The sequence below is a fragment of the Rhopalosiphum padi genome, chromosome 1 (assembly GCF_020882245.1).
Source record: "Rhopalosiphum padi isolate XX-2018 chromosome 1, ASM2088224v1, whole genome shotgun sequence".
Classification (NCBI taxonomy): domain Eukaryota; kingdom Metazoa; phylum Arthropoda; class Insecta; order Hemiptera; family Aphididae; genus Rhopalosiphum; species Rhopalosiphum padi.
The window spans coordinates 60,627,323-60,871,285 of NC_083597.1; the positions used below are offsets into that span (position 1 = coordinate 60,627,323).

Here is a 243,963-nt window from a genome sequence, read left to right on the forward strand (position 1 = left end):
ATATTGCTTTCATTTGTGTTTCAAAAAGTTGTTATTGGTAGGCAAATATTAATTCCAAAATTAAATAATAGAAATAGACGTGCTAATGTAGCATTGTCCAATTATTAAGTAGTTTAAATTGAGTCCCCATGTCCTCAATAACTTAAGACTTGAAGTATAGTATTGATCAATGCTTAACCACTTATATGATTAACTTCCTGAAAATGTCAATATATTCTGCAGGTAGAATTTCTAGCGCAGATGGTTACTGGTTAGTCATCCATTTCAAATATTTCAATATTAGTAAACAAAATAATGGGAAAAGCTTGTTTAGATCAGTGTAAAAATATTGTAATTCATTTAGACCGATTACTAAATAAGAAAATTATATAATTTCTAAATTTCTATATAATATTACAATATTGTTGCGCAGTATTTATAGTAAAACCAAAACCTTGAATTATTTAACTACAATTAATATAAAAATAAAACTGTTGTTAAATAACAGACATCAACATAAGCTCTTATAATGGTGGATGTGACAATATTCTATACTTTTTTTTATTGAATTCCTTTAAAAAAAAGCTTTTGATGAACCTTGCATTAAATTTTAAAGCCTTAGTAAAGTGTTATAATTAAACATTTTATGCATTTTAAACTACAAATATATTTATTTTTGTAACAAAATATTAAAAATATATTTGTTCACAAATTTCTGTTTATATTATAATCGTTTTTTTAATTATTGGAAAATCTGTTTACAATAACACGGCTAATTTTTTAGCATTTAATAATCTGTATCTAATATTTATAGGAAATGCTAATATTCCAAACAAAAAATATATTTTACCGACAGTGTGATAACAAACTATCATATTATAATAACTTTTCTAAGACTATAGTAATATTTATATGTATTTTTTCAGTCATCGTATAACTGGTATTTTATTACGTGGGAGTATATCTGCTTCGGTACTTATATAGTTACGTTTACTACGCACTAAGGAGGACACGATGTGACGGTTAGAATTAGGGGTTGTTGAGGAAGAAGACAAGAGAAAGAGGAGAAGAATAAGACTAAGCAAGTAGTGGAGGAGAAGGATGATGAAAAGTCACGAGAAACGTTTCGACGGCTGACGCAGTCGTAGTTCACTTGAGTGGGCGCTGCTCGCTCGTTCGGGGTCGGTTGGCCGGTGTCGCGGTGATCTTGCGCGTCCGCGACTGGCGGCATTCTCGCACCAGGACACAAATCGGTCGATTGAACAATACACCTTTGACTGGCGCGAACCGCTCAGCCGCTCTTCGAATATTATAATAATAATAATAATAATATATACCTATACACGTACATTATTATAAATGTATAATATAGAACGACACAATACATGGTATACCGCAATACAGCATTATATTATATTATTATAGTCTATACAAAACACGTATTCTAACATTCTCGACGATGGTCGCGTTTGCCGCTATATGAATATTATTTTATTTGTTTACTCGAACGATTAATGTTTATTTGCTTATGGCCCTCGTGACATCGTTGCAGTGCGTTTAATACACAACAATGTGTGCAGCATGTGTTTGTGTGTGTGCGAGCGAAAATATAAGTACCTACGCCCAATAAAACGATCATTGCCAAAGTCCTAAACCGTTTTAAAGTATAACATTGCAGTGGCACATTACAATATGTATTATGGTATGTATTTTGGTATATCTTTCCGACTGTGATCAAATCGATTTGTGTTTATGCAGAGTTCTGTACGCGACTGCAGCAGCTGCTGTTTGACCATACACATAATAAATACATAGGTACCACCATTTTGTTACCTTTGCGTATACGAATTTTATTTTTAACGACATCCCGAGTGTATTTTTTTTTTTGTATTTATGAGACGTATGTGTTTATTTATTTATAATTGAGATAGGTCGTTGCAGTATCGCTGAACTTGTACTTCAAGATAGTTCAATTTAATTGCTCCGTAAAATGGGTGGGTAGATATAGAAATAGAGTACTATACGCGTGTATTATTTATATTTTATAAGTTACAGTATCTGTAATGTGTGTAAATTGTATCATGTATTGAATAATAATTAATAGACGAATCAAGAATTATTATTCTGTGAATTGTGAATCGTAATTTATTATAAGTATTAGTTAGATTAATAAAAAAAATATAGTAGTACCTATGGCTATTATACTAATGGTTGATACTATTCATATGATGTGCTTTATTAATAATAATATACGTTATGAAGAAAAGTTTTTTCAAATAACTAAAATTGTTATTTTTTGCTTAATTATACGATTTCATAAACACTTGAATATAAAATGTCTACCATTCATACCTATTAAATTTCCAATATTTTTAGATTTCTGAAAGAATAATAATTTACGAGAAATTTTGAATTAAATATCTTATCCCTTTACCAAACATAATACTTTTTTTCTACATTTAAAAAAAAATAAAAACTAAAAAAAATTCAAATACCTAAAAATATTAAATAATTTAAAATTAATTTAAATATTTTGATAATTGTATTATGTATGGGAAATAATAATTTAAGTAATAGTTTAAGTTACTACGGTTAATTTTTTTGAATAATAACAAAATAATAAAAATTATCATTAAACCTACATTTCGAATTTTTAATATCCATGTCTTAAAATTTGAATTCCAAACACTCGTAAAAAATCTATAAAAATGAATGTGACTCTTTAAAAAAAAAAAAATGAGAAATCTTCTAATAAATTGTTAAACTTAAGATGTCAAAATTAAAAATGTTATGAATTTTCAACTCCTAAATAATTTTTACCTAAATAAATCCAATTTTCTACCAGAAACCACCCCTGATATTGAAAATTGAAGCTTTTTTATTTCTCTAGAAGGCAACGACAATCGTAAATAAAAATAATAATAAAACATACTTTATTTTAAAATCAATACATTCATCATTTTGTTAAGAATCTAAAATTTACGAATTTCATTAAATACTTCTCTTACTTTGAAAAACGAATGTTAACTAATGATGAGTGCTTAACAATTCGTTTAAGAATTTATCAATTTATTCAGTCTGTTTAGATATTTTCTATACGGTTTTTGTTTTTCGTAATTATATCAAATACGTAGGTATTATATTTTATGCATAAGAATATTTTAGTCTCTCGTGTTATTTTCTGTAAATTTCAAATTGGCAAACCCAACATTATTTTATTATAATAGAGTTTAAATATTAAAAATTATTAAAAAAAATAATAATATAACTAAGAATAATATTCTTTAATTTACGAGTATACGTTTTCCGTTTATTATATTATGTAATATGTACAAGAATGCTTTGTGGTTTATAAATTTCCGAGAACAATTTCTGAGAAGCTCTTAGAAAGCAATAAAATTAAACATGAAAACCTGTGATTTAAAAAATATTACATTAAATGTGTTTGTTATTATATAAAGTTCCATCTTTTTCCGAAAATTGTTATACAATATTTAACAACATATTGAAGTGAGTATAAATATATTATATATGTACATAAATAATCTTATTTTATTAGGTTGATTGCAACTTATGAAATATTTAATTACAATTTACACAAAATATTTATCCCAGTCATTGAAAAATGAAATCCAATTTATCCAACAGTTTTCGGGCGTCGTAAATTTATAAAAGCTAAAAATTATAGATATGCTATACACTCAATATTCATATCATATTATACATCTCACAGAGGTGTGCTTATATCATAAGCGAGACTATGATTGATTCCCTATAAATACTATTTCAAAGATTATTTTTGTTTATATTAATTAATATTTAATAATAGAATACACAATAGTAATATACTACAATCGTTTCGACAGTATATAATATGTTTAAGTTGGTAACTGAACATCAATTGATAGTCAATTAGTGTCACTTATAAATTAATGTATAAATTATTATTAAAATGTAATACAAAAATATGCAGAACATGCACTAATATCAGAATATGCAAAAATATACAATATACAATTTTGATATTTAATTAGTCAAATAATTGTTTATGGAAATGTGTGACACTCCACTGCATGTTTATGATATTAAAAATAGCCGCAACATGCATTTTATGCAAAATCCGGTCTTTACTTATAATGGTTGCGGCTTAACATGCAAAATATCCATGCCAAATTATACTTATATCTCACATAGGTACCTACTAATTTGACTTTATGTATATATTGTGTAGTTCTTATATTAAAATACAATAAGATGTAGTATTAATTATTGTAGTTTCTCGCAACACCAAAAATACATTATATATGTTAATAATTAGTCTTTTTAAGGCTAAATTCTTTTTAATTTATATACATATGTGCATAAAAATCAATTTTTTAATTGTATTCTATTTTTTTTCTTAAAGTAGTTTTTTCATGACATAATAATATTAACAACGTAAGTATATTGAAGATGACATATTATACCTGAATACCAGTGAAACTACTCCGTAGTATTTAATATAATAGTGCATAAAGATCTACTATATACCCAAGTCTCAACTAAATTTGGGCCAAATTAATAATGTAATGTAGTGTTCAAAAACATCAATGATCGAGCTCAACTAAGATTCAGTTTTATTGCATTGGATATTATGGTAACACATTGTGATAGAAGTTGATAATCATTTAAGATAATTAAACCATTTATTATACAGTATAAACAGTATAAACTTACGACAAATGCATTTTTTGAAAACTTTATTACCTACGTAATTTTATTGAAAGTTACGGCAGTTATTCACCACACTTCTGGACATATGGTAACTTTCAAACAATAGGTAGATTATATACAAATGATTCAGATCACAACTGGTCATTTGGAAGTACTTAATAAAGAACGCCAAACGGAAGTATAGTTAAAACAATCATACAGTTAATGAAAATGAAAGTATTTGCGATTATGTTGTTTGTTAAAAAGTGAATGTTTATTGGGGGGGGGGGGGGCTTTTGGGGGTGCGCTTGGAGATCATATTTTGTGCTTATGGGCAACAGCCGCAGCGTCGTATTATACCCGATAACAAACCTTTGTGCGATATCTCACTCAAATCATATATTATGCATCTTGCCAGACGTACAATAATTATTATAACCGTCATTTGTTCCGTTGCACGTATTGTTGCATATATATATATTTATTTATTTAAATACTTACTGCTATTGCGCGGGCATTGAGCTTTACGGTAGGTACATCTTTATACCGCATATTGTATATTTTTATAAATATCTCGAATTAAAATGTTTGGAAAACGTGATATCATCATTATGAAGGTATTCGGCGAGCGTTCGGAAGAATTTCGTCTCCGGGGTAGGGTGCCATTGGCGATGGATTATGTTGACAAATCACAAAATAGCATCAGGGGCGGCGGCGGTGGCTGGTGAGGAAACTGAGCGCGCGCGACCCATGTGTCAGTGTAAATACAACGACAGGGACCGGTGGTGTGCCGTCAGCGGCGGCGGCGGCGGTAGCGGTAAAACGTTGCGCGGGGTGATCTACGGTGCGGCGGCGGCGATTGGAGGGGAGCAGGGTGGCGAATAAATGCCGAACGGCGCCGATTATGCGAGCGCCGCCGAACACGCCCCTCGGGACCGTAGAACAAGCCGGGGTGTACCAGCCCCACGGGCAGTCGACCAATCGCGCGCGACACCCGAACCCGACGCGGTGTATAGCCGACACCCCGCTGTAGCCCGCACACTAGTCCGCGACGGCGGTAATCAAACGTAACGCGCGGCACTTAAACGATTGACGGCTCTATTAAACGTTTATCGTTAGCGCGTAATACTGAAAAACACCGAGTATAATACATAATATTAATAGTATACGCGCGCGTGTGTAGGTACGTGTACAACGCTCGACTGCATATATAGAGGCAGGTACATCGCGCGGATAAGTCGATTTTTATTAATTTTGGTCGTTAGACGTCTCATATTGTAATATTACATAATATATTATTTTCGCGAGCAGTGTTCGCCGCCGTACTAAGGATTAATAATAATAATATTTAATAAGACACGACAACACGAAACTGGCGATGACGATTGCGGCCGTACGGTGAACGTCGCCGTAGCCACTGTCCTGCGCCCGATTTCCGCGAACATTAGGTATACACGATACGTCATTATAGTGCGTCCACGTCCGCAAAAACCGATGAAATTGGACGGACGACTCGGCGGGACGGCGTGCGACGGCGGCGGTGCTGTTTACGGATCATCGGCAGGTCTCGGCGACAACGGCGATCGCCCGGAACGGCCACCGGCCTCCGCCGTCGCCACGGCCGCGGTGCTGCAGGACGAGCGGGGCTTGTCGTCATCGCCGCCGCCGCGGGAACAGTGCGATTGCGACTCCAACGCCCGGAGACAGGCGATGGCCACCTGCACGGCGACCGGTTCCGCGGCTGTGCCGAAGACGTCTGCAGTAGGTTCGTCGCTGTTCACCATCGACAGTATACTCGCCCCGTCGAGATCGTCGGACGACTCGGCCGTCGCGGCAGCCTCGGCCCGCAACAACGTGACCGCGGCCACGGCAGCGGCCACCGGGTTTTTCAAACAGCCGCTGAGCTTTGGACACCTGGCAGCCGCAGCGGCCGCGTCCGGATACGCGCACTCCACCGCCGCAAACTTTTTAGGTAAGTTTTCGCGTCGATCACCTGCACGATACCTGCAGCTTATATTATATAGTGTTTTGGTAATGCAAATGTTTCCATTAGCGTTTTGTTTAAGAAGATGAGCAGAATCTGACGTACAGTATAGTCAGTATAGATCAGATCTAAGTCTATACAATACACTCATAAACTCATCTGACTACACACACACACACACACTATTACAATAATACACACCAATTTTGCAATGTAACACGTGATTTTATGAAGAAGACAGATATTCTATACTTATCAATTCGCCATATTAAGATTATTATGTATGAACTGTCACGGGATATATTATATCTGTGAGAAACGTATAATGTGTATGATAGCGTTAATAAAATAAATTGTGAATCAATAAATCCTTATAATGACAGCCAGAATTGATAGTCTAAGATTACATTTTATGATTTACAATTTTAATTCAAAACAATTTAAAGATTAGCTTTAGAAGAAGAAAAATACCTACTAATCCTTCTAAATTAACGGCTGGAACACCCGCCCGCCTTTATAAAGTCCTCCTAAATATTTTGTCTATACGTATTACATACATATTCGTTAAATTTCTTCACAATAGTCTAAATAAAACTGTAATAATAACTATATATTATAATAAGTAGATATTGTTATATGATAACTGAAAACTAAATTTTATTTACTTGTATGTGAGATACAACTATTTCTGATTTTTATTTCATATTTTCTTTGGTATATTTTCAATGACATCTATTTTATTTTTCAATAATTCCTTCAAAAATGACTACTGAAGTTATTAAATCAAATTGAGTCTATACAATTAAAGATAAACTGTTATACCTTTTATCATATTCATACCACATAACATATTAAAATTCAATATTGATTTAAATATCGAGGTATTTATCGTTTTCCTGAATACACTGCAGATATGTTGAACTACGATTTTTGAATATGACTTAATTATTATCTTTATGTGGAATTATGATAACGGGTACCTACCTAATATTATTAATATAATTTTGCTTTCTAAATTTCCCAAAACTATAGTTGAATAATTAAAATATTTATTACATCGTTTTCCAGATACAACATATATGTTTAAAAGCTAAAAGTAAAAACGGGAATCAAAATTATAAGCCAGTATCAGCAAAGTACCTAAGACGAACGCTTATTTTATATAGGAATATTGAGCAAATGCAACTCAAACACAGCATATTATTATGTATGACTCATTTATTTATATTCTTACCTCGTATATTGATTGTGAAAAGAGTAAAATGGAAAAATTACGTATTGAGTATTCATTTTATTTGCATCGATAAAATAAATAATAAGGTACAATATTCATATAATACTTGTGCATATTATTATGATATATTTTTTTGAGTCTGAATGGAAAAATAAATGTAATTATTCAAAAACACATTTTATAGTAGCTGAAATGCTTTTATCTTTAAGTTAGTGGTAGGTTTCTGGTAGCAAATTTAGATTGAAATATTAAAAGAAGAAAAATTACCATTACTTATTTAATAACTAAAAAAAAAAGAACAGGAATATTTTATAATTGGCATTGAGAATTTGGAAATTTTCGATTTTTCCCGTCTATTTTCTATAAATTTTGATAAACTAATGCTCTATTAAAAAGCTCAACAATTAGAAGATTCTTCATAACTTTTTCTTACTGAAATTAAAAAAAAAAATTATCATTAAAATATATAATTTATTTTTTAACTTAAATTTTCTTATTACACAATTTATAAAATATTTTTTTACAATAAGTGTTATAAGTATCATACTAATAAGGGAGTTGGATTGATTGTGAATGGACAATAGGGGTGGTATTATTAACTAAATAACAAACATTTTCAATTTTTTTGTAGAAGTAATATTATTTATTTTGAGAGGCTCATTAAGGAAATTTAAAAATTAACCATATCATTTAACGTATTTTAAGTGAAATTGTTTCTATCTGAAAATGTAAATATATTGTCAGTTCAGATCAAATATTTCAGAGACTTCAACTGAATTATTATTTCTACACCATTAATTAAAATGATTACTTATAGTCATAACTGAAAACGTACGACAGAAATTTCATGAAAAATGCACAAGACTCTATATGAAATATCTAACAGTAATTTTTTTTTTTTTAATTGTCTGTTATTAAAAATGTTTAATAAAATTTAAATTATATGTAAAATCTATAGCCATTTACCGTGGTTTATTTTAATAATAATAATAATTATTATTATAATAAAATAAAAACCAATAATACAACATACCTAATTGTGATTGAAACAAATGTAGTGAATAAAAGTACAATATTACTAGGTTTGGCTTCATCTTATTCATTATTACATTGCATATTTTCAAATGATTAAACATAACATAATATATATATGAGGTATTAAATTTTAACAATATAATGCAGAAGTGTCAATGCTCGATGCTGGTGCGTTGTAAAATATATACTCGGATCACGTATAATATAAATGCTTTTATATATAACATATTGCATATTTTATTTCCAAGCACTGTGTTTTTTCGACACGTGGACAGCCGATAGTATTACACACAAATCTCCCCTTTGCCACCCAGTAAACATCTGTGTTTTGTGTGGTATTTTAAATCCATTTGCAATATGCAAAGGCTTCGCAAATAATTGCTTCGCGCATTCAAAAAGATCCTGTGAACCGTGTGAAGCCGTGCGGCCGTGCAATGCTTTGTGCACAGTGTGACATTCAATTTCTGATATTTTCAAGTATAATAATAATGCAATGCAAATACACCTGATCGAGCATAAAGGGGTTTTCGCGGATCGAAGGTATATTCGCGGGGTAGACGAAGACGCTTTAACCCTGCACACACTGACAAAAATCGCTTGTTGATACTCGTACTTTAGCATTTAAAAAATCACTGACTTCCATGATACACGTATTAAATAAACGCGTTGGTTTAAAGTAAACACGACATCAACATAGATTGAGAAAAAAATACGAAACAGTGATTTTTCCAAATCCCTAGATAAATAATAAATACATTCTAGCGTTCGTATTTATATATATATATATATATATATATATACTATGTACACGCGCATTATACGCTATATAGTATATTATATTATATAATATAGACTGATGCAGTATTGAATAATACTTCTGTTCTAATAAAAACATATACGCCCTTAAACCGTATACATTTTTACACTCCTTAAATTATTATTGAAATGGTTGAAAAATTACAAATACATTGAAGTCGTCAAGAAAATATTATAATTATACACATATTTAGTATAATTTTTTGAAAAACGAGTATGAATTATAGTTATACTCGTATACTCGTATATCAAGCTATACGAGAATATTTACCTAATTTCTTACAGGTGTCAAAACAATAATAAAACACTTTTTTGAAAAGTAAAATTTATAAATTATTATAATATAAAGACGGTAATTCAAAAGAGTGAATAAGTATTAAAAATAAGATCATTTAATCATAATGTCATATAGGCAGGTATCCTGCTCAATAATAATAATGTAGGTACCTACATCGTAAACACAAAATCAAATGTCGACGACGTCCGGTAGAATGCGCAGTCGATCTGCAATCAGTTTGCATTTTTCATATTAATATATTGTTTTAGTATACCGTGTAGGTTGGTGGGTACCTATACGTATATTATAAATCACTTAGGGCCGTGGCGGGTAAGGTTTTTAATTTGTAATATTCACAGCTTCCGGGCAGACTTTTCGGGTTTATTTTTTTTTTCTGTTTTCGACGTTTTGTTTCGGCTCCCCGGGCTCGTGGTGAGCAAATCTATCTATATACATATATATGTATGTGTGTGTGTGTGTGTGTGTATGTATACATACGCGATACTTAAATCTAGCAAATCCTAAGAGCTTTGTTTCGCCCCCTCGTACACATACGCACCTCTGTACTCGGGTCGAGGAGACTACGCCGATGCCCGCGCACGCGGATCGAACTTTAATCAACCATGAATAAGTAATGCACAACGACGGCCGTGTGTGTTTGTATTGTTCCCCGTCTGCGGTTCAAATCAGATCAACGGTGCCCCGGGCCCGGCGGTATTGTGTTATGTATGCATATGTATACATGCGCGTACGTGATATAATAATGTGTATAGTATGTACGCATATATCGACCCTTCCGCCGCCCGTGTTATATTGTACACTGTTCGCGGGTTTTTCTTCCAATTGCTTCCCTTCACCCCCACACCCCTCCACCACAACACCAAATAATATTTATAAGACGCGTATTTGTTCTCTAAAGTTTGCCGAATAGTTTCTATACGGTCACCGAAAGTATAATAAGTAATAACCATATTAGGTATATACTTAATATTGTTCCGGAAACTAAAACACTGCGGGCATCTGCATTCATTGGTATACAGTGTACCTATACGTGCAATATAAATAAACTGCTTTAAATAAACCGAAGAAAAAAATTAACGTTGTGCGACGGCTACAGGGGTCGGTTTTAGGTTTTATTTTCTCGATAGAAACACTGTGGTGATTATTTAATTTGTAATTATTTTTTCTCGTTCGTTTTAGTTGCCGCGGCTGGTTACCAAAGCATCTATCCTAGTTACATGATGGCCATGGCGGTGACGGGAGGCCACGGGACTGCCGGCGGTCATCATCACGGTCCCGCGTCCATGTTCGCCGGCCCACCGGCCAAGAGAAAGAGAAGGCACCGGACAATATTCACCGAAGAACAGCTCGAACAGTTAGAAGCAACTTTCGAGAAGACACATTACCCAGACGTGGTGCTCAGGGAGCAGTTGGCACTGAAAGTGGATTTAAAAGAAGAACGAGTCGAGGTTAGAACTTAGTCTTTAGTCGCCATTTAAACTATATATAGTGGACAACCTATATAGTCACTAGTTCAGTATATAAATATTGAGTATTATATTATCACACATTTATTTACACCCGAGTTTACGTTACTTAAAAGTAGAATAAGTAGATCCTAAACACTTTTACATTCAGATTTTTTGAACATATATGTTTGGAAAACGATTCAAAACTATATAATGTAACCACATGGCCACATACGATTATAATTTATTAACCATAAATATATCTTTTAAGTACATATTCTACGATTTTAAAATCATTTATGGAAAAACTGGGTCTTGGATACTTGGATATACTTGCTTAATAGCAATCACCTCACATGAGATAGTTGTGTATTGTGATTTGTAAACTTGATGGCTGAAAATATGGATTTCTTTTGCAAAATGATTTAGAGCTGAGCAATGTTAAACCAGCGTCTGTACATTCTTTTTCATTCACTATAGTTTTTTCTTAGAGTAATTACTAAAAAAAAAATCGAAAATAATTATATCTTGAAAATACCAACTAAACATAAATAGTTTACAATCAAACTTTATTCAAACAAAATGAGAGAAAATATTACCGATTTCTGTCGAATAATTTTAATGCACTTCTCATGACCTGAACTTCAATTACAATTGTTTTTATAAAATTTAGATACAAAATATTCTTATATTATGCTATTATGCTACATTAAGGTAAGAAGAGCATATTATAATAAATATTTGAATTCTGCATTATTCTCGACTTTTCAACTTATTTTCAAAATGACAGTCTCAATTTTAAGTTTCAAATAGTAATGCAAAATAATTTTGTATAAGTATTTTTCTATGAATTTTTATTAAATAACTAAAAATAAAATATAGTGTAGCTTTCTTAAAATAATATTAATACTAGCATACAATTAGTTTCTTGGTTTTATACCTTTCAATAGTCGATCCTCTCATTATAAACAATTTTATCGTTAACATCTAAAATTACATTTTATTTTATATAATTTAAAAATCTATAAGTATTTCAAAATCAAATTTAACTTGGAATAAGGCCACCATATTAAATAAAAGTCTGAGTAAAGTAAAAAGTATTAATAATATGCTGATGTTTAAACATTTATTTTAAAACCAAGTTTCGAAATTTTATTATAAAATTATAACTCAAGATTGTAGATTTAAATCGTTTTTATGTTCGATTTAAATATTCGGATATTGGTACATGTATTGTACCGTTGTACATTTAATTAATTTTAAATTTAACAATAATAACAATAATTAACTATCATTTACAAAACTACATATTCTAATAAAGAACCATGGAGAGAAAGAAGAATTCATAATCTAATAACGTAACGATAAAAATGTACAGTAAATATCGGTGTAGTACAATATTTTCTTTTCCCTCATATTCTAATGCGGTTATTATCGAAGCCTGCCATAAACGATTGTGAAAACTCGCACATGTTTATTATTTTAGGGGTGTAATTGATAGGAAATCTATATAATATAATGTAGTTGTCGGGGTTAAGAGGTTTTTTTCTCTCTCTTTAGCTGCTCATTTTAGGGGCGAGGAATCACGTTCTGAAGTGTTTTGATTGGGTTCGGTCGAATGGCTTTAGGGTAACAATGAACCTTCTGGATTTATTTTAATTAAATTTCATGATATGGTTTCGTTTTCTCTATTTCCGTAACAATATTCGCATGTTTACAAGACGAATTAATGGGAAATGGCTTTTATACAGTTTCCTCGGCGATGATTAACCAACTTAGGGCACTCTGTGCTTTTGTTGATCTTCGAACCCTTATAAATGAAAATCTCCAATTGTGTCAAAAGCTTTTTATTATTATTAGCTGTTTTGCCATTAGAATTCATAAACCCATAAAAGAGAATAATGGATTTTCATCAAAATATATTAATTTAACCATCATTACAAAATTAAAATGTGTTAATATTTTTTTTAAAACAAACAGCAGTATCTCCAATTTACGAAACGTACTTATATTTATTAAAAATACAATTATTAATGTTAAATGAACTTTAAATACTTTAAAAAATATTTAAAAATAAAACATTTTTTGTCCAAATAATAATTTTTAATTTCGTATTTTTTCGTACTACTTTTTAACTAAAATAGATTATGATTATTACTTATTAGTTTTATAGTGAATACTTATAAAATAAAGTCATACAGATATATTATCGTGTGGCATATACAAATGGAAAAAACTTTTGTCCTGCGTTAATGATATTTATTACTAAATTATACTGCTAATAATTTTCTTCGGTTTCAAAATGCACCTTAAAAATATTATAATAATATAATATAAAAGTATAGTGTGGCAGAAATTATTTTATTCCTTAAAAGAAATATTATTAATATTTTAGTCTCACTATTAAAATTTAAAATATTTATCAAACTTATACTTTGTGTCTTTGTCGTAATATTTAAAAATAAAATCGCTCTCCTTCGTTTATTTTGATTGTGTACAATGCTCATCTGTGTGTCGACTTTCGTTGACTTAATAAGTATACCTCATCCTTACATAAGTTTAAAAAAGCAGACGAAAAATTAAAAATAATACAAAATCCAGAAAGAACCCTAAACTTTTTATTAAATGTATCCTGATACCCGCAAGGAAAAGGGAAGGAATTACGCAAAAACAATACGTCAATTTGATAAAGAATCCTTTTAACGAAACATAAACAACTACTAAGGGCACTAAGGCGAGCTGTGTGTTATTTTTTCATAAAATATTATTATTTTATAATACTATATACATAATAAATATTCTTTTTTATACCATATATTTATAAGAATATGGCTGGCTGAAGTATATTTTTTTTATTATTATCATAAGGCTATTCAACTGTAACGCGGAAAATACAATAAGCTCCCTGAGGGCCGCCGCCATCCCTGGTCATCATTCAAATCCGGACGTGGGAAATAGGGACACTTGGAACCAATAGAAAAATTTGAATTATTTCTGCATACATTTCATATAATAACATTCTTCAGCACCACCTCCTAAAAAAATAGCCATAATGTATATTAATGTATATTATGTATTTTATTAGTCAACTTAAGTCATTATTTATATTATATAATTGTTATCTTAACCTTTTAGAGCTATTTTATTTTACACTAGAACTATATGAGTATAAACTAATATTTTTTGAATGTAAAACGTACATATGAAAACTTAATAAATTCAGAACATTATGATTTATAAGTGCATAATACAACGTTATGATGCTTTACATACAAATTTATAATGTCGTTATATTTTATTATTTTGACTTACAGAAACAACTAAACATTCTCCCCATTGTATTGCTTCGTTAAAACAAAACAAAGATTATATCAGAGCTAAAAATAATTCTATAAAATATAATTTTATGTATATAAATACTATATATCATGTCTGCATAAAATTTGACAAATCTCACACCATCGAACACTATAGTACATTAGCACCCCATTATGCGATATATATAGCCTATCTACCTGTGTTTCACAGGAAAATTCAACTGATCCGTGAAAACGTTGGTGTGTTTATGAGACCGAAATAATTGGTACAAAGGCCGTCTTTGACTGATGTTCCCCAATATGTGTACATGATAATATTACAATTTATTATCTTATTGCTACGTGTAGCGTATTTTGACGTTTTCATCGTGCACGCGACAGGGGAGGTGATGACATTTTTTCAATGGTAATAATCAGAATTCTTTGTATCTATAAAAGAATATTTTATAAAAATGTAAAATAAAAACTAAACATAATAAAAAAATACTCCCTATTCCTTTCGAAATAAAATAAAATACATGTAAATTGTAGGTAATAACAAAGAGTTATGTAAAAGCGTATTTCTAAGATTATTAAATGTATTTTTCTACGTTTGCAAACACCAACATTTATTTATTTTTATTCTATTAATTAAATATATAAATAGTTTGAAATGAAAAAAAAAATTATTCCTATTAAATAATATACAATGTTAATATATATATATATGTATATATTATATGAGTGTGTGTGTTAGTGAATGTTTAACCAACATTTATATCTTCCGTGAGCATTACTATAATATGTAGTATATAATGATATCTTGATTTAATCACAGTTTATTAAAAAGTATTATTTGTTACTGTAATTTAAATAAAAATTAAAGAAGGAATATTTTTACGTAATAGAAATAAAACATTTTAATTCAATTACGAAGCCTTTTTTATTGTTTAACTGAATTTTCTTTATATCAAACACTCGATCGTTCCATTGTGCCTATTTAAAAATATTTAAATAAACATAAAATAATTTAGTATTTAAAATTTAACTGTATATTCCATATTACGCTATGCAATGCGCATAATAATTATTATAAAATGAAATATTTATTATTGAAATATCTATTCGTGTAAATAGATTATATCGTAGCCAGGTTATATTAAAATATTAGATTACAATGAAACAATAGTATATATATATATATATTATATAGTATAATATAGCAATTATTCATTAATCATTATTAGGCACTTATCTTAAATTAAATTTACAATTTTCAAGGATTATCTAAATAAAGTAAAACAAAAAAATATATTAAAATTGAAGACATGTTTCATAATATATAAAACTATAAAATGTAGGTATTTACACGTTTCTTATTTATAAAACTTATAATAATTGTAATGAATATATATTTAAATTATAGTCAATAACTAGGTAAAACGTAATTTAATATTTCAAAAATGTAATTTTATTAATTTTAATTTTTAATAATTAATTATTTAGAAGAATCCGTGACGAACAACAGAGTTTTAAAATATTTTTTTGTTAATGAGTAATGACTTATGTTGATTTAACAGTTTCATACTAAATTTCATATACCTACTGTTCTTTGCTCATTTTTATTTTAATTATCAATACTTATGAAAACATAATAGTGACTTCGAAATTACGAATCTAGAAAATATACACTAAAATGTGTATTATTAACAAATGAAAAGTATCGACAGCTATAAAAATTCCAAAGTATTAGCAAATTTGTTTTAGAAATAAAAAACTAATCTTATTAAATCTCAACAATTCGTCAATGTGACTTAATTAACAATATCCCGTGATAATTGATAGTAATACTATAAATGGTATTTTAAAATGTATTCACGGTATTAAACAAAGTATTTGTTGCATTATATTAAAAAAATGAATTTGTTATGTCTTGTGTCCTTAGGTATGGTTTAAAAATCGACGTGCAAAGTGGAGAAAGCAAAGACGTGAAGAACAAGATAGACTGAGAAAAATGCAACATCATCTAGTGGAACAGCCTGGAGTGTCTAATGGACTAGCAGCTGCAGTAGCGGCAGCCGCGGCTAGGGGGAATGATCCCATGCGGTTAGTTCATCTGCACGTAGACGAAGAAGAACTCGAAGAAGATCCCGATTCTTCAGACTTAGAAGTTGCTTGAGTAAATTCTATCGACTGAATAAATAATTGTTTGAATTTTTATACATTTCTTGAAGAGATGGTTTATTTTTAACCCAGAACGATGCGTATATATTTTTAAGATGTGTTTTGATATTTTAAAAGCGTTTCTTTAAATCAATAATCATAATTATTAAAATCTGTCTTTTTTTATTGATAATATTAAACACTTGAATAGCTAAAAATATCATCATTTGTTACCTATATGCTTTTTACATTTATTATAATGTGTATTATGAAAATCTAACACAACATAGGTTATATATATATATTTCACATAATATAACAGTATAATAAAATATTAAATTACGCGTCTTATAAGTTTGTGTAGTAAAAGAATAAAGTCGATAGTCGTTACTAACGAAATGTATTTGTACCTTACTAATAAGTAATAAGTAATAACTATTGGTTTCATTTATATATATTCACCGAGCTTTTTTACTTTTAAAGTTTCGTGTTCCTGAAAAATTGACAAAAGGTCAACAATCTTATGCTATGTATTATACTAATGGTGCAATTGATATAAGCTATATAAACATATATATATATATATATATATACATCACATATTATGTTATTACTTATTTTACTACACAATAACACTGCGTGTATATTCTTATGAATTATTTATTTATGTTTAATTATTTGCATTAAATTATTTGTGTATATTATAATAATCGTTAAATTAAATAATTTACACAACATGTTAATTTTACATAATAACTATTACTTAATTTTAAATAAAAATGTCCGCAGCATTCGGCAGCAAGGATTTTAAGTATAGTGTATTGTGTATATATTCTTAAAATGTTCATTTGAACTCAAATTGTTAATGTATATTGTCCATGTTTTTAATTATATATAGCTGTAAAACTGTATGTATGTTATCTATGCATTTTACGGAATCTGTTAACAAATTCCGAACATTTAAAGCTAATACAAGTATTGTAGTAAATAGTTCACACATTTTATGTACGATTATTAATAATTATAGGATATGAAAGTTTGCAAAATATTATACAATTATGTAAGCTTTTCGTTATACTGGTTATTTTGCAGCAGATTTAAATGTATTTTAAAAAATAATTTATAATTTAAATTCATATTTATATGTAAATAATATATATTATACATAAATAGGTATAATATAGTATTATTTAATTCGATTTCTAGTCACTAATATATAACATATTCATACAATAACATTATCAAATAAGTATTATTATAATATTATAAAATATACCAATTGTAATATGGCTTAATGTGCATTATTATGGTTTTGTACATTGTTTTAATAATTAGTTAAATATATAAATTCATTAAACCATATCGTATTTGTTTTATTAAAATCTACATAACTCATAGGCACCTGACCAGATGACCGATCGAAATATTATTCTCCTTAAATCACCACGCACGTGTGCATATTACTAATCTTACAATAACAATCGCTCCCTTGCACAACTTGTAAAAGTAACTAGTTTATTATTTACGCGCTAACTTAAAAGACAAAAATTTATTTTGTGTGTAGAATAGTACTTCAGTAATTTACTAAACAAATCTCATTGTTCATTACGAGTTTATAAAGCATAATATTTTTTATAAACACTGAAATGTCTAAAAAGCTAAAATCAGTGTATCTGTGACGATCGTCCATAAAAAAAAATACATAATGTACGCGCAGTGCGCACATCGTCATAATAGCACCTCCTGAATTCCTCGTATCGGATTTTCCCGAGCACGCGCTTCCCCCGTGTCAGCCGATGCTAACACAAAGTGACAACAACGGTGCAATGTGAAATGGTGAAAATCAAAATCCGATACTGAGAACTCGAATGAGCACCACCCTCCACGAAAGCACCGCCTCAAACGCGCAACTCTTATAATATTTACCTATAACTATATATACGCATGCAGGCAAGCCCGACTTAATATAGTCCAACGAGAAAAGCGAAATCTTATATTTTGCAGTAGTATAAAAATGTTATTTTATTTATGTAAAAAATTACATTATTTGCATGAAGTTGCTAGGCAAAATTGTAGATTTTTTCTTGGTCTGTATGCCAATGTAATATATCTATATGGCTGTATATATGCCAATAATATAACAAAATACTAAATTATTAAATTTAATTTAATTTTTTTCTTCCGGAAAATGAATCACATGTTAAATGCAAAAGATATTAATCTTGGTAATCGGAAAAATTACCTGGTAAAAAGTCACTCGGAAAAGAACAATGAAAAATTACTAATTTTGTGTAATATTAATAAAAGGGTAATAAATCCAAACTTTTCAATATAAATAGATCATACATAATAGGTAAAGAGATGTTTTTATATTTGTTCATTATAATTTAATATTCATCCATTAATATATAATATGTATTATATTTATTTTAAATCGAAATATTTGTAAAATTATTACAAATATTTTTAACATATCGATATTGCAATGCGCTATAAATTAATTATTGTAATAATATTTTTTCATCATTACCTTTTTTCTATTCATTAATCGCAAACAATCAGTTACCATTCTACAATATTATAAACTATAAAGTCTTTGTCTTGTACTTATTTGACATACTCTTTATTTACTAGTTTTTCAATTGATATTGGTTGGTTATTTTTTTTTATTCTGTGTGTCGATCATAGGTGGTATCTAGTTTACTTTCTTGACTATTCTATGATTTTTTTAACCGACGGCTTTTACCTTTAGCTTAATCAAAAGGGTAAAAATGCATTAACCGCTAAATAATGACTCGATATTTTAACAACTTTAGAATCGTTATTTTTTCATACAAATTCATTTTCTACCACGTTGTAAAGCACTGCAGGTTAATAAAGATTAAATTTGTGATTTTTTTTATCTTCAAAACCATTATTATTTTTCGTGGAGTTCAGTAATCAATATATTTGTCCAGTAAATACAAAAGTATATGACATTTTCCCAATCCGGTGTCGATAACTAATCGCAGTGACGTATTTATAGGGAAAGGGGGTGCTGGGGGTAACTTGCATTTTTTGCAAGAACTATAAATGGGCCATTTAAAATGGCTATTTTGTTTATTATCATATAACATGTACCATATATACTGTACATAGATAATTATATATAATAATAACACAATAATAAAACTAAGTATGAATGTAAATATAATAATGTAAATAGCATTTCTTATATTTAAGCGAATAAGCATGTTCAAATTATGGCAATTATGTCAATGTAATCAGTAATCACTGTATGATATAATGACTTAGTGGCTAGTTGTTGAAGCCTTTATTCTTAATAAATAATAATAATAATAATAATAAAAATGATAAAATAACATTATTTGTCTTGTATCCAATATATTATAAATCATACAGTAATATATATTATATATAGTCATTTATTATTTTTCAATCAACTATTTCAACAATAATTATTTTAAACACACTGTACATAAAGTGTACATGACAGGTAAAATACGTATTTTATATTTCGCTGTCACTTTGATTAGCTTCTATGAATGGTAATTAAAATTAGGATAACAAAATAATAGAAAATGATAAATCATAATACATATGATATACATAAATTGATCCAGTGAAATTTTAAAATTGGCCTATCTACACACAACATTTCAGAAACATTTTTTGCCAGTTTCAAATTAAAATCTATTTTAATTTTCCTCGACGAATTTATATCAGTATAATATAAAATTTTATTATCTTAATATTTTTCATATTATATTGAATAATCTCCGAAATTGTTAGGTATATTATATATCTACATATATATGATAAACGTCGGGGTAAAAATATATTCATATATAATAATAAATACAAAACCATTGAGATTTTTCCCACGGAAGTTTTCCAATCGTGCACAATGCGTGCATTTATAGGGTCTTATTTTATATACGCATAATATGGGTTACTTACATTCATAGGTATATATATATATGTATTAAATAGACCCATAAACACAGTATAATATATGAATATATGATACGTGTAGTATAATAGGTACATGATGATATTATTATCACAATGCGCGTAAAAAGAGCTGAATTCGCGATAATCCTCCAGAGTTTAGGAAAAAAAAATATGACAAGCGACAGTGTTTCGAGTGGGTGTGTTACACACAGGAGTCGGAGGACGCGCGTTCTTCGCAGCAGAAACCGTACGCGGGTATTATTAATATGTATATACACGGTACACAGTATATTAATACATTCTATATAATATATACATATATTCTATATTGTCCAATATATATTATAATGCGCACCGTAATATTATATAGTATATAGTCCTTTATTATTATTGCTCCTCACTCAACAATTTCTGCGATTACATTTTAAACACACACACACACAAACACTCGCGCGCGCCAGGTAATATATATTTTTATATTGTGCCGCCACTGTGGCTAGCTGTTTGGGTATACCATATTATTATATCAATATATATGTGTGTGTGTGTGTGTGTGTATGTGTGTGTAATTTGTGTGTATGTGTGTGTACGGCCACCGGGCTTGGGACCACCCATCTGAACCGTTTAAAGCCGACAGAACACATGTTGTATAAATAAGTTAATCCGCGGTGCGCATTGTTTGGCCTTTTGTGTAACCGATATATTATATACTATATACGCACACGGCGCATTTTATATATAATATAATATAATATTGTCTGCTGCGGCGGCCGGTTTCATCCAATGATCCGGTGTGTCCGCTCCAGTGTGAAATTGGAGTTTGGATTTGCGCCCCGGTGGCCCCCCGGATTTGTGTACACACGCACACACACACACACCACATATATAGATCGTTCGTCGTGTGTTTGTGTGCATTACTATAAACGTATACGTGTGTGTGTGTGTGTGTGTGTGAGTGTGTGAGCACACATTTATACGCATATTATAATATGCGAGTCTTAGGCTCCGCCTTGTAAACCGCCAGTATTAAATGTATTATAAAATCCGTTGTGTCGTGGGGTGGCCTCGGCGGCGGGTACACATACGACTATATTATATTATCGTTACCTATGCGCGCGCGTGTGTGTGTGTGTGTTTATTTGTAATCGGTCTTGTGTAATTATTATATATGAAGTGAGTGTGTGTGTGTGTGTGTGTGTGTGTGTGTGTGTCGATGACCCAACCTATCCGCCGCCGCTTTTTCAAACAATTAGCCCCGGATCATCACGGCGTTGCCACTCGATTGGATCCGTAGCCGCAAATCTTTATCGATTTATACACATCATCATATTATTATATTCTATTATCTGTGTGCATGTGTGTGTGTACTTCCATAATACAATTTTTTTCAAATTTATTAACACTGCTCTTACCTTCTGTATACACACGCACACACATATTTTAATATTATATTATTCTGTTGATATACGTGAATAATATATGTACCTACCTACCATCGCCTATATAATATTATTATACTTATACGCGTGTTATTTCAGACGAACCGGCGCGCCTTTGCCGTGCATGTATGATGTATTATAACCTATTCCTTTAAACCATGGGTAGTACGTAAGTTTTTTCGTGTACAGTGTGATTTTTATAATGTTATACCTGTAATACAACTGTATAGACATTTTTTCGCGAATTCCTTCACACGGGCAGTATAAACGCGGGTTTGTTATATATTATTATTTATTATCGAATAATTGTTAGTAGGTATATTATAATAATATACAGAAGCTGTCCATCCACCAAACGCAGATGAATTTCTCGAATCCAACCGCGAAATGTACATTTTGATCCTATATTAACCGTATAATATTAATCAAACGGAATTTTTAAAAATTATTTTTTAATTATTATATTATTCACATTGTAGGCTATATGCTATGCGACCATCTCACTGACATACATAGTTTCAAAACTTCTGATTTCTATAAATATCTATTTAGGTACATTGCGTTATAATGTTATAAAATCTATAAATTATTACGGAATACGGAGTGCAGGCCATTAGCTACAATAAAAAATGAATGCATTATAATTTGTTACATTTTAAAAACAATGACTACCAATAAACAATAAAATACCTACACTATTTAGTGGTTACATGTAATGAGCACAGGAATGAGGTTAAAATATTAAATGGATTTAAAGATGTAATCAATTTATTGAAAAAAATAGTAATACGTAATAGATGCATTTTTATTTTATTTTATTTTTTTATAGCGTTTAATTAAAATAGGGAATTATGTTTATTTTAATAGATAATGCAAAAGACTGTATAGGTAATAAAACTCTTAAAATGTCTAAATTAGTTTCATATAAAAATTAATGGATTTACTCGGCTGCTATGGCTGCTATTTATGTATTCCAGTTAGGGGTTATTGACAATAATAATAAGCGGAGGCTATTTATGTGTTCCCAACCTCACCCTCCAAGTACATTAAATATAAGCGTTTTATTTTGATGACTTAGTGACTAGTTCAAAATATAAATTAATTGTAATTGGCTATAAAGTCCATCACATTCACAGAAAAACCTAACCATACTGTATAATAGTAATTATATAAAAGTAAATCAAAATGATATAAATTGAAGTTACCAACCATTACTATAGTAATAATTGTAGGCTGTAGTAACAGGTACCTACAAATTACAATAAATAAATTAACACCTTTTATTAGTAAATATTTAAAAGATTTATTTTAACAGTTATTAATTTAGAGTTGGGATTTATTTACAATTGTATTCAATTCTAAAATACATAACTATTCACATATCTTATAATTATAAAATCAGCGATGGATTGTAATGGGATTATTTGCTTATTATGTCATATGATCATGACATAAATTGTATTCATATACCTACCTAAAATACTAATTGATATAATTATACCTATTTATCATTAGCCTGATTATTAAACAAATTACTAATTAAAAAACAGTACACAGATTAAACTTAGATTTTCTTTTTAGATTTTTAGCAAGCAACAATCAATTATAGATGCAAAAGACGAATCTAAGTCAAAATATCCAAATTTAAAAATGTACTCAACTTTTTTTTTAATTAACATAAACATTTTAAACGTCGATATACTCGAATAATATAAAATAAATAAAATATTAAATGATTCATTTACGTAGACTAGTAAATAACGCCAAATATTTCCTAATAAAATTAGCTCAAGTATTAAATTATAAAATTGCAAGCATATAACAATTTTTTTTTAAATGAAAAAATAACAGATTTCGTGAGTCGATTTTGACTATTTTGTTCATGTGTTTGTATGTTCGGTAATTTTGTATTTTCCCGAGCTGAAATCTCTTCCCAACCCGCCCCAACCCTCCTAAGTTGAGCTTTTAATTTTTGTTAAAAGCTATACTAATATTCTAATAATAAATAAAAATAATGATATACCTATATATAATATTATTATCAAAACTCACCAAGCTCGGCTCATGGATCGATACTCTATATAGGTACCCACACTCACCTACGACGAAGGTAAGATGTAATAATATAAAAATGGTATATAAATAATATTAACTGAATTCGTGACAACTCTCCGTTAAAAATATATTTTGGTCAACAAGGAAAAAAATTTAAATAAATAAAGTTAAAATTTTAATTTTTTTGTATTTTATAAATTAATTGGATATTATATAAAATTATCACGTGTTTATTTATTTATATTTATTATAATAAAAATAACCAGTTATTCCATCATAATTTGAGATATGAGTTTAGATGACACTACAATATAACGCACATTTCTTTGGGGAGGTAATGGTTCACCGAAATTTGCTAGTATGGTGCATTTACGCTTCACTGGACGAGAGCACAATAGTTTCGAATGTGAAAAAATAAGCCTGGAAGAAGCATAAAATATAAGAAATACTATGCATCACAAATTAGTTTGTTTGAACATTCGATTCTAATTTTTGTACAAAAATTCTTGATCAAAATGTCTTGATCTAATTTTAAAATGTCTGTATAGTAATAATCAGCCAACACTGAATTCAACACGAAGCAAAATTATATGAGTGGATCCTTAGCGATTCTTTGAGTAATACAGTGGCGTGCTCACGGGAGGATCAGGGTGTCATATCCCCATCTTTGGATTTTTTTGTTATGATATATTAACTATACGAAAAAAAAATGTAGGGTATGTGACAAGTCAAAAATAAATATCCCCCTCTTTTCAAAAAAGCTGAGCACGCCACTGGAGTAATAATATAATATTATTAACTCTAAAAACTTCATAATACTTTTGATGAATAAGTCTATATGTAACCTTCAGTGTTTAAGTTAAATTTATTCGTTTTGTACCATTATTGATGTACCATATAGTATATATGTATATATTATTTTACATCCTATGTTGTTGTATATTATATTATACAATAATTACCACTATCTACACATTCAGAGTACCGACCACCACCTTTGTCCACAATATTCACAGCAGGCTTTACTTGTTAATTATTATCATTGATTATATATAGCAGAGTATGTATAGGTACTATGGTCTATACTATATATGATAGCTTGTGAAATGTGAAAATGTCTTTAGTCTAATATGTTGAATAATACCGCCGAGTATCAATAATAAAAATATGTGATTTCCAGCACTGACATGACTAAATATGATAAAATTTTATAACTAATCCACGATTCCAGTATGTAGTTTTATAATACACGTTTTTTCGTTAAAATTAGGTATATCACAGCATTCGCAGCACATAAAAACCTTTAAGTTTTAATTTACTTGATACCTATCAAATATCAAACTAGTTCACAAATAAAACCGTTAATATTATTACTGAGTAGATAAATACATCAATATTATAGTATATTTAATATGTATAATAATAATAGAATAAGTTACTAACTCATGAAGATAAAATAAATTATATTTTCATTACATCTTCATTTGATAAATATAAGTAGTATAGTGACCTGGTTTAAAATATCAATAATAAATATAATATGTTATGTATTGTTAGTGTCGTTTTTATTGTATACCCGTTTATACTTTTATGTGACATATGTAAGGTACACTAATAGGGGTGCATAATATTGTAGTTCGTAAAGCGACATGTTTATAGGTACCCTCTTTTGGGATTCAAAGAAATCTTAAAAATCATTTTGACGACCTTATTGCTTATTATCTCTTATATTACATTCAACATACTATATGTTCCTCCTATTTATCGTACGATATTAAGCGAAAATCTAATCCTAAGCTCAGTACCTACCTATTGAGTTTTAAATACCCGTGTATATACGGAGGGGGAGAAATGCTCGAGGGAGAAAAGCACGTTCGGTAAATACATTTAACAAATAACAATACTTATAAACTCGTCTGTAACGACAGATTATACCCACTACCCAGGTGGCAGGTAGTTATATAGCATATAATCGATTTTAAAATACTTTATATATTATTAGTCCAATAGGATAAATACCAATATTCGGTATTATTAAATATTATTCAAACGAAATAAAATACAAAAATAAATAAATACAAATATTGATATTATGAGAAAATTATACAAATTCTTTAATTTATACTTCTTCGATATTAAATTGAAAATAAGGTGTTAATAAAATGCAAACATCTAAAATTTATAGTCATACAAATTTTTTTCATAATTAATATACTTTTAAATTACTTATTATGTATAGAGGTAGAGATTTAGTAACAAAACCGTAGTTAGTCGTCGTTACAATATCAAATTTATCCGTTAATAGATTCAACATTTCTACATCCCTATAATGCAATTGCTTTTTTTTGGAAAATTTGAAAAGTACTTTTTTACCTGATAGAACAAAGTAAATTGAATAATATCAAAAATATAATAATTAATACGACCAACACAACTTGTTTTATAGTCAATTTATTGATGACTATATTAGTATTATAGTATAGTGGTCATTGAGTGATAATGCAAACATTATTGTTCGTTGCTTAATTACATATTATTTGATTTGGTAATTAGTAAATTTAGTAGATTACATGTATAGACCGAAAGCAATAAATTATAATATATTTTTTAACTATTGTAGTAGTGGAATTTATAAAAAAAAGTAATTCCAATAAATAGAATTCCGTAAATATGTTAGCAAAATTTAGAATTCCAATTCACTTGTATAAAAACTAATGAATATTACCTCTTTGCTTTTAGGTCCTAACTCCTAAAACTTAGGTACACGTCTGTAATAGGTTTTATTCTCTTTTTATCTTTTAAAAATAAAATCAAGTTCTGAATCTGCCTCAACTTTTTTATGAATTAACTGCAAATATGATATTGTACTATACATATAGGGATGTTTTCAAACTATTTCAATGAACAATATTCAATTATTTCTTGATTTAACACTAAGTTGGACGTTAGTAAGTAGTAAGTACTCACAGACTACAATAAAAGTGCTTTAAGTGCTTATCCTCTATTTGGATAAGTTGGATATAGAATTATTATACTAAGAAAAGTTTCAAGTACCTAGTGTATTATTTACAAACCAGCGAAGTATTCCAATCTCGTACTAGTTTCTGAGCGGACGATAAATGTATATTGATTTTATAACGATTAATGATGTGTGTGTGTTTTTTTTTATTAACTTTGCTCTTTGAGGGAGATTTCTGATACTAAATTAAAAATAGAATTCTAGGATCATAAAAGTTAAAAATTTATCGCTAATAGCTTTATCAAAAAACTATTTAGCGGGTTTATTCTCTTGTTATATGATAAAGAATAATTAATAGCAATATATACTAATATTTTAAGTAAATTCATAAGGCATAATCCTTATTGTATAGTAAAAATCAAATTAATTTAGGTTATAAATTGTTATATAGGTTATAATGGTTATATTTATTGGATAGTAGAGCCTCGATTATCCTTCAGTCACTGGACTAGACGAGCATTGAGTTTTGACGGATAATCGAAAAGACAAATATTTTTTTGAACATAAAACATACGCATTATTAATACATTATTTATTAATTTTCAATGATTATGGCTAAATGACTTTTCAAAACAAAGATACGTCCGCAATTCCAATAAACTGTTTTTATCTCACCCATAGAATATATATGTATATATGCATATATATCACTTATCTAGTTAATATTTTCGGAAAATTTCGGATAAACCAGCTTGTACACATAAGGCGATACGATTTACTGTAACGTGCGAGTAGTGGATGTTAATCGAGAAATTCGGTTATCTGGGGACAGATAATCGATACTGTACTTATACTAAAAAATACCTACAAAATAAAAAACCTTTAGATAATATTTTTTTGATAAAGTCGAATATCCTTTTTAAATAAAAATGTAATATCTGGCTAAAATATATTTGTTATTAATTATATAGCGTTATTAATCTTATTATAGAATTAAAATAACATATTTAAAGAACCAATCGCCAACTGTTTATTATCAATATTAGAATAAAGTTATTTAGTTTATTTTCAAGTTTCAACATACATAGTTTGCAGTATGAAGTACATAAAGCTCATGGTTATATATGATGATCAGGATATGTATAAGGTTACTACTAATAAATTAATAACCCGCAAATTGTTCAAATTATTATACACGCGTCGGACGCGTTTTATGAAAAATCAACTGCAGACTCAACAAGACGACAAACGGTAAATAAACGTAAATAGATACGAGTATAGTTGGGGATTAATATTATATTTTACCCAACATAATACATATCTAGTTTTTATTATTAATGATTTTATTATTTATTACTACTATTATAGATTTATAGCCATTTATTATATATTATATAATACCAAACTTACTTTCTGTTTAATTTCAAACCTATTACCTATAACCTCGTTTATTCGTCGAAATTCGCGTCCATGCACCAGTGTTGAAAAGCGTTTTTATTTAAAACATTCTATATAATATGAACGCTTAAAACAATTTACAAAGGCTTGTAGCTAAGAATCCCGTACGTCTTGTATTTGAATCAAACATATTTTAATCCTAAAATTAAAAAATTTTTATTATTATTTGAAAATGAAAATATTAAAAGTTAATTTATTTAAATTGTATCTACACAATATTCGACATTATCGAGTCTGGAGAAAATATAATATTACTCCGAGATCAAAAACAAATTTTACTAAGAACTTGTATGCACATTTAGTTTCAAACATTATAAGTACAAAAAACTACTATAAATTATTCAATATGATCGAAAAGTAACTTTTGAGTTAAGGACTATATTATTGTTTTAAGGGATTATATCTTTACCCTATCCCCAATTGTTGCCAGTTATTGACATTTATCTAAGTATTCCAAGTATATTTTAAGGGTAATCGTAAGTTTCTACATGAGAGTAGCAGGTAAAAAATTACATATTATATTAATTCCTGCAAATGAAATGTATAAATACTATAAATTCCTAAACATTAAAAAATATATATCTGAAAGTTCCCATACGGCATTGCTTAATACAGAGGTCTCCAACCTTTTTCACTTCGGGCCAAATCTGGGATGTTTTTTCACTGTGTGCCAACATTTTTCGTGGAATAAAGAGGTAAAGAAATTGAAGAATATATAAGATTCAATATTATACACCTACTATATTATTGTCTACTTACGCAGTTAGAAAAACCAGTCGATCACCAGTTCGATTGTGTTATTATTTTATGGTTATTGGTTACCACTTATCATTGGTGACCAAAGCTGTGTCCATACCTTTGACGCAGACTACAGAGGATGCAACTTGGTACATACCCAGGGAACGAAGGGGTTTTAGCTCTTCCTATACTAAGGAATATCTTAGTTAAAGGTGCCACCTGAAATCACAAGGTGCATACACTGCACCCCCCGTGGACACGCTAATGTTCGTGACCAACACGCAAATTCGTGAATGTACTGTAAGTCAGATATGAGTGATCGAGGGTTGTATTATTAGCTATTAGTATATAAGTATGGCTGTAATAAGTTGTTATGAATAACATCAAATGAAAAAATTAAGAAATTAATTTTATTTACCTAACTAATTAAATAAATTAAAAACTATGGATACTAATATATTATTTTAATAACATAAATTAGTGGCCCGGTTCAAAAACTTTGGCGGCCCATATGTTGGAGACCCCTAACTTATAATATATTAGTTCCTATATCAATGGCGCGGTGAACTAAAAATTTTCCAGAGGCAAGTTACAAATACACCGTGTACCCATTCCCACTATTATTACAAAAGGTGGGGGGACTTCCTATCGAACCGTAGGTATATTAATCTTACACCAATCGGTCCAATCGTTAATCTGTAGTCAGGCCTGGGCTCAAGGGGTAAGTGACAGGCCCACACCTAGAGAGGCATTTAACATTTTTGTATTAAGATTTGATGTAATTATGTAATATTTACATGTAATGGGCGGAAAACTCAAGTTTTCCTATGTGTGTTTAAACACTTGAGCCAGGCGTGTACGTGTACCCGTTTTTGAACTATTTATAGTCATGACAAGTTTTCAATTTTTTTTTTATAATTTTTGATAAAAATGATTCGTTGGGCCAAAATTCCTGATAACTTTTTTAGTAACTTGAAAATAGATATATGTTTGGAAAAGTATTGTTAAAAACTAAATACTAACATAAAAAAATGTACACGTATAACTTCGGAATATACAAGTGTGTGTACAGGTAAAATATGAAAACAAAAATATAATGGTGGCGCTATCTGTCCAATTTATATGATGGAAAACAATAAAAGCTAATTAATATTTTGTCATAATAATATATGCTTATGATCATACCACGTCATAAATAATATTATTATCAATGATTATAAAATACTATTTATAATCTAATCAATGGTTAATGGTACAATGACTATAATGTAGATTTTACATTTACATCAATAGACAATGTTCATATTGTGTTTTTAACTTTTGGACTCAAGAACTAATACATGAAATACAAAACCTTCAACCTTGATAAGTAAAAAAAAAAATGTCATTCCCTCGTGAAAACCTCGATTACTCGAAAGAAAAACTATAGATAACTCGAACATTCTGTGTTCCGAGTATAGACGGATAAAGACGAATAATTTAACAGTTTATCACGTTTATTATTGTATTTTTCATTCGGTTTATTTTCATTACATTCGACATTGACAATAATTGTCAAATGTCAATTGCGATCTATCAGTTACACGTTGTACACTGTACGGTAGTATCGAATGTAAAAATTATTCATTATATTTTTATATTTTCATCATAATTTTAAAATAATAATAACAATAGACACACACTACATGTTGTAATTATATGTAGCCATGTAGGTATGTACTATATACCTAATAACCTAATAATTAAAATCTATAATATATGCATACATTTTAAAAACTCTTAGTCAAAATTTTTTCCTAAAACCTTAGTAAGTCGAAAAAATTGCATTTCTCTTGAATTTCGATTCATCAAGATTCCACTGTACCTATGTACCTACTCATATAAATGTATATATACGAATAAAAAGAAAAGAGCTCAAATACCGAACACTGTTTTATAACTATATATATACTGGCAATACAATATTTTAGAGCGTGTTAATTACACAATTAAAACGGATTTCTAATCGAATTTTAATAATTGAAAGATACTAGAAAAAATAATTAAGGCGGTTGGAAGCAGCGTATTTATTTCACGTTTTAGACCTAAAAGCCTGACAAGATTACGCATACTTAAAATGATCATATTTTAATTCTGTAAAAAGATTTGAGTTGATCGACCTTTTTTCTAGGTTATCGTGGAAATCAAATTTTGATATTTTTTTAAAAATTGTTTTTAAATCTTATTTGAGTTTCTAAATTTTTTTTTAATTTTTAGATTTATTTTAGTGTTTTTTTTAAGAATGTTAAACTGTTATTCTAAAATCAACTTCCATGATAACCTAAAAAACACAAGTAAAAATATTTTTACAAAATTAAAATACGATCATTTTGAGTTGGACGTAGTACCCGCAAGTTTGCTCAATTGACATCAATGTCTCCGTCTTACACACGTACAGCATACCAAATTTTCGTTCACCAGTTTCAATATTGTGCCGTTGGTTTTGATATTTGAGTGAACTGACCTATTATAAAATTGAAAGGTACTATTATTATCTAGCGCACCACGTAGCCTTTTATTGATATTATTAATTTTAAATAAGTTATAATTATTTTAAAACGTGCAGTTTAAACCCTGTATTTTTGTTTTTTCTTTTTTTCATGCCGTTTTTAGTGATAGAATTTATCTTGATTGACTTAAATTTGAATCTACAGTTTATGTACCATAAAAAATAATACCATGTATTTTTCCATAAAAATAGGTTTTTAAAAACTTAAAAAACGTTCTTTCTATTATGTTATGTACATGTATCACAAATACAACTTAATTTTAAAAGATACAAGGAACAAAATATTATAATCATATTATCAGAATTAAAATACACAATATTTGGTTGTAAAAAATTAAACTTTAATAGTAAACTGTCCATGAAATAATTTATAAATACACAAATAGGATTCAAATGTACTAAATTTACTATAAACTACAATCGTAGCCTAACATATTAAGTATAAAATTTGTATTTAAAATACATATCAATGATACAATCTTTGATCAAGCATAAAGTACTTACTAGTTTTTGCAAAACTCAGTAAATAACATATACAATATATAAGCTTTTTTTTTAAAAAGTTTTAGCCGTTTATTTAGATCATTACATTTTAGATTGTTTGTGTTATGAAATATTTAGTCTTTCAGTTGGATTATTGAGAAGTAATATAATAATTATTATAATGTTACATTAATAAATACATAAACTACGGTGTATGTGAAATTTCAAGACTTCAGAATGATTTAAGATTTTTTGAGTATTCAAAATAATGAGTGCTATCACTTTAAGACAGACCAAAAATATAGAAATCAATTAATACAATTTAAACAGCAAGTTGTAATAAAATAAAGGCTTTAATCCCTAACATTAATATATTACAGCAAATAAATAGTTCATACGAACCAAAGTATACTTAAAATTATATTCATTTTAATAAAAGACAAAATGTGTATTTGTTATAAGTTAATTATGATTAACTGTTATTACTATTATAGTAATAAATAACTGGTACAATAATTATGATATTATGGATAATTTAAAAACTAAGTTTTTTTTCATTTAAAAACTAAGATTTAGGCTACAAAATGATTGTTTATTTATTGAAGAACTTAAATATTTCAAGTTTATAAATGGCATGAAATATTTTTAATCATTATGATAATGTAAACAAATTATGTGGCTGTTGTTGTTTGTTTCATCAGTTTTTCTGTATAATTTTTGAAAGATTCACATCTGTAAAAAATCAAATCAAAATTTAAAAAAATTAACATTTATATTTAGTTTACTGTAGATAACTTAATTGTATCTTAGTATGGCGGAAGTCTAATTTTTACATATGTAAAAATCAATTTATGATACTTATATTTGTTTTCATCGGGTTTATAAAAGATTTGAAAAATTGATGTGTCATTAAGAATAATGATTCTAATAATAAATATTTCCTTAGAAAAATGGTTTAAAAATACAAGAAGAATAAAATAAATAATTAGTTTTTACCTATGATCTTGACCGACTGGCTGACTTTGAATGTCCCCTTGAACTTTTACTACCAGAACGTGAACGTGATCGTGATCTAGAGTAAGAACGTGAACGACGGCCACGAGACCTGGACCTTGAGTATGAACGACGTCTAGGCGAACGAGACCTAAATCAATAGCATTAACATGATTGGATGTATAATAATTATAACTAAAATCAAGTAACATACAACAATGTTTATGTTTAAAAACATTAAAATTAATTTCATCCAGTTGGGGTTAATTTATTTTTCATTTAATATTAATAAGGATTAAACTATTTAAGCGCAATAAAAAGAAAAAATGTGGGCATTGTAAAAAATTAAAAATCAGCTATTTCCTAACCCTAAACAGAGTTGCCAGGATGACTCAGGATTGCTTTGTTTAGTTATATTTATTTTTTAAATTCAGCAAACTGAAATCTGCAACTGGCACTCGGCTGATCAGCAGCTAGTCAGCACTCAGCATGCATCTGCTATGGGCAGGAACAACGCCCTCGCCTTCTACTGCGGTCAGCACGATTATTACACCTTAGCTCAGCCTCAGCCTCAGCCTCAGCCACAGCACTCAGCCGCCACTCCCCAATTACACCCCACACCTGAAAATAGTGTCGCTGCTATGAATGGGTTTTCAACAATGCTCAGTCTTTTAACAAAATAAATTAAGTTTTTTGATATTAAGTTGAAGAAGTAATGTAACAAGTAAAAATTAAAGGTAATTAATTCAGATAATGAATACTTAAAATAAAAATTAATAACAAACAAAATCAATGAAAATCAAATTCTATTAAAAACTATAATAAAAAAAAAAAATAACAATATAAGTTTATATCTTGAATGAAATACCTAAAGAATATTTTTTACCATCTTGTTATAATATTGCTTGACATAAAAATATTTATTGTAAATTTAAAATATACTTCATAATATGAAATAAATAATTTATATAAATTTATGATGAATACTTAGAATAAACCAAAATCATTCTTCATATATTATATATTTTACATATGAATTTTTTTAAGCCAAGCAACGATAAAAGAGTTTATATGTAGTTGAATTAATGTTAGTTTTGTTTTGGTTTCCTGCACACATTGTTTTGAAGAAGCCAAACATTAAGCTGTAAAATTAAACAATTTATTTCTTATTATTAGGATATTATACCTCCTGCGTCTTCTTCTATACGGTGAAGTTGGACGTCCATAGCGAGCCATCTGAACACGTAATTCTCTGCCATCTAACATGCGACCGTCCATAGCATCTAATGCATCTTCAGCATCACGTTTATCATAAAATCTAAAGAAAAAAAATTTGATTACCATTCACCAGTAAATTTTTAATTGGAACTATATAATAACAATATCAGCAAGATTGTGCAAATCAGATAAGATCAAAGTTACGGATCACAGCGTTAAATTATATTGCCACCAAAGGGAACGTCAACCTGGCTAGCAGGGAAGCTCTACCCGTAGCGGCAAATAATAATGTGTATCGAGCTCAATGCTTAGTTTTATAATCATTTTTGCAAAACCAAACGGCTACGGTCACGCGCCGGTCTGGTCAAAGGATATACTACTATTTTATACCTGACAAAAGCAAACCCTCTGCTCTCTCGAGTAAACCGATCACGGGGAATGTAGATGTCTCCGACTTCTCCACACCTCTCGAACACTCTCCTCAGGTCCTCGGGCGTTGTCCTATAGGTGAGGTTGTCAACTTTCAGCGATACCATCCCTTCAATCCGTGGGGGCGGTCTGCTGTAACTCATCGTGAATATGTTGTGTTCGCGGTAACTGGTCCTTACTGTACACCAAAAATACCGAAATTCACTCTAATACGCGTAAAATACCGAGCGACAGTATTTATCGCATGACGACGATAACGCGTGCAACAAATTTACAAATTACAAAAATATAAAACAAAAATCGAAAACTGATGACCGCGCGGATGAGACGTCCGTGAAAATGGCGGACGTTGGGACGTTATTCTTTACGGTCGTTACTCGTTAGTCGTTAGTCGTTACGCGGCCGGGGTAGCGTGAGTCACGGCAACATAACTCATGGAGCAAATTAGACAGTATACAAGTATACAACTACTCTCGTGGAACTATAAATGTTGAACGCGTCATTTTGCAGTATCGCCAACACGACTAAACGATGACACGGTATATACATATCACAGAAGTTGTAACACTTGTATGTAGTATTTAAAATTTTAAATAAATGGTATATCGTATTACTATTTAGTAATAAAATAGTCTAAAACTCTAAATTCTAGAGTAGTAAGAGCACTAGCATTAGCGCACAACTAGGGGAGACTTAGGAAGGGCTTAGTTCCCCGCAATTTTATTTGATTATTCAAGATTTAATAATAATTTAAGCATTTTAAGCATAACATCATAGTGAGATATTTCCTATACAATATAATATGACGTAGAGAATTATTGTAACACAATTATTCAAAAGTAAATTGTAGAAACATTAAACATATATATTATAGTTTATTTTGCAATAGTAATACCTACTATAATAGTAATAATAGTTAATCATAGATAACAACTAAGAAATACACATTTTGTCTTTGATTAAAATGGATATAATTTTAAGTTTACTGTGGTTCTATCGTTGTATACTATTTTTTTCTGTAATATATTAATATTAGGGAATAAAGCATTTATTTTATTACAACATTTACAACTTTCTTTTTAAATTGTATTAATTGATTTCTATTTATTTGAGCGGCCCACCGAATTTTACTCGATAACTTGCCAGACCAGTCCGGCCCTGTACATAATACATATTTATTATTTACTATTTATAATCAATGGACAATGGTAATACACAGTATAGTCAGTAATCAGTAGTCAGTACAGAGTACCTACAGACTACGGTAGTCGATAAAATTGTAACGAATTATCGATGAGAAAGGCTAAATAGATTTATTTTGTTATCGTTCACCAATGGTTTTGTTTATTACGAGTATTTATAAAATTATAACATAATATTTGGTTTTCGGGGCTATGCCATAGCCACTATGGGTATTAACTATTAAGGCATTAAGCATATTAAGCGCAAATAAAGATGCCTCCTTACTTTTACAAGACCGGTGCCCAAGGGCAATTGCCTCCTTTGCCCCCCCCTCTTAACACAGCTCTGCCCAAAACAGTGATACCAAAGTTTATATATTTTTAAATAGGTATGTATAAAAAAATTTATATATTTTTGATACTGGTTTAGACGGTTTAGTTGACGCGCACTACTTCATCACTCGTATGTTCGGTATTATAAAATATATAATGTATATAATGTATATACTGCAGATAAAAAAAGATACGAAATTATATACGTTATGTATTCGTGTGAAATTCCCTAATTAGATATTTGAAGAAGAAGAATAATGTTTGGTAAAATTTGCATAGTAAAATAAAATGAATGATATAAGATAAGTACCTATCAGCGGCGGGTGCCTCAGTCATTCAGTCAACTTCTTCTTCTTTGGGGTTTGTCGGCCATTAAAACCATTCCGTAATACACATCGAATTCTCTAGCCTTCCCTATCCACGAAGCTCGTACTTTCAAATCGGGTCCTCCATTCCGTGTCGTTATCGATAATTCACTCAGAGAACTTCCAAGATTCTTATTTGTCAGAGTTTATGTAGGCAAGTAAATTATAAACGGCCGTGATCCATTTAAAGAAATTCTGAAGGAGTGAAGAACATAGCAATTTTGGCCACCTGCATAATTTTTTATTATTTTTTGCATATTATTATATTATTAATATTAATCTATTTTTATTTTGATATATTATATATGTATAAATGTATAATAATAAATAATTAATAAATGTTTAATAAATAACTATAGTACATTTTTTTTTTTTAATTATTGATTATTGATTATAACATCGAAAACACAAGACACGAGAGATGTAATAAGTGACGGGCGTCAACTAAAGTGGCGGAGGTTAACTAGACCATTACCATATTTTTTAATTATTCAAAATATATACATTTGGTTACGAAAGTATTCAACAAATAGAATACCTGGGTAGTTGGATTATTGATCTAAATTTTTAATTAGAAAATTAAAACTTATTTCTAATGAAATATTGTATGACATACCTAAACCTATAGTATAGCAAAAGATAAAATTTTGATTTTTTTATCGTGGTTTTTTCTTGGTTTCTTTTCCTTGTTTTTTTCCGTAATTTGAGTAACCGGTTGCTTCGCCCAGAGACGTTGGGTTTTGAAAATGTCATGGGGGGCTCACTATTTTATAAACACGTGTACAGTTTTACCTAAATAATTACAAAAACATTACTAATCGTTAAACAATTACTAAAATATAGTTATTTTTTGTTTTGTATGTTATAACATTTTAATACTATTAGCAATTTCAATTAAATCATAAAAAAACTCAAAACAAAAATTTAAAAATGCCAATTTAATTTTGAAAGTTACATGTTTTATATTATAGAAAATGTATTTTTCCGCACTTTACAATTATTAATAAAGTAGCAACACTTTCTAAATAGTAAATTTATTTCCTATTGTCACGGTGAACATGAAGAATGGAAATATCATTTAATCGTGTTTGTTTCATATAGTATTCCTTATGTATATCTTAAGCAGTGCTTGAATTGGGAGAGGACGTGGGGGGACGGAGTCCGCCTTCTTTTTTCTTTTTTTCTGTAGCGTACCCCTTTTATTTATTTAAACGGAACGCTGGAAACCGCAACATTTGATGTAGTGAATTTGTAAATTATTATTTTTTTCTGATGCAAAATATACCTATAACGGCTATAACCTATTAGAGCCATAATAATTGTATATTTGTATCGACTATGAAAAAAAGAAAAATTAGTTAATAATAATGGGTGATTAATATAATCAATCGTTAGACTGCGGCGTCCTCACCTAGACCTTTTTTCTATGCGACCGCTGCGATCCTAGATATTTTGAACGTAACTATTTTTCACTTTTATTAAAATAATATATAAAAGAAGATGTCAATATGTCAAATCTATGAGTGTTTTTTCAACAAATTTTACACTAATTCGCTTTTAACATCGATTGGCTACAGTTGAGTTAATTGCTAATTTTTTATAGGAAATCTATATAAAAAAAAATATTCATAACTAAGTGTTTATAAATAATAAACTTAACTAAATGAACCTGGATGTATTGTATTACTAAAAAAGATCTTGTATAATAGACAATTATTATACGTTACAATTTTACAAACACTACCAAAAAAATAAATTAACGTTTTCATAATGTGTACAATGTTTCGAACAGATTCGTATGTCATTCAACGACGTCACAGCCACCGAATAATCGGATCAGAATCGAATCGCACGCGTTGTCAGATCATTACAGCGGCACACGAGACGGGCAGCTCAAACGAGAGCGATACACCCGTAACGCGGAACTCTGACGAGTCACTGGAACTGTGCCATCTGCTCACTAGATCTGACGTACGCGCGAATCGTCATTTCTGCGGAACGCAACCAGCCGTAGCCCTGCGCATGTCGTCAATGACGATATGCACAGGGAAACAAGGTTTTACAAATATAAGTCCTGTTTGGAAAACATACTTGAACACTTACGAATAACGTATTCCTAAGAGTGACTGTTTATCGCATAATACGGGAACAAAAAAAAAAAAATGAAATATGAAAAATATGTACTAACGCAAATATTTAATACAGATGTAACGATCAGTGTTCGCGCAAACGCAATACACCAAACACTGCTCAAAAGGTGTCAGACTTATATAAGCCGCGGAACAGGGCCGAGGTCGAATGCTGTTTGTGCATACCAGAACTTGAGCTTAGGAAATGTTGAAATGTTTGAAATTGCGAATAATAGATATGAATAAAATTTTATACTATTACTATTTAATAATGCGAGTAAAGGCGGCAGTATAATGTGCTGGCAACATAATATACTAAAAGTCAAAAAATAAAGACACTAAATGCCTTTCCTAGTCGCGCAAGTCTGCCCGGGGTGGGTCTTGCTACGACGGAGGAAAGACAGTGACTGTGAATGCTGGTCTTTTGCAGGGCCTTTTATACCCGATTCATTAGCGATAACACAGGACTGATATCGTGTTCTGTGACAGATAACAAGAAACCGTAGAAACCCCAATAGTGCAATCGCCGATAAACGCACAATTTAAATAAAAGTTATTATGAGAAAAAAATAATTATAATAATAATAAAAATAGTAATATTAATAATAATAATAAGATTAGGAATAAGAATAATAGAAAGAAAAAGAAGAATCTAGAACCTTATCCGTGAATATACCGAACGGAAAAATACCCCCTCTCGGTCAAAAAATTAAAAGTTAAAATATTAAACAATTATTTATTATGTACAAACTTTTCACGGGATCTTAAGACTTTTCCAGAGTTTTTTTCAACACGTTCTTTTCGTATTCGCGTACCTAGTTTGCGTATTTTGAAACCGTGCGTATATACGATTTTTTCGCCGTACGACCGCCGACAACAGTCCCCCCGACGTTTTTCTTCATTCTTTTTATTTTCGCACATAGGATCGCGGACGCCGATCAATGTACGTGATATTTATTCTATTGTTATTGCTTTAATGTACACGTATATAATATACGTTTGATTCGAAGCCCATTTGTCAATGTACAATACTGTTTTTGTTTTTTATTCATTAAATTGCATTATATATTTATATTATTTTTGTTGTTCTCGGTAGCTAAATTTGTACGTCATACTTATATCTTCAATCATAAAATCGTTTCTCGACGACGTTTGTGTCTCACGACTCACAATACAATGTCTATATACATGGGTGTATTGGTGTATATATATTATAGGTAATAAATAATAATACATGATAAGTTTTTTGTAGGTGTATTGATGGAGTTATTATAATAACATGTTATATATCTTTATAAATCGTAATTTAAATTATAATATCGTTGGATGATGTGTAATAAATAAATAAGTGTTTTTTTATAATAAGTTGTTAATAATGTTTTTTTTTTTAAATATTTTTATATAATAAATGTAATAATTTTTGGGGATTATGGGTGGCTACTGGCTGAAGGTTATGTGGTGGGCTTTGCTTCGCACAGTAATGTGATATTGAATTTTGTGTTCATCCAACATCCACTGAGTCCCCCTTCTAGTTTTTTTCCAAATCAGCACTGGTCTTAAGTCTGCAAAGGGAAAATTTATTATGAATAAAATTAGTATTTTGAGGGCATTTTACAATTTGAGAATCGTGGGGAGCTGAGCTCCACCTTATCAAGCTCATTGGGGACTGCAGCCCCCGAGCCACCTTGTACTCGGCGCCTTTGGCTTCACCAGGGTTTTGAATTATTATTATTTATTATTATCATCATGTATTATCTATGTCATGTAAATCCTAAATGTTTCTAAATTTATTATCTAAGTCCAAATTTTATGCTCTTCTGCTTCCTTGGCTCAATATCAAAATATTAAATGTACCTTATTAAAGAGTGCGAGTGCAAATAGTTTACTATTGGCTATTGAGGGCTATATACGAATATACCTACGTTCCATCCATATGACATGGCGTCTCAAATAGTCAAATGTGTGAACAAAAGGTAGGTTAAGACATTGTTAGTAATCGGAATAAAAATCCAAGGAACAAAATATCGCGTTTTCTAATATTTTAACAATATAGTATATACTGTATAACTGTATAAGATATAAAAACTTCAAATTGATAAATTTTAATTTTTAGAATATGTATTATCGTGACATTGTATTTATATAAGATATATTTTGTTTTATTTAAACCTATATATGTATTTAATTAATTATAAATAATTTTGTAATTAGCATTTAAAAAATTGAAGTGTAGATCTTTTTTCTGAGGTTCTTCGCCGGGGTTTTTATTCCGGGGATTCAACATTGTTATACCTCAGAACAATATTATAGTTTTACTACAAAGGCACAGAATAATAAATAATAATATTATTAACAAAATTAATGAATTTAATCTATTCTAACCATAGAGTACTCTATGATTCTAACAAGGATATTTTATTATGTATATTCATAGACCTTATACCACCTAAACGGTGTATGAGTTTATGGCATTTTTATTTGGAAACTCTGACTAAAGCTTGATAACACAGTGATAACACGATCTCAGATAAATGCACAGATGTAGAAAAATAATAAACAGCTTTATCAATTTATCATGTTATTATTTATTTTAATATTTTATTTCTTAGTTCTTAAAACCAACGAATTAAAATATACTTAAGCAATAAGCTAAACTATATTTTATTTTTATTAACCGTTATAGACAAATTGTTACACGATTGTTCTATAATTATGATTTAACCGAAGTATAACTGTACGCAAATATCGTTGTTCTAGACGTAATTCGTGTTTGTATAATTATATAAATTATTGTATTAGGTTGTTTATTTTTCTAAATAGCGTGTAGATCGTTAACGACGAAATCACAACTTCTACAGGCGCGTGGGTGATGTGCAAAATGGAAACAATGACAATGACATGTACCGACATGACACATGACAGCCATTTATTGAAGCAACCGACTAAAGTGCTGTTGACTCTAAGTAACGTACTTTTGCCTAAGGAAAAGCTCACATCCACACCGTCTATGATCGACGGGTTAGATTTTGAAACCGAAGTCGACCTAAGGATCGTTGGCTGTGAGTGGATTCAGACCGCTGGTATGCTGCTCAAACTTCCCCAGGTGAAATTTTTAGTTTATAAATTTCATCATGCCTACATAGGAAGTGTTGTATATTTGTAATGATGGATGACAGCTGGTGTGGTTTAATGTATGACGTGTGCTTAACTCCGTTTATTTACTTACACATAATATATACATATCTTTGATATACATATTCAGAAATCATTGAGGGCTCAGCTTTTAGCCCCCTCCCAAAAGTAGGTGTTGCAAACAACCTTAAAAACTATTAAATATATAATTATTAATTTTCCATTGTGACTTTGAGATATTGCTAATTTTAATTGTTGATGATAGAAAATAAATTCTTCATTATCAATTATAATGGTGACAACATTTTCAACAAATTTACGTGCAAGTAACTGCCTATTATTATTTAATGATGAATTATTAAGTACATATAAAGTACACATGAAAAATCACTATTAATCATCACAATATTTGTTTATATTTTTGCTTTAGGACTATAATACATTCCTAAAAATAACATAGGTACTATTCTCGATTATCCTCGAGCAGACTATCCGTGTTGTAGATTATCCATTGTCTTCTACGGAATCATCTACATACCTATAGGTATAAAAAAAAAATATAATATATCTTTACATTATACATCATTATCGGTTTAATTGGGTTGTGAATTGTGTTAGCCGATTACTCGATAACTACTCAAAATACAATGGCGCTTGTTTAATACATATTAATACTTTTTGGTAAATGTTAATACGTTTAATGAAAAAAAAAAGTGCATCCCGTATCATTGGAGATACATTATTCTATGTTAAAACATATTAACCAAAATATTACAATTTTGGTTATTAAATTTAAATTTCCAATTTATTTTTTATTATACAATTTAAAATATTTTCTATCTGCAAAATTTACTTATCCGTGGATGCCCTGCCATCCTATTTCGCGTATAATCGAAAATACACTGTAATTGTTATTGGGCCTAAATGCATAACTTTGGATGCTATTTTTGTGATAAAATATGATAAAATAATATTGGAATGTAATTCTGAATAATTGACTCATTAGTTGAATTTTAATTTGGTAGTTGTTTGAAATTAACACATACAATTATTTAATAAACCTATAAAAACCAATTATTTTACATACCTACTAACCAATTATTTTTTATTAAGGTTTTTTCTTGTATATTCATAGTTTAATTTTTGGCATCCATTAAATTAGTACCAAAAACCGTTGTTTAAACAAGTAAAAAGTGTGAAAATTAAAGATCTTTAAAAAATTATCTTATTCTGTTTTGTTTATTTATGTGTTATTATGAAATTTTAATAATGAAATATGCTATCATAATTGTAAATAATAATATAAATATGATTATTATTTACTCTTATTTGAAAGTCTTGTAATGGTGTATAACAAAATATAATATAACTAATGGTTAGCTGGTGAGGAAGAGGAATTATACATTTTATATGGTGCAGTAGTAGCCTATAGGGTGCTAACGAAATACATATTACCTTTTATATTATTGATTTTGGTTCACAACTTTTTTAAATTGAACTATATTTTAATTTTTTTTTAATTGTTCTCAACATTATCTCCTATGTGTGCACTTAATCAAGGAATTGTTATTTACATTATTTGTAATATGATTTTTATTATTTAGGTTGCAATGGCAACTGGACAAGTGTTGTTTCAACGATTTTACTATACTAAATCTTTTGTTCGCTATCCAATGGAAATAACTGCAATGGCATGCACATGTTTAGCCTCTAAAGTTGAGGAATCACCGCGACGTATTCGTGATGTTATTAATGTTTATCATCATATCCGTCAAGTTTTAAATCAAAAGTAAGTTTAAGTTATTTTATTTTTATACTATTATTATATATTTTATTTGAACTATGTTTTAATATTTTTAATCACAACTGACTAATCTGTTAGCGTATGCTTCCATCACAAATTCTAGAAATCTCTAATTTTTAAGGTTTCGACATTTAAAATATACATTTCAACTTAAATCTCAAATAATAAATATCTTTTATTTTTCAAATGTACTTATTTAACATTGGAGTTAGAGTATACGCCTTACTGTCTAATAATTAGGTTTTTAACATATTTTTTTACTAATTTTCACAAACTTGAAATATTAACTTTAATAAATTAATGCTTTCTAAGTATAATGTGATTAATTATAATTACTATTTAAGTACAAATCCTAACCCTATATTATGGTGTATGATTAAATGTCTGAAGTCTAGAAATATTTTAAGTTCATTACTTGTTAAATCACAGTTTAAAAGATGGTGTGGGTGCTATACTCTGCAATATTTATAATTAATTTTTATTATACAATAAATAAATCATGAGTAATTTTTAAACTTAGTTTTTTAATTACTGACTGTTAAACATTATCATTGGTATCAAAATATATTTATATAGGTATAATCAGTAAATATATTCGATGATTTTAATTTTAAGAGCAATACAAAAATAACTAAATAAATTTATTGATTTTTTGTTAAAATATTTCAAAACTCAGTTTAAAATATCATATTTGTGTATTCTAATATATATATTTGGCGTGTATTATCTAGGATTGAATCACTCAAACTAGATGTACCCATAATAAAATTATTTTGATAGGTTAAATAAATATTCTTAAATTAATTATTCTTTCTATTTTATTAAGTATACCAGATGATTCATTTAAGTGCCTAAACCCATTATTTTGAAAAATGAAATTGTTTAAAAATAATTTTTTACAAATTTTCATTTCATTTTTACTGTTTTATTATTGTTATATTTTAAGTTTTTATTTTTTTGAATAACATTATACATTTTTAATTTTATACTCTGAAAAAAAATACTATTTGGAGTATTTAAATTTATAAAAATCAAATTTTCGGAGAAGCAATTTACTAATTAAAGTATTCACTACTATTAAATTCTTATGTATTTAATGTTCCAAAAAAATATTTTGCGTTAGAATATGAAATTAAAAATGTGTTATTATTCTAAAACAGTGGTCGGCAATCGGCGGTCTGCGCCGCTATTTTAAACGACAAAATTTTTTTTTATTAATTTCATAATTTCAAAATTTAAGACAGTATTTATTTTTTTTCATAGTAAATAATTTAAGAATGTAAAATTTTTATTTCTATCCGGCCTGTGAACTTTTTAATTCATGAATATGACCTGAGACTCTAAAAAGGTTGCCGACCACTGTTCTAAAAAGTAAAAGGTTAAACAATTATAATTATTAAATATTGTGCATAATAAAGTAGAATTTTCAAAAAATTCGTTTTGAATGAATTAACATCAAATTATGTAAAAGAAATATCTTTAATAAAGTTAGCATTTTTCAAAATAACGAATGTAAACACCAGTGGCGCCAAGTACGTACTTATGGTGGTGCAAATGAACCACCTAAAATTGGGGTTGGGTACCTGAGTGACTAGGTCTATATAATTTGGTAAAACTGACACTTAGTAGCTTAGTAGGCCTTAGTAGGCTTTGTGTTTTAAATATTTTCTTAAGTTTTTGAATAATGAATTTTAGGTGGGTGGGTGATATTTTGTGAGAATTGAACCACCTTTTTTAATTGAACTCGGCACCACTGGTAAACACTTATATGAATCACCATTTTTAATACCTTATTAATATGCATTCATTTATATTATTAACCATGATATAAATATAACAGTACCCTTTATTTAGAAACTTAAGTAAATTCTAAGATCAAACACATTAAAATCCATTTACACATTTTAAGTCTTAGAATTTAATTTAATTTTTCTTTCTTTATGTTAAGATGTTTTAAATTACTTACATCTTAGATGTTTAATTACTTTTAGATATCCTACAGCAGTCGCATATTGCATAATTCTTAAATTTTTTAATATTTATTTAGCTATGAATAAATGCAGAATAACAATATATTTTCTTATAACATTATATATTTGTACAAGTTATATTTACCAAAACTATTTATTAATTTTAAAACCGTCATAGTCCTCAAATCTTCTAAACCAGTGTTTCCCAAACTTGTTTTATTCAACATTCCTTTTATGTTCAAAAATTGTACACCGCCCCTGATTAGATTTTTTTAAGTTTCCATTTTTTGGTCTGCGTGACAATGTTATTTTAGTTGCAGTAGTTCCTAAACATTTGTCCAAAAAAGTACAAAGATTTTAAGTATGCAATGACAAATTAATTTATTGTTTATGTGTAATATTATTATGTAAATTATAAATAAAATTGATATTATCCTAATGAGATTAATGTGCTGATGTCTTTCCAAAAAACATTCTCAATACAATGTGGATTGATAGTAATCTGCAATAATAATTATTTTTAAAATATATAATTATTAATTATATATAACATTCAATTAGTCGTGCAGCATTATGGTAATAAGACTGTTGAAGGAAAATTCAGATTTAAAAAATTAACATAGAAATAGCCATCATCCACTTTTATAATGTAATGCCCCTCAATCGATATTATAACTTCCATTGCCATCTCTTGATAGTTTTATCGCTCAGTTTAGGAAACACTTCTAACTATATTGTCAGGGATTTATGTCTTTAATATATAAAGTTTATAAACTACTTTATTAAATTTAATTTTTATTTAAATGTATCAAAAAAATCATCTGTGTAGTCTAAAAAGCACACAATTGAGAATTTGTGAATAAATGCAAATTAAAAAAAAAAAAATGGGGGTGAGTATGTTTAGTTGTTTAGTGAATCACTTCGTAGTCTTATAAATACTTAAAATAAAGTTACTAAAAAGTTACAATATGTTGACTTAATACTATAACGTGAACAAAAATACATTGATTTTGTTGCAATTGTTTTGTACTTATTTTTATTTGTAAATTGTCTAATGCAACAAAGTCAATGCTTATTAATGTTAATTCAATTGCAAATATAACGCACAAAATTTATTTTATAACTTGCGTTTTCGCAGATACTTTCCACAGCTAACTGCCGGGTGAGTTACCCTCGGTTTGAATTGTGGAGAGGAAAGCGAATGTGGTGGATTCACATTGAAATTGATGGTCGTCACGTCAAGAATACTGTTGGACCTTTTAAAAATTATATTATAACATGATTTAATCAAAAATAAGCTAAGAGGTTCCCTCTAAAAAAAATTGTTAGGGTTTTTCAATATATTTATGTATATATAAACATATATATATATATATATGATTATATATTAATTTATTATTTATCAAAACAACAGGTAAAGTATAAAATCAATGTACATAACATATTATGTGCTCTATTTAGTAATTATACTTAATCATAAAAGTTTGTACTAAACAATTAAAGAATTTCACAGACTAAGGTAACTGTTATTTCCACAATGAGATTCAAGATAACAAATCATATTTGAATATGTTATGAACCATTTGAACATAATTATTCTCCATCTTATAAGGTACTTCTCTTTGTAATCTTTAAAAAGAATTTTATAAAATCTAAAGTTGAAGTGAACTTAATACATGACAAATTTAAAAGTTGTTAAATTATCTAAGGGTCTGATAATTATTATGTTTAAAGATGTTAAATGTATTTTGGATTAGTATTTATGACATTTAACCTACTTATGACTTTAATATTAAGCAATCTTAATTCATATAATCAGAAACTTAATTATTTTTGAATATGTAATATTTAGTATTGTGTTTAGTACATATATATATATATATATATATATATATATATATATTATTAGATTTAGATTTAATTATATTATACATCATAATATTTAATGTATTCAATATGTTTTTAGCGAAAAGATTGATTTTTTCATTTATTATTAATATCATACTAAAAATATATATAATATTAAATTATTATGGTTTTTGGTATATATTTAAATTTTTATGACTTGGTAAATCAGAATCGGTTTATTTTGAGTTCAATAGACAAATAGTCAATTAAGTGGCAACTTCTCTATAAGAAAATATAATAATGTATAAAATAAAAACAATAGTTAATATAATTTTACATTTAAGTAAATGGAGTATTCTATGAATTATTAAGATTTAAGAATTTAAATATGAAGATTAAATTAACAATAACTATTTATAAGAATGTTATTCATTGATAAATATAAATAGTAGTGTATTTTTCTATAACAATTAGTTCTTCTAAATAAATAATACATTTAGTCAGTTGTGGTTGATCATACTGTCCATTTTTTATTGTTTTAATATGGTATTGCCATGTCATCACTAGTTCAAAACAAGACAAAAATTACCCCGCCACTGTTGCAGATTAATTACACCGTTGGTACTTGATCAAAATTATGTTCAGAAAAAGACGCAGGTAATAAAAGCGGAACGACGTGTGCTCAAGGAGCTTGGCTTTTGTGTACATGTTAAACACCCACATAAACTCATTGTAATGTACCTACAGGCACTTGGCTTTGAAAAACACCAATCAATAATGCAGATGTCCTGGAACTATATGAATGATTCATTACAAACCGATGTATTTGTTCAATTTGATCCAGAAACTATTGCTTGTGCTTGCATATATCTATCGGCTAGGAAATTAAAAATACCTTTGCCAAAAAGTCCAGCATGGTACTCTTTATTCAATTCAAATGAAACAGACATCCAGGACATCTGTCGTAAAATACTCAAACTTTATCTTAGGCCAAAAGTGAGTAACAAATTATAGTTTGTGCTTCAGTATAATCATATTTGTTTGATGTTACTTTTTCAGATTATCACAGAAGTTTTAGAAAAGCGTGTAGAAGAATCAAAGAAAGAATATGATCATGCTAAGGAGCAAGCTAAAGAAGCTATTGCTCATTCAGTAGTACAAACAGAAGTAATAACATTTAATCCCAGTAATGGAATAACTGCTGCTATCCCAAAAAATATTAGTTCAATCACCCCAAATAAGTATGCATTTTCTCTCGAGTTCTACATACACACACTTATATATTATGTTAATTATTTTAAATTTATCTTATAGAAAACCAATAAAAAAAAGAAGTAGAACGCCTTTGAAAACTAAGTCTAGAAGTAAAAGTCCAAGACATTTAAAGAAATCAAAAAAAAGAAAGTAATAAAAATAAAATTAATTTTTCTAATTTTATAACATGCAAATACTAATAATATTATTTTAAGTACAGTGCTTTTTAACAACTAATCGATTTTATAGTTTTTATGATTGTTATGAATATTTTTAGATTCTGAACCGAGTGATTAGTTATATTTCACAAATAATTCTATCTTATTCAAAATTACATATTTGTTTTCTTTGTAAACTATAAACAAATAAATATTTTAAAAAGTATAAGACTAATTGAGATTATGATTTACGAGTCTCTATATATTCAGGTTAAGAATAATTCAATAATCACTTTTGTATACAAAGATTGAATTTCTAAACACAGTCAATGTTGTCATTTGTTATTTATAGTTACTATTGCTGGTTGACAAATAATTATTCTTAACCTAACTATAGTATGATGACAAATATTATTTATTCCATATTTATATTTGATAAAACATAAACATATTTTATTGTTCTATAAAAAATTGAGGCGATTTTCTAATGCATTACATTTAATTATTTTTCAGATTAGTACCTACTTACAGAAACTATAAAGACTACAAAGATTACAAAAATTATAGAGGCAATGAAAATTTTAAATCTAAATCTAGGAACTACAACTATCGTAAAAAATATTAACAATTGTATACTTATAAATTATAATATACTCTTAAAGTATGTTATATTAAAACATTGCTTGTTTAGTAAATTTCAAACCAATTACATTTTTTTCAAATCTATATAATGTGTGTGTGTGTGTGTGTGTGTGTGTGTGTGTGTGTGTGTGTGTGTGTGTTAATTAATTAATTAAATTTTAAATAAGTTAAGTCCATTATGAAGTATCTTTATTAATGTAATATAATAGGTTTGACTAATAGCCTCCTTTTTATCATGATTTACAGAAATAGAATGTCTTAAAAACATTTAAAATAGTCATTATAAAGTTATTTATTGATATTATTGACAGAAAAAAAAAAACAATTTTGAAATTAATTAAATTTTGAACAAATGAGGGTAATTCATAATTCATAATTACCAACTATGAAATTCGCAATTTAAAAATTTATATTTTTTCAATAGTTAGATAAAACAAGTTGGTTGATGAACATACCTTGTTAATATTTATTATTGTATAATATATTTAATAATAAAATCAAAATTTCAAATTTTGTTTACAATTTAAGATCATTTATGTAATGTTAAAATTAATAAAATTAAGAATATAGAATCAGTGATGGATTTACAGAGGGAGAATTCAAAGATACTACAGGACTCTAGACACCAATATATATATTTATTATACTTAGTTATTTAAACACCTATTTCAAATATTCTATAATTATATGTTATTTATTAAATTATAAATAATTATTTAACAGTGATATATTTATAGTTTAATAAAATCGTCAGTAATCGGTTATTTGTTTACTTTTTTCTAAAGGGGAAATTATGCTATCTCTGTTTATTTCATACCATTGAAATGTATAAATGTTTATTTGACCACTGACAGTTGATACTGGTACTACAATTGACAGTCTACGCTCAATATGAAAATAAAATATCATAAAAATAATACCTTTGAAATACATATTATTTTACATCTCCTCCACTAAAAAATTGTTGAAAATCCACCACTAATTAGAATCACTATAATTTATTTAATTTAGTGTTTCGACACATTATGTTTGGATAGTTAGAAATTAGTTAAAACAATTATTTCACTAAGAATTAATTAGCAAAAGAGGATTAATAAATTGGCCAACTTAATCACTAATAAATTTTTATTTATTTTTTGGTGGGATTATACAAGTACTGTGTAACTTTCTGTCTTTTTGTACAAGGAACTAGTGACATATTTATTGGGGTGGGGGGGCTCCTCATATAGGAAAATATATTATTTGTCTTTTGACCCCCCTCCCCATTTTTAGATATTTGTATATGGTTATAGTCTTATTTTTCTGTTTATCAATAGGTAATAAAATGCTAAGATGTTTGGCATCAACAATTTTAATCATATTTCCTCCCTTAAATAAGTCCTAAATACTGCTAGGAGCATCTTTACAAGAACTTCATTAGATTAAAATTTATTTAAAAAAATGATGAATGAATATTCATTATTCAATATTCATAATTCCTATGACACAATTTTATTACAAAATGATGGAACTGTAAAATGTATTTGTGCAAAGCAATTCAGGATGGACATTGTATTATATAAATTATTAACAAGTAGTTTGTTCTTTATCATTATCAGATTTAAATTAGGTATTTTTTTGGAAATTATAAAAATCTAACAAAATTTGCTATACTTTTAAACATTTAAACTATAAATTTCACTCAATCATTAAAAATTCAATAATATTATAACTATAAGTATCTCAATAAATTGACTATTATCTTTGAAAAACATTTTTTTTTTTTAATGTTTTTTTAAATATATAAATTTCAAATTTTAGTAAAATGGATAAGGAAATTAGTTACATACTTATATTTTATATTTAAAATATTACAAAGATATTCATAATACAACTTAATACACTAGATTACTATCTAGTAGGTACCTACTGTAGTACTGTACATATAAATTATTATACTGGCTAAACCAGATTTCTGGATAAATTATATTGGCCTTGTTTAAAAAAGTCCAATCAAATTAGGCAAAGATAATCTAGTTTTTTTTAACATTAGGTATTTAGGTTCATAACTCAGGATAAACTAATATTGCCTAGGTTAATAATATACGACAAATAAAAATATACTGGACGATTCCTGTATTGAACAACACTCATTATTTCACAATCTATTAACGTTTTTGAAAAATATTTTTTAATTTTTTGAATGACAATATACATTTTTAAATTCATGTTCTGAAGAAAAATATAATTCAGAGTTAAAATCAAAAAAATCAAAGTTTGAACGAATATTTAATCAATTATAACTTTATAAGTATTTAAAATGTTGGTAAGTAGAGTAATAGACCAACATTTTGCAGGGTATCTCCGTATACATATCTCACCGAAACTTAACATATTTGTCTTAACTGATAAACTACTCGTCCGAATTTCAATTTGTATGTATCGAAATAAAACGAAAAATATTCTGCTTTATAGCATTAAGTAAAAATCATGTCATTCAAAAAGTAAAAGCTTAAAAAATTGTATCGATAGAAAATATTTTCAAACACAGATTTTTTTTTTTTATAAATGTTTATATAATGATTAATGAGTGTTATTTGATAAAAGAATACCCCTATATATACTTATATTATTTTTACAAATAATTATTCAATAACATAAATTATAAAACTCTTCTAATAATCATTAATACATAATATTAAAGCTTTATTTATTTTTAATTATTAGCCAAGGTTATTTAGGTTTATTCTATAACATGAACTTCAATATACAAAAAAATAAATTATATTAGCCTAAACTGGACACTGGTTAGTTTTATGTGTTTGAAGAAAGTAATTTAATCATGAAATCAGGTTTGACCTGTTACATATTTACACAATATGTATTGTTTTTTATTATTTTCAGGTACGTCGTACCTACTCTTAAATTATCATATTAATATAAAACAAATATTATAGGTATTTATTTTGATTAAAAAAAAAAAAAGGTAGGTAAATATAATATAGTATACTCTATTCACATTAAGAACCATTCTACGCATTGACCAGTTTTCATTGTTAGTGGCCAGGTAATCTAGATGTCCAATTCGTCACCGCCGATAGAGACTAATTGACTATATAAAAAACTATTATCACGAGTGAAATGTTTATGGAACAGTATCCCTGCACACAATTCGGTGCATGTGTGCAGATCTTAACGTGGATAGAGTAGGTATATTGTATTTAATAATTTATAAATATTATAAATACATAATATATTTGTATTGTGTAAAAATTATTTGTAAGTGTTAAGTTCTTGTAAAATTAGGTTTTAAAAAATAAATAATTAATCAACTGTGATAATATACGATTTTGTTATATATATAGTTTAAAAATTGTATATTTATGTACTTAATTGATTTAGTCCCTTAATATTTTCATCTTTATGATGAGATATATATTTTAGTTACCTACTGAGTGGAGCTCAGTATAATGTACCATTTTTCATTAATTAATTTTTTTCTGTTGTTTGTTATCACATTTTGAAATAGTGAAAATGCTTCGATTTTCCACTAAGTGGATGGTTTCTAGTAGAAAATTCAAAATTGAATGTATTTGGGGGGGGGGAGGGGAGAAAAGTAAAAAATTATTCCGAATACCTACTTTTCAAAATAATCGGGGAAAAAAACAAAAAAAAAAATCAAGGAATACCACAATTTTTTACGCAAAACCAGTTTGTTTTATAACAACATTTTCTATACGTGGTACAATTTTCAAAATATTTTTATGTAATAACCATGGTCCATATTCACATCATATTTTATCAATAAAAATAAGAAACTGTAAAGAACTCGTTAAAAGGAAAGACAGAAAATGATCTGCATATGCGTCAAAACAAATTAATACGCCGAGAGTTAAATTAATTAAGTTCATCAGTCACTACTCACTAGTCTATGACACCAGAATAAATTGTTCAGTAAATCCTAAGTCTTATAAAGGGTGAAGGGAAATGTTGAATGAGTAGGTATAATAATTTTCCATCATCTATAATTATTAATTTATAAAATGGTTCTACTTCTACACTAATTTAAAAAAAAAAGGTTTCCATTGTTTATAAATTATGCGCTAATGAGTTGTAGCTAATTTTTTGACGGGGCGAAACCGCAAGGACAAAACTCTCGTTTACTTGTACTGGTCCTGTAGCTAATATATGTAACTATTGTAATTTGTATTATAAAAATTATACACAAAATAATATCAAACGTGAAATGCAAGCCAATTATTAAATATATATATTATTATATTTTTAATTTTAATTTTTACTATGTACGAGATTAAAATAAACTCATATTTATTATTCCATTTATAAAAACAATATAATTTTATTAACTAATATAAAAATATAAACTATAAATAATGGATTATATAATAAATTATGAATAAATTATTAGTAGTTAAATAAGCTATAGCCTAAAGTTATATTATTAAATATGAATAAACCTATATATGTTGCCATGTTGGTAAATTGGCTTTACGGAGAAAAATATCAATTTGGCGATCATAAAAATCATGGCTAAAGAACCATGTAGATCTAGATGGTCCCTAGGGGATTTAGTTGACAGACGAACAAATTAATTTATGGGGGATCTAGTTTACCACCGAGGATCTAGGTAATACGTCACCTGTAGTCGTATAAAATTACACAAAAGATAGGACTGGGGGCATGGTCTCAGAATAGATGGATTAATCATCTATTTAATTTACTTAGTGGCGTAGGTTGTGCAATTCGAATTAGAGATAACTTGGGTTTTATCATAAGTTCATAAGAGAGAGAAATTCCAGCTCTAAGAAGCACAGATATATAAAACCATAAAACCATAGAGTAATCACTCTATTACTCTATGAAAAAACAAATCCCCGAAAACACTGTCTACCAACTTGCACATTTTATCATACCGTATTACCGTATGTTATATATAGTTATTTACGTCTATAGGTACTATGCGTATTTTCCACCTTGGTATTACCAATATTTTGTTAACAGTGTGTTGATTCGTTGAATGTGCACAAACAAACGTGAATAAGTGTGAAGAAAGCTATGTCATCTGTCGCGTCGCATGTAGATATGTAGAATGTAGATACATTAGTCGACAGTCACTAACCACGAATCATGATCTACCGGGAAGAGAGTTGGGAAGATGGCAAATTTCAACTTTTGAACACGCATAATTATTTAATTCATTTTTATTTATTAGAGATAACTCGTAAACTTAAGCAAGAATAGTTAAATATTTTTCTCTTACGGCCTGTCAGTTTTATAGTATTCGTGTTCTCATGGACTACAATTTGAAAACCTATTATTTGACGCCTTGACAGTTGACGGATAGTCAAACGATTTCTAATGTCATACTTTCGTTAATGGTATTAAATTTATTACACACATTATATTATATTACCCCTAATAATTTATAAATATAAATTGACAATTATTATTCAAAATTTATTTTTAATAGAACATAACAAATAAATCTTAACTATTTACTAATATGTCCTAATATATATGTACTTGCAATCACGTACTGAAGTACTACCTACTACCTAGAATCGAGTAGGTATTTCATTTGAAGAAGATTGATAGAAACCCACCTTTTGTGAACATAACAATTGTCAAATTTACTGCGAATGAACGGAGTCCCTATCAACTATTATTAAGCAGATTTAAGGTAATTAATTGTTTATTATTAAATACACTTCATTAGTTACAAATAGGGGGTCTCTAACCTTTTTTTACGGCGGGCTAAATCTAGGATACGTTTTTTCATCGCGGTCAGAATACTATTTTTGAGGAATAAGGAATTAATGAAATTGAAGAATAGAATAGATAAGATTTATTATTATATACCTACTATATTAAAATATACTTGTGCAGTTAGAAAAATCCACCGATCACGAGTTTAATAGCATTATTGTTATTTCGGAGTCGATTGTTAAGTCTTATATGACCGACGTGTAACTGCACGAGTACCTACACTGTAAGTCAAATAAATCGACGAGTTTTTCTATTATTAGCTATAGTATAAGTATAGTATATAAGTATGACTATAATAAGTTGTAATGCATAACATTAAATGAAAAAATTGATAAATTCATTTTATTTAACTAATTAAATAAATTAAAAACAATGAATAAGGTACTAGATTATATATTATTTTCAAAACATAAATAAGCTATAGGCGAGCCGCGGTTAAAAAACTTTGGTGCGCTGGTCCGGTTCGTGGGTCGTAGGTTGGAGACTACTGCATAACTATTAAACAATCTGCTAGTTCTTAAAAGTATGTATCATTAAAGAATTAAATAAGTAAACTCAAATATATAGCCATATAAGGAATACATGTATTAATACTATCTAAAATTGCTATGTAATTATTTATTTCAATATTGCTTATACAATGTAATATAATCTAATAATAATATAATAATATATATATATATTCGGTTTTATATTTATTTATTTTATTTATTTTTATTTAAATCAAAAAGATTACTGGGACTCACTGAGAGAACTCGTGTGGAGGCCTAGGGTTATCTAAGTATACAGTATTCTTAATAATATATTATATATCTGAAATATAAGACATAATAAATAGAAATACAATAAAATAACATGATATTAGATTATACAATATTTTAAATTTTAAATTTTACACGCATTATATTCATATTGGAGCCAAAGGGAAATATGCTTTTTAAAAGAAGGTATTAAAGGCATATTAATTATATGAATAGGCAACAAGTTATATATCTGAGTTCTCAAGAAATGGTATACTTTATGGCATCCAGTTTTTTTGGCCAGTCTAAAGAAGTTATTGGCTGCGTGTCTACTACTGTCTAGTGTTAACTTCATGGCTAATAGGAGATAATTGGTTGTGTTTTTTTAAGTATATGGTAATAATTTTTATGTATAAATTGTTTATATCAAGAACGTTAAAATCTTTATATAGTTTATTTTGTTGGATATATATATATCCAATCTTTTTTACTCGCAATCCTAATAATTGCATTTTGGAATTTTTAAAGCTGCACTAGCTTCATTATCATAAGCCCCTCCCCATCCTATTATGCCGTATGTAATTATTAATTCAAATAGTGTTAAATATATATTTCTCATTTCCTTTATTGGTAATATCTATCACGTACCTAATTGTTTTATTATGTGTATCATTTTTCTTAATTTGCTAGACATAGAATTTATTTGTATTTTCATGTTAGAACATATTTCAATACCTAAATATTAATGGTTTTTAACTACGATAACTGATTTATAAGAACACGAGTCTTTTGTTTTACATTTATTTTCATGGAGTTTTATATCTTTTATTGGCGGTAAATGTGTGTCTAGATAAAGAGTATAGTATGATAGCTGATTTGTTGAAGTTAAGGAACAAATCATTATTACATAGTCAGTTATTAATTGATTTTAGATCGTCCTCAATGTATCTTAGCACTTCGTTCCAGGTGTTATCTATACAGGTCAGTACAGTATCATCACTATCATTAGCGTAACTTATTATATGGCTTTTTAGATTTAATAATTTAATTTCGTTCAATTCAATATTAAATAGAACCGGCGAAAGCGTTGTGCCTTGTGGTACACCACATTTTATTTAATTTTAATTTTATTATATTACTTTATTATATTTAAATTTCAAACATTTATACAACCCTATAGCACAATATTTGGATGAGTGCAATAGGTATAAATTAGTACACATTCCATTCGTGACATTTTAACAATACTACCATTTATTTTAATAAATGTTTTTTTCATCTCCCTGCATGTAAATTAATATTAAATTAAATTATAATGATCAATCGTCGAAAAATTTAAAACTAATTTAATTTAAATACATTTATTTCTATCAAAAAAACAAGACGCTCAACTTTTAAGTGTTTTTAATTCTGATTGGTGATTATAATGATTGAAAAAATATTAAATAATATTAATTGCCAATTTTAGTGAAATACTGTTAACAATTTTGACGGTAAAATTAATTAAGTTGTTTGAATGTTTTTTTTAGATAATTTGGTGGCTATATTTTATTTTAAATATGTATTGTAAACTATTTATATTATTACCAGAAAGATTAATCAAACGTTACTTTTCTAGTAGGTATTGGGCATGAAACTCTTTATTCGACGTGATATACTATACCAGTATACTGCTGTCAAAATATGTACCGAAATAATACATAATATTGTATAGGTGTTACATACAATAATGCTCTTGAAGTCTTGTATTTTGTAAAAATTATTATCTTTAATGATATATTTGTCTGATAAATAACATATCAAAATAGCATACAACAACACAATTATAGTTAAAATAATAACCCATCCAACGTTTCGGGATCTAAATAAATACACACGTACAGTTTGTACATCTGGTTTCTTCTGTTGAGAGGTTATACCTTAGTACCTAGTTATATACTGCGTGTTACAATGTAAACCTTTTAGGTACCTACGTAATTTAGCACGCAAACTTCAAACTTTTTGTCGACCATATTAGTGTTTGTCTAATATATATCACTAAACAGGTATTGTGGGATAACAAAAAAATTAAAAACATAATTTTGCATGTTTATTCAATGGCCTATAATATAGTGTAATTTAAATAGTACCTAACCTTGTTCGGTTAGAGACATGAAATAACGATGATATTTCACTTAACAACATTTAAATAACGTAGACAACGATATTGAATTGAGATATAGTTAGTTATAGTAGACATTTATTTTGTCTAAGTAAATTTTTCTAACTGCAGTTTATTATTTTTATGTTGTACCGAATACTGAGCATAATACAAATATAAAAAGATTAGAAGAATTTAAATTATATTTTAATAATATTCTGTTTTAATAATGGTAAGTTTCTAAATTTTAAATACATAAAGATAATATATGGTTTTTATGTTTGGATCTTATAAAAATAAATAATTGATCAAAACATAATTTTTTTTTTATGTAAACTCATTAATTTCAGTATATATATATATTCCATTTCTACTTAAGCACCTACATTTTAAAAATTCTTATACAAATATTAGAATTAAAAACTCTTTTCATATAAAAAATAATAAACTCATTATCGCAGCAAATGTTTTAATGTTAGTTGGGAACAATGTAAATACTAATTTATAGTAATTATTCAGCACTACAAATGTGAATATTATTTAACATTTAGTTAAATTTAAATGATATTAATATATATTTTGTGGTTGTTTTTGTATTTATTTTTATTCTCCGATTTTGTTTATTTTTAGTATTTCTTTCATTCTTTGGGAATAAATATTAGGTATATATTATTATTATATCATAATTGACATAATTTTAAAACCTTAGGTATTATTTTAGTAAAATTTTATTAGTATTTTTATTAAATTGTTTTTCTGATAAATTCTTATTGTCTTGTAATGGAGTGGTTCCGTATATGAATAAATAAATAAATCGTTCATCATATCAGTGGCGTGCTCAATGGGGGGGGGGGGAGATCAAGGTGTCATATCCCCCCTTTGGATTTTTTTTTGTAATGATTTATTATCTACATGAAAAAAATTTAGGTTCTATAACAAGTCAAAAATGAATATCCCTCCCCCTTTTAAAAAAGCTGAGCACGGCACTGCATCATACTATATGCAGTGTTTTATTTATACTTAATTCAATATTAAAAATTCAGGGAACTTGTATTGATTCATGTCCAGAAACTTGGTATCACATACGAAATTGAATTACAAAATTAAATTAAACTAATTTAACAATTTTTCTGGCCGTTTAAGATTCTGAGCGGAGCAATGATGTATTGATTTTACAACGATATTTTTTATTTTTTTTTTTGTGTATAATATATACATAATAGTTAGTTAAGAAATGATAAGATTTTCAACTTTGAGGGTGGTTTTTGATAGAAAATTATATCTACGTAGTTTGTACTTAGGAGAGGTCAAAATTAAAAATTCTCACTATACACAATTATTTTTTTTTTGGATATCTGAAGTTAAAATTTGGACGAAATTACATAGATATACATAAAGGATAAATTACGATGTTAATTATTTTGTTATAATTCAAAAACATTATTGGTGAAGAAATACAACATTTACGTATAACATAATTAAATTTTCAAAATATGTAGATTTATTTTAAGATATTATAGTAAAAATATATATTATTATAATTTATAATAATATAATAAATATAATATTTTCTGAAAATTTTCAATCTACCGTGAAATTAATAGTAAAATAAATTGCTTTAATAGAAATATCAAAAAATAAATACTCGTAATAAAATGTATATAGGTACTTATTGTGATGTAGGCTGACAGCTCGTTTCCGCTAGAATCGCTTTTCACTATACAATGATATATTATTGAATTCAAATTTAACATATCCATCAAAGCGACATACTCGTCACTTACTGTATGAGAAAGCGGTCCCATCTGGCCCACCTTTTTTGTATTGTTTTTTAAAATATGTCCAACAAGGACAACCATTTATAAGTTATGAGCAATTTTCCAAAACCATCGCTAAGTTCACACCAACAGTTAACACTTCACTGAACACAGAATTAATTAAAATAATTAATTTATCTTTAGTTATACATTTATAATCATAGAATCATATATCTGAAATAATTGCATTTATTAATTCAAGTGGCTAAAATGGAATTGGATATTATGTGGTCTATGTAAGAATGTAAGACTTAGACATAACAATAGATTACAGAATAACATAAAAACTTAAATCACATAATTGGTAAAATAAATAATTTAATAAGTGTGGTACTAGTATATCACACACCATTTTTACATTAAAAATATAAACCAAATACATTAAATTGTTTGTTATTTAAAAATATCAAATTCAAATATCATTTGATTCATATAGGTATATTATGAAGAATCGTATACTTATATATTATATTAAAATTTAAAAAAAAAACAATTATTTTTAATAAATTATTTAAGTGAATAGAAAAAAATAATTTCACAACAAGAAAGCGGTGCTTAAACAAAAGTTTTGTTTAAAATGTATAGAAGTTCATCAAAAGGTGGGACCTTTTCAACGAAAATTAACAAGCCGTAATGAACGATTTTGAATTGTATTTGAAGTGATGTTGACTGTTGGCATGAACTAAGAAGCAGTTTTAGAAAATTGCTTATATCTTTTTAACGACTGTTCAAAAAATAGTAAAAGCATTCAAGTTTCAAATAATGTTGAGTAGATTTGATTGAATTCTATTACATGTGTACCTAAGTTTATGGACGTACTTGATTCTGTTACATATTAAGTTTTGAGCGGAATATTCGTCGTTGGCTATAGTGGTTACTAATTACTATAGTCTATAATGGTTGCGTTAAATTAAAATTAAAAATAAATTATAATAAATGAACAAAAATTTAAAGATATTTAATGATATTTAATGTTTATATTTAAATTTCACTAGATACTAATTGTATAAAAAAAAAACAATAATATACGTAATATCAAAACATTTAAAGTCTATGATTAATATTAAGTTACAAAAACAAAATGACTAAAATTAATCGATGGAAAATTGTTATTTTCAAACTTACGGGGAAATTTTGTATTACATTAATAATTTTTATACCAAGAGTTAAAATTTTTATCAAATATAAACTGAAAAACCAGTTATAAAATTTAAAGTTACTATAAATAGAAATTACGTAATGATGTATGAATGTTTTCGTTTAAGTATACATAGATACCTATATTACATCAAAATTTGAACTTCAATAATCACTAAATCACTTATAAAATATTGTGAATACGTATTTCTGATATTTTTATTTATTATAAATATTAAATACTATATTATGTTATCAATATAAAATGTCATAAATTGTAAAAAAACAAAAATAGTGAAATATTAAATCTCTATAAATAGAACCAAAGATTTTGAAAATAATTTTAATAAATATGGAAAGGTTCATTAAAATAATTGTATTATATTATGTTTATACTAAACGAACTATATATATAAATAATTTGTGTATTTCTCTAAGGATTTAAAGTTAATATTAAGTTATTAGTTATTAAAAATGCGCAATCCAAAATTAGTTGAATTGGTAAATAATTATAATATTATCTCTGTGGTCATTGTTCTAAGAGTTAAGAATTTACATTTTAATATAAATTATAATAATCTTTGTTAGTAGTTTTAAATCTTTATGAATTATATAACCACAATTTTGATTCATAGGTAATCAAAATATTATATTATGATACTTTCAAAAATTATTTTAATTAAAGCGATAATGTATAATTATTATTATCTACTAACTTTTTTCAATTTTATTTGGTTGACTAATTTAATTTAATCACAAATAAATGATTAAACTTGATATTGTAAAAAAAGTGAAAAGATTAATATTCAGATTTTAAAATATGATATTGGGATGTTATATGGCTCACTTTGTGTAGAAAATTTTAGTAACACCTGTGATACAAGTTTGAGCACGCCTATAGTATACAAACTGCATACTGTTGACCCAACTAATTACTTTTTCACAATCGTCTGTTTATTTTAAATTGCTGTTCTTTGTTAATTGAATATTGTATTACATTATTACCTTAAGTTTTCGTCCAAGTGACAGCTTTTTATTAATATTAATGGCCATTAAGCTAATTAATATTAAATAATAACCAATGTTTAAAATTCTTTGTCGTATATTATTATGATCATTGTAAAATATTTTCCTTAAATTCAGTACGCTAAAAATTATTTATTAAATAACATTTTTTAAATCTACGACTATAATATATATACATATACAATCTTAAAAATTCTTTTAAAATTTAGAATAAGTAGAATAATCACTAATACTGTATAATACTATTATATCCCGGCATAATTAATCAGATCATATTATGATATTATATAATGAAATATTGAAAATGTCTAAATAGATGCATATAAGTCGTAAATGTTATTTTTAATTATAATATATATTATTACCCATCAAATAATATAGGTACCTACTACCCATCTATTATACATACCATGGCCGCGGGCTTTGAGTATTGAAATTGGTACATTTTTTGAAAACTATCGAAAACTTAAAATCATGTGTGTTTTCTGTCTTTAATTTTTACGAGTATCATAGTGCGTAGGTATAGTGATTTATAGAAAATATTCATGAGATAAATAGCGTGATACATGTTTGGATCGTCAATTGGATTTTTCTATTTATAGTTTTATACTTAATAGGTATGTCGTACGTGCGTAATATTTATTCGTATTTTAAAGCTTATCGCCCTTCGGTGATAAATTATTAAGATAAAGAATGAATAATAGTAATATTATTATAATGTTATTAGTTATTACTGTTATTATTAGTTATATTCGTGTAGTCTGTAGTATGCACCCATTGCAACAGCAGCTGACCTGAAATCTGAATGTTTTACGTTGGTTAGATTTGGTGTGACGTGAAAATTTTCTGAAAGATAAAATGTACTACATTTTCACTAAGATTGAAACTTGTAAACTACTGTACTATTTATTTTGTCTATCATTAACTATTTAACACTATATGCAATTAGGATAACTCTGTTTAATAAGTTGCAATCGTTTGAAAGTTTTTGCAAAAATGGGTGAAAATAAATAAATAAATAAAATGCTGAACGGTTTATATTATTTTTATATGACATAACATATACGGTATTACCTATACATGTTTTCATACACGTATAAATACCTATATATGTAATAGATATAACATAGACATTAACAATGGGTACTAATTTAGTCTTATTCGCAAGATAAGAGTACTTCATTGTTTAAACATTTATCGAATTGAAAATTCACTTTAAAATATACCTAATATTATTTTTATATTCATAAAATACTTTTTTATAGTTTTGTCTAGTTATTGTATATTCTGTTTTACTACCATAATGCAAGTACCTATGTCCTCTACAAAATAAATTATGTATTTTTATAGCAATGCCTTCTTAAATTTATATGATAAACGGGTATAGCAATTTAAATGTGACATTTTTATAGTATAATATATTTGTATTGCAAGATCTTTATTTTTTTGTATTTTTTTTCAAGGATGGTTTAGAATATTTTAATACCTTACAAATGATTTTTTAAATTAAGAAAAAATTGGGGAACTCTTTTTGCTTTATAGTAAGTGTTAAGTGTAACACAGTGAATTGTTATATACATGTTAAATTTAAATTCAATAATAAATCATAGGAAATGATTCTGAGCGAATACAGTTTGTCGGTCTATATTTTTAAAAGGATAATTCATTATACCGTGTGCTCAATTTTAAAGGTAATAGGAAATATTTCAAACGAGTAACCTTGAATTTGATTCTGATTTTTTTAATTGGGCACAGAACATATAAATACATATGTTTTTGATAAATTTAAATTTTAAACCATTTTTCCGTGCATGTACAGTAAAATAAAAATGTCTTGATCAAGAACCATTGTTTTTAAAACTGGATTTGGATTGCTTTATTTTTCTGAGCATCTTTGACCTTTATATTTTGATATCTTCAAAATTTACATTTTTAGAACGATCGAAAGTTTCAAATTAGGTAATTTGTAATTATCGTACTTTTCAAAGGCCTATCATGCATTTATAGGTATTATTATAACAATTTTTTTAAATTCTAATGATAATTTTTTATAAATTCGATATAATAATAAATACACTATTTAGTTTTACTAAAAAATTGAGTCAAATACTGACGAATAGCCAAATAAAAGTCAATTTTTTAAAAATATTTAGTACATAAATTTATGCGGAATTTTGTATTTAATTTTTAAATCTTAGGTATTAATGTATTAATATTTTACGAATTTTGAACTACAAAATAATTTAGATATATATTATTTTCATGATCTTGCCAAATTTGTAAACATTAGAACTCATAAAAAATTGTTTTTATATATTTTTGATATTTTTTTTTGTTTTAGGAACAACTTTTGAAGAACTTTTCAAGCTTTTCTTCTCACAAATACAAATTTTATCCTCTATATATCTAGTTTACCTTTCCCCCAACAGTACTAATTAAATTCGATTTGTTATCAGATATCCATTCTCAACGTTGATGATTTTATGATTTTTACTGCCCAATTAATAGTGACACTCACATTAAAATTAAAATACACATCATTATAAAATCAATACATTTATTATTGATGTGCTCAGAATCTAATACATAAATGTATGTTTCTATAGTGTTTTGAAAAAGTTTAGATAGGTTATTATAAATATGATGAGTCATTGTTGGTATGAATGTAGGATGTATTCAATAATATATTTACCGAAAATACACTATAATAATGAATTAATGAACAACGATTCTATTATTTTGTTATATATAATAATTAACAATAGTCTATAATTATGTAATTATTATTTATTATTATTATTAACATCAAACGTGAGTTGTTATAAAATAAATAATAAGATTAATAGCACAACATTTATGTAAGTATTTAGTACTGTATAGTAATATAGTATTATATAAAGAGATAATAAGACAGTATAGGTAAAAAATTTACTATAATTCTAGATTTTGTATTTTAATTTATTTTAAATATGATATAAATCATATTCTTTTATCGTTGATCATTTCAATAGTATTTTATAATTTAATATAATTAGGCAGAAGTAAAGTGTTTTATTATATTGTTTAATCATTTTTAATTTAATGCTTTCATTACTATCTTATTTCCTTTCGAATGATCGAATCGTAGACATTTATTGCCGTAATCTAACCATCTAACTGTAATGAACGTTGGATATTGGATGTTAAAACGATTTTGATTCACAAAGCATTAAAAAAAAATTAATTCAACAATTGTTTTTCTAAGTATTTTTTCTTTCTTGTAAAGTTTTTCATCTAAACGAATAAAGTCTATTTTATAGCTCATTAAAGCAAGGAATTGTATTGGTCCCAGTCACATACGTGGGGGGCAGAAACACCCTTAGGAAGGGGTAGGTTAAGCTGACAATAGTACGATTTATCTATGTACGTATATAAAATTCATATATATATATAAAATTTAAAGAAAAAAGAGCGAATTGTGGTGGCGGAGACTTCGTACATCGGTGACGCAGGACGAGGAAGTTGTAGTGAACTAGTGAAGGACTGGTAGAAGGAAGAATGTACACTGTACATATCACGCGCGGCTGTGTCAGCAGCGACGGCGGCGCGTATACACATACAAAAGGGGCGCCGGCGTCTGATATCGAGCACAAGCTGCGGCGGCGGCGGCTCCACTACGCTACACCATTATAATAGAGGGATGTCAACAAGTAGCTCGGCGGTCCGCACGAGACGTGCCGAACTTTGCCGACCGGCCGCCGCCGCCGACGCCGTCTGCGGTATTGATTGTGGAACGGCGCCCGCAGAGCACCCGCACCGGCGTCCGCGGCGTTACGCACTGCACACAAGACTTACACACACACACATATACACACAGACACAAACACCTATACACACACACACACTCACACGCGATCGCGCGCGCACCCAAACGCAAACGCGAACGCTAACGCGGCACACGCTTACACCGCACGCCGACGTACTGTGCTGCACGCAGTAGACACACGGTTCGAACGCCGAACGCGGGACCCCTCGGTTTAATTTTTTTTTTAAACAAACTATAATCTAACCATACATATACTACACACATACACCTACACCCACGTATAAACACACACACGGCACACGGCACACGAACACCGCACGACACGATGGCCGCGCCGCTCGTATGTACGCGATTTAGTGACAATTACGAACTTAAAGAAGAACTCGGAAAGTAAGTACCTATATATTATATAAACGCACTTATCACGACGCCTCGTGTTGTACGCATTTATCTCCGGGCGATGTATATTTTGTACTATTATTTTTATTACCTACGTTCGTCGCCTTGGATATCGACGACGACGATGTGTTATACGATTATATTATCTGTAATATTATATACATGCCGCAGTGACATAATATTAGTATAGTATATATACAGTGTACTATGGTAAGCGCTGAGTATAGATTACGAATTTTTTTTCTTACCAGATATATTTACCTACATTTTTCGTATAAGCGCACCTGTAATTTTTTTTCTCCTATCGTTCGTTTCAGCCTAGCTGGGGACCCCCGTGTTTTCTCGCGGGCGCCTGTTTGGCATCGATTATCCCATCGACATCCGCCAATAACGCGCATGTTATATTATGAAATTATTATGCATGCGTTATTATTTAGTGTTTGCTCTATTATTACGTGACCCCCTGTTCCTCCACAAAACAATAGGAATTCAACCACTCGACGACGACGAATTCCCAATGGTTTATTTTCCGTCTGTGCGTCGGCGGGGACGTAATCCTCGTTTAGGGATTTCGCACATATTCAACGCGAATCGATAAAGCGTCGTCGTCGGTGGTGGCGGCGGCGGCGGCATCTAAGTCCGGCGAATGTTCTACTGCCGCGCATGTGTGTGTATTTATTATATACGCGAACTCACACACACACGGGTATAGGATGTAATATATATATATATATATATGTGTATACCTATAAGGTGAAAGTAAGAGTAATAATATACTTTGTGCCCTAGGCGAAAACAAGTTTACATCATGTGGCTGTGCTCTATAGACATCATGTGTATAATATATATATATTGTGCACATATTATACACACGCCGTCATTGCCCCATACGTGTTTTACATGTATTACGCGGTGGCAAGGACTGTAGGGATTTGACTGACGAACCGCAGCAGTGCAACAACACGTTTACAAAATTAGATCAGGTCATCGGGGCCTCCCTCTCATCCCCTCCCACAAACCCGTCCACTATACGTACTCATGCGTGCACACACATAACAGCACAATCACATATTCACGCACACATACTCGCGTAGACCCTCCGTTCCTCCGTCACTTCCACTGGCTCTGTAACCGCGTACCGTATATAATATATATATATACATATTTATTTATTTATATACACATAGAGTTTATTATATACTATATATGCCATACGTCATAGACGTTAAATTGTCGTAATGCACGTGCTCATAAATCACGTGCCATCGCTTTTAGGACGGCGGCGCCTCACCGAGATGTGTATTAAAATCATGTATAATATAATTTGTGTAGGTATAATATACGAATATATAGAAGTACAACTGCATAATATTACTATAGTCTATGGGTATCATATTCTATACATATATTATTATGAAATTATTATTATCACGGGAGGCGCAGTCGATTGACAACTCTGATTTCGGTACGTGCGCAGTGATCGAAGGATGCCGTTGACATACATACCATTAAAATATATATATCTTCTATATCCATACGCCAAATTGTTATTAGTTATTTCATTAGGTATCATTATTCATTACTATTATCGCGTTTGAGTAAGTAAATATATAAAGGATGAAAAATTGGTCCTCAACACGAAATTGGGGTGAAATCTATATAATGTATTTTATTATCATTGGCTATTTGTAATTAATAAATGTGTTTAATATCCTGCAGATTGATTATAAATCGTAATATTATTATTAATTTCATGGAATATAATGAATATATATATATAATATATATTCATCGATCGTGCAATAAAATTTTCGTAAAGGATAACAAAATATGATAAACGTGATTGGGATGAGATGGAAACAAAATATTTTATGTCATGATATATATATAAATGGTGAGCGGTAGATGATGAAAGGTAGAGAAAGGGTGGGTGTAGATGCCAATTCGTGTTGCTTGTCATTGTTGGACAACCGGGTGCTGGGTTTATTGAACTTCTCTCTCTATCTTTTTCACTCTCTCTTTCTCTCTTTCTCTCCCTCTCTCTTACTAACCACCCTCTTCACTCTCTTGTACTCTCATCATCTCCGTTTCCTCCCCTACTTCAGTTTTATGCGTCCCAACCACCACCACTTTGGACCCTTCCATGTCTTTATGCACACACACACACACACACACACACACACACATACTACTACATATACCAGTAGTAATACGACTGTGAATTTTAGCAAGCATGCGCCTTTTAATGACCCTTATGACACTATTTCTCTCTGGAGTGGCGCTCTATATGAGTCCTTAACCTTTCGTTGCGCTTATATTATTATTATTATTATTATTACTTCATGACTCTGGTGTGAATTTTCATTTTTTCCCTTTTCTTTCTCGGTGGTTTGTTCGTTTGGTAAGCATACTAACCCTCAGCACTGTAGCAACCACAAGAGCGAATCGATATGCGCGGCATGTGTAGTGTAATGTGAATCCGATAAGCGGGTAGGTTTTTGTTCTCGGTATGCAGCAGAAGATGCGTAATGTAAGCCTCGATATCACTATTATATCCTCCTCCCCTTTCTATTTCGGCACACATTTTCACCGCTGTCAAATATGTAGCCACAATGGTTTGAACATAACACATCGACGTAACTAGTGAGCTTACTATAGACGTTTTTAGCCCCCCCCCTCCATAAGTTTTTATTTTTTAGCTCCTCCTGGTTAAAACTTAAATTTTGATATGAAAAAAAACTGTTACGATGGGTTAAAAGTGAAAATAATTCATAGTCACTATAAAACCTCTAGAACAAGATTGCTACAACTCAAAATGCATTAATTTAAGCTCAACATGCTTTTAAAAGTAACAAAACAATATTTGCTTTATGGTAGTACAATTTTTAAATATTTACCAGTTAATTATACTGAAGTCAAAATTTAGAACTACCTTATTTCAAAGAGTTTCTTGAGCAAAATAAAAACTAATTTTTGTGTTGATTGGAAAACAGTAATATTTAGAGTGTTGGTGGTATGCGTATGCATTTTATAATTTGTGATATTCTAGCGCCATTCTATGAAATACGTCAATCTATCAGCAGTCATGTATTTTCAAATAGATACATTTTATCACCATATCTAAAAATATGTAAGTCTTTTATTCACTTAAAAAATAATATTATAAGTCTAATTTTTTGGGTTTAAGAAAGTGTTTTTAATATTATAATAATTGTAGAAGTCATATTAAAACACACATCTGTTCATCTGTAAGTAATTAAGTTTATTATTTCAAATTCATAGGAAAAAACTCTTTAAAATATCTTAGTTTTAAATTTTGAATAGGTTTTCTTAAAACTATAATTTTTTTGCCTTGACAGTCTTATTTTAGAGGTGCGAAATATATATATATAAATATAATTACTATTATACTAAAGTGCAAGTTTATGTATGAGAAAAATGAAAATATGCATCAACATATCATGTATGACCCAAAAATCTGATTCAGTTTTCAAGCTATAATAAACAAAGAAAAATAACGTTTTGATGAGATTATCGATAATAATATTTTATAAATATTTGTATCTAAATATAGGTGTATGTAGTTATAAAATATATGTATTAAACATATTTTATTTTTAACGATTGTGCAGATTTTTAAGGACTCTTTGTGACTTTAGTAACGCTTATGATGCTTACACTGCTTATTTTGAACTTTTGTTTTTCAAGACTCTAGACGTGTAACTATTAAATCCTAGTCACATCTATAGTGGCAAGACTATAAAAATTAAACAAATATAAATAATAATAATAGTAATATTCGTCGATAGCATTTCATCAAACTTAATATGATTATCTCTTGATATCTGTTGACACGTAGGTAGATATTATGTTAGCGGTCAACTGTCGTAAATATTGCTGTACTTGTCTGTTTTATTTTTTCTACAACAACAGCCGATGCAGACCTTATTCTAACTGACTAAAACCTAAATTGTTAAATTAGTTAGAAATACCTAAATAATTACAATTGACTGATAATAAATTTATGAATTGTTGCAGTTGAAATAAAATAATTTGGTGTATTCATATTTTGATTCATTATTTTCATAATTCCGTTCCATTATAATAATTAGAATATTGAAATAATAAGAATTTGTTGATTTTAGAAACCACCCTTCATATTTCCATTACACCACCCACTTGAGTCAAAACATCCTACTTTGGGCGTAACTCCGACAGGGAAAAATCTTTAGCATAAGACCTAGTTTGAGATGTGTTTATATTATGTATTATAATATTATAATGCAAGTCTGACGTAATACCGGAAATATTATTTCGCGATCGAAGTCGGTATCTGTTGCAGCGGGATAGTATTGTACTATAGTAATGTGTATATATATTATATATAATACTACATAATATATGTGTATTCATGTGTCCTTTGACCTTTTGTTACCTATATACATCGAATACTAGTATTCTTATTTATCTCGATATCTATGTAGTATGTATAATAATACTTATAATAATATACATATTATAATAGTCGGTTGTGCGACATATGCGTTTTGCGTTGAGTAAAATCAATTCGCATCGGCTGTCGCTATGACGACAGTTTCATTGTACTCAACTCAGGTGTGCTCAACCTTTTGGTTTATGGTGCGCGGGGGTGGTGTGTGGTTAGGTTAGTGTCACCGTAAATCAACATTAATACATTATACCCTACCACCAGTACCACCGAATTCCCACCTAATTTGTATACATATATTAGATAAACGGTCTATCGTGCCGTAGCAGATAGATTTCACGTCACGACAAAATACGCAATGCCCCAGTAATAATTGAACCATTCGTTATTAAAACGTTTCGGAAGCTGAGAATTTATATATAATAAGTACATGCATAATATATTTGCTTATATATTTCATATTTATACTTTTAACAGTTGCTGTTTTTCGAGTGAATTTTAGAATTTTTAAAACAAACAAAAAAAGGGATTTCTAAAATATTCATCGTTCGTGTATTTGTATATTTATTATGCATGCTCGAGACTCTTTGAAAAAAAACACACGCAGAGTATTGATCAAATAATTAATATTGTTTTAGCAAAAACTGACCTCAATCTTTATAATATTATTCGTACGGAAAAAAATTCAATTTTGATATCATTATTTCTGACAGCAGTTGTTATTATAACGTTACAGAACTTTTTGATTCTGAGCGGAGCGATGAATACAAATTGATTTTACAATGATGTGTGTGGTTTTATTTTTGTTAGTATGTTTATTTGTTTTATAGAACTAAAATGTTTTGATTTTCCATTTTAATATATTTTAGTTGGAAAATGAATCTAGTTGGTACTAGTTTTGGGGAGACAAAATTGAAAATTCCAAATACTTTTTAAAATAATGGGGGGGGGGGGGGAGAATAGTGAAAGATTTTTTACACAAAACTGATTTTCTTATTTTCTTATTATTCTAATACAATAATCATACATATATGTACTTTACATTTACATAAAATATTTATATTAAGATTTTGTATACATGATATAATTGTTGAGCTTTTTATAGATTTTTAGATTTTTGACTTATTAATTTTTCTTTATTTATAAAGACAATGCTTGTGTGCGCGAGTAAGTGATTCAAAGCTAAATCTATTGCACTAATAGTTCTAATTTGGTACATAGGTAATCCCGATGATGTGCACCTCGAAGCCAATTTTTTAAATACTGCATTTTACAGAGGAGCTCTACAACAAATTTTGGCTCACAAAAATCGAATTTTTTAGGTTAAGGTTTAAGGTTACTATTGGTTACAGATAATAACATAGGAAACAATCTCCATAGGAAAAAATCACATGGTGTCAAATCGCGAGATCGAGGTGACGAGGTGGGTAGGTGTGGTGTTTAGACGCGTTCTTCGCGAACTTGATGGGGCAATATGTGGTCGGGTGATGAAGAATTTCATGAACCGAGTACTCACGTGTAGGGCTAGTTTGGTATAGTGGTAAAACAAGTGGGTAACTCCTCCATTATTTCATTTAAATTTTTGTAGGTTGGTAGTGTTGATACATAAACTGCAAGAAATTAACCCAACTAGTTATGATTTAATAATATTTTAACGAAGTTATCAATTTTGTATTAGAATCTGTCCTCTGCGTATAGAGATTATTAACTTATGTATTTTTTATATGAATGGTGAACTGCAATAGCTGGGTGATGACAGAGTAGAGCTTAAGAAGATTTAGCTGATGTACTTCTCTTGATATGATTAAAACAATTTGAATGATCATGAGGATGTTTTCTGAGATGTTAAAATATCATAAAATGGTAGTCATATATTATACAATACATAATTAATATGTATGAAATAAACATATATATAAAACATATATATAAAAAAGGGCGAGATGTACTGTGTTACCTAGGTATAGTGGTTTACAATGCGATTTCTCAGTATGCTATATTTTTCTATAAATCTTAAATATTATCTTTACAAGTTAATATGATAATTACGAGTATATAGTTCATTATTCCAATCTAATTTTATACAATTTTAACGGATAATTATTTCTAATGTCACAAAATTAGAAAAAATATATGTGAATTAATAATAAAATAAATCGTAAATAATTTGTGTATTATGATGTATATACTATATACGTACATACCTATATAGCTATAATATGCCTATAAAGCTCAAATGAATCACGTTTCAATAAACTTTTTCTTTAATATTTAAAGTTTATATACTATAGTATACTATACTTTTTATAATAAATGCTTTTTTAACATGTTTTAATTTAACTGACTGAATTTATTCCGTTGGCATACCTCCAAAATACTCAATTTTTGATATCCTAAATTGTAAATGCGTATGGCGTGTTTGGTTTAAAACCAACAAACCTCATATTATTTAATTATAGGTAATGGGTATTTATGTATCAAATTTAAATTAAGGACCACCATAAATTTAAAAATTTGATTAGTTATTGGAACCTAAATTGGCTAAATTAGAAAACAAATCTGATAGTTTTACAAAAAAACAATGTATCTAGGTATAAAAATTAATTAAGAATGTTAAACGGATTACCAGTGGATATATAACCTGTAAATCGTTTCACTTGTCAATTCGCAGACATACTCGTGCGTACACACACATATTTACATTTCGTTCAATTGTCTACATATTCCTGCAACGTTCCAAGGACTATTGGTAGGTCTTCGCCAGTTGGGGAACGAACGAGAAATGAGATTTACAATTGATAATTAGGCCAATTGTAAGGATTCGAGGGAGTAGAGGGTAAATACACACATGTATTTATAATATACACTGTACGTTACGTTATAACTTATAAATATAAGTTGTAATATAAGGGTGGTCAATGAATACACAATGCAGACATATTGTTTTTACACACACACACACACACACACACACACACACACACACACACACACACACACACACACACTACAGCTAATAATACCTACTAGGTAAAGACTAAAGACGTTTAATTTATTTTCTGATAGTTGTCGTATAGTCATTGCTATCAGCTCACCATACATAGAACCGTGAAAGGAATTTTGTATTTATTTTATTAAATTATATGCTTGAGAGGTATTTTCTTTGACAACAAGATATACTGTATACCTCTAATTCTATACGTAGGTAACTGGGTACCATTTGACTTAAAATTCGATCCCGTTAAATTGACCTTACTTCGACACTTTGTACATAAAAATAAAATTACAATTAGCTTATATTTTAGCCCCTCCCCACGCAATGGATTGAATATTATTGTTTCGCGTTGTGTCTGCGCGCTGTTTCATGTCGATCGTTTAAAGTCAACAATAATTTTAAATAAATAAGAATTTCAACAATTCTAACTGACTTATATTAAACAAATAAGCATTTGCTAATGACCACAGACGATAGCTGATTTATATCGAGCTAATAATTATATAAATATGCATTTTTAAATAACTTATTTCTATTATATCTAACAGCTAGTGTTTTAAACTTTCTTTAGTTATGACGTACATTTTGAGTTTAGTCCAGTGGTAAAAGAGAAGTATATGTAGGTTACAGAAGTCGGGTGGGTGTGTATGAAAACAAATACAGTGAAACACCCTGTAGGTATATCATAATGTGTGGTGAAATATATGTATAATAATATCATTATATAACTATTGTATTATATATTACAGCGATCATCATTACATCGACATTATAAAATAATATCACATTATTTAATTATGCGTGTGTATAATTTAATAATATATATATATAGTACAAACCTCACGTCACGTGACGCGACTTTTTGCTGGCAACACACTTGTGTCTCTCCGATTTGATGAGCACGCGCGGTTAAAGAGTGTTTTTTAGGCACGGCGTTCGCGTGTGCGCTTTATAATATAGGTACTATACATAGTATAGGTACCATCAACGACTTACCTACATCGGTACAGCAACATAATATATGTTTGTATGTGATATGTATAATACTATATATTATTACAATATACGACGTGCCAGCTGGTTTCTTTTTCGCCGTTTGGCACCGTCCGCCGTCTCATCATCAGCAGGAGTCAAGCGTTATATTTTTAAACGCTGTCGACCATATTATAATATGGTACACTGCTATTATATTATTTATACGTAGCCCGTTAGCATAATATTATAATAATATATTAATATCGCGTGGGACAATACGAATTCACTACATCCGTATATATGTGGGTCAGTATAGTAGATTCAATAGTGTTAATCGTTAGGTAGCCTTGTAGGCCGTTTAATAATACTTGATTATTGAGTATATATGTTCTGTTGAGGATATTAGTAAGTTACCATTTTGAAATAAAAAATGATACATTTATGGGTCAAAGCTTCTTTTTTATAATAGGTCACCGACTGACATTTAACTCTTAATCCGACACTGATATGGGTATAAACTATGGTCTATAATACTTCGATAGAAGAGGAGAGAGCAGTATTAGAGATAATTTTTAAGTTACAAAGGTATTTTTTATTTTATAGATTTTAGTATAAAATTTAATTACCTATGAAAGTATGGGAAAAGCCTTAAGCTGTAATATATATCATTGTTTATATAAATCCTATATGACTCTATGAATATTCTTAATTGTGTTATGTTATAAATTAAATAAATATGTTAAACATTATATTATGATTATTTTTTTACAATCTACAACTGATCATATTTATCAAAAGACTGCTCAACAATGAGAATGTGTAAAGAAGTATATTAAGTGACATATCTAGTGCAGTTTTCGAGAACACTAGATTCAATTGCGAAACAATTTTAAGTAGTTTTCTGAGTGTATCCTAAATTTACCATTATTGGTACATTAGTACCAAGTGCATTCAAGGGTATCACCCGTGTGTGCCCTCCCCCCCAAAAAATCATATTTCTAATATATAACCTGAATGTGTCCCAGCTTATTTAGGTTGTCACGACGAGGTTTATACATTTTTTTTTACCTCAAAAATACTTGGATTTTGTAATTTATATTTTATTATTTTGGCTGCTATTTTTAGATTTTTTAGATTTGTGTGCACTAATTTTTCTAATATATTTTTTTTTTCATTAAAGAAGTTCTATGAAAATTCTGCTTGTCTATTATGGCATTATTGACCGTAAATGAGTCATAGTTGTGCTTAGTTATTATTAAAATAAGAATACAATTTATTTTCCTCTCCGTTGCCACAGTCATTATTCTAAACATTACGTATGTAATTATACATTCGTACTTTCATAAAGTATTGTAGTTTATCTTTAGTTGATTAGTTCATTTTAAAAGTTAGGCTGCGGATCGAAGACGTACTTGGGCTATGCACATTGTAAAAATTAAAAACGGAATACACGTGGAGAATCGATACACCTCCAATTTTAAACGGACCGCGCGCTTGTTAGGTGTTTCACTGTTTTGATGATCGATGAATGATTGAAATCCCTTAAAATTTAGAAATACTGAGTATTAACTTTATACAAATAATAATAAACTATAATTTTCCACAATTCCACATTGCATACGTAATCAAAATGATATATCGAATCACTGAATTTTATATATGATTAATTATAAATATTATTTTTATGGTTATGTTACATATGTCTTCGTCTCTTTTACTCTCTATTGATAAATCTATCCATATCATTAAATCCATAGTTCTGAACAATAACATGTAACAATAAGTAATAACAAAAAATTAACAAAAAAATGTAATTATAACATAACCTTTTTATTCATTTCTATACTCGTACAACTATCATACCTATAATTAGGTTACAAATAGTATTGAAGAACCCAAAATTGAAAATATTTTATATACTTACGTATTTAAATATAGGTATTAATAAATAATACATAATTTTTTTTTTATAGAATATCAATGAAGAATACTTAAAATAATATAATTACATTTTCGCTCTAACAAAATAGACATTTAACTAAATATCTAGGTGGTTAGTGAAATCGCATAAAAATTAAATTCTTTGAGTATGGGCTGCCATTGCATCACAAATGAAGAAAATTCAAAATCTAAATAAAATAAATTCTACAAAATATTACTAAAAGTTTATTGATTAATGTGAAAGAAATATCAACATAATGGCAAACTGCATTGCCTATAAATTCAGATAATTAATCAATTAAAAAATTTCCAAAATCTAAATATAACTGAAGGAGATCTCAAAATTAACAAAATAAAACATCCGAACCTATAAGCTAAAACTAGGCTTACCAAAAGACATCTTCCTATAGAAGATCATGACGATAAACCAGATAGCTTAAAAGTAAATAACTATCTGTTAATCTACCAAATATACCAATTATATATATTTTATTATCAGATTATACCCCGTCAAAGTTAATGATAAGAATATATATTTTTTTTTTTTGAAAAAAGTGTCTTCGACATAAAAATAAAATAATTAATTAAAAAGTAGGCTTATGGGTTCTGCTCTGTTGCGTATAGATATCGAGTAAATAACTGTGGTAGATATGTTAAATTTGAATCCAATGATGTATCGTTAAATATGAAAAACAGTTTTGAGTAGACGAGTAGAGACAGATTATCACTATTATCAGCCTATATTGTTATAATAATAATTCCTGTTATGTTTTTTGTTATTGCTTTTAAAGTAATATATTTTACTATTATAAATTAAATTAATTTTTATCGAAGAACAAATACCATTTTGTCTATAAAATATAATAAAATACATGAAAGTTGTAAATTCTCATGAATAATGTTTTTGAATTATAAAATAATATTATGAATAATATAAAACAATTATTATGTATAGTTAAAATATTATTTATTTTCGACCAAATTTGAACTTAAATGTCGATAAAATGCTTAAATATTTTTGGTTTCAATATTAATGGCTCACGACTAACTTTATATTAAATGTTCAAGTCTATAAAAATTGAACATTTAATAAATTTTCAACTGTAAAAATTTTGTAAATGATTTTAATAAATTTTATCAGTTTGAACTTTAAATTTTTATAAAAAAAAATTATGCCAATGAATATTAAATATTTTTATATATCTATATAAGAAGAACTTATGCATGTTTTTGGAATTAATTTTCAATCTTTGACCGAGCATATAGTTCACATTTTTTAATTGACTTTAATAAAAATGTAAAAAATAAAAATTTCAAATATGTCTACTAGTAGGTTAAAAAGATTTCAAATATTTTAAAAATTATACTATATGTAAGAAATTCTAATATAATAATACATTCAATTTAGTAAAAATTTCCCGTATTTACAGTGATTCTTTTTTTTTAAATTCCTATTTATTCCGATTGATTTTAAAAAATAAAAGATTTTTGACCTTCTTAAATTACAAACTAAATCAAATCAACTATCAAAAACAATCTTAATCTTGAAGATAAAAAATCACTGTGAAATCGATATATCATCGTTTTGTTCTGACTCTGAACCTAGAACATTGTAAAATTAACGTATTGTAAAATAAATTAATTTATAAATAATATTTCAACTAAAAGCATTATGTTTATGCTATTGAGGCTTCTTTGAAATTATAGTTATATATTATCTATACCTTAATTTGTTCTCATCACTTATTCAATAATTACAAATATATATTTATAATATTATGTGCACGAGTAATATTGTATTTTCTATGTTAAGTTTGGTGTTTTATGTAAATGTATATAATTTATTGAAAAATTCCAATATGTGTCTTACTTAATTAAGTATCTTGTTATTTCCACAATAAAAACTGACTATTAAGTATAATACAAATTCGTTTAACAAACACACTATACATATATAATACATTTATTATATAGAGCTTTCGAAACATTGTATTAAAAATAGTGGATATTACATTAGATTACTGTGTAATCTCCGTCATTCTTATAGCACAACACTTTCTATATAGAGAGAGATATATATATTATAACATGAAAGTTACATTTTTGTTTGTAAACGATATTTGTAATACATTTAATTTCAAAAAAGTTTGAAAACTTGAAGAAAATAGGTCATGTTATTATTTACGTACCTAACCTTTTCGAATATTTATATAGCTATATACGTGATATATAGGTAATAGTTATCACGCAATAATAATATTACGCTTTATATCATATTGTATTATTGTTTATACAAAATAAATGAATTATATAGATATATATATTAAAAATAAATATTTTTTTTTTTTAGGGGTGCATTTTCTGTTGTAAGAAAATGCATTCAAAAGCACACAGGATTGGAATTCGCCGCCAAAATTATAAATACGAAAAAATTATCAGCCCGAGGTAAATAATTTTTTTATTTCTTTTAAGAACCTAAGAACATTATTATCTTTAATTTGAGTAAACAAAATGGAAAACATCAAGTATGATTTAAAAACGGTTTTAAAATGAGATCTGAGATTAATTTCTTATAAGGGTTTACTATCAAAAGAGGTCACGTAGTAGGCATTATTATTTATTATTTGTACCATGAACAGTGAAACCCTAAAGCTTTTAGAGAAAGAGTCAAGAATCGAAATTGCTAGTAGTGAAGGAGGTAGGGTTAAAAATACGAGTGTAAGTCAAGAGATAGCTTCTTGACCTTCTTTCGCCGACCTACCAAGTTTTTCAATGAAAAAAAAAACAAGTTATTGTATATATTTTGGTGGTCGGATAAGCAATGAAAATATAATCTAATAGCCTATACTTATAAATTGCGAAGGAAAATCTAATTTTTTTCTAGTTCATTTTTAAGAAAATCTACCAAGTCCATTTGGTATTTTTATAAATATATGTAGGTATTTTATAACATAAACAATTATTCTAATTCTAATACAGTATAATGCAGATATGCAAACATTGTAAACAAAATTAATAGATGCAAATTAAAAAGTAAGTAATACTATTTAAAATTAATATTATATTATCTATTGAACATTTATTCACGTGTAATACAGAAAAATAAAAAGCTGACATTATTCACATCAAATTATTGTTAATATTAATTTCTAATTTATTAGATAATGATTTAAATAAATATACGTGACATATTAAATTTGTGTAACAAACGTTTCAAAATTGACAAAATATAATCACTATGATATAATAAACTTAGTGTTCTCCTCTGGTGTTTAAAATATTTTTGGGTGGTACGGTAATGGAGTTTTCATTGTTCCTAAAATTCAATAACGTTCAAATACCATGGGAAATTGCATTATATACAACACAAATGTGTTTTCAATTGATTTTTATTTTATGTACGTTTTATTTAAATACTAACCTGAAAAATATTTGTAAGCCTCTTTTAAAAAATTATTATTAACTGTAATTTTTTTAAATATTTATTTAATCAAAACATCAAATAGTAGTTATGCTGAGTTGAAAATATTTAAAAATGTTATAAGCTACATAAATGTACAATTAATTTAACCAAAATAATGTCAAATTGTATCTTAAACATAATAATATTATATAAGTATATACTTATTTTACAAATTCATTGACACGAATAATAATAAGAAAAAATGAATTTTAATTATGTAATTTGAACAATTTACTCAAAGCATTTTTCGAGGGGGGGGGGGAGTTTAATTAAGATTATCTTTTTAAACTTGCTGTACCTATATAATAATATAAAGATAAATAAATTTTTTTTTTTACATACCTAATAGTATAAGTATATTAAGCTAAATTAATAAATAAGAAACCATTACATTTAAAACTACGTATGTAGTCTATATACGATTTACAAAATATTTATAAAAATTAAATTTTCTATAAACTACACGGTTATTTGAGAAAAATTAGAAGTTTAATATAATTAATATGTATATTATAAAATAATTAATATTAATACAATTAGGAAATCCCCTGCTTAAATTTAAACATAGATAACTTATAAGCTTATATTGTTTGCATGTTTGTTATTGGTTTTTTTTTTTATAAATCAATAAATTTCAGACTAAAGTAAAAATATTATTTGGAAATTTTAAAATTTTTAGCACATTTCTTAACTCTTCTACAAAATGTACCTACGATTTTGTGTATACACGACTTTATAGTACAATAAAAAATTTTAATAAAAACTTTTATAATTAAAAATAATATTAACAATAATGCAATACGATTGCAAGTAATAAAACTATAGCACTATATTATACGTTAAATAACCCTATGTAATGTGTGATTTCTACAAAATATAATATCCAATTATTATTTGATTATTTTGTTTTATAAATTTAATAATTTTTTTTAAATGTATACATATATATGAATCATGTCCCAAAAGTATAAGGTCTCTGAAATAATAACGATCAAATAAAGTTATATTTAAAAATGTTTTACTCGAGTTTTTATAAAGTATAAAAGAATTATTTTTCCACATAACCGCCATTCATTTATATGCATTTTTTATAGCACACTGGAAGTTTTTGTATGTCAGCCTCATAGAAACTCGACGCCAGCTCTTATATATATATTTATTTATTTATAGGTATAACTGCAGCTATACATACATGTACCTTAACGCTAGATGTTAAAAAATACAGACAAATTGGTTTTAGACTAAACATTTTTTTTTTACGAAATTTCGTACCAATTGCACGTAGTAAAGAATTATTACACTACGTATAGGTACATTCTTTTTTTGATAAATTTCATATAGGCACACATTAAATTTATAGTTATAATCCTTTCGACATTGTAACTTCGTAATGTACATATGCCTACATTTTTTAGTTACGATAGCAAAAATAGGGTCATAGAGACTGGTATTGCAATATTTAATATTGCCATATTATTATACAAAAAGTACATTGGTATATATATTTTAAACCTCCCATATCGAAATTATTTAAAATTAAATACTATTTTATTTAAACTCGATTAAAAAAATTAATAATATTGATAATAATTTTTCTCTTAATTGATCTTTTCTGATTATATATATATATTATATATATATTATATATAATATATTATACATACCTACTTATTATTTGTCTCGCAAAAGAAAGTTTTAGGGGATGTATGATAATGATAAATAAATAAAACAAATATATATATATTAAATTATCATTGTTATAATTTAATTTTTTTATGTGTCATTATTTTGTATTTGTAAGTACATTTATGTTATAACCTTGTACATTTTAATTTTGAAACTATTACCGTGATAAAACTTTAAATAAAAATAAAGTTACGATATAAATAGCCCATACAATCTATATGATTATATTTTCTAAAATTGATTCGTTATTTAAAATCAATAATTTTAAATACTGTATGTAGTTATTAGAAGAGAATCAGTGTCGAATGGTTGTAATATTGCAGCATATAAATGTTATAAACAAATTTCGGTGAAATCTATTGGAAACTACTCAACTGCAATATATTTAATCAGTATTCATATTGCTCCATTACAAAATCCTGTACTTTAATTTCTATATTATTATATATTTAACATAATAGTATACTTCTTATAACGAATATAACCTGATGTATACGTGTGAATTAATGAGCAATTAGTGTTGAATGCGCAGTTTTCTATAGTTAAAATATGTGTAGCGGTTTATTAATTAATAATCACGAGTACAATGACAACACGGCGGTAACGCGGTGTCATGGCAATAAGGAAGAGTGCGTTCCTTTTTCCGTCACTAGTATAAATAACTGAGACCCGAATTGAGTCCTTATTATTACGTCCCTTCCTGCATGCTAAAACCTATATAGTCACTTTCGTGTTATTGTGTTGCCTAACCGTAAAAAAGCTCGAAATGTTCAATTTGTGCATAACAATATACCTAATAATAATTAAATAAATTATCATGATTACAATGTAAATATGAGTAATAAATTATGATAAATTTAGGATTATGTATATACTAACACGCATATTTCACATAAGTGAAAACGGTAAAAACTTTATTACAAAATCAAAACAATTTGTGTTTTTTTTTTACATATGATGTAGAAATACATAAAATACAAATCAAAAAAGTGTACAAAATTTATAAGCGGTGTATTTTATATAATATACAAATACAAAATTAAAAATAAATCCTTATTATAAAAAAACCATAATTTAGTAATATGTTAGAATATTCAATTATTAATTAATCGATTGTAATTTATCGATTCCAAATTTTGTTTGCAAAGATAAAAGTAAAAAAAAAAAACAAAACAAAACTTAATTTAGGCCACTTCATTAAAAATTGTAAAACAGTTGGGGTGGGTACGTCGTTGGACTGGCACGTAGCCACGAGGAAAAACGTAAAAAAGAAGATTCAAAGAATGCTGACTGACAGGAGCGTCTGTAGCGCGCGAAGAGGCTGCTCGTACCATCGTGGCGCGCGGTATTGATTAAACGCGCGCTTTTACGGCTTGCTCCGCGACGACCGGCCGCGGTGTGCCGCTTATATTTACTTTTCGACGGCGATCGGGCACGGCCGCGGAAGTCGGCGCGACACGAATCTGACCGCAAGCCATGTATACAGAGTGCATGTGTGTGTGGCGGTGGGAGGGAAGAGTGAGAGAGAGGGATGCGTATGCAAAGCGATTCTTTTAATGGTAAACACTCGTCATCACGAAAAGTGTACATGTTTTTTAAATAATGAGTGAAAGAAAAATAAAGAATCATCGAGTATACAGAGTGAGAGCGTGTGAGGGATACAATAATATTATAGAGAGTTTTGTAGGACACGATAAATACAAATGACCGCCTCAGGCCACTACGCGGATTTGGATGACCGGACAACGCGTCTGTTGTTTTTAGCAGATGTCACGTTTCGTCGTCGGTACTCGTATACCTACTACAAAACACGTATTGTACATTATACGTATTATACACCATGCTACACATACGCGTCGATGCGGTGTGGTGAACAGAGAGGTTAAGTTATGTACAGGGTAATGGATCACCATGGGGGAGTTTTCCTCGTTTTTTCACCGTGAGTATATACAATCAGACGGGGTAACGAGTTGGACCTGCGCCCCCTGTATACATATATATATATATACAAAATATTAATCATATATAAATCCGTCAGCATAAATATATATATTGCAGTGTTGTACGATTTCGCACGATCGTCGAACGTGACATAACAGATCCCCACGTTCGCACGTGAGGTTTGATACGAGCTCGAGTGAATATATTTTAATTATGTTGGTATATTAATCATATTTTTAATCTTTTTGTCTTTACTCTTTTTCAATAATATGAATTATACAGAAGATTAAGTGGTCTTAACAAATGTCCAATGAACGTTTAAAATGGTTTTTGCTTTTTAATAACCAAATTTAAATGGTATCGACCCGTTTTCACCCCCCATTATAAGTTAACCGATGGACTAACCGGGTGGAAAACAGCTTTGGGCTTGCGCATTACTTTTATCCTGTATCGATACCTGACAACCTGTAACTTTTTTACGAAATAAGTATGTGTATTATTATTTAGAGTTAACAATTATGAAATAATATGATTGATATTTGAAATAAAACTTTGAAAAAATTATACATAGTCACGTATTATTCCAATATTAATAGTATACTATTATATATCTATAGGTACATAATGAGTTACATTGTTTTTAAAGTAACTTCTAACTTAACATGATACTATAGTTATACACAACTAATAATCAAAACTATTTTTTGAATGAATTTTTTACCATTAAATTTTACTATAAAAAACTCGCGTCCTATTAAAGTTTGGCTTCAACTGCAAACTCAGTCCACTTTTAGTATTGAAACTGTTACTTTTTTAAACCTTATGTACTAAAATAATGATAACTTAATACTGCAGAGTTACCTCTATAGGTAGTTACTAACGATCTTTATTTGTATGAACATATTATCATAAATTAAGTTCATAAACAGATATTTTATATATTCCTCAACAAAATATTTAAAATCTTCGTTTGAAAATCACAAACGTAGAAGAAAAACTATTATAAGATAAAATAGTAAAATAAACTTATATTATACTATTATAGGTAGATGAAAAACTATACACACGTATATATTAAATATTTAATACTGTTCTACAAATTATAACGCATGTATATTGTATATAGATAAACACGATTATATCTGCATATTTTTTACGTGTGTAGAAAGTGCCCATTTAAACTTCGATAAGTGATTGTAAAGTTTTTAAAATAATTACTATCGATTCGTCCTTCACAGCACCTGTATTATTATAGTCAGGGAGGAAAAAATCAATTTAACAAATTCTCTTGATAACAGTTATATATTATGTATTGGAATGTCAATTAAATAAAAAGCTTTTTAAATGGAAAACTTAAATTAAATTAACTACACTAGGGGGAGTTAGCTAACTAGGTATTTAATTATTAACAAAGATCAAACGATTAAATTATATTAATACTCATTTGAAATGTACACAGTTAACTTTCATTAAGTGTATAAAAATGTATTAAAATACAAAAGCACTTATAAAATTAAACTTAGAAAACAAAAATTTTAAATGTATACACATTTAATTGATTTTAAGATAAATTAATAATAATCATTTCTAATTGAAGTGCTTGTAGAAAAGTATCAATTATTATGTATTTGAATTTAATATAAAATATATATAAACAAAATATAAAAACATTTAACACGAATATGTTATATATTTACATTATACACTTATCTATAATGTATGCAAAGCAGGGCGGTAACTATTTAAAAAGTAAAAAGTAATTTTTTTGATAAATTTTAATTTAACTGATTAAAAAAATAAAATATAAGAAAATAACTTAGTTAATAACTAAGTTATTTATTTTTATAAATAATTGTAACTTAATTTAATTATATAGTTAAAATTATTGTTATTTTTAAAAAAAAATTGTGATATCAACTGTATGTTTTTTACACTGATTTGTAGTAATTTTTTAATTTTACATAGTAAAATCGAATAATATTTTAATTGTAAATACTATCGTATGAGTGTAGCGACGACAATAATGTTATCATCGCGGACGCCCAAATAACCATCTGGACAACCCGGTCCGTTGATTAGAAATAGTAATAAAAAATATATTATTATACTATTTAGTATTTAATACCAAACTAGTAATTTTTCTTTCGATTATATATACATGTTTATGAGTACTTAAAATTAAGGGTATTTAAAAAAAAAGTTATTGAACTTTTAACTTGAATAAGTTATAATTTTCCTGAAAATGTGTAACTTAACTTAGTTATTCAAATTAATTTGTATCTTAAAATTATTAACTACAACTTAGCTTAGTTATATTTTTATAGGATAACTTAATTTCAAATAGTTTAAAAAATTTGGTTGACTTGTTCAGTTTTGAATATATGTATTACATATTATGTAAGTTGACTAGATAAGTAGATATATTATTTAAAATGTTTCAGATTTTCAAAAATTAGAGAGGGAAGCAAGAATATGCAGGAAATTACAGCATCCAAATATAGGCGAGTTGTTTTTATGACGTAATAATATTTCTTTACAAATATTTAAGTTAAATAATTTATTTTAATGAATTGTTATTATAATATCTATTATAGTGAGATTACACGATAGCATCCAAGAGGAACTGTTCCACTACCTCGTTTTCGACCTGTAAGTAGATGATTTTATTGTATATAACAATTTCCGTTATAATACGTGTAGGTAGATCTACGGTATTTTTTATTTTACAATGCGAAAGAACCGTGCACATATAACGCGAAGCCTTGACTATATAAATATAATAGTACGTGGACTAGACCCAGAAATAGATTACGCTTGCAGACACGAGACCAATATTGCAAGGATTGGCAAATGCGAACATCAAACATAAAACTAATTATACAATAACAATACATATTACATAGTAACGGAATTATTATATAGATAATAATTTATATAATATTTATTGGAATATATTATAATATTGTATTATATTGTATTTAAATTTTAAATTTCAAACGTTTAAAAATATTATTTTATATTCAACACTTCCTCGTTATTATTTCATTATTTTTAATGAAATTATATTTCGTTAAATTATCTCACGAGTGTTATTTTCAATTTCCTATAAAGGATGCCAAAGTTTAATCGAGCCAATTTTTTTAATTATCAACTGGTCCAGTGTAAATCAATATTCAATTATAGATGAATAGTACATAATATTTGTTATTTTAATATGTATAAACCACGCGTCTGGGTTTGCAATCACCCACTCTTCTAGAGATAACGTCACTAGTTTATCAGTCAATTCTGCATGTCTATATGCGTTTTATTTTAATAAATTTATGTCAAAGACACCCATAAATATATCCTAGTTATGTTTTTTAGAGTGGTAGGGGGGTATGACATGATAGTCACTTAAAAAGTAAAAAGAACATATTTTTACTTAAATTTCATTATATTTACTATTATTTTTATGTTTTATGATATTATTTTTAATTAGGATATTTATGCGAATAGTGTTTTTTAATGAATAAATCCAATTATTATGGAAATAAATTGAGTAATTAAAAATCTATGTTCCAGACTCTCCGGTTACATATAATAATTTATATCTATTAATAAGTGTCTTATTATAGTTTTAATAACTAAAATTGTATCATATTTATAAATTTAATTAAGGCATTTGATAATTAGTTATGAAATAAAAAATATTTGGTTTTGATACATTGATAGTCTGATAAAAATAATTATTTCTAAGAAATTAAAAATATCTTGTCTTTAAAAAAAATATAAAAAGTTAAAAATCAACGCGACAAGAAAAGTAAACATTACACTAATGTTATGATTAATTACTTCAAATTAATTCAAATAACATAAAAAAAATTATATATGAGAACAATGTATTATCTTAAAATAATCACCTCTTATAAGATTTAAATCAATAATTAATTTTTTTGTCGCATGGAAATATTGATCAGATTAAATCCAAAAGTTATGTCAATATCGGTCTAACTCCATAAATTGCATAAGAAAACTTTTGTAAATATTATAAAAGAAACTAGGTATTTAAGGTAAGTATCTACCGGTTAGATATAATTTTCAGTTCAATAAAATATTAATGCAACTATTTTTAGACATTGCTATTACAGATTAAATTATAATTATTATAAAATACAATGACAAAAGATATTAATCTTGAAATTTCATAGTGCACCTACAATACAAAAAATAATGAACACGTGTTCATATTTATTGGATATACGTATAATGAAATGTTACTTATATTTCGTATTAATCAATAGTATTTAAATTATAATAACACTGTTTTTCTAACATTTCAAAGTAACTAAACACTAAATTAAAATTAAAATGTTGAAATTTTAGTATTGTTATAGCTGATAATTTTAAAAATGAATAGTTTCAAACAATAAAACTTCTGTACGCATCATTAATAATATGGAATCGAAATAAACGAGGGTGCAGTTCAAATAAGGGTGTGTCTCGCGCATTTTCATCTTTTGAAAACAACAACCATTGTCCTTTTCTACTTACGATTTTCCGAAGTGATTAAAAGAACAGTGACCATGTTTCAAATAAAAACGAAGGTTATTTTTTTAACGACTTTAATACTTACAATCAGTAGGACAAGAAGAATAAAGAAAATGCTACGAGTATAATCATCATTTATTATATTATTTTTTTCCTACTAAAATAATCATAAATAAATGAGTTTTTAATTACTCGTATTATTATTAAAATATTATTTTTGAAATTTTATTGTCTTAATGAACTTATCTCATATAAAGTTAACCTATTATTTTATTATTTTATACAGTGTGACAGGTGGCGAGTTATTTGAAGACATCGTAGCAAGAGAGTTCTATAGTGAAGCTGACGCATCGCATTGTATTCAGCAGATTCTGGAAAGTGTAAACCACTGCCACACAAACGGGGTAGTACACAGGGATCTAAAAGTGAGATTTTCTTTCCTACTTCATTATTTATAACTTTATGTTCTCTTCATTGTAAGTACATTGTTATATTCTAACTGTGGTATAGTGGTGCATAGAAACGAAAGACCACATGGGAATAAGTTTTTCATCCCGCTCTATTATAATCTTTTACTGTAAATCAAAAATGGAAAAGAAAATTATGCGTTTGTTGACGATTTGCAAGCTATTTATTTTTCAAAGTTTCTTCAAGTTAACAATAAATTTGATACTCCTATTTTTTTCCACGAAAAAGTCCCGTGGGCATTAACTTGTCATCTGGACAATGATGTATAATCTAGGTTAGTACTTTCTACTAAAAATACCACATATAAAATAAGTAAATTGTCACTGAGAAATGGTAATATTGCTCTTTATACGTACTATATAGGTAGTCTATAACATAGAGTTATATGATTGGAGTAAATTAAAAGAGTCTAAATTGGATTCCAAAAAGACAAATTAAATAGATATGTCTATGTGTAATGACCATTGACTATACGCGAACACGGTGAACGTGTAGGTATATAAAAATAAAAGTAGTCGTACACGAAGTATAGTATCAGTGATATATGAAGTTATTTTAGGGCAAATGTATTTAGTAATGATGTTAGTGTTGCAATATATTAGGTACTCAATTACAGTATTTAGATTAATAAGAAAGGTGGGCAAGACATTTTCTAAAGGAATTAAATATTAAAAACGAGTGGGAAATGAAAAGGTAAAATGACTATGTGTGGGTATTCGGGGTAAAATGTATATACTTATGTATTAATAATGAAGTTTTAGAATGTTGTCAAGTTTTATTAGCGTTGATGCCGAGTAGAGCTTTGAAAGTCAGTTTTTGGGCATTTTTATAGATGACCGTATGGTTTCTGGTACATTTTGTTTATGGGAAGATTCTTAATTTTCTATTGATTGTTTGAATAGTTAAAAGGGTTCGGTAAATTTCTATCCAACATTTTTTTTAAAATTCATTTATGTAAGTTAATATATAATGACAAAGTTTAAATAAATAAATAAATTATATTTCTCTATATAGAAAAAAAATAGATATGGAAATCCCTAACGTTATTTTTTTACCTTTATAATTTATGACCTAGTTTTAACGTTATATTTCAAAAGTTTTCCATTTTTTTGAGTACATTTACTAAGTATCAAATACTCTCAATAACAAATCTAGAATAATAGTATAAATATCTATAAAAAATGTACTATCCAGCTAAACTAATTTAAATAAATTAAAATACTAAATAATAATTTCAAAGCGAAATATTTGATTATAATTGTTTTACTTGTGTTGTACTAGAATTACTGGTAGAACAAAATATATGTTATCAGAATATAGATTACAAAAATAATAACAATTTGATATTATCTTACTTTTATAATACTAATTTTATATTTCAATATTAGTTTTAAATTTAAAAAAATGTGTAATTAATACCATAATTAAATTAATGTTTAAATAAGGGGTTGAAAATATAACTTAAACTATTTGATTAATAAAAAAATGTATTTTTATTTAATGTGTTTATTTAATTGTGTTCATGTTGAAAATGTAGTATCTATTCCTATCCTATAGTGTATTAGTGGCATTAGTGCCTATGTAGTTCTTTAAAAAAAATTAATTACTTTAATAAATTATGATTAAACATACTTAGCTAGAGGTAAGCATAGTACTTTTACTTATAGACCGTTTGACAACTTTAATTTTTGTTCTTTTACCATCTATTAAAATTCTTTTTTCTATAATTATCTTTTACTTATCCCGTTAACACTTTAATTTATAGTTTGTTTTAGTTAGTTGTCGAATTTTTTTATTGTTTTTACTCTTTTTATAAGTATGTACTAATTAAGTCAAAACTATAAAATTAAATTAATTATTCATACATAATTGTTGATACACTATACAATATCTAAATATCACATTGTATAATATAATTGTAGAATTAAATATTCGATTCAATTCAAATTAAACCACATGGAAGTTAGAAAATTAATACAAATCAAGAAAATTGATAAAATTACAATGCATAATTTGCATTTTAATAATCTAGTTCATCATAACAATTGAAAACATCATTACTCAAATAGAAATGAAATATCCTAATAATTAATTCTATTAATGTTGTAACGGCAATTGCTGTATGTACATTTTTTTATACAAAATTTGAAAAGTAACTAATTTTCAAAACAAAAGTTTTTATATATACTCGTATATATTTATATATTGAGAATATATTTTATAATATTAAATTTAAAAACGAAATTTAAATAAATAAAATGTATTGTATAGTGATGAATATATTGATTTTACAATGATTAGTATTTTTTTATTTTTGTGTCTGTCATCACGTTTTGGAGAAGTAATAATGCTTTAATATTTTACTTCAGCCCAATTTCTAAAAGGAAATTGAATTTAGTTGGTACTTTGGAGGGGGGGGGGTTAAAAGTAAAAAATTTCAAATAGTTTTTATGAAATATTTACGCATAACCAGTTTTCGACAAAATCGATTTTTTTATTTTGCTATAACTCAAAAAAGAATTATTGTAAATACTTAAAGTTTTCAACAAATCGTTATATTAGCATTATCTATTTACGATTGTATTTTCAAAATATTATGATTTTTTTTTAGTTATAATTAGACAATTGAAGTTTTTTTTTTTGTCAATAAAAATAATTTGGTATTCCAAAAAATCTTTAAAATTGAATACACGGTTCATTATAAGTTTTACTTATTGTAGTAAAAAAAAAATCATCACAATTTTTGTTTATAAGCGTTCAAAAGTTTGCTAAATATGTCAAAATCGTGGAAATTTGCAAGGAATTTTGAAGTTCAAAATTCATGAAATTGTTGATATTTTATACCTAAGTTTAATATGTGCCCAATACAAGGTTCTCCATAAGTTTCCCTTTAAATAACTGTAAAAAATACTCCTCAGTTTATATAGAAAAAATTTATGAGCGTATAAAATTAAAATTTTTATAAATCGCATAAAATAACGACATATCATAAAACAATTTAAGATATTTGTTGTTATTCAAAAAAGTATAAGACGCAGAAACTTGAAACTTTCACCAGTAGTTGAAATTGGCATTTTTTTACATAATTATGTAATTATTAAAACTCTTTTACTAATTTTTATGCTAGTTATAGACTTTGAAATATTTGATTTTTGTAACATTGCCGTATGGAAGTATCCAAAACCCGTCCTAAATTCTACTTGAAAAAAAAAATAACTTGTATACAAAAAAAAAAATTATTTATAAAAATTAAAATTTATGTAATTTGATATATCATAGACTGACAAATCATCTCCGTTCAGAATCGTTTTTTGTATGCAATAATGATACCTATCATTGTATTTTTTTTAATAATTTAACACATTCGTAAGAATCACCCACTCATCACCTAATGCACAGCAGAGCGCTATTAATTTGTCTACCTTTCTATTATTATTATTAAAAAATAAATAAAAATGATCTGTCCTTAATACACAGATGTGTATAATAAGTTATAGTAATAATAATATTTTCAACAATAACATGAGCATTGTGACCAGGGAACATAACCATATACTAGATACAAATCAAAAAAGTATTTAAATTCACGATACAATATTCATTAAAATTACGTATTTTGATACAAGATGCAATTGTATCTCTGATACATTATCTAAATATTAGTATCTAAGATACTTCCCAGTTCTGCCCATAAATATCCCATTTGGAATTATGTATCATATGTTAAGAAATGGTATTTTTTTTTTTTTAATATTTACGATGGCTGTTTTTGAGTCTACGTGGAGACTTATCAGGAATAGAGTTAGAGTGTATTTTTTAAATTAGGAAATTAACATCTGAATTGAATTTCATATGGAATCGTATATATTTAAATCTTGTAAGTTCAGTAACGGTATTAGAAAATATATTAAATTATTTAATTATAATAATTGTAATACATTTTAAAATATAAATTATCTAAATACATTTAAAAAATCGGTTAAAGCATAATATGTTAATTTTATTACTGTAACTGTCTTTATTCCCTAAAAATTTATCCCAAGTATGATATGAGTATATTTATTGTAATATTGTTTATTTTATTGTTGTAAAATGTATCACTTTATGTATTTAAATTTAAATAAAGTATGTTTATGATTTTGAAATACATAAAAAAACTTTCTCTTAGTGAGATATGTTTTAACTTTGTGATTATTGAAGAGACATGTTCTAAAAAACTTCATTAATTTGATGATACACGGGGTTTTATTCTTGTTTTACATCTGTATCTTAGAATAGCATGAAATCATTTCTGTTAGAATGATTTGAAATTACTTTTTATATATCATCGCTCCCATAGACCTTTCTCATTTTATTCTCTTATTCCTAAAATATATATTTTTCTATTTTATTTCCTGTCCATCAAACATAAGGATATCATTTTTTTTTTTTTTCAAATCTATATTTCGAAGAAAATAACTCAGCACATTTTTAATGATTTTATTTTATCATTGCAGCATTAAACTTACTAGATATAAACATATTATTTATAATAACAAATATAACAGTAAATATAATGGATTTTCTTAATACATTTAAGCACGCAGCACTATTTTACAATACTAAGTGTTTAGTAGCGTGATACAAGTTTCTATTGTATTCAAAAAATATTAAAAACAAGTATTCAACTTGAAATGTATACCATTTTATTACATTGATCTTAACCTGTGTGTAGAGTAATGCACAAACTCATAAAATCAATAAATTTCCAATGTCTTTATTGGCAACAAATATAATTGGTTTTTTCTTTTTATAAGTATCCCTAGTATGGATCCCATACTCTATATTTTTATATAATATATTTTAAAATATAAAATAAAATAGCAAAAAATTGAAACTTAATTAAAGATAAATTAGTTCGTATGTACAAATAAGTAAATATTTAAACATTTAAAAATTAAATGTAGAAGTATTGTACGTATACAGAAACCAAGAAATTCAAATTATTGTAGATTTAGATTTCTTTTACATAGTACATTTTTGATTAAAATTAAATTATATTGCTTTCAAAAAATACAATTTTTATAATCTAAAAAGAGATGATTTAAATTTTGAATTTATACATAAACTGAGATACTTATACCTAGAATTATTTCAAAAGACCCTACAAATAATATTTTTTAAATTACAACAAAATAACAAAAAAATTTTGTGGATAAAAAATTATTTTACATGTGAATATTCAATTTAAATAAAAATTCTTAATTTAAACACTTATAAAAAAAGATCGTGATTATAAGTTTATGATATTTATACATTTATAAAAAAAATGAAAATTTTTCAAATAATTTGTTAATTTAAAATATTTTGAATCTTATACTATATGTAGAAAATGCTGACATAAACATTAAGTGAACATTTAAGTATTTCAATTACTTATCAATTATCATATATACGTATATACAATTACACAAAAAATACACACATATACAATATACATTATTGTAAGACTAATACATTTATCGCTCCACTTATAATCTAAAAATCAATATGTATAGAAAACAATTAAAATTACAACAATTTTAAATGTCTATACAAAACTCAAAAAGAGTTGAACTGCTGAAGTATTTTATATTTATACTATATCTTTAAAATTATATTATAAATATTTTAAAAACATTTTTAATTAACTACGGTAATTTTTTGTTATAAGAACAATATAAAAATTATAAAAAAATAATTATAAAAATAATTTTGCATTATAAAAACAAAATTAATGTTTCATTAATAGTCCCGTTTAATTGTGTTTGTTTTTTTTTTTTTTAGTTTTCTCGATTATTAAAAAAATGTAATTATCATTTGTAGTGTCATAAGATACAAAAAAAATTAAAACAGCACTGTAAAATCAATATATTAATCAGAATCTAAAATTAACATTCAACAGTTAAACAAACATATTATACTCGTATACATTTACATAACTAGGTACTTATTTTTCGGCGTTTTAGCAATAAATAATAATATTTAAAATTATACACTTAATAATGGTGTACGTACTACGAATGCATCTAGATTCTAATTTTTGTTTATTATACATTTTATCACTTGCCCATCATTGCTGCTGGCACACCTCCTAAGTCCTAGTTGATAATAAACAAAAACCACCAACATGTCGTTAAACACTATAAATATTTAACCTACATAAGATACCACAACAAGATGATCTTATCCCAATCCCACTCGTGTGACAATAGTCATTATTTATATTAAAACTATAATTATATATTTTCTAGCCGGAAAATTTGTTATTGGCTAGCAAAGTCAAAGGCGCTGCGGTCAAGTTGGCCGATTTCGGATTGGCCATCGAGGTTCAGGGCGAACAACAAGCGTGGTTTGGCAAGTGAAATTATTATTTTTTATTTCGATTATAACATTTTATTGTAAGCGTCGATTTCAGGTTTTGCTGGAACTCCAGGCTATTTGTCCCCTGAAGTACTAAAGAAAGAACCATATGGAAAACCGGTCGACATATGGGCATGTGGTTAGTTAATGTAGCTATTTTGATGTATAAAAATACTTTTTAATATTTACTATTTAATTAGGTGTAATACTTTACATATTGTTGGTTGGATACCCACCGTTCTGGGACGAAGATCAACATAGATTGTACGCCCAAATCAAAGCTGGCGCTTATGATGTAAGTTATAACCTTAACACTACCTATAATAATATTTTAAAAATTAAAAATATAACTATTTCTTTTAAAATACTCATATAATTTGAAAAGTTTATTACCCAATATATTTTTTATTGTGAAAAAAAACCTATATAAATTAAATATTTTACATTGCTTAGTGCTTAGTGAACTAGACATATTAATAAATCGTAATAGTACTTCATACATTTCATCGAAATTAATAAATGTAAAAACGTTTATTAATTATTATAAATTATGACTGAAGGTTATATTTTACTGTAAGTTACAGTCTCTAACTTTTATACAACTTATACATTTAAATAATACTCTCAAGTAGTTGAAAATATAAAAATTAGCATACTGTGGAAAAATGTATACCTATAATCTGATTACGTAACAGTATTGTTTTTCAAGGAAAATCTACAAGTGTAGTAAATAATTAGTTTCTCAAAATAACAATATTAAAAACAACTTTAATTAATATTTTATCTTTTTAATGGAAGAATTTTATTATTGAGTACTGATTAAAATATTAACTTGAATGATTATAAAAATGTAACATAATATTAATTTAGTTCAATGAAGGTACCTATATTATTTTTAAATTTTAAAAAAGTAAAAATAATTTTGATCATTTCAATTAAATAACTGAGGTTTCCTTGTTTGAAAATGTAATTTGTTTTTGTATGATTTCTTAGTATCCATCGCCTGAGTGGGATACAGTTACACCAGACGCAAAAAATTTAATTAATCAAATGTTAACTGTGAACCCTGCTAAACGGGTCACAGCATCTGATGCACTCAAACACCCATGGATTTGCGTAAGTTTATTCATTTTTTAGGTTTTTATTTTCATAGATTTTTATAAATAAATGATCATGTACCCAAAGGAGGTAATCAAACCAAGAATAAACCTATTGAGGTACAGAAGGAAACCGAATCGTGAGTAATTTTATCCCAACCTGAAACTTCACTAATTCAATTGACCATCGATTATTTTATATTTCCGGTGGTGTAAAATATAAAATTCCTGTTAAATATTTTTTATTAACAAACAATGATTCGAAATTTTAAACACTTTATATATTCCACGTTTCGTTTAATATTTTCGAATAAAAATTTATTTTGTAACTAACAATTATAATGTAATATACATACGTCATGTACTATACCCGTACATTAAGCAGCTAATACTGTTTCCTTTTAAAAACTATAGTTATAAATTCAACCAAACTATGGTCATTTGCTTGAATATTCATATCTCCGATAGACCTGTCATTCCTAAAGTTATTCGTGTTATTGTTTTATGCCATGTTAATAATCGTATCGAACTTCCAATAATCAACTTATAAGAAAGGCACATTTTCTAATGGTACCACGCGGTCGTCATTTATAATACTCGTATATTGCGTGGACAATAAATTTATTGAAAACACCCCACTGTTATCCTTGTGTCTCACGTGTACAATAAACTTATAAAATATAAATACGTTCCATTTTGGATTTTTATGAACATTTTGCATGCAAACATAACATCTCGAGTATTCATAATGTAATTCTGATGGCCCGTTGTGTTTCAGTATCGTGAGAAAGTTGCTTCGGCTGTGCACAGACAGGAAACGGTCGACTGCTTGAAGAAGTTCAACGCCAGACGAAAATTAAAAGTAAATTTGAATTTTTTCCGATCATTTTGAGTGCGAACCGAATCAAACTATATTGTTACGTGTTTGTAGGGTGCCATTTTGACGACGATGTTGGCTACAAGGAACTTCTCCAGTAAGTATGATGTACACGGTAAGTGCCTCAGGAACCTCAGACCAATTACGTGTGAATGAATATAGGTGACGAAGTGATTTTTTTGTAATTCTTAGAATTGTTTTTAATTAGATACACTGAATATATATATGTGTACATAACAAGTTGGTTTGAAACACAATTTAGGTGTTTATACGAATGGGTACAGCACTGTATATAAGCTAATTTATTGGTCCTTATACCCCTACGAATGGCAGAGAAATTAATTTTTTTTTAGGGTTTTGTTTGATGTTTATGTGAAAGTAGCCAAAACAGGATTTTTACAGTTAAAAATCCTATCTACCTACCTATATACACTATTTATTTATTTATCTTTTCTATCCTAAAGATTTAACAGGTTCGTATACCTATATAATCTATTTACTACAATACTATTGGTACACGAATGCACCAATACTATAATTATATTATATTCTACATACCTTTATTTCATCCATTACCTTAGTATTGAACGCTATGTATTCATATAGGTAGTGCTACATTGAACATATTGTGTGGATATCATAAAAACAAACCATCATGTATTTGTATGAATTGGTCTGAAACATTAAAGCTACACATTTGTATCACTTACCTAACATCTCATTGTAGCTGCATGTCGTAGGTTTTATTATTAAAAATATACATACAACACTCCTAGTATAAAAATCATTAAATAAGTTTTGTACTTATACAACGCTAATGAATATAGATCAAATGTTTAAAAATAAAATTAATAAAATATTTATTTAAACATAATCTAGAATTCATATTATAAACATAATATCTACCGTATACTTTAACTGAAATAATTATAATTCCTATCACTATAAAGTAAGTTCTAAATTAAAATGATTTAATTTTTTTATTGTGTTATCGTCCATCAGATATAAACGCAGGATTACATAGTTTTTATTATTCACTCACTTATAATTGTATACAAATAGATAGAATAACTACCAACTATACTTGTATGTAATAAGTATTATCTATATTATAAATACTTAATTGTAGTATGCATATCTATATTTTCCAAATTTTAATTTATATATTATTCAACTTTTGAATTGTATTAGATACACGATATGTTTTATAAAGTATTTACACATTTTAATTTCATTATTATAATATTGACGAAAACTTATTCAAGTAATTATTTAAGACAAAGTAGGAATGAATTTGTTTTTATACATCTTATCGATTTTATTATATACTTGGTCTAGTAAAAATGTTTTACAAATGTTTAATGTTTTCATAGAAGCAAACAGAGAGGTCGAATCCCAAAGGGACCTTTTCCAATCTACTCCTGTATAATAGTACAATATAACACGAGTATGAATATGGTATTATTTAGTAGTATTTAATGTCTTTTGTCATGGCATAAATAAACATATTTTTGTATCTGCACAAGATGTCTATACTTATTTGGTTAGTTTGAATAAAAAAAAGTTCCTTATAATTAATTTTATTAATTTAACTGTATTTTAAATTTCCAATTAATACTAGTTTGTATTTAATATAATATATTGCATCTAGATACATCCAGAGTATTTATAAACACATTATATAGTACTATGTAAAAACTACGTACTATGTATTGTTATAAAATAACAATTATTCTAACTAAAATTATTTATTTCTTCACACGAATTTCGCGCAGTTCTATTGTTGGTATACGACTAATGACTATACGAGTATAATATGTTCCTACACTTTACATTTGTTAATTATTTTAATAAGATATTGATGAATTATATTAGATTTAGTATATTTATTTACTAAGAATTGCTAGTTTTTAATCTGATATAATATGTAATAATATGATGTATTAATTCATTGCAAACGCACAACTCCTTGTTTCTGATAGAACTTACACATACCTTGAAATAGAAATGATGTTTGTCATGCGATAGTTTCCTAACATTATGTTAAAATATTTATGAGAATTATATAAACTGTATTCATACACAATATATAGACAACATCTCAAATACAAAAACACTAACAAGTGACAATGGTACAATAATTAGGGTAGAAAAGCTAAAAGTAAAAAAACACAATATCATGCACTTCGAACTAAATTTTTTTTTTTTATCAGCAATTTTGAATGTAAATAAATAACAAATATTAAAATAATTTTCAAACAATTAACAGTATCCAAATACAGTTGTTATAATAACACGATAACATGATATTATACATGTTTTCTAAATCAACAGAAATCGGTTTTTGGAACGATCGTAGTAAGACGAGAGAGTGAAGTGTGACCACATTATTTATTTTTAGTTATTACAATATATGTGTATCTGATAAAATTATTATTTCAATAACTTTAAAATTAAAAGGCTGAGGTTCTATACGAGGCGCTTACTATTGATATCGATACAAATAATAAACATGCCTACAATGTTATTACCTATGATTTGATGAATATAAAAAAAAATAATCTGTTGAGCATTAAATAATTAATGTTGACAAATTTTTATGTTCATCAGTCTAATCACAACACATAAAAAATTATTTTTACCTTTCATCATTTGTTTTGTTTTTTGTGATTTTATTTGTTTTTGTTCACTCTTCCCTGTACTCTTCGCGAATATTCTCTAAATGCACTACACTTCTATACCTTCTTCAAAATCTACCATAAAATTTTCCGGAACAGGAAGTGGTAAGACTGTATCTATATCTATAACAAATATTTATATTTTTGTTCCAATTTACATTAACATTTTTGTGGACGTCATTGTTTTGGCATTAAAAGTCATTTTTGGGCATTTGCTTTAATTTTATTTATTACTCTAGATAAACTATAGACGTTGTATATTTTTTATATTTCTTAAATTTAATTCTAACACACTTTGCAGGGTTGTTGTTGAAAGTGGGAAAAGTTTTTAGCTCTTCCACTAACTATTTTTGTTATGCTTATCCATAACGCATGTTTAATACAATAATATAAATATGAAGCTTATTTTTTTATAAAAGCACGAACTGTACTTTATACTAATTCAATTTCAGTATAATAATGGTATATAATTATGGAATGTTTATTCGTGAATAAAAGTATGCACGTTGAATTATTTTTTCTATTGAATTTCAATAGTATTATTTTGCTGGAATATTACTAACTTTGATGACTTTGATTAGAGTTATGATGATTATAACTTAACTATAGATAAAATTAAATTAAATTTATAATAATTAGTATATAATAATTTAAATCAATGATTTCAATACTTTTATGAGGTTTAATAAAGCCAACTATAGTAATTAATGTAATTTTACAAATAAAGTTCTTAATTTATAACAAAAAAAAAAAAAATGTTTTTTTATAATTCATTTTATAATTTGAAAAATTTAAATTAATACATTATTATTAATTTATAGTAACTTATTTTTATATTAAATAAAATTATGTTTGCACTTTTCGTTTATAATGATTTTAGCAAGTTCTGTAAAATTTATAATTATGCTCGTGAACAATTGTTTGCAATTTTGAATTTACTTATTTATATGTTTATTTTTTCATATAAATAATAATAACTTTTTTAACATCTATTAGAATAAATTGTATTTTAAAAATTTTGAATTCTTTAAAATTGAATTAATTAGCGTACCTTTATTCTAAATATTGAGTTGAAAACCAGAATAATAAATAACAATTTAATTTAAAAAATATTATGATACATCAAAATCTAATAAATAGTGTAAAAACTAAAAAGGGATTCGCCGACCATTTTCATTCCATTTTTACTTTAATAATTTAGTTATTTAAAATCTGATTTTTAGAAGATTTAAATATACTTAAGACTATCTTTAAATAATTCTAGCACTACTTAAGAAGTTTTTTGTAGACATTTTCAAATGAGAATTCTCTTTTTCTACTGTAAATAATTTAGTGGGTAATTTTTCTAAAAATGTTGGTGTATCTTATCAACATTTTATCTAAATAATTTACTGTAAAAAAGAAGAGTTTTCGTTTGTAAAACAGAAGTTTATTCACTTCAGAACACTCCTTAAGTGGTCGAAAAAAGTTCAAGAACTTTCAATCATGGTTTTTGAGTATATTTAAAAATTCAAATTTGAATACATTCATGATTAAAAGAAAAATTGGGTTAGCAAACCATCTAGTATATTATAAATTACATATTATTATTATACTATAATCTGCTTAAATTGCTTAAGTTATCTCTAAATCATTTACTTGTAATTTTTATATTTTATTACAATCATATAATTTTATTTTATTAAAAATATATTACAAATTCTGATACAAAATGGTTTTCAACTTGATTATACACTATATAATATAAATATATTTTATTGTATTATATTGTACTAGAAATTCGTTTTTATTCTATTAGATGTTTTAATTACTATCTAATTGGCTTTTTAATTAATATTTTATAAATAAATTACATTAAATGTACCACGATATTTATCATTTATATTGTTTGTCAGGTCGCAGTATTGTAACTAACAAAAAAGGAGATGGTTCTCAAGTAAAAGAATCAACTGAGAGCAATACAACATTGGAAGACGATGATGTTAGAGGTAAGTGAAAATAAATAAAACATAAACTATGATAAAATCTGTATTAGATTTTAAAAATTTAAACATTATGGTGTTTTTAAAACTGTACCATTACCATAATATTGTATTACACGTCTATATATTTAAATTACTCGTGTTTTAAATTTATAATATTTTAATATTAAATAAATTGCATGTGTTCACATTTAATAAACAAACATACTCGTGATGTTAGAAATATTAATAAAAATCTAAATAAGCCTATTTAAACGAAGACACATCAATAATATACTTACATCGTCTTAAATAATAATTAATATTTTAATGCTCTCTATTTAAACGGTATAATAATAAATAGCTAATTTCTTATTTTTTTCAAAACTTTGCACTACCAAGTAATATAATATATTATACATTAAACATATTCATATAAAATATTATGAGTAACTATATGATACACATTTATAATAATATTATGTAAGTATGTATATATATTATTAATTATTATAATTCGTGCATAAAATATCTAAGAAAAAAATAATATTTTTTTACGCATAAGAAACGCGAATACCGTTATAATACTTTGTAATTAAAAAATAATAATTATTAGTCAACCTGAAATACAATATCATCCCTGTAAATAAATATATAATATATATATATATATTATCATAATCTTAAACTGCTTGCTTGTGTAAATAAGAGCAGAGTGACGCTTACACTCTTAGGAACACCCTTTAAAATATTAGCAAAGTCGTCGCGTGGACACACATATTATATTATTATTATTATTATTATTATTATTATTATTATCATCATTACACAATCGCGAATAATCTCGAATGCATATTTATGACGTATAACAATGGACCACCGACGTTCGATATATGGCTATAATAATATTCTCTTATAATAAAAACACCATATAATATCATCACATAAAATAATATACATATAATAATATAATATGACATTTAGAAACCCTGTGTAGGAGGTTTTTTGTTGGTTTTTCTTTACTATTATTTATTTATTTTTTTTTTTTTTGTTATTCTCGTTTTGTGTATATTATGCATGCGTAGGGAATACTACCCCCGTGACGTGTTTGAAACCCTGTTCTGTAAACACATTTCACTATCCTAACATAAAAAAACACAAACAAACAAACGTACAAACAAATAACAAAAAAAATCGTATACAACCGTGTTACCAATTTGTCACGACTCCAATGTGAAAAGTGTGTTTTTCTCTTAGAGGACAAAAAAGGGACTGTGGACCGGAGCTCTACAGTAATTGCCAAAGATGCGGAAGGTAAATATCAACAATGATAAAACCAACCTTTATATAATATTATATTCACAAAAACAATATGAACGCGGAAACGTGAAAGTTTTGTTCTTATTTACAAGTTAAGAATAGTCGAGTTATTTCATGCTGAGAGTATGATAAATTACATTGTATAGTAATCAACTATACTTATATTGTTTACCGAAGTATTATTATTTAATTTGGAGTTAACATACTAATATATAGCTAGTTGATATTTTCCGCTTTCACGTCGATTTATATGGATATAGTATATTCCATAAATCCAGTAACAGCTAAGGATTTCGGCGACTAATCAATTTCTTTAAATACAGTTTCTCCAAGAGTAATTATATTAATAGAAAAATTCCAATTTAATGACAATTTCCATTTTTTAACCAAAATTCAACATTTTATTTTACTTAGAATTAACAGTTTGAAATTTTGAAATTAACCATCTTGTTAACTATTTTTAAAAAAAAATATTAAAACTGAATAAAAATTAAGCAAGTTATGTTTTGGACGATTTTAAAAGTATTAAACTACAGGTTTATTCAAATTTAGAAAATATTATTATTTTAATGTTATAATTACAATTTACAATACACAATTATTCTAAAATTAAATAAATTTTAAATTAACTTCAAATATATTTACAAAAAATTTAATATTTTTAGTATTTTTATTAAATAGTAAGAGTTACAATTGAGGTTTTGTTTAGATAAATACTACAGGTTTTTATATTTTACTAATTTGTAGGCAAATTTAAAAGAATAAAAAATAAAAACCAGTTATAAATTACAATTTTTACTTAATTCTAATCATTTTTTTTTTTTTTATTAACTTCTGAAAAAAGATTTACAAAATATTTATTTTGAAAGTTTCTAAAGTTAATTCCGAGAAAACTAATTTCGAAATTTTTATCAAATTAGAATTTTTCTATAGACAATTTAAGACTTGGAAATTTGCATTATGAAAATTGATATGCATCCGGAATACCTTATGGTTTCGATGGACTTTTGGGATAAACTGTATATATATTATATATATATATATTATAAACAGATGTCATAATATAATATGTATATATGTTATAACATAAACCTAGCTTTAATACAAACATAACGTAATATGTATAATATACTATTGTTTGCTAATACCGTTATAATAAGATCATTAAATAATTTTTAACTGTTTATTTTATTGTGTATGCATTGTTTTATCGTTCATCAATATAAATATATAACAAAACTATATCATTTGTTTATGTCTTATTCGTCATAATATTGATATTTTACATTTTTATAATTTGTATCTGAAGAATATTCACAATTTATATGTATATATACATTTAATACTTACAATTAGATTCAGATAAGGGAGAAATCATTTTTTTATCTATACTTAATCTACAAGTATTTTTAAGTGAGCGGAAGTGATATGGTGGTAGAGATTTTTTAAAACGAGTTGGAGAAAATTTATTGTGATATTATTTATTGCATTCTTTTGAATATTTAATTTTAATTGAAATTTTTTTAACGTTTATTACTTACCTATCATTTCAATGTTATAAATGTTATAATCATTACGGAGTTTTGAGTAAATACATAAATGATACTTGCTAAGTGTAATATACGTCTAGAACATTAGGATAATATGAATTTGCGGAATTTAAGATTTTTTTCATAACCACAAATTTGAATCACCTAAGGCCTATTGATCTTAAAGAAGGATTTTATTAAATATTTACTTTATGCTTTGTATATTAATGTCTCTTTTGTGTCCGTACTTCCAGAACCAGTAATCGCTTCTGCCACAGAGTTTAAATCCCATCCAACTCACATAACATTATATATTATAGTATGTAATTGTTTAGGGAACGTCAGCACGCCACCACCGTCACCGGCGTTGTCGTCCTCTTCCGTCGGTAGCGTGCTGGGTTGCTTCAAGAGTTCCTCGTCCACGTCTTTCGGGTCCAAGACAAATAATAAACTGTCGATAATCGTCGCCGCCAACCCCCAAAATGTCTTAACTCAAGGTTAGAAAAAGAATTCGATGTTTCGTTTAAATATACGCTTGATTTCTTTTCCGGTTGTATTTTATAACACATTAATCAATAACAAACTGTGTGCCACTTAAATGCATTTGATATAATATACAAATATATATTTATACATTAGGTACTGTCTTAATGATAAACTTATTTTTTAATGTAACAATAACACATAATCAGTATGGCCCGTCGAGGTCAGGTTTACATTTTCGTAGTTCAGAAGTAATATGCGGCCGTAATGTTTCGTTGTATTAACATTAATCGAATAACGTGATTTCCTATAGTCACACAACGTGTGTGCATAAAACCATTTTCAGGTTTGTCAAAGATTTTTTTTAAATTATTTACCTACTATCTTCTAATGATACACAACAATATCGAACCAATTTTACTGATATCGATGTGACTAATTTAAAAAAAAATACATCGATATTCGATTTAATTTCATTACAGTTTCTATTTTCTATTTATTTAAGCTTTAACAGTTCCCACTCCAACTTCTCTAAAAAAAATACTGATGGCACATAGTGCAAATCAGATAAAGAGAAAGTTGAATTATTTTCCTATTTTTCAGAAGTTTTCAGAAGTTGGATCCTTTATAAAATAAAAATTATTCTACCTCCTCTCTACTGTTTATTTTTTAAATTATATCTTGAAAATCGTTTTTTTTGCACACAAAAGTTGGCACCAAATTTTCAAATTTGGCTCCAACCCTAGCCGGGGTTCCCCAAGGAGCCATTTCTTCCACTTTATTGTTTAATATATACACAGCCAATCAACAAACCACTCTTCATATTTCAGTAGCTGACTTCACTGACGATAAAGTCATAAACACTTCAGACAAAAATCTACTCTCTGCCAGCCAACAGTTAAAAAATCATTTAAATCTCCTTGCTGACTAGTATTCCAAATACAGAATACAAATAAAAAATGAAAAATCTTTTCATAGAACTTTCACTCTCAGCAAAATTATAACACTTACAGTTTATTTAAACAGTAAAACCGTTCCATATATTAATGGCAAATACTTGGGCCTGACACTAGACAAAGGATTTTGTGGGCTAAACATATTAAACAAAAATGACTCATACTAAAGTACAGACAAAGAGCACTCTGCATCTCTCCCACTTATAAAAAAACAATCAAAAATCAATGTAATTTCTACTATACAAAACCTTTCTTAAGCGAATTTGGTTAAACAGTATCAATTGTAGATAGTAGCAAAAAAATCAAATATCTGCAAAGTCCAATTATTGCAATCGACTTAATTACAAATCATTAATTATGCCTCATCATACTTTCAAATCACATCTTATACTCAGACTTAAAAATTACCGCAACTGTTGGGTTATATATTTATAAGTTCTTTGCATGGCGCTATATGTTGTATGTAAAAGTAAAAAATTCTTAGTACTTTTTAAAATAATTGTAAAGAAAAAATAAAGAAAAAAATGAAACTTTTATGCAAAATTAGTAAATAAATAATTGTATATATTTTAAACTTTCACAAAATATTTATAATAAATAAAATAAAATAATTAGAATTGTCTTTACATGGTATAATTTGCAAAATATTTTGACATTTTTGAGTTATTTATAGATATTTGGAGTTTTCAATTTTTTGTGAATAAAAAACTAAAAATTTTATACATAGCTTCTCATAGATTTTTTAGAATTTACTTATATCAATATAAATTTATCATAAAAAATATGAAATATACTAGTACTTACAGCGGTTTTTAACCTTTTTAGTTGCGCGGACTACCAATTTTGTAAAAAAAATCTTTAAATCCCACTAATGACTAATAGCAAGCACACCTATATACGTATGTATATAATAAATATAATATTATTAGGTACCTATATGATAAAAATATATAATAATATTATTTTAAATATTTACGTTTGTAATTTTAATATTATATGGTCTACGGTCCAGTTCCACGCTGCCCGCAGTCTATTGGTTGGGAACCACTGTACTATAGTAATATATTATATTGACAAACCGTCTTCGTCCAGAATTGTTTTTCGTATTCAATGATTTATCATTGAATTTAAATTTAACACATACTGTACAGTAACTTACTCCTCAATGATGGGGTACGCACGACACTTACTTTAGAGCTGAACAGATGCCTACTTTCCTCCTTTTTTTTTATCTTTAACCACTGGGTTTGTATGTTTAGAAGAATTTATTTGGTTTACGTGTATTGACAATAAAGTAATTTTTTTACTAAATACTTACAAATTTTACATGATTTGATATAGAAACCTATTTATAATATTATTCAGAACATTAGTAGGTACGTTACACATATTGAAAATGGTGTAGGATAAGTGTTAAGCTTTATATTTTGGACTCAAAAACACTTAATATTTCTAAATAATATTTTGTTCTATACTACAGTATATGTATATAATATACGGGTAGTAAATGGCAATTATTGTGGTTAATAGTTTCTACCAATTCCTTGTTTTTTTAATGAAAAAAATAAAAATAAAAAGGTCGTAGGTAGTAGGATTATTTTACAATATTACAAATTGTAGGTTGTGCTATTTATCAATAATTGCATTAGTAGTTAAGAACTCCGTGAAAAAAATTATATTATTCATTACTTTAGAAAATGTATTTATTTTATTTTATTGTATTAGAATTAACATTAATCAGCTTCTTACAATATAGCATAATAATTTAAATACAGTATATTATAAGAGAATAACAATTGTGTAACTTAAGACTAAACTCAGTCAAATTGAGAGATATTAAAAATAAAATATGTTACGATTTATGGTAAGGATGGGAAAAATAAAAAGTGAGCCTTTATATAATATTAAAATAAGTTTTTATTGCGCATCATTTTTGAAAGTGGAATATCCCTAAAAAGTTATATTTATCGATAAGGTGGTAAAAAGAACCCTGAAGTCGAGTATTATTAGGAATACGAAAATAAAGTAATTCAAGAGCATCTACTCGACCCTCAATCAGGCCATGAATGAAATTTAAACCGAATTTATCACGCCTAGCTAAAAAGAAATTGAGTTTAAAAGCTTATATAATAGACTTGTAATCATGATATAGTCAAGGGATACTGAGGAGAAAACAATTTTGCACACTTTAATCTAGCGAATTTCAGTGACATTATATAATGACCAGATAACGGCCCCATATTCAAGAACCAATCGGACTACGGCATGAAGTCCTGAAATTAGTTAACGTGCTGAACAGATAGTCCGTCAAGTTTGCAGTCAAAAGACGAAGGATATATCTCATCTAATACGATAAAAATGCATTACTTTACAATTGATAATATTAAGAGATAAATTAAAGGTATTACACAAGCTAGTGAAGTTATCAAGGATATTTTGGAAAGTGAAGTAATCATTGAATGAGGATATCGTATTAAAAATTTAGAATCGTTGGTAAAAAGGAGAATACGACGAGGAGAAACAGCTGAGTGTATGGTGTTAATAAAAATATCAAATAATAGGGGAACTAAGTGGTTACCTTGGGGAACTCCATAGTATATATGACGATCGCAATAGATTGGATAACTTACCGATTAAGCTTACAAATTGTCGACGCTCGCTAAGATAGAATCTAATTCATGATAAGAGTGGTTCACAAACACTACATCTGTCAAAAACATAAAAAAGAGGCCTATAATCTGTAGAGTTGAACGCTTTAGAAAATTTGGTGTATGTTACATCGGCTTGATTACCTAACTCAAACACCACATGAATAAAAGAGACAAAATCAACAAGACTGGTCGCAGTCGAGTAACAAGGACAGAACCCATGTTGATCAATTGATATAGTTGAAAAAAGGTTTACTCGATTCTTTTATGTACAATAGTAACAACTTACCAAGGAAAGGTAGGCCAGTAATGGGTCTGTAGTTGGCAACTTCGGTCAAATTCCTGAGACTTTAAGATAGACACAACTAGTTTTGCAGGTAAACGGGAAGACACCTTCAACAAATTACTTGTTAAAAAATAAGTTAACTGGTAAACTGAGAGTGGCATGACAGCGATACAATAGAAGAGTAGAAATACCATCCGGGCCAGAACCACGAGTATTTTATGGGGACTTATCATACTGAAATAAATTATAATAAATTATACTTATCTGTATCTGTATATTATTTATACCAACCGTACATTGTACAATGTACATGTCTATGAATTTGCAACGAGTCTACGAAAGTTTCATACAAGTCTACTAATCATGTAGATATAGAAATTTTGAACTTTGACCCATATGTAAAGGTCACGACTGTTATATAGTCGTTTTTATGTCGTTAGGCTTATTGTTGTTTTCTGGTAGCTCGGTCTATATACCTATATATATATATATTGTTTTTTTTTGGTCATACTTAAAAAAAAACTACAAAATATGATAATATGGCGATAAATATAATGTATATTTACAAAGGTACAATAATATAATGGATAGACACGGGCGAACACAAACGACCAATCATATGGAATGGAATGTCAGTGTGTAGGTATGATGGTGGGTGGGTTGACATTATTACTAATATACAAACCTTTACACTGATAACACATTTATGTATACAAATGTGTTTCACGTGAAAGTTCTGAGAGCGACCGTTCCATGCACTAGAGTACATAGTTAATAAAATATGATATATTATATTGTATAAGTAGGTCTATCGTATATAGGAAAGACGTGTCATTTTTTTATAAGTTGCGCAGCAATAGCGACATTTTGACGTTAAAACACGTGTAAAATAACGAAACAAAAAACGTTTGCACAGTTGTTTTAATTTTATACATACAACACGTTACACTCGCTATTTAACTATTATAATGCTATACTTATACTGTTTAATGTTTTACCACTACTTTATGCACATGATATAAATTATATATCCTGTGTAACCCACGTTTTATTATTTTCTCAATCAATGTCCTTTTTTTGCTCATTAATCATTACCGTCGTTCGTGGAATGAATTCCGCGGAATCGTTATCGCTTTATAATATATTTATCGTCGTCTAAACGTCTTAAAATCGAGGTATCATATTAATATCATCGTCGTCATTTTCGTATAAGTGTTTTCCTAGATGTATCATTTTTCGCGAACAATCATATCGTCGTTCCGGTCACTACCGCCGCCGTAGTGTTTTCAATTCCGTTCTCGAGTAAAGTACCTATAATACGCATCACATACCTTCTTAAATACGCTCCAGTCACCATCTTCTGTTGCGGTTATTGATACATCGTTTGTGACCACGTTCCTGGTGAGTTGCCTACCTAAAATACACGTACATTTGTTTACCATAGTATCACAATTTTAAATCATTTTATGCGAAATTTCACAAATGTATTCTTTAGACAACCTTATATGTGTATATTATATAATATAATAATATACATTTTCTATATACCTATATATATACATGCAACTTATCATAATAGCATAGTTATACTTAAATAGCCGTATTGCCACGTCGTGTAGCCCCACTCCTACATCACATCCCCCATCACCCCCTCCGTAGTATGGTGTTGTGCTTTTGCAGTAACTGTTCCGACGAACCCGCCGTAGAACGTTTGGAACCCGGTAATTCGATGGAATCGTTCGTATCGGAAAACGCTTGTAAGTATATGAAGAAAATAACCGTTTATACATGTATAAACCTATATAGGTACCTTAATTTAAAATAAAATATAATATCGACTATATTATATTGTAATGAATATATTTGCCTATATTATGCGTGAAGTAATTATTATTTTACTATGTACCTATGATACAACACGTATTTTCTCGGTCTATTTTTCATAGTTATCGTATGGTTTTTATAACAGCTAGGTATTACATTTATAATACTACATCATTCCCATTAATAAGTCATTGATATTCATTATAATTTATAACTTATACAGATTGTGTGTACCTGTAATTTGGCTCATGATAATGTGATTTCTTGTTTTAATCGACAACTCACTTATATATTTAAACACTTAATATAATATTATGTTGTATATTGTTGATGTAATATTTTTTCATAACTCTTGGAAACCCTTTTTCGTTTCTTGTTATCAAATCTATAAACAATGAGGTTAAAGTGTTTATGAATTTTATACAGTCGAAATATAAAAGTAATAATAGCAAAATACGAGTGAAAAAATGATTACGATTTATGTTTATACCTATGCATATGTATGCAATATAATTTCCCCTACGTATACGCTTAACGTGCATCCTACATCCATTTGCACACAACATCTAACGACATATGTATATCTATCCTACCAATGTATTCTATAAATAAGTAGTTTTTATTTGTAATTATTATCAATTAGTAATTAATTTACTAATCATCGTTATCGTTCAATTCGCTGTGGTAGGTAGGCAGGTAAAGTATATATTATAATTAGGGCTGAGAATTTGATAACCTAAAAAAACTAAAAATAACACACTAACACACTAAAAATTTAAAATGATACCTACACTTATAAAATGTACTAAAAGACTACATTTACGGAAAAAATATTAGGTGAACAAAAACTTTTAAGTTTAATATGCATTGTACATAGTAATTTATTACTTTTAATATTTAATATGATATAATTTGAGAAATATTGACTTTATAACGATGAATTCTGTTTATTTACGATCAGTGGTTGTGAAAGTATTTGGTACTCATGTTAGGTTACTTTGTGCTTCTATGTTGTTCCATATCAATTTATATTAGTTATGTGGAATTTCAAATACTAGATTAATTTTAATTGTATAAAATATGTTTCTTGTTTAATATATTTAATTAATTAATACATTGATAGTAGAATATATATAAAAAAAATTTTGGTTAAAATCTTGAAATGACATTTTTGAACTTTAATTTTTTTCTTGTTTAAAAAAAATCTAAAAAAATAAATATTTATTATACAAAATAAAAATTAGTAGGTATTTAACAAAACATGAAATAAATTTGTACCGTAACGAGCACCGTACCGCTGTAGAAATAATTAAAAAGTACATTGAAATCGCAGCCCTAATTTATAATAATCAATAATTTTCAACAGTGTATTAATTATACCACGTATGTATCATCCTAATTATCACTCGAATCCCGCTGCAATAGACGACCCAATAAAACAATGCATATACACGTAAAATAACCGAATTTCTCGATATAGAAACATAGAACAAAAATATGATTAATGTATTTATAGATTATAACAATAATATTATACAATATATATAATATACGTATATATAGGATGAAACACGCATTTTTATTATATAGTGCGTGTTTTCCTATTTTTTCTTTTTTCTTTTTTCTGTTTCTCATATCTATATCGGTTTTCGTTTTTTGCATTTCTTTTTTTCTTTTTATGTTTTATTTTCACACATTTTCACTAAGACGTGAGGATTGTCTGTCCCAACAAGACATTCTCGCAGCACTCGACTAACTCTTGCGGTTCAGGTGAGTTCAAACAACTACAAATACAAATCTAGATAGTATTTTATATTCAATTTTCAATATCACATTTTCCCACACGGTAATATTAAAATGTACATATTGTTATACTTTTATACCTACGTTTTGTTGAAAACCCATTTTGGTTATTATATAGTACCCATATATATATATATATATATTTAAAATTACCTGTATATATTATGATTATTTCACTTACTTTATTTTTATTAATCCACTCGTACTGCGTTTAAAGCTTTTGTATAATATACCTATAATCTACATACATTATACTGATATTAAATATAATATTTTATACACATTGGTGTTAAAATATCTTTTAAAAAATGTAATAAAATAAATAATAAAATAATACCGCTGTCGGATTTCCGAGACTATAAATTAACCAATACAGTGTATGTATACGTAATCATAACAGCTTATAACCTTGATGGTCTTATTTCAGCACGCAAACAAGAAATTGTTAAAATCACAGAACAACTTATTGAATCAATCAACAATGCTGATTTCGAAGGATATACGTAAGTATGATAATTATATAAGATATACTAATAAAAAAAAGAAATATGTCGAATTCATTTTATACGTATACGCATATTTATAAATTCTTTAATGTAAGATTTTTATTATGTTTGTCAATTGTCCAGACGGATATAATTTTTTTTTTACTTAAATTATTATAAGGCGGTGTCAAATGTCTAAGTTCTAAGCAAAATGAAATTGATTCTATAGTCATGTTTTTTCTTATTGTTTTACTATATGACAGTCGTGTGCATCAATAATATATTATGTTTATTGTTTGTATTATTTTTTAGGAAAATTTGTGATCCGCACATGACAGCATTTGAACCGGAAGCGCTTGGAAACCTATTGGAGGGCATGGAGTTCCATAAATTTTACTTCGACCATGGTATAATTATGCTTTTTTTATTTTTGTATTAAAGTTAAGATTTTTCACAAGCACGCAGTTCACTAGGTTGTGTATAGAATCCGTTTTGACAGTTTTAGGTAAGAATCGAGGCATTAATACTACAGTATTGAACCCTACTGTGCATTTACTTGGTGACGATGCAGCCTGCATTGCATACATTATACTCGTACAATACATCGACAAGTAAGTTATCTATTTAATATAGACATTTATTTATTTAGATAAACGCCCATGAGGCTCAAGTACAATATGGTTATACTATCATATCTTAACATTAATACAAAACTATTGGCATTATTAAAATGATACAAATAATAATTGAACAAACTGTAATCAATACATTAAGTTTATAAATATTGAAGAAATATAAAAATAATCTAAATACCATAATAATAGATACTTAACAATCAAATTGTGTGATATATTATATAAATGTACATTATTTGACAGAAAGTAAGGGTTTGATGGACAAATCTCTCATACTAAACAAATCTAAATATATCAACGCATTACATTATCTGGCTATACCGTCAAGTGAATTAATGTAACTATAGGATGTACGACAACATTTAATTTCAAACGTAAGACAGTAACACAAAATTGATATTGAGGAACATAAATCTCGATTTCCATTTTTGATACTGAAAATTCTCTAATGTAATTTTATAATGATTTAAGAGTTACATTTCTTATACTTATTTTATAATAAAATGCATTAATTATTACTATTTTAATGTAATATATATTCAAATACGATAATATTGCTAATGTATTGTACATAGTTATATTTACGTGTAATTCTTCGGATAATTTTATTAAAGAAAATACATTTCTCCACTTAAGTTATTATTATTGGGAATTTAAAATCAATTTATAATTTTATAAATATTTTAATGTTAGAGAGAAAAAAATGAAAACTGAAAATATAAGAAAATCTCCATTGTTAGTGAAAGATGGGAAGAAACAAAAAAGGACAATGCATTTTAAATCTTAAATCACTTTTACGGTGTTTTTTATTTTTGGTAGTATGGGGTATATTATTTTTTATTAAGTTAAAAAATGTCTAATTTGATAAATATTAATCGGACGTCCATTTTAACAAAATCAATATTAGTTATTTTGTCATAATTTATAAGGTAATCCTAGAGGCGTTAAATGAACCTCGTAAATGATAAAATCGTGGAAAAATGTATGTATATTTTAACGATTAACTTAAAACTTCAAATATATTATATTAATAATTCATTTTAACACTGGGCTACTCATGTATTAGCTTATGTATTCACGGACAAATGTTACACGGCGTATTATATAGGCAATATAGGTACATCCTTGTATTCAAGAACACATTTATTGGTTTGACATTCTTTGCGCATAATTAAGTTTTACTTTTTTGTGTGTCGGTAGTCCTTGAAGTTTATGAACTATGAATTCAATTTTTTCGAGAAAAAAATATAGTATAATTAGTCAAATAATTTCAATAAAGTACCTTAAAATTGTTTAAAATTAATAAAAAAATATATTGAATTAATACATAATGTACATCATACAGTATTAAACGCATTTAATTTACTGTCTTAATTCCGCCTTCTTCATTTATTGAAATATAAGTATCATTGTGAAAATTTGAAAAAAAAATATTTGCTATTAAAAATTGACACACATACACGCAAACAGATTGAAGACATAACGCAAAACTGTTTTCGTGTTTTACTATTATAGACAAGGAGTTCCTAGATCGCATCAGTATGAAGAGACCAGAGTATGGCACAGGCGTGACAATAAATGGCAAAACGTACATTCGCATCGGTCAGCATCGGTAGCATCCACTAGCAGCGCGTTTTCGCCGTCCGCCATCAATAAATAACCGATCGTCAGCGATAATACATCGACGATCATACAGAACAAACGAAGAGGCCCACTATAATAACAATGTTTTTGTTCCTTTTTATCTTTCTTTCTTTCCTTCTATCTTGTTTTTTTTTTCATTTTGACTGATTTTAAAGTTGATAATATCGTTACATTATATATATTATCTATGGTTATAAATGTGTGTGTATATATATATTTATATATATATAAATATATCTATGTATATATATATATATATGTATTATATATATATTACGAAACACAAATAATATATAAAATACTGCAGTATGATTGAAATTCTGTTAACAAATAAGTGAGCAACAGAGCTATATTTAAAGACATAAAGGAAAATAGTTCAAAATTTATAGCCAAAACTATAAATATAATATTACAATATATTAAAGTTACGTGTGAAAAAAAAATTAAAACGCACTTATAATTATTATGAAAATTCGAATAATTTGCACATTATGTAACATGTCAAGATTTAAGAAAAAAATTGTTCAGTAATTTTGGCTTGGGCATGCCACATTTTTAAACTTATATCCATTTTTAGTAGTTATACCCATCTATATATAATATATATACAATAATAAATATTACTTGTAGTCAATTAAAAAATACCAATTACTTATTACATTTAATTGACTTTTTTCAATCATTCGTTAAAATAATGTAATATTAATACTTCGTACAAAACGCTAAACCAACAATATTTATTATTACCTCTTTCTTAGGCCTATGGAAATATACATAAATCAGTTGTTTCTTATATCTTGTCATAATATTTATTGTTTTCATGTACCTATATACATTTTTCTTTATTTAAATATACTAACTGATATTTAAAAAGACTTGCGCGTAATTGAAGTATTTTAGGTTTATAATATTTTTTTTTAATTCACTATCAACAAAAATATATATTATTACAGTTGTATGTATATATATATATATATAAATATTTATTTATATATGTATATGTTCCTAATACATGATTACAATAATTGTTTTAATTAATTATATTGTATAATTCATAAAATGTTTTTTTTCGTATTAACTTTTCATACACAAAATATAATATTATTCAAACTACAACACATATCTATTATATTATCAAATTCATTGTTTGAAATACAACCAATTGGTTTATACATAATATATAGAACCTGCTTAAACATTTTTGTTCTTTATACTCGTTTTTATCTATTTAAAATTAAATCGCGATAATATCATGTTTTTTTTCGAAATGATATAAAATGCTTTTCATTGTTAAATATAAAAAATCAATTTAGAAAAAAATTTTAATACCTACTTATTATTCGTACAATATTTTATAGGCGTGTTGTACCCTATGTAAATTAAATTGTAAAATAATTTCTTTTCTTTTTAATTTTTAAAGTATCTTATATTATATATTGTTCTTTCACCTCACACTTGTATAATACTTAACCTATATAATTATTAAATTATTATTATTATATTATTATTATTATTATTATTATTATTATTATTCTAGTCAAACGAAATTTTGTTTTATTTTTATCATTAGGGGTTTATATATGTATATTATAATATATATATAATACATAAAATATAATAAATTGAGTTCAAACGATACCTGTTCTCTCTTGAACAACGACTATGATCGCCGATCGGTCAGTTACAATAAAAAATAAATTAAAATGACATACCTACGTATATACTATAATATGTATGCATTTTACTAAAAGTTAATCATTTTTCAATTTAAATAAATCATTTCTTGGTCTTTTGATAGCATTTTTGAAAATAACAAGTCTACATGATATAATATAACATAATATTATAAAAAGACTGGTGCTTATTGTGTTTACTACTATATAATAATAAATATTATATGCTTTTTTTTAATACAATTTTCCTAGTAAAATACTATCAATTTTTTAGCAGGTAAATTATATTATATATTCAATAAAACATATTTAAAAAAATGTTTATTACGTTTTTAAAACAAAACGATCACGTTCGCCGTTTAATACTGTATCATTATTATTAAACATTTATTATATTAATTTTAGCTCTGCAATTTTGTTATAATTATTATTATTGATTTTGAATTTTTATTGTAATTATCATTATTATTATTATTATTATTATTATAGCATTAATAAAGAAAATAAATTATTTCAACTATACATTTATAAACTATGTACAAAACTAAAACGCTGTACGTGTATATATGCGTATTGCACATAACTGCAAATGTGTTTATGAAATAGAAAATTTAAATCGTCATAACGACTTAAAATAATCCAGGTAGGTATAACAGTTATGTATACATTCACTACCTTTTCAAGTTGAGAATTGTTTTCCTTTCTAGTAACTTTCGATAACATCAAAACTCTAGTAAGACAGATTACCGTCTCTCGGTCTCGTTGTTCAAAGTGTTTTATTTTTTATTATACCTATTCTGCTAAATTATGATGTTTATTATAAACATTCAAATTTTGCACTTTTAACTCGACTTAACGCAGTGTTTCGTGAACAAATCATAGATAACAAAAATCATTACTATATTTATAACCCACGATATATTAAATAATAATTCTATTACAATACGAACCCAATAAATACTAAGACATGGACGGTCGCACGCATTCATTAAACACTTAATTCAAGGTTCAAGGTTCAAGCTTGATACGTTTGTATTTCCTTGTCACGTAGAAATGATACTTTTTAAACAATATTGAAACATTTTATCAATTATATAAAAAATATCATACTACAACATGTTGTTGATCAAAAAACCATGGGTTGGAAGTTGGTAAGTATCTATAGATACGTGAAATTAAAACTGCCGGAGATATTTATACGAAATATGTAGGCGCACACCTATACAAAACTTAAAAAAATCGGGAGCGATTATTTTCTGTTTTTGTCTTATACACGCGTAACATACGTAGGATTATAGACGTGTTCTATTTCCAACGTACCGATTGATATAATGAAGCGATATCTAAAAATTCTGAAAATAGATTTGAATTTTTCGTAAAGTCTTCTTGAGATCAACTTTCCCGTATTTTTGATTTTAACTTCACTAAAACTTGAAATATGTCAATTTTTTTTTTTTTTTTTTAATTTAAAGTTTTTAGGATTTTAAGGAATAATATCAAAAATGTGGGAAAGTTGGTCTCAAGTAGATTTGACAACAAATTAAATGTGTTTTCATAATTCTTATCGCTTCATTATATCAATCAGTGCGTTAGAAATAGAACACGTCTATTTATCTATAATCCTATGTATCAATCATTTCGTCAATACAAATAACAATACCTACCTACTTCCGGCGATTATACGCTGCTTTAATAGTTCTCTCGTGTTTCAATATTGTGCTTGTCTTATACCTACTATTGTGAATTGTGATGCAAATACACCATCAGTCATCACATAAAATGCTTAGAATAATATAATAGAAGTGATTTTCTTTTTTTTACGGTCATAAACTATAAAAATAACTAAACAAAAGCATTTGATAGTTATTTCAAATAATTGTTTTGACCTTTGATCATATTTTGTACATATTTTATATATGCTCTCGTTTTTATATTATTGTTTTTTAATAAAGTGAAGGCCAAAGAATAAAAAATAACTTTATACGATATAAAAAAAAAATGGAAGTATAGTCTATTGTTAGAAATTGCATTGTAAAAATCAATAAAAATTAAATTAACTATAAAGGAATATATTAATAAAAACGGCTACCATGCCAAATTATAATTCTAATAAACGAACAGTCATTTTTAAAAATTGAATAAACGAACAGTCAATTTTAAAAATTGAATAAATTTAGAGATGTGACTCATTCAGTGGCGTAGCCAGGACATAGATAATAAAGATAATAATAACCTCCCCTGGTTTTTATTTAATTATTCAATTCCCTGTATCCATGGTGTATGTTTTATGTATAACCTTCCCCCCATTGATAAATCCTGCCTACGCCACTGGACTCGCTGGTAAAAATGTTCGTACCACCAGTGGTTCAGCCTAGAGTAATAGTAATGTAATATATGAATAAGTATATGTATATAAGTATATTGTGTAATATCCTGTAGATTGTAGATAATATCACAAGATACCTAACCCTAGGTACGTAGCCTACACATAATATATATTATGTGTGTACTCGAAGTCTTGTATAGTCAACTATACCTATTTATTATTATGCATGGAAATATAACTTTATGTATAGTTGCGAGTTATATGAAAACAAAATCAAACAATCTTAAATGTTATTGAAGTTTTCTAAAAAAAATATAATAAATTTCTGTTTATAGTGTTTATACATTATTAATATATCACGTTTAAATCATCACTTTTTGTGTGATCAAACTAACAACGACATGCATTGCATTATTGTATTGTAATGAATGTGTTTAAAACGGTATTCACATTTTGTTATATACATACTCGAAATAATATAATTTACTGATTTATATAATAAAATACATATATTAGTATGCACTATACAGCTTACAGTTTATATACTCAAATAGATTGGCAACTGCGTAATGGCTCAGGTGCTAAAAATATATGTTATAATAAAAATAATAAAAAAATATTTTCAAAAACAGTAGGTTATTGTAATGACTATTTAAATGGATCACTCGGTACAATAATTGTATTTATTAGGTATGTTAAAACAATTAGATCACACAATTTACTTATAGTCTGCAACATGAAAAACGGCTACTTACCACCACGAATCTCAAGCGGTTCAAACTGGTAAAAATACTAAAAATAATTGGCGTGCTTTTAGAAAAACCCCTTAGTGTTAGTAACTAACGATTTTAAATAGAGAAATTTTAGAAAAAAGATCTTATCAACTATCAAGTCTTTAAAAATTGTAGGCAATTGATAGCAGTCAATAAAACTTTATATTACATTTTTTTTTCTAATCGCGCGGCTACAGAATGTGCGCCTCCCGGCGTACCCAAAATTTTATCGTAAACGAAAAAGTCAAAAGGATTTAGTACTTACTAGTTGCCTCCTAATGGACTGGTAATAAATGTAAAAGTGGTACCAAAATTTTCAAACGTCATGTATCAACATAGATTTGTAATTTCGAAGTCAGAGGATCCGATTTTTCCTCCCCATTTATGGACAGAAAAATGTTCAAACATTCAGCGTAAATAGTACAACCAATGCATGCGCCATGCGAATCTTTCCATACCAAATTTAATATCTATTTTGAGTCTCCGCATAACATACTAATACACATACATTTATTGATGTCTAAAAACAGTTAAAACTAATTTAGACCAAGACTGTAATTTTAATACTAAGTTCTAATAAGCCTAAAACATATGCACAATTACAAATTAAAAACAAAATTATTTTCATTGATACTCTTTTTGAGTACTTACCTACAAATATTGGCTAAAATATATAAGCCTACTGCCTAAGCAATGTTATTAATATTTTTTTTACCATTATATTACCATAAATTTGTTTTATTGACTATTAGCAGTATTAGGTACTACCACACGTCAAAACAAATATTGATTTATTATTATTATTAAAACCATTTTTATTTTTTATTATTGTTTTTAATATAACTGTGTACCTATTATTTGTATAAATCATAAATGTATATAATATATTATAAAAATAAAACATTAAATAATTCTAAATAACTATAATCGTATATAGATAATAGAATAATAGAGTAATAAAAATTATTATGTTTCTGTTAACCTTATTTATATAATTATAATTATAATTATTTAGTGAAATTTATGAACCACTACTAAATTGTATGCAAGATGTAACAAATGTGAAAATTCTTGGGAGGTAACTCGTATATAATTATGAACTACCTGGTCATCGGAGACAACTAGTGTATACTGTATACTAACCTGTTTTTAATACTAAGAATAGGAGGAAATTCTTATATTTTGATAGCCAACTAGTATAATATACCATGCACAATAACTGATTTCGTTTGAAAACAGAACCCATGGCTAAAAGGAGTGGCATGCGGGTTACGTGAGTCAGCGGTCAATTTTTGTGTAGCAGACTATTTAATACTTAAAATTAGTAGAACATGTAATGTAGTAACGCTACCCTTATTTTTGTCTCTCAATCACATTTCTAGTTAACACTATTCTATTCATGTTAATAAAGGAACCTCGGAGATGACCAGTTTTAGTATGACAGTGGTCAGGCAACACTAGTGGACAAGAACTCAGCACAACAAATGTAACACAATAAACATTATAAAAATGTAAAATAAATATTAACCAAATCATTTATATGTATATTTTTTTTATTTTTTACTAAAGTTTAAGTATTTTAAACACACATAAAGAAATTTATTTTATTGTGTAGTAAAACTAAATTAATTTAAATGTTTTCAGATTAATAAAGGAATGTACAAATTCCTTTAATTTATTTCATTATAATAATTCCGGATACACTACAAATAACAATTTTGATACAGATAAAAAACTTAAGGGGAATTTGTTGATTATAGTGGGAATCAATATAAAAAATTAATTAATGTACAGTCAATTTGTAAATACATCACTAAAGAAAATATTAATACCGTTTTTTATATGGAAAACTCCTTTTACCACCTCGAGAATTCTTCTGTTTTCCAACATCACCATTAGTGCGTTTCTTAATAGCTGTTAACACAGTTTTGTCAATTGAACCAAAGCGAAGCTCACGTGCTTTAAGTTTGTCTTCTTTTTCGCTCTATAATAAAAAAAGTTTTAAATATTGAAAAAAGACACATAATTTAAAAAATACTGAAATTCAATATGGTTTATTACTATTTTCTTTTAAACATATATAATAATAACAGATTAAGTCATTCAGACTTACAAATATTGTAACCCAAGTCTAATTGAGTGATTAAATTCTATACAAAACATAATTTAAATTTGTAATTTATAAAACATCTAAAAATTATATAGTCTTCCAAATTTTATGGGACAAAAATAGTAGAAATTGTGTTGATTGTTACATGACCCCAACATTATCATGTGCAATTTGGAAGACCTGTATAATTTTAATTTTAATGAAAACTATATAATAAATGACAATATACTTACATCATGTAAAGTTTTTGAAACAGTTTCACCAAATCTCTCAGCTCTCATTTTTAATTTGTCATTATCAGCATTGGCTACTGGTTTCTAATTTAAAATATTAAATTATTCATTTTAGTATACTATAATATGAAAATCATTTTGTAAACATGTGTAAATATAAGTTTAATTTAAAAAAAAATAAATAATAATATTGGCCTATATTTTCTTTCACAAGTACTCATAAATAAACATTGATCTTTGGTACATTGACAATCTATTTCAGATTACTCAAGCACATATGGGTATATAAGACAATGGACATATAAGAGAAAAAAAGTGAAATCTTGAGAGTTCAATGAAAAAACAGTAATAAATATTAAAACATAATTAATTATAATTACAATGATGTTGATATCAATAGTAAACATCGAGTAAATAGATATAAGTAGATAAAATAATTTTAAACAGTGAGCATATTAATGAATTAATTAATTTTTAACTTCAATATCTTTTCTGATAGGATAGTAAACCTAGTTTGTATTTTTGAAAGGTAAAAATTAACAATATATAGTATATTGCAGAATAATAGGGAAAATAATAGAATACTGCTTTTTGAGTAGCTGTCATTTTCTCTCATATTGTATACAAAGGTATCGCATTGCGTGAACAAAATGTAGTGGGATTGGACAATGTGATAACCAGACGTCACGATTCTGAATTATAAAATGTTTAATTAAAAATGTTGCACATTTTGTTTAGTAACTTAATTTATAATCACGCAATTTAAATGATCATTACAAAAATATCATCTGTAGTATTTCTGTTATATTATCGTTCACTAAATAATAAAATATAGTTATCTTGTTTTAATAAAAACATCAATATTTACATGGTTTAAATGAGAAACTTTTTCTTTAATATTATATACACATCATGCCACTTCTATAAATATTTTTTTATACTTAGCTTATAGCAAAACTTTGCCGTTGGTTAAAAACCAGTAATATTATATGAAATAATATTATAAAAATATTACCATATAATAAATGCGATTTGGTTTTGTTAAAAATGAATTTAACTTATAGTTTTATAAATAAAATAAATAAATTACTAACAAAAATATAAATATATATTAAAATATTGTTAGAAATAAAGATTGACAGAACACTCATAATCATTTTTTGTACACAATGATTTATCATTAAATTCAAATTTAAAATATCCATTACAAAAACCAACTAAATGAAAAGTGTATATTATACAACAGAAAAATTTTCCTGATTATTACTTTCAGGTTGTATTGTAAATTAAGCCTTTTTATCATTGTTGGTTATATTTAATGGACACAAAAATGAAGGAAAATCATTTACACGACATAAAATTAGAAAATTTACTAAATTTTTTATAATAAAAAGTTTAATAAATTTAGAAATAATAATGATCTTTTACATACTTGATCAGTTACAGCACCAAATTTAATAAGTCGGGCTAATTTTTTGTCCTCCGACACTTCACCTCCAAATTTCTTTGCTCTCATTTGTATTCTCTATAAATCAATTTGAATACTACAATTCATTAATTAAAAATAAAATTACTTCAATATTTACCTCAATTTGACTCATAGTTTCAACTTCATCTAATTTGATGATGCGGTCTTTAATATCTGATTCTTCAGTGTCTTCAATTTTTTTCTCTTCTTCTTGTGGTTTAATACCATCACCATTCAACACAGTTACAGAAGTACGTTTTAATGTTACCTTTTTAGGTTGTATTACCTTAAGATAATACAAATTAAAAGTAAATCAATTTTTATAATTTAAAAGAGATTTTATTTCTATTCTGTTGTCATGTCTTTTTTTCTAAACTTTAATGGTCATGTAGGAAATTTTCTCAATAATTTTTAAATATTAACTAAAATGCATTAATTATATAATTAATCAATTGTGATTTATTTTTAAATTCATATGTTTGAATGTTTATTTTGTCATAATATGCATAATGCATATAAATAACAGATTATAGTTGAAGACAGAGATAACTGTAAGAGAAGCAACCTCCTATTGGGTCTTTTATGAAGTTTTAAATTTTAAATTATTTAAAAGCATTTTTATTTTAATATTTTACAGTCTTAATAATTAAAATATTTAAATAATATTAAAAAAACACAGGTAATATTTAATCATATATCAATTCATGTAATATTAGAACTAACACAAAATTGGTATATCGTACATTTGTAAGGCAGAGATAACAAATGTGAGTATAATGTCCTCTTAAGGCAATAAACTAATATTAGTCAAACTCAACTACATACATACAAAACAAAAATGATGTAATAAGCTTATGCACAGATGAGGTTTATGAAAATCTAGAGTGCTATTGCAGCACAATTGTGCAACCAATGCAACACCTAATATTGAATTGACAGCTAACGTATGACAATGATCTGGAGGCCCTTGTCAAACTACTCCTAAGACAGTAGTCTGTCTGGATTTTGTGGATATTGAAATTTACTCGCACTAAGGTGATACTTATTGTGATATTTTGCTTTAACTCTTTAAATAGTTATCATTATTAGTCTTTCTGTTAATTTAAAGATATTTATTTAATTTAAAACAATCATTCATTGAATACAAATAAATAAAGAGATAAACGGATGCAATAGACAATGGAACAGTAGTAACCAAAATAATATCAATGTTCTAAATATTGCACCACACGACCCACATATTTATTATTTTTAAAATTCATAATCCTGACAAATCCTTTTAAATTTTTTTTATAAATCATACTAAATAAAATACCTGTTTAACCTCTTTTTCTTCATGAATATTGCCATTTCCCACATTGTTTTCTTCTTTGTCTGCAATGTCACCTAGAACTTTTGATTCATCAATATCGGAGTAACCCAAATCATCCTTAAACAAAAGATTAAATAAAATGAGTAAACATTTATAACAATAAACAATTATATTAACAATAGTTACTTCTAAGGCATCATCTTCATCTAGAATGTCGTGCTCATCCAGCACTGTGTCCTCGATATCTAAAACTGAATTTTCGTTGGTTTTCTAAACCTGCTATCTTGTATAAATTTTTTATGCCAAACAAACCTGAAGATTCTGAATGATTAACCATGCGATCGATGAGTTCTTGTTTGTTTCCAACTGTACTTAAGCCTCTTGCTTTCAATTCTTTCTTCAAATCGTTGACCTATGAATAATATATTTATTTAGTTCAATTATTAAACATAAAATAATACTTTATAATTTACATGCATAAGAACGAGCAAAATAATTTTGAAAGGTATTATTTTATATAAATTAACTACCTAAAATATGTAATATTTATAAAATGCCTAATATTATAAATCAAACTATGAATATTAGAAGCTAATTATATTGGTCTAATATCTACACAATTAGTGACATCACACTTAAGTTTATTGTGTGTAGATAAATTAAGTTATAATATCAAGTAAATTAAATTCATTAAATCGAGTAATAATAATAAATTGTTACAATGATTAAATATAATTTGTTTGATCAACTTACTGGCAATGAAATGGTTAACATCTATCTATCTACGATAAATTGTCAACAAATCACAATACAAAAATGAGAAAGAATTAAATTGAAAAAAAATGAATACTAAAATTATAGCTTGCTACAATTGATAGAATATCGAAAATCATTATTCCTTATAGCCTTAACCATATAATACAAACAAGGAAAACAGAGAACATTTATAAATTTATTTACTATTTTGATAACTCGTTTCACTGGTATAAAACTAATAATCATACCAACAATCGTCGTCTATCATTGATGACAGAAAACACGTTTCCTACAGTCACAGTCGTACTTACCTTCATTTTGCCGAGTTCTTCGAGCCTGTTAACGTTACTCGTATCCGACATAATCAATGAAAAACACTATAGCAGCACTAATAGATCAAAAATAGAAAAATAACGATACGAAAATGGAAATTTTGACTATAGTCAGTTGATATATTTTATTATTTTATACTAAACACCCAGTCGCCGGTGTCTAACACGAAATTTGCGAAACCCAGAAAAATTTTTCGAAAAATGTGAGGTATTTACGAAGAGGAATCTTATAAAAAATAAACGATTATCAATTAACGAATAAGTAATAACTTAAAAATGTGTTTGTAGTAAATAGCTAATATATTATGTAGTAATGTACTATACTACTAAATACTAAATACCAATGTCCGCACATCGGCCGTCGGTTGTTTATACTTTTTCTCTTTTTTTTTATTTTCGATACCTTATCATTTTATGTTTGACAGAACTCAACAGAGTGACCAACATCAACCACAAGTGATATCGTCTAGATTCTAAACATAGATAATAATATATTTTACATAACACAGAATGTGTATATACCATGAAGATTATAAGATTATAAGTCATAAACACTTTAATGGACTTGTGTTAGTTTTCACTTTTTATCATCTGTTAAAAAATAAAGTAATTCGGTAATCGGTCAATCGGAATTTGGAATACCTATAAAATATTTCATTTATCATGATTTGTTTGTAAAATGAAATAATTCTTGTAATTACTAATAAGACATATATATGTAGACTTATAGACTGAGAATTGTAGATTATTATTAATAATGGCCGGTTTAGAATCGTTCAATATGGACTTCCAAAAACACCGACCCTCGAGAAGTATTTCAGAACACCCCTCGCAGCCGAATGTCAATGACACTGAAATGATCAGACGACAACACCGTGAAAAACTCATGGAAATGTCTAAGAACAAAGGTTATTTCAAATTTATATCATAATCAAAATTGATTTATAAGTACCCAAATATATTAAATAGACTCATTAAATCATGAAAAATATTCCATTTCTGCTGTTTTTTTAATTAGATATTCTAGTCAATGATACTGTGAACAAATGTATAAAACCAACTTGTCTAATATTGCAACATGTTGTAAGCTATCCATTTATTGTATTACGAAGACAATGCCAGGTATGTCTCATTTGATTTTGATTTTAAGCTTAAAGACAATTTTAATTTCAATTCAGTTATTTATAACAGTATAATCTAGTTAGATTTGCATACAGGAACTATAGAACAAAATATCCAACATACAAATAAATCAATTTGGTACCTTTCAAGATATTTTGTTTGCTACATCACTCTTGTAAACTTTAAATAAAAAACTACTTAATCTATTGTATTATGATAAAAGTAATACCCATTTTACCAACCTAGTATACTAATAGACAAGAATAATTAAAAATTAATATGATTAATAAGTTAATAAAATAAAGATATGAATCATTTTTCATATGCAAATTATTAAAATATGATAAATTTAATATAATTATAATATATATCTTAGTCTGGCAATTTTACTTCATAAGCCTTTACAATTCTTTGACTGAATCCTATACACAGTATTTTTAAATAGCAAGCAGTTGTTACAACCATGAAGAATAAAGATCTTTATTCTTCATGGTAACAACACAAATTTTATTTTAAATTATGCTAATACTGGTAATCAATCCTCATAGCTCAAATCTACCCATGCATACTTCATTAAGCTCATAACATAATATTCTAGTCTTATTTGATGATTTTAATAAGTTGTTAATGAAGTATTTTCAATTTGTATAATATGTTAAGTACCTATTTATGATTAATAATTAATAGTGATTAATAATAAACTTTTATTTATTTCAGTTGCATTATGCATCAAATCGTTATCATATTGTTCCATTTACATTAATTCCAGTTGTTTATAGACTTGTAAAAAGTCAAGGAATTAGTGTTTTGTGGAAAGGATTTGGAACAGTTTTACTTATCAAAGGGATAACAATGGCAATTGAAGCATTATTGTCAGAACTTTTCGATTTACCAAAGTAAATTATTTAAGTTTATTTATTATTGGTACCTATAAATTTATGATTATTAATACTTATGTTTTACTAATATTTTTCAGAGATACTGATTCTATAAATAATTCAAAAAGTTTTGGAAAACATATTTTATTAAAATGGTAATAATAGTTTTATTATAATACATTTATTACAAAAGAACACAATTTAATGCACTAAAAATAGTAAAAATTGATAGTTATATTTTACCCAAAAAATATTGAAACGTTTATTAGCAATAAATGTATAATTGTTTAGGTATATAAATGTATTTATTTATTTTATATTTTGCTGTTTTAGATAAGTATACATATTCAATGATTTTTTAATACATATTTTATTAATTAGTTGAGTATAAATGCATAGATATTTAAGTTATTTAAATGCATAAACATTCCAAACTCTACTAATAATTTTTAAAATTTAAATATATAATTTATTGTAAAATATATTTTTGCAGTGCAAGTTTGAGTATTATCACTCCATTTTATTCAGCATGTCTAGTGGAAACCGTTCAAAGTAATATTGCTAGTGAAAAAACTGCATTCTATGATGTCTTTAAAGAAGGTTTTATCAGACTTCTTCAGTGGAACTGTCCACAAAAAGGTACACTACATAAATTAATCCATAAACTTTAAATACCAATAATATATCTATATCTTTTACAAAATATTAACAATTTGACCACAAAATGTAAAAATATGAAATAACCATTATGTATACTTTTATATAGTAATTCAAAATTATAGTACAGCATTAAGAAATATTAAAATATTTGATTTTAAAATGCTAGCTTAAAAAAAATGATGTATAGAAGTGCCAAATGAAAAGCTTATCCTTTTTGGTTCAAGAAAAAATATAAAACTAATACATTTCTTGAATTAATCAGACTAGAATGAAACTTCCAAATTCATTTTTTGGATTTTTATTCTAGTTTATTTTTGATTTTCAATTAAGTTAATAACAAATTGCTGTTTAATGTACTTAAAAATATTATTGTTGTTTTTTTTTCAAATCTTCACTTTAATGTGTTCTCATTTGTAGGTGTAATATATATTTAAAATCTCAATATAATAATCGAATATATCTTAAATAATTTAACATTAGCTATATTATAATAATTATAATTTAAATTTAAATAAAGCAGTGCATATAATTAATAATTTTTAATCCTTATATATTGATTTAGGTCGGATGTTGCCAGTTTGGATTATAGTTGTGCCCACAGTAACATATGGAGTTTTAAGGTACATAACTAATATATTAGTTAGTAAAAGTGTAAAGCACGCATTAGTCTTGTATGAACTACGTATCTGCAAGACTGAAGTTGTATCAAAAGATTCTGATTGTTCATCTTCTATTGATGACCGACTGGAAGCGGTTTCTGATTTAACAGCTTCTGCATTCAGTGATGCTGTTCTTTTTCCTCTGGAGTTAGTTATGCATCGTCTTTATTTGCAAGGCACAAGAACTATTATTGATAATTTAGATACTGGAACTTCTGTAATGCCAATTTTGACTGGATATGAAGGACCGTTAGACTGTTTGACAACAACTGTTGCACAAGAAGGTCGATTAGGTTTGTTAAAGGGATTTGGAGCATTGTTACTTCAAACATCTTTAATAGTAATGTTGTATAAAGTAGTAAAAATAAGTCTTGTAAAAGTGGTTGATGCTTACGCCTCGACATCATCTAACCAATCTTCACAGGCTGTAATTAACACGCCAAATAATTCAATTAATACACTAGAGCAGTCCAACATACCAGATTTGAGACCTTTAATGCGATCGACCTCATTTATGATGTAAATTTTGTTTTTGATTGTTTTTAATTTATATCCTACTTTTATCAATTTGTTATACTCATGTTATAGATCGTATTTTAGACATTTAAATTTAAAAATTGTCCTTTATAATTTAAATAAATTATAACATTTAAAAAAAGATTTGTATTTATAATTTTTAATAACAGCTAACTGGAATGAAGATAAACCTATTGTAAACAAAATATATGCATTAACTTTTATAGATTGACCTAAATATAGCTTGACTAAGAATAAACAATAAAGAGAAAATTTATAGATAAGTTAAAATACCAACTTAGTGTGTGTGTGATTCATTTAAGAAGTTATATTATGTTGATCAATAAGGTGAGAAAAATGAAGATAATTTGTCAATGTATAAAAAAAAAAGTTCTTATTAGACTAAGAGATGATTAGGGAACAAATTTAAATGTAAATTTAATTTGTTTCTGAATGTCCAAAAACATTGCTTTCCAAGTTCAAAGTTCATTTCATATATCAAGGAATTAATAAATGTAACTTTTATTTTTCATTTTTTAACATTTTTATGTTTTTTAAGTCATTTTTATATGGGAATAGATAATATTGTATAAAAATTAAGCAGTACCTAATTATACAATACTATTATGAAACAAGGAAAAAGTATAAAGAATGTATTTATCTAAAATGTACTAATTTTTTTTTTCAAAGAAAAAATAAGATAGGAGAACTAGAAGATGATGAAAATTATACAAATAATTAATGCTTAAGAATAAAAATTTATATAATTAAACAAATTTTTTCAATGTTGAAAATAATTTAAAAAAAAAAATTTATTATGAGTACATTATATCATATTTTTTAGAGCATTTAAATCCGTTCTCTAGAGATTATACACTTTATAGCAGTGGCACTGAACTCATATGTCATGAGAAGCATTTGCGTCACTTCTTAAATGGGTGGGTGGTTGCCGGTTGGGATAAAAATTTTAGATTTCGTTTCACAAAAGAGTTCAGCGCCACTGCTTTATAGCATACTACTTCTTCATATTAAAAATTTTAAAAAAATATATCAATTAGAATTTCAAATATAAAATTATACAGTTAAAATAGTATGCAAGTGCCAAGTAATGAATGTTTAAATAAATTTAAGTCATCCAATGAATACTAAACAAAAAAAACTAAACACGCTTAGATCATATACTATATATTTACTATATGATCTAAGTAAACACGTTTAGAATTTGTGCTTCACAAACTCCTAAAATTACAAGCAATGCAAGCACAGAAGAAGCTAGTGAGTAGATACAATATTTTTTATATTGTAAAAGCATGTTGGTAACATCTGCGTTTTTATTATCTTTTATCTTACGTCGGATACAAATTTACGATTAAAATTTAAAAAACATTTTAAGTTAAAATTTAAAACTAAAATTATAAAAAGCTGAACCTTCTAGCACAATAGTACAAATATATAATTTGATTTCTGCGAGTATATAGCCGCTGCGTTTTATATATCAATATTTAACATGGCACAACATATGAACGCTGCTGTGGACGAAGACGCCGCGCTGTTGCAATTTCCCAAAGAATTTGAAAACGCTGAAACCTTACTTATTTCCGAAGTAAACCCATATAACTTATAAAAAGTTAATATTTTGTCACAAAGTTTAATAATTTATTTCGAATTTAGGTTAATATGTTGTTGAAATTTCGCAAGAACCAAAATGAAAGTGCTGAAGAAGAACAAGAATTTTCGGAAGTATTTAACAAAACATTGACATATACAGAACAATGTTCCAAGTTCAAAAACAAAGAAACCATTGTCGCTGTAAGGAATTTACTTGCCGGAAAAAAATTGCACAAATTTGAACTGGCATCAATTGGTAACTTATGTCCTCAACTTGCTGATGAAGCCAAATCACTTATACCCAGTTTAGAAGGCAGATTTGACGATGATGAATTACAACAAATTCTAGATGATATACAAGCTAAATTAAGTATTCAGTACTAATTAAATTTTACCAAAAAAAAAAAAAAAATGAACTATTTCTTTAATTTTGTGTAATTTTTAAATAATTTTCTTGATAATTAAAAATATTTATGTATTTCCAATAATCGAAAAATTGTCTAGCATTATCATAATTAATAACTACTATTTTATGCATATAATTTATTATATTATAACTGTAGTTAATTTTATAACTCAGTAAAATATCTAAATATTATTTTTAACTTTTTGTATATGTCATAACTTATAATTGTATAGTAATTAGTTTTGATAAGAATTACTACATAATGTGTTTCATCTTGAAAACTGTCTAAATGTTAAATGGTAACACATATAATGTAAAATAAATTATCATTCAATGATTGTTAAGATGAGCCTATATCAAACCTTTGTATAATGTGCAAATAAGTATTCATATAGAAAAAATTGGTAACTGCTAGATGCTAATAAGCTAATGATGTTTAGATTTAGAAATCCTTTTTATTCAATAGTTTATTTTTATATTTATTAATGTATTGATTAAAAGGTGTCAAGAGGAAAACACTTATACATAAGCGCAATTTGAGGGGGCTTGGGGGGCTAAGCCCCCTCAAAAATCAATCATACCCCCTCCCCCAAATGGTTTGTATATATACCCTTCCATCTTTATATATCACAGGGAGCCTAAACACAGTACATACATGTAAATTTTAATAGGCCCAATTTTTTTTTTTTTATTATTAATAGAAAAAATATATACAATCTGTATTATACTATACAATAAGTAATATGGTTAATAATTTACAAAACTGGTCGGCTTGATGGAAGAGGGTGTCCAAACAACACTACTTCAATTCTAGACTTTTATTATTAATTTTTTTTTTATTATTGATTGAGGAGGTCCCTGGGCCAATTTCGCTTTAGACGACGTGGTGGGTTATTGGGGAGAGTGAGGGAGGAGAGATTGGAAATGAGTGGATTTGGGTGGTTGACTGTGTTATTGTGAATTAATTTATAGTAGTAGGAGGCTAGGGTATTTATGTTTGGGATTTTAAAGTCAGAGTGGAGTGTGAAGTTTTTGACGTACCAGGGGGCGTTTGTGAGAAGGCGAAGGCAAATTGATTGGAAGGATTGGAATTTTTGAATGTTGGATTTTTTGGAGGTACGGGTACCCCATAGCTGTATTCCGTAAGTCATTGAAGGACGGAGAATTTGTTTATAAATTACGAATTTTGTGTTGAGAGGGAGATTTTATTTAAGAAGATGTTTCATTTTGTGGAGTTTTAAATTGAGTGATTTCCTTTTTGTTTTTAAGTGATATTTCCGATACCACCGAAATCGAGTATCGGCCCATCGCCCATCCCTTATTAAAATTCCACCTTGTTAGTTGTTTAGCATAGTGCTATAGTAGACAGTAGTGTTGATCCAAATTGCAAATAATTAATTGTGGCCCATTCTACATAGTCGCTTCTCATAATTTTTTCAATATTGAGTAGCTCCAGTAAAAGATACTATGTGAATTAAAAATATTACCTAGGTAGGTTTACTGTTAGACATTATCGTATTGAAATCATTGATTTGAATCCAGTTGCTCGACATTTTAATTTTTAGATGTGACTAAATTGTCCACACAAATACCAATTGCATACTCGTCATCAATTACCAAATTGAAGAGTTGTTAATTGTTATTTCAGTATTTCACTCTGTAGTTTATATGCGTTGCTAATCCACGTTTTCGGACGATGACATATAAATTATAATATGTAATCAATCAGTCTGAAACTAAGAATTTTCATTCACCATGCATCTGATATGTGAATCTCTTATAAAGTTAGTACCTACTTAATTAAACCTTATTAATAGTTTTACTTGGTATTTCAGCTTATGATTAATTCTTTAACATTTAGATATAGACTTCTGTAAGTCGTTACTAACTAAAGTTGGTATTATTTTATTTATTTGCTAAAATTTAGAAGCTTGTCTTTTTCTGGAAGATATGTTATTTGTTTTTGAATTTTCTTTTATCGTGTGGTTTTAAAAATTCTCAGTGGTCTTGCGAGAAATGTAATTCGGAGTAGCACTAAAAAGAAGGGCTATTTTTTATCGAGTAGGCCAGGAGGTCAAGACGTCTAGTGATGCTGTGTTTTGATTAATTTGATTTAGTGTCATTCTGACATACTAAATATACATATTAAGTATTGTATATATATATATATATATTTTGTAACGGAATAGCTCACAGTCACAGCCACGAAATCGTGGTCACAGCTAAAAAGTAATAATAACTAGGTATAGTATATTTATATGAAACCATTCATATTTCAGAGGCCAGGACCACAGAATAGATTAAATCTAATACATCATCTATTCTGTGCTAGGACGTCAAAATAATATATTGTTTCACTATTTGTCACGAACTCACGAATGACGAATTTAGATAAATAGCTTAATAAATTAGTGATAAATACAATCATATCGTATTTTGTATTATTATGCAGATTACAGAGGTAAGAGAAAAAAAACTAACAAAAAATTTTAATTTTGGCGCTAAATATAGCACTTATAGTTTTTATCACTGATAAGTTAAAAAGTTAATGATACCATAGACCTTATACCATATAAGGTCTATGATGATAACTTGTTTCGTATCTAACTAGTATCTATTGTAATATTCTGTGTATCTATCTACATTCGAGCTATACATTTTGTTACATTAAATTCTATATTTCTGTGCCCTGTGATTTCTCGTCGTTGTGGCGGACAAGATTAAAATATTACTTACAATACCTCATTGCCGTGACAACGTAAAAATTCAATAGGTTCATATCTATTTTTTAGACAATCCCTCTTTGTCCTTTTTTTATATCATAAGAAAAATATTTAATTATTTCAAATCAAATCAAAAACAATGGTTGAAGCTAACGAAGGGGTAAAGTTCATGTATTATAATATATTCAATATTGTTATTATTACTGTTTTTATATTAACAAATTTTAAAAATGTAATTTGTGATAAATATGTAAGAACGCATTGCGTATAATTAGCAATCATAATGTAACAACATACATTTTACTAAAATTGAATTTAAATGATAGATAGTCATTTATTTATGTAGACAAATAAATAATGATTTCTCAAATTAGCTGTAACTTTAAATTCAATAGTAATAAAATTTAGAATAGTCTTAAATATAATACATATATATCATGTATTATAAATCAGAATATTTTTATTTTAGACCCTTTTTATAGTGGATGAAGTGAGTGATATTATTAAGGACTCAATTGAACATTCAATCGGCAGTCAATTATACCAACAAAATATGGTAAATAAATGGACAGATTCTGTAGTTGAAAATTGCCTAACAAGACTTTGTAAATTGGCCAAACCTTTTAAATATATAGGTAAAGAACAAATATTATTGTTACTAATGTTTTAAATCAATTGATTTTTAACTTTCATAGTGTAATTATTAAATGTAGTTATTCATGTTTTTTTTTTTTTTTTTGGCAGTAACCTGTGCCATCATGCAAAAGAACGGCGCTGGTTTTCACGCAGCAAGTTCATGTTATTGGGATAACTTAACAGATGGTAGTTGTACAGTTAGATGGGAAAACAAAACTATGTATGTAATTGTATCCGTTTTTGGCCTAGCCATCTGAATAGCCATATAAAATTTCTGTTTAAAAATAATTACATGTTTACACCATTAAATAAAAAATTAATTATACATTTTTACTTTTAAATACAATATGTATGAAACAAGAAAATAATTCTAATATTTTTATCTTTGTCATATTACAATACATAGAATTATTTTTGATTTTTTACAATATACTTACATCATAATACTTATATAAATCTAATTATGTGATATAAAAATATATATTGGTTGATAAACATTATTAACTAATAACTAGTGAAATAACAATGTGTCAATAAAAATTGTCATTTCTATTTATAGCTATTGAATATTTTGTATTTTAATTTTGATATTTATTTTATGTTAAAAGTATAAGGATCGTTTAAAATGATCATTATTTATTATTAACCGTATTTTAACAAAAAGCATAAATGTAAAATGTATTATACTATTGTCATCCTGATTGTAATTTATTTTAAAATATTGTATGTAATAATAAATAACTTTTTTTAACTCGTTTGTAGTCTTATTAACATGAAAATAATTTGAAATCCAAACATATATTGTAGATTTTTTTCTTCATTAACATTTTACATTTTCTAGTTGCTATCTAAAATTTATATTACATTTTATTTTAGGCTATTGTAAAGCTTTTCATCTGATTATAAATATTTGATCACTTTAAATTGAAGTAATACTTTAATAAAGTATTCATAGAATACTCGTGCCCAGACACATTGTGCTTATTTTTTTTTTAAATACCAAGTATTTATTATTTTAAAATTACTTTTGTTTATTATAGTGTAAAACTATTACAGTTATTTATATATTATACTATAGTATCATTGATAATAAATTCTTTAATTATTAATTATAATCAACAATAGAATTAACACATGCCTCGATCGACATTGCTCAATGAATTTGTTGACACATAGTCTATACAGATTTATAATTCACTTGAATATTAAGGCTATGCTTCTACTTTTATAAATGGTTATTCAGTGATTTTTTTAGCATGGGGTCAATATTACAAAAAAGTCACTGTGTTAATGATTTAATATTATAATTTGTTTAAAGTAAAATAATTTTTTAAAATACAAAAATAGTATAAGATAGTATTTATTTTATAAGGTAAATAATTATTTTATTAAACACAAATAATATTAAATATATATATTTATATCAATATTAAAAACATAATTATAAATCAAATCAATAGAATATTATTATTGCGTTTGTTGTCTATCTTCATCTTTAATTAAACCGGGAACTCTATATAAAAAGTCTCCGTTATCATCATAAAAACAATCATTAACTCTATATACATATCCTTCTTTCCAAACTTTTTTGGGTATTCGAATAGCGAGTGGATAATCATTTATTGTATCAATATATTCAGAAACTTCTTTACGTGAAATAATTCTTGTATTCTCTTGTAAACTAGCTTCAACCTTTTCCACATCAACACTTTTATTATTTGTCGACAATGTTTGTGGTGTATTGTAAAATGAAAAAGATTCTTTTCGTGAATCGTTTTTGAATTCATCTAATGTAAAATGTCTTTTACTACTTTTAGTTGTTGTGTCATTTTCATAAATCATCTCATTTTTTGGTTTATTTTTAGCTTCAATTTGAATTGTTTCATTAATTGGATTTTTGGGTTCACCAAAGTAACTAGTTATTATTTGTCCAAATTCTTGGGGCTTTAAATAATCTGCAGCTAGCTTAGGAATATGAGCTTCAGCTTCTATAAAATACATTAATGCTTAATTATTAAAATATACCATCCTATACTCTGTCCAGCGAGAGAACACGCTGATTCTGTGCAATCCCCCGTGTCACCATGCTATCAAAACTGATTCTCTTATGACTGGGTAACATTGGGGAATGCGCAAAAAAACTGATGGTCAGTCTGCGGCGCTTTCTCTAGCTGGACAGAGTGTAGATTTAAACTTCAAAAAGCAGAGTAAAACATTTATTTATTTATTAGCATATTATTTAATCAGATATTTGTTATTTTAATTAAATTTAAAAAAATATGAATTTAACTAAAATTATTTTTTTTAAGTTTTTTTACCAAATATTTGATTAAGATAATATATTTGATGTGAGTACCTATTTATAGTTTAAAAAACTGATATCAAACTAAAAAAATATAGAAAATGTTATTCTATAAACATTGCCTTACATCAAGTCGTTAAATTTAACATAGCAAGATATTATATTATTGTCTATATTATCCTTTCTACTTTTCAAAAATGTATTTATTTTTAGATAAATATTTATTATATTAAATGTTAATTAAATGTACTTACTGATAAGTGATACTTAATTACTTACGATCTAGTGTAATTAATGTAGGTCGTCGTTCTGAAAATTTTAGCAAATGATTTTTTAATTCATCAGATAAAATATCTTTAAACAATCCATTACGAAAACGTTCCCAATTTTGCTGTACCAATTTATCATGCCTTAATATTTTCTGGCCTTCATCTGATGTCCATTTAGATTTCAATATTTTCTATAAATTAAAATATAAAATTGGCTTGATCATTAATAAAAATATATTTTTAATTACTTACAATAATAACTTCTGGTGATGCTGGAAAGCATGTTGACAATGTTTGAGGAGTCCATTCTTTAGGCGACTTATCATGTAAAGTTTTTATTTGTTGTTTTTCAAAGTATGTTAAGAAATTAGGCTGTACTATATTACTTTTGAAATATTTACGTTTAATATTCTGAAATGATTTAAATTGTTTTTGTTTTGCAATTTCCCTAAAATTAAAAAAAAACTCATTAAAAAAGAAAAAATTTTTACCAAAAATACATAGATACAATTGTATACTTAAAAAGAAATATTTTTAAAACTATAACATACACATAATTATATTTAATTTAGAATAATCATTCATAAAATGAATTAATTAACTTATTAATCAATGAACTTTGAAGTTGAAAGAAAGTTAAAACTTAAATTGTATTTATAATTAATTAAAAAACTCATACAATTTAGAAAAAATAAAAATATATAGTTTATTCATCAGTGAATTTTTCATTTAATTCAAATTTTATAGTAAAAAAAAATTTAAAAATAGTTGAATAAGAGTATACATTGAACAATCAAACAATACATATATTATTTAACTAAACATAATTTACTTCATGTGCTGATCATAAAACAAGTGTGAATTGAGCATATCATTATCGCCATCTTCAACATCTTCTAATGTCACATCAGAAACGTCAGGAGATTCTCCATCCAGAACCATGGCCAACATACGATTACCACCAGGGTTGCCTTTGACATCATTGTTCTTAAATTGTCTGTTGGGTTTTGCCTTCACATTTCTGTACGTTCTGAGTACAAATGATGGTTGGATAGCGTTTTTAAAAAACAGTATTTTTCTAGAAAACATTATTTTTGGTGGTCTTGTTGTAATTTACGATTTTGTGTGATGCACCACTGATGTTGCTAAAACACAGAAAACATGAACAAGAATTTAAAGAACGAAACAAGATATGCTGAAAAAATCTAGTTATGACTCAAGGGCTTATTCATCACGCATTCGGTTAGAACCACAGAACTCTTGACTTGATACAAGGCCTGAGAAATGAAAAATTAAGCGAGGCACAGAAATTGACCAATTATAATATATCTAATAAGAACTAACTGTTAAAATTTTTGAGTAAGGACCATGATCTGCAACCTGAACAAACTATCTAAGTAGTTAATTAGACTATTAGGTACTATAGGTATAAATATATATCATACACGATACACATTGGTCATTGGCCCAAACCAGTGGAAATGTGTTAAATGTGAATTTGTAGCGACTGGTGATTGTTATTTATAAGAGTCGTGGAATCAAGCCGCTCAAGGGTGTAAATCTGAAACGACTATGCCAGATGCCTATGACAAGGTGGGCTGACTGGGCCGTAGACGAACGCACGCGATGTGAAAATAACATTAAAGATTTAACCCATTCTGTGATAATAATAGCGATGGTCAAGGTGTATTGATAACTTAGATCATATACTAGTATATGATTTAAGATTGATAATAAGACAAATATCCATTGCAATTATTATTATTATCATATATGTGATATGTCTTATCATGGAATATTCTGTGCTCTAATCAAGGATCAATTCATAAAAAATGGTAATCAGTAAAAAACGTTAGCTTAGTTTAAGTTATTAAAACAATAATTGCTGTCATAAATAAAATTATTTTTAAAATAAATAGAAATCCTAAAGCAAGCTTATTGAAATAAACTTTACATCATATTAATTTTTGCACTGGGTTTTAATTTAGTGACATTAATACCTATATTAAATAACAAAAATTATTGTCTTCCTTCTATATTGGTATTAACATTGATTTTAAAATATATTTTAAAATCAATGGTATTAATAACAAAAATCCGATTAGATGTGACAAATGACGAATCAAAATTAACGTAAAATTCACGAAAAAAATAAAATAAAAACAAATACCGAATTACAGAATAAATTCAAAACAGTCAAAACATTATGTGAAGAATAGGGAAAGAGATTCACCAATTTTTTAATAGCAATTGTATATACTATTCGATATCTGTGATTTATTTTTATTATTATTTACTTATTTAACTTGACAATTGACTTTATAATATATTTATATACTTAAATTAATACTTGGAATTATAAATTAAAATGCTTTTGACATTTTTTCTGTCATTTTTTTCCTTGATTCTTCATCAACATCATATCACGATTATAAAATATTAAGATTTAAGAATAATAATCGTATAAATTGTAAAAACTATAAAGTATTTAAATTATTACTTGGCTACCTTTTTTTTACATATTATTTGGAATATTTGAACGGAGGTGAATTATTTTCTCAAGACATACCTACCAGTGAGGCAGTGACCAGTTACCATTATGCAATCAGGCGCTAGGGTTACCAGACGTCCCTTTTCCCCGGACATATCGGATGTCCTCTTTTTAAGCTTAAATAAAAACGTCCTGGGAGTTTTTTCAATATTGGAAAATGTCAGGGTTTTTCATGAAATGTGAATTTATTAACAAATGTAAATAATTACTTTAATACTTAAAATTTTATGCCATGATTTTCATTATTTTTATTATTTCTTTTTTAATATTTAAAAATATTTGATGAAGACTATACAAATAAGACAGCATATTATGATAAAACTGTTGGTACTCTATGTCAACTAATAAAGTAATAAATGTGTATTAAATATTTAAATATAATTTATACCTAATGAGTAATGATATATCATGTATATCATATTATCATTACAGTAGTACATTATAAAAAAAAAAATAAAATGTACCTATTAATATTATTTTCATGATCTTGAAAAATGTCCTCTTTTATTGTTAAACATAAATGGTAACCCACTCAGGCCCTGATTTGAGCATAAGCATAAGCACATAGCCCCCAAATAGTTTAGGTCCCCTTACTTACCAGTTGAGTTTCTATTCTAATATTCTATTGGCATTTGGTGCAGAATTTATAAAAATTACCTAATCTATTCTCTAGTTCTCTACTATAGGTATACCATTACATCAAATTATAGGCATTATTATCTATAATTTGCATAAATTGTAGTAGTACACGTTTATGTTCGTTCTACATTTGTTTTGCACTAAATCGACATATTATTATATATTAATATTTTGTTTAAAAACAAAATATTTTTATTATAAGATACCTAATGTATTAAAATTATTGAGTTAAAAACAATGTACTTATAACTTATATAATATATAATATATATTAAACAGTAGTGAATAGAAATACTCCAAATATTTATATACGTCTATTACAGAATAGGAAATACCTAATTTAGAAAAAAAAATTAGAATATTTTAATTTTATCTATTTATTAGTTTAAAACTTATTATTAAAATTTATTATTTATAAGTTTCTATCATGACTCAAGAGTCTTGCGATGATACAATATTACAATTCAATAGTTAGGGACTCGTATAAAATAAAATTGTAAAATATGTGCTTCTGAAAGATGAAACGTATTAATTTAGAAAAATATTTTATCGGAAACGTATTTAGTCAACAATCAACAGTACCCTGTGAGCCTGTCGCCTGTATTGTAGCACCCAACTAGTAAAGTAGACTATAGTAACTACTCCACATTTTACAATCCTTTTTTTTCTAAGAAAAATTAAAAATAGTTACTATTAATACTATTATAATATCATATTATCATCATAGAATAGATGAAATTTCATCGGTCGCGGCGAAATGTCCTGGTTACTACATAACTTACACGTTTTGTGCTTACACTTGGCGCCCAATTATAATCACAAATCACAATCGACGACTCGATGGTCACACTGTCGTTTTTCCCGCTCTTTCTTAGAGTTTTACAAATGATATATTATTGTGTAAATATTTTAACTTCGTTATCACATGAACCGTTTTTCCTATCGACTTATATAGTCTGAGTCGTATTCTACTTATTAAATTATTTATCGTTCTTAAAACAATATTTGAATATTACGATTTATGATGCTCTTTGCTAGCACAAATTGGTCATCGCCACATAAATTTATATATTTTTTTAAAACGATCTGAATGTTACAGTCTTCATATTTTGCACTTGTATAAAAAATTACGATTTGGAACTCAACATTTGCCCAAACACTTAATAAAAAATGGAACCATTGATGCCATCCGAAGTCGCTCGTTTAGTGTACGGTGAGTCTTTAGGTTTTTGGACCTCTAGTATCTACCTAAGTTTTTAAAAAATTCTTATATCTATCGATATTCATGGATCGACGTCTGGAATTTATATATGTTGACAGTATTTATTTTCAGTAATATAACACTGCATCATTCTAAGAACTTTTATTTTGAATCTGTCATCAATAGGGCTCGGATTTTAAAGGAAATGCTTCTTTTTATATATTTAAGATAGAAATCTAATTATTATACATAAATTCGTTTCACGTCAATCTGATTCCAAATAAACGAATTTATTTTGGCTTTTTTTAGCTTTTTTTTGTGTAAATGATTTTTGTGCTTTTTTATTGCTTTTTTCAGTTATTCTAACTGTGGAATTTTTATATGTCTATTATGCTATAAAAATAAAAAAAAATGTTTATTTACTTAATAAGAAATGTGAAATCCCGCAATAATTACCGTGATCGTACCATTAGTGTGAAATGACGTATAGATTATCGATCTGCAGATAGTTTATAGGTCGATAGCTTATCGGCTATTGAATATAGTAAATACGTGGTACTGTGGTAGTAAATTCTTATTTTAATTTAAATTAATTTTTAAATTTTTTTTTATTCAGTTTTATAAATTATTACTAATTATTCATGTTAATTTTTAGTCATGCTTTTTTTTTTCTTTTTTATAGAATAAATATGCTTCATTTTTGCTTTTTTAAAACAATTTTGTGCTTTTTTTGTTATTTATTATGCTTTAAAATCCGAGCCCTAGTCATCAATTATACTCAGAGCACCAAAGTGTGTATTTGTATATTTTAGCCATTCACTAAATGGTTTATCCATTTAATGTTATATATTGTATACTTGTGGTCGTATAAGACCATAATAAAGATTTTAATTACTTTTTATGTGCCTAAAACATAAAAAGCTTAATATTAGTATACATAGATACTAAACATTTTTATTGTATTTTTATATTAATGAATTAATGAATTATTTGTCGATCAGGTTATCTAAAAAAAGAAAAAAATGAGGATGCTGCAGAATGCTTTTTAAAAACATCTCCTCATTTGACTGAATGTTTTCAGATGTTTAAAGCTAAAAGAAACTTTAATATTAAAGTGAATGGTTTTAATTTACATGACATATTTGAAAATTTTGGAACCATGTGTACTATGAGTAAGTTATACATATTATTTGTTTTTAACTAATAAAAAATGTATAATTTATTAAAATAATTAATTCAAAAAATATTCTTTATTTATTAATTTTAGTTGAAGAGCGAATACCTGAAACATGTGAATCCAAAACATTACTTGAAAAATTACAATATTTGTTAGATACACACCATATATCGATGAAAAAAGATAAATTTGTTGAGACAAAACTAAATATGGTTGACAAATGTGTTGGTAATACAGTCAATACTAAAGATCAGAGTACACATACAACAAAAAATATAGAAGCAAATAAAAATATATCAGAAGAATTAGAAATTCCATCATTCACTGAGGTAATTACTAATAACGTTTCTAAGACAAAAGAAATTGACCCAATTAATAATGAGACCACAATAACTGATGAGAAAAACTCGGTTACATTTTCTTCGCCCTGTTTATCTTCAATGACACAACCATTAGAAAATAATACAAGTACTATGCCATTTTCTAAATTTGATGAAGACAAAGAATCAAAAATATTTCAAATAAATAAACAAATTTGTAGTACTCCAGCGAAGAAAAATGAAGAAACAAAATTAAATATTGAGTCAATGCCACAATTTAGTCCAAAAAATATTCATAATTTAATTTCTAGGTATGTATAAATATCTAGTATTAGTTTTAGGTAATTATTCTTTTTTGATTTATTTTGAAATCGATACCAATTTTTAACAAACAGTTTTCTATAGCTATATATCAGTCTCATATTTTGAAAAATAGTAAAACAAAAGATATAATATCTTAACATAACTTTTTTTAACTTACATTTGTGTAGATTATTTCTTGTACGCATAGTTTTGAAAATGTCTAAAACTTTATTTTTATAGTGATCATGCTGAATTCCAGCAAATACCAGAAGCAACTTCACTTGACTCTATGCCAGGGTTGTCAAAAGAAGATAGGATAAAGGATAGTTCAGTTATTATTGATACTGGTGAATTAGTAGATACATTTTTGAATGACCAAAGTTTGTTGGAAAAAATTGCTGATACTATAAATAAATCTTTTGAGGCTCATAAAGAAACTGACAATGTACTAGAAACTAAAGTTTTAGATTCTCCTACACTTGAAAAAGCATTAGACTCTACTCAGTCTGATCCACAGATTAAAAACATACTGGATGAGTTTTTAGGTAAGTTAATAATCATTACAGTGACGTCCTTAGAGTCTTGTATAGAGCAACAAACTTCATTATATTTATTAACACACAAGTTATTAGGTAGTGATATGAATTATGAAAATTTTAAGGAAAAATGGCCATGAGAGGGGCGACTGGCCCCTTCCCCCCCTCATGAGGACACTTGTGTATCATTAAATTTGTAAAGAAATTAATTAATAATGTATAAAATACTATTAAATATGTTTTATAAATTTGAATTTAGATAGTTACAAAGATGTTTACAGATATAATTTATAATTTTAATGAACAAATTTTTTATTTTCTATTTAGTATTAAAACATATATATATTTTTCTTTAAAATGCTTGTAAAATATGCTTTAAGTAATTTTTTTCTTCTTTATTAATATTAGTAAATTTATTAAAAAGAAAATCACTATCGTATGATAATTAGAACATTATTAATTATTCTTAATTTAATAACATTATTCAATATTATCATTTATTTATTTATTTATACCTAATTATAAATTATAACAAGAAACTATATGATTTTAGTTTTTTCACAGTTTAATTCATTTTAATATTAATGAATTTGGAATAAAATTAAAAAATTTGAATTATTAACAGAGGTTGCTCAAAAGAGATATAATTGAATTATGCAGACCGCATTGTTGGTTGAAGGTTTTGAGGAAGGGGCACATTATTAAATTGAAAACAAAAACATATTTCTGTGAACCTGATTTTTACTATAAATTAATAATATTATAAAATGTTTGAACATTGTAGGTGGATCAGTTTTATTTGATAGTGAGTGATTTTATTACCCAGAAATTCATTATAATACTAATAGATTAGAACTTTGGTAAACCAGCAATGGAAAATAAATTTAAAAAAAAACACATAATTTTAATGACTTAACTAAGTAACATTCTAATAATAAATTTAAAAAGTGACTTTAATTAATTCAAATTATAAAAATTAATTATTTTAATATATCTATTGTAAAATATTTATTAGCTAGAAATTATTAATAAACAACACAGTAGTTGTTAACTCAAATCTATACTACTTTATAGCTACAGTTTTAAAAGGGAATGTATAACATCAACATGTAATCAATTAAATACTAAAATAGAAAAAACTAATCTATAATTTTAAAATTTTAAATAATGAAACTATTAAACCAGTTATAACAATTATGAAAAATATTTTGATTTTAATTTATAATAATATGTGATATTATTGAATTATATTTAAAAGAACTACTAAAAGTACTAAAATATAATAAATACTTTTTGTTGAGTAGTATAACTAATAAATATGTGAGTCTAGGCAATGCAAGTTTTAGATTATTTAAATAATATTTTTTTAACTAAAAATTACTTAGAATGTCTCATTAATATTTAATATAAATTTCAGTTTTTAATGTTGATAATACTGATATTGTTAAAAAATCATGTAATGATGATCAACTAGATTCAATCAAATCTCGTTTACGTAGTGCCAGAAAAAAAGGTATTAAAATTGATCTTCAATAATTATATACAATTAACACTTTTTGTTGTTTTCTTTATTTGTACAGATGATGTACCAAACAAATTAAAAAAGAATAATTTTAATATTCCAAAGCAAATTGTTTATGGTAATGAAGAATGTATAAAAGTTGACAATAATATTGTACTGATACATGAAGGTAATATCAGAACAACAGTTTTTGAGAATTATGATTTATTATCAAATCAATTGGTTTTACAACCAAGTGACTCATATAACTTTGACTCCTCTAAAATAGAACCAGGTATGCTTAATAAAATTTAATTTAATTAACTAATTTATAGTTTATGAACAATGAATCTTTTGTTTTTACAATTATTTTTTCTGTGGTTTACATTACCTTTTTAAGCTTAGAAAATGCTTCAATCTTCAACATTGTAAGTGATTACTGATAGAAAACTAAATGAAGTTTGGTCCTTTGAATCTAAAATAAAAAATACCCAATAATTTTTAAAATAATTAGGAATACCTAAAAAAAAATAATTTATAAGTAAATTAGAATATTTACACAATATCAGATATTTGAAAATGTATAGCTTTTTGTTTTATTCTTTTTCAAACACTGAAAATTGTATACAAAATTTTTCACAAGTTATTATTTTAATACGTTGAGTGCCATGTGGCCGCCAGCGTCCGTATAAAAATGATTAGGTATTGATAATTTTTAGATGGGCGGCTGCCGCACCATATCATTTGTAGGAGGCCATACGGCCACGGGCTGCCGTAAATTAATTTAGATTTATATTAACTTTTCCGTGGTGCTACAATAATAATTTAGAAAATGCGTAGCAGGAATAATTGCAATTTTTTTGATGTAATAAACATAATTTTAACATTTTTTTTATGTTTTTAATTTTTTTTCAAACTCAATAGTATATATCCCGAGTACAAATTTATAATGACAATGAAAAATGTCCATGGCGTACCCATGATAAATATTCTTGTGGCCGCCGGTGACTGCATGGCAGTCAACGTGTTAAAAATATATCTAAAGTATATGAAGGACAATTCTAAGACAAATTCCTACTAAATGCCATCATTATTATTTTGTGTTAAATTGATTAATATGTTAATTAATGTTTTGTTATTTTTATTTAGGAGAAGATTATTTAGCTAAAGTTGACTATGTAAAAATTGCTCCAAAAATAACTCCTATGTTAAAGACTCACCAAGGTATTTAATTATTTATTTTCTATGTATGAATAATAAATCTTAATATTTTATCATTAGAATCAAACATATATATATTACATATACATTTTTTATTTCAATAATAGCTAGGATTATGCATGTATACAATTTGTAAAAATAATTCCCACAGTTTTTATAAAGCAAAATTTGGATAACCCTATATTAATTTTTTATTGATGTTTAAGCAAATCATAATAATTATTGCTAAATTCCAGGCATCATTAATAATGTGATTAATTGAATTTGATTTTAAGTTGTTTTACAAAGCATTATTGTTTTAAGAACATACACTATAAAAAATAAAAGTTACATATTTGGAATAAAGTACAAAACCTTAAAATAATAATTTAGGTTAAAATTTATTGATCAAGACAAGCAATACATTTAATTATATATTTTATATTTTATTATATCTACTAATAATTAATATTATATTAATCATTTTTACTTTTAGCTCCCGAAAAACATATATTTCCAAAACGAAGAAGACAGTCGTTGGAAGTTCCTGGCATAAGGAGTAAATTTAGGAGAACAAATATAACTAGACAACTACCTATTCAGACTCCTAAATCAATTATTATTGAAGTTCCTAATCAAAATTCATTTGAAACTCAAGAAAAAATTCATAATGAAATAAATGATATTGTTAAATTACATGAAGTTTCATCTGAATTCAATGATGTAATTGTTCATGATACACCAGATGATAGACTAAAACCTCCAAAAAATAAAAGTATGAGTACACCTCGTAGGAGAAGCACTCATATAAGATGTTTAGATTTTAGTACTCCTCAGCCTAAGAATATGACTCAAACTCAAGCTCGTTCAAAACTTTTCTGTAATACCCCAAAAAGACTTGAAAAATGTTTGGAAGAACCCTCATCTAGTCCTTTACCAAAACTTCAAGCTGATTGGGGTTCGGTTAATGGATTTGAATCAATGATTAAAAAAGATAATATTAAACACTGGGATTCAGATATTAGAGAAATGGTAGGGGCTGGAATTTTAACGTCAGATGCTGATGGAAGAAAAACGAGAAAAAAGAAAACACCACGAAAAAAAATTAAACCAGCCAATGCACAAAATAATTCTGTTGTTTTGATTGATGAACAAAAGAAATCAAATAATATTTCAACTGTGGAAAATGGATTACATACCAGTGTAACAAATATTTCTGAAACCTCGTATGATGATGGCTTAAATGTGCAAGACTCTAATAAGCCATTATCAGACATTCAAAAGTCATTAAAGGAACAGATAGAATTTCCTATTTCATTGGAAACTTCAAAAATTGTTAAAGAAGATAGTAAACAAACTTCAATTAAATCTGATACTTTAAATAACTTGGACAATAAAAAATCATTGAAAAAACAGAACACATTTCCTATTTCATTAGAAACCCCAGACAAAATAACAGAATTATATAATCAGCAACCACAAACTATATCTGATTCTTTGAAAAGCATCAATGATAAAAAATGCACCGAAAAACAAAATGAATTTTCAATCTCCTTAGAAACTCCAGATAAAACTACCGAATTGTGTATTGAACAACCATCTGTTAAATCTGATTCTTTAAAAAATGATAGTAATGAAAAATCACTGAGAAAAGAAAATCAATTTACGATTTCTTTAGAAACTCCAGATAAAATAACTGAATTAAATAATAAACAACTGTGTAACAAATCTGATTCTTTAAAAAGCCAGAGTGCTACTCAAATTAACTTGGAACAATCTCATGATAATGAACAGAAAAATAATCAAAATCAATTAACTAAATCTTCTATTTTAAATACCACACCAGAAATGATAAATCAGGAAAAAGATTCAAATTTTTTAAAAACAATTAATAATCATAATTATTCATTATCTGAAAAGAAGACAAATGAACCAATTAAACTTTTAAGTGTACAAGGTTTATTTGATCAAACTGATACAAAAAATTCAAATGAATTAAATAGTCCAGTAAAATGTATTAACATTGAACCAGTTAAACCCAATCTAGTTGAAACCCCATATAAATGTGATGATGCTGCTGTTGATGTGCCTGAAACTCCTATTTCAAAAATGATACGTGAATATGATCCAAGTAAGATGGTCACACCATTGCCGTGTACACCAGAACATTATGATGATTCATTGACAGAAACCCCTTTGACCAAAATATTCAGAGAAACATCATATTTAAATAGACCCCCAATTTCACCATTTCCTCCTACTCCAGGAAATTCAATGTCCGTTGATACTTTAATAGTTCCCCCAGAACAAGATAGTGTTAATCCCACAAATAATATAAATTGTAAAATGAACAGTTTGAAGGCTACAAAACCTATTCAGACAACTACTAATAGTGAATTATCTACCAAGACAAAGAAAGATAAAGTTGAATGTACACCCTTAAAATCTAAATTAAAAATTTCGAATAAACCTAAGATAAAAAAAGGATTAAAAATAAAAAATATTGAAGTAACAAAAAAGCAAGTGTATGAGTCTGTTAAAGTTGAACTATTTGGAAGTGAAATTTCAACAAGTCCAGATACTCGTGGATTATTAAAGACTAATGAACAGCACAAGACAATAGTTATTAATAAAAAACCACAAGCAGAAGAGAAAAAATCTGGTTTTAAACCTATACCTAAAAGAAAATCAATTGAATCTTTATCAGTTGTAAATGATAATGGTAATGAAACTCATTTAACGAACGAATTAAACATGCAATCTATTAAGACTTCATTTATTAAACCAATAATGGTACAATGTGAGAATAATAATGATAACATACAAGAAAAAGTAAAAAAAACAATTTCAAAAAAAATTAAAAAGTCCATGGTACATTTTGATGACCCAGTTGAAAAATTCTTTAGATTATCTAAAAGTCCAACATTGGATGAATCCAATATCAAAAATATTGATAAAATACCAACCAAAACCATGGTGAATGACAATTCTGAACAGTTAATTGGGTTAAGTAGGTATTTGAATAAAACTTCTCCGACAGTTTATGACTGTAGTCCAAAAGAGAAAAAAATCAAATTGATAGAACCCATGGTTAAGACTCCTAAACTAAATAACAGTGATTCTAATATTAATTATTCAGGAATGTATAACATAGATAAATCCAGTAAGAATATATCAACAAGTTATTTTAGTAATGAAACAAAAACTCATGAAATGAACAATCAAAATATTAAATTAATTGAGAATTGTATATCAAACATAAATAAAGTATCTGATAGAAAAGAAAAAAATTCAGTTTATAATAAATCCACCGTACCATTGGAATTGGTTCAAACCACGCCTAAGGATAATAACATTTCTAATCCAAATTGTATTTCTGAAAGTAAAATTAATACCAGTCTTGACAAATCTGAATCATCTATCGTTAATAGTAGTACTAATAATACTTCCTGTGTTACTATTACACATGATGATAAATTAGATATTCAGATAAATAAGGTCTGTGATCCATTAAACAATATGGAATATTTAAAAAAGCCAAAAGTATATGAAGTCATTACTGAAGATGGTGAACATGAGGTATGTTAATTAATAGTATTAAGGCTATCATTTTTATCTATAATTTAGTTTTCCCCTTAAGATTAATTTCAATAATTTCTAGATATAAGAACATTTTCAATAATCTTGAATCATTTTAGTATAAAATAATTCATAAAATTTAAAAAATAAAAACCATGCATTTTTTGCTTTGTTAAAATGTATTTACTGTCCAAATTAAAAAAAAATGTCTGGTGCTTAAATTAATTATTTATAACACTGTTTTATAATAAATGATGCCTAATTAATAATTATTAACATTAATCTTATTTCATGTGTTTTCAGATGGTGTATTTAAATGTATCAGAAACATTCACTTTTCTTGATATACCTTCAGAATTAAACAATGTACAACCATCTGAACCAATTGTATCACCATTGATAACAACAAACAAAATGTTGGACATTACTCCGAAAATGCAAAGTGGTGAATTGGAGAATGATGAAGAATTACTCATGCCAGTGACTAGCACTCCTAAAGATGATGTTGAGATAAAAAATGAAAAAGACGACAGAACTAGAAGAAGCCCCAGTTTTTGGGATGATTCCGTTCACAATTATCCAATAAAACACAGAGATGACAGACATAGAGATTCGAATCGTTGGCAAAATAAAACACATCATAAATATGATAAAAAACATAGGTAAATATTAGTTGATCTACATTATATATAATTCACACTAGTTTAAATTTATGTAAAATTAGTTAATAACTCATTGTACAAATCAAACAGTTATTTATACCAGTAGTTCTCAAATGTTTTTGTTCATGGAGCCCTTAAGTTACTAAAAAAATTTTTTGAATCCCATAAATCAAAGATATCAATTTTAATCAAAAAGAAATTATAAATTATAATCATTACAATGCATCTAATAATATTTAATTTGGATGTGTCCATAGAGAACTAGATCACTCGCCGAACCCTGAGACTCCATTGAGCGCAGTTTGAGAATTACTGATTAATTTATATATAACAATTATAATTAAATGTAAGTTATGTTAATAGGCCAAACAAATTTAGATACCACGATGAGCGATCACAATTTGATAGTTGGAACCATTTTCAAAGAAGTCATCATCAAAACGTGAAAAGAGAGTTTAGAGAAGATTCAGTAAAAGATAAATATAGATATAAACACAAAGATGAAAAAAGACGAAGCTATCATGATTATAGTAAAGGAAGAAATTGGCCTGAAGAAAATGAAAGATTTTCAATTTCACAAAGAATGTAATTTATCTATCATATTCTAAATCATTAGTTTTTTTTTATCATAAAAATTTTTTATTGTATACCAGTTTGTATACAAATAATTTTACGTATAGAAAATATATTAAAATGTATTTTAGTATATTTTCCGAATGTTAGCATTTAAAACATGTGTAATATTTTTTGTTCAATATTTTCCAAATGCCTCTTAATCTAAAAACTATATACTGTACTATTTTCGAAGCTATATAATAAATAATTTTAAATTAGCTTTTGTTTTGGGTAATTAATTGAGACTTAAATGTGCTAATATTGATTTTGTTGCTAATAATGTTTCAGGTCACAAAATGATTTACATAAGTTAACTAGATCAGAAGATATTGTTAAAAAGGCTACTAAAAGACCGGCAGATCGAACTGTACATAATAAGGTTAGTGTATGTATTAGTTTCTAAAGAATTTCTTTCACAGTGTTATTATGTTAATTGCTGACTCAGAAATATTTTTAAAAATGGTAGGCAAGTGGGTACCGCTACATTAAGTGTTGAGTGAGTGACTAATATAGGTGTGTTAAATTTGAATTAAATCATATATCATTATTCATTATATATGAAAAAAATGATTCTGAGCAGAAATGTTCCGTCAGCTTATATCATATTACTGTAAACTAGTAAAAATAGGTTCATTTTCATAGTATGATAATATCTTAGAATAAATCAAAAATTTCATTTTGTATAATAAATTTCATAATAATATAATATATATGAAAGTTTTAAGTTCCCAAAAGTGTTTTATAATAATTATAACAAAATAATTAATAATGTTATTTATCATTTAAATAAGTAAACTTTCAGATTTTAATTTTAAATGTTTATAAAAAGTATTTGGTTTTTTATATTTTTTACATTTCATGGTTTAATACAGCATTTTCCAAAGTGAGAGATAGTTGGGGGCGTTAGTTCTCTCTAAGAGGGTAATAGAAGTTACAAGCTTAATTTGGGGGCATTTCATTACAAAAGGAGAGCGGTGACGGTTGCAATTGTTTTCAACAATATTATGTATATTACTAAATTGTTAGCTTCTTACGAAAATCGAACCTAACATCAACCAACTTCTAGCAAAACACCAGTCACATCCATCTCATTAGAACACCTTTTTATTTGTACCTATACAATAATACATTATACAATATTATGATAAAACATATACTTATTTATAAACAATAAATTTAATTTTTCATTGCATACTTTTAAGGGCGTCTCTCGGATTTTTTTTTTTTAAGTGGGCGGTAAAGAAAAAAAGTTTGAGAACCACTGGTTTAATATAAATTACTTTTAAAAAAATTTGTGTTAAATTTTAAAAACTTAGATGTAAAAAGAAATTTGTTTTTATGAGTTTTGTTAAAACTCTAAGTTCAAATGCATATAAAAAAAAGTGTATATACATTTTCGATGTTTTTTAATTGAGAATTAACAAATTATCAAGATTTTTTTATAAAATTGTCAATCATTTCTATCAAGCTAATATTTTTAATCAACATTTTTAACGAATGAGGGCTCGAGGGTCTTCCTTTGACAGTTATATTATATTTGTGAGGCCTAACATCAAATCTTAAATATTGTGTTGACAAAATTATATAATATGAAAACTTTGCCTCTCCCTCTCTTAAAAAAAAATTCTATATCTGTCACTGAATTTACATTACTAATTTCATGATTATGATTCTGTTAATGTTTAAGAATATTACAATATATTTTTCATAACAATTAATAAATAATCTTAATTCTTTATACAATTTTCATTTTTTAACTAGTGTGAAAATATGAATTTTGTAAAACTGTAAAATTATACTGTTTGCCAATAATTAATTATTTATCATAGTTTATGAAATCAGATTATTTAAAAATGTATGTTTTATTAAATGTTTTAATTTACTTTTGTAGACTCCGGCTAAAGTTTCCAAAGTTGAACATCAACGGTTGCTGAAGAACGTAGATGTTGATGATTTTTTGTCTGTTGTACATGGTCAAAAATAAAAATACTTAAGCAGATACTGTAATTATTGGTAATATTAAATTAATATTATATTTTTATATCTGACCTATATAAAAAAAAATGCTGTAAATATTTTATTTTTTTCAATTTTTTATTTAGAAAATTCTTCGTGTATTATTTTAATAAGTAGTAACAGTATAAGTGTATTCTTCGTTATTCTTATTTATTCAATTAAAGAGATTTTAAACCTTATTTGTTTGTTTGTCATCATGAAATCATATTTAGTATTGTTTTTTATTATTTAAATCTTCGTCTTTATCTTGTTACTCTCCACTAAGAATCATTGCTAACATTTCTCTCTATTGATACCACGTCAAGTCACATTTTAATTTACATATTCTATATCATGACTCATGAGCAAAATCTACATATAAAGTTCATGGAATTTCTCGTATACGCTAATATAAAATAGTTTAAGTCAAGAAAAGGTTGGATCACTCATATTTCCGTAACTTGTATGTGCAAAGTAGTCCTGGTCTCTAAGCGAGTAGAGTAATTTTTTTATTAACTGGACAAACAACATTATTTTTTTTCTTCTTTTATATACACTGAAACCTTTGAATAGCACTCTCGGTCACCAACATTTTGTCCATTATTTTACACATTTTAAAATTGATTTGTATAATAATGTACTATGTATGTATAATGTTATTACTTATTATTTAAAGTATATTTTTACAATCAAGATCAAAATTATGTACATGTATTATTAAATTATTTTGTTTGAAAAAATCAGTAAGCTTTGTCTGTTTATAATTACATCGTCTCTGTGCAATCTCATTAGAATAATATCATTCGCTAATATTACAGCAGAAATAAAAATAGAACTGCTCTTAACCTCTATTAATGAAATAAAATGACTTACGCTCTTTACAGCAGACAAAGTATCCTGTAAACTTTGTTATCGTAATTAAATTATTACAAGAAGACTTACGAATGTGAACACGTATTATTTTCAAATAAAGATTAGGGATTTACCATTATTTTAAAAACTCCCTATTAAAATAATGTCCGTTATTAGGAGGTTTTCCTATTGAAAAGTAATGAAAATGTCCCCATTCCCCAAAAAACGTCTACAATTGGGAGGTGTCCGTTAGTGGAGGTTTCAGTGTACTCAAAACCTAAACATTAAGCATAACATATTATGTAAAGGATAGAAATAAAATTAATTATTTTAAATAATTTAATTTATACAATATATTTTATAAAGGATATATTATAATTGATATGGTAATGTTGCCCCCAATGATCCTCTACACAAAGCAGCACAGATTCAGCTTCATTTGATTCAGACTTAGATGATAAGTTATCATTGATAACTTAACGATAGACGCATTTTTTAACAATTTTATAGCACATTCTTGAATGAAATTATTTAATTTAATTTAAATAAATATATTTTTATTAGAAGTGTACTTATATTTAATTTTAATTTTTATAATTATTTATTCAAGAATAATCATTATTCCAACACAATTATTTATACTTTTCATATAATATAGTTTTAATCATTATTTTAAATCTTGTTTTCCTGTCTGCATACTATAAATCAAATTGTCTTATTTGTAGTCTATAAGCCATAAGTGTTTATACAGCCGTAGTATAGTAAAATCATTAAAATGTATATACAGTCTTAGTATTATCAGACTTATCACTTATGTAAAGAAATAGTCAACAATTACTGTGGTAAAAAACCAATAATATTTTGAAAAAAAAATTAATTTTATTGATTTTAATTGTTAACCATAGTCCATAAGTTTTTAATTTGTCTGTTAAGTGTCTACAATGATTGCAAGAAATAAAAACAATTATTCCCTCAAAAACACCTTTAAATATTTGTTATGATCGTTAAGAATCCATACGCTTAAATTTTAATAAAACTAGACATTAACTAAACAGCTGACTGATGGACACAGTTGAACATGTCAAATCATGTTGAAAATTGTATCAAGCACTCACCTTTAATACAAAAGTGACAGAGCAGCAAAATAATACTATTACAGGGTCAAATAAATTTTAGACCATAAAAACATATAATCTTGTACTCTAGATCAGTATTTCTTAACTTTTTTACACTGGCGATCACCCAAATAAATGTTCAATTTTTTAGTGACCTCAAAATATGTAATATATATATATATGTATATACATAAGTATTTTATGTACATGACATCTTACACATTTAGAAAAGCTGCTCTAGATTAGATTTACGTATAATATTACCAATAAAATTTTTTATTTTAATTAATAAAAATGCCAAAATTAGGTTATAAAATATACCAGTAAACATTTATTTTTAACAATTATTTATATAAAATTAATTAATATTTATAAAGCTCATTATTACAGAAGTAAGAAATTATCAGATTACATTAAATTTAACTAAATGTAATTATAAGTTTAGCAGATAAAACATTACATAAAATAGTTGAAGTTGTTCATTATCATTTACAATCAATTAAAATGAATCATTTTAAATTAAAAAATAAATCATATGGTTGATAAAGTAACAAATAAAGATGTTGTTTGATACCCATTCTGATCATATATGTAAATATAATATCTATTTCATTATTACGTTTACAATAAAAAAAATTTAAATATAAGAATGTTACAAATTTTGTAGTTTTAAAAGATCAACAATAGAAAAAAACAATAAACTTAATTTAAGAATATAATACAATGAATATCACTATTTTGACATTTTTTACTTGTTATTAAAAAAAAATTGGAACATACAAGTACAAAATAAAACGTGCATAATCCAGCGGTATGATTAGGATGGATTTTTCAATGAGAGGAGATGAGTTATAGACTTACAGTGATAACTAATAATTATATAAACTATGTTTGTTTTATTAATAATATTAAGATGTCAAGCTCAGCCCAAGGGAAATAAATCCGTATGCTTTCCACATATAATTACAAAGCTGGCATAATTATTTTATATATTATGGTTCTGACAAAAATAATTAAAATATGTATCCATAAAAATATTTAGACTATTAAGTAGGCAGCTATATTTATCTAATATAACATAAGAAATTATGGAAATTATTATTTTGGGTTAAAAATGAAAGTTGGTTAGTATAGCAATCAGGGATCAAAGCCTCTTAATAATTTAAAATTTTAATAGTCTAAATTTAATCTATCTGAATACCATATTAAGTATTCTTGGGTAAACGATGTTGCATTAAGTGATTTCAAAAATTAAATTTATTGACTCAATTTACAAATCAATCATATCAACTGATAATAATTAAAATCAATGTTTAAAAATTATACATGAAAATAATGTAGACCAAGTCATCTATAATTATTATATATTAGCATAGGTTTATCAAAAGCTGGGTTCACAATAATAAGAATTTATGTTATGTGTTATATTCAGCAAAAATTGTACCATGCACATGTGTGAATGTATTTGACAAATTAAAGTATTTTTACAATTAAAATTAAATTTTAAAAATAAAACTAAGTGCATTAGTACTCAAAAGAGAATTATTGATAAATGATATAATATTTGTTAATAATACTTCATTATTGCAATAATTATTGAAAGTATACAGATCAACAAAAGCTATTTCATTGTATAAAAAAAAAATATTGAGTCTGTTCACAATAAACTTAATTTTAAGTGCGAGTAAAAAATGTTTATTTTTAAACTACTATAATAACGTATACAATTTTTATATTTTTAGTAAGTTGTTACAAAAAAAAGCGCATAATAGAAACAAAACTTGTAAAAAATGTGTAAAAATATTCTATGATAACCATTTGAATAATTCATGAATACATGTTTATACTAAGCTACTGAAAAAAGTTTTCAAAGTATTGAGGTATGTTATTGATTTTTTTTCCAAATTGTCAAACTTATAATTGTTAAAATGCAAGACAACAAAATTTCATACAGAATAAATAATGGTTTACGTTATATCCACAAATCTATCTCCCCAATTAAGGACCCACACATATAATAAATTGAATAACATTTATAAAAATTTAAAAATAAAAGTTTTAAGTAACAATAGGTTAGTCTATTGAAGTTTAAAAATAACATAAGCTGCATTATACAAAATATATATATTTATATATATTTATGTTTCATACATCATAAAGTTTTTACTAAAAACTTAGTTATTTTCAAAAATCATCGTTATGGATGTTTTTTCTTGTTATCAATTTAATATTCGATATCTATAACTTCAACCAATAAACTACCAACACTGTAAACATAAAAAAATTGCCAATTGGGTATTTAATTTATGTTATATTTAAAAAAAATACCTTTCAATTATCAATTATTTGGATGATGTCATTAGTTGTTGCATTTTACATATGAATAGTAGCAGCTGTATAGCGAGCTTCTCCTTTTCTCCAACCCCACTGATTTGGTCGATACTAAATAAATAACAATATTTAATTATAATATAACAAATTAATAGAATGATTGAGCAATATACATAATTAACTAGGATAATATAAAAATGGATGAAACTATTTACATTTTTAAAAATAAATAATGTATTTAATTTTTTAAATAATAAAGCAAGCAAGTATTGCTGTTAAATTTGGTAAAATGTACCACTTATCGCTAGAGAACAAATTTGAATGCAAATTGCATTTTTATCCCAAAACATTGCTTTTTGAGCACAAAAAATATTATATTTAATAGACTATAATAACAACATACATATTATGTTGCAATATGTTAAGCAATATATAATTGAAAATAGTATACTTACTCTTATTAACATTTGTCCAGATCGTGTATGTGGATTTAAATATGCGTAAAATATCCAGACTAAAGACATTAAAGTCAATGATACACACAACGCTATGAAGAATAAACTTGTACTAGAAGATGAAGAGTTTGTGTCTAAAAATTAAATAGTATGAAGTTAAGTAAGTATTAAATAATACATTTTGTTCATATAGTATAATTAATAGTCAATTACGAGATTCAGATTTAATAGATGATTCAACACTAGAATTATCAATAGTGGGAGGAGTAACAGTTGTTACTCCAGATGTGCACATATCTTCATTAACAAGCTTCAATTTCTCACAGTCTTTCTGGTGCCAATCTTGGCGATTACGATCAACTCCAGAAGAACATCGGTTGTCACACCAGAAACACTAGTGCAAAAAAAAAATTATAATAATTTTATCCATTTTTAAGATGTATGTATTTAATTATAAGAATAAATTAGATATAATTTATATATATTACTTGGAAATTTGTGTCTTTTTTAATACAACTAGTACAATTTTTCTTTTCTAGACATGTTGGCAATGCAGTTAAAATTATAACAGTTCCATTTGTTACTTCATCCTCATGAAATGTTACTCTATGATATTCATAAATAGTTTTTCTTCTCACAACTATAAATGAAAAATAAATATAAATGTTCAAAATTATATTTTACAGAAATTAAATGTTGGGCGCTTGGATTGATTATGTAAAATTATTAAAAAATGGAAAACTGTATTTTTGATTGTCAGAAATATTATTAGTTGTAGAGTAAAAAATAATTTAAATTATACTGACAAAATATTGTTTTGTCTAATACATATGCATCAGATAATCCAATTTTCACTGGATGATTTGTAGAATCAATTTCTTTGATTTTAGATGGTACATTTTTGTAAGCAAATACAATGTTTCCGTTTGAATGTAAAGTTGTTTGAAAAGTAAATCCTCCAACTTTAGGTTTATCTTGTAAAGTGGCATTATGCCAAGTAACTGTTAATGCAGTATCATTTTCCAAGTAATAAATGCTTGAATAGTTCGATGAACTTAAATCAAAATTGGCCATTAACGGCGCTATGTATTGAGTAGCTGCTAACCACGAATGAATGTATTCTCCTAAATACAAAAAACCTCCAGTTGCAATTGTAGTTGAGTTTAATAGATGTCCATAGAAAGGAAACTGAAACTTCAAGTTGATTGTCTGAAAACATAAATTTATTTAACAAAATAAAAAATTTCTAGAATTATATTGTTATCTTACTGCAGCTCTGCGATGAGAATCTGATAACATTTCATGTATATTTGCATCAGGATGATTCACCAAATCAACCCAATAATCATTAAATACCTTCATATTATTTATTGTTGTACTATTGTAGTATATATGAGAATCCTAAAAATCATAAAAAAATATTAATTTTGAGAGATGTTAACTACATTGGAAGTCGTTCCCACAATATGACGTATTGAAACTGTCTAACACGTGTGTATTGAATAACCTAGCATATTTATGTATTGCATTTGTATTCAATATTGGAACAAATTTAATTATTAAGAAATTTATAGAGGAATAAAAACATAGCTTGAAAACAATTTCAAGTATAAGTACTTAAATAATTCATTTTTTTTTTAAATTTAAATCTCGTTTTAAAATTACAAAATTAGTACAAAAACTCTTCTTTCAAACACTGTTTATATTTTCCTTAACAAAATCGATAATAAGTAAAATTGTTCTATTATCAACTATAATAAAAATTTAATATATAAATTTGCAATATCACTAGTGTGTAAGACAAACCACGTGAAAATGGGTATGAGTCATATTAAAAATTAGTTATCACTCAAGTTTCTGTATTTAGTGGTTAAAAATTATTTAAATACAACTAAACTTCCTCGGGCATCAAAATAAATTTGTATTAAAGAAAAATTTGATCCTAATTTGGTAATGATTCTCAAAAATATTTTGTTACATAGAAAATTTCATTAAATAGGAGTTTCACTGTAATAATAAAATAAAATATAAAAATAATAAACAGTAAATTCCCATTAAAACAAATACCAATACAATAAAAATCCCGTTATAACGAAAGTCATAGAATTCCTCTGCCGAAAAATAGGGCTTATAAAGAGCTTATTCAAATTTTCGTTACAATGAAATTTCTGTTATAAAAAAAAAAAATTTGGTCCCCTGGAGTTTGTTGTAACGGAATTTTACTGTATTTTAAAACAACAAAAAAATTTTAATTGCTGAACATTGAACATTCAATACTAAACATAATATAAAAAATTGACAATTATATTACATATCAAATGTAATTTATGCAGTTGTGGTCAAGGTTCATGCTATTTAGATAAAATAATACATAGTATTATAAACACATTTAATGATTCAAATAATATTAATTATTATTCCATATATTGAAGTTAAAAGCAGAACCTGGTACAAGTCTCAAATATTGAGTGTATTGCTTTACTTGTCTCGTCTCAGAACAAAATAATATCATTATAAAATTAAAATTAAAGAAAAAACATCACATATAAAAATTTACCAGTTTGATTTGCTATATTATTTATAAGATTCAAAATTGAAAGTAAAAAGTAAGTTTAATGAAAATAATGAAAAAACAATGTAAATAAATAAAAAATAATAATTTTGTTATGTTGTGGAAGTTGTAGAGCACTTTGTTTCTTATTTTATTTTTGTCTATTAGAATTTTTCATTTAAATAGGTTATTGTAAAACCAATAATTAATATACATTATTTGTAGTCAGAAATTAGAATCTAGAATATTACCTTAAAAGTAATCTTAAAATTTTTTATCAATTTGAATAATACAAATTAATGTTATTATAATATAAGTTATCATAACTTATAATATTCTTTGACTTGTAAAATATTGTTTATAAATAAATGAATATTTATTATAATTTTAAGGAATAAAAATAATTTTTAAGACTTGACGCATGATATGATCATTTACAATATTATTCATCTAGTATACAGAAAATATTTATTTTTAAATATTAAATTGTATTTAATTAAAATTAACCTAATTTTTTTCATAAATAATGATTTGCAGATGATTATAAAGATTATACACTCAATAAATATGGCATTTGTTAGGTTTTTAAATTTTATTTTATTTTAAATGTGATTAATGGAAGGCTTTTTTTAAAATTATATTACATATTTTGAATACAAAAGAAAGAACTCTGCTGTATTTAACAGTTTTATGTGTAAATATTTAAATTATTAATATTAAAAACTGAAGTAGTTAAGATTTAAAATAAAAGTACTAATTAATTTGTTTTATATTATGCATATTCTTCAAAATATTTCCAATTTATCAATCACACTTATGATAAAAATGTATATTGTTAAATAAAATAAAATAAATAACATAACTATAAGTTTATCTTCAGATAAGCACATTCTAATATTATATTTTGTGAACCTAAGCAAAAATAAATAACAATATTAAAACTGTTATTATATTAATATATTTGTGATTATGTTTTAGAATGTTTATTTATTTCAGGAGTAAATAATTTATCTACAATTTATCTAGATTAAAAATTAAACACATACTCTAATTTAATCAGGCGATTAAATTAATATTACTTGTTTAAATTTAATTCTCATAGTTTTTGAGGAAATTCCAAAAAAACTATTTAAATTAAAACAACCACTGACATGATATATTTAAACTTGTAAATTAAGCTCTGTTCAAAATCATTCTTGGAGTATAATACTTTATCCCTGATTTATTTACCGACATTCCTCGTGTAATTCTACAATTATACTAAATTAGACTTAAAATCCAACTTACATTTTTTGAATTTGTTATATTATGATTTTTAAGTGTTTCATTGGTAATTAAAGGAAATTCTAAGTCAACTGGCAGAGCTAAAGGTGTGGATGTTCCTAAAAATAAAAATAAAATATGACTTTTAAGCAAAATTAATTTCATAAACTATAATACACTACTTTACCTATATAACTTATGTTGTCTGAACTCGTTTGAACTGGAGGTTCGTGTGTCACTGTAGTTAAATTTTTTCCAAATGCTTTATCAGAATCATTAATAAAAAGTGAAGTGTTTGATGGGTTTGTTTCTACAAATTAAATAAACAAATAGAATAAACATTTAGATATCAATTATTTTTAAAAACAATTATTTATCGGCTATTAACAGTAAAATTATAGATTTAAAACAATATTCATTAGTACAAAGCCAAATGCATAAGTATACATGTTTAATATACAAGTATATTCTTCATTTGCATTTAATGGAAATGGTAACATTTAAATTTTGTATTATAAAAAAACCTGTGTTTAAATTTAAAATGGTAAAGTAATGTATACAATATACATTATATATTTTACAATCCCTTACCAGAATACATTAAATTTTACATGTCTACCTTAAATTAATAGAAACTTCTAACCTTTATAAAGTAACTTATTTCCTATTCAAGGTTTTAATTAAAATCAACATGGCCATCATTTGAAGAAAAATAAAAAGTTTTTTTTTATTATTATATGATTACCTAATCTTAAAGGTCTGAATTTAGAGGTACTTACCTTGTTTTGTTTGTTTTGTTCCATTGTTTTTGTCTATGATTGCTTGAAAAGAAATATGTTTTTGTTGAGCAGTAGTATTAGTATTAATAATCGATTCAGCTAATCTTTTGATTCGTACATTTGGAAGTGTAATTATATCTGTGTCTAAAAAAGTCTTATCGTGTGTAGAGGTCTTATAAAAATATTCTGCAAAAATAATAAAAATTATAGGTATTGATAAAAAACAATAATAAAATTAATTATGTTATTTACAAAAAAAATTAAAATATAAAAATCATATTGGTACAAATATTTATACGAAACTTGTTTATTCTACCTAAATTAATAAATAAAAATAAATATACAATAATTAATGTAATATTCCTTTCACCTAGTTAAGCAGTTTTTTTATTAATATTTAGTTAATTGTATATCCAGAATCTTTATGAGAATGAGAAAAATAAACTAAAAACCATTTTTTTTTTTTTAATTATTATACTTCAAGCTGCTACTATGAAAAAAATGTCCTCATATTACAAACTAATTTTATACCTTTATGACTAACTGAACCACCACTTTGAGAAACTATATGTCACAAAATATTGAAAATTGATATAATGCGTAGAATGTGTTATCTATGGATAGATTCATCATGTATGAAAATTTTAAAAAAATTGATTTGAATGGTAACAAAATAATAGCTAATAAAATTAGTTTATTACAGTAATCTACCACTTCTTTTTGTACTATCATGAAAGAAAAATTAAAATAATATTATTTTGTAAGACTCTAATTGGGGTTAATATGCATATTTGAAAATAAAAATAAATCTAGTATGAACCTAGAGTAATTCATCCAGGCATTTATACCACGGAGAATCGTCTATTGTAGAAACGACGTAAGTTCAGGACCTTTACATGCACCTCCCCAGGCCAAAAACAAATTTTTTTTTTTGAAATTGTGTATCTCGCTGAATTCTTTCCATTAGACCTCTTGGTTTATCTACCATATATAATTGGTAGCATAAAATTAGTTTTTTATTGTTTTCTTTGAATTAGCTTTTATCAACTTCCTTCTCAAATAAGTAGTTCAACTGTACTATCAACTTGTTTAGTAGTGTTAAATAACTTTAAATGGTATTAATTAACGTCATTCACATATGCTGAATGGTGATAATAAATTGGCACCTTGTTATGAAATGCACTAGAATTTGATCAGTATAATGTCTAAACTATTACATTTTTTGTTAGTGTCTCCTACATGTATATTTTCATATGTGAATCGCGGACGAAAAGTCTGCTTTAAAAAAAGTCGGACAAAAATTCGGATTCGTTTTTATAGTTGGACAAAAAGTCCGAAAATACAAAATATTTTATATACCTACCTAGTAAATATTTATTTTAAAAATTTAAAAATGCTGTACACATATTATTATATTTTCGTATTATAATTACGATATACTATTTTTTTTTTTAGTTTTGTTTAGATTAACGTGTTTATAAATAAATTAAAATTCATTGTATGTTAAAATGTATTTAGTTACAAATAAATTTTGCTATTGTTGTTCTAATATGTTGTAATAAATTATATAATTATAAATGAAAATAAGAAAATAGAAATAAATGTAATAATATAATGTGTATAATATATAATGTAAACATTTTTAAATTTTAAAACTGAATCCGGACTTTTTGTCCAACTTTTTTTAAAATGGACTTTTTGACTGAATACCTTTATATGTATCATGTATGTGCAAGTCATTCATTGATATTTTAATTTGTCAATTTATTATTTAATTATCTAATAGATTATCTATTCTATACTATCTATATCTATTTGCATCTCTAATTAATTATTAATAGCAAAATAATTGTAATTTTATGGTTTTTATTTGTACATCAATATTCAATAAATAACTATTGTACATGTTAATAAACACAAACACTGGTAAATGTCCAAATTGTGAGGTATTTGTAAAAATTGACAACATTCAACAAAATGGTTGGTAAATATCAACAATCACTAGTGACTATGAACAATCACTTCTATGTAGTCATATACCTTAACATATCCATAATTTAGATATAATATACATAATACTTTAGTAGCAAGTGATAAAAATAAATTTTATCTTAAATGTTTATGACATAATAATTTTAACACAAGGATAATGTCTAACTTTCATTTGATTTGTTTACTTATGTTAAAACAAATAATATCAATATGTTTAAGAATATCATACAAATGTGTAATAAGAAAGTAGGTACCTAATAATTATCATGACCTCTAAAAGTCTAAATGAAATATTGTCAAATAAGTACAATTATACATACAAATATTGGTTTAATATAAAGTACCAATTAACTATAGAACAAAAACTGTACAACGCCAAAACACAAAAGATGTAAATTTATGTGTAACAATAGTGAATACTGAATGGATCATTAATCAAATCTAACTCGAGTACATTATTGATAATAGCTAGGTATTTATATAATAGTCAATTACCTTCGTGAGGAGACACTGTGGAGATTGTAAGAAAAACAAAAGATAAACTCCAGCAAAAACGTTTCGCCGTCATAATTATTTATGTAGTTGAAAACACTTTTGAGAATGTGAGATTAATGTTACAACTTAAGAGGTTTAATAATGCATTGTTAATAGTTATCACTATAAACAGAAACGTGCGAAATAAAATTTAGGAGTTAATTATTAGTGAACAAAAACGACCTACGACTAGACGAGGTAACTGTAACAAGTAACAACTGCTGGAAACTAGTGGAAAAAAAATAATTATAAGTAATAACTTAGCCAATAGACCTTAAATATTATATATGTACAATTTATTCATTGCTGATTATAGTAGATAAGGAATACTCACTATCGCAGTTAGAGTGCGTTGCAGTCAACATAAATTGTAATTTGTTATATTCCGTGGGTCCATGGACCAATAACAAGGATATATCTATAATTAGGTGTATGGTGGGGTCGGAGCCCTAGAGCACTGGGTAGTTGGCAGTAGTTGGCACCTGCCACTTTGCACCATAGACACTTTGCACTCTTTGCACTTGTTGCGTGTTGGCTTGTTGACTGTTTTGCACAAAAACAACAGTTTGTTAAACAGTGTTTAACAGTGTGTGTACAGTATAGAGATAGACAACACGAACACACGCGGCTCTATAGATTTATCTACTAACTGTGGCCCTGTGGGTGTAACGTAACGTCTTCTTTTTCTATTTCTACGTTCTGACACGATTTAAGATAATATTATACCTTCTCAATCGTGATTCAGAATAAATAATCAATCCGTTTTACTCTTATCATTTTTTACATTGGAGTGAAGAGTGAATCACAGTAGTTGTACTTGTACCAGTTGTACCTATAGATAGATCAGTTACGCGACTATCTATAAAATTCCACGTAATCTAAAGCGAAAAAGGTTTTTATCAAATAGATGTTTTTACTCACTGCTTTACTATAGCGCATTAGCGTTTATGGTAATACCATGGCCCGTCGTTTAACACCAAAGTGAGAGTACAAGACGGTACTTACTATGTTTATTATTTAGTCGTAGACCTCGAATCAAGGTATCTTGATTCCCGTCAATGTGCTATGCCGCTGTGGACATAATATTGTATACATATTAAATTATTATAAAACAAGAATATAAATATTTAAATTATTTAAAGAATTTATGCTGTTTTGATATATAATAAAATAATAATATATTAATATATTTAATCTGCCCATTTCAATTATCTGGTTCAAATACAGGATGAATATAACTAGTATTTGAACCAAATAATTATTAATTTAATAAAAAATAAAAAAATACCATCTTAATCGAAAAAATCTTAAAGATTAATTTAAAAATTATTGGCTAAATAATTTTAATTCATTTTTAATTAATTGTTTAGTAATTGCAAACATGAATATTCGATGAAAATGTCAAGTCTCAACTGTTAGATATTCATTTTTGAGTAAGTACAAAAAAATTCGATTTTGTACCCCAGTATACCAACTATAAATTTAATTTTTTACAAGTTACAATAATATTTTAATTTTTTTTAAATTAAAGGTGCATATTATAATTTTAAATAACAAAAAAATTAGAAATATACATTGATTAAATATTGTAATAATATATTTTGTGGTACCTGGTGGATCACATGGGGATGATTTTTATCTATAGTAATGTAAGAAGGTGGTAAAAAAATATATCCTCAATAGATACGTCACAACTGTTATAGTAAGTCAACTCAAATAATGTAAGTAAGTAATGTAGGATGTTGTACGTTGTACTTTTTTTTTTATTAACGTGCTCAATTCTTCAGATTTACCTAGGAATCCTATGATTATGTGAATTATGTGAATTATGTGAAAAACATCTGGAACCGTTTTAGATTCTGAGATGAGGAATGAATGTATTGATTTTACCAAGACGTGTTTTTGTGTGGCCGTGTGAGTGGTGTGTGTATTTATGTAGTGTAATAAGTGTATTATCAATTACCATCTACATTCTACAGGATAAATAATTTCAAAAATGCTTCGATCTTTTACATTGAAAATAATTTCTGATAGTAAATTAGATTTAATTTGTACATTTTATAGGCCAGAATAAGGTAATACTGTAATAGCTTAAAATAATTAATCTATATATTTTTAAAATATTATTTCATATAGTAAAATTCATAATACATGTGAAAGTGTTGTCCCACAAATAATGCTTTTGAATTATAACAAAATAATATTAATATCATGGTTATTCTTCGTATAAATACCTATATGTAATTTCATCAAATTTTAACAAATCGCCTATGTAAAAATAAAAATTATACATTTTTAAGTGTTTTGTTTCAATATGATTTAAGTACTTACATTTTTTTCATATCTTAGATATGAATATTTAAAATGTTATGAATTTTTAATAACAAAATACTTTAAGAATGTTGACCAGTGGTGGTTAAATGATTTTGTCATGGTAGGGGAGGGGGTGTGGCGTAAAAAATAAAACAAAATATAATACATTAACATTATAGTACAATATAGTTATATACATTTAATTGTTATAAATATTAAAGACAAAAAGTCATGGGCGGGATCTATCCCCCTCCCCCTTCCACGTTTGATCACCCACGGAATGTTCATAATTTTGAGAAATTTTGTCAACATTTGAACTTCAAATAATATTTATAAATAAAAAAATTCAAGGCCATGTTTTATCTTGAATTTTTTTAAATAGCACTAATAACAACTATAAGGAACCTTGACACCTATATTATATACCAATATGTATTATATTTTCAAGCTTTTTAACGCTGAAAACTATTTTATCGATATTTATTAAAAAAAAAAACTATGAAAATATTATAAACATTTTATGAGAACTTAATGTCTTCATGTACCTACCTATCTATCTACATTTATTCGTTGTTTAATTCAATAGTATACACAAAATGTATACAATACAAAAAGAAAATCGTCGTTTGATGAACATTTTATCATAATTTATATTTCCAACACTCAAAATATGTATTCGTGGAATTAAGCTCAACTTTTTTTTTTTAATTCAACTATAAAAATATAAAAGAAATCTTGTATTACATTTTCAAACCTTATATATGTATATATGAATATTAAAAATTTGCATTTTTGGTCAAAATTCTAACTTAAAAAAAATATATAATTATGCATTTTAATAACTTTTTTATTTATATATTAACAACTTATCATGAAGAACTTTCCTGTCTTTCCTTTAAATTTACAAGCGTTTTAAATTTTGACAGAACAAAAATTGTTTTTTTGAAATGTTTAGAAAAAAAATTGAAAATGTTAAATAGTTATATATAAGTATATATATGAATCAATAATATATAAAATAAAATATTTTGAAAATATTATCATCTATAGAATATTCTAATATAAATATTTGGTGAAAATTATAAGTATTTAAGATTATCCTATTTGTTTTTGAGTCACAAGAAAAATAAACAGTTTTGCGTGAAAATTCTCATTTTTCCTTTAGTTTTTTTTTCGGTTATTTAGAACCAATTTTGATTTTTAAAATAAATAACTACCGTAGCTAGGTTGCTATTTAAAGATGCTATTTTTTGTATTTAAAATGATTGTAAAAGTTACAAATATTTGCAAATAATTATGTAATTAACTATGTATTATAAAATGTTTAATTTTTATGTTAATAATACTTGAAAGTTTAATTTATGGTATATTAATTAGTTATTATTATACGGAATCCAAAAACTAAAACATTTTTAATCACAATTTGTTTTAGTGTATATATAATATATATTTGAAATTACAATTTAGATAAAATTATTAGTGGAAATTTAAAACTAATAACTATTATATACATAAGTTATTTTCTAAACATTTTAATTATTTTTAAGTTATTATACATTTATACCACGAATCTAATCATAAGTTTCTACGGTAAAATCATGTTGGCGTATAATAATGAATTACAAAAATATGTGATATTACATTACATATAAGTATGCTTAATACTTTATAATAAAAATTATATTATAATATATATATATATATATATATATATACGAGCAGTTTGTTTTCCACAAAAAATAATTTAACACCATAATATAACTATTGACTAGTAATAAATTAAATTAGAATAATAGGAATACGAATATATCATAAAATATAGCCAATATAAGTTCTTAGTATTATATGAACTGACAGACAGTTTTCGCTCAGAATCGTTTATAAAATATCGTTTATAATCGTTTGCAATGATTTATCATTGAATTCAAATTTAATACTATACAAACAGTATAAAACTAACACATATTCATATGATTACTGATGATTGATGAATTATAGTGAATGAATGACGAGTTTATTATATATCTTACTTTCCCACTTTATTTTATTATCAAATTTTAATAATATTGATTAAATTACTAGCATAATATACCTTATATACCTTAATACCTTATCTTTATACTACCTACATTATTATTCAGGACGTCAAATCATCAAACCTTTGGAACCTTTTCCTCCAATAAAAATTTAAATATAAGATAATTTTTATTTTATGACATTTGACTTGATGGTGTAAGGACTTTATCACTTTGATACCTGTTCCTATACCTATTTATTATTTATTATTTATTTAAATATGTCAATGCCATGATATCAAATATTATTACTCATAATCTTACAGTACCTAATAAAATTAATCATAGTATGACTATATACCGTGACGTTTTATTATTCTACTATACCTATATTTATGAAGATATAGTATTCTGTGGTCAGAGGTTAATCTGGCAGCCATATTTAAAATGAGCATCATGAACAATATTAATTGGTTTATCATATTACATTATTACTCATTATAACTGTGATTATATATTACTAATCTATATTAGTACTTAGACACCTGGTTATTTAGTTATATTTTAAATACTTAAAAATTCGTTATGTCAGTTTCATACATGCATTTGAATTTGGTTGTTCTAATAGAGGTGGCCGGTGGGCAAGACTGAAATACCTTTGTTATATGTTTTTCCTTTAGTTTGTATTCATTTATTTGGTCAAATTTATTGGATATCCATTATAATTTATAAGTTATTAGAATTACCTATAATAAATATAAATTTCCTCAGTGCTCTGAACGATAAAAACAGTAGATATAATATTATATGAATGAACTATATTTGCTATTCTCAGTCTCACAGAAACAATTTTATTCCTAACTTCCTAAGAAGATACCATACGACTTGTAGTGCCCATTTCACTGAAAATGACCTTGCCCGGACCAAATATTAATTTATCGAGATATACTATTAATTTTTTACCTAGATCTTTATTTATAATATTCAGTGTATGATAAATATTATTTTATAAAAATAAAATCATTATTAGCTTATAAATATTTAAAAAAACCTTATAATTTATAAGACTTCATAGGCGGTGAAACACGATTGCGTACGATTTTTATCTGCAACTTTGAAGCACTGTTGTCATTTGATTTGAACTAATAGAACGTACAAAATTTAAAATTACTCCGAAAGTTTTCATCGAACTTAAAACGCTCAATTTCATAGCTCCCATCTTTCTGGAAACATGTACGAAAATGCAATCAGTATTTAAAGGTCTGATTAAAAAAAATGGAAAATGCTGATTTAAGTGGAACAAAAGAAACCATAAAAAAATATAATAAATACAAAATTAATAAAAATATTATAAAATTTGTCAAAAATTATAGTTACCTATTTAAATTCAAAGTATAAAATTTTTAATTAAATACACTTAGAATTCATTACTTTAATCTTTTATTAATTTTAATTTTAATTTTGACTTATAAGTCATTTTTTCAAAATTAAATTTTTACTGATCACAAATAAAAACTTAAATGTGGCAACGTTGCACAGCAAATCGTACGCAATCGTTTGATTTTTGCGGTAAATATTAAAGTTAATTGTTTAACGTACGCAATCATGTTCTCAAAAAGATTCATCTTACGGAATCGTGTGGTACCCTTCATATAGGGACAGACATGGGTAAATATAACAAACAATATGGCTGTTAATGGGTGCGGATATCAGTCAGCTATATGTATTATTGTAATAATACGTTTTGTGAATAATTTTTAATTTATGTATTTACCTTTCCGCTTCCACTCCATATAAAATAAAAATAATTTTATTGATTAACCCAACATATTTGAATATACGACTATTACGAGTTATGACTTAATTAATTCAGTAAAATCTTGACAAATTCAATAATGAAATCAGCTGTAAATAAGAAATGAAAATAAAACAAAACTATTTTATTTAATAACAAGATTATGTTAATCAATATAATATATTTAATAATAAATGAGCATCAAAACTTATTTTATTTAATTTTTCATTGTACTTATCACACTATAAAGTTATTAATTGTACATTTTTTTTTGTATACTGTATTATGTATTTGTTTAGTAATTTTCAATTTTTAAATACTAATGCAGGATTCGTGGTTGGTTGCATAAAAAATTGATTAATTTAATGAATTTAAAAAAACTAATAGATTCATTATGATTCATGGACTATTATTAAATCATGTTTGACAGAATAAGGGACCAATAGCTCACTATTGATTATCACTATTAAAGATTTAGTAATTGTTCATGCAACCTGAAATAAAAGTTTCAAACTTTCAATTAATTTTCAATTGTCACAAGATGTTTAATATTAATATAATAATAATATAAAATTGTATTCTGTGCTGGAATTAGTGGAATTGCTTTCTGTGGTCACCAATAAGAAAGTGAATTTACGCAGGCGTGAATCTAGAATTCTAAATTTAAGGGAGGGAGAAGGGCTACATTTTTTTCAGTAAAAAATATAATTATAATTTTAGTTAGTACATAATTACTGTGACAAGACACCCCACATTAGGGGGGGGGTAGTCTCGATTTTTAAGTTGTCTTGTTTTTGTCCCACTTTCATAAAAATTATTTTTAATGATAAAAAAATATTTAGGTATATCTTTTTTATAAATTGTTTATGACTGTATTCATTTTGTACTTAGTTGTATAATTATAATTAGTTTATGAGCAATTTATTATCTAAGTAAAAATGTATTATTGTTAATATTATAAAAGAAAAAGTACCTATATTAACTATACCTATTTCAAATGTTGTTCTACTAATATTAGAGAAAAGTAAAATGTTTTTATTCAATAGTTCTGACTGTGAGTGCTCTACTTTTGACAAAAAATGTAGGTAGGTCACACTAGTCACACTATATGTGATTTGTCTATACATTATAGATTATTTTAGTTTAATTTTTTTCACGATTTAAATTCCTTATGAATCTGAGAAGTCTACTGAGTCATGCATAGAGTTAGATTGCATTATTTAAATTAAAGGATTAACATTTGTGTTGAGTTTAATTTTTAATCTGGAATCATTTATAATAAAGTCTTGTAAGTTCAGAAATAGTATTAAATACTACAGTGGACACTGCTTATTAGACTCAAAATAGTCTGTAACATATCCAAATACATTATAATAAATTCAGTTGTAAAACTCACCACTTTGTTTATAAGACTTAAATTTTATGAAAAAAAAAAAATAGTAGAAAATAAACATTTTTGGTTAAAAATTTAGAAATGAATTGATTTTCAAAAATTACATATAACAATTGTCATATATGTTGGTTATTACTGGTTTCAATTCAATTTTTATAATGTGTGTATACTGTATATACAACACATTTTATTGCATTTCATATTTATCAGTTTATCACAAGTATCTCATATTAGAAAATGATTCAAAACAAACTAAAATAACAATTTTTTTCATAAATAATAAGTATGTACATCCATAAATTATAATTTTTAATTAATATGTACTTAATCATTTTTATAATACCTAATATAATTTAAATATTTTCATTTATTCATTAATAATTTGTAATATATAATATTAAAGTAGATTAAAATAAAATTCATAAAATATGTATACCAATAGATTCATTCGGTTATAAGACTCACTATGTGCTGGTCCCAAAGTGAATCTTATAAGCGCTGTCCACTGTATAGGGGGCACCCAAAATAATACATAAAATGGTGAAATTTTGAAATGTATGGATAAAATTTGGAGTTATAGAATTTATAATTGGTTAAAAAGCTTAAAAAATTAAACAGCAATTAATAAAATTAATAATTTTTGTTATCAAAGGTTTTAAAAAGATTTTGAAATTTGAATTGATCAAACCTAAATTTCATAGTTTAGCTTTTTGAATAATTGTAATGGCCAATGGGTATTACCGTTTTGCTAGATTTTCAGAAACCAAAACTTGATGTTAGTAATTTGGTAGGTATCTATGCCATCACTAAAATGCAAATCATCGACCATTGAAAAATGACTACTTGTATAATAGTATTGTCATGATTCTGTTATTTACAATTAAACAATTAATTGTAGTTACAAATGAGAGCCTTGATTTAGGGTACCTAGCCAAAAAAAAAAAATGTATTGTAAATATAAAATATAATATAATACAAAATGTATTCTTAGTTTAACGTAAATTGCAATCAATTTACCAGAACAATAATGATATATTACATTTTACATGATCGTTGACATAAAATACATTTTAAAATTAAAGTACAAAATATTTAAATGCTATAAATAACAATTTTTATTGATGCATTGTTATTTAAGTAACTATTAATGTTGAAACAACCAATATCAATTTTTACAATACATAAATTAAATCTAAATTAGTATTCTAATAAAGATGAATTGCAAAAAATCAAAAATAATTCTACTGTTATCTGTTGGTAATAGCAAAACCAAAAATATGAAAATTATTTTCTTGTTTCATGCAAAATACATTAAAAAAAGATATTCTAATACTTAATGATATAAATATATTTCTAGACTTGTACAAAATTGTATTTTACTATATTCATATAGCTAGGCCAAAAACAGTTACAATAACATATATAGTTTTGTTTTCCCATCTAACTGTACAACTACCATCTGTTGAATTATCCCAAAAACACGAACTTGCTGAATGAAGACCAGCTCCAATTTTTTGCATGATAGCACATGTTACTAAAAAAAAAATTATCTTTAAGTATAATAGTATAATAGTTGTTAAATATATTACAACAGATAAAAATTAAACATTATAAGCATAAATAATGATAATATTTCTATTTTACCTATATATTTAAAAGGTTTAGCCAATTTAGAAAGTTTCGTAAGACAGTTTTCAACCACAGAATCTGTCCATTTATTTACCATATTTTGTTGGTATAATTGACTGCCAATTGAATGTTCAATTGATTCCTTAATAATGTCACTAACTTCGTCCACCACAAAAAGTGTCTAAAATAAATAATATAAGTTATCAATAATATACTGCAACATTTAATTATAATTATGGGTAGAACATTGAAGTTAAAAAGTAACTAGTTCTTCAATAAACCATTTTTTATGACTAATTCAATACATTCAATAATTATCTAAACACATTAAACTGTTCAAAATATAGTTCAATTAATTTCAGTAAAAAATATTCCATTGCATTATGTTTATTGCAGGATTAACTAACTAAGTTAGTTAATCATGGTTTATTGTTTGTTAATAACGTGAAATAAATATCATAATTATTTTATTTATCATAAATTACGCTTTGAAAATTTACCAATAGATAAAACAACAATAAAAATAAATGACTTTTACCCCTTCATTGACATCAACCATAGTTTTTATAAAAATTGAATAAACAAATATTTTTTAATTGTTAATTTATAATATAGGTAGATTATATCATATTATGATTGGTTTTATATTCACAAAATCATAAAAGTTCACGTTCAAAAACAAATTTGAATTTGAAATTATATCAGTTTCATATTATTATCAATATACTATTTTTTATCTCTACGGTTATTATCACGGATATAGATACTATATATAGTATCTATATCCGTGGTTATTATCTAAATATTTGATAATTATATCATACTATGATGTAGAGAAGATATCAACTTTTTTGCATCGTGCTATCGCTTAATTGTTTTTAAGTATACTCAATGCTACTATATTATACCGTATTATACAGTTTGCTGTTCTTATTACAAGAGTTGTAAAATTATATAACTATGGCTTTTCGAATTTTATCGAAATGTCGTATATTCCAAAATATATCAAACACGACATTACACACTAATATAAGGTATAATAATTAGTATAAAATATTTATGAAATTAATTAATTAACTTATAATCTATTATTAAATGTTTTGAACAATTTATGTAATTCATTTAGTAGACCTAACTATAATCTAAATTATAAATACACCAGTTATTATTTTAAATAAATGATAATTTTAGATCAAATGGTGTTCATATTTCAACTGTTCATCGTGATCTAATGGAATTTTTTGATGATAAAAAGAATTGGGCTGTTGAACATATAAAAGTTGGGAGATCGTGGACAAAGGATGAGTTGCGCATTAAAAGCAATCAAGATTTACATAAACTTTGGTAAAAAAACTAATTGTTTATATTCATGTATTCAAAATACATGATTTTTATTTGATACACTAAGAAAATTAACTATTGTCTATTGTTTTATGCAATTATGAAGTATAATATGATTTTATTGATTAATTGTATGTTAAACCATGCATTTTAACTATTTTAAATATTTTATGCTATAATTTCTCAAATTTCTTTTTTTCCTATGGTAATGATAATACTATTGACAGTTTCAAGTTACCTATAATATTATATTTGATGTTACATTATAATATATTATGTTATAATTTAAGTTAATAATCTGTAAAAGTATGTAGTTATGTTTAACTATGTTATCCTTTAGTCTTATTATTTTTCTTTTATATTGTGCAGGTATGTGTTACTGAAAGAACGCAATATGTTGTTAACAATGGAACATGAATGCAAAGCTCAAATTGAATTATTCCCAAATCCAGAACGTATTGATAAGGTATTCTTTAACTATATTAATATAATTATTTATTTGTTTTAACATTTTTATTTATATTATTGTAAGGTTGAAGAAAGTATGAATAATCTTGAAACTGTTGTACGTGAACGTAATGAAGCTTATTACAAATTAGAAGTAGGAGAATCTGCAGAAAGACCTGGACAATTAGTTACTAATTTATTGGGTAAATTATTACTTTAAAAAAATAAATTATACTCTGAAAAACTAATAAGTTAAAAAAAAGTTTTTGATTGATCTATGTGTTATTTTTGTATAATAATTAATTTTTAATAATATTTTATTTGCTTAGTTTAAATCTTGGTTGAAAAATAATTTAGGTTGTATTTATCAATAACCAATGACCATGTAAAACAAAATTTAAGCATGTTTATAATGTTTGTAAAATTGATACTAAATTGATTATAATTTCAGGGTTGAACTTTTTTTATCGTAAATTTGAACATTTAATTCCAAAATTTTTGAATAAAAAATGGAGAAATAAACATACATTTAATATCGTTAATGGAAACATTGAAAAATTCCAAAGGTTATATAGAGAAAAATTACATAACGCTAATAGAAAAAGTAGAAAGTAAGTACTTAATAGTAAATTATTAAATAATTAATAATAATTAAAATAAACACGCTTATTTAAAAATAATAAACCTAAGTCTCATGCTTAAGATTCTTCACACAATTTTATGTCTAGTATTTTCTTCTCTTTAATTGATTGAAAAATAAGTTTTGATGATATTTAATGAACTCAATATTTTTAGAAAGTTTCAATTATAATTATCTTATTATACTAGGAATAATTATGCTTAATGGAGACATGGAGTCATACATCTTTATAGAGTACTGAAAAATGTGTATTATTACTATTTTTAATATTCAGAAGGATATTCTTTCATTTTATATTATATAGTAGAGTGTCAATTATATAACCTTTATTTCGGTTTACACTCAAATTAAACTCAAAGATCAATAATATTATATACTGATACTATTATTACTTATTATTCTTATTATTTTATTACTACAAGTTACTTAAATGTTGAAAATCGATAAAATAATTTAAAAAATATTTTTTTTTTTTTTTACTATTCATCATTGTTTGAATTATTTAGTCCCATTTAATGAGGATCTTCTCTGTAACTTTATTTATTTCCGTAAACTATGTATATAAATGAATATAAGATAATTCTAATTTTTTAGCAAATTTGATTATAATTTATTAAAAATAATAATGAAATTCTTAAATAAATTATTTTTCCATTGATTTAATGTAATATTTATGTATATATTTTTTTTTTTTAAGTCGTGATCGTAACCATGTGATGCATCTGATGAAACGATATCCAAATTTGGACATGGATGCTGTCAAACAACAATATCCTTCAGTAGACATTGAAAAAATAAAAAATTATCATAAAGTCCGAGGACATTATGTGCCTTAAAAAAATATATATAACAAATAATGTATTTCATAACTTGAATATGTTAACTAAGTTAATAAAGTAATCCAATTTTGTGTGTTCAATTAAAACACAAATGTTTATTATTATTATTAATAGCTTTTTCGTTTGAATACGATAGATAGATAGATAATAGCTATATATATATATATATATAGTGAAATACTATTGTTTTATGTAATATCTGAATATGTGATTGAAGTATTTTTACTAGTTCAAAAAATATGAAACGATAAAATGAAAAATATTTTATTTATATTTTATAGTTAGGTAAATAAATATTCTATGTAATGTAATACAATGTTAAAATTATGTTTATTTACTCATTTCAAATTATGAAGTAGTAAGCCTATAAATTTACTATTTGATTAGAAACTACATAAATTACAACAGTTTTCCTTCAGTTCTAAATGATATACCAATTGTATATTTCCTAAGTCTTAGTGAAAACTTTTTTATCTCATTAAATCATGTTCCTGTTGTAGTTAAAAGCAGTAATACTGGTAATAAGACAGAAAAGCAATGAATAAAAAAAAGACACAAAATAAGCTATATATACACAGAGTGACTCTTTGTGTACTATAAATAAGTATAATTTATATTCATCAACCAAGAATGTGTAAGGTATCTCAATAATATACCTACATGACCTATACCACTTTTTTAATATTTCAAATTAAATCCTACAAGAAATTTTTAAAATAATAAAAAGCTGTTGTTCTTTCCATTTGACCGTCCAGGCATATGCTCGCGAACCACGGTAAACTCATTGGCATACTTACCAAAATAATGATAAATATTTAATATGTTAATAAACATTCATTTAGTTCCTAAACATAATTGATTTTACCAATTATTCAATAATATAGACATAAACCACTAGGTATTATAGATATGAATTTATAATGATCGTATGTGGTATATATGACAGTCATGTAAAAATAATTAAAATCATTTATATGCCTTGATAAACAAAGCAGGAATACAATTGCAACTAATATTATATATAAATAATATACATTAGAAACATAGAAATCTAACACTTTCGAACACTTTATACATTATATATATATATTATATTAATAAATATAAAATGAAAAGCAACTGCAAACGTTAAAAACGCTCTTGTATATTGTATACCTTATAAAATAATAAGCTGAGATATTATGTTCAAAATCATAATGTTTTATAATTAATTCAAATTGTACACACAGTCAGTCGAGTCCGTGCACAGGCCTATCCTGTTCATTTTCAAATTTCCGCCTTCATGCCGTTCGCCGAGTATAGAATGGACCATGCTAAATTATTGCTTTTACCATAATCGCACTAATCGCAGTAACAGTAAATGTTAATGTTGCACAGCAGACCACCATTCTTTCAGGCTTGAGGCTTCGGTACCGGTTATTAAGTATAGTTCCCCGCCAGGAAAGAACTGTCGGGCTATTTTTTGTCTGAATAAATATCGTCATACTATTTTGTGAAACCGTTGCATTTGTTTGGTATTTTTGAATTGCGTGTAATGCCTTACGATTATATACAACCATTACGTTAAATCGCGAACGATCGATGGTTATAGAATATATTATATTATGCGCTTCATCACAGCAGTACAGCACGGACACGAAGGATGCCAGTGATGCCACTCCAAACTTACTGTAGATGTAAGAAATCGGAAACGGTGCATAAACTTCACCTTTATGGCGAGATCACCTGCACGCTGCACATAAATTTCCGAAGACAACTGCGAAAGACTTCCTGAAGGTTTCAGGGAATCGGGGATAATCCATGTTTATTGTTCGCGGATAATGTACGACGACAGGCGAGAACCTCGGCGGGTTGGCGGGTATAGTGGCGGAATTATGTGAAAACGCCAAGTTCTCAGCCGGTACTTAATACGATTGACCAACCAGTTTAGGGCCCGGAGACCATTGAACATCTTCGACGTCCGAAACTATTAATGTACAATATTATTATGGTCGACTTGACGCTGGCGGCTGGCCGTGAATTTCTATAACGTACCTACAAATCTACAAAAGTACAAAATTGAATACAAAATTAATCGTTATCTATGTGTTGTTATTTTTTTTGTTGATTTTTATATGAACGTATTATAGGTACCTAATATTAAAAGATTACCGATGACCGTAATGATTTTAAAATTTAAAGTATACCAATGAGAAAATCTAGGATTATTTCTGAGACAAAAATTTAAACAAAAACATTATTTGAATTATATACGCTAACATTGACTAAAAATGAAAAAAAATTAGTAGGTAATTATTACTAGTAAGTTATTATTATATAATATGTATATACTTAACTACCTTTATTGTATATTGTCAAAAAAAGTTCATCAAATTTTATAATATTATTATTTAATTGAAATTCTATGTAAAACTGTAAAATACATTCACTTGATTACCTTAAATTAAAATCGTTTTATTTAATATTCATAGTGCCATCTTCTCTTGTGATTTGGTAACATTTTAAAAAAAATATTTCAATCTAGAAACATCAGTTTCTATGCATGCGTTTTTAAAAAAAATAATAGAAAAATCAAAAATAAAGTTTAAGTTGTTCATGTAAGTCATAGAATAATAATATACGTAAGTGCATGATAAATAAAGATAAACTTGTAGGTGGTAATATAGGTACACGGCATGTAATTCGGACAGACTTCTCGAAGAGGCGGCATGCAATTCGGACAGACCTCTCTAAGAGGCAGCATGCAATTTGGACATTCCAATTTATGTTTACTTTTTTGGCACGCAATTCGTATGCACCGCTTAAAGTGACTTGTTTACTCGTGTAAGTACCTAGAAAACAATTTTTCTTCATATACCGGGCGAATCCGTATAATATACGTGAATTCAATATAATATAATATTATATGTAATATCAAATCGTCGTTGTTGATCCCATAAAAGAGATTACCTTTACTGTAGCTATATATTAATTGTCCGTGAAACGGTTTTTATTAATTTTCAATTACGATTTACGGCATAAAAGCGTAGACGTCGTAATCCTATATTATTGGCACATCCTGAATCATCGTGGACACCTCATTTGATTCCTGTAGATGAAATAATTCAAACCCACACATACACATGATATGTAGTAGGTAAACCGTGGAACAAATTATATTATACAACTGTGGTGGAATAAGACGGTAACATAACCGTCTATTTGACATCCGTTGAGGACACAGTGTATGGGATTCTCATAACAATGGAAAGCGCCGGCGTCGGACAAGAAGAAAGATCGTATATTGAACAATTGGTACATGAAGTTTTAGTATTGGGTATGAGTAACGTTACGCTAGACCAGTTGACTATACAGGACGTCACGACACCCGCGGATACCATCAGGCAGGAGTCAAGTATCGTTAGCGCCGTTGTGCCGGACCAGTTGACTATAGGAGACGTCACGACACCCGCGGTGACTACGCAGGATACTGGTATCGTTTCCGGAGACGAGTTACCCACAACGGCGGTGGTGGAACAGCCATTGTCATGGTCGTCCCGGAGAGCGACGAAGACGTCGCAATGTCATCTGTCAACGGAGGAGCTATAGTGACGTCCTATAGTCAATTGGTTCGGTGCAACCTAGAAAAACTTGGAGGTCGATCGCAATCTAATTAAAGTTGACCACCCCTGTTATATGATATAAGTATGTTTACACTATAGAGTATAGTGTATAGACTATAGTATAATAAGGTCCATTGCTTTCATAGATATAATAAGGCGTTATAAAGGTACATCTCTAGTGATCTAGTTATACTATTTATACATTAATAACCTAGGCTGTTTTATATATGTGTGATTTACCCATAGGCTATATTATGATCTATTATCTATATATTATTATTATTTATTAATAATGATCCACAACCAATATATTATATACAATAATACCTATATATACTATATAGGTATGCAAGTATGTTGGTACTTACCTACTGTAAATACAGTTCTACACATACAAATAAAAGTTATAACTTATAATTAATTAGAGGTTCCCAAAAATCTTATTAGGTGTGTCAAAAAAAAAAAAAAAATAAAACAAAATCTCTAATGGGTAAACTATTATTTATTATATAGGTAGTATATATATATTAAATCATGCATAATGCATAAATAGACATTTAAATCTACGTGTATGTACTAAGTAAAAATATATTAATTTATTCAATACTGTTTATAGTAAAACATGCTACATTATTGCTATCTATTGTTTTCATAGCACTTTATGAATTGTCTTCAATACTTTTTAAGAGGAATGACTGACCTTTATAGTTATATTCTGTGTTATGTCCGTTACAGGTATTATGTTGGTATAGGTACTTACATAATGTCACTCAAACTCAACTCCTAGAGTCGAATAACCCATAATAGCTATTAGCTATACACGTTTAAAGAAACCTATAGGTTTTTATCTATAGATTTACAATAGTAAATAGGTACTAATAAACATTGTATTAAGTTGCACTAACCTAATGTAACGTATACAGTATTTGTATTGGCGTATTGTTAAATAATTAAATTGTATAGTATTTTACCATACAGCTTATTATGTCCTAAATCCTAATGCAGTATGACAGTATGTTTAGTCAAAAATCTATTTGCACTTACGCTTTATAAAATAAATTATTATTAAATATTATTTAATCGTTATTTTATAAAAGTCGATTTAAACGCATGATGGTTTTCAATCGTTAAATTCAAATCTTGAATAAATTTCTAGTCAAGTTTTAATAATTTTTGGCTATTTTATAATATTATAAAATTATTTTGAACAATATATAATGTATTTATACAATACAATATGTATTACGCATGTATACTTAAATACATTTCAATGTATAGTGTAAGGTATTACACTTATGTACATCAGCTATTGGCGGTTCCATTAAAACTAAGGCACCTGGCAAAAGTTAAACACTCATACGGATAGTAACTATACTGAATAATGAATACTGATATAAGTTTTCGTTACAAATTAAAAGTACCTTTACATACAATAAATACGGTATTACACTAATACAGGTACATAAAATGAGTTTCATGTATCTATTAAAATTTTACTCAGTTAATTTAAGTTTCGTAAATTTTAGATTCTAAGCCATTTTTTTGTATTTGACGTGACCATTAGGATCAGCGAAAATATTTCAATCTTTAACCTTGAGAGTTGAGGGTGGATATTGATTTCTGGTTTAAAATTAAAATATTAAATATAGTTAATGGTACTTTAGTGAGAGGGGTCAAAAGTTTTTATCAAAAAATTAATACTATTATATATAGCCTTGCAATTTTTACTAAATATTTATAAAAACATTTTCTTCTATATACTTTTGGGGTTTTTAATTTTTTTTTTTTTGTAAAAAATAAGTCGATAAAATGTTTACTATAGGTTAAAAAACACATTAATATAATAAAAGAATCCTAAAAAGTTACTTTACTTCTACACTTAAAGCAATTTAAAAATAACAAAAATACATATGCATATAATATTTTTCTTTATACTGTTTATAATATGCTTTTAAAAATTGTCTACATCACGAACATTTTTAAATTATTTATTTTAAAAATATTTTTGATTGTCGATTTTAATCCTTAAATTTAAAACTCTTTTTACAAGGTTCTTATTACAGCATTCCAATAATATCAAAAATATAAATGCGCAATTTTATTTTATTTCAAAATTGGATAGGTACTTAATTGATAAATGACAATTTTTAATCAAACCAATTTTAGTTATTGAGTTATAATTTTTAATCAAAAAATATTAACCACGTGGTTTTGAAACTTTTCATTGATTCATAGGTATATTGTTATTTTCTATGTACAATCACTTTTTCAAAATAATTAGGCTAATTTTGAGATACACATACCATAAACCCTTAACACCGTTCTATTGGCGATATCATGGCACATTTTTTGTTTTTATCGAAAATAGATAAAATAAAAACTAAAAGAAAATGTTTTAAAAATCCTATTATGTTTCTAAAATGCTGAAAATCAAGTATTTATATCAGTTATTTATTTTTAAGTTACACCAAAAAAATAATATTTACATTGACAATATAACCAATTCCTGTTTCTCCTTAATATTTTGTTTGTTTTTCTTGATCATTTTTAAAAATACTATGCATTTTTAATTTATACCTTTCAAAGATCCTATTTATCTAACAATTTATCCTTAAAATTCGAAGCCTTTTTTCAACTACTTTTTTCGTATATTTATAGACACAAAAAACTCATAGATATCATTGTAAAATGAATACACTTATCAATTTATCATTCAGAATCTAATGTTATACATAGTTATTTGACAAGTTACTTGACAGTAAATATTAATACATTTTTAATTCATTAAATAAATTCTTGAAATAAAAATATACATATTATTATTATAGGTAGTTATAATCTAATATATAAGCCTAAAGCCAATACTGCTATACTGTAAAAGTGTAAAGTAATCATTTTAAATTATCTTCTGAATTTCCTTTTGATTAATCCTTTTTATTTTAAATATTAATAATATTTTTGAATTATTTAAGTGGATACCTACTCGATTTAATGTTTACTACAAAATATATTAAATTGTATAGCCGCATATAAATTTTTTTATCAAGTAAAAATCTTAAAAAATGTACAAACCTATGAATTTACCGATAACCCAATCAAAGATCCGTTAACAGTAAATGTGTACGATAGGTTAACATAACTGTTTATTAATTAATATGATAGTAATAATTTAAAACAATTTTATAAATAGAATGTGAGTAAGTAATCGGTAAATTGTTGTGAATTTTTTACTCAGGGCTTTTTTTGTTTTCATACTAGAATTTTGTTCCTGATAACACAAATTATTATCCCTGTCTGTTACTGTATAATATTTAAACTAGTACCTAACTTATTATTTTACATAATTTTTCATTAAAATGTTTCATTATAAATTTTATTACTGTATTCTGGTTTATAATTTGAATTTATTTAATAATTTTTATTCATTCATTTTGACTAACGAAAATTGTAAATAATAGTTTATTTATTAATTAATATTAATATTATAATGTTTACCTTTATGATTAGGTACATCATCAGATTATGCCATTGTTTTTAACTTAAGAATATGTACATTGCACAGTACAACTAGTTAACGTTAACATTAGTTGAAGGCACATACTCTGTAGTATTATGTTGCCTACGAGTCTTGCCAATATTGTTTTACAGTTATTCAAGTTTTTTTTAAACTAAACAGAGACTGATAATAGAAAGCCGTAGTTGGTAGGTGTACTAGGTAGTAGGTAGGCTATACTAAATAATCTAGAAGTACCAGGTTGGTATTGCATATGGTCAGTATACGCCGTCAACATTTTCAGTGCAGTTGTGTAAATGTTTCTGATATTTTTTTAGTATTAATTTTTTTATTTTTAACTTTAATGGGACGAACTTGAGAATCATGAACCAGGATACTAGGTACCTATATAATATATTTTTCAAATTCTTAAGTACAGTATATATAATGTATTTATAACAAAAGGTAAAATGTATTTATAATATATTTAAAAATCTTAAGTATAGTGGCTAATTGTATACACATAAAATATCTATCTATCTATATATATATATATTATCAAGTTCAAATGCAACATATTTATTTAATATACATATTATTATTAGAATTATTAAATATTTCATGTATATGTTATAAACTTAAAACTTATATAAAATCGTAAATACTTTTATGAATACATACAAATAATATATTATTTTTAATTAAGAATATAGTATTAGTTAAATTACATAATATTAAATATTGTCTTTATCTAATTTGCTTATACGTGTATTAATAGAGTTATGTATCTCTGTATATTGTTAACTATATCTCTGTGTAATCAATCAAAATAATGAATATAATATCACAACTTCACCTGTAATTTAATATGAATTTTATGTTCTGTAAACTAACGTCTAACAATTCAAACGTATTTTTACTAAGGTATTATTTTTTATTTAAATGTTATTAATTATGCACTATAAGTTATAACGTATATAGAATGACTATTTTAAAAATAAAGAAAATAATAAACTAAAAATTAAAATGAACTCATTATCTTAAAAATTATTATTGTTTAATATTTATAAAAATATTATTTTTACTATTTTATCATTATTATTTTTTACTTTTTAAATTATGAAATACGTTTTTAATTCCATACTTCTAAGAGTTTCGATGTATAAAAATTTAATTTCGAACACATTTAGTTAATTATAGGTATATCAATTAAGTATTTATAGCTTTGATTAATAATTGAGTAACATAACCTGATATTTAAAATATGGGTCTATTACTTCGGGGATCTAAAGTTTAAGTATTGAAGTATTGTGAAGAGCAAAAAATTAAAAAAAAATTTTTAGGTAGGTATTTTAATATTACTTATGACTTATTATAGTATATATTTTCCAAATTAATGTTAAAAGCACAAAATAAATGAAATGTCATTAATTATAATATTCCATTTAATCTGTCCTATAACTTTGACAATTTTAATTTAATATTTTAACTATTAAGAAAGAATGTAACAAAAATCTTGTATATATATATAACAAAAAATATTTGATACAATATATATGTTTAAAATAGTGTACCTAATGATAATTTAATTATTGTATGAATATGTTTTGGCATTACCCATAGTAGACTAGGACAGATTAGGTTTAATATCATTATTATGATTTTAGTAAATTTGATTAGTATACATGATAGACTTAATAAAACACTGTAATAAACAGAATAATTAATTTATTTAACTTTAAATAAATTTTCTTATAAATGTAAGTTAAAGACACAATATATCTGATTTCAGGTGCATGTAAATTTAAAATGAAAATTAGATATTAAGTTTAGATAAAATTATGTTCTGATTAAGACTCTTTATTTTCGTTTATTTTTTAAAATTTTATAAGTTGTTATTGCGAATTTTTCAAATGAATATCTATGTAGTCGTAAACAATTTTTGTATTAGTTGTAAACAATAGTCAATATTGCATAATATCTATGAATATATGGCTGTATCTGGAATGGTTCCAATACCTGAAAAGTGAAAAGTGACAATTTACATCCACTTATAAGTAATGTTAAAATGTTGTTGAAAAATTGAAAATAAAAATAATTGGGAAACCTGTATTTCTTGTATTTTAATATTATTCAACATTTCAACTAGGTAATATAAACTAAGTGACTAAGCATAAAATTTAATATAATTTTATTTTTTTATATTTATATTTTTCAAATTATTGTTATAAGTTATAATTATCTAAGTATAAAATATTTAACATTTCAATTGTCGAAATTAATCATTTAAAAATTTAAAATTAAAAAAAAAATTGACACGTTTTATTAATATCTATTATAAACGTAAATATATTGATGAGTATAACAGATTTTAAAAAAAATATGTATATAGTTATAGAAATAGTGTGAATATAAAATACTAAATTATTATTCGTTCTATTATAGGTACGTTTGTATTACATTGACGTATACAAATAATTCAAACTTAGCGATACACCATGCTAAAAAATTAAGATGATAACAAAAAATACAAATATATAATACCTATCACCTACCCATGCATCTGTCAGTATTTTATTTTAATTATATGTATATAAATTTGAATAAACATTCTAAAGAAAAACTATTTTAACCAATAAAACGGTATTATAATTTTTTTAAACACCTAATCAGAAACTCGAGGCCTATTTTTCGTACATAGCCCATTATTTATGTTTCTAAAAATTTTGGACAGGTCAACTCGTAATTCAATTTCGAGATACTAGTCACAACGCTGAGTTACAAAAACGATCACTTGACGTCTTCACATTAAATAAATCAGCGGTGAGCTAATGATCCCTTAAACTTGGTTTATGATTGGTTCATTACATTTTAGTGAGCCATTAAATTAATAAATTTTTTATGTCACTTGCCACTTGGTAATATTGTGTTTTAATTTTGTACAATACTGAGATAGCTATCTCACATATAAGTTAATAAAGTGTTAAAAATAATAATTATCCTGAAATTAATAATTTATTATGATTTACTTGAATTTCCTTTTTATAATATACAATATTCAATTAAATCGCGGAACTCATTAAATTTCATTTGAAGAGTGCGAACGTTATTTATAATTACATTTTTAATTCCAATACGCGACTCAGTTTATCATAATTTATCCAGATATTATCACATTTAGATAGCATTTTAAATTTAAACATAGAATTGAACACAGATTTTTAGTAAACACCACAATTATATCCAATATTAATTTTTGTATTTATACTGTCAGTATTATTGTATAATTTATAATTTATTGTATTTTTTCATTAGATATACCTTTCAATATACTTAGGTCCTAACTTAGGTCGTGACATCATATTCGGTGACTTAATGGATCATGTATATGTATGCATATAGTTGCTATTGAATATACGTTTTTGAATATCCGGTTATATTTACTTTATCTATTGATTATTGTTACCTAATTGTCATAATTAGTGATCATCACTAATCACTATCGATTTTTTGTCTTGACTCTTAGAGGACCATGTTTCTTCGAACGATATAGATAATAGATGCTATAAATATAACTATTAGTATTAATTATACCTATTGGACTTCGGAATCATACTGTTGAACAAACGTACAATTTATTATCAATCAAGACATTATTCTGAATATGTATTAAAATAAATAACGATGTTTATAAAAATACTGATTGCATATCGTAATAATATGTAATATTTATAAATTAATATACCAACACGAATTTGTTATCTAATTGCTCAAATAGAGCGGGGGACTTACATGAGCGTAATATGAATCCCCCATGACCTTTTTTTTATACATACTTTATGTTTACAATTTCGGAAGCTTTGAAAGGTCTCCAAAATCTTAATAAACATATAAGCTTTCTTATTAAATAATACAGATAGATATACTATCATAATTAATACCTAGTCAATACTGTCTTTATCCTATTGGTAACCATATTATATCTATATCATGAATTGAAGTTCTCCCCCTACAATATTTGTGCCATTATTGTTATCTGTGATTAATTATTGGGTCAATACAATCTTATTTTCACTAATATTTCAATAGTCTCTTGTTGTTATTTTTATTATGATTTCCTATATCAACAAATACACCAAAATTGTGTGCCCAGTATTTTTGATTTTCCATAAAAAATAATATTTTTTTATCGTCAACGTTAGTCCTTTAATGATTTAAAGCAGGGGTTGGCAAGTAATTTCTATTGGAGTTCGGAAAATTAAAATAATAAATAAATGAAGCCCAGACAAAATAATTTTTTTTTGTCAAATCTTTATAACTAATTAATTACATAAACTAATTGTGATATTTTGACTGGTCAATTTTCTGCCTTCCGCGGTTAGGTAAATGCAATTATCAGATAATTTACAAATAATTCCTATTTTTAAATGTTAGTTTTCATAAAAAAAGGTTTCAACTTAACAAGTATTCATAGCGATTTAATACATTTTTTTTTTACAGTTCGTATAATTTTTTATATTGTACCTTGTACCTATAGTAAAATATTTACAATAATAGTTAAACACCGAAACATTAACATATTTTATTCATAACCTATACTATTTGTGATTGTAACTTTCATTTTCTTATTTCTATGAAGTCTATATGACTATACTTTGCATAATTAAATAGAAAATAGTTATTTGCATGTCAACTTTAACTGTGTTGACTAAACAGTTTCTCTGGCAGTTGTAATATATTATATACAATATACATAGGTACTATATAATTAAGATTGTTTAAGATTCGTTCCGAGTTAGCATTCTAAGCGTGTAATTATTATGAATCAAAAATGTTAAGAGTATCTAGTATGGGTAAATCACACTATAGATTAATTATTCAGTTGATAATGATATAATATTGTAATATAATTTATGCATTATATTTCTAAATTTTTAAAGTTATTATTGATACAAATGCACACTTGATACTATGTGCAACCTAACGAGTTTGAAACGGGAATGGGATACTTTAATTATACATTATGATTTAAAACTTAAAATTACGGGTTGTTATAAGTCTATTTCTCACACAACAGGTTTGTCTTAGCTTTCTAATAGAATCATTTTTAATTTGATCCCATCGAAGTACAACAAATGACAGGCGTTGCCGTTGTACGTATTGGTATGACGTGCACAATTTTAGACTCGCCCTACATTGACCTTAACACCTCTCGTACAAGAACATAATCTGCATGATAATCATTTTCCACGAACAAAATGAAATTTCTAAAGTAATATAAGTACCATTTCAATCATTGCGTCTTATTGTTAATGATTTAAAAAATGATTTAACTTAACATGAACGATGGCGAGACGCCAAGATAGCTATAAATATAATAATGAGGATAGTAGATAAGTAGTAAGTATACGTATAATAGGTAGACACTTTTTAGAATAATTATGAATATTAATCGCAATTACAGTTTTTATATTAATTTTTAGGTTTACACCTAATTTACCAAATAATTAATAAATAATGTTTTTCTAATAAGCTATTCAATAATTCAATTAGTAATTTATCATAGATCATTGAGGACTTAAATGATTAGGCTATAGTGCTATACTGTACACCAGAAAAATAATTGTGAGTTAAATAAAGCGATGAATATGAGTTATGCATTTTATAATATGTATATTATATTAATATGTACTATATTTATAAAATGTAATACCTACAATAATAATATAAATATTTAACTAGTTATAATTTTAATACTTCAGAGTAATAGCTTTTAAAGTTATTAATCGTACATTTTAAAAGTTAGCTAAATATCGTTACTAGAAACTATAAAGCCCAGATGCTGAAAACTTTTGTATCTTTTTAAAAATATCATATATGATACATTTCTTACTTAAAATATGTTACAACAACATACAAACCTATGTATCTATTATTTTTTAAGTACACTTTTTAGATCATTTTTCGAAGTTTTAAGAAATTTTTTTACTGTTATACACCAATTTTATTATTATAATTATTATTATATATTATCAGAAGTAGTTTAAACAAATATAATTATATACATGATACATCTATAATAATATTGTAAAAACCATGGCTTTTAATTTTACACACGTCACACATCCTGCAACATATATAGGTATTTCATGTAATAGTTTTAAAGCCTTAAATTTAAGATGAATGTTCGAAGTCTTTCAGTAAATGTTCTAAAAGGTATGAGGTAAAATAAATTGAGAAAAAAATAATCTAACATAATAGGTACTTATGATTAGCATTTCTATTTGTGATTGAAAGTATAATATGTGCTTATAGTACCTATACTTTATAGTGATTACTCAAGAGAAAGTATAGGACTAAATTTCTTTCTGAGTCTGTAAAAATATGAAAATGGCACCTATATTATAGAGGACATTATATACATATATATGTTGTCTCTGTATTATTTACGTATATCATAGAAAATTTGCGTTCAGCAGAACACATTTCATGTTGTTAGCTTTAGCCTTTAATATTTGAGTCAATTTACCTATTATCAAACTTAAAGGTAAGAATATTATCCAGGACATTTTATATGCTTTTATTGATATAATAATTTTAAAGAGAGTTATACATATTATGTAAAATATTATAACTTTAAAATGTTCATCATAACTCACTTTAAAATGATAATAATATTCACAAAAGCATATGACATGTCCTGGATAATATTCTTACCTTTAAGTTTGATAATAGGTAAATGTAAATTGACTCCAATATTAAAGCTAACATAATAAAATATGTTCTGCTGAACGCAAATTGTCTATGATATACTACGTTAGGAAGACAAATGAAACACATGCGAGTGTAAAGTCTTTTATAATATCTATCAATAATCAATTAATAAAATATTTAACATATATTATTTAATATTTATATATTTTAATAAATATAAATAAAAGTTACACGATTAAATAAAATAATTTGTATTATTATTATTATTAATGGTAGGTTTATGGTATAGTATATTAGTATTAATTATATTATTAATATGTTATAATGAATTAGGTACATCTTTTATTTGTTTTTAGAGAGAGAACCGAGCCAGTATTAATAAGTGATTTGGCAGACGATTGTTCTACTCAATCCGCTAACTGCCGTATTGCTCCAATTAAAGCACCTACAAATCAGAATAACAATAATAATAACGACATTAATGTCTTCAGAACTAAATCGAAGAAAACATTCAAAAATGCTTTACCACAGGTTGGTTTATTATTTGTATGAGTTTATTATCTATACTGTCAGTGGTTCGATTTTCAAACGAATACTATTATTATATTTATATAGTATTTAATATTACATTTTACAGATTAATCATTGTTAAAAAATTCAAAGGAGTGTATAATTATATTATAATTGTCATTCAAAAAAATATACTTCTGTGTAAACTAATTATAGTTATTATACTAATACAAATAATACAAAATATAGTGACTGGATTAATATTAATAAATAATTATAATACTTAGATAATTTTTATATATATATATATTTTAAATGTCGATAAAAATTTTTTGTTTATTCATAAAGTCCGAAAGTTAAGTCTAAGGTTTTTTATAAGTCATCCTTACCAAAATTAAAAAAATATAATTTTGCGTAAAGCTATATCAATTTTTTATGAGTATTTGAAGTAGGTACATGCAAATTATGAAGCAATTGAATCCGTATATCAACAACGATTTATCTTCAAAAATAATTTTGTTACGAGTATTTTGTTGTAATTTAAAATATATTAATCTAGTTGAAACTTGAAATATTCTACTATATTAGGTACTTAAATTATTATAAATTTATATTTTATACATATTTAAATTTTTTTTAAAATATAAAAGCGTTAAAAATTATAGAATTTTTTCAATGTTGATAAATAAATAATATAATAATTTTTTATAAGTGTTTTAATTTCAAATGTTGGAAAAATTCTGCAAAATCGTGAAAGTAATAAGTAATAAAATAAACTTAATTCAAATTATTTTGATAAATTATAATTAGATATGATGCAAGTTGAAGGTCGTAGACTCATCCTGTATTTAAATAATACAATAGAATCATGATATTGAAGATTCATTTTCCGGAATTTCTACTATATAAGACCTTGGGAATTGTAATTTATTGTTTAATGTAATATTTACAAAATAACTATAAATATTATAGGTGTATAATGTATATAATAATATACTGTTTTAAATTGTTTATAATAAAAGTGAATATAAATAAACAACGTAATATCATTATCATTACTTTAAATTAATTTAATAACTGTTAACTTATCGGTACATACCTAAAAATTATAATATATAAATAATTATTTTTTTTAATAATAAAATAGTAGATAATATACAAAGTTATACTGGAGACTAGAGGTAATATTCGTTCTATTTATATAATCAAAAATAATATTTGTTAATTAATTAATTTGTTATGCATGATCTGTATGTCCAGTTGTCCACAGTCCTATTTCATATTTAAAACGGAGCAATATATAAATAATATAAGCATGGATATTTTTAAAAAACTAAATAAGTAAATAATGTCAATAAAATTATATAAAAACTAAATAACCATCAATAAATTGTAGTAGGCACTTAAATTCTTAGAATAAACAATAAACAATAAAAAGTAAAATCTAGGTAAAATACTAGGTATAAAATAATGAATAAATTATTTGAGTAACTCGAGCAACTCGACAATGAACATTATTGTAAATTGATATAGATATTTGAATTTAGTATGTGACCATCGTAATAAAAACCGCTAAAAATAATATTTTAAACATTTTTAACAAAAAATCGTAGAATGTAATACAAGAAGATAAGTATAAATACCTATTCTAATAGTTAAATAGTAATGTATAGTTGAGAGTTAAGCGAATCAAAAATAAAAAATGGACAAGTAGATAACCACTGCTATATGATATAGGTGTACATTCTTATGTGGTAGGTCACTGTAATCGATTTGTTAATTTGAATTCAATGATAAATCATTAAATACGAAAAAATATCCTGCGAGGATGGTTTACCAGTCTACCTATAATCTAGATCACTATAAGTACCTATATTTTGTGATATATTAGTTTGATATAACATTATAGCTAATAGTTATTTATTTTACTTTTAGTAATATGATAGGTCAATATATCTAATTTTTTAGTATTTTTAGTGTTTCCAAAGACGATAATTAAATGAGTTAAGAAAATGATGCACTGAAAACCTACAGTAAGACATTAAAAAGTTACCAATAATACTACAAAAAAAAAAAAAATTAATAAATAACTTGAAATTGTAAAAGTTCAGCTTAAAATAATTTTTAATATCGAAAAATAACTTATTAGTCAAATAAATGTATTCTTAGAACACCTAAATACAATTTATTATCTATTTAAAACAATAAATTAAAAACTGTTTTATTAAATTTTAAGTATCTGTTATTATCATATACATTAATATACATACTCAATAACATGTGTATAATTTGCTTTATTATATAATGTTCTTTTACTTTTCAGAAATATTTACCGATAAGGTGATAACGTTTAACTAGGTACGAAAACATCTATAGTAATTTTACTTTAAATTGATAAATACGTACGTTATTAATATTTTAAAAATGTCAAATAATGTCAAATATAAAAGCGAAAAAAACTGACATAAAAGTACCAATAATTCAAATTCTATACATTTCTAGCCTGATCGACGGTCGGCTAACAGAGAAAAAAAAAAATTTGTCATTATAAATGTACACAATAAGTCGTCAATAAAATGCTTCAATCTTCAACTCAGAGAATGGTTTTGGATAAACAATTGAATCTATTTTGTAGGTACTTTACAGGCCAAAGTTCCCAATATTTGACAAAAATGATTTTGGTTTTTGGTGTAATCTGAAAATGAATAACTATATATACTTATAATTTTCAAAAAATATTTTTATAATTATTTTCTATTTACGATAAAATTTTTAAAATATTTCGACTGTTTTTAAGTTATTTATAAAGATATGAGAACATTTTTTCAATAGATTTCGATTATTCTTAATTAATCAATTAAAAAATATTGAAAGTCTATAAAATCACAATATTTTTTATAAGGGCTTATAGTTAGAATTTTAACAAAATTCATAAAAATTCTGAAAACTTAATATAAGGTTCTTTATAAGTTTTTCAGCCTACACATGGAAAAAATGTTTACTTAAAAGCTAAATACATTTTTTATGAGCATTTCGAGTTCAAATGTTTATAATAGCTGTAATAAACTATTATTTCTTCTTCAACAATTTTTATATTTTATTTCATTTAAAAATAATAATAAAAATAGACACTTGAAAATATTCACCAAATGTTTTATTATCTTTTTCATTAAATATTAAATTTTGGGATGTAAAAAATTACTTTGATCATACTTTAGTAAAGTTATCAAAGATTTTTAAAGAGTTTAAAGAGTTAAAATTTGAATCCAAATTTCAGAGTTTTGTCTAACTTTTAGCCTGTTTATTTGTATTGTGTATAGGGTATAGCCCAAGTTGCCCCTTGAATTTTATAATAGTATAGAAATTTGTTATATTTTTAAGAAATGATTGAGCAAAACCTATACCTAATATAGGTACTGTTATAAAGCAAATCAAAAAATAGGCAATGAAAAATAATTACTTGTGTTATGTCAACACTATTGCTACGATCCTATAGGAAAATTTATAAATGTTGGCTTTATACTTTTTTATCGACTATTAAATTTTTAATTTAAGTAGGTATCATTTACATTTGCTTACAAATATTTCTGTTAGCACTATAAGACCTTTTTTTGAATAAGTCTCATCATAACCATAAGCAAATTGAAATCTAATAGTACAATAATGTTTAATTACCTACAAAATTAGTATTTATTTTTAGATATTAGCTGTATCAGCTAAGAACTGTTTACTTTTAACATATGGAATGACATTAGGACTACCAACAATAGCTATTCCAGCATTATATTCTAATCCAGTATCTAATATCACTAGTCCACGACATGATGATTGGCTCCAATTGAACAAAGAACAAATATCGTGGTTCAGTTAGTATAGAGACCTATATTACTTGTATTAGTACGTTTAAGCTCTTGAAATATATGCATCTCAATACAATTTTTTTTAAATATGTTTCTAGGTAGCATCAATTTAATATGTGTTCCACTTGGATGTATGATATCTGGAACTATTACTCAACCTTTTGGACGCAAACCTAGCATGATTGCACTTACATTACCATTCATTCTAGCTTGGTTGTTATTTCATTATGCTTCAACAGTAACTCAGCTCTATTTAGCTTTAGCTCTATGTGGCCTTTGTGGTGGTTTACTAGAAGCTCCAGTCAGTACACAATTATTCAGAATAGCGTGAAGACTCTATAGAATAATGACTATAATATCACTAATTAATTTTCAGGTGTTAACCTACGTCGCGGAAATTACTGAACCTCATATCCGAGGTGTACTTGCTGCTCTGTCATCGACTACAGTCATACTTGGATCCATATCCCAATTTATCTTAGGAAACTTTTTACACTGGAGAACAATTGTACTTTTCAATACTATAATACCCATAGTAGCATTTATTTCATTATTATTTATACCAGAAAGTCCACATTGGCTTATAAGTAAGTTACAATAAATTAAATACATTTTTATAAAATAAAAAATTATTTTAGTCATTTACCAACCTTTATTATTTTTAATTTACTTTGATTTAAATTTCACTAATGTATATACATAACTATAAATATTAAAAAAATAAATGTTTATCATTTAATAACGTATACTGTATTTATTTTATTTAGCCAAAGGTCGTATTGCTGAAGCCGAAAAGTCTCTATGTTGGCTACGTGGTTGGGTTCAACCAGATGCAGTACAATATGAACTGTCGATGTTAAGAAAATCAATAGCCTTAAACGAAGAGAAAGTCAGAATGAAGAAAAACAAAAAATTTTATTCATTTTATTTGAGACGAACATTTTTACTACCTTACTTCATCATAACAGCTAGTTTCTTTTTTGCAAGTTTTGGTGGGACGAGCACATTGCAAGTTTATGCTGTAAGTTACAATAATACATAATCAATAAATAATCTATTATTTATTAAAATATATAATATATTTATAGAATTTATTCTTAACAATGAATTGTGTAAAAAACAGGTTCAAATTTTTGAAACGTTGGGGTCACCGATTAATGGTTATACATCAACATTAGTTCTTGGAATTTTACAATTGATGGGAGGCATTCTAGGCCTATTATTAATTCACTGGACTGGTAAACGTCCTTTAGCAATAGTTTCCACGCTGGGATCATCTTTGTGTTTTTTCGTTGTGTCAGCATACGTATTCATAAAACAATACAACGCGGAAATAATTCTTAACGTTACTTGGATACCGTTAGTGTTTTTGAATATAGCTGCTTTTATGTCACATGTTTCTATTAGACTTCTACCATGGATGTTAATTGGAGAGGTAATTAAACTCAATTATTATAATAAGTTTTTATAAATATTTAAGATGTGAAAAGATAAAATATAATGATAATACTTAATTAACTGAACTGAAATTGTTTAAGGTATATCCACCGAATATTCGTGGGCAAGCTAGTGGTGCCAGCGGTTCTAGTTCCTACATATTTTCTTTTATTGCAAATAAGTCATATTTCATGGTACTTGATTGTATTAATTTATCGGGAACATTTCTGTTATACGCCATAGTAAGTTTAATTGGATGCCTAGTGTTGTACAACATGATGCCAGAAACAGAAGGTGTTCCTTTAGAAGACATACAAAATCATTTTGCCGATAAAACTAAAACATTTGTAATGAAAATTGAAAGAAGTGATAAAATCAAAGAAAAAAAGACGTGGTCAGCAACAAATCCTGCTTTAGAGCTAGATCATACTGAAACCCATATATAATATTGTTATAATTTCTTACCTATATGTTATTTTTTTTTAACTATTACAATAATAGTTCTTTTTATACATTATAGCTTTTGATTAATATATTATTTAATTTTTTATGAATTTTGTAATCTTGATTGGCTGTTCGGCTTATAATTACTAATTAGATTAGTCAAGCATGTCAAACATAAACAAATACATACTGATACTTGATTAATTATAATTAGAGCGCGGATTTTTATGCACTTAAAACTATCGAAATATGCCATATAATATGCAGTAAAAATCATGAAAATATGCAAACAATATGCAGTCTAAATTATGAAAATATGTAAAAAAATATGCAGTCAAAATTATGGAAATATGTAAGAATTTTTTATTTATTTAAATTTTACAATAAAACTTATAATAATTAATAAAAAAAAATTTAGGGAATTTTCTGAACTTAATTTATTTTTAAAATGAATAATCATATGCATTTCAAGTTTTTCTTTTGTGAAGTTGTGTCGTACATCGGTTTACGTATTTTTAAAGACTGAGAACGAACGTTTGACGTCAACCGAAGTTATTGGGACATATTTGAAGCAACTTAGTATTGTCGGGTCTTGATAAAGATCTTCGAGCTGAATGTTTTCGAAATTTACTTTTAATTTTTCTACTTGACAAAATAATATTTTATACATTTTTTTAAATTTTCGCTTCAATATGCAATAAATTTTGAATTTCGCCAAAATATGCAAAAATATGCAATAACATTTAAATATGCAGAAATATGCAAAAAAAAACTTCACCATTAGCTTAAAATTATGATGATTCGTGAAGATAACTGACAAAAATCTAAAAATATTAAAAGGAAAAAAATATGCAATTGCATAGAAATCCGCGCTCTAATTATAATATACTAGCTGAATTACCCGGCTTTGTCCGTGTGTAGTTTTTGCTTTCTCAAAATGAAATTCTTAAATCAACACACATTGTTGTGTTTTAAAGAAAAAAAATTATTTTATAATTTATATAATTGAGCTAGTCGGTGTTTTATGCCTCGGAACAAATCATATCTAAACGCCGATAAAATACATACACAAAAAAAAAGGTCAGGTTACATAGGTAGCTGGGAGCCCTCGGATCGCCGAGCCGTACCGTACTCCCGTTATCGGCCGACTGCTATTGTTATTATTATACGAATATAGATGTACAAACTACACATAAAAATTTATTTTAACCGATTTAACCCCTTTAAAATCAAAATTTTGAAAATCGGATGACGTGGTAACACTCGAGAAGTCGAGAAGGTATTTGAAACAACTCTGTGAAAAAAAGTTAAATAGCGTCGTCAGTGACTCGTCACTATATGTCTAATGTCTATGTAAATGATTCGATAAAAAAATATTTGCTTGTTTGAACGCAATAATTTATTGTGTTTTAGTATTCTCTAAACAGTGAAAATAATAAATATCTATGGATAGTCTAAACTAACCCTATTAATTATAGGTAGATATATGATCTATTCAGTGGCATCATTGGGGGAGGGGGGTGCAACTGGTGCATTTGCCCTAGTTTAACATTTACATCGACCTTAAGTCATCATATTTAAAAATTATAAGAAGTTTTATTTTTAACTACTAAGACCATTGTCATAAATCATAATATTGAATATTGATATTTTATAAAAAAAGATTTATTGTTAATTGTTTTGTTATATTTAAAAAAATGTATATTATATTATTAATCAAGATGTTTAGTACCTATTTATATTATATTATTATGTGACTGTAAATACTACCATTGATACTACTAATTACTTATAAATCAGTATTAAAAGGTACCTACCTATTACCTATTTATTATTTATTTACACATAACTCAATTATTCTATTTGACTTTCTAATTCTAATAAATATTTGAAAAAATTGTTTATATTCAATACTTAAAAATCCTGTGTGTGACGTTTATATACCTAAAAATTTACCCCCCCCCCCCCCATCACTGACTATGGCACTATCCTATGTGAATCTATGTGGAAAAAATTTTGAGTCGGCAAATTGCCCTAGTCAAACAAAAATTGAAATGACGCCACTGGATATATAAATATATAATTAAGTCAAATTATAAGGTGAGTTGTGAGTTGTGAGGGCTACTTATTAATAGTATTCCAAAGATATCTACGAAAAAATAGGTATATAACTGAATATTTGTATATACTTAGTACTTACATATAGTTACATTTTTTAAAACTAACATTTAAATAGGCAAACAAATTTATTTAACTACTAATTTAATTGACTACCTGTATTCTCTGTCATCGATATTTTAAATATTTTAATTTTCTTATTATAATATAAAGTAGGTAGGTTTATTACTTATTACTTTATTAAGTACCTAATTGTAATAAATAGTAATACAAAAAAAATAATTTAAAATGTGAAATTTACAATAATATACAATGATACCCAAATAAACTTAAATACTTTTAAAACAAAAAATTATAAATCTGCTTAAAATTTTATAAAATACTTTTAATATAAAAAAAAGAGATATGCAAAAGGATAACATTGTGCAACTAATTGACCAAACAAGTTTGACGTTGATTATCGATGGTCGTTTTTTGTAAACTCTAGTGTTACACATAGGTACCTACTCAACTTTTTATTTTATAATATGATACAGCAATAATAAAAAGAAATATCAATAACATTATTAATAATTTATTAGTTTCTATAATATGCTCATTCTATTCACCGAATACGTATTCGGGTGGTTTCAACTGTTATTTGTGTTTATTGAGTGAATAATAAAAAAGTGCAAAAAAGCAAACTTCCGAGTGAGAGTGAGACGAGAAGGGACTTCAAAATATATTTGGGACAGAAGAGTAAGAATATCTGTATCAATACAAACATCAATTAATAAATGCAAATATGACAAAAATGTTAATATTTATATTGCTTTTAGGCTATAGCTTAGAACAATTAAATATCTAAATATTCTAAATCAATATGTCATATTTTATATTATGTATATTATTTTAACAATTATATTTTAATTTGTAATGGGTAATAACAGTAATAAATTAATAAATAACTATTAATTGGTAAAAATCATAGGTCTATTAACTAAATTAATAACTAATAGCCAATTAAATATTAATTATTTTACCTTTAGTAACAATCTTAAATCGTGGTAAGTAACTTAAAAGTTATAACTATATATGTATACGATTGTTGACAGCAGTGAATATAAACATTTCCATTTTTTCTTATCACTATTTCATTCCAGGGTGTATCTCTAAAATTGACAGTTGGCAACACTATAGTCATTATAGTCGAAGGCATAACCTCACTTATCAATATTTTCCGTGGACCGTCTCTCAAAACATTTTGCTTACCTTTTTGTTTCCAGTGTCAATTCTGAAAATGTTTTATGGTATTTAATTTTTGGATTGTGTTCGGCCATTAACCAGGATTCAACATGAAGGTAATGTTAATTCCTTAATATCTTATTTAATGTTTATGCAAGTTTTGAATTGAATAAAATTTATATTTATTGAGATGCAATTGGATAAAGTTAAATTGTAAGACATAACATGGTACCGGCAACTAACTGAGAAATAATTTCTTAGTGTTATTTTAATTTCGTGGTATATATTTGAGCTATTGCATTCCATAAGCTACACATTAGTATTTTTGTTATTTTCATTAGATGTATATAATGGTTTAATAGGTCTTAAAGATATGTTGGCTCCAAACTATTTGTACTTGATTTATTTGACACGACGTCCTAATACTGTATAGTGTAAAATTGTCACTGTTGTAACAATTTCCTTTTCAAAATTCTGTTCAATAGTTTAATTTTAATTATACATATTATTTGGTTAAATATTAATTGCATATAAATATACTTTTTAAACAATTATTACTATTTGAATTATGAGATTTACAAAACATATTTAAAGTATTACATTCAACAGTATTAGATATTTATAAATTTGTTATTTTATAATATCTTACATAGGTACTGTATGTATTGTTAAGTATTTAGGCTTAAAGAACTAACAAAATATTAAATTAATATTTTATAAGTTTAGTATACTTATCATTGTTGTTTTTTTGTTTATTGATAAAATTATTTTATTTTATTTAATAGTTAAATGTATCATATCCAGCAACAGGCAGTCAAAAGCTGTTTGAAATTGTAGATGAACACAAGTTACGTGTATTCTATGAAAAACGTATTGGCACCGAAGTTGAAGTTGATATACTCGGTGATGAATGGAAAGGTTATGTGCTTAAAATATCTGGAGGCAATGACAAACAAGGGTTTCCAATGAAACAAGGTGTTCTCTCTAATGTCCGAGTGCGCCTATTATTATCTAAGGGACATTCTTGTTATCGCCCTAGAAGGGATGGTGAACGTAAGAGGAAATCTGTGCGTGGATGTATCGTTGACTCCAATCTTAGTGTTTTGTCATTGGTTGTTGTCAAAAAAGGAGAAAAGGTATTTATTAACATTAAATAAAATTAAAATATATTCCTATGATTTTATAATAAATATTTTTTGACATTCACATATATATATATATATATATATATATATATATTATTGATGCTTAAGGTTTATCATTCTTAGTATTTTAAAATACACATGAATTAATGTGTTGTAGTTTTCATACCCAAAATGTATAATTTCATAAATTTATTTTTTGGGACCCGACATTTTCCTGTTGATCTATTTAAAATAATATTTTAACATCGGAATGACGGAAAATTAATATTCGTTTAATGTTTTAAGAATGATTACTCTATTATTAATCATTGTTAGTGTATAAGCGTTACATTTAATACAAATTCTCTTTAAGTGATTTATGTTGGTTATCTTGGTTTTAGTTCTAATGTTTCAAGTAATACAAAATTTATATATTTCTATTAACTGAATTATTTTATTAACTAATATTTATATACTACATTTTTTTAGAACCCGACATTTTCCTGTTGATTTATTTAAAATAATATTTTGACATCGGAATGACGGAAAATTAATATTCGTTTAATGTTTTAAGAATGATTACTCTATTATTAATCGTTGTTAGTGTATAAACGTTACATTTAACATAAATTCTCCGTGATTTAAACTAATTGGTATAAAGTGATCTAAGTTTATGTCAAGTATTTTAAGATACTAAATATTTTTATATTTTAAAAAGAAAACCCTTACTGTTAATTTGTTGAATTGATTGTTTTTCTAATAAACCAGAAAGTTAAATATACATTTTAAAAAAACTAGTGAAGCAATTAATCCCATCTGATATGGAAAAATATGTTGTATAAAACCATACCTATAATTTTGTTGACAAGTATTCATTTTTAACTAAGTTATATCATTTATTCATTTTCTAAAGAACCCGACATTTTCCTGTTGATTTATTTTAAATAATATTTTGACATCGGAATGACGGGAAATTAATATTCGTTTAATGTTTTAAGAATGGTTATTGTTGATCATTGTTAGTGTATAAACGATACATCATGAATGTATTTGAATCTAAACACTTAGCATATATTATTTAGTATTTTATAGTAAGGTATTTTTTTCATATCAATATTAATTAATTATTGAAACTTTTTAGGATATTGCTGGATTAACAGACACCAATGTTCCAAGACGTCTTGGGCCTAAGCGTGCAAACAAGATCCGTAAGTTGTTCAATTTGCAAAAAGAAGATGATGTACGCAAGTATGTCATTAAAAGACCTTTGGCAATTAAGGAAGGAAAGACAAAACAACATTTCAAGGCCCCGAAAATCCAACGTCTCATTACTCCTGTCCGTCTCCAGGTACTTAAAATTACTATTAAACTTGTCAATTATTTACAGATTTAAAATTATCTATTAGCTAATTTTATAATATATTGAATTTTAGCGTAAACGTCATAATTTGGCATTAAAGAAGAAGCGTTGCTTAAAACGTAAAGAACAAGCTACTGAATACGCCAAGCTTCTTGCACATAGACAAAAGGAAAAGTTGGCAAAGAAACGTGCTGAACAAAGCCGAAAACGTACTATGTCTCAATCATCTGTTTCTAGTTCTGGCACAAAGAGCAGTAAAAAATAGAAATGGTTAAATAAAACATTTTTTTTATCCATAAATTTGTTGTTATTTTTTCATTCAAATCTAAGTAATATGGAACTATGTTCTGTCTAGCGAAAAAAAGCTCAGATTATTAAATATCCCTTTGTTATACCCTGCTATTAATATCATTTCCACTAAAGTATTGTTGCGTAGCACCTGTGCAGATGCAGAACAACTGGTTTTTGTCAAGTTGAGACATGTCTTGCTGAATAGAGATAATTTTTATTTAATATTGGTAATGCATAACATTGTTAAGTATAATAAAGATATAACTTCTGTTATATTTGTAAAAAAAGAATACTGTACAAACATCTTATGGCATTATTGTTATTGATGACATTCGTATTTTATGTATTGGAAATCAAAAAATAACAACTGGTAATATTATAAATTAAAATTTATTCATATTTAAGTATATTTTAATTTGTGGCTGATACTGTTTGTTATTTCATGACAAAGTTAATATATTTACTTTTTGGTTGGTTTCTTATAGGCGATATCAAAGATTTAGATAATTTACTTCAAAATAAAATGTTACAGCTTCAATGTATATGAAGTGGTAAATTTGAGTTAAAAAGATGCATCTGGTTATTTTAAAACGATTGAATGATTTTTTATAACTAATTAAAAATTGTTATGATATTAAATTCATCAGTTATTGATTTTATCTTCCCAAATAATTTTGGTTTTTGTTGTTAATCAATGACAAAGAAACTGTAGCCTGTAGATACTAGAAATTTTATCAAAATGTTTTATCATAATTTTCTATATACTCTACATGAATTATTTTGACTCTTGAACTATTTTTAGGCTAATTCTTAAAAATTTAATATAAATTATTATAATAAAATAAATGCAATATTTTTGGAAAAAATTATATCAAATATATCTGGTGATAAATGTTATTAGAGTGTGTTTAAATGTTTTTTTGTATACAATGATATCTTTAATTTCAAATTCAAATTTAACATATCTTTAACTTTTTCTGTTGTAACTCATATTTATACATTTCTTATTTATTAATTAAATTTCTATTGTTGAATGGCCAATAAAAATTTTGAATATGGCCCGAGAGTCCAAAAAAGTTGCTAGGTATTGATTTTATTTGTGGTTCAGAAATATATAACATCATTTGGAAATAGGGAAGCTATATCTATATAGTTATAATATATTTCACAAATATTGATTAGAAAACATATGTGAATATCTATTAATACAGAATTGACAAAAACAATTAATTGATAGAGTTATTTTATTGTTACATATAAATCGCAACATTTAACATATAATAATTATATACATCTTGTAAAAAAAATGATACCATGTCTAAGTTATAAAAAAACATGATACAATTATTAACAAATGATTCAAAAACTAACAAATATTAAAAGTCAATTAATAACTGACTATTCTCAATAGTTGTAGATAACTACATCCATTATTATAACTTCAATAATTTAATATGAGCAGATAACATTAATACACAAAATACATTTATAAGTGTTTCAAAATAAAGTAGTTGAATTATCACTTGTAATTTGAAAGCTCAAGTTCCTTAAACAAATGACGACAATACTGACTTCCAACTGATAATGGGTAATCGCATTTTAACAATAATTTGGAATCATTTTCTGATACAGTTTCAAAAGCTATTAAATACTCTTGATCAAAAGCACCTGAAATAACAAAATTTTAACTATGTTTATTTTAAAAATAAATAATAATAATCACAAGGCAATACAAAATATATCTATCCAAAATAGCAGTGATAATGGACATATATTATGTAATACCATTTTTAAAATTTCTATTCAAAAAATTTGTTATTATTAATTAGATACTAACTAATATCAATGTTTTCACGACCAATCGCTGTAATTGTTAAAAATAGGATGTCCCTGTACAAAGAATGACTATGTGTCAAGTCATTGCCTCTCAATTTATTTCTCTCGAGAGCTAGTTTTTTGAGTGGATCTGTCAGATTATTACGCCGAATATTTGCAATAATTTTTGACATAACACTGAAACAACATTGAAAATTATTATTTTATAAAATAATTGTTAGAGATTAGTAATGGTTTAGATAAAAATCATAATTTTTACTAATGTCAAATACTCAAAATACATTATTCTGATTAATCAAAATCTCTTGGTTAGAGTATTAATTAAAAATAAAATAAAATACATATTTCTTTAAAAATATATAAAAAAAGTACTTAACAATGAAGTTATAAACATAAAATACCATTTTTAAATTCTAGAAATGTTCCACTAGATTTTCAAGAATATTGAATTTAAATTAAGGTTTGCAAATTAAATAGTATAATACTCTACTATTAATATCCGTAAAAAAGGTTATCTGACATTAAAACATCTATTTTTTTTTCATTGTAAATCCCTACATGGAAGCCAAACTGTTTTTACAATGCTTAGCCCCCATACAGCATATAAAATAAAATAATATATACATCTTATATGTGCTCTCATGGGATTGAATACTACTTTCATCAGCGAGCGCTGGTAAGTATATGTAGGCAACAGGCAAATGAGAGCGAAGACATCAGAACATATGAATACTCAAGTTTCACTACTAATAATTTTCTATCAAATTTAAAGTATATTATTCTAATTTTGAAATGTTTATATTAAGAATTACTCACTTCTTAGGTACTGTTTTGCGATCAGTGACCAAAGCACTTATCAAACAACTCTCCTTTGACTCTTCATCAGACCAGAATACATACATGGGAGAACCTAAATCATCATATAGTTTAGGATTGTCCCACAGAGTTGTTATCAAAATATTGGATGAATCACATGCTGACCAAATATCATGGAAATCAATGATATCTCTATCACCAAGTACACAATTTGCGTTTAAACATAAACCAGAAATATGTGATGGTACTGCTATTCTTTCAAATACCCAAACCTTAGAAGCAATCAAATTAAGATTAAATTATGAATGAATGACTAAATTAATTAAAATTCCTTACTAGATTCCAATATATTATTGGATGTTCATCGGCAAACTTAGAGTGTATTAATGAGATATCACCTTCGGCCACAAGAATAGACTCTAGTTCCTTACGCAAAACAAGTGGATTTAAATAAGGAACTGTTATTGTATCAGTTTTATATCCATTGTTTGTTAAATCTGTAAGTAAATAATTCACAAATAAGAACTATTCAATTGAAAAATACTTAATTCTTTATTAGTCAAGGAATCAACTAATTAAAATCTATAAAATACCTCTTGCATTGTGTTCTGTTAGTAAATCTATATTTTCTCGGTCATTTTTACAATTTTCATCCATTACATTGCTATTTTTGGATCTATAGTCAATTACATCTACGGTTAAAAATGGTACTACTTCCTTGATACAAAGTCTGCATCTGTTGTAGAATGTATATAAAACAAATATCTTTAGCATTTTAATATAAATTATAATTAATAGACAATTAGATTGTTACTTTGTATTCAAATTAGAATCATCTGGAACCCAACCAGACATAATTTCTTCGTCAAACATTAGACATCCACAATTGTGACATTTTGAACATGTGGTCATAATAATTTCTAAAGCAACCAATTCAGGCGTATGACTAGAACGCCTATAAAGTTTTTCTTGAAATAAACTTAATTGTGATGAATCCATTGTTGCACAACCTAATTAAATATGAATCATGTATAACATTATAATATATATTATACAATAAGTATTTTAAATAATGATTATGGTTTTGAAGTGAAACATTTTTTTACCAGAATTCATATTTGTAGAACTACTTTTCCTGTTACCATCAGTAAAAAGATCAATTAAATTAGAACTCCAAGAATCTAAATGTTGAGCAACACCAAGGGAAGATATTTCACTAGATATTTTACGTCTAACACTTGGTTCATTTGATTGTTGATCATTGTCATCTCCATTCCAATTATCATCTTCCCTTTGGCATCTAAATATTTTAAAGACAATATATGTAATTAAAATAATCTAATCTAAGAACTGTGAGTATTAAATGTCATAGTTTTTACTATTGTAGAAAGTCTACTTAAAAATATAGATACATGGTTACTGTTAAATTAAAATAAAAGTTATACTAAACTGAACATAGTCTTTTATGGGAGTATTATTTGTGGATATTGCTTCTTTGATTTCATCAAATTTTTTCACCATTGTATTCGCTGCACTTTTTAAACTAGTTAATCCGCCAATTAAAAGTTCATTAGATTTTTTCCCGGAAAAACTCGATGAACTGAAAATATAGAAACAAATAATTTTTGATTTGTAGGTACAATTTTTATTCATGAGTTAAGTAACATTTAAATGTAATATATGAAGTATATAATAATTTTAATAATATGTATATAACAAAGTTATACTTATTTTAATAAAATCATTTTATTGTTATAAATAATAATATAAAGGATATATTATTATATAATACACAACTTGATTCTGCATAGATTTTATACATAATACGGCAGTGTTACAATTTGTAACCATTCTATAGTTAAATTATTAATGTGAATTATGAAATATCAAATGATACTTTACCTGAGATTGGTGAATGCATTTTCAATAATGTTGGTACCCATACGGAAATCAGACTTACGAGGTAATGAAAATTTAGTTGGAGTATACTGACTGTAAATGTAAATAATAACTAAAACTACTACACAAAAACAAAAAAAAATCTACAAACTAAATAAAAATCAATCGACTGATTTCTAATTAACTAAAATACTATGATAATAAAAATAAAATGTAATTTACACAAAATGTAAACATGCTTAACATTAGTATATTAGTATTAACTTCTGAATTTGAGTGTTATATTGTTTTGTGTCCAAAGAGATTTAAAATTAATTAATTAAATATTTTTAATCAGCATTAAAAGTTATTATTATTAAGTTATTAGTTATTTATCATTTAGTCACTTAGCTGTATAATAGTACAGTTTTAAATTAATAAAAATGTTTGGAAAAATGTTGTAATAGGCATTTAAATTATATGCATTACACACATAATATACATTGTATAAATTGTTCTTTTTTCTAATTAGTTTATTAATATATATACAGCATATAAATTAATTGGAAAGTCAGAATCTTTAATTCGAAAAATAATGCAGTTATTGTAGTACAGTTTTTTTCAGTATAATAAATACTAAATAGTAAATATTAATAGTCTACCTTTTACAATGGTCTAAAATAAAAAAAGGTAAAAGCCACATAAAGTTTTTATTTAAAAATTTAAAAATAGTCATTTTATAGTTATTTATTTGTAATAAGGAGAACATTTTTTTTTTTTGATATTAGTTGAATTTTTAATGAACGAAAGAAACTTCTATTTTTTCAATTAATTTATATATTGTATATGTAAGTTACATCTTACAAATTAAGTTATTGTATAACAGAAATTTTTACTTACGAAAAAGGTATTTTAAATGCTGATCCTAAAGCAGACTTGATTGGACTTTGTTGGTAATCCTGTTCGTTAGTACCATGGGCTGGCATAGTGGAAGATCTTTGTATATGTTTATCAACATTACCTACATCTTCACTATATGTAGCACTACGATGCATATTACTCCATTCACGAAATAATACAGGTGAGCCACTACGGTCAAGCTCAATACCAGACCTTACTCTTGGAACAGTAACTGATATATTAGGAATAGGTTCTGATGGTTCTTGAAATGCCCCCAGAGGATCATTTTCAAATACTGGAGTTCGCTGGGCTGGCTCAGCAAATCGATTTGAAGTGTTTTCTTCATTTAGATTTTCTAATGAAGACTCAAAAGATTTTAGACCATCAAATACAAGCTTCTTAGATATGCCATTTTTAAAATCAGATTGATATTTAAGATCATTAAGATTTTTCAGAATTTGAGCATCATTACCAAAACTTTTTGAACTATAAAAAACATATTCAATATATACCTATTTATAAAGACAAACTAATTAGCTAACAACTTACCGTTTTAATAATTTCAGTAATTCAGATGATTTATCATTAGATGAATTTTGAAGTGTAGGATGATAATGATGATGTCTTCTTGGTGACATTTGAAGACGAACTTCATCTGTTAGAGACCCACTACGGCCTCTGAAAAAAAATATTAAACTATTTTGCTTTTCTATTAAGCAACTGTTGGTTGAATTTTAAATATATAATTTATAAATATTTCCACATAAATTATTGTTTTACATTTAATTTGTTGAATTAAAAATAAATTTAATTTTGAATGTATAAGGAACAAGTTAAGCATGAATACAAAAAAAATTATTTAAATATTAACATATTCTATGAAATGAAAAAATCATTAATAGCAAACTTTTACTTTTAAATATTTACATAAAAAACCTACTTTTTATTTTAAACTAGTCTACTAAAAATAATAAATAATTCTCAATTTTCAAACATCTACTAAAAAACTACTAGATAAAAAAAAGATTACCTGATTATTCGCACTTTATTAACTAAAACTACTGCTGATAATGGAAAAATACTAAAAATAATATGTACGAGTAAATACCTTTTTAAATCAGATTCACTTTCAATAGATATTGAATCACTATTTTGTTTTGAACATGCTGAATTTGGTCTTGAACAAGTAGTAGTCATCAAGAGACCAGCACTACTTTCAACTAAAAAAATACAATTATTTATTAATATATTATTTTTAAATATAGTTTTGATATTGTTAAGATTATATAGATAATTGAGTTATCAAAATTGTATATTATTGTGGGTAGAACTGTAAGTTTTACTTTTTAATATGTTTTTAACAAAACCAGTATATTGAATTAAATTAAATATTTTAGTAATTATATAAATATAATAATAAAATTCTTAGATATTTAAAATAACATTTAATTAAAAAAAATATATATTTAATACATATTACATTATAAATGTTTTAATTATTTTAGGTTCTCAAACATATCAAACTCTCATGTACACTAAACTTTAAACTCGGACATTCCAGTTGAGAAAAATCAAGCATGATATTACTATAGATATAATATATTATAACTTTTTAACAATTAAAATAAAGTATATTTTTGTTTAAAATTTAAATAAATTTAAAAGTTTGAGTAAAAATTAATTCCAATTTGAATTCAAGTTCATGTAAATGTAAGTTTGATCCACCATAATAAATACTTGCATTGTTGTGAACTCCAAGATTGTTCATCTTCTGTAGATAAGGATATTTGTTTGACAATATTAGTAGGACGACTTCTCAACCCAAAGTTTGATTCTACATTGATAGATAATTTTCTAGGTGCTGAAAAAAAAATTTAACTTTTAAGTTTAAGTAATTAATTTTGAATTAATGTAATAATTTAATTATCACATTTTTTTACATATCAAATAGAAAGCTACTTTAAAATAACATTTTAAGTAAAATATTGAATCACTAACGCATAATAACAATTATTACAATAAAATCAGAAGGTAATATTAGCCATTAATTTTTAAATATTATTTTATTATCAATAATAAATTAATTTCTAAATATTCATAAAAAATTTTGTGTGATATATAATACTTAAAAATATATGGCTGTTTACTATGCGGTCTACTGGCAAATGTATTCTACAGGACACTATAGGACGTGGTCTACCTACAGCTGGCCAGATTTTACATTTAAGATTATCTTTATAGCCTTATACTTTATGACTTTCAATAACAATACTTTGACTTTTTGTAAAAGTATGTGCTTAGAGTGCTTAGACGCTTAGTATGTCACTTATTGCATGACACAACAATTTATACGTACTCAATATGTTGGCTAGAGATTTTTATTTAATTATAAGCAGTGATGAATCAACCACAAATATTTTAATTAATAAAAATGTTTTGGCAAACAATGTAAATACCCAATATCATTAGTGTGGAAGTGATATGAATTTGTATGTATTTAAGGAGAGAGTAAAGAAAAGAGATGCACAAATCAACAAAAAACAACACAATATTCCACATTCTTGACAACAATTAAGACACAATTGATAAAAATTACCTATAAATACTATATTTTTATTTTTTATTTATGCATTTGCGGTATATGGTATACAAAAATAAAGATAAAAAGAAATATATTATTCAGTATATCTTTTCTTTTTTTACTGGCACACATTGTAATATACATAAATATATTTGTACCATACATATTATATAATACATGGGTCATGTATTAATACTATATTTTTATTTCATATTTATAGTTTGTAATATTTGAGAAAAATGTCAATAATGTGTAACTTTTACCAATGTACCCAATTCTTATAATTTCAATACTATATTATAATTTGATGGTTTCTTAAATAATAAAAGTTCTTATCAAAATATAAAATAAAATAATTTATTTTTATACCTAAAAAAGCGACAATTTATTTTTTATGCTTATAGCAGCACAGTAGTTAAATCCAGCACTGTTTCTATGTATACTTATAAGTAAAAATAGTAATAATAATTTAAATTAGTAAATAGTAACTCACTATTTGATACTGAAGGATGTTTTTCTGTTGTAGACAAGCTTTCTAAAGAGGTATGAGAATTTTTATCCTCTTCTAAATGTCTCCGTTTTTTATTCTGCGCTCCAGCTTTCTTAAATAACGCTGCACTTAATACAACATTTCTATAATAAAACATAACAGTATAATTATATCATATATGTATGAGTAAATATAAATATAAATATTAAAATTAAATTTGCTCTATAATTATTTCTTTATTAGAATATTTCAAATTAAAAAAAATAAATACTTATTATTAGCATTAATAACATTAGAAACTTGCCTAAGTTTTTTCCATAACAATTGACTAGGTGTTCTTAAATCAGATGGCCAAGTAGATTCTAACAAAGCTCTGTTATAAAAGCCATAGGTTATAGCATTAGGATGGAGTCCACAACGTTTCATTACTAGTAATAGTTTTACAGCCAGCATGGGTTGATTGTAAATCCCACATAACTGCATCATAACCCTGTAGCAAACCTGAACAACATAAAAAAATACAATCAAGGATTATATTAATATAAACAATTAAAATAAATTTTTTTCAATTTTATATAAATTAAAATGAGTTTTTTAGTTTTTTAAGATTATGCAAAGTTTTCAATATCCATTAAATTATAATATTAAGAACCAAGGAACCCTAATGTACATGTCATTACAAATTCAATGATAAATTTGATCTTACATAAGGCATTTAAATTAGGGATAGGTAGTTTAGTACATTTTTTTTTACATGAAGCTACATATGAATACTGTCAGTCAAGAGTTCTATTTTAAACTTTAAATTAATTTATATAAATATTTATTGAATTTCAAACAAATAATGAAAGTGATTGTGTAATCTTGATAAAAGTTCTCGTAAAATAAACAATAGTGAATAATTATAAACATAAAAATGTATTTTTATAAATACATTTTGGGTTATTTTAATGCTTGCGGCTATAAATTAATTAAATTATTTCTTTATAATATTTTTAGCTCTGCATTGAACTTAAAACTAATATATTTAATTATTTTTTAAGATATTTATAAATCCATAAATGATGGATATAATTTTTTTAAACCATATTAGGGAAACATTATTTTGAATAGAAAAAAGGAATAAAAACTGAATACGCAGCTGTATTAATTTTAGTTTAAATATAATAATAATTGATCACATTTGAAAATATCCCGTTAAAAATATCAACTACGAATTTTAAATCTTCATAAATCAATTAAATTCTTAATTTTAAATCAGTTATTTCATTTTCAATCATAAAAATGTTATATTTGTTTAGAAAATACTTATAGACAAACCTCATCAGTCAATAAATGTACACCAGTTTTTTGAAATTTATTTAATAACTCATATGCTGAACGTAGAGTAGATGTAGCACGGTCTTCTGATTGAAGTATGTGACTTGGTAAATGAATAAACCACAAACTAGAAAAAATAATGAATACATTATAATTTAGATTTAATATAAAACCATTGGCAAATACAATTTAGATTTATTTATAAACTACTTTAAAAGATAATTGTATTTATAGAATATTCCTAAAATTAACCAAGTATAAAATTTAGTTGTATATTAAAAAAAAATAATAATTAAATAGGGTTTGTGAATATTATGAAATGGCATACCTAGAAACATAAAATATAACAAAAAAATTATTTTTTATTAAACCTATGCTAAATAAATATTGTAATACATTTAAGAGTAATAACAATTATTATGGGACAATATTTTAAGATCATTACCTATAGCAAGTTCCCAGTAAAAATTTAGCCCAAAGACTAGGAGATGTAGAATATTTACGGGCCAGTTTTTGAGCTGATTTAACTTCATGTTTGGTACGCCTAGCCATTGGACTGCCAGGAATAGGTAGATGTTCATCATTTTTTATTTTCAAATAATTTTTAGATTCTTTACATTTTAATAATTCAGAATTTAGAATAAATCCGTTCTAAATAAAAAATTAAAAAGTTATTGGTAAATTAACAATTGATTATAAATTAGTATATATTATTCTATCTTACTTCGTAAGTATACAGAGTATCAAATGGTAAATCATTCATTTCTGGTGGCATTATGAACACTGTTCTTTCACTTTCACCACATGTATCAAGTTCTATCAGTCTTGTATCATAGTTTTCTAAATCAATCTGGAATAAAATTTTGAGGAGCTTAGTAACTGAAAAAATATATTATTGAATTTAATAATACTTTTTCTGAACACTCATCAAAAAATTCTAAAGCAGCATCCATATTGGATACAAATGATCGTTCTTCAATAAATCTTATAAACATTTGAGTTTTTGTTAAAAGAGAATAAAATTTTACATTTGTCTTTTCTCTGGATTTTAAAAAACCTAAACATTAAACAGTACAATTAATTATATTTAGTAAATAATAAAAGTCCATTATTACTATACTTATACAATGCATTATGAGAGTTGATTGTCCAATAAATAACAGTATATATTTTCATAGATAAAATATTATACCATACAATAGGGTTTATATTATAATTACCTTGCAAATCAAACAATGAACTTGTATCTGTAGCTCCAACTGTAGGTGCTTTAGTAATAGGTCTTAGATACCATCGGTATCCTTTTAATATAGACCCCATGAAACGAAGAAAAGCTTCCTGAATCTCTAATTCTAATTCATGCTAAAAATAAACATCATAATTGTTGTAGTTAAGAAAAATTATAAGGTCAATTAAAATTTTATTTTGTACATTCAAATATTACAAATATAAATCATATTAAATTATCTATATATATACTGAATGATTATTTTATCATTGAACATATCATAGGATATTATCAGCCTTAAATATTATATTATTTCAATATCTATTAACATTTTTATAAATGTTTTTCTTATATAATTTCCAGCCAAAATAAAACAAAATTTTTATCTTTATAAATTGTTGAAGCAGAATATGAAATTAAAAATGTATGTTGTTACTCAAAAAAGTAAAAACTTAAAATATTATAATACAAATATAATACTTGATAAGATTAAAAATTATTTTCAAAAACATTAATAGATTTTGAAATATTGAGTGTTGTTTGATAAATGAATCATTCTGTAAATAAATACAGTTATAATTTATTACGAATAAAATCACATTACATAATATTACATACTGTTTACAGTTCTATACAAATACTTTAGATAATAATATATGAATAATTAATAAATATATATCGCTTTAGTGTTAACTATATCTCTATGATATCTTCATGAAAATATCACTTGTAATTTGATATGAGTTTTATCTACCAACAATATTTTATGTTCAAACATATATATATACTAAAATGTTACTTTTATTACAAATTATATTACCATGTATAATGAATATGGTAATTTTTTAAATATCATTATCTTGAATTTTTTTTGCTTACATGATTTAAGTTATTAGTCATTAGCCATTATAGTCTTATACTATTATTATTATGAATGACAAATTGACAACAAGATTTTAAAGTTTTAAGCTTCTTATTTAAAAGCATAACATTTTTTTTAAATATTTTGATATAGAAAAATTAAGTTTTTAATTTGTGTTTTTCATTAGTCACCTAGTGTTTGAAGGTTTCTGAAATCACGATTTTATTGGATTATAATTTAAGTTAAATATTTACAATTCAAAATTTGTTTAATTTAAAAATCATACAATTTTAATTAAAATTGAAAACTATTAATTTGATAAAATATTTTTACTTTTTAAACATAAAAAAAAAATTAATTACCTCATACATAAAAATAGGATAATGCTAAAATTGTATTTTACTATTTATCATTATTTTTAGCTTTTTAGGTTGTTACTCATCAATTTACAATTTCGGAATGAGAAATTGAAAATGTTATTAAAAAAATTATAATGATAAAAATAGTAATAGTTTTAAAATGAGTATCTTTCGTTAATAGAATCACCTTGTAAAAATAAGCATTTAAAATTTATAAATTATCAGTTTAGTGTTAATACTTAATGACCTTGAATATGATTAAAAAAAATATTGTAAAATACTAAATAGATCAACGTATATATTTACAGAAAAATATAATGAAATACTATTAGTAAAAAGGAGGGGCAGGGTGTTATCAAAGAATAGATCACTGTTGCATAAATGGAAAAGAATTTTGTTTTTAAATAAAATTCTTATTACATTACGAACTAAAAAATAGGTGATCAATTTACTAATTATTTCAAAATATTATTTTTTACATAATTTAATGTTATTGTAGAACACCATATTTAAAATAATTATATTTTTTACAATTATCATCTTTTAAGATTTTTACTATTTAGAATGACAATATATATTTTAATTTCATATTCCAAAACATAAAATTTATCGGAATATTTTAACACATAAATGTATACTTTTGGGCAAGAAAATAGTAATAAGCTAATAACAAATAAGTAAAAAGTTCTTAGGTTAAAATAAATGAGAAGTGGACAATTATTTTGAGGGGTATCTCTATGCTACTTCTCTTTACAAAAAAAAAAAAATTAAATAACTTCAAAAATAATAAGTGTAGACATTTAAATGGATCTATTGTTCAACAATTTTTAGTATAATACTTAACATTTCACAACCTCATACTTAAAATACTGACGCTAATTAATATTTATTTTTGAGCTCTGAATAAAATTAATTTAATATTCAATTAAATTGCAAAAATAATGATATAAAATAATAAATAATATGTATTACCTCTTTTCGTTTTTTTAAAAAATCTCTATCAATATTAGTTTCTTCAATACTTTTATTAGATGTAGCTTTATAAGTTCTTTGGAGATCATCAAGTTTTTCATTGAGTTTTTCTAAAGTATTCTTTAAGGTCCTTGTCGGTTTTTTAGGAAGTAGTTTTGCTGTTAAATGTTTTTTATCTTCACAACTTTGTACATGAAATAACAAATTTAACAAAATGTACAATATTATTAATTATAAGATTCAAAAATGATCCTTACAGTGTTATAGTATTAGTATCCAGATCCACACAAGTTACATCTGTGGGTGGTTCATATAAATCAAAAAACCTTGAATCAACTCCAATCAGAAATGGTAATGGAGCGTGTAAAACTTCAGCCAAACTAAGGGGACATAATGGAATATATGGACATTGCCATTTAAATGGAAATATTAGCTGAAAATTGTTAATAAAAATAATTATTTGATAACAAAATTACATAAATAATTATAAATATTATATGATAATTTAACATTTTAATCTAATATATTTACTGTAGAAACGGCTTCTGCTACTGCGGTAAGTACATTCGGTCTTAAAGAATGAATGAGAAGTTTTTGTTCCGTTAAAGCACACAAAAGTAATAGAAGACAATTATCAGGTTGTAAATTCATAATCATTTGATGAAAACCAGCACCACTAAAATATATCAATTGAATACTATGAATTAATTGGATTTTATTTTAATACAAGTATAACAACACAATATAAATAACAAATATAAAAATAACTTATTTATGATATAACAAAATATATATATTTTTTTTAAACTCTAATACTAAAGTTATATCATACAGGTTTATACAAGAACTCTTTTATTTAAAACATTTAATTTTTGTAATTTTATAAACTTAACTCTACATAAAATGTAAGCTATCAAGAGTTTCTATTATTATGATCTAAATGCTTTTTTTTAACTGTAAATACAACTGATAAAAAAAAAAAAAGTTAAATTACCTTCTAGGAATAGGCAGATCTTCTGGTTGAGTTAATATAAGCTGAGTGTCCATTGATAACTGTACAAGAATCTGTGGTCTCTCTGGAGAAGGAAATGGTACTTCATCCACCAAATGTGTTATATATCTTTCAATAGGTATAGGTATTTGTTCATCAAGAGAAGTTTTTAATAAAAACATTAAAAATTTTTGAAAAGTATCGAAAAAAGGCCAATGTGACAAAACACACACACTCTTATTAGCATGTAAACTAATTCCTTTTTTTAACTCATTTGAATCTTTTAAACCTAATAATTTTTGTTGTTCAATAGAAAGTTTTCCATTGAACTTTTCATAAAAAGTAATTGCAGCACCATAGACCTAATTATAATAAAATTGACCAGTATAATATTAAAAATTGTACTTAATTGATTTCTTAAAGATACTATTGTAACATCTTTAAATGCATACTTTTTCTGAAGCATCGCTGACTGTTAAAACAAATGTTGAAAATATAGGTTCTGGTTGAGATGCTTCATCTGGCCATGCTTCAAGTGTGGCTCCCATTGGTAAGCAAAATAAAGCTACCGAAGGCAGAAGATGGAAGTAATTTCTATCTGTCTTAGGATATCGATCGGTAATAACTACAAAATTAGTACATTAAATAAATTCCAAAATTATTGGTGCATTTACATAATTATATTAAGGTTTAAAAATCAATATAAAAGAAGTATTTTTACCTGGTTTATAGGTGATAGATTTGGGTTTCATGACAGACTTTTTGTAACATAAGTAGACATCTGATCCAACCATACCTTTATTGAGATTTTTGTGTATTAAACAAAATGCATGTGGCGGTGTTTCACCTCGACTGGTTATAACTACACATACATGTGATACAGCTAAAATATTACATGGTGCAGTAGGTGATGCTCTTCGATAAGTTATAAATGTACGTGATGAAGTAGAGTTATTAATATTTGCTATTTGTCCACTAACACTTGTTTTTAAAACTTTAGCATCATGTAACACCCTTTCTTTGCCATCATACATAATACTGAAAAACATTCCACACACTTATACAAAATATAAATTTAATGACAGAAAATATTGATTCTTTTATAATTTACATTATATTTTATATTTATACCCTGGTCAATTGATAAATTTAAGCTGATAATAACAAAAGTTTAATAATTTTGAGCAAGTTGGTAATTAATACATTAAATGATGTTCATCTGTGAAATGACATTATGCCTCACATCTGTAGTAATGAGGAATTGTTCAAAAAGTAAAGTAAATAGTTTTACGTTTTCTAGTAAGAAATATTATTTATTTATTTATGATGGTAATAAAATATTCAAACAATATTTTATATTTCAGATCTGCTAGTTGACATTTTGATTCAAATACATGGCTAAAAAAGTAATATGAAAATTCATTAGATTGAAGCAATTAAATAACCTTCTTCTATACTTGTATTTATTTGGTATAATGGTAGTTTGAGAGGTACGATAAATTAATAAAGATAATAAAATGTTTTTAATGATTCAACTTAAACTAAAAATACAAGGAAACAAATAAAATAACCAATTCAGAATGTTTTATATTAAAAAATATAAGAATTATAATTATAAGTGAGTTGTAATGTTGATATTAATTTCAATAAACTTATTTATATTTTTAATTACCCAATATCAACAATAGGAGGTTTATGACGTCCACGCTGGTAACATAAAAATACTTCTGGACTCCTAAGACTTCCATGATTTAAATCTGCTACTAGACCTAAAATTGAAATAATATTAGGTAAATTCAAACAATCAAGCTAAAAATCATACTCACCAGTAGGAGTTGTCTCTATAAGTGTAAAACCAGGGGGTACCTTTTCACCAAGTGAAGGAAACACTATAGCTAAATCGGTAATTGGCGGTAAATCAGAACATAAACTTTGCTTTAGATGGGTAGAATTAGTATCGTCTTGAGATTGTTCATCAGTTGCTCCAACTACAACAAAATAATCGACTACCCTTCGTTCTTCCATTATTAATGAATTCTAAACAATAAAAATGGTGGTTATTTGTTTTAAATAATATATTAAGATATACTAGAGTAAAATAGTACACACAAATCATGAAAAACAAAACCCAATACAGCCTTGGATGATCAAGGTGATTTTGCAATACAAAATATTTAGTTACCTACTATATAGATGATTTTATGATAGAAGTAAAAAATAATATATATGTACAATATTATATGTCAATATTAATTATTTAATAGTTTGAATCGTAATATAGAACACGGTCCATGAGTAACTGCAGCCATTGCGGTGCAATTGATATTAATTTAAAAACATTAACACATTGTTATAACTTTCCAAGCAAAAGTAAACAGAAGAACAGAACCCAGACATTCTGGAGTGGAGAATAACAATCTATAATATAGGTATAGTTGTATAGACTAAACGAAAATAATAATATTAGGTAGGTATACCATAGATAACTATACGGACTTATTGTTCATTAACAATTCAATTGATAAATTTATTGGTTTTAACTTCAGTAGCAAGGTTTATGATAACAAAAAAGATAGACACGGAATGTGTAAATAAATATAATATTTATGTGTCAACCACTGTTGGTCATAGATGGGATATTATTTTCTTCATTTCTTATCAAGGTTTGTTTATTTACCCGATTTAGTAAATACAAATAATGATGCATTAATGCAATAACTGGCATGCAATACATGTTATTACAATTTACAATTTTATTTTAATAAAAAATTCTACAGGTTGTAAATTAATCGGATAATTCAATAATATCTCGATTTACTTGATTCCGATGTTATGCTGTGTTATTAGCAATAACAAATAGAATGTCAAATTTGTGTAGAGATGATTTCGATTCGGGTCCTAAGCATGTATTTTCTATTGAAGATGGTCTATGGCTAGGTAATAAAACATTTATTATTTATATGCCAAAAAAAATCTAACTTGTAAAATGATAAATATTTCATGCTGTAAAATTTTGATTCTTTCTACTTCTTTTAATTTTTAAGTATATTCATCTTTATCTATATTAATTAGTTTTAAAATAAACTGATCAACATTAATATTTAATTCAGGAAACTTAACAGCTGCCATTGATTTAACATTTTTACGAAGCAACGGAATAAGTTATATAATAACAGTGGATTCTTGTCCACTGCCAGAAATTATATTAGATTTAAGAGATATTAATGTTAAATATATACAAGGTAAATATATTTCCAAAATAAATCTATTAGTTTAAATTGTTTTTAATTATTAGTCTTTAAATATTATATTCAAGTAGTTATTATACCACATTCTTACCATTTAGTCATGATTCTTTTCTTACTAAGTTCAATAACATAGACTATTATGCCTATATATAATAATTTAGTTGATATACGGTTTTATATTTAATTATTTAAGTTACATTTACTTATAGTTACCGATATGGACGGAGAAGATCTTTTAAGCCACTTTGATAGCGCATATGAGTTCATAAAAATAGGCCAAGAAAAAAGTTCTGTTCTGGTTCATTGGTGAGTATTATATACCTAGTACAAACAAACATATGAAGATTTAAGAATAGAATTTATTATCTTAAAATAAATATTTAGTGTTATCCAACAGTAGATTAAATTTTCATATTTATATCAATAAGTATTCTCTAAACTATTCCAATTTCAAAATCATATTTAAAAAAAAAAATGTTTTAATGTACTTTTAGCTATTATGGAATATCCAGAAGTGCATCAATTATTACAGCTTATATTATGAAAAAGTATAAAATTAGTTTTGATGATGCTTTTCAAAGGTATGTAGATAATTATTTATCAGTCATTGATAGAATATAATATTATGTGTAAAATTAAGTGTATATTATGGTTTCTCTGGATAACATAAGCATCGTATGATAATTGTTAATGTTATACTCATGCAAATTACATAATGTTTTAATTATTATTTGATGGTGATACTCTATTAGGTATTTTAAAAAATGAATATCAGCTAAATACTAAAAATAACTAGTTGTACAAGTTCTTTACATTGAAATATATAACTTGTTGATATTTTATAGAATTTTAAAATTTGAAATAATTTTGTCTTTGTCAACCCAATACATTTTAAGTAGTATGTATTAGATGCATAGATAGACATGTATATCTTAATAAAATATAAAAACTTATATATGTTCATAAGTTCATCTCTTGTATTATTATATTAAACTGGACAGTGAGAATAATACTTATGTTAACATTTTTCCAGACAATGATTTTGATAACTCAAAAGTGATTTCAGTCTTCATATAAATATAGTTTTGTGTAATACAGCGTTGTTTAAAGCAATAAAAAAAAACTATTAATTTATTAAAAATTTGTTATAGAGTTAAAGTTAAAAATGCTGCTGCATTACCGAACATTGGTTTTCAAGCACAACTCAATTTGTATGAAACTTTAGGATGGAAAATTGACAAAAACAATATGCAATTTAAACTGTTCAGACTGAAAATAGCTGCTAGAAAAGTAAAAAAAGGTTGGCAATTTATTTAATTAAGAGAACGTCATACCCGTATGTATTGTCTCCGTCTTACAAGTATGTAACATAGCAAATTTACACTCAGCAGATCACGTTTAACTTCATTAGTTTAAAAATTTGAGTGAATTGACCTATTGTGAAACTATATACTAAAAACATTATCTGTATTTACATGTTAGTTTTTTACGATTATTTAATTTTTAAGTGATTTATGAGCATTTTTAATTTAAGTTTATTATATACGCATAACTTGTTAAAAAATTAAATTATATTAAAAAACCAACATATAAAAACATAATGTTCTTACCATATAGTTTCATAATAGGTCAATTCACTCTAATTTTTAAACTAATGGAGTTAAACGTAATCTGCTGAGAGTAAAGTTGCTATGTTGTGAACTTGTATAAGACAGTGACAACACATGCAGGTGTTGTGCCCTTTTAATAAAATTAAATACATTTTTATATTTCTAGTTATTAGTGTTTTATAGTACAAACTATACTTATAGATATGTAAATATTAGGTAAACAATTGTATCATCAATTATTGTTATTAATTTCTGAATCAAAGCTGTTTTAAGTGATTTAACATAGAAAAATATAACTAATTTAGTTTGTTCATGGTATAAATAAGCAACACCTTTAGTTTAATCTAAAAATTAATTAAGTACTTTGAAAAAAATATTGTCAGAAGCATCATTTCAGTATTTTGCATTAAGTACATAACAATTTACTAATAGTCATTTATAAGTAGACCCATTTTCAAAATAAGTACTATTAGAATTAAAAATCATTATTAAAAGGATGCTACATCCGCATATGTTGTCTCCGTCTAACAAACATACCACAAGGTTAATTTTCATTCAGTATAATCAATTTTGTGTGTTTAGCTTAAATATTAAAGTAAAATTACCTATTATCAAACTTGAAGGTGAGAACATTATCTATGTTATCTCATTAGTTTTTTTTACGGTATTTTAATTTTTAAACAAGTTATGAGTATGTAAAATATTTATATTTAAAAATGCTCTTAATTCACTTAAAAATTAAAATATAGACTATGATAAAGTTTCTTGTTATAGAAAGATGACTGTAAACTTTATAAAACATACTTACACTTCAAATTAAAATTTTAAAATGTTCTTAACTTGTTTCAAAATTAGAATATCAAAACCAAGCTTATGTGTGATTCCATAATAATTCTTACCTTTATATTTGATAATATTATTGATAGGTTTATTCACTCTAATATTGAAAATGGATTATTTTGAAACTTAAAACTAGGTATGTTAGATACATGTGGGTTTGGTGTTTTCTTAAGAGGTTTTTATACTTAATAATTTACATGTATAATTTCCAAAATTCTAAATACTATACATATGTTTAATAAAATAATTCATCTAAGTAAAAATTATCCTATTAAATTTAACTTTTAATGAATATTATGTATGCTGCTATAGTAGATTCATTATGCAAAAATATTATTTACTCATACATAATTGTTATCTTACATAAATTTAAAAAAAAACCAAAATTTAAAACATCCTAACCAAAACTTTTTTTTTTTTTTTATTACTTTATTTATATTTCCACAATCTGTTACATAAATTTTGAACAATAAGTGAAATTGATGAAATAGATAACTATGGCGTGAAGGACGGATTAAAGATACCTTCCAGTGAAGGCACTTTTACAGTTCAAGATGACCAAAACTAACCAAAACTAGACCTAATATATTACCAATCCTTCCTTGAAGTTTATAATCAAAATACTTTTACACTGAAGTTATAAAAAAAAAATGTAAAATCAATTCAATCATACATCATTTAGAATTTTAAATAATAAATTTATGATTTTGTTCTAGTTAAAATTTTACCTCAAGACTGTATTGATGTAATTAAGGGAGACCCATCTTTAATATGTGCTAGACCCGATCCTAAAGTTTATCGATGCCGTAAATGCCGGTATTATATTTACTATTATTTTTATTGTATACCAATAACCTATGTTATATATATATTATTATTATTATTTTAGAAGGATTTTAGCTCTACAATCAAATTTATTACCACATTATATCAATGAAAAATTGTCATGGAAAGATTCAAAATTGTCTTCAGATTATTCAGGCTTTCAACTATGTTCAGACACTATCTTTGTTGAACCAATGACTTGGATGTCAGTAAGTCAATCTGAAAGTGGAAAAATTAACTGTCCAAAATGTCAATCTAAACTTGGTTCATATAGTTGGACAATGGGATGTCAATGTCAATGTGGTGCCAAAGTATCTCCAGCATTTTATTTTGTGCCATCTAAAATAGATTATAGTGGATTTTTGCAAAATGTTCAGGCAACAGTTTAAAAATCTATAATCATGACAATGATATTCTAAATAAATATCAAGTGTTATTTCCTTATTAATAGATATTAAATAATGTTAAATTATTGATACCTCAGACAATAAACCCAATATACACATAACCAAAAACCCTTTATTAATAATTATAATCCATAAAAACCAAAATTAGGCAATTAGTGCAATATTTAAAGCACTTCTTGTTTATTTTGAATATTTATAAACTTAATAATACTATACTAATTAATAATTATTACCTTATTATAACTACTTAGTTTGGAGACATATAAATGTGAAAATACTTTAGATTAGTTAGATTTTATCGAAGAGTCTGTATGAAATACTGCCAAAATATTCAGCCAGTTATTTTAATTAACCTCCAAGTGGTCATGGTAGCGGTGTAAACACCGTAACTTTAAAACTTATATCTTTAATATAAGCAATTATTAGCCAAACGAGTCCCACAATACAATATATATTTATAAGTACCAGCAATATTTATCAATTTAAATTTAATAGCTAAGTATACTTGAAATATCAGTATAATAAATAAAATGTTTTAATGAATTTATTCGTTTAATATATCTTTATATGTTTTCCAATTTTTATAATGTGTAATGAAAAATAAAGAACTTGAAACCAGAACTGGAAATAATGTATTTCAATTGTGTATTCCTAGCGGGATTGGTTCTTGGAGGTTAAAATATAGTTTAATATAATATTTAATATTTTGTGTTTAGTATAAATACATATTTTGTTTTGTTAATTGTTTATAATAAAAATACTTATAAAATTTAGATTGAAGTACTTTTTATTTTATTTACTTTTATCACGACTGAAGTCTGAAGATATATTATGACTGCAATGGAAATATTGAATATAAATATTTTATAATACAAAATTTTGGTAAAGTTACCATTAAATGATTTATTAATGTGATTAACTTTTGAGAATTAACTCAACAGTTTCACATAATATTATGTAAACATTCATGTAATATTTTTAGCATTAAAAATAAAATTTCAATAACAATGGTATTTTTTATTATAAAAACTTATTTTTCTAACATAATTCCATTTATATTTTATTTAAATCACTGGTATAATTAATAGAGTAATATGACTATTAATCCAAGACACTCATTCGTTTAAAATTATTTGGAGTTATTGCAAAACTACTTATAAAATATAATTATATTTTTATTATCACATTTTATGTTTTTACTTTTTGCAGTGCTTAAAACAGAAATTTAATAGATTTTAAATACTGGCATAATAAATTGAAAACCAAAAATGATATAAAAACTGAAATCATTAAAAATATCAATACTGGTAATAAAAACAAAATATAAAATATAAAAATCAATACCACCATACGAAACTGAATTGAAATAAAATTAATACTGGTAATCAAAATTGTTTTTGGTTTTAAGCTCTGCTTTTTTTTTTTTTATCTTTTAAATATTTTATTTTTTAATATTAAGAAGAATATTTTGGAATATTTCGATACATAAAAATCAAGTTTCAAACCATTAATAAATTATAATTCATAATCTTTAAGTAAAACACAGATTTTTATGCACTTAAAAGTATCAGTATAAAAAAATTAATTTAACAATTAAATTGTTTGTTTATTAATTTTTTCATTTACAATCTATATTTAATAATACAATAAATAAATTTGATAATAATTTTTGGCACGAGTTCACTTGATTAGAGAAAATATTTACTGATATTACTCTATATTTATCTGAAAAATGTATAATTAACTTGGATTATTAATCAGAGTTCAAGTGTATAAACCATTTTTCATCAGAGTAAGGGTCGTAGTTGGTGTAGTCTCTAATTAAGTATTTAAGTGATTTTATTTTTATTTTGATATGGGTTGCCCGTATGTGAGGCGTCTATCTAGATACATTCCGACTTCCGAGATATTTTACTGACTGTACAGGTGGTATTTCTCTATTGTTAATGTAAAATATTTATACTATTTTTTTTCCTCTATATAAATTAACTTTATAATTCATTAAGATGGTTCTGGATGTGAATTAATTACACAGAATAATTATAATAAGCAAAAGGGTACTTGTTTGTTATCGCCACGCCATATAGTGTGCCGTTATTATACCTACAATTATCGTATTTAGCTCGTGATGGATGATCTATTTTGGGAAATGGAAAAACTATTGTACATTTTATATTAAACCATATTAGTACGCTGCTGGCTTTCGTTATTTTATTAAACTTTGACATCGTTTAAAACCAATACGAAAAAAACGTTGTTACCTATAATCAAAAAATATATAAGACCAGGCTCAGTAATATTGTCAGATTGTTGGAAAGCGTATAATAATTTGCAGCAAGCGAGATTCCAACATAATACTGTAAACCATACATATAATTTTGTTGATCCGGACACAAGGGCACACACTCAAAATATCGAGAGGTTGTGGGGTTCTGCTAAATGGGGAAATAAAAAGCGTCGTGGAACAAACAGAAATTTTTTGGAATCATATTTAGCAGAATTTATGTGGAGAACACGTCTCGGAAAACAAGACGCATTAGAAGATATATGTGAGTTCTGGACTCCACTATAATTATAATTATATTATTTATTTACTAATGCATTCATACATATTTTTTTAAATTTATAAACATATATTTATTCATTTATTTTTAAATTTTTTATTATTAATAATACATACATATTTTATATTTATTTATTATTTTGTTTATTTTATTTAATTGGCGGGGCGATAAATTTTATGCGGCATACTGGCAGGGCGATAACAAACAAGTACCAGCAAAAGTAATAAAATGTATGTAATATTGATTATTGTAAATTTTTTATAATTCTTTATCCAATTTTGTTTTGCGTACGTGCTAATTGGGACATGCAATTTAAAGTTAACTTTTGTAAAAAAATCACTATAATTGGAAAAATTATATTATTCGTATGTTATTTATACAAATTAATTACTATTTAAGTTAAAAAAATTCTTCCAAATTCAAACTTTATTTTGTAATTTATAATTTACTTGAGTTAATTTTGATATCATATAAATATAGAATATATAAGTCTAAGTATTATGTAGAAAAATTTAATTCATTAAGATAAATTAAAATTAAACTACATATACTAAGATTCAACATTGTTTTTTTCAAACTATTAGTAGTTTTTCCTTATACTATGGGAAAATAATAAGCAATTTAAATGAATAATCACTTTCGCTATCCCTTCGCGTATCCAAACGATTGAGCTCCACAGCTTTGTATGCAAATATCTCCCATTCTACTACTTTATCGCGTATGAATGCGCGAGAAAGGACAAATTTTGGTTGCCGCCCAGATACGCTCTCTCGATGACCAGAGTGAGTATAGATGAATATTTTTCTAATTGATGAATAGGGATACTTAAAACTATTACTAGGTACAAAATAAAAATGAATAATGTATTAATATTATAAAACAATATTACATTTAAATAAATACAATATTTATTAATTATCAATTACATAATATAGATAAAAGTAAATTATGATAAATTTAAAAACAATGTCATGATTTATAAAAATATTTTTAGTACTTATTCAAAATACATTTTTTTATTTAAATTATTAATTAATAAAATGATTTTTTAAGAGTAGAAAAACTTAACTCATTAAGATAAATTAAAATTAAACTACATTTACTAAGATTCAACATTGTGTTTTTCAAACTATTATAAGTTTTTCTTTATACTATGGGAAAATACTAAGCAATTTAAATGAATAATCACTTAAGACTATTTTTCTATACTCCGGCCACTGGGAGAGCGCTACCCCTTCGCAGATCCAAATGATTGAGCTCCACAGTTTTGTACGCAAATATCTCCCATTCTACTATGTAACCGTGTGTGAATTCACGAGAACGGACAAATTTTGGTTGCCACCCAGATACACTTGCTCGATAACCGGAGTATAAATTAATATTTTTCTAATTGATGAATAGGGATACTTAAAACTATCACTAGGTACAAAATAAAAATGAATAATGTATTAATATTATAAAAAATTATTACATTTAAATAAATACAATATTTATTAATTACCATTTACATAATATAGATAAATGTAAATTATGATAAATTTAAAAACAATGTCATGATATAATCATTATTTCTTATATTATTTATGGTCAAAAACTATGCAATTAAAAATGAATATTAAGTAAAGTTTTTTTTACTCCTTCTGTACTAGTCCAAACAACATCAGCATTCAGTTTAGAAGATTTTAAACAATTTAAAAACTCAGTAATCGAACCACCTACACCAAAATAATAATTTTTGGCAATTAATAAAATACTTCCTGATAGTTTTAATTTTTTTTCAAATAAATTTATAAGCTTTGTATAACTTTTTACATTGTATATAGTTTCTGATGTCAAAATTAGATCATATGTATCTTCATTAAATACAGAAAATGATTCCCAATCACCTGAATAGTACTTGCAAACTTCTAAACTGTTGTTAGAATTTAATAATACATTATACATAGTTGTATCAAGTAATACATCTTTATTAAAATCTTGAAAATCAACATTCTGAGCTCCAGAAATCAATGTAAAAATACCCAAAAGGCCAGTACCGCAGCCTAAATCCAAGACAGATTTTTCTTCACAAAAAATGGTGTTATTTCTTAGATATTCTAAAAGGTCAAGAGTACATTCCCAAAGTTTATATCCTCCTTCATAAGTGCCAGGAATGAGATCTGAATTGTGTATATTGGGAAATCCATGAAACAGTCTTAAAGACATATCTCCAATAATTAATTCTGTAAATGGCAAGTTGTTCAATCTATTACGATTAATTAATTCTTCTGTTTTGACTATTTGATGTTTATTTTCATTAGATGTAGACTCATCCAAGTCATCATCAGCATCACAACTGAGCCTAAACATTATTAACAATTTCACCTGAAAAAATAAAAAATATACATTTAAATAATTTATGACAATATTTTGAATTAAAACTATACATGGTGATTTACTAAGCATGCTCACTATTGGTAGTCTAACTATTCAAATTCTTAAGATTTTTTTTTATTACTTAAGTAATATCCTTATTGTGATATAAACTTGTATTTCAATTATTAAAATGTTTATATTAAGGATAATAGTTCTTAAAAATGGTTACGATAATCTGTACGGCTTTGAGTGTACATTTAACTGTTCTCTTATTGGACTTATGTATAATTTAAAATAATATTAATAATTTTAAATCAAATAGTTTATATAGCTTAAAATAGAAGACAATTTTGTAACAGTCATAGAAAACCTGATTTAATTGTTAATCTAAATGACCCCTTTTCCCAAATGCCTTTGGATTACCTCAACACTACTGTACTTGGACTATTAAAAAAAAAAATAATAATGAGATTTAAATTTTTCAAATTACTATAGCTCCTAATCTTTCAAGTCCATTATCCTTAAGAAGACGCAACGCCCGTATGTGTTTCACTATCTTACAAGTTCACAACACAGTAAATTTATGCTCAGCAGATCACCTTTAACTCCATTAGTTTAAAAATTAGAGTGAATCGACTGACTAATTATGAAACTTGATGGTAAGAACATTATCTGTGTTTGTATGTTGGGTTTTTTATGATAGTTCAATTTTTAAGTGAGTTATGAGCATTTTTAATATATGCTGTTATATACAAATAACTCACTTAAAATTGAGCTATCGTAAAAAACCAACGTACAAATACAGATAATGTTCTTACCATCAAGTTTCATAATAGGTCGACTCATTCTATAATTTTTAAATTAACTGAGCTAGATGTGATCTGCTGAGCGTAAATTTGCTATCTTACATACTTGTAAGACGGAGACAAGACAAGTGGGTGTGACGTCCTCTTAATATACAATGTTAAATTACTCATTCTAATTTTTATTTTGATATGACAAAATGTTCAGAAAAGAGAAAAGGATGGATGTCATTTGAAAAACAGAATTTTGTACCTTCACAAGATACTTTCCTTAAGTAGTGCAAACAATTTTAAGAAAATGAAAATAGGGTCTGTCTAAATATATTTAAAAAGTTTAAAAATTAGATATTGAATAACTCTGTTATTAAAGAAGAAAAAAATAGAATTAGGATGCTCTGTAAATCACCATATGTAAATAAAATGGTCACATTATATCAGAAATTTTCATTTTTTTTAACTATTTTTACTAAAATGTGTTTGTGATATTTATTTAATGTACGACTAAAAGTAACAACAAAAACATTAATTTTAATCACTCAGAGAAGTTTTGCCACAGACGACTAGGACTAATTAGGAACGTAACTTGGGAATGGAAATGATACTTTAGCTTGAAGATATTGGCTATTATTAAGAGGACGCTATACCCGCATTTTTTGTCTGTCTTATACACGCGTAACATAATTAAAAACTGTTTTGCGCGGGACAACTTTACTCCCACGATATTTTAATCAAAACAACCAAAATTAGAAATCCTATAGGAAGAACTTTACCTGTGACGTAGCGTTTTAATTTTTTTGATAACATAAATGCAATTAAAGTTATCGGTTTGAGAACTTTAGGTTTTTTTCATTTAATTATTAAAAATTATTGGTTACCACTATCAAACAAATTAAAACGCTACAACACAGGTAAAGTTCTTCTTAATGGGATGTGTAATTTTGGTAATTTTGATATAAATATCGAGTGAGTACAGTTGTCTCGCAAAAAACAGTTTTTAACTATGTTACGCATGTATAAGACAGAGACAACACATGCGGGTATAGCGTCCTCTTAGTGAACCATCAATCATGCAGACAATTTTGAAAACTCTGTAAATGTGGAACATTCACAAACAAATTAAATGTTAATGTTTATAAAAAATATTAAAAACTTAATCTAAAGAAAAATATTGGGACTATATGACTTATAAATAATTATAAAATTCAGCATGCTGTTACTAACCTGTCAACAATTGTTTAATAAATTATACAAAAATAATCAATTATTCAACGCAGAAAAACAAAAAAATAATTCTCACGTTCTTTAAACAATTTTTATAAAAGCCACTAACTATTTACTATTAACTAAATAAAAGAGATCCTAGTAGTACTAATTTTTAAAATAATATAAACGTAATATTTCTATTTTTTAGTTTTCTACTCGTTAGTCGACAATTATAGTCCTCACATTACACAGCATCGCAAGTTTTCAGTTTTTCAGAAATGATAATACTGTTTTTTTATCAATCATATACAGTGGTGCCATTTAAAAATATTTTTTGATTATTAATACTATATTAAAATTATTTATTTAAAAAAAATATTTGCAACTTACTTTAGAGTTTAAACAATTTACTTACTAATTAACCTCTATGAAGCAGTCTACCATTTATTCGATCTTCTTAATCCTTTTAGGTAATAGTTTTATCGATCTTCAAAAATTAATCAACATTTTTTTTTTTTGAAAAATATTCTGGTAAAAATAAAATATAAATGTTATAAATACATGGTGGCTATAATTAATAAAAACGACAATATATTGATAGAAGGTTCTGTGATAGAAATGGGGAAATATATTTTTTTAGTAGTATTTATAATCAATTATATGTATTTTTTATCAACTTTTGTATATCCTGTTTATGTTAAGTGATAAAATAATAAATATAAACTAAATAATTTAAGATAAGTGACAACTGAATAAAAATTAAACTATTGATCTTCAGATCAATTGTACTTGGGAGTTGGGTTCAACATAGGTCATGTCATAGTCCATAGACTGTGTAACAAGGAAGACTGGTACATTTATATTTTGAAATAAAATATATGTAAATGTAAATAATGTAATATATATTATTATTCTCTCAATTATTTATTGTAAATAGCCAAGAATCTGTGTAAATACTTAAAAAAAGCTTACATCTTATTTTATATTAATGATTTTATGTTTCTGGAAAAATAAAAACAATTAATAATTATCAAAATTAATATTTTTTTTTTTTTTATTAAAATTAATTATATTTATATATAAATACCTTATCTTTTATAAAATATTAATTAAATATCACCTCAATTATCTATACATTTTAAACTATAAAAACAGTAAATTATCACTAATGACTGATTTTAGTTTATTAGTACTTACTAATTATTTTTACAGATTACAGCCTCTTAATTATCTGGAAAATTTATTGCAAAAATGAGTTTAAAATGTTTATATTATACATTTAAGCTGATAACATAAAATTATTTTAAAAAATTAACTATATTATGCACGATATTTATAATATTTTAGACAAGTATTTTAAGGCAAAGTAGTTGATTTTATATGGTACTACTATTGTTATAAAAAGGATTTTTATTCAAAAGATATAGTAGAATGTGTACATATTTATGCAAATATGCAAGAACAATTAATACAAATAATATTTTTAATTATTCGACAATTTAATCAAACATTTAGCATAATTCAAATTATTTGAAATATTTAAAAAAATATACAACATGTAACTAATAATATTATTATACTTTAATTCAAATATGTCAACAAAATTAACCATAGAATCTATATTTGAAATGAGAAATATTTTAATAAATATCATTATTCTAATTTGAGTTTAGTATTATTCTACAATCTTATGGGTGCTTACATACAAACTCAGGGTCTAATAATAATATAAAATTGTGTTTTTTATTTCATATTGTATAATTATTGAAATAGGTTACGGATCACTTGTAATTTTATGAATATAAATGCTTTTTACTAAATTATTTAAAATAAATTAAATAAATTCTGTCTACTAAACACAAACAATGCCTTAATTATTAAATTAATTGTAGAAAATAAAATATTAGAAAAAAGTCAATTGGTTTGGTTAAATATCCCCAAAAAGAGTAATATTATATTATAATAGAAATTGATAAAATAAATTATTTAAATACTGAAACTTATTAAATTATATGCTATAGTTTAAGCAAAATGATTATCATTTAAATAAAATCCTAGTATTATAAGTTATTCATCATGCTAAGAAAAAATTGTATATGCAATATCCATGCAAAAAAAAACACAATACTAACTGAATTTAAACAAATAAAAAATAAAATGTATATTAATTTATCAATACAATTTTCATAAATATACTTAGATATACTTGGTCCCAAGTTCATACTTCATTTTAGTATATTATGTTGAACTATCTGACTTACTTATTAATAATTGACCATTATTATAGATTACGAAGGATGGGTTGTTGAATTTATTGCTCTTAAACATTCCGAAGTTTGTTAAAAAAGTCAATTATAAATAATTGCTCGAAATCAAATACTTTGAATTCAAACAGTTTGAGAAAAATTAAATTAAATATTACTATTAATGTGATATATATATATATATATATATTAACAAATATTAATTTATGTACCTTAATCTGTAATAACTAATACCAGAACTTTTTAAGAGTTAAGATAGTTATTTTTGTTTAAAATTTAGTTGGATTAAACTTTAAATTAAATTAATCATGTTCTTAATGTTCTTATGTTTGAATATAAATGGATTCAAGCTCAAGAAAAAAGTAAAGTTCAAATTTTAATTAATGAAAATTTAAGTTCGTCCCATCCTTATATATTATCATACATAATTAAAATATTCAGTTCAATTTTTAATTAGTAATTTAACCCATAAAACGACTATTTCCTTGTTTAAATATATATATATTTACCATATCTTTTTTCTATGCATATATCATAAAAACATAAATATTAAATTATATTATGAAAAACAGAACAGTACCATTAAGATTTGGCTCCCTATTTTATTTATCATAAATATTATATATTATAAAAAAAATGTTGGCGCCTCTTTTAACTACGCACCCGGGGCCATGCCCCCTAGCCATCCCCCCCTAACGGCATAGCTCTACACAGCTACAAACAGCATATCTCATAAAGATAATATTTTTTTAAAGCTTTTGATATCAATGTACAATCTATGAGAACTGAATCAAAATTATTTATCCATTTTTTTTTTAAGCACATGGTTATTTAACATATTAATAATTATTTATTTATTTGTTTATATAATCACTCTAAACCTTTCAATACACATAAATTAATAAACATTGATACTAAAAAAGATAGAAAAAAAAAAAAAATTATATATTTTTAATAAAAATATAATTTATTATTTTTTAAGTAACTTAAACTTTTTGAATTTAAAAGAAAATTCTAAAAAACTAATAACTGTTTTTTTTATTAGTTATCTAACTTTTGAATGATAATAATATACTTACTACTTTCTTTTAAAAATAAGGATACGATAATCTAATGTAAATTCCTTATTACATTAAATCAGTATATTTTGTATACTGTAAGTTGTTACTCATCTCCTAAAATTGTAAAATATGAAATCAATTTGAGATATTTAATACAATAATTATAAATATATATTTTGATTTGATACAAATCTGGAAGTCAGGTTAAAAAAAATTATAAATATTGTACATTCTTCAATTTTTACACTATTTTTATTTATTTATTTTTTTTTTAATGAAAGACAGGAATAAACTTAAGAATTCACTTAATGAAAACTTATTTCATAAGTGTAATAATGTGTTTATGCGTCACACAAAAAATAGATTAAAATATTATGCATAATTATGTTTAAATAATTAACACTGTTATTATAAGTTGAAAAAAATGTCGATTACAAGTAGCTATACTCAATAAATTATTACACACTATGATATTTCCTAAATAAGTTAGACATATGTTGAACGATCAAACACAAACATAAATCATAAGGAGGGTAGTTGAACTACAATATGAAATGTATAATTAACTCAATTAACTAAACGATCCATTACTCCTAATTCTAAATAAGATATTAAACAGTATCATTAATTCTCATATCAATCAAAAAAAAAAAAATAATAATAATAATAATAAAATTAAATAATTAGTATATGTAATTATATATGTAATTGTTAATACTATTTATATTCTAATGTAATTTGTGGATGTCATCTAAACCTATCTTTTTATTATTTAAACCTAATTAACTACACACTCTTTAATTTGGAAAATTTGCTTACAGTTCTGAATAATACTGACTTTTTATCTTTACTACTTTTTAAGAATAATTATCACTCGCACTAAAATGTTGTAATCAAGACACATATGAGATAGAAAAAAAATTACACACAAATCTTTAAGCCTAAAATGCCTTTCTTTTTTGTCAATATAAACTGAGGAATAAAGTTTTAAAAAAAGATTCCTGATGGCCTGCACAAGTTTAAATTTCTGCGGGTTGGAATTCTCCTGACCCAAACCCCTTACGTAACATTTTGGGTCAGCTCATACTTTTTTTTAACCTGTGCACAAATAAAACAAATATTCTACTTTAAACCTGTTTAATAAATAAATATTTATAGTTCTAGTTACGACTTAGAGCCAATTTTACAACATTTCGATAGACAAATTTAACTGATAATTTTTAAATTGTACGCAACACAATATATATACTTCTATATAGTTAAACAAGTATTATGTAATTACAATTATAAATTGGTTGAACTTTAAACCAATAAACAGAAATTAAATATTTGGAATAGTAGTTATTTAAAAACAGGGGAGTGATCACCTGTATGGAGAAACTAATATCAATGGAGTTTTAAAAAGTAGTTAACTGAGCTGAGCTAGGCTGAACATATGTAGACACATACAGGTTGATTGGACAGGTTAAACAATGAAAAATAAATATACCAAGACAACACCTCAGACAAAGGTATAAGGATAAAGGAGTGGTCAATGACTTAAAATAACTTGGATAGAGAATGGGGAAGTGACTAAGAAGAGAGCATTGTAGGAAAGTTGCTGTTGCGTAAATCGAAATGGCATAAAAAATCTCAAAGATTTTTACTTACTAAAAATAACCATTGCATATTATATTAAAATTTTAAAAATATAATTTAGATTTTAGGAAGTATTAAATAATAACAGTTCATACATTATAATACATTTTCTGTTTAATATACTTTATAAACATAAGTTTTAACTGCAGGGCAGTGTGTTGTAAATAATTGATGAATGTGATAACCCTTTATATTTTACTACAGTTATATGATATGTATAATGCATAAATAATACATAAAATAAATCTACTTCAGAAGTATTTTTTTATAACCCTTTAATCAATAAATTAATTGTTAAAAAATAAAATATAGATAATTAAAATATTTATTGTAATTATTGATTTTATAAACTGTAGGTATGTTGTAATGGCTCTAAGCGTTAACTCAAAGTGAGTATATTTAAGTTTTATGATACAGTTTAATGTTAATAATTGATTAAAAAAAATATTTTAAATTTACCTTATATAGCTAGTATCTTCCTCTACCACCTCGTCCAAAAGCGCCTCTGCCACCACGGCTTGGATTTCCAGGTCCTCTTCCCGATATTCCTCTTACAGGACCACCTCCTCTTCCACGAACACCACCCCTTCCTCTTCCTCCAAAACTACTTCCTTCACCACTGGCAAAATTACTGCCGCTAAATCCACTACTAAAGTCATTGTATCCACTATCAAAACCACCTAAGGAATAACATAAAACATAATTAGTATAATAGTATTGTTAAATAATAAATACATTTTTTTATTACTATTATAGGGTCCTGGTCTAGCCGATCCACCTCCTCGCATAGGGCCATTACTTCCTCTTATAGGTCCAGCACCAAAACTTTGTTGATATCCATCACTGAAACTATTATCCCAAGCACTAGTTGACGGGCCTCCCCAATTACCTCCTCGAGAACTTGGACCTGATTCCCATGGGTCAGGATCATTACCACCTAAAATGTTATAAAAATTATATAGAATACGTATGAATTATTAACAGGCATTATATTGTTCATAAATAACAATTCTTACTTCTCCATCCTCCACCTCTTCCACTCATTCCAAAATTTCTCATTGTAGGTTCCCAGGCACTTCGATTATCACTACCCCAATTATCTCCAGAATTACTGTTATTTCTAGCATTTACTCTAGCCATTTCTTCTTTACTTAATGCTTTTTTTACATCAATTTTTTTTCCTTTTATAATATGCGATCCTTTTACTGTTTAACAAAATAATATAGTCAAATTAAAAAATATTTTAACAAGACATATATACTTGGAACTTACAACATATTTTATCAACAGGATCATAATCATCAAATTCAACAAAACCAAATCCTCGTTTTTTGCCTGTTTCTTTATGAACAACTAGAGCAGCAGAAGTAACATTACCATAAGGAGAAAAATATTCTTTTAAATCTTCTTCAGTAATACTGTCATTTAACAGACCAACAAACAATTTTTTAACTGTTGCCCCTGCTTCAGGTTTTCCAATATCCTATGAAAAATATATTTATATTGAATAATAATTAATTATTTTTGTCTCAATTAAATAATATTGTATTACAGTTTTTGGAACAGCTCTTTTAGGTTCTACTGTTCGACCATCTATCTTATGAGGTCGTGCACCTTGTGCATCATCAACCATATGAGCAGCAGCATAAGTAATAAAGCCAAATCCTCTTGATCGTTTAGTCTGTGGATCTTTCATAACAACAACATCCATAATTTCACCCCATTGTTCAAAATATTTTTTAAGATTTTCATCAGTAGTTTTATAGTCTAAACCACCGACAAATAATTTACGTAAATGTTCAGGCTCCCTCTAGAATAAAAAAGTAAATAATTTATATTAAATAGAATACATTACATTATTATTTGAAAAAAGTAGATATTTTAAACATTGATTGAAGGAACAATTATTGCTGGTGAATAGTTTTGCATAAATACATTAGTGTAATAACTTATAAAAAATGTATACTACATGTGAACAGTACTTGTTTCCTCTGTGTTAGTAAATAAAATTATAGAACGTTTTGATGCTTCCAATAAAATTTGTATAAATTCATAATTTAGTAATGTTATCTTAAATAATATTTTCTATTATAAAATTACAAACTAAGCATAATACTGGAAAAAGTACTTGAAATACTAAAACTCTACATAATATCTCAAGAATAAAACCCTATGGTCTAAGAATTGTTAGTTTTTACTTATGCTCTGTTCCAAAAGAGAACTATCACTTTGTGCATAATGAATAATGCTATTGGTAAGTCATGAACCATGTGAACAATCTGACACTGAATAAATGATGGGAGATGCACAGTATTGACAAAAATCAGTCAGCCGATTATTTTCTTTTGGACTAGAGTATATATTTAGTCGTATTGTTAAAATTCTATTAGGTAATAAATAGATAACAGAAGTTATAGACAAACAAATCATTCATTATTATTAGGAAGTAATTTTTAGTAAAATATGTATAGTAGAATAGAAAGCCAAGGAAATGTTCAATGAACAAATTATATTAAATAATAATAACGTTAGAATTAGGTCAATTTGTTTGTATAATTAATTTATTGTATATTAACTTAGCAGATGATTTGGGTCATAGAAAAATATATTATAATATTTGGGTCTTAACTAATTTCTTTAATTTATCATGTTAGTATAACAAAATTCAGATAAAAATTAATTCTTTATTATAAATTTACAACAATTACTTATACTTATAAATGTTTTGTTACAATTAAATTATGAATATAATAAACTACCTAATTAGTAGGAGTATAAAACAACTAATTTTAAAACAGTTTTATCAAGTAATAATTTGATCAATATTTTATGATACTTTTTTTTTTTGTGTTTCTTAAGTATTTTTGTATTTATTTATAAAAATTACATTTACAATCTGTACATTAAAAAAAAAAAAAAATTACAATAAATAAATGGATCACAAAGCAATGATACAATGAGTAGAAAACTATTCAGTGATAGCACCTTTTTGGAAATATTCAGCTAGAAAACAAATATGACGATATTTCAAACTATAAGATCACGACACCAACAACTTTTGAGACATCTTTATGATACTTAAATTTCTTTTCAATACAAAAATATTATTTATTTTGATTAGGTATTAATGTATTATATATATAATACCTAGTATACAATATACATATTAAAAACATTAATGAATTGTTATTTTTCATTAATTTGAATACTCAATTAGGTAATTATTTTAATGTAAATTACAAATTAACCAAAGTATTAGAATAACTATCATAAAAATTAATTATCATAATTCAATATTGTCCATCATTACTGTAAATCAATGTTATTCATCATTTATCAACAATATTACAACACAAATTATTATTAATACTTTATTGTACACTACCAAAACTTACAGATTTAAATTATTCTAAAAGAATAAACCTAGTTTTAATCAATTGTTTTAATAGATGGGCAATTAATTATTACTTATTTATAATAACAAACTTCAAAATTTAAAAAAAATGTTTGTGTTCATAAAATAATTTATTTGAAATGTGTGAACATAATATCAAATTAGAGAACACATATAAGAAATTACGTGAATATACACTAAGCATTATTATTCATAATTGTTGTGCATTCAGGAAATTAATATTTTTAAGCAACTCAAGTATTTAAATGTGTATAATATTACCATATTTACGAGTCGTATAATCTATCTTCAGTGGATTCGAACAAATATTGTATTATTATAATTATTGTAATTTTTTGATGGTAAACGTCAAATAAAATAATAAATTAGATATGACTAGTAAAAAAGTAATCAACAATAAAATAAAAAAATTAAAGACAGATATGTTTAAAGTTTACAAAAAGTTCAAGAAAAGCAGAATTATTCTACTTATACAATCCTCGAGATTAATTATTATTTATTGTTTACAATTATTAAATAAATCACAGAAGCGTCAGACAAGAACGAATTATGAAACTTTGAAACGTAAACACAAAACTCTATAAAAAATAACAAATAAACACTGAGTTGGCGAGTTATCCAACGCCTTATGCCACCAATATGGACCGGCGGCGGTGGTAGTAGCGATCAGTGTAGTCACTACCCACAGTAAACATCAGCAAGACGACACTGTGTATTGAGACCAAATCCAGTTTGAAAAAACCGCGGTCCTTTCGATTAAATAAGTATAAACTAATTACTAATGTTGAATGTTGTCAATACTCAATTGATTATTTAAACTATTGAATTTATAATAAAAACTAAAATAAAATAATTGTGATTTATATATCAAAGTCGGAGAGATTAAAAAAAGGAGGTATCGCTCTGCTATAGGGACGTATGCAGAAAAAAGTTTTGGGGATGCTTTTGAAAATCAGTTATAGAAAAGTAGAAATTTTTTTTTAATAAACATACAAATTGTTTTTATAAAATCTAGCTGTACCTACTAAGGTACAATACATACTTTTTTAAGTATAAACATTAATATAAAGAAAAAAATACAATGCTAAATCTTATTTTCGCGAAGTTTTGGCCATTATATTAAGGATATCTTCACAGTTAATACCTATATGGCTATATGTGTCTATTTACATTTAACAATACTAATTCATCGAATCTTTCGTCGCCAGTTTTGTTACGTAAATACGTACCCACGCCAATACATAAAAGGTATAATTTTATTTTATTTATAAATCCTGTTTAAGTATTTTTATTTTTATTCAAATTATATTAATTATTTTAATTTGTAAATATTAAATTTTTATTTTGCTTTAACTGGTTTTTCATAAACACAATGTGTTAACACTTTAACGTGCTAGGTAAACTGAGTCCCGAGTAATAACATTTTTCGAAAGAATAATTTATAAATAACGAAGATGTACCTACTTAAAAATAAAAAGTCGATACATTCAATGGTACTGTATAGTGACTAGTCACCAATTAATGACTATCGAATATCAATTGTCGATTTGCTTACTTAAATACATTCAAATAGATACATATATAAAAATATATAGCAAAGAGGTAATTAAAATGAAAAAAAAACAATAGAAAAATTTTTTTGAGACAAAAAATGTTGAAATATAAAAATAAAAATATTTCAAGATTTGAATTCGTTAAGAACATATCAAATAAATTTTTACCATGTACATAATAAAAATAAACAAAAAAAAAATTGACTTGAATTTGCATATTATATATTTAATTAATTGTGATTTCACTGAAATCTCAGATTTGTATGAACAACGTAGTGAATTATATATTAGATATTAAAAACAAAAAAAGCACATTTTTAACCACGCCAGTTATGTACATAATTAATTGTGATTTTTATTTACAACGTTGTGAATTATATTAGATATTAAAAGTAAATAAAGCACATTTTTAACCACGCATTTTTAACATATCAGATAGTAAGCCTGTAAAATTGAGAAAGAAAATGTGCTGTTTTGGAAACTAAACCTATTATATCCAGTGACTCAGTTTACCTTATACCTTT

At 25.9% G+C, this 243,963-nt stretch overlaps 19 protein-coding genes and 1 long non-coding RNA gene across 50 annotated transcripts; 11 read left to right on the forward strand and 9 right to left on the reverse strand.

Annotated features, from left to right (window-relative positions):
- Window positions 1-5,485: 5,485 nt before the first annotated feature.
- Window positions 5,486-18,260, forward strand: LOC132918216 (homeobox protein goosecoid). The gene is made up of 3 exons (XM_060979350.1): window positions 5,486-6,643; window positions 11,218-11,486; window positions 16,728-18,260. The coding sequence occupies exons 1-3, from the start codon at window positions 6,166-6,168 to the stop codon at window positions 16,959-16,961; spliced, it is 981 nt and encodes a 326-aa protein (XP_060835333.1). The 5' UTR covers window positions 5,486-6,165; the 3' UTR covers window positions 16,962-18,260.
- A 14,890-nt stretch (window positions 18,261-33,150) lies between these two features.
- LOC132916957 (serine/arginine-rich splicing factor 2) lies at window positions 33,151-35,636 on the reverse strand. Its single transcript, XM_060977430.1, has 4 exons — window positions 35,181-35,636; window positions 34,759-34,890; window positions 33,576-33,723; window positions 33,151-33,311 (listed from the first exon to the last, which is right to left on the reverse strand). The coding sequence occupies exons 1-3, from the start codon at window positions 35,360-35,362 to the stop codon at window positions 33,576-33,578; spliced, it is 462 nt and encodes a 153-aa protein (XP_060833413.1). The 5' UTR covers window positions 35,363-35,636; the 3' UTR covers window positions 33,151-33,311.
- Window positions 35,637-37,467: 1,831 nt separating this feature from the next.
- On the reverse strand, window positions 37,468-38,762 carry LOC132917570 (uncharacterized). The gene is made up of 3 exons (XR_009660295.1): window positions 38,510-38,762; window positions 38,054-38,434; window positions 37,468-37,890 (listed from the first exon to the last, which is right to left on the reverse strand). It is a non-coding gene; the product is annotated as an uncharacterized LOC132917570 (long non-coding RNA).
- A 3,033-nt stretch (window positions 38,763-41,795) lies between these two features.
- LOC132932411 (cyclin-L2-like) lies at window positions 41,796-50,799 on the forward strand. Of its 5 annotated transcripts, none has more exons than XM_060998779.1 (7): window positions 41,796-41,986; window positions 42,086-42,330; window positions 43,964-44,148; window positions 48,587-48,977; window positions 49,041-49,222; window positions 49,296-49,385; window positions 49,907-50,799. In XM_060998779.1, exons 2-7 carry the CDS (start codon window positions 42,097-42,099, stop codon window positions 50,016-50,018), a joined length of 1,194 nt encoding a protein of 397 aa, XP_060854762.1. In that variant the 5' UTR covers window positions 41,796-41,986; window positions 42,086-42,096; the 3' UTR covers window positions 50,019-50,799. The 5 variants fall into 5 exon arrangements, with proteins under 5 accessions (XP_060854762.1, XP_060854759.1, XP_060854760.1 ...); XM_060998776.1 differs by having other exon boundaries at window positions 41,797-41,995; XM_060998777.1 differs by having other exon boundaries at window positions 41,798-41,961; window positions 42,027-42,330.
- Window positions 50,800-66,440: 15,641 nt separating this feature from the next.
- LOC132918586 (calcium/calmodulin-dependent protein kinase type II alpha chain) lies at window positions 66,441-117,673 on the forward strand. Of its 16 annotated transcripts, none has more exons than XM_060979898.1 (18): window positions 66,441-66,856; window positions 79,574-79,668; window positions 86,755-86,814; window positions 86,908-86,962; window positions 89,130-89,268; window positions 95,584-95,686; window positions 95,748-95,831; window positions 95,893-95,987; window positions 96,686-96,808; window positions 97,568-97,651; window positions 97,721-97,781; window positions 102,240-102,332; window positions 103,563-103,619; window positions 105,490-105,651; window positions 113,582-113,657; window positions 113,952-114,046; window positions 114,124-114,250; window positions 115,790-117,673. In XM_060979898.1, the coding sequence occupies exons 1-18, from the start codon at window positions 66,792-66,794 to the stop codon at window positions 115,932-115,934; spliced, it is 1,719 nt and encodes a 572-aa protein (XP_060835881.1). In that variant the 5' UTR covers window positions 66,441-66,791; the 3' UTR covers window positions 115,935-117,673. The 16 variants fall into 16 exon arrangements, with proteins under 16 accessions (XP_060835881.1, XP_060835882.1, XP_060835886.1 ...); XM_060979899.1 differs by having other exon boundaries at window positions 114,139-114,250; XM_060979903.1 differs by lacking the exon at window positions 105,490-105,651 and adding an exon at window positions 113,059-113,121.
- A 4,552-nt stretch (window positions 117,674-122,225) lies between these two features.
- On the reverse strand, window positions 122,226-127,276 carry LOC132929056 (SAP domain-containing ribonucleoprotein). Its single transcript, XM_060994105.1, has 8 exons — window positions 126,881-127,276; window positions 126,126-126,225; window positions 126,000-126,064; window positions 125,817-125,930; window positions 124,620-124,787; window positions 124,466-124,558; window positions 123,034-123,117; window positions 122,226-122,674 (listed from the first exon to the last, which is right to left on the reverse strand). Exons 1-8 carry the CDS (start codon window positions 126,929-126,931, stop codon window positions 122,516-122,518), a joined length of 834 nt encoding a protein of 277 aa, XP_060850088.1. The 5' UTR covers window positions 126,932-127,276; the 3' UTR covers window positions 122,226-122,515.
- A 160-nt stretch (window positions 127,277-127,436) lies between these two features.
- On the forward strand, window positions 127,437-130,880 carry LOC132929048 (mitochondrial outer membrane protein SLC25A46-like). The gene is made up of 6 exons (XM_060994093.1): window positions 127,437-127,809; window positions 127,920-128,023; window positions 128,741-128,919; window positions 129,000-129,056; window positions 129,395-129,540; window positions 130,124-130,880. Exons 1-6 carry the CDS (start codon window positions 127,659-127,661, stop codon window positions 130,741-130,743), a joined length of 1,257 nt encoding a protein of 418 aa, XP_060850076.1. The 5' UTR covers window positions 127,437-127,658; the 3' UTR covers window positions 130,744-130,880.
- Window positions 130,881-131,863: 983 nt separating this feature from the next.
- Window positions 131,864-133,094, forward strand: LOC132929061 (DNA-directed RNA polymerase II subunit Rpb4). Its single transcript, XM_060994120.1, has 2 exons — window positions 131,864-132,339; window positions 132,408-133,094. Exons 1-2 carry the CDS (start codon window positions 132,244-132,246, stop codon window positions 132,726-132,728), a joined length of 417 nt encoding a protein of 138 aa, XP_060850103.1. The 5' UTR covers window positions 131,864-132,243; the 3' UTR covers window positions 132,729-133,094.
- A 2,274-nt stretch (window positions 133,095-135,368) lies between these two features.
- Window positions 135,369-137,080, forward strand: LOC132932267 (dynein light chain Tctex-type 1-like). Its single transcript, XM_060998553.1, has 3 exons — window positions 135,369-135,633; window positions 135,943-136,108; window positions 136,218-137,080. The coding sequence occupies exons 1-3, from the start codon at window positions 135,613-135,615 to the stop codon at window positions 136,364-136,366; spliced, it is 336 nt and encodes a 111-aa protein (XP_060854536.1). The 5' UTR covers window positions 135,369-135,612; the 3' UTR covers window positions 136,367-137,080.
- A 373-nt stretch (window positions 137,081-137,453) lies between these two features.
- Window positions 137,454-140,383, reverse strand: LOC132932266 (uncharacterized). Of its 3 annotated transcripts, none has more exons than XM_060998552.1 (5): window positions 140,126-140,383; window positions 139,513-139,825; window positions 138,933-139,128; window positions 138,691-138,871; window positions 137,454-138,097 (listed from the first exon to the last, which is right to left on the reverse strand). In XM_060998552.1, the coding sequence occupies exons 2-5, from the start codon at window positions 139,767-139,769 to the stop codon at window positions 137,577-137,579; spliced, it is 1,155 nt and encodes a 384-aa protein (XP_060854535.1). In that variant the 5' UTR covers window positions 139,770-139,825; window positions 140,126-140,383; the 3' UTR covers window positions 137,454-137,576. The 3 variants fall into 3 exon arrangements, with proteins under 3 accessions (XP_060854535.1, XP_060854534.1, XP_060854533.1); XM_060998551.1 differs by having other exon boundaries at window positions 140,025-140,383; XM_060998550.1 differs by having other exon boundaries at window positions 139,513-140,383.
- Window positions 140,384-142,808: 2,425 nt separating this feature from the next.
- Window positions 142,809-155,159, forward strand: LOC132930936 (uncharacterized protein PF3D7_1120600-like). Its single transcript, XM_060997062.1, has 12 exons — window positions 142,809-143,083; window positions 144,073-144,243; window positions 144,339-144,879; window positions 145,112-145,416; window positions 146,825-146,920; window positions 146,988-147,203; window positions 148,058-148,132; window positions 148,605-151,687; window positions 151,991-152,349; window positions 152,713-152,934; window positions 153,253-153,343; window positions 154,856-155,159. Exons 1-12 carry the CDS (start codon window positions 143,041-143,043, stop codon window positions 154,946-154,948), a joined length of 5,295 nt encoding a protein of 1,764 aa, XP_060853045.1. The 5' UTR covers window positions 142,809-143,040; the 3' UTR covers window positions 154,949-155,159.
- Window positions 155,160-157,229: 2,070 nt separating this feature from the next.
- Window positions 157,230-167,307, reverse strand: LOC132931815 (plexin domain-containing protein 2). Of its 2 annotated transcripts, none has more exons than XM_060997838.1 (11): window positions 167,166-167,307; window positions 164,306-164,491; window positions 163,714-163,836; window positions 163,551-163,645; window positions 160,982-161,113; window positions 160,519-160,921; window positions 160,201-160,352; window positions 159,926-160,106; window positions 159,713-159,846; window positions 159,255-159,368; window positions 157,230-159,193 (listed from the first exon to the last, which is right to left on the reverse strand). In XM_060997838.1, the coding sequence occupies exons 1-10, from the start codon at window positions 167,194-167,196 to the stop codon at window positions 159,300-159,302; spliced, it is 1,506 nt and encodes a 501-aa protein (XP_060853821.1). In that variant the 5' UTR covers window positions 167,197-167,307; the 3' UTR covers window positions 157,230-159,193; window positions 159,255-159,299. The 2 variants fall into 2 exon arrangements, with proteins under 2 accessions (XP_060853821.1, XP_060853820.1); XM_060997837.1 differs by lacking the exon at window positions 167,166-167,307 and adding an exon at window positions 166,793-167,126.
- A 7,987-nt stretch (window positions 167,308-175,294) lies between these two features.
- Window positions 175,295-176,677, reverse strand: LOC132931807 (dynein light chain Tctex-type 1-like). The gene is made up of 3 exons (XM_060997824.1): window positions 176,515-176,677; window positions 175,992-176,157; window positions 175,295-175,881 (listed from the first exon to the last, which is right to left on the reverse strand). The coding sequence occupies exons 1-3, from the start codon at window positions 176,533-176,535 to the stop codon at window positions 175,733-175,735; spliced, it is 336 nt and encodes a 111-aa protein (XP_060853807.1). The 5' UTR covers window positions 176,536-176,677; the 3' UTR covers window positions 175,295-175,732.
- Window positions 176,678-176,796: 119 nt separating this feature from the next.
- LOC132917920 (large ribosomal subunit protein uL29m) lies at window positions 176,797-179,350 on the forward strand. The gene is made up of 6 exons (XM_060978916.1): window positions 176,797-177,010; window positions 177,168-177,320; window positions 177,687-177,783; window positions 177,850-177,967; window positions 178,216-178,375; window positions 179,102-179,350. The coding sequence occupies exons 1-6, from the start codon at window positions 176,937-176,939 to the stop codon at window positions 179,238-179,240; spliced, it is 741 nt and encodes a 246-aa protein (XP_060834899.1). The 5' UTR covers window positions 176,797-176,936; the 3' UTR covers window positions 179,241-179,350.
- A 7,230-nt stretch (window positions 179,351-186,580) lies between these two features.
- Window positions 186,581-199,413, forward strand: LOC132917057 (facilitated trehalose transporter Tret1-like). Its single transcript, XM_060977578.1, has 8 exons — window positions 186,581-186,739; window positions 193,409-193,583; window positions 197,263-197,428; window positions 197,521-197,723; window positions 197,799-198,009; window positions 198,190-198,443; window positions 198,546-198,857; window positions 198,961-199,413. Exons 1-8 carry the CDS (start codon window positions 186,723-186,725, stop codon window positions 199,303-199,305), a joined length of 1,683 nt encoding a protein of 560 aa, XP_060833561.1. The 5' UTR covers window positions 186,581-186,722; the 3' UTR covers window positions 199,306-199,413.
- Window positions 199,414-202,602: 3,189 nt separating this feature from the next.
- Window positions 202,603-205,429, forward strand: LOC132916950 (small ribosomal subunit protein eS6). Its single transcript, XM_060977422.1, has 4 exons — window positions 202,603-202,761; window positions 203,431-203,781; window positions 204,911-205,117; window positions 205,203-205,429. Exons 1-4 carry the CDS (start codon window positions 202,756-202,758, stop codon window positions 205,392-205,394), a joined length of 756 nt encoding a protein of 251 aa, XP_060833405.1. The 5' UTR covers window positions 202,603-202,755; the 3' UTR covers window positions 205,395-205,429.
- Window positions 205,430-206,646: 1,217 nt separating this feature from the next.
- On the reverse strand, window positions 206,647-222,149 carry LOC132931816 (DENN domain-containing protein Crag). Of its 6 annotated transcripts, none has more exons than XM_060997839.1 (29): window positions 222,131-222,149; window positions 221,480-221,690; window positions 221,326-221,422; window positions 220,375-220,691; window positions 220,106-220,278; window positions 219,657-220,015; window positions 219,194-219,338; window positions 218,920-219,095; window positions 218,663-218,846; window positions 216,462-216,603; window positions 216,153-216,298; window positions 215,966-216,091; window positions 215,687-215,892; window positions 215,242-215,368; window positions 214,226-214,422; window positions 213,925-214,064; window positions 212,592-212,711; window positions 211,959-212,070; window positions 211,400-211,528; window positions 210,851-211,336; window positions 209,975-210,064; window positions 209,523-209,672; window positions 209,179-209,372; window positions 208,887-209,082; window positions 208,666-208,808; window positions 208,409-208,569; window positions 208,073-208,344; window positions 207,258-207,433; window positions 206,647-207,088 (listed from the first exon to the last, which is right to left on the reverse strand). In XM_060997839.1, the coding sequence occupies exons 1-29, from the start codon at window positions 222,131-222,133 to the stop codon at window positions 206,940-206,942; spliced, it is 5,127 nt and encodes a 1,708-aa protein (XP_060853822.1). In that variant the 5' UTR covers window positions 222,134-222,149; the 3' UTR covers window positions 206,647-206,939. The 6 variants fall into 6 exon arrangements, with proteins under 6 accessions (XP_060853822.1, XP_060853826.1, XP_060853825.1 ...); XM_060997843.1 differs by lacking the exon at window positions 222,131-222,149 and adding an exon at window positions 221,840-222,114; XM_060997842.1 differs by lacking the exon at window positions 222,131-222,149 and adding an exon at window positions 221,836-222,113.
- Window positions 222,150-222,211: 62 nt separating this feature from the next.
- LOC132931818 (dual specificity protein phosphatase MPK-4-like) lies at window positions 222,212-227,356 on the forward strand. 3 transcript variants are annotated; one of them, XM_060997848.1, is made up of 8 exons: window positions 222,212-222,316; window positions 222,431-222,590; window positions 222,764-222,895; window positions 223,111-223,207; window positions 223,396-223,482; window positions 224,053-224,201; window positions 226,068-226,167; window positions 226,241-227,356. In XM_060997848.1, exons 2-8 carry the CDS (start codon window positions 222,515-222,517, stop codon window positions 226,563-226,565), a joined length of 966 nt encoding a protein of 321 aa, XP_060853831.1. In that variant the 5' UTR covers window positions 222,212-222,316; window positions 222,431-222,514; the 3' UTR covers window positions 226,566-227,356. The 3 variants fall into 3 exon arrangements, with proteins under 3 accessions (XP_060853831.1, XP_060853832.1, XP_060853830.1); XM_060997849.1 differs by lacking the exon at window positions 222,212-222,316 and having other exon boundaries at window positions 222,327-222,590; window positions 226,244-227,356; XM_060997847.1 differs by lacking the exon at window positions 222,212-222,316 and having other exon boundaries at window positions 222,328-222,590.
- A 2,681-nt stretch (window positions 227,357-230,037) lies between these two features.
- Window positions 230,038-234,730, reverse strand: LOC132931820 (histidine protein methyltransferase 1 homolog). Of its 2 annotated transcripts, XM_060997851.1 has the most exons (3): window positions 234,706-234,730; window positions 233,924-234,036; window positions 230,038-231,511 (listed from the first exon to the last, which is right to left on the reverse strand). In XM_060997851.1, the coding sequence occupies exon 3, from the start codon at window positions 231,494-231,496 to the stop codon at window positions 230,750-230,752; it is 747 nt and encodes a 248-aa protein (XP_060853834.1). In that variant the 5' UTR covers window positions 231,497-231,511; window positions 233,924-234,036; window positions 234,706-234,730; the 3' UTR covers window positions 230,038-230,749. The 2 variants fall into 2 exon arrangements, with proteins under 2 accessions (XP_060853834.1, XP_060853833.1); XM_060997850.1 differs by lacking the exons at window positions 233,924-234,036; window positions 234,706-234,730 and adding an exon at window positions 233,527-233,912.
- Window positions 234,731-236,981: 2,251 nt separating this feature from the next.
- Window positions 236,982-242,485, reverse strand: LOC132931817 (heterogeneous nuclear ribonucleoprotein A1, A2/B1 homolog). Its single transcript, XM_060997846.1, has 7 exons — window positions 242,148-242,485; window positions 240,024-240,281; window positions 239,744-239,954; window positions 239,488-239,676; window positions 239,220-239,408; window positions 238,931-239,151; window positions 236,982-237,931 (listed from the first exon to the last, which is right to left on the reverse strand). The coding sequence occupies exons 1-6, from the start codon at window positions 242,148-242,150 to the stop codon at window positions 238,940-238,942; spliced, it is 1,062 nt and encodes a 353-aa protein (XP_060853829.1). The 5' UTR covers window positions 242,151-242,485; the 3' UTR covers window positions 236,982-237,931; window positions 238,931-238,939.
- Between the last annotated feature and the right edge of the window lie 1,478 nt (window positions 242,486-243,963).

What these genes read in the sequence shown, in the direction of transcription:
- LOC132918216 (XM_060979350.1), top strand. Translation starts at nt 6,166, where the DNA reads ATGAAATTGGACGGACGACTCGGCGGGACGGCGTGCGACGGCGGCGGT. An exon ending in CACCGCCGCAAACTTTTTAG is followed by an intron (nt 6,644 to 11,217) that starts GTAAGTTTTCGC and finishes CGTTCGTTTTAG; the next exon opens with TTGCCGCGGCTGGTTACCAA. An exon ending in TAAAAGAAGAACGAGTCGAG is followed by an intron (nt 11,487 to 16,727) that starts GTTAGAACTTAG and finishes TTGTGTCCTTAG; the next exon opens with GTATGGTTTAAAAATCGACG.
- LOC132916957 (XM_060977430.1), bottom strand. Translation starts at nt 35,362, where the DNA reads ATGAGTTACAGCAGACCGCCCCCACGGATTGAAGGGATGGTATCGCTG. An exon ending in AGAGGGTTTGCTTTTGTCAG is followed by an intron (nt 34,891 to 35,180) that starts GTATAAAATAGT and finishes TTTTTTCTTTAG; the next exon opens with ATTTTATGATAAACGTGATG. An exon ending in TATAGAAGAAGACGCAGGAG is followed by an intron (nt 33,724 to 34,758) that starts GTATAATATCCT and finishes CTATTGATTTAG; the next exon opens with GTCTCGTTCGCCTAGACGTC.
- LOC132932411 (XM_060998779.1), top strand. Translation starts at nt 42,097, where the DNA reads ATGTGCAAAATGGAAACAATGACAATGACATGTACCGACATGACACAT. An exon ending in AGTTCAATCACCCCAAATAA is followed by an intron (nt 49,223 to 49,295) that starts GTATGCATTTTC and finishes TTTATCTTATAG; the next exon opens with AAAACCAATAAAAAAAAGAA. An exon ending in AAGAAATCAAAAAAAAGAAA is followed by an intron (nt 49,386 to 49,906) that starts GTAATAAAAATA and finishes ATTATTTTTCAG; the next exon opens with ATTAGTACCTACTTACAGAA.
- LOC132918586 (XM_060979898.1), top strand. Translation starts at nt 66,792, where the DNA reads ATGGCCGCGCCGCTCGTATGTACGCGATTTAGTGACAATTACGAACTT. An exon ending in CTTAAAGAAGAACTCGGAAA is followed by an intron (nt 66,857 to 79,573) that starts GTAAGTACCTAT and finishes TTTTTTTTTTAG; the next exon opens with GGGTGCATTTTCTGTTGTAA. An exon ending in TCAAAGCTGGCGCTTATGAT is followed by an intron (nt 95,988 to 96,685) that starts GTAAGTTATAAC and finishes ATGATTTCTTAG; the next exon opens with TATCCATCGCCTGAGTGGGA.
- LOC132929056 (XM_060994105.1), bottom strand. Translation starts at nt 126,931, where the DNA reads ATGTCGGATACGAGTAACGTTAACAGGCTCGAAGAACTCGGCAAAATG. An exon ending in AAACTATGAGTCAAATTGAG is followed by an intron (nt 124,559 to 124,619) that starts GTAAATATTGAA and finishes ATTGATTTATAG; the next exon opens with AGAATACAAATGAGAGCAAA. An exon ending in TTGGTGCTGTAACTGATCAA is followed by an intron (nt 123,118 to 124,465) that starts GTATGTAAAAGA and finishes ATTTTAAATTAG; the next exon opens with AAACCAGTAGCCAATGCTGA.
- LOC132929048 (XM_060994093.1), top strand. Translation starts at nt 127,659, where the DNA reads ATGGCCGGTTTAGAATCGTTCAATATGGACTTCCAAAAACACCGACCC. An exon ending in GGAAATGTCTAAGAACAAAG is followed by an intron (nt 127,810 to 127,919) that starts GTTATTTCAAAT and finishes TTTTTTAATTAG; the next exon opens with ATATTCTAGTCAATGATACT. An exon ending in GAACTTTTCGATTTACCAAA is followed by an intron (nt 128,920 to 128,999) that starts GTAAATTATTTA and finishes AATATTTTTCAG; the next exon opens with AGATACTGATTCTATAAATA.
- LOC132929061 (XM_060994120.1), top strand. Translation starts at nt 132,244, where the DNA reads ATGGCACAACATATGAACGCTGCTGTGGACGAAGACGCCGCGCTGTTG. An exon ending in AAACCTTACTTATTTCCGAA is followed by an intron (nt 132,340 to 132,407) that starts GTAAACCCATAT and finishes TTTCGAATTTAG; the next exon opens with GTTAATATGTTGTTGAAATT.
- LOC132932267 (XM_060998553.1), top strand. Translation starts at nt 135,613, where the DNA reads ATGGTTGAAGCTAACGAAGGG. An exon ending in TGGTTGAAGCTAACGAAGGG is followed by an intron (nt 135,634 to 135,942) that starts GTAAAGTTCATG and finishes TTTTTATTTTAG; the next exon opens with ACCCTTTTTATAGTGGATGA. An exon ending in CAAACCTTTTAAATATATAG is followed by an intron (nt 136,109 to 136,217) that starts GTAAAGAACAAA and finishes TTTTTTTGGCAG; the next exon opens with TAACCTGTGCCATCATGCAA.
- LOC132932266 (XM_060998552.1), bottom strand. Translation starts at nt 139,769, where the DNA reads ATGTTTTCTAGAAAAATACTGTTTTTTAAAAACGCTATCCAACCATCA. An exon ending in TTTTATGATCAGCACATGAA is followed by an intron (nt 139,129 to 139,512) that starts GTAAATTATGTT and finishes TTTTAATTTTAG; the next exon opens with GGAAATTGCAAAACAAAAAC. An exon ending in CATCACCAGAAGTTATTATT is followed by an intron (nt 138,872 to 138,932) that starts GTAAGTAATTAA and finishes TTTAATTTATAG; the next exon opens with AAAATATTGAAATCTAAATG.
- LOC132930936 (XM_060997062.1), top strand. Translation starts at nt 143,041, where the DNA reads ATGGAACCATTGATGCCATCCGAAGTCGCTCGTTTAGTGTACG. An exon ending in ATTCATAATTTAATTTCTAG is followed by an intron (nt 144,880 to 145,111) that starts GTATGTATAAAT and finishes TTATTTTTATAG; the next exon opens with TGATCATGCTGAATTCCAGC. An exon ending in CTCCTCTAAAATAGAACCAG is followed by an intron (nt 147,204 to 148,057) that starts GTATGCTTAATA and finishes ATTTTTATTTAG; the next exon opens with GAGAAGATTATTTAGCTAAA.
- LOC132931815 (XM_060997837.1), bottom strand. Translation starts at nt 166,865, where the DNA reads ATGACGGCGAAACGTTTTTGCTGGAGTTTATCTTTTGTTTTTCTTACA. An exon ending in AGACAACATAAGTTATATAG is followed by an intron (nt 163,646 to 163,713) that starts GTAAAGTAGTGT and finishes TTTTATTTTTAG; the next exon opens with GAACATCCACACCTTTAGCT. An exon ending in ATCTATTAAATCTGAATCTC is followed by an intron (nt 159,847 to 159,925) that starts GTAATTGACTAT and finishes TTTAATTTTTAG; the next exon opens with ACACAAACTCTTCATCTTCT.
- LOC132931807 (XM_060997824.1), bottom strand. Translation starts at nt 176,535, where the DNA reads ATGGTTGATGTCAATGAAGGG. An exon ending in TGGTTGATGTCAATGAAGGG is followed by an intron (nt 176,158 to 176,514) that starts GTAAAAGTCATT and finishes TATTTATTTTAG; the next exon opens with ACACTTTTTGTGGTGGACGA. An exon ending in TAAACCTTTTAAATATATAG is followed by an intron (nt 175,882 to 175,991) that starts GTAAAATAGAAA and finishes TTTTTTTTTTAG; the next exon opens with TAACATGTGCTATCATGCAA.
- LOC132917920 (XM_060978916.1), top strand. Translation starts at nt 176,937, where the DNA reads ATGGCTTTTCGAATTTTATCGAAATGTCGTATATTCCAAAATATATCA. An exon ending in ACATTACACACTAATATAAG is followed by an intron (nt 177,011 to 177,167) that starts GTATAATAATTA and finishes TGATAATTTTAG; the next exon opens with ATCAAATGGTGTTCATATTT. An exon ending in ATCCAGAACGTATTGATAAG is followed by an intron (nt 177,784 to 177,849) that starts GTATTCTTTAAC and finishes TATTATTGTAAG; the next exon opens with GTTGAAGAAAGTATGAATAA.
- LOC132917057 (XM_060977578.1), top strand. An exon ending in GTGGTTTACTAGAAGCTCCA is followed by an intron (nt 197,724 to 197,798) that starts GTCAGTACACAA and finishes ATTAATTTTCAG; the next exon opens with GTGTTAACCTACGTCGCGGA. An exon ending in GCACATTGCAAGTTTATGCT is followed by an intron (nt 198,444 to 198,545) that starts GTAAGTTACAAT and finishes TGTAAAAAACAG; the next exon opens with GTTCAAATTTTTGAAACGTT.
- LOC132916950 (XM_060977422.1), top strand. An exon ending in TTGTCAAAAAAGGAGAAAAG is followed by an intron (nt 203,782 to 204,910) that starts GTATTTATTAAC and finishes GAAACTTTTTAG; the next exon opens with GATATTGCTGGATTAACAGA. An exon ending in TTACTCCTGTCCGTCTCCAG is followed by an intron (nt 205,118 to 205,202) that starts GTACTTAAAATT and finishes ATTGAATTTTAG; the next exon opens with CGTAAACGTCATAATTTGGC.
- LOC132931816 (XM_060997839.1), bottom strand. An exon ending in CCCATAAAAGACTATGTTCA is followed by an intron (nt 209,373 to 209,522) that starts GTTTAGTATAAC and finishes TAAAATATTTAG; the next exon opens with ATGCCAAAGGGAAGATGATA. An exon ending in AACAGAACACAATGCAAGAG is followed by an intron (nt 208,570 to 208,665) that starts GTATTTTATAGA and finishes ATTTACTTACAG; the next exon opens with ATTTAACAAACAATGGATAT.
- LOC132931818 (XM_060997848.1), top strand. Translation starts at nt 222,515, where the DNA reads ATGTCAAATTTGTGTAGAGATGATTTCGATTCGGGTCCTAAGCATGTA. An exon ending in AGTTCTGTTCTGGTTCATTG is followed by an intron (nt 223,208 to 223,395) that starts GTGAGTATTATA and finishes ATGTACTTTTAG; the next exon opens with CTATTATGGAATATCCAGAA. An exon ending in TGCTAGAAAAGTAAAAAAAG is followed by an intron (nt 224,202 to 226,067) that starts GTTGGCAATTTA and finishes ATTTTGTTCTAG; the next exon opens with TTAAAATTTTACCTCAAGAC.
- LOC132931820 (XM_060997851.1), bottom strand. Translation starts at nt 231,496, where the DNA reads ATGTTTAGGCTCAGTTGTGATGCTGATGATGACTTGGATGAGTCTACA.
- LOC132931817 (XM_060997846.1), bottom strand. An exon ending in AAGAGGTGGAGGATGGAGAA is followed by an intron (nt 239,409 to 239,487) that starts GTAAGAATTGTT and finishes ATAACATTTTAG; the next exon opens with GTGGTAATGATCCTGACCCA. An exon ending in TAGACCAGGACCCTATAATA is followed by an intron (nt 239,152 to 239,219) that starts GTAATAAAAAAA and finishes GTTATTCCTTAG; the next exon opens with GTGGTTTTGATAGTGGATAC.